The following is a 261896-nucleotide window of genomic DNA, read 5'->3' as shown; positions in this document are numbered from 1 at the left end:
CTGGTTCAATTTAATGACATTGGGGGCATGGCTTGCAGAATTTTTAGAACTAGAAGCTAGCTTATAGACAAGGAAAATGAGTCCTGGGGAGGGAAATGACTTGCCCACAGTCATACTGACTGAGCACTTACTGTGTGTCTTCCAAGAAGTTATTCCACATTTCTAAAATTAGGGGACTGGAATCTCTTCTCTTCCAGCTATACATCCTTTAATTCTATTTCAGGTAGCAAAGTAGTGCCTGGCAAAAACAATCCACAAACCAAGAAAGTAATTTCAGAATGGGTACACCCCCGGGCAGCTAGATGTCTCAGTGGATCGAGCACCGGCTCAGGAGTCAGGAGGACCTGAGTTCAGATTTGGCCTCAGACATATAACACTCATTAGCTGTGTGACTGGGCAAGTCACTTAACCCCAGTTGCCACACACACACACACACACACACACACACACACACACACACACACACACACACACACACACAATGGGTTCACCTGAGAGTGTGGGTGTTGGGGGAGGGAAAGAATGTCATGGTTGTAAGGCAGTATTACCCAAAGAATGAAGACCTTTAAAGAACAAACTATTATTTGCCTGTAAAATGGAAAAGAAATGCCAACTGAGAAAACGCAGCAAAGTCTTGCAAAACTGAATACTATTCACAGCTTAGGAGAGAGATGTGTCCCTATGGTAACAGCGCTTTGTTGATCTTGTCTGGAAGGAATTTTTGTTCATGAATAATTAAATAGGAAAAAAGCTTTCCCCTTCCTCCCCTCCCCTAGTTGTCTTTGTTTTAAAAAATTAATGTACAAATTGTGCATTAAAAAAATCTGTCTCATGTATAATCTTTTCTGTTCATGCTTGCTAGGCTCATCTTAAAAAATGAATATGCTGTCCTTTCATTATTTATTGTCCTACACTCTCCTAAAGCAAGTGGCTTTGTTGAAGTTATTCTCCCTCCCTCCACTTCATTTAAGCATTGCAACCACCTCTTTAGGTGATCTACACCTACATCTCTCACTAGTTTTTTTTTTTCAAATTAAGTCCTAGACAATGGCAGAAAGATTTGCCCACTAAAACGTTAAGTTAAAATGTAAATAGCTCTTAAGGGAGAAAGACTGCCCTCCTTTCCTGAGTCATAGTTATAATAATATCCCATATTTATACACCAGTGAGGTGGGTAATACAATCCTCATTAAGCCCATTTTACGGGTAAGGGAACTGAGGACCACGAAGTTAAGACTTGCCCAAGAGCTGGGGCAACACAGCTTCTTACTCCAAGACCATCAGTCTTCCCACAGATGTTCCATTGACAGCCAGAACCATCTCCCAGTGTAGCACAGCAAAAACAAAATGAAAAGAGGGTGGGACTAGATCATCTCTAAAACCCCGTCCTGGTCTAACAATCTATGATACAATGATTCTCATGAGATAGTGCCCAAATTTAAAGCAGCCTAATAGAATAACATTCTCACCTTTCCCTCTCCCTATACTGATTTCCTGTAACTCTTCCAACTTGGGGAAACGTGAAGTTACTATTTTAAACGCATGAGTTTTTCGCAGTTCCAAAGAACTTATGAAGCATACTATCTACCTCCGGATAGAAAGCAGATGCATTCAGAATACAGATTGAAGTATGTTTTCTTTTTCTTTGCCTTTTTTTTTTGGACGTGGCTAATGCATGAAATTGTTAAATACATGACTATATTTTTAAAATTAAAAATAAATGTAATAACCAAAAAATAAAATGAGCATAGGTTTTAACCTCTAAGCCTTTATCCTTTATCCTACAGAAGTATAAACTCCAAAATATCCCTGACAATGACTCCCAAGTGCTTTTCACAATTTCAGGGACCTAAGGAATTGAGAGGAAAAGGGGGTACGACGTGTGTAGATCCAGGCTGTGTCCTGAAAGGAATTTTCACCCTCCAAGGAAGGATAAATATAATTATCAAGAGGCAAGTTATACTAGAAAGAAAACTTTCTTAAAAGTCCAAAGAACTGAGTTCTAGTCCTAGCTCAGCAATTTACTAACCATGTAAATTGAGGGAAGTCAATGAGCCTCAATTTATCCAACAGCAAAATGAAGGCAATAATTCTTGCCCTTCCTGCCTTACATTTGGGAAGAACAAGTGAGACAATGCCAGAAAAAGTTTGTTAAAGGATAATGGAAGCCCAGCACAATGAAAATTTTAATATCTTTTCTCCATCCCAGGTTCCCTCCTTAAATAGTCCTACATTTGAACTACAGTTTATTTGAGGAGTAGATGAAAGGCTCCAGCCTACATTGCCACATTGCTTTTGGTGGCCTCCCTCTCCCCCGCCACATAAACATATAAAACATACAAAATCTCAAATCAGTAGCACCTCTGAGCTAGTTAAAAAACCACCTCTTCCCCCCCCCCCAGGCCTGAGATTTCATCAGCTCAGAGATCTCTCTGATGTAGAAATTTCCTCCACCAATACAGATCAGCAACTTCACTCTTGGAGAACCTGGGGATACTGAGATGTGATTTGTTATATAGTAATAGGGTTACTATGTGTTAGAGGCAGACCTTGAAACCAGGTCTTGCTGACTCCAAAACCAACCTTCCATTTATTAGACCACAGAACCTCTCTTTCACATAGTCAGCTTGCTTAGTGGGTTGCACCTGATGAGGTCTAGAGATTTAGGGGTGCTGGGACCCCAAGATCCCAACACGCAGGTCCTACCAAAAGAATTTGACCCAAGCCTTTTTTCAGCCAAAGTCAAGGTTTATTAAAGATCTGCCATATTAGCCAGACTCTTAAGGAATGTGAGCATCTTAATGGAGACAAGAGGGACCTTATATACAGAAAGACTATAGGAGGGATCTAGGAGTAGCCAAATATACGGTCTATGTTCTATGAGGTAATAGAACTCCAGGGACCTGAACCACATGGCCTAGGGAGAATGAAGCCTCCTAGGATTAAAGGTGGGAAATGGCCTGGGGCCATAGGGAGGTAAGACAAGGGAGGGCTGGGCTGGGCTAGGTCTAGGGTAACTGAGATTTGGGAAATTGGGCATAGCCACAATGAAAGGCCAATTGATCGAATTATGGCTTCAGGAGAACGTTAGAGACCTCCTTAATCTAGTGGCAGAATTCAAGGACAGTCCAAGGGTTTTCTAGGGCCAATAGACAAATGGGGTGCAAACTGGGACAAAGGTTTCAGCTTGGTCCTGTAACCCCATCATACCCATAGTACTGTTTGGACTCCTATATGTTACCCCTGCAGCAAAGGTGAATCTAGTCCTCACACTCTTGTGGAGCCTAAAGCAGAATTCAATCCAGATTATAGATGAGTTAAAAAAAAAATCCACTCTCCCGGAAGCCAGCAGACACAAAGATGAATTGATAAATCCTGAGCTCCCAGTGGCCCCTAGATACCTTGTCCTCTTGTGGTTATTTAGAAGTGAAGCAAGAATTGTTCAATTCTCCCTTTCCCAGGTTTTCCTGCAGAGGTGGGGGTGGGGAACCAACCCTCTCCTCCAGACAAACAAATAAACCCCTTGCCAGTTCAACTCAGGTGTTCAGTTCTGTTTTTTTCCCTGACATCTACTCCTCTTCCCCAATGAATCCTTCAAGACAGTTCTGACTCCACAAAGCTGTCCCAGTCACTTAAAACTTTCCCATAGAAATCTCAGTATCTGATGCCTATGTTGATTATTTCCCACGCTCCCTAAAAAAGGACAGGTGGGAAACGTTGATGGAAGGAAGGAGAGAAATAAGAGGCAGCTTTGGAGGTACTGGGTGAGTTAATTGACTTTTTTTTTTTTTTGTCTCCAGTTTTTGCACAGTGCACAAGAAACGTTTAGTGGGAATGCTGTTATCACTCAGCATTGTCTAGCCAGTTTACAGCCTCCCACTTCTTTGGTATCGAGAAGGGTTTGGCTCCAGGCTAGAGGGGGGTGGATGGGAGAGGATTGAGTTTTCCTTTCACTTTCTGTAGTTGCCACCTGAGGGACAGAACTACAATTCCCACGGAGCAATGAGACAGACAGGTAGAAGGGGGTTAAGGACAAGGAAAGAAAACTAAATAAAAATCAGTACTTGCTGGCACAGGTGAGAAAAAACAGGTAAGCAACAGGTGACCTAGAAAATGAAGGAGGCACAAGATAGAATGGAAGAGGAGGAAGTAGCAGTAGAGTAGACAATTACATTGCTTGCTGGGTGAGAGTTGACGGGTTTGGGGGGGGGTTGGGGGTTGGGGTTTTTTTGTGGGGGTTGGTTTTTTCCTTGGTGGGGGAAGGTGAGAAATGTTTACTGGAAACCCTACAAAAGAGCTGGGAAGGGGAGGAATACGTCAAATGAGGTTTCAGCTCGAGTTCCAGGGGCAAGAGGGCAGAAGTGATAGGGCTTTCTTTGGCTTTTAAATGGGAAAAAAGGAAAGTTGGATGAATTTATATATCTTATCTTATAAAGGGATGGTTTTGGTGTAGGTTAAAGGGAGTTATTGGTTGATTTCCGACCTTCAGAAAAGAGGTGTGAAGTGCTCCCTTATTTAAAAGCACAAATATTTATCTAGTACTAGATGCTGAGGTGATAAGAATTTTAGATAAGATACAGGTGCTTTTCTCTAGGAACTCTATCTAGGAGGGAGTTAAGACTCAAAGAAAGCTCTAACATACAATAAGAGGAGATCAGGAACTGTGATTTCTCTGGTTTAGGGTCTCTGGTAAGAAAGTTCCTTATGCCAAGCATTCTGCTATGAGATTGACAGGTTTAATGTGTTGCCTAGAGCACCAAGAGATTAAATGATTTGCCCCAGGATCACACTGACAATGATCAGAAGTAGGACTTGAACCCAAGTCTTCCTGGTTCTCTCCTACTACACAATATTTCATGCTATGTCTATTAGAGAATTGGAAAACAAAGTGTTATATGCAGTCTGTAGAGGGACTTTATTATCAAGCAAGGGAATTAGGGAAGGCTTGAAAGAAAACGCAGAATTTGAGTTATACCTTCAACAGGTAGAAATTCAGGGAATTTCATTTGGATTTCAAATTCCTGATAGAATGCCCATAAGATTAGAGACGGTTTGGCTACTTTTGTATTTGTGACCTGGGCAACTGGCACATAGTCGGTGTTTAATAAGTGCTTTTGAAGTTGAAAGTTGCCTTAATTTCCTTGGATAACTTGTCACCACTGACTCATTGAATTTATGGTCCATTCAAACTTTCAGATCTTTTTTAGGGAACAAAGTACTATCTATTCACATTTCCCCCATCGGGGATTTGTGAAATTAAAGTGTTTAAACCTAAGTGTAAGTCTTCCTATTTGTCATTATTAAATTTCATTGTCACTTGCATCCCCAAGAATCAATGGAAATCAGTGATAGTCATCAGTTTTGACAGCGTCTTGGGAGTTTTCCATCAAATCCATGCCCCAGTAAGACAATGGACCCTTCCATTGTTCTTGTTAGGTTAACAAATTGCTGCTTAAACAAATATCACCACCATTCATCTCTTCTTCCTATAACCCTTACTGGATAACCTTTCATTTTTTCATGCCCAACCTGAGTCATCTAACTCTAAAGCCAGTTTACTTCTTTGAGATTGGAAGAAATCAAGATGCATGAGTTATTGAAAGATTGGACATGGATTCCAGCTCCCAAGAAATAACCTGCATTTACTAAATCAACTAACCATTTGCTTTAAGTGTAGAATCACTATGGAATCAACTGCTTTTTTTATAGTGAACAAATAATAAGCACAGACGGATCCTCTATTCTCAATACCTTTCAATCAGTTTTGTTACTATTAAAATGTGATATCCTATTGTATACAATATCTGTAAAAGTTTGCCTGTTCCCTTTCTCATACCTTCGATCAAGCTTCAATATATTTATAGATTATTCTTTTAAGAGTTTTTTTTTAAACATGAGAAATGACTGACTACAGGTCAGTGGTGTCTGATATTTTCTCCGTTTCTTTGGAAAGGAGTTCCAAAGGAACAATAGTTTTGGGGATTTTTTAAAAATGAACTTTTAGTGACCTTCCCTTTTTCAAATACTTTGAAAATTTATCCATCAATGAGCTCATTATTGTATCTCTTCCCACACGGACTTCTGTGTATACTTGGTCTGGGCCAGCTGCTTTTCCCATCTTTGTTTTCTTTCAGGCTTTTTACATCCTTCTACAGGCACAATGGGACCTGTGATGATAGAGTCCAAATATTGTAACTTCATTGTCATTGATGGATTAAAGTTGATCATAGAAATTTCTACAGGGCTTTTGCTTTTTTAATCTTTGTTGTCCGTTTTATCCTGGGGATGATTTTTGTCTTGTTGGGTATTACTCAGTTTCCTATAAAACTGTTTTTCCCTGCACTGCTTTTCACTGTTTTAAGAGGCACTACTGATCATAACCTTCTATCATCCTCTTCTCTGAACTTTTACAAATTATTTTATTTTCTAGCCTGGTGTTGCCCTTGGCTGCTAGATATCTCTGCTTGCAAATCGAGTCTTTGCTGGCTGGGATGGTTTCTAGGTTCTTTTGATGTCTTCATTATGGTAATTGATTTACGTTAGTATGTGGGAATTTGTTTATGTTATTTTACCATGACTGGAGTTTGTCAGTGGTGTTAACTACAGAGGGGACAGAATATGAAGTGGCCTTAAGCTAGACCTAGAAGGGAAAATGAGGATATCTTTGTCTTAGAGACATTCCCAGAAACCTATCACATCTCTAACAGGCGTGAGCCTATCTATGTGAGGGCATCTCCCCTCCCAGAGTGTCTTTCAATACCCAAATATATCCTAAAATCTATATTTCTCCTCTTTGTCCCCCTTGACCCACCTGAGCCCTAAGAACCATGCAGTTTTCCAGTTTCATCCGGGCACCAGACGAGACTTTTGACTACTTGTTCAAGATCATCCTCATTGGAGACTCAAATGTGGGGAAGACATGCGTGGTACAACACTTTAAATCTGGACTCTATACAGACACACAGCAGAACACAATTGGTGTGGACTTCACTGTGCGCTGTCTTGAGATAGATGGGAAAAAAGTGAAGGTAAGAAACTGTAAAATGAAGGGAGAGACCCAGTAAGATTGATACTGCATCTGTTACCAACAAGAAGGTGTTGGAGTTCTAAACTGCCCTGACTTTTATCCCCAGTCATACAAAAGGCACTAGGTAACTTCTCATTAATTCTCCTCCATATTTCCCAGCTGTGTTGAGAGGACCACCATTACCCACAGTCACCCAGGTTTTCAACTTTAGACTCCGCCTCAACTCTTCTCTCTGCCCTCCCCTGCCCCCCATGTCTCAAATACAATCGTCAAGTCTTGCAATTTTACCTCAGCTTCTCTCCTGTCTGTCACTTTCTCTCCAATCACATAATTACTACTTGGTTCAAGTTTTCCTCAACATTCAACCTGGACTGCTGTAATAGCCACCTAATTGCTCTCCCTGTTTTCATTCTCTCCCATCTCAAATCTATCCTCTACACAGCTGCCAAATTAATGTTCCTCAAATAAAAGTAAGACTGTGTTACTCCCCTGCTCAAGAATCTTCAGTGGCTCCATATGGCTTTTAATTTTTTAAAAATTCTGAACCTAACAAACACCAAATAAAATGGACACTTCTATATACAGAGTAATACAGGAAAGAAGATTGTACAGGAAACTGCAAATCTGTATTATATATAAAACTTGTTTTTCTTTTTAAATATATTAAATTTAATGTGTAACTTTCAAAATTGTCTTCTTGTATGTGGTTCTCACTGGCCTTCTCTGTGCATTTTTTTTCTTAAATGCTTCAATGACTTTTTTCTTTCTTTTCTTTTTCTCCCTTTTTGTTTTGTGACTTTATCCTTATCCCCTTCCCCAGTTAGGGGAAAAGAAAACATTTCAAAGAAATATACCTAGTTAAGCAAAACAAATTTTCCCATTGGTCACACCTAAAAATATGTCTTATTCTGTTTTTTTGGTTAGGCAGTGGGGTTAAGTGACTTGCCCAGGGTCACACAGCTAGTAAGTGTTATGTGTCTGGGGCCAGATTTGAACTCAGGTCCTCCTCAATCCAGGGCCAGTCCTCTATCCACGGCACCACCTAGCTGCCTCAATATGTCTTATTCTGCATCTGTCAGGAAGTGAGTAATATGCTTTATCCACTGGAATTTTGGTTGGTCATTACATTCAAAGGAGTTCTTAAGTCTTTCAAAGTTGTTTTTGTAGAAATTGTTTTCCTGGTTCTGCTCACTTCACTTAGTGTTGATTCATACAACTTTCCCCAGCTTTCTCTCAAACCTCTCCTTTCATAATTTCTATGATGCAATAATATTCCAGGATATTAACATACCATAATTTATTCGATCATTCCCCCATTTGATGGCTACCGTCTTAGTCTCCAGTTCTTTGTTATAACACAAAAGAGCTGTTATTAATATTTTTGTGTTTATGGCCCTGTGGCTTATTTCTTTGATCTCTTTGAGGTAGATGACCTAGTAATTGCATTGCTGAGTCAAGGGTATACAAAATTTTAGTAACTTTTTGGACATAGTTCTAAATTGCTTTACTGAATGGCTGGACCAATTCATAGCACTCCCTTCTGCTTTTAAGTGAAAGCACAAATTCCTCAGTCTAGCATGTCCAAAGTGTTGGACTGAGAATCAGAAAAACCAAAGTTTGTATCCATCATCAGGTACTTACCTGTGTGACCCTGGGTAAGTCACTTAACCTCTTTTAGCTTCAGTTTCCTCAATCTGGAAAATAGGCATCATAATACCACCTACCTAATCTGGTTGTTTTCAGGATCATGTAAGGTAACATATGTAAAGAACTGTGAAAACCTGAAAGCTTTATATGAATTCTCTCTTAGACTCCCAACTACTTCCAGACATTTCTTTTTACTTCCCCTCACTCACTTTATATTCTATCCAAATTGTCCTACAGCCCATTGCCCCAAATTGCCACTCCATCTCCAGCTTTGTGCTTTGGCCCAGTCTGTCCTTCATTCATGTTCCGAGCTCCCTCCTCATCTACACCACTGAGAATCCCCACCTTCTTTCAAGGTTGAACTCGGGTGAAAACTCTGTGACAGGAAGTTTTTCCTGAGCCTCCAGTTCAATCAATCAATTAATTAACCAATCTATTGGCAAACATTTATTAGTTGACTATTCTATGCCAGGCACTAGAGATACAAAAGAATGAAACAGTCCCTTCCCTCAAGAAGCTTACAGTTTATTGGGGAAACAGTAGGTGCATATATAAATATAGATATGGTGTGTGTATGAGGATTTGGGGGTGGGAAGGGGGAGGTGCCAACAACCAGGGGAGGATTAGAAGAGGCTTCATGTGGAAGGTGATGTTCAAGCAAAGTTTTGAAGGAAGCTATGGATTCTTTTTTTTTTTTTGCCAGTCAATGAACACTTATTAAATACTTACTATGTCCCAGGCACTATGCTAAACATTGGGGATACAAAAAGAAGCAAAAGACAGTTCCATCATCAAGGAACTCACAGTCTAAAGGGAACAAATCATAAGCAAAGCTGCTCATTACATTTTTAAAAAATCTGAACACATCTGCAATGAACCTCCAACCTCTGCAAAAGAGTGGGGTTGGGATGTTTTCTTATATCTTTTTTTGGGGTTGGTTATTTGTGATTTTGCAAAGAAGCTATGGATTCTAAGAAGCTGAGGTGAAGAAAGAAGGATGGAGATGAAGTGCAGAAGCTTGGAGACAGGAGACAGAGGGCCATGCAGGAGAGACAACAAGGTCAGTTTGTCTAAACCATAGAGTATGCAAGGGAAGCATAAGGCTGGGAAGGTAGGTTGATGTGAAGTTTTAGAGAGCTTAAAATGCCAAATAGAGGACTTTCATTCAATTTTGTTTTGCTTTTGGTTTTTTTGGAGGAAGGGGTTTTTTGGGCTAGGCTATGGGGTTAAGTGAGTTGCTCAGGGTCACACAGCTACTGAGTGTTATGTGTCTGAGGTCAGATTTGAACTCAGGTCCTCCCGACTCCAGGGCCTGCACTCTATCCACTGCGCCACCTAGCTGCCCCTTTACATTCAATTTTAGAGGAAGCCACTGGAATTTATTCAGCAGAGGAGTGATTTGGTAGCTTTATGGAAGATGGATTAGAGAGAGTAGAAAGTTGAGTCAAGTAGACAAATGTGGAAGCTGGTGAAACAGTTCTGGTAAGAGACAATTGGGCCACGGTTGCATCTATAGAGCTAAGGGAATGGATTATTCAAGAGATATTGTGGAGACAGAAGTGACAAGAATTGATATGGAGACTGAGGGATTCTAAGGAATCCTGGATGGTTCCTAGGTGGTAAACCAAGATGACGTGGAGGAAGATGGTGCTGTTGACAATAATGGGGAAGTTCAGAGGAGGGTTGAGAAATATGATGAGTTTTCTTTTGAATGTGTTGAGTTTGAGATGCCTACAGGATGGCCAGTTTGAAATGTTCAGTTGGCATTTAGTGATGTGTGACTGATCAGGAGAGACAAGGGAAATCTATATAAGTATGCTAGTCATCTGCATAGAGATGATAATTATACCCATGGGAACTGATGAGATCACCAAGTAAAATAGTACAGAGGGAGAAGAGGGCTCAGCACAGAGCTACCATCAACTGACCTGGATGAAGAGTCATCAAAGGAAACTGAGAAAAATAGGTCAGATAGCAAAGTCAAAAAACCTAGAGAGAAGAGAGTGATCAACATTGTCAAAGGCTGCAGAGAGCTCAAGAAGGATGAAGATTGAGAAAAGGCCATTAGATTTGGAAGTAACATTACACTAATGACTTTTTCCACTTCCAAAATCAAGTAAAATGACCAACTTTCCAGACATTGAGCTTCAAAATGATTTGTACTAGTTGCCAGACACACAAAAAAAAGATTCTCATGAAATAGAAGATTGGGGTTTTTTTTTTGAGGTACTGTTGAAGTTAGAGGTTTAGGGGTGCTGGGACCCCAAAATCACAACACTCGGGTCCTGCCTAAATGAATTCGACCCAAGCCTTCTTTCAACCAAAGACAAGGTTTATTAGAACATCTGACATATTTGCCAGATTCTTAAGGAATCTAAACATTTGTATCACTAATGCAAGAGGGCCAGATCTTAAGAATCTGAGCCCTTGGCTAGATTATAAGAATCTGAGCACCTTAATGGAGATAAGATGAATCTTATATACAGAAAGACTATGGGAGGGATCCAGGAGTGGCCAAGTAGTCTGGGGTGACTAGAGCAGGGGTCTAAAGAGGATCTGGATGGGAGTGGCCAGTGAACTGGGGTGAACAGAACTTCAGGGACCTGGACCAAGTGGCCCAGGGACAATGGAGTCTAGATAGGATTTAGGGTGGGAAGTGGCCAGGGGCAATTGGGAGGTAACAGAATGGAATTGGGAGATTAGGAGTAGTCACAATGAAAGGCCAGTTAAGTGGATTACAGCCTCAGGCAAACTCCAGGGTTTTGGGAAAATCCAGGGATTTTCCTTTTTGGGGTCCACATCCCAAAGACATGGTCTTTTCCTTTTAGGAATTCAGATCCCATCCCCATCAATACAAGAGTAGAGCGATAAACCACTGATTCTGAGTCAAAGGACCCGAGTTCAAATGCTAGTTCTGATACTTGCTACATGAATAATTTTTGGCAAGTGACCTAATATTTCTGGGCCTTATTTTTCTCATTTGCAAAATGAAGGGGTGGCACCCAATGTCTTCCAAAGGCCTCTGCAAGTTTTAAATTAATGCTTCTATTGTTTAATGTTTGGCATAGAGTAATTTATGTTTCACCAAGCAGCTTTTCCTTATATGGAGCCACAATTTTCCTGTTTTCAGTTAAGCCCATTTTCTGTTGTTCAGTTCTGTTGCCCATAAACTGGAAGAACCTAAATTTGGGCTCAAATCTATCCCCATCCTCTTCCCAACAAAGAGCCTTTACTAGAGAGACTCTAATTAAGTCACCCTTTAGTTTTCTCTTTCTAGGGTAAACATTCCTATTCTTGAAGGTTGGGGAAATCAGTACTCATGAGTTCCCAAAGACTTATACCCATCGATTGAGGCCCCAGCAAAACATTTGAAATTCGTTTTTTTAAAAAAAGTGTTTAATAACCAATGATAACATTTAGATAGCTTCCTAAGGTTTGTCATGTAAGATCAACTAGAGTAGTAACTTTAGAGGTCATTTAGTCCAGCCCCTTTCTTTTGCTGATGAGGGAACCTGGGCTCTTGGAGATTAAGTGATTTGACTAAGGTCCCAGGTAGTAAGGCTCAAAGGCAGGACCCTTTTACTCCAGAGTCATTTTGCAAAGCAAATTGTTGTGTTTCTTTACCACAATTCAGAGGGGTGGGTAGTATAAATGCTGTTATTCCCATTCTATTGGTGGGAGTTGAGATTTTAAGGGAATTAATTACTTCCCATGGGTTAAATTTGAGGGAAGAGTCAAACTCTGGATGCCTGATTCTAAATCCAATGCTCTTTAGAAATGATCACCAAGTAAAATAGTATAGAGGGAGAAGAGGGCTCAGCACAGAGCTACCATCACTGACCTGGATGAAGAGTCATCAGAGGAAACTGAGAAAAATAGGTCAGATAGCAAAGTCAAAAAACCTAGAGAGAAGAAGAGAGTGATCAACATTGTCAAAGACTGCAGAGAGGGCAGCTAGGCGGCGCAGTGGATAGAGTACCAGCCCTGAAGTCAGGAGTACCTGAGTTCAAATCCTGCCTCAAATGCTTGACACTTACTAGCTGTGTGACCCTGGGCAAGTCACTTAACCCCAATTGCCTTAAAAAAAATAGACTGCAGAGAGGTCAAGAAGGATGAGGATTGAGAAAAAGCCATTAGATTTGGAAGTAACATTATACTAATGACTTTTTCCACCTCCAAAATCAGGTAAAACGATCACCCACTGGAAGGAAACAATAGAAATATATAATCAAATTCTAAATTATACTTTATAGCCTATAAATGCTAGAGAAGTTCAGAGAAGGGGAACATTAGTCTGGTCTGGAAGGCTTCTTAGGTTTGTATTAGGTCCTGAAGGGTAGAAGCTGTGACTGGGAAAAGCAGATGGGGGAAGGCAGGCCAGTCGATGAGAGGGGACCAGTCAAGGCCCAGATAGGAATAATGATGCCATTTTCCTGGGGCAACCTAATAGAGAAGAAAGTATATGTTGGAGAAAATAATAGGATATACAAGACTGGATAAGTGAAGATGAGATCAGATTATGGAAGAAGTTGAAAGCTGGGGGAGGGGAGGGACTTAGATGTATCTTGATAAGAAATTAGGGGTCATTGAAGGTTTTTGATGGGCAATGTGAGTTACGTGATTGATGAAAGAAACCTTTAAGGAAGACTAATCTGGCAGCCATATGCAGGTTGGGCTAGAATGGGGAGAGATGAAAATCAGGGAAATAATTTAGGCAGCTGTCATACTAATCCAGGTGTGATTATGAACACCTGGACCAGAAAATGGAATAGGTGCAACCAGGGGTTAATAAATAAGTTATTCTTATTCTTATTGTTAAACTACAGGTTCCCTAAGGGGAGAAAAGTATACACTACACAGCTTGAAGTTTAATCTTTATTATTAACATTTTTTCCATCACTTTCCTAAATTTAGACAATCAACAAAACGAAAAAGCAAGCCCTGATTTGTAGCATTGGCTGATTTCTGAGGCATTCTGATATTCTAAGTATTTATGACTCACCTTGAAAATTCAGCAATTTCTTCTGTGGTTGGAGATGGCTCCACACTCCTGTTAGGAACCTCCCAAAGCTATTGTGATTTCAAAGTTCTCAAAAGAGAATGCAAGTCTAGAGCTTGGGAGACGCAGTTAAGGGAACTTGTAGAGCTCCTAGATGCAAACATATCTCCTAGTAGTATTCATACTGAAAATTTAACAATCAGCTCTGAGAGTTAGAGCCATAGGAACTGGTTCCAGCTTACTCCTGGTTGCAAAAGACATTTAAAAAACAGAGAGGTAATAGTCTGTGAGCAGGCAGCTAGGTAGTGCAGTGGATGGAGGGCCTAGAGTCAAGAAGTCTAATCTTCCTGAGTTCAAATCTGGTCTCAGACACTGACTAGCTGTGTGACCCCAGGCAAGTCACTTAACCCTGTTTGCCTCAGTTCCTCTATAAAATGAGCTGAAGAAGGAAATGGCAAATCATTCCAGTATCTTTGCCAAGAAAATGTCAAATGGGGTCATGAAGAGTAGGACAGAACTCAACAACAGTTTTTGATGACTGATATGTAAGATAATTTAAAGGAGAGGAATAAAGATGTAAAGATGCCTCCAAGTTTTTGAGATTGGGTGATTAGTGGTGCCATTGCCATAGATAGGGATTTCTGAGGGGAAAAAATAATAATAGCTAAGATTTTTTTTTAGTGCTCATTTGATCCTCACAAGAACCCTAGAAAGTTGGTGCTATTATTATCCCCATTATACAAAAAAGGATGCTGAGATAGAGAGGTTAAGTGAGTTGCCTAGAGTTAAAGGAGTTTTAACCCAGGTTTTCCTAAATCCAAGTCCATCCACTATACTCAAGGAAGGTGGTTGTGGACAGACCAGTTCAGTTTGGGACACTATGGTTTGGAGCCATTGATGATGAGAATGTAGAGATTTTATCTAGATGGGAATAGGACTTGAAAAATTGGCATGACTATACCTCTAGATTTGGGAGTCATCAGTAAAAAGTGATAGAGCCATAGGCACAAATAATTATATCTTTTATGTACATATTTTGGTTTTTTATTGTTGAGTCATTTCAGTCATGTCCAACTCTTTATGACCCCTTTTGGGATTTTCTTGGTAGAGATACTGGAGTAGTTTGCTATTTCCTTCTCTAGTTAGATGAGAAAACTGAGGCAAACGGGGTCACTTGCCCAGGGTCACACAGATAGGAAATATCTGATGCCAGATTTGAACTCATGAATATAAATCTTCCTGATTCCAAGCCTAGTGCTCTATCTTCTGTACCACCTAATTGCCCATGTATATATTTTAATATTTCATTAATACATTTCTATTTTTTTTGGTATTAAATACCCTTTCTGTTTGTTTTTTTTTTTTTGGTCTAGCCAATGGGGTTAAGTGACTTGGCCAGGGTCACACAGCTAGTAAGTATTATGTGTCTGAGGCCGGATTTGAACTCAGGTCCTCCTGACTCCAGGGCCGGTGCTCTATCCACTGCACCACCTAGCTGCCCCTATTAAATACCCTTTCAAATAAGCCATCCACCTACCCTGCCATATAACAACAATCAAAAGGAAAAAAAACAGCAGTTAAGCAAAACCAACTGATATTGTGACCTCAGCTAACAGAGTGTGCAATATGTCCTACTCAAGGTCCACCATCTTTCTCCAAAGTGGTAGGTAATGCTTCCCAGTATCAGTCATCTGAACCAATATTAATCATGGCATTTAGTAGCATTGTCATTTTTACTATATTGGCATGGGCTAGCCTGATTGTTGCATTTGACTTGAATTTTATGGCAGTTGTTATCATTTATATGCTTGTTATTTGTTTGTTTGTTTAATCTTCCTGCTCCTTTCCTCCAAAACAGTTCATAGGCATCTTCTCATGTATATCCTCTATCCACACATCTATTGTTCCTTAAAGCAGTGGTGTCACACTTATACAGAAATGTGGGCTGCATACTGACTTAGGAAACCAACAATAAACATTATGGATGTTGTATTTTTTTCATATTTATTTTGTTAGACATTTCCCAATTACATTTTAGTCTGGTCTTTGAAAATTTGAGAGTGTTGGGAGTTTTATGCTTCCGCTAACAGACAGTAATTAATTTTCCATTACATTCATGCATCACAATTTATTCAGCCATTCCACAATTGAGGAGCACCTATTATGTTTCATATTTTTCACTACTTCAAAAAGGGTTGCCGTGGGTATTTTGAACCTTCTGTCATTGGCCTCGGGGTAAACATTTTATATTTCTGGTAGCACTTTATTAATTTTCCATAGAGGGGAGAGTAAGGAAAACAAGGACAAAAAGGTAAGAACTAGCCTCTGGGAACATGCACAGTTAAGAGGTAGGATGAAAAACAGGATTCAGGCCAGAAAACAGAAGGAACAACTAGAGAAGTAATTGGAGAACCAGATAAGGTAACATTGTGGAAGCCAAAGCTAGGAGAGAATTTCAGTAACAAAGGAGGTGGGAGGCAGCATCAAATGTACTGGAGAATTCAAGGACAATAGGCCTTCAGATTTAGCAAGAGTCTTTACCTTAGCATTTTAGAGCTTAAGGGGACCTAAAAGATCCTCTTATCTAACACCGTTATTTTACAGGTGAAGGAACTTGAGGCCCAGAAAAACTAAATGGCATGTTCAAAGCCGTATAGCCAGTTACTAGTAGAGTAGGGACAAAAACCCAGGTCTGCTGACTCCCAGGCCAGCGTCCCTTCTCCTGTATCATGTAACCTCCTCTTACACTGGTGCCATTGGGGAGATGGAAGGAAGGGAAAAAAAGAAAGGATAAAAGAAGGAAGGAAGGAAAGGAGTACTTACTAAGTACCGACTATGTGTCAAACATTGTACTAAGCATTTTATCAATATTATTTGATTCTTACAACAACTCTAGGAGAAAGGGTTATTATCATCCCCATTTTACAGAGAACCACTTCAGCAGAAGCTAGATTTCAGGGCATTGTGGAAGGAGCAGATGAAGAAAGCATGAATATTGTAAGTGTAAACAAGTCATTAAGCATTTGAGAATGAGAAGGACACTGAGTCTGGGCTCAGAGGAACCAAGAGATCTCCATAAAATTTTGTGTCTAATGCTTACTGACTGTATGATCTTAGAAGGCAGTATGGATAGAGTATTGGCCTCAAACCCAGAAAGAGCTGGGTTCAGGTCCTACTCTGATATATACTGTCTATGTGACCCTGGACAAGTCATTTAACTAACTCTTAGCTCTCCAGGCAATTCTCTAAGACTACAAATTGCAGAGAAGGTACAGATTGGTACTGGGAGAGAGTTCCTTACCGGCAACTCCCAGCAAAGATAAAATTACAAGTCTGGTCAAGTCAGTAAGTACTTATTAAATGCTTGCTATGTGCCAGGCAGGCACTGTGCTAAGTACTAGGGATACAAATACAATTTTTAAAAATACATAATGAGGGGCAGCTAGGTGGTGCAGTGGATAGGGCACTGGCCCTGAAGTCAGGATGGACCTGAGTTCAAACACGGCCTCAGACCAAACACTTGACACTAACTGTGTGACCACGAGCAAGTCACTTAACCCCAATTGTCTAAAAATTAAAAAAATAAAAATACATAATGAGATTTTTTTTAAAGTGCATTAAACAACTACAAAAGAATGTGTTCTCCAACATCTGCAGGGGAAGGTTGATTCTGGTGAGTGTGATCTGTAAAAGCTTCATAGAGGCAGTGACATTTGAATTGGGCTTTTAGGGGTGGGTGGGAATTCAACAGATGTTGACTAGCAGGACAAGCACTCAAAGAGTAACTGTGTGAGCCCAGAGTTGCTCAATTTGATTGGCAGATAGGAATGTAGAGGGGAATAATATGAGATTAGACAGATAGTAGATTGATTGATTCATTGATAGAACATTTCTTAAATGTTTACTTTATATCAGGCAATGTGCTAAGATTAATATAAAAATGGAAAGGTGGATAGCTGCTGGATTGAATGCTAGTTTGAGGAGTTTGAATTTCATTCCTTTGACACTAGGGAGCCATTGAAAGTTCTTGACTCAATGCTGAGTGAAGTGCGTAGAACCAGGAGAACATTGTACACAGTAACAGAAACGTTGTGCAATGATCAACTACCATTAACTTACCTCTTCTCAGCAGTACGATGATCCAAGACAACTCCAAAAGACTCATGATGGAAAATGCTATCCGAGCCAGAAAAAGAACTACGGAGTCTGAATGCAGATCAAAGCACACTATTTTCACCTTCTTTTGTGTGTGTGTTTGTGTGTGTGTGCGTGTGTGTGTGTGTGTGTATGGCTTTTCCCTTTTTTCCTATTTCTTCTTTTCACAACGTATGTGGAAATATGTTTACATGATTGCACATGTATAACCTGTATCAGATTGCTTGCCATCTTGGGGTGGGGGGATTGGAGGGAAGGAGAGAGAAAAAAATTTGAAACTCAAAATCTTATAAAAAATTAATATTGAAAAGTATCTTTACGTGTAATTGGAAAAAAATAAAATTCCCTGACCTTTTGTTCTTCCAAATTATCATTGCTATTATTTTTTCTAACTCAGTAAGGTAGTTTTTTAGTAATTTAATTGGGATGGCAATGAATAAATAGGTTAGTTAGGTAAAATTGTCATTATAATTATTATTATTATTGGCTTTATCTACCCACGAACGATAAATATTACTTCAGTTATTTAGATCTTACCTTATTTGCATAAAATGTTTTATGTTTATGTTCCTGTAGTTCTGGTATCTGTCTTAGCAGGTATACTGTCAGGTGTTTTATGTTCTAGGTGGTTCTAAACAGTTAAAGGGAATGAAGGAGATCGCCATTCATTTGCAGCTTTAATTCTCTGTATTATTTAATTCTTTCTCCCTTCTCACCCTCAAAGTTATATGAAGAATCATTTAGTCTCCCTGAGTTTTTATTCCTTCTTCTCTTGGTTAAGAAGAACTCCTGTCCTTCCACTCTGTGGCTAAACTATGGATGTAAATCACTTTAACACTCTAGAACAGTGAAATGTTTTCACTGAGTTGTTTCAGTCATGTTCGGATTCATGACCCCTTTTGGGGTTTTCTTGGCAAAGATACTCAAGTAGTTTGTCATTTCCTTCTCCAGCTCATTTTACAGATGAGGAAAATTGAGGCAAACAGGGTTAAGTGATTTTTGCCCAGGGTCGTGCAGCTAGGAAGTGTCTGAAGCTGGATTTGAACTTAGGAAAATGAATCTTCCTGACTCCAGACAGGGCACTGGACCCACTGTGCCACCTGCCTGCCTCAGAAAGGTAAATTAGTCTTTAGCATTGGTAATCATTTAAGAGTATTCAAGTGATCTACATTTACCAGATCTTGTAGGAGCCCAATCTTCACCCCTTTTTATCACCTAAATGTACCTCTTCTTTTGCCAATGACTTCTCTCTTTTGATGGGGTCTTTACCTCCTTCTCTAGTTTACTGGAGAATTGAAAACTTGTCCTTAGGATGTAAGTGCACATAGCTTAGATTGAAGATACTTAACATTTAAAAAAAATTTTTTTTACGTGGCAATCTGGTGAAGCCTTCTCAACATAAAGAACACTTATCAATTAATTACGATATGTCAGCACTAAGTACTGGGGATACAAAGAAAAGCAAACTGAGGCCCAGAAAGGAGAAGCCACTTACCTGACAGGGACAGATGTCAGATTAGAACTCCAGGTTCTCCTGCCTTCTCAGGCTCCATTCCTTCCACTGTTTCACAAAGCTTCTCATTCAATTACTCAAGCTTAAATCTTGGTCAAACTTGCTGCTTTGATAAAGCAATACAACAGCCCTTTCAAACCACAAAGTCTGATTTCCTAGATAAGTGTTGGTTAAATTGACATATGATTTTCATGCTTAAATAGCAAGATAATCTGGTGTGATTGACCATAGAACAGCTTATTAGTGAGTAGAGCATTTTCTATGATGGTAGAAAGTCAATGGTTTATTTATATTTTTTTCCAGGACCATTAATTTTTTTTAAATAATATTTTATTTTTTCCCAATTACATGTTAAAACAATTTAACATTAAAAAAAGTTTTGAGTTCTAAATTCTATCCCCTACTTCCCTCCTTCCTCCCCCCCAGATGGTAAGCAATCTGATACAGTTTATACACGTGCAATCATGTAAAACATTTCCATATTAGTCATCTAATATGAGAAGACTCAAAATTTTTTTAAAAGAACGAAAGAAAGAAAAATAGTATGCTTTAGTCTATATTCAAATAAGATCAGTCCTTTTTCTGGAGGCGGATAGCATATTTCATCATTAGTCCTTTGAATCATTGTATTGCTGAAAATAACTAAGTCATTCACAATTCATCGTACAATATTGCTGTTACTGTGTACAACATTCTCCTGGTTCTGTTCACTTCACTTTGCATCGGTTCATGTAAGGTCTTTCCAGGTTTTGCTGACATCATCCTGGAAAGTCAATAGTTTTTTTTTAATTAATAATTTAATATGGGTCATAGTTTTTTTAAAAAATAATAATTTAACATGGGTGGTAGTTTTTTTAAGTATACTCACATTTTTGCATTGTCTGTACCTCACCTACATAATCCCTACATTCTTAAAGCTTATTCATTCATCTGTTTATTCTACAAACATTTATGGAGGGCCTACAACAGGTAAGGCACTCTGCTAAGTGCTGTGAAGGCTACAAAAATGTGGAAGATATGAAGAGAGAGTCTGGTGTAGTTGATAGAATGCTAGACTTGGAATCATGAAGACCTGGTTCACTTCCCATATGTGACACTTACCAGCCATGTGATGTAGACAAATCACTCTGAGCCTATTTCCTCAGCTGTAAGACAGAAGTAATAACGCCACCTTCTCAGGTTCCTTGTAACATTCAAATGACAACATGTATAAAGCACTACTATATTAGACTGTTGTTGTTGTGATAATGATGATGATGGTAATGATGACGGTGATGATGATGATGATACTTCCTACCGTCAGGTAATTTGCAGTCTGATAATATCAAAGGATCATTGATATAGAACCAGAAGGAGCCTCAGAGGCTGTCTACTCAGATCCCTTCATTTTTACAGATAAGAAAACTAAGGCCTAAAAGGGTTAAATAACTAGTACCAGTCATAGAGTTAGTAAGCTTTAGGGGTAGGATTTGTACTCAGGTTCCATGAACCCAAGTTCATCAGTTCTTCTACTGTCCCATGATCCTTCCGGTAGCTTGTGGTATAATGAAATAGGAGTAGCTAGATGGGTGGTCCATTAACAAATCCCATTACAAATAAATTTTAAGTGAGTGTCCAAATTCTTTTGTCACACTGGAATCCAATATCATCTTTAATAAGTTTTCCATAGCCCCAAAGAAGAGCTATGAGAAAATGCCTTCCCCTATTCTTTTTTTTTAATTTTTATTCTTTTTTTTAAAAATTTTTATATGAGGCAATGGGGTTAAGTGACTTGCCCGGGGTCACACAGCTAGTAAGTATCAAGTGTCTGGTCTGAGACAGAATTTGAACTCAGGTCCTCCTAACTCCAGGGCCGATCCTCTATCCACTGTGCCACCTAGCTGCCCCTAAAATTTTTTATTCATTTTAAACTTCAATATAAAACAAGAGAAGAAAAAAAAGAATATTTTCACGTACACAGCAGAATCTTCCCCCCATTCTTTGTAGAAGTGAGGGATTATACATGTGAGATGCTTCATATAATGTCAGACTTTGCACGGCTTGTTTATTCTTTGTTATAAGGCATGGCTCTCTAGGGTGTGGGGAGGAGGTGGGGACAGTGGTGAATATAGCAGGATATGACTGCAAAAAAAAAATGCCAAAAAAATATTTTAAGTGAGCCAGTGCTTGGAGATGTTTCATTTGGAGCTTTTGGGCTGTATATAACCATCTTTGTTCTGTAGTAATGCTGGGTTGGCTTAGCTCCTCTCTTTTCCTTACTTGGACAGATGCAGGTATGGGACACTGCTGGCCAGGAGCGATTCCGGACAATCACCCAAAGCTACTATAGAAATGCGAATGCTGCCATCATTGCCTACGACCTGACAAGGAGATCCACATTTGAATCTGTTCCTCACTGGATCCATGAAGTAGAAAAATACGGGGCAGCAAATTTGGTCATAATGCTTATTGGTACAGTATTTAAAAGGCATTTAACATCATCATCTCCTATCAGTAGTTTGGTTTTTTAACAGGTTAAATTTCATGGAGCATCAGGATAAGGACATCCTATTAAGCCAGTTAGTTACCCACCAGTATAAAATGACTTTTTGGTGTAATAGAAAGAGCTCATTGACATGAAATACTGAATCCATGTATGAGTGATTCAAAAGTATTTAAGCTCAAATAACTCTTCAGGAAATAAATTATTCCATTACTATAAAGTTAAAAAAAAAAGGGACAAGGACCCTTTTTTTTAATATGAAGGGCCACTGACCTAGAAGGAAAAAATAGGAAGCAACTGGACTTTGGGTAGCATTTTTAGTGAAATGCAAAATGTTAATGAGTAGGATCCTCTTTTTTTTTTTCAGATTAACAGGGAACATAGATAACAAATGCCAAAAATATAGTTTAATTCCATACTTTGCATGAGCAGATGAAAGAGACAGAGGCAGAGAAGATTCTAGGAATGAAAGGATAAGGGACAGAAGGAAAGAAAAAGCAAGAAGAAAAGAGAAAGAGAAGAAAGAAAAAAGAGGAATAAAGAGACAAAAAGGGAATAAAAGAGATAGGCACGGGGAGCAAAGGAAATATAGAGAAAGATTTTATAGACTGTGATGTGAATATATTGCTGTAGTAAGTTGCTATTGATGCATAGTTCTGGGCCCTTCAGAATAAGTTATTACTGCTCATAAATAACTAATTAGTTGATCAATCATTGTTAATAGACCTTAAATTGTTCTCATTCTTAAGTCTTTAGAGGCTCTGTTCTGGATGAGATGGTTACAGCTTCTCACCAGGAGGAAAATTACACCCTGGATTGAAATAGAAACAGCCATTTTGCCATACTTTCCTCCAATGAGTTTAAATTCAGGTCCCCCAAATCCTCAAGCAATTTATAATTAATTATTCAGAGCCCTCCTCCAGGCATACTTTCCCCAGGAATCCTTTCCTGACAACTGGCTCCTACAGATCTTTGTCCTTTCTGAATTATGTACTCATCTTCTACTTTGCCTAGAGACTCCTTTCTATTGTATCACATGTCTAACTCTGGGTTCTCCACCTATGCCATAAGCTGCTTCAGAGAGAGGACTGCCATTTTTGTGGCTCCCACGTGGCTTAGATCCTTGCCAAACACTCATTTTTTGGATCTGGGAGATTCTCCCAAGAAGTCAGAATTTTGGATTTGGAATCTACCTTCTTTAGTATATCCCGACCTTGTTTAATGAAACCAGGTTGCTCTCTGTATAGGAGAGAGCAATTAGCCTTTTTTAAAGTCTCTGAATGTGATTAAAGAGGATAATAAATTTGAAGAACAGAATTGATTCAATTCAGTACCCACTGAATTCAATATTTTTTTTATTTTCAATTTTTTATTATGAACAAGAAAATCATCAACAACCACTTACTAAGTATCTATGATTGCATTGAACTGTGGGCAGCCCTGAGGCTAAAGGATAGTAAGTAGCCACACAAGCTAGAAAGCCTGCAGCCCTGAGGCCTGCAAGAGATTTCTGCCTTCCCTTGAGGCCATGTCCGAAAATGCTAGTTTGACCTAACATTAGAGGAAATAAGGATTTCATTCGGTAAGAAAGATTGATGGAGCATATAGTGTGTGCAAGATATTGTGATGGATACAAAGGTTAAAAGATAATTCTTGTCCTGGAGAAGCCTATAATCTAATCCTAGAGTTGAGACAGAAAAAGAAAACAGGGCCTGCCACGAAGAAGAGTACATTCTGTGGAGTTATACAATAGGTATGCAGATAAGTAAATGTAAAATATATAGAAAGTAAATACAAAGTAATTTCTGGGAATGGGATGGGAGTGAGGAGTAGGACAGCATGTGCAAAGGTGGGAGATGCAATGTCATGTACAAGGAACAGCAAATAGGCTAGAACAGGGGTGGGGAACCTGCAGCCTCAAGACCACATGTGGCCCTCTAGGTCCTCAAGTGTGGCCCTTTGAATCTAAACTTCACAGAACAAATCCCCTTAATAGAAGGATTTGTTCTGTAAAACTTGAACTCAGTCAAAAGGCCGCACCTGAGGACCTAGAAGGCACCATGTGGCCTCGAGGCTGCAGGTTCCCCACCCCTGGGCTAGAACATCGAATATTATGAGAGGGAATCATGTGAAATCATTCTAGAAGAATAGGCAAGAGTCATACTATGAAGAGTTTTAAATGCCTAATAGAGGAATTTGCATTTTATTTTGGAAGAAATAAAAAGCAACCAAGACTTCTGAGTGGTTCTATGCTTTAGAAAAATCACTTTAGCCACTATATAGAGGACAGATTGGACAGGGGAAATATGGAAGCAGGGAGATGAAGAGTCTGTCCTCAAATGATAAATTAAATATTTTAAAACATATAAATCTATTGACCAATGTGCACTTATTAAGTAACTACTGTGTCCAAAAGAAACAGTCTGTTTTCTTACTGTATATATATATAATATTTAAGCTATTCTCAAGAATTAAATAAAAATAAACTGAAGATTCAGCTACATAGAATAAACTAACATGTTTGGAAATGCAGGCTATCCTACTTTTCACTAAAACAAATATGAGTTATTGTCATACTTTATATTTATAGGAACGAAAGCTTATTATTCAAGATGCTGTTTTTCCACTCTGAGGTACTTTGCCTTCAATTAATGTTTATTCTGGTCAGTACTGTATATCTTAAACTGCCTTGGTTATAGCCCCATGGTCCAAACACCCAAATTTTAGCCATAGGGACTCATAAAATGAGAAAGAAATAGCATTCTGGGTATAATCTGATTACTTTTTTCACTAAGCATTAACTGTATCATTTCTTGTTTCACCCTAATCTTGCACAATTCTTAATTAGAACTTTTTCCAATTCTAATCTTATGTAACGACTTGATTAAAATGTAACTTTGTAACTCATCTCACTTCTTTGGCTGTGAAGCTTTTTCCCTGGGACCATACATAGGGACTGAGGACAGCTTGTTCTGAAAAGCTCATGCATGTAATTTCTTACAAATGTGGTTATGGTCATGTTAAAAAATCATTGCTGTGGTCACCATCTTTCACAACCTGCTGCTGAAGCAATTCCCCACAAATGTAAGCTTCTGTCTCTTTTAGAACTCTTGCAGAAATCAAGAGAGAGAATATATATAATTAAATCTCCCCAATAGTATTATGAACCTCTGTGACTCTCTATAGGATTCTTAGCCACTTTAGTGTTTTAGGGAAAGTGAAATAGCACTTTTTCCCTTAATTTTTCATCCAGTGGTCACTAAGCAGCTAAAAGCTTATACAACTTTGTCTTCTGATATAGTCTTACTTCTGAAGAGTTGCAAAAAATATCAGTTTATACCAGGCAGTCACTAAGCATTTATTAAGCACCTGCTATGTGCCAGGAATTGTTCCAAGTTTAAGGGATACAAAGAAAGGCAAAAGATAGTCCTTGCAGGGGCAGCTAGATGGCACAATAGATAGAGTACCCACCCTGGATTCAGAAAGATCTGAGTTCAGATGTGACCTCAGACACTTGACACTTACTAGCTGTGTGACCCTGGGTTAAACTACTTTACCCCATTGCCTTGCCAAAAGAAAAAAAAGAAAGATAGTCCTTGCTCTCAAGGAGCTCATGAGAAGAAACCACACAAAACCAAATATCTACATATTGTACATAGATATGTACAGGGTAAATTGGAGATAATCAATAGAGTGAGGCAATTGCAACAAGGAAGAGCAAGAAAGACTTATTGTAGAAGGTGGGATTAGAGCTGAGGCTTGAAGGAAGCTAGGAGTGAGGTTGAAGAATATTATACTCATGGGGAGCAGAAACTCAGCCACAACTCCCAACCCTGGTCATGAGTCTAGGTGAAGGAAAGAGAAGAAGTAAGGGGAATATACAAGGGGGATAATTCCAACTCTACTAAGTTCAGTCTTTATGTAGTTTGACAGGTATGATCGAGGCCTCAATTTCTTCATTTGTAAAATGAAGGGGTTGGACTTGGAGACCTTCAAGGTCCCTTCCAGCTTTAAACCTATCATTTTATAATCACCTCTATGGGCCAGGACACATCTGGAATATGGGGATCCGTTCTGGGATCAGTACCGGGATCAGACCACATTTTAAGAAGAATACAAATGATGTAGTCATTAGTATGCAAAAAGCATGCATCTGGTATGTTGGCACACTTTGGGATGAACATTACCACACTGGCCCTGGGGAGAAAGGCTGCTGGTAAATTTTGCCTGAGTAGTAGATAAAGAATCTGAGTGAGGAAAATTTGCTTTCAAATCCTGCCACTGGCTGTGTGGTCCTGGGCAAGTCATTAAATGTTCCAAGCTAAAAGCGTCTTAAGCACAGAAATGACTAAGTAGGTGCCATGCTGGTAGGAGTTTCTTCACAGCAAGTTTCATTCACTCATTAAATCATGGTCCAGTCCAAAATTAAGAAGCTAGAAGTCACTCCAAGGAAGGCAACAAGATCTGGAGGTGACCACAGACCAAGCTATATGAGGACTGGTTGAAGGAACTAAAGGTGTTTAGTCTGGAGGAGAGAAGATTAGGAAAAAGATTAGATTTCTTCTATTAGGCTCCAGAGGATGGGTAGAAGTTATAGAGGGACAGATTAAGCCCCAGAGTAAAGGAAAAACAAATTAGAGGTGTGCAAAAGTAGAGTGGCAGCTAGATGGTGCAGTGGATGGAGCACTGGGCTTGGAATCAGGAAGATATCTTCATGAGTTCAAATCTGGCCTCAGACAATTCCTAGCTGTGTGACCCTGGGCAAATCACTTAACCCTGTTTGCCTCAGGTTCCTCATCTGTAAAATGAACTAGAGAAGGAAATGGCAAACTGCTCTAGTATCTTTGCCAAGAAAACCCCACAATGGGGTCATGAAGAGTCAGACACAACTGAAATGACTGAACAACAACAAAAAACACAGAGGGAGTGGATTCCTCTTTGATAGAAATCTTCAAGGGCAAGCTGGATGACCACTTCCCAGAGATACTGTAGAGTGGGATTCCTTCAGGCTCAGGTTGTACTAGACAGCTTCTGAGGTTCCTTCCAACCCTGAGATTCTGTGGTGGAAATGAAAAATGCCTCCCACCCCCAATCACATACTCTACTTCTCCCCTCCTTTAGCATGGATATACAAAAGTACACTGACTTTTTAAGATTTTTTTTTTAAAATAGTATTGTTAATGTATTAATGATAGTTGTCCAGATTCATTTTTCATTCTGCATCACTTTCTATAAAATTTCCATATTTGTTTATATTCTTCATATCTAATTTCTTACGGAGCAATAATATTGCATTGATATACTGTGACTGATTCAGCTAGTCCCCAATTATTTGATGTTTATGATATTAACTTATTTTCAGTAGAGTTGGTTTTTTTCTAGCCTACAGAACATTTTGTCGAGCTAAAGTGTTCTTTTAAAAATATGTCATTCTTTTTACTTATTTTTCGTTTTTGGTGAGGCAATTGAGGTTAAGTGACTTGCCCAGAGTCACACAGCTAGTAATGTCAAATGTCTGAGCTTAAATTTGAACTCATGGCCCCCTGACTCCAAGGCCTGAGCTCTATCCACTGCACCACCTAGCTGCCCCAAAATATGTCATTCTTTAAAATCAGGTTACACTACTCAGTATCCTGTTGCTTTGTCTTTAATTCCAGGAAACAAGGCTGACCTATGGGATAAACGTCATGTTCTTTTTGAAGATGCTTGCACTCTGGCAGAGAAACATGGCCTTCTCGCAGTTTTGGAGACTTCAGCTAAAGAGTCCAAGAACATTGAGGAAGTGTTCATGCTAATGGCAAGGGAGCTGATTGCCCGGAATGACCTGAACTTTTATGGGGAGGGTCCACAGAACAATTTCCTCTTGGATTCCAGTCCAATTCTCATAACTTCAAGTCCAAGTTCAAAGAACCGCTGCAATTGTTAAAAGGGGGAGGAACTAAGGAGGAGATAGAGTGTGCTGTTATAGAGGCAATCTCTGAAACCCAAATTAGTCAGAAATCTGGTTATCCAGTATGTTAGGTTTTAGAACTTGGAGTAGATATTCTGTTATTCCCTTTCAGTTACTCAAGGCTTCCTTCCAGCATGCATGGTTGCCACTTTTGTCCTACTATATCAACAAAGAGAAACCTCTTGAGGCCATCTCCAGTGACTGAAGGAAGTTCGATTTCATACAAGTATTTATTGCGGCTCTTCTATGTTCCAGGCATGGTGCTAGGTGCTGGGAACAGTAAGACAAAACTGAAATGGGTTCTGCCTTCAAGAAGTTTACATTCTACCAAGAAAGGCTCCCTTTTAAAGTCAGTAGGAGCTTTGAAGGAAATTAAGGAGTCTAAGGGGCAGAAGCCCTTTTTTCCTTAGTCTTACTATTAAAATGAAGTTTAGTATTGGGGTAGGAAGCATGGATAAAAGTTCCCCTTCATTAGCCCTGGCCAAAGCCAGGATCTGGCTTTTGGCCGCAGTGTTTTCGTTCAGTGTTGAAGAAAAGGAAGGGCCTACAAAAGTTGGGAGAAAAGTGAACAGAATATCAAGAAAAAGGAAAGGATAGAAAGCATGTTCTAGAGTGGCTTGTATCCACTCACAAGTTGGGTTTGGGTTTTTGTTTTTGTTTTTTAAATTTTTTAGGAGGAGAATAGGGAATTTGAGTATAGTGAAATTGAAGACATAAAATAGCACAACCTTGCTTCACATTTGTTCTCCTCATACTCATCGAATTCAAAAAATGATAAAACCATCAGTACCTGGCCTCTGGAATTGAAGCTCTTCTTAGCATATTTAATTAGTTTCATTTCATTGGGCTTTTTTCTGTTTATATCATTGTAGTCTGTTGCCCGCAACTGTTCACACCGAACAGAAAGGGGTGAAATAAGACATGAAGTGGGACCAGGTGGAGCAGAAAACTGACTCAGTTTATTTTTCTGAGGGTACAGGATATATAGAGAAAATCCATCCTAACTTCAAATAGCCCTCCCCGTGAGACACTCCCAAAACATCTGCTGAGGATATGATAACATACATTTCCTCCTTATCAGAGTTCCTAGATAGAGTTGTAAATTCCAGGGCTTTTTCCTGGCGCCTGTATAGAGGAGTGAATATGTAAATCTAAGGTTCAAAGAGTGAGAAGGAATGTCTCAGGAACCTCCTAACAGGGAGAGATTGGAGAGCAATTATTGAGCCCTTTTGGGTAAAAGCCTGGGCAAAGGTCAAACTCTGTCCTGGATCTTAAACCCATATCAGATTCCGAAGATCAGCCCTCTACAGTAGTCATTGTTTTCCTGATCTTGCTTACTTCAGTCTTCTTCATTTTATAGGTTTTCTCATAATTTTTCATAGTCCTCTTATGGGCCAGTAATATTCACTACATTGATGTTACCACAACTTGATTAGTCATGCTCCAATCAATGGGCACCTGCCATATTTACAGTTTTTTTGCTCCCAGAAAAAAGTGCTGCTGTAAATATTTTTGTACATCTATGACTTTTCTTTCTGCCTTTGAGCTCTTTGGGACTGGCATATTCTCAGCAGTGACATTAAAAAAAAACACCCATGCACACATACACACACACACACACACAATTCTGTACTGCATCTTTTTTTTTTTTTGGTTGGGCAATAGGGGTTAACTGACTTGCCCAGGGTCACACAGCTAGTAAGAGTTATGTGTCTGAGGCCGTATTTGAACTCAGGTCCTCCTGAATCCAGGGCCGGTGCCCTATCCACTGCACCACCTAGCTGCCCCCATCTTTTTTTTATACATTTAATTTTTATTTAACTTTTTCTCAATTGCATGTGATCAAAATTTTTTTAACATTTAAAAAAAATTTGAGTTCTATATTCTCTCCTTCCCTCTTTCCCTTATTCTCTCCTTGAGAAGGCAAGAAATTGGATGTAATTATATATGTATAGTCATTTTAGCACACCTTCTAATAAAACTTAAAATATTTTAGTTGAGAGATGTTCACTGTTTTTTCTCATGCTGCCCGGGTGGTATATTTTGGTTTGATATCTTCTAGAAAATAGAAGAGGAACATAATGGAAAACAAGAGAAATTTATTTTTCTCTAGATTTTCAAAGGCTTATCTACAACATACCAAATTCCAGTTAGTTTGAACTGATACAATATTGGCTGATGGGGGGCGGAGAGTGTTGTTCCCAAACCCATGACTAATGCTCTTGATCCCTTAGAAACCAGTACTGGTTGAAGGCCTAATGTTTACACATACCTAAAAGGAGAGAGAGCAGAGTTTCAAATCATTTCCTTTTATAGATATATAACCTGAACAAGATTGAAATTAGCACACACTGGCCCTTTCAGTAAATTCACTTCTTAGTCCAGTGGTGTGCCCAAGCACAGCCACAGTATAAGAAATAACTAAGGGCCAGGGAGGTATAACATAAATGTCCATCTGTTCTCTGTTTCCCACTGCCTTCCTATTGGGTCAGCATACCTGTGGAGACTGCAGAACACCTAAGACAGGTAAGACCATCAGTAGAAAGAACACAAGATTTGTAGTAAGAGGACTTGGTTTTGAATCACATTTTTGTTATTCTCTGCCTAGGTGACCTTGGGTAAGTCAACCTAGTAGAGCCCTGATTTAGTCATCTGTAAAATGAAGGAGTTGGACTACCTTACCATCAAGGTCCCTTTCAAATCTAATTAGAGGCAACTTAGTGTCACAGATAGAGCTCTAGACCTGCAATCAGGAAGACTATAGATCAAATATGAATGAATGTAGTAAAAAAGTATTAAGGGCTGACTATGTTCAGGCGCTATGGTAGATACTAATGATACAAATACAAAAGCAAGACAGTCCTTGCCCTCAAGGAGCTTATGTTCTAATAGACAAAAAACAAATACACAGAGGGCAGTGGAGTTTAAGTCACTAGGTTGGTGAGTAGAATCTTAAAGTAATTGATCAAGACATCCTTTCCAGGAATGGCAATATTCATTTGATTTTTTGTTCCCAGAGCAAGAGGTAGAAACCTAGATATGATGAACTCTCACCAATCAGGAGTATAAGAGGGTGGAGTACAACACCATGGCAAGAAGATGGCCTGTCATAGACCAACATCTTATACCATGTACCAAAATAAGGTCAAAATTTAGACATAGAGGGTGAAACTATAAACAAATTAGGAGAGCAAGGAATAGTTTGCCTGTCAGATCTATGGAGAACAGAAGAATTTATAACCAAATAAGAGGTAGAGAATATTATGAAATGCAAAATGGATAATTTTTATTACATTAAATTAAAACGTTTTGCACAAACAAAACCAATGGAACCAAGATTAGAAGGGAAGCAGAAACAATTTTTACAGCAAGTGTCTCTGATAAAGGCCTCACCTCTAAAATATTTAGAGAACTGAGTCAAATTTATAAGAATACAAATCATTCCCCAATTAATAAATGGTCAAAGGATATGAACACACAGTTTTCAGATGAAGAAATTAAAGCTGTCTGTAACCATATGAAAAAATGTTCTAAATCACTATTGATTAGAGAAATGCAAATTAAAACAACTCTGAGGTTGTCCACTTCACACCTATCAGATTGGCTAACATGACAAAACAGGAAAATGATAAATGCTGGAGAAGATGTGGGGAAATTGGAACACTAACACATTGCTGGTGGAGTTGTGAACTGATCCAACCATCCTGGAGAGCAGTTTGGAACTATATCCAAAGGGCTATAAAACTGTGCATACCCTTTGATCCAGCAATACCACTACTAGGTCTGTATCCCAAAGAGATCATAAAAATGGGAAAAGGACCCACATGTACAATAATATTTATAATAGCTCTTTTTGTGGTGGCAAAGAATTGGAAATTGAGGGGATGCCCATCATTTGGGGAATGTCTGAACAAGTTGTGGTATGTAAATATAATGGAATACTACTACTGTTCCATAAGAAATGATGAGTTGGCAGATTTCAGAAAAACCTGGAAAGACTTGCATGAGCTGATGCTGAGTGGAATGAGCAGAACCAGGAGAACATTGTACACAAGTAATAGTCACATTGTGTGATGACCGACCATGATAGACTTAGCTCTTCTCAACAATGCAATGATCTAAGTGAATTCCAAAAGATTTGTGATGGAAAATGCTGTCCACATCCAGAGAAAGAACTATGGAGTGTGAATGCAGATCAAAGCATACTATTTCCTCTATTTTTTTCTTTCTTATGGTTTTCCCCTTTTGTTCTGATTCTTCTTTCACAACAAGACTAATGTGGAAATATGTTTAATATGATTGTACATATATAGCCTATATCAGATTGCAGGCCTTCTTGGGGAAGGTGGGGGGGGGAATAATTTAGAACTCAAAATCTTATAAAAGTGAATGTTGAAAACTAAAAATAAATAAATAAATGAATAAATAAAAATTTTAAATGTAAAAAAAAAAAGAAGAAGAAGGCGGCTTGAGTATAAATCTTAGTTCAGACATTTCATAGCTATATGATCACTAGAAAATCACTTAACTTCTCTGGCCCTCAGTTTCCCGAAAGTGGTGATAATACCTGTAGCCACCTACTTCCCAGGATTGTGACACTCAAATGAGATACCATATGACCTTTCAATTGGTACATAAATGCCAGTCATTATAACTTTAAGTGCAAGTGTCAGGATCTGGTCTGTACTTTAAGAAGGCAGAGGATGAAGATACGTTGAATTGTTTAAATTTCCCAGAGACATTAAAAAACAAAACAAAACAAAATAAGATAGGCTCTACTTTGGAATAGCTAAGGAGGAAGGAATCCTATGCTGGAGTAAGATAATAATAAGCAAGATGAAGTAGGAAGGCTCTCTAACTAGGGTTAGAAATAGACTAAAAGAATTCGGCTAATCAAGAGACATTCCATAGTGATGCCCATTTATTTCAAGTTCTTTGATGTTGATGATAAAGCACTTTTTGCCCCTGGGAAGAAGGGAGGAGAGGAAATCACTCCTTAAACATGACTAACATGGAAGTTTAAAAAAAAGTGCCAGCCCAAGTAGTCTATAGGGGAACCAAACAAAAAAGTTAGTTTGCCCTGTGGATTTTTCCAGGGGTGGAGGAAACTTCCTTTTAAGCTGAAGTTTTTGTTTTTTTAAAGTATTCTCCAGGGGTGCTTCCACACTTTCATTCAATCACAGAATTTTAGAATTGGAATGGACCTCAGTATCACATAGTATAAACCATACAGGAAAAAGAATCTACTCTAAAAAGAATCTAATCTAACTCCTTATGTGGTACAGTGGAAAGAGTGGTGGTTCTTCAGTCAAAATACTTGGGTTTGAATCCCACCTCTGGTTCTTACTTCCTGTGTGACCTTAGGTAAGTCACTTACCATCATCTCTGAGCCTCAGTTTCATCATCTATAAAATATGGAGTTGTATTGATGATCTTCCATCTACCCTGTATATAACTGGAGTTGGGGGAAAGAGTCTATTGAGTAAATCAGTCAAATCACCGTGCCCTATTTAGAGTAAGCATCAAGGTACTAAAGCCTTGATACTTTAACTAAGTGAGACTACTTGTCTATTGAATCAACCAATCATAGACTATATAAAGTATAAAACAGTCTTTGATCAACTGTAATGATTGTACAGGAGATGGATTGGGATTACCTATGAAAAGTTGCTCATGGGAGTTCTGCTTCCAGGAGCCAAGATGGAGTAAGAAGTAATTTGCTCTCACCATCCCTTATTAACCTCTGAAAGCTCAGAAAATATCATACGAGGAAAAATCCTGAAACAGCTGAACCAGCAGAAAGACAGGGTGTAGCAGTCCAGCAGCCCATGAAGCTTGAGGGATTAACAGGAAAGACCCCTCTTGCCCTGGGGGGAAGGGGAGCAGTTATAGAATAGGAGACATCCCAGCAAGCTAGCGGAAAGCCCCACCTCAGCATACCAGGGAGAGATCCTGAACCCCAGGTGGTGGAGCAGGCAAACACCAACACCAGGCTGCCCCAGTGCCTCAGTATGAGCAGGGGCACCAGTGGAAACCAGCTCAGAAAACCACCTTGAAAAACCACTGCACGCCATGGTGTTCTATGGCAGCCAAGATTCCCAGTGCCTCAGGAAGACTCTAGGAAACACAGCTCCAAGGGGGAAAGCCCCAGACAGAGAAACATCCCATGGTAGTGAAACATCAATCTGAAAGTAGCCAAAGAAAGTGAAAGGAGAGGCCTGGGTGAGCAGGCAACCTCCAGGGGCCAGACTACCCAATCCTACCCCTAAAATTCCAGTATTGCTGATTCCAGCCCAACACTAGGTAACCTGCCAGAACCCTACAGCCTCCAACTGCCAGCATCAGCACACAAGGCCCCAGCACACAAAGCCAGTGACCAGGCCCCAGGCTCCCAACACAAGAAGCTTGGGTCAGTCCCCCTGCTCCCCAGCAGGAGAGCTCAATATAGATTCTTATTATGCGAACAGTGAAGATCAAGCCAGAAATTCTGAAGAGGACAACATTGTCAATAAACCCACATCTGGAACCTCAAAAGGGAATATGAACTGCTCTGAAGCCCAAAAAGCCTTCTTGGAAGAGCTCAAGAAGGATTTTAAAAGTTAAATAAGAGAGGTAGAAAAGTTGCTCATACCTCATGAGTTGTTTATAAAATACTGATGATGGGACAACTAGGTGGCAAAGTGAATAGAGTACTGGCCCTGGAGTCAGGAGGTCCTGAGTTCAAATCTGGCCTCAGACACATGATACTTACTAGCTGTATGATCCTAGGCAAGTCACTTAACCCCAATTGCCTCATCAAAAAATAAAATAAAATAAAATACTGATGCAGTTCTGGTCTGAGAGATTCAAGAGGGATGTGCTCAGGCCAGCTCAAACCTGATTGAGAGAGCCAATTGTACTTAATGTCTTCCCCATTAGAATGTAAGTTGCTTGAGGGTACTGTGTTTTTACAATTCATTGTTTCCCCAGCACTTAGCACAGTGACTGGCATGCATAGTAAGTATTAACATATGCTTGTTCATTGACCAATTAAGTGGCATCTCAGGTTCCTTTAACTCTAGCTCTGTAATCCTATACTCAACAAGTGGTCCTCTGGCCTTCAGAAAAGCTTTTTCTTTCAGAAAAGCTCATTCCTAGAATGTACTCTTTCTTTACCTCCAGCTTTTAAAATGCCTAACATCCTTAAAGAAACAATTAAAGTGCTACTTCCTGCTCAAAGACTTTCCTGATCCCCTTACTTGTTCCTCTTCAAATTACCTTATTTTTTGTTATCTATACATATACATGTCATAAATGCTGCATTCTCCCCACAGTGGAATGTGACCCCCTTGAAAGCAGGAATTGTTGCATTTTTTTTTTGTATCTTTTACTGCTTACCAGTAGCAGGTACTTAAGAAATATTTAGTGAATTGAACATCATTTTTTTATACCTCAGATTCTTTTTTCTTATACCTAGGTTTTTACCTCTTGTTCTGGGAACAAATAATCAAATGAATATTACCGTTCCTGGAAAGGACATGTTGATCAATTACTCGTAAGATTCTACTCACCATCACAGTGACTTAAACCTCACTGTTCTCTATGTATTATTTTTTTGTCTGTTAGAATATAAGCTCCTCAAGGACAAGGTCTATTTTGCTTTTTGTGTTTGTATCATTAATGCCTACCATAGCGCCTGGAACATAGTCAGCCCTTAATAAATACTTTTCAACTTCATTCATTCATATTTGAATTCAGATCTCCCTGATTCCAGGTCTAGAGCTCTATCTATGACACTAAGTCACCTCTGATAAGATTTAGACCTGAGAGGGCCTTTAATGGTAAGGTAGTCCAACTCCCTCATTTTATAGATGCATGTAAAGTGGGGTTCCAGGAGGTTGACTTGTCCAAGGTCACCTAGGCAGTGAATAGCAAAAATGTGTTTCAAAACCAAGTTCTCCTACTCCAAATCTTGTGTTCTTTCCACTATGATTCTACCACTGCTCTGGCAACTATAGAGCTTACCGAAAACTACAGAGCTTTCCTGACCTGTGCCCTGGATCCTGGTGATACTAGCACATTAATTACTGCAGTCTCCCGGAACTGACATCTTCAGACATCCTGTCTGGGCCTGCTGCTTCACTGCAAGGCATAGAAAACATATGGGAGACATAAGCAGTTAAAGGGCACAAAGAGAAAAGATGAGGTAGGAAATTTGGCTGTAAGGGGATTACCTCAACAAAGCCGGGAAGGAAAATTTCCTTAAGGTCAAACCACTAAGGCAGAAAGAATCATAAGACATGGTAAATGAGCAGACAGGTTGATGGAAGGCAGAAACTGGGTGTGAAATAGTGAATGGGGGGCAGTGATGGTGAGAGAGGGTGGTTTAAAAATAGAGATGATGAATAGTTATTGAAATAATCACAAGGTGGGCAAATAATTATACGTTTTGGTTGGCCTTGAGTTATGACACATTACCCTGCCCCAGGCCCATTTGTTTCATCACTTAGGGATCTCAGCCACATACCTCAAAGCCTATCCTGCAGTGGAGTGAAACATTTGTTTAAACAAGTAATGCCCATGAGAAGCAAGGTGGGCTCTGTTCAATAGCAATTAGTAGTTCCTTAGGAACTTAATAGAGCCTGGGATCCTGTTGTAATGATAGACCCATAAGAGGATCTAGGTTTTTATAGGATCCATTAAACAAATATTTTGGTCAATTGCATGATTAAAAATTTTTTAAGAAGCCTTCTCTGGGAATGGTCATTCACATGGGTAAACTGAACTCTTGGCTTTTGGAAAATAAGCAGAACTCTTCTAAATTGTTTGGCTTCATACTGGAGTGTCAAGCCAGCAAAGACAAACCTTGTTTTTACAAAATAGATATTGGGTCAGGAGGCTGGGGACACACTGCTGGGCTAAGAGGGTGAAAGGTAATCTTGTACGGTGATTGCTTCCCCATCTCTTGCTGTTTAGCAGCAAAGGGGAGCAATTGATCATAATCCTAAGGGGACTCTTTAGGAGCACCAGTAAGTAAATAGAAGGCTTGATATGTGTGGTGTGACCTGGGTCCTAGAATCACAAGCTCCAGATGAATAGATGGATGGATGGATTAGATAGATGATAGATATATACACATATATAACATACATGCATAAAGATTCAGATATATGAAATATATCTAGGTATGCATGTAGATATACATCAGACATGTAATCTACACATATTTATATAAAGATATAGCTATCCATATATGTATATGGATGTACACATACATAAACACATGCAGTCATAATGTAGATGTATGTATGTATACATGTATATGTACAATACACATGCAATGTTTTCTAAGGTTGCATTTTTACGTGTGTCTATATATGCACATATACACATGTGGATATATACATGAATACATGTATATTTATATAATCATTCTTACTATTGAACTCCTTGCAAAAAAAGCTTCAGGATTTCACAGACACTATAATATATATTAACACTTAATGAAATTTAAAACCAAATTTGTTTTTTCCAGAGAACTTTTGTATCCTGAAGTACATTAAAAAGCAATATTACAACAAGCAGCTGTACTGTCTTAAACTGACTAGGAAGGATTTCTTTCATATGCCCTGTATGCGCCACTGTCTTATCAGTCTCTAAAAACTGTAGTCGATTGCATAAGACGTCATATTCAGTCCATCTGTGAGGCTTAGCTGTTGGCAGAAGAACTGACCCATCAGACCATACACAAACACCTACACACATATGTCTCTGTCTGTACTCGTGCATATACATACACAACACACACAGATAAATGATAGATGACAGGGAGATAGTTTCTTTTTTCTTTACTTATTTTAAAATTTTTATTCATTTTGAACTTCAAAACAATTCAAAAAGACAGTAAAAAAGAACATTTCCATGTATACAACACAACATAAAAAGAAGACTCAATATAAAACCATGAATTTCCATTTCACAGTTTACTTTTTTGAAAAACTATATAATAAATACTACACATCATTTTCAAAGCTACCCTGCTTTTCTGTACTTCCTTCTAATTTTTATTTTGTTCTCCACTGTGCATGTTTAATTTTTTTTCTCCCTCACTCTCCCCACCCTGCCCTAGAGAAGGTTACCATTAAACCCAAGTATATGTATATATGAAAACCGTTCCATACACACTTCTATTTATCAGTTCTTTCTCTGGATGTGGATAGCATCTTCCTTCATAGCTCTAGATAGATAGTTCCAACAGAATGATGAGGTTAATAAATATCATGTAGTTTGTAGTCACTCCTCTTCTCTCTCAGTTACTGGGTCTAGGAAATCCCTCCACTCCTGAAGAAGGCTAGGCCCAGGAGCTTTTGCCTGGGTCTGCTGCCCCCAAGAACGACCTGCTGCCATCTGTTGGGCCATGTGGTTCTACCTTTTGCTAATGTCAAATAGTTCCCTCTTCTTGTTGCCAATGCCATCTCTGAGGCCAACAAGTGTTCCCTGGGAGGTCAGGGAGGGAAATGTAGCCAATGGCTCAGATTCAATCTAGCCTTGTCAATAAGAGTATCAGGAGAGTATCAGATTCCTCAAGAGTCTGGACAATATGATGGATCTTTAATAAACCTTGGTTTTGGCTGAAAAAAATTAAAAAAAAAGGGGGCAGCTAGGTGGTGCAGTAGATAGAGTACCGGCCCTGGATTCAGGAGGGCCTGAGTTCAAATCTAACCTTAGACACATAACACTACTAGCTGTGTGACCCTGGGCAAGTCACTTAACCCCATTGCCTAGCACAAAAAAAAAGACCTAAGTCTACTCCTTATCCTCAGTTTTCCCCATGTTCTTCTCTGTTTCTTTAATTGGATCAATGGGAAACTTGTCTTTTATTGGTCCAAATCCCAGGAAAAAGCTCAGACTTTGTACAATAGCAATTTGTGTGCATGTTTGGTTTCCTTATGAGACTGGACATGAGAGCAGGGACACCACTTTGCTCTTTCTCTCTCCCAAAGCACCCAGCACATCTACAGCAGGCACTTAATAAATGTTCATTAGATGAATAAATGAAGGGTTGGTGAAACCAATATAAGTTGTTATTTGAAGCATTATTCCCAAGATAAATCAGGCCAGATTTTGAAAGGGAGCTGTTAGAGTTTTATATCCCCTTGGCGGAAGCATCCCTGTACAAGGCTTTGGGGCCCAGAAGCCAAAGGAACCCAGAAATCACCTCAGCTAAGCTAGAACAATAGAGGCCAGCAGCCTTCTTACCTGAAGAATGTTCTAGAACCTTTAGGTTTTACAGGTGTCACAGGAGAAACTCCTGAAAAGCCCTATTATAGTGCAGTTCTCTATAATACCTACTTTAACGAAACCTTCTAAACTTGTAAGGAATACTCACTTGCTGAGTATATAACTGGGGCAACTTTGTGGTGCAGCAGATAGAGCACTGGAATCAGGAAGACTCATCTTCCCAGACACTTACTTGCTGTGTGACTCTGGGTGAGTCACATAACCTATTTGTCTCAGCCCTCATCTGTAAAATGGCCTGGAGAAGGAAATGGCAAACCACTCCAGTGTCTTTTCCAAGAAAATTCAAACGGGATCACAAGAGTTCAAAACAAGTGAAATGACTTACCAACAACAAAGAATATCTGCTGCTTGTCGAGGATTAATCCCACATGCTACTCTTGCTTGCCCTGGGGAAAATGGGTAAAGAATGGAGAAGTTAGAGTCAATTTTGAAAAGTATTGACACCAAGGAAGGAAAGAGTCCTGTCTCTGTCATCTGAAGACCTCAGTTCAAATCCCCATTCTGTCCCTAACTATGGGATTATATTTATAAATGAGAAAATACCTGTAAAGCTCTTCACACAGAATCTGGCACACAGTGGGTACTTAATAAATGCTTATTCCCTTCCTTATGGCAAGTCACAGCCTCTGCTCACCTGTGAAATGAGTGGGGGTTGCCCTAGATCCAAAGTCCCTTCGAGTTCCCAAAATCTATGATCCTATAAAGAAAGATTCTTTGAGCAGCTTGTCTTCGTAGGCATAGACTGCGTGGGTTGCTTTGCCTTGCATGAGCTGAGGATCCACTCATTCTGCAGCTAGGGAAGAATAAGAGGGCACTTTCTGAAATAGTGAGGGGGAAGGCAAGGCAAAAAAATGCTTATGCCTTCACTGATGAACATTTAATTCCAACACTTCAGCCTCCCTTTAGGTCATTTCCCAAAATAACTTGATATTCTTCTCTAAGGGCCCTTTATCCTCTGGGGAAGGGGCCAAGATTTGGCCACACATTTCTGAAGACTGGGAAAAGAGATAAGACTGATACAGGAAACAGTGAATTCATGAACTGGGCTGTTTTCATATCTCTTCTCAAAGAGCCTGACTCCCTGGTGTGAAATGCCTGCCTTGTGAAATTTAAACGTGTTTATTCTGTGTAAACACTCTTCCCTTAACTGATAGGCCAACAATAATGCTGAAGTTTTAACCTTAAGCCACCAAAGCCCATAATAAAGTAAGCTCATGGTTCATGAGTACACAGCTGATGATTCCAAAGGTCAAATCACATCCACCCAAAGTAAATACTTAGAAAAGCATCTAGTCAAGTCCATGGATACACAGACTCATTCTTGTCTTCTATAGTCAGGGTCATAACCTGAAACACAGTGCCCAAGTTTTGATTCTTTTTTCCTCTTTTATACACATTGGTTAGTGTGGTTAGCTCTTAAAATCCAAACGACAGATATTACATTTAACTGTGGGAGGCTGAAATAGATTTTTATTAATAAATTTATAAACAAAATATAAATATAAATATAAATAAATACATTTATAAATAAAATAGATTTTTGTTCATTTATACAGCTTTCTCTACATTCAAACAGGCTATAGACCATATTTATAATTGATATACGTGGGGGCGGGGGTTAGGGGCATAGCTGAGGTTAAAAGGGACGTGACTGTACTCTGGTCCTTAGGTATTTCCTTTGTACTCTGAGTCCTTAGGTATTTCCTTTGTACTCTGAGTCCAACAGCTGAGAGCCAGAATTTGGTATTTTCACCTTTCCAAATCACTTAGCCTACACTGATGCAATAGATGAAAAATAAGATTTAGGGCTATCAAGCAGCCTAATAAAATATTGAAAGTGAAAATTTCCCAATTTCTGGATAGAGATAAGAACTAAGAAATAACTGAAAAAAGAAAAAAGAATAAGGTCTATTTCAGAGTACTCAAATTAATTGCACAGTCATCAGCCTCACTCTCTGTTCCAGAGTCATTGAAATCCAGTGGCAAGAAAAACGTCAGGATGACTGGCAATGGCCTGGGATGCAGTGGGTGACCTTGGCATCTTCAATAGTATGGGGTATAGCCAGTGAAAATGCATGGAGTTGGGATGTCTTGTGTGAGGACCAGCTAGAAGGCCAATGTCATTGGCAGGGAAGGGGAACGGGAAGGGAATACCACTATATGTCAGGCTCTATGCTAATAGCTTTTTTCTTTTTTGGCTAGGCAATGGGGTTAAGTGACTTGGCCAAGGTCACACAGCTAGTAGGTGTTAAGTGTGTGAGGCCGGATTTGAACTCAGGTCTTCCTGAGTCCAGGGCCAGTACTCTATCCACTGTACCACCTAGCTGCCCCTATGTTAATAACTTTTTACCGATATTATTTTATTTGATCATTTTTGAAAGGGTAGGATACGCAGTAGGGAAGCAACCAGCAGACAGGGAGAGATTGAAGATCAGTGAGTGAGTAGGAATGAGAGACAGGGAAATCTACTAGAGAAGATTGGATGGAATGGGATTAAGGGAGCATGTAGAGAGGTTTGCCTTGGCAAAGAGAATAGCCTCCTCTATGTGAGACAGTTGAAGGAAGAGACGATGGGGGAAGACATCTGGATGGTGTGAGATGAGGAGGAGGAGGGGAGAGGAGGGATCTCTTGCCTAACAGCTTCATTTTTTTTTCCAGTGAAATATGAGGAAAAGTTCCTAGCTAAGAAAGGGTGGCTGGGAAGCTTGAAGAGGGATGAAAAGGTCTGGAATAACCAATGTGACAAGGAAGTTGTATAGGATTGCTGGAGTGAGGGCTCAATTGCTATTCTGTAACAAACATACTACATGTTTGTTGACACAGTCAACAAGTTTTATGATTTTTCTCTAGTTGCATTCAGCAGCTGCATATGAGTAGGAGAGAAGGTATTGGATGGTGGAAGTAATCCAAGGCTGGGGCTTGGCAAAACATGTTTGAAGGTAGGAAAAGGGGACGAGGAAATTGAATGTAGGGTTGAACCGGTTCACCAAGGGGTTGAGATAGGGAAGGGAGGAAAGTATATCTAGTGAAGGAACTGGGGTGGAGGTCTCGAGGAGGGAGGAAAGAAGGAAGGAAACAGGCATTTATTAAGTGCCTACCATGGGCCAGGCATTATGCTAAGTGCTCTACAAATATTATCTGATTTGATCCTTACAACAACCCTGGGAGGTAGGTTATTATCCTAATTTTACAGTTGGGGAAACTGAGGTAGATTCACCCAGGGTCACATAGCTAGTAAGTGAAGCTGGATTTGAGTTCAGCACTTTCTGACTCTAGGCTCAGTGTTTACTCTACCTAGCTGCTTCTCTTGGAGGTCACAGTAAGGACAAAGAACAGAGTTAATTGTAATAAGGCAGAAGACACAATAATAAAGATAGGATGATAAAAGATTCTGATCAGATAAGGATATTTTCTGTGCCTTTGGGACACAATAGACATGTAGTATTTTTATCTATTCCAATTCACATGTAGCTCAGGTGACTCCGGGCTTCCTGGGATGTCTATGAAGAATTCCAGACCTATCTCAAACACCACGCTTTTTGCCAACATTAACTAACCAGTATCAGAAACAGGAATCACTGGACAGGAGGGGACTGGCAGGAATCATTAAATGAGGAGGGTAAGAGGACAGATAACTCGGGCCTAACAGGCTGAAAAGTCAACTGTGTCAGGAAGGGTTGGTCAGGTACCACAGCTCTTGGAAATCAAAGAATCGTAGGTCAGAGCAGGAGACATTGAGGTGGCGTCGATATATTCCTTCTGTTCTGTTTCATCCTCCCTGTTGGGACCAAGTAACTCCATTAAATCCTGCCAGGAGAATTGAGATCGCTTTTGGTTTGAGAATTGGCAGCCTCCTGAAAATTAGACAAGGAAAATGGGCAATAGCAGAGGGGTGAGGGAGGAGCTCCAAATCAATCAGCTTGGAGAGCTCACACAGGCAGAGCGGAACAGGAAAAACCCCAGAAGACATTTAGTCTGGTGGCTCTTGGGTCTCCCCTGGAGCCGGTTTCTTCACAAATGCCTGAAGGTGTTGTACCGAGAAATCAGCGAGCGAGACCCAGACGTGATTTAAAATGTGGATTTCATTAGCGCGCGGCCGCCAGGGGTATGCACATCCAAATCAAGCAGCCCCCATCAGAGGTCGAGCTAGGGTTTATATAGAAAAAAGCATGGGAAAGAAATGTGAGGAGCACTGATGAGGTAATCCAAAGATGCAGGTGTCTTTGGGGGCTATGGATGGGAAAGCACAGGGAGTATACAGGACAGGGAAGGGGATGGATCTTTGAAGTCTGGCAAGAGGAAGAGTTCTTGGGCTGGTCAAGGACACCCCTCTCCCTCTGTCTTGACATGAGAATGCTCTGCAACAAAGGAAAGCTTTCTCACAACTAAGGAATTGGGAGGCTTCCAGAGACATGATCTGAGGGCTGGGGTCTGAGCAGCCAGATAAGGGTCATGCTGAGGCCCATGCATGAATAACTGCTAGGCACAGTGTCCTTGGGCTGGGGAGTGGTTGTCAGAGACAGTGTTTCTGAGACCAGGGAGACATTTGGGGCACAAGTATAAACACAAGCACCCGCGCACCCCATCATTACAGGTCAGGGATCACACAAACCAGACCAGGCATCCTGGTCTCTGGTATAAACATAATTATCTAAAGCAATTATATTGCAAGCTTTCTTATCCATTTGTGCTGGAGGTATGGGCTGTGCTTAAGCTATGCAAGAGTACATTTCACTATTGTTTAGATTTAGGAGGAAAGAGGTCTGGGGCAAGATTAAGCAGCAACTTCTGCTTTCCATGGCCTAAAGGGCCCTACTACCTAAACGGCAAAATAATGTTCTGCATTACAAAGGGATAGTCTGCTTTTTGTAGTCATCCAGCAGAGGTATGGCTTGCCGCCATATCTTTCTGGGCTGGATTGCTCACCTGAAGTTACACCCATTTTAGCAGGTTGGAGAGTGCTGCCAGAATCCTAGGGAGAGCCCTGGTCAAGGAAGCTATAGTATACTACTCACAGCTGTAGCTCCTGAGCTCCCACCTATGTACTTCCCCTTTAAATAAATCAGCTGAGGGGCAGCTAGGTGGCACAGTAGATACAGCACCAGGCCTGAAGACAGGAGGACCTGAGTTCAAATCTGACCTCAGACACTTGACACTTACTAGTTGTGTGACCCTGGGCAAGTCACTTAACCCTATTGCCCAGCCAAAACATAAAAACAAATAAATTAGTTGCGATGACACCTTTAACTCTCAATCATGAAACATTTATTAAACAGAATGGAAAGCAAGCATAATCATAACCTAACAGTCTACCCATAAGCTTGGGTCATATTCTCCCAATGAAGCACAGAATATCCATGGCAAAGCAAGGACATAAACTTCTAGCTTAAGTCACTCCTTGACTGGGTGGTAAGGTGGTTATTATGTTCTTTTTGCCATAGCAGTTCCCCTAAACCTATTGGGGGGGGATGCCCCTAGGTGGCACAGTGGAGAGAACACTGGGCTTGGGAATCAGGAAGACTCATCTTCCTGAGTTCAAATCCGGCCTCAAACACTTCCTAGCTGTGTGACCCTGGGCAAGTCACTTAACCCTGTTTGCCTCAGTTTTTTCATCTGTAAAATGAGATGGAGAAGGAAATGGTAAACCACTCCAGTATCTTTGCCAAGAAAACACCAAATGATGTCATGAGGAGTCAGATGCGACTGAAAAGCAACTCAACAAAAAACCTGGTTTGCGAAGGTAGTCTGATCTTTTGGCTGAGCTCATAAAGGTTTTCCCCTCTCAAGCCATAGTTGGTAGCAAAGAATGAGGCATGCAAGTCTCTCCTTTCCTCAAGCAGCTTTGTTCAAACAGCTAAGGTTTCTCCTCTTCCCCACTCCTCAATCAGCTCCCAACAACCAATTTTTTTTGTTTAGTTGTTGTAATAACTCTGGAAGCAGTAATTAAATCAATACTATCATTCTAGGAAAGAGCTGTCTGTCAATTGCCCCATGACTCTCCTTACCATCCCTGTAACTTCTCAGACCAAAACAACCTCCCTGATGGCCCTATTCTAATTTTGGTCCAAACTCATTCAATTCAATAATCATTTTTTTCTTTCTTTCTTTCTTTTTTTTTTTGTGAGGCAATTGGGGTTAAGTGACTTGCCTAAGGTCACACAGCTAGGAAGTGTCTGAGGCAGAATTTGAACTCAGGTCCTCCTGACTCCAAGGCCAGTGCTCTATCCACTGCGCCACCTAGCTGCCCCTCAATAATAATTTCTTAAGTGCTTATTGTGTGCCTCTCCTGGGGAATATGAAACATACACAAATAACTATGATACAAAACCCAAACAAAAGTACACCCCAAAAAAGTCAGAAACTGTCCTCAGCAACTAAGTGTTGAATCAAACCGAGGGGTGTGAAATGAGACAAGTGGGTCAGTGAAACACTGAGGCAATTTATTACCTGAGGGTCTGGATTATATAGTGAAAGCTAACAATCATCCCCAAGGCTTCCTCACCATTCTTAAGTGACTAACCCCAGCCTTTATGCGCAGTCTTAATTGTTTACACCTGCTTACAATCAAGGTCTAAGGGTCAGAGTAGTCTAACCTTTAGGCATGAGAAAGTTGGTGAGCCAAATGGTCTGAATAGTTAAGCCTTTACAGGTACGAAAAGGAAAAGAGTCAAGCTCTAACCTAAACTCCTTATCCCATATTTAGACTTTCCAGTTCTGGCCCTCAACAAGAAACAAATGTTTCACTTCCATAGTCCAGACATTGACATTTATCTACAGCAAATTTTTTACCTCTTTGAAAAAGTTAACTACCCAAGAGCCTTCTTTTTTAAAAAAAAAGTTTTATTGATAGCATTTGTCTTTACAGCACAGTCATTTTCTATCACTCCCCCACCCCATCAAAACCCTTGTGACAAGGAAAAACAATTAAGGAAAAACAATTCATACAATAGTCTGTCCTAATAGTCCCCAACCTGTCTTGAAGGCTGAAGTATGTTTCATTATCTCTTCCTTGACTAGGTTTTTTTTTTCCATTACTCAGAGTTCAATTTTCTTTAAGTAATATTTTCATTTGCACTATTATAATCATTGAGTCTATTATTGCTTCTTATGGTTTTGCTTATTTTACTTCATCAAGTGGTTCATGTGATTCTTTTCATGTTTCTCTGAATTCTTCATATTCATTATTTCTTACTGTGGAATAATATTCCATTGCATTTATATACCATAGTTCTTCCAGACATTCCCCAATTGATGGGCACCATACTTTGTTTCCAGTTCTTTGCTACTTACCACAAAGAAAGATGATCTGAACATTTTGGATCTCTGTTACTGTCATTCACTTCCTTAGAGTATATGGCCAGTAATGTGATTGCTAGGTTGAAGGGTAAGAACAGTTTAATCACTTTTCTTGGATAAAGATAGGACTTATTGAATCAATTACCCTCAACCCACTTAAAGTAAGTAATAAGATACCTTAGCCAGGTGAGAATATGTCTTCATCAATCAAATACTTTAAACTAAGCATGAAAAATTCTTGAAAGTCATTGGATGAACTGGGGAGAGACATTGTGCAGCAAGAAGGTTTACATTTGCTGAAGAAAATGTCATACCCTGTCGTTGTTATTTGTCCTTCATTCTTGAAGAGGACCATGTCATCAGGAAGTCGTGATGCCATGACTTGCAAGTGAATTGGATTTAAGTAAGTGAGGGCTGTGCAGAGTCACCAGCCTCACTTTCTCCTCTAGAGTCATCTGGGTGCAGCATGTCAGATATCGATCAGGATGACTGGAGATACCCCCTCACACCCAGTCACACCCTATGGGTCACCTAGAAAATACCAAGCAAATTCCAGAATCAACTGAGAATCAAAGGAGCGGCAAAGTGGCAAGCCAGGGACCAAGCAGTTTCAGCCAACCCACCCAAAAGGAGTCAATTCAGTGGAAGGAGAGCTCCTTGGCCTCAGCCTCCCTTAACTCCCTCAACAGACTACTGTGAAGAAAGGCCCCTCTATTCCATGCCACTGTAAACTTACAGAAGCGGTCTAACCCTAATGCACATGCTTCCAAGACTCAGCCCTCATTTGCCAGTCCCTCAGTTACAAGAGAATAATTCCAAATTGAAATCTAGAATGGACAAATCACTTCACAAAGTCCACTAATAGCGCATTGATGTGCCTTTCTTTCCATAGCCCCTTTTAATGTCTTTTCTGCTCAACACAAAAATAAACTGTAAAAAAAAAATTTATAAACTAGACCTCAAATTTAAAAAATAAAAACAATAAACTGCTCTTTCTCCCTGTATTTAGATTCTCCTATCTCCAATTTTCTTCTCTCAGAGTCCTGGTCCCTGCTCCATTGATTGCTAAAAGCTGCTCTACTGAGGCTATAGAAAGCAGAATAGTCCAAGACAGAGATTTTAGATTTCACTGGTCCACATATAATTTGTGTTGAGAAACACTGATAAAAAAAACACAAAAGTGTCATATGTGGACTATGGAGGAAAAGATAACTTCAAATTAGGGGTGACAGAGATAACAGACAGCTTCATAAAAAAGGTAGAATTTGATTTGGATCTTCTGGAATTGGTAGGACTTACAAAAGAATGTATTTTTTTTCATGCATTTATTTTTCACAGGCATAACCTTTCCCTTTCACTACCCCCTTGTAATTGAATAACATAACTGAAGAATAAAATCCTCATAATAAATGCATAGTCCAGCTAAACAAATTCCCACATTTGCATTGTTCTGTCTCTGTGTTTTAAGTTCATCATCTCTCTTGCAGAAGGTAAGTGGCATGTTTCATTTTCAGTCTTTTGGACTTGTGGTTTATTGTTGTGTCGATTGCATTGATTAGAGTTCTAAATTTAGTTTTTCAAAGTTTATTTTCTCTATAATGTTAACATTGGATGAAAGTTCTAGTTCTGCTTGTTTTGCTTTGCATGAATTCATAGAGCTCTTTCTGACTTCCTGTTAAATGTCCCATTTCGTTATTTCCTATGAAACAATAATATTCCATTCCATTTATATACAATAGGAAAACACCTTCTTAGTTTCCAATTTTTTGGCTACCACAAAAATAGCTAACTTATTTTTAAATAATTTTATATACATATATATATATATATATATATATATATATAAAATGTAACACACACACATATATATACACATATATAGGTACTCTTCCTCTTTCTTTGATCTCTTCAGGGTAGAGGCCTAGTAGGGGTCAAAGAGTATTCACAGTTCATTAACTCTGGGGGCAACGTTCCAAATTACTTTCCAAAATCGACAGACCGATTCATAGCTCCACCAACAGTGCACTACTGTGCCCATTTTATGATGAGTAAAATTTCAGAACACATTTCAGGTTCAGGGAAATCTGTAAGTAAAGTCAGAGAAGTGAGAAAGTTCAAGAAATGTCTAGAGAAACATGAATAGTAAAGTTTAAAGTGTCACGTGTATGGATGGCATTAGTATAAGATGAAGTTGGAAAAGTCAGATGATGTCACATTATTGGATACCAGCCTAAGGATTTTAGACTGTATTATATATATATATATATATAGGAAATAGGGTCATGAGCCAAGGAGGGTGAAAATCAGATCCCTGAACAATAAATTAATTTTGCAGCAGCACAAGGATGTTTGAGAGCAAAAGGAGACTGGAGAATTTCAGACACGGCCAACATGTGAAGTAGTCGTGTTTTGGAGAATCATATATTGAAGAGCGTCATTTTCCCCACAAAGGTGGTCCTGGACCCAGAAAAAAAAGTGAAAACTTAAAAATGAATAGAGAGAGGAGTAAAAAGTAAAATTTGATGAGTCTCCAGGAATTCTATAACAAGAAAGCAGCATGGAAGGACACAAGGACCGAGGTTTGCATTTTGGCTCTGCCACTTACTAACCATGTGAATTCACATCTACTTAACCTCTCTGGGCCTCAGTTTCTTCAATTGTATAAGGAGTATAAATACTTGGATAAATTTTTTTAGAAGTGGTGTGGCCAGGTGTGGTGGCACATGCCTTTAGTTCCAGCTACTGGGGAGGCTGAGACTGGTAGATTTCTTGCACTCCAGAGTTCTGAGCAGTATTGGGTTATACCTATTGGGTGTCTGCACTAAGATTGGAATCAATACGGTGCGTCTTGAGGGGCAGGGAGACTAGTTTGTCTAAGGAGGGGAGAACTAGCCCAGGTGGGAAACACAGCAGGTCCGAGCTCATTGACAATCAGTATGATCAGGCCATGAGTGGCTCCTGTACTGGCCTGGGTCAGATGGGGAGAATCAGTCTTCATAAATAATTGGATAGATAGATTGGATAGATAGACAGATGGATGGATAAACAAGCGAATGAATGAATGGATATATGGATGAATAAACAAGCGAATGAATGAATGAATGAATGAATGAATAAAAATAATGGACATGGTATAGTCAGGTGGATAGAGAACTGAGTCTGGATTGAAGAACTGGATTCAAATCCTGCTTCTGTTTCTAGCTTTATGACTCTGGGCAAGTCACTGAACCTATGGCTACCTCTACTCATCTGGAAACTGGAGATAACATTTTCCTTACCTACCTTACTGGATTGTTTTGGGGCTCAAAGGAGACAATATTTGCAGAGCACTTGGCAAATCTTAAAGAGCTATCTAAATGTTGGTTGCTACCACTAGTGCTGAGCAAAGACTTCAGGCCAATCTTGGTGAGTCTAAGGAGCAGAGTTGTAAACAGGGAAAAGCTTTGTCATAGCAGTTGTAGCCATCACATCACCAGGATTTACATGAACAGAGTATGGCAAAGTAGAAAGAAAGTGCTGGAGTCAGCAAGAACTGAGTTTGAAGCCCAGTCTCAGACACAGAGTAGCTATGTGAACCTGGGAAAGTTACTTCATCTTCCTCAGCCTCAGTTTCCTCAACTGTAAAATAAGAGTAATAATAGCATCTACCTTTTGTTGGGGGCATCAAAAGACATAACATATGTAGAGCTCTTTACAAACCTTAAAGGACTATCCAAATGTTAGCTGTATTACTGTTGCTGAGTTTCAAAATGAACTCTGGGATATCTGACTTTCTCCATAGGAATTTCAAGAATTTCAGGGAGTTCTGGCCGATATGTGTGGATGTATAACTGGGGCATGGGTTATAGGCTTCCCTCCTTTCACACTACAGTCCAAACTGGCTTTTTGCTGTTCCTCATGCAAAGAACTCACATGCTACTCCCTCAAATTGACCAAGTAGAGGGGCAACTAGGTGGCGCAGTGGATAGAGCACCAGCCCTGGATTCAGGTGGACCTGAGTTCAAATCCGACCTCAAACACATAACACTAACTAGCTGTGTGACCCTGGGCAAGTCACTTAACCCCATTACCTGGCCAAAAAAACCCCAAAGAAAACCCAAAAACAAAAGACCAAGTAGAGCCCACATAAGGTGCCATAAACTTTTTACTCATGCCCATCTGGACTTGGTAAAAACAACAGACTGGATAACCAGGTCCCGAAGTCATAATTGTGAGGTAAGGGAGTATGTTGCCTAAAAAAACTGAGGTTATTCAATACAAGCAATTTAACAAGCATTTTTTAAGTGGGTATTAAGGGCCAGGCACTGCTTTGAACATGTGGGTAGAGACAGACTACCAATGAACTGGTCTTATGTAACAGATGTGGCAGACAAAATCTAGTTGATATCAAGAATATATCAGTCACTTGAATTCATCACAGTTGACAATGAGGAAAGACCCTGGGGCACCAGAACACAGGCACCTGTCAGGAAGTAAAGCCATGCCCAATATATAATTAGAGTCAATGGAACCAGCCATTACAGTGGAGAGGCCAGGAGAAAGTTCAGTACAGTTGGAGTCACTGTGTCATCAACTGCCACCTCCTCCTCCATCCCTGACCTAGAGACATATTTACCTATGTTAAGAACTCACTGACATTTGGGATCAATTTGGATGTTGCAGAATAATGATCGAGTCATTCCAGAGCTGAGACACTTCAACAGCACTTTGTACTTGAAAGAATTCCACTACTAGTGCCTGGGAATCTCTATCAGCTGGCCCTTTGTTGTAAACTTGAGTAACCCTCTGATTCATTGCTTTAACTGATGGCACGTGGGATACATGCCCTCTTCCTGCATTCTCAGGAAATCAGGGACCTTAGGAGGTAGGGACTGCTAAAACACATCTGTCTGTTAATCACTGAATCAAAGTCCTTGGGTGTTAATGCCTCTCATAAAAAGATTGTAAGCTCAAGAGTCTCTGTGTTAATCATTGAATTAAAGCCCTCAGGTATTAATGCTTGCCACAAGGAGGTTGAAAATCTGCAAACAAACTCAATCCCAACTGAGCCAGGATCATAAAATCATAGATTTAAAGGGGACTTTGAAGTCATTCAATCCAGCTTCCTCATTTTACAGATGATAAAACTCAGCCCCAAGACTCTCCTAAAATCATGAGAAACAACTAGCAGAAGCAGGATTTGAGCACAGGTCTTGAGTCTAAATCCAACTCTCCATTTCACCACACTGCCAAGTTCCTGGAATTTCCTATTTTCTCCATAATTAGAGGAGGGTACCACTACAGGGAGATATTGAGGCATAGTAAGTAGACAGCTGGTCTCAGAGTCTCTGGACTCAGGATGCCTGTGACACCCTAACAATGTAACCCCAACAAAGCACTTAACCTCTCAGTGCCTTAGTAAACTCTCTAAGACTATACATTGAAGAGAAGGTGGTGATGTGCACTGGTGGAGGGTGTTCCCTCCTTTGGGAGTTGCCCCAGCCAATAAAATCATAGGTTTATTCTCCAACCCTATAAGAAGAGGGTAGGATCTTCTTACCCTTGATGATAGGGATAAGATGTACTCAGGCTTGTGCTGGAGCCTGCTGGCAAATTGTTAACTTTTCAGTGTAAGCATTTAGACCTTGGAAATGGGCAAATCACAGCTTGATTGATGGTTTATTGATTGTCTAGAGCAGTGGTGTGAAACTCAAATAGAAACAGGGCTACGAATCCATACATAAGGATCCCTTTGGGCAGCATATTGACTTAGTTTAAAAATGTAATCTTATCTATATTTTATTGCATTCTTACTTATTTCATTTAATATTTCCTAATTATATTTTAATCTGGTTCAGGCTATGCTTGAGTGTTAATAGCAGTATAAGGCCTGCAGGCCATGGGTTTGACACCTCTCTGGTCCAGACTAAGGAAAGAGATGGAGAAAACATAAATAATTCAGATTAAATTATAAAGTATGTCTGAGTACATTCCCCCCCCCAAAAAAAAGTTGTTAAATATTTACCAGTGCATTATTAGAGATATCTTTAGCTTCAGCTGAATTAAGTTCTCATTAGTGTCCATCACCTCCAACAACCTGACCAACTCTGGACAAATTTGCAGTTTTTTCCACCTTAGCAGAGAGACAAAGATTGATTTTTTTTTTTTTTTAAATATGAGTTTAAGAGAAATCAGGCATGGGTTTGGGGAAGGGAGAGCTGGGGGGTGGGCGAGATAAGGTACAAGGCAGCTATGACCACCACCCACAGTTATAACACTGAATTTCTCCTAAAAACAATCGGGCTAAGTTAGGTGCAGCTCTATAAGCTCAGATCTGCCTAGCATTTTGCATCCCACAAAAGCCTCTCTTCAGTGTACATATTAAAGACCCTGCCCAATCCATTTGCCCATTGTATATGGACTGCCAGAACTAGATAATGGCTCATGTGCAGAAGATCTAAATTAAGATTCTGATGAGGGGGAAAAGGTTCAAAGTATCTTAGATTATCAGAGGTTCAGGGTACTTAAGAACTAAGGCAATCTAAAGATGTTCCTCTGTCTAGACAGAGGGTTAGGCTGAATCCATAAGCTGAGCCATCCTTGCCTACTAAAGCCTTACATTTGGAAGCCATAGGTAGTTTGACCACTCAGAGACTGAAGGCTGTAATAGCCAGCCTGAACTATCCAAGAATTTCGGATTAGGAATAAGGACCAGTGAGGATGGTAATACCAACTGTACAGAATTAACAGAAGGTAACATTAGAAGTGCCAGGCCCATGCTGACAATAACTGGGCTGACTTATAAGCTTCCAGGAATAACAAGGATTACAGATATAAAGAGAAGATAACCACTGATGGAATGCATGTAATGGCCAGTATCCTCAGCCTTTGATATTATACATTACATGAAAAATAGTTATTGGTTCTACCACATGCACTTCTAATATGGATGTCATGCACAATGATTCTTAATAGGATCTACATGTATGCCACTCTGATAACTATCTGTAGTATAGTACATTGCACAAATTATATGTATTTAGTTAGTCCACACAGTATGCAACTTGCAGCTAGGTGGCACTCTGGATAAAATACTGGCCCTAGAGTCAGGAAGACACGAGTTTACATCCAGTGTCAGACACTTACTAGATCAATGATGCTGGGCAAGTCAATTTAACCTCTCTGCCCGGGTCCTTATCTGTAAAATGGGGATATGATAGCACCTATTCCCCAAGGTTGTTGTGAGGATCAAATAAGACTTTAGTAAAATAGCACAGCATCTATCATACAGTAGGTGCTTAATAAATGTTCCATTCTCTCCCACATGTGCTATTCCTACAGTATAAGTAGGACACAGCAGCACACAGTTCTAATGTAGAGAAGGATTAGGTACCTTCAAGTGTAATTTATTTAGGATAACTGCCTATTACTATGCTATATGTTGGTGAATGTCTATGATGCATTTTTCAGTTGTATTTGTGCATCTTGTATAATTTGCAGGGACTGTTTTTTGTTTTCAAGTTGGGGGAGATGGAGGAAAGTGGAGAGGTGGGAACCTTGGGAACCACATCCTTCACAAATGTGCAACAGGTATATGCTGTCCCAGCATAGATTCTGATTGGATGGGGGTATATGCAGCTTTCCTTGATGGGAAGCTGGACTGTGGGAAGATTTGAGATGATACCAGGGCAGGCCAAAATGGACTGAGCCAGGATAATATTGACATTGTTATTTAATTACTGCTACCTGTGAGAGGACCAGGGTTTATCCCATCATCTCTCCTCATCCATCTCCCCTCAACAGGGACTAATTTTCCCTAGAAGATAACAAAATTGTCCCAGAGATCTGATTGGCCCCTGCCTTCCTTGATGCAGCTTCCTGATGTCCTAGGTGCAGAAAAAATCCCACCCACCTGGAGCTAACTTGATGGACATCTGAATACTTATATAAATTACCATGCCCCACTTTGCCAGCAAGAAGCGTTTCCATATGGAAACACACCTATAGGAAGTGAATTTAAAGAACCCCAATGTCACTGTATCCTTCTTAGACATCCTTGCTGTGTTGGGACTAAGTAAACCTTTAATTGTCCAATGACTTACAAGTATTTCATTTCATCCCCAAATTGAATCTTAAAAACCCACCAGTAACAGGAGGCTTTTTTGTCTTCAACACTAGCATGCAAAGGCTGCAAAGGTCCTGCCAACTTCCGCTACATTTCTGCAAGACTTCAGTGCTTTGCAGACCCCACGAAATGCCTTACAGACTGAGGTTCCTGCATTGGGTCAGTGGCCAAATTCCTACCACCCTTTGCCCTCACCTAAGTCGTAGTGCTGTGCTGATGGAACAATTTAGTGAGTGTAAAACAGCTTCCTATTCTAGTTTAACACATCAAATTTCATATGCTCTTGGTAGAAGTGGAACCTACATTCTTCCCAAGCATAGACTGTATCTCTGGGCAAGTCACTTAACCCCAACTGCCTCTCATAAAAACAAAACAAAACAAACCCAAAAAACCAAGTATAGATTGTTAGTTTAGAAAATGGATGACCTGAACAAAGCTTGATTTCTATTGTCACATGATTTGCATCCAGCTGACATTGCTAAGTCACATCATACTGGTGGGTGGCTGTTCCAGGGAAAAATGGGAGTTTTATCAGAAGGTTGTAGAAATCTGTTTGTGGCAACAGGGACCAGAGGTGGAGGACAGAATTAGTGACACTAAAGAGTGCGAGCTCTTCAAGCCCTCTTATTCTGTGCTACTCTTGTCTATAAATCCTCCATAGGAGTAACCTCTCCTTTTATTGTCTTGGGGGTAGAGTACCAACATATCACTCAGGCTGTCCATTCTCCTACAAAACCAGTCCTTGTTATTTGCTGGTAATGTTTTTTGTACTTCTCCTTTGTACTTCTCAGTAAGAACATGACACAATCGGCTTGTACTTACCACATGACACAACCCATAAATAACCTCAGGAGAAATGTGATATTTCAAGTCATACAGACATGCTTAGGAGAAGGGAATACAATATGGCAAGAATAAAGATGGCAAAATTTGAAATAGGTGTATCTTAAGTAAGCAGAAATGGAGGTCTCCCATAACTTCTCATCCTTAGCTTCTACAATCTGGAAATCATTCGGATCCATGTTATCAAGACTAAATTCCGCAGGAACAAGCGGTTTATGTCCTGTGTGGTTGATTTCCTTAAAAGGGATTGCTGTGATGCCTATGTAACGAGACAAGACTTATCCAACCTTATGGACAATGTGTGTATGGAATCATCACGGATAATTTCTCATCTAAAGTCACTAAGACATGGGGTAGGTTGGGACTTATGTTCATGTCCTTTGTAGAGAACTGTCTATACTTTAGCTTAGGATATTTTTGGGATAGAGGAAGATAAGGAAGGGTAGCATCTCTTCCTTCTGCATCCTTCACTAGACAACAAGATGGTACAGTAGAGAATGCTGGATCTGAAGTCTGGGAGACCCAAGGTTCAAATCTCGCCATAGAGCCTTACTAGTTAGCTGGGTGACTTTGGACAAGTTAATTAACCTCTGTCTGCCTGTTTTCTAATCCGTAAAATGAGGACAATAATAGCACCTACCTCCCAGGGTTGTTTTGAGGATACAATGAGATTTCTGTAATGGGCTTTGCAAAACATTAAAGCGCCACATGCTATTTTTATTTTTATTATTATTATTATTAGTCATTAACAACAGTAGCTGCCAAGCTGTGGTAGATGGCTTTGGAGAAGGAAAAACTCACGTTCATTGCAGTCAGCAGAAATCAGAACGACCATGGAAAAGTAGTTTTCAGAACCAGAACCTAAGTATCCATTTAATTTTAAAGTCCTAAATAGAACTGCTCACTTAAACTTCACAAACAGTATCATTTTCCCCATAAACCTCAAAAGGCCTAAACGACCGCTAAAGGACTTTTACCTAGGCCTAGCCAGCCAGCTCCTTCTATCCTACAGCACCTTTCTTTGGTTGCAAAGAGGCAATGTGGTGTATAGGCAATGTGGGATGAGTATAGGACTTGGAAGTCAGAAGACCTACATTCAAATCCCACCTGACATTTAATGGCCAAGTGACCAAGGGCAAGTCACTTAGCTTCTCTGAGACCGTTTCCTCATCTGTAACAATGGTCATCCAATTTCCTATCAAATGAAGAAAGTGCCCTGTAAACTTTAAAAGCACAATGTAAACATGAAGACCTTACAGAAAGTAGTACAGGTTGAACCGTATCATCCTGTCAATGGGATCACCTTAGCTCTTCACCTCGCTTAGGAAGTGGGTTGGGAGTCCCAGCATGACCTGATGCCAGATTGTAGCAGCTGAAAGGCAGATCTACTTCTGCCGGGAAGGGGAATAAATTCATTCTGGCTACATAAAGTTCAGCAACAAGCTGTATGGCTGGGCAAGAATGAACTATTAATATAGCCGCCACAACAAACACATTTGCTAGATATGGGGGCAGTTTTAACAGCATAAATTTTTCTACACATGTTAAAGCTGAGTTACATTTTCACAAACATGCAATTAAAAAAGTTACCTGAATTCCTTCCATGTGACCGAAGGAACATGGGAATGGAGTTTATTTTATTAAAATAGAATATATGCATATACAGAGGAGCATAAAGCAAAAGGGGTGATCTACCAGAAAATACATTGTGAAAGTACAGCATGTGGCTGGTAACCCACCTGAAAGTTAGTTAAGGACGTGAACCATGCTCATGCCACAAGCACACGCTAGTGTAAGATGGGTAATACCCTCTGGCAAGGAGACGCTGTGGCCTCGGCCTTGTTTCCAAAGGGACACGGCCTCTACTTACACAGTGATCATCTCGCAACTCTTTTCAACCTGGAATGGTTTGGTGGTCTCAGCTGGCAGGGTTCTTAAAAGTGTTTTCGTTCTCTCTATTTATATTTCATATACTTTTCTCAGAAGGCCAAATAAATTGTGAAAGGTGGCATTTTTCTCAATGAAACCACATCAACAGGAATATGATTAATTGATGAGGGATCAAAGACTAAATGGCAATAAGGGAACAATTGGGAATACACTGAAATTTGTACACTTCAAACTGATTCATTAAAGAAAAAACAGACTACTTGTTTATTTTTTTTTCTGTTGTTTATTTGGGAAAAGTGCTTCTTACAAAAAGGCAGCTGCAAAATACAGAGACCTCTGCAACAATTACTTGTTTTATCTTAAAGTGAAAGGATGGGTGGGTCCAAGGAACCAGAGCAGTAGGTGGACAGATCATGGGGGCCTCCATGAATTATTTCAAGAAAAAGAGCAACAAATCACAAAGCTAAAATTCCTCCTTAAGGAATCTGGTAACAACTTACTTGAGCTCTTCTCATGGATTAGTCCCCTTAATGAAGGCTTAGTACTGCAAATTGATGTTGAGTTATACTATGCTACCTGCACAGCTGAGGGGTGGAACAAGGCAAATACCCACCAAAAAACAAAAACAAAAAACAAAAAGCCAACATAAAAAACCCCAAAACCTCTCAAATGAGAACAAAGATTTTTCCCAAAGTGCCTTATTTGGAGAGGCTCAAGATTGTATACAATACTAAATAAAGTGAGCCATGTGACTGAGTCCCAAACTGTGCTGTTATTCTGGATAACCAGATGGTGCCACTCTATGGCTAACACCATTTCTCTATTTATATAGACAGAGAGAGCGAGCACTGCTATATTTGTGACTACCAAATATCAAGTTACCTCTGTGTCCTTTAGGATCAGTATCTGCCACAGACTGGGCTGAGACCACTAAACCAATTTTCCCATCTGACTGGAGGCTAGATTTCATGCACCTATACCAGGATGAAATACACCAATATAGGGATGAAAACCTTCTTTCACACACATATGCACACATATACACACACAGCCACACCCAGAGCCACCCAAGTCTCCCAGCCCTTGAGACCCAATTCTACAATTTATTTGATAATAAACTTCTCTCCTTTCACATACAAACAGTTTTCCTTTCATGCTACACACACTAAAACCTGAACACATTCGCACCTGGTTCTGGTTACCCAGTAGTAAGTTATGTGCAAGTAAACAAGAGACCAAAACCACAATTGAACAAGTGCGTGTGGTGGAATTACAGGGTGGGGAACAGAGCTGAAAACAGCCAATGTAGAGATCTGACCAGAAATCTGAAGCAACCATTCTTAAGTCAGGTAGTGACAAAAGACTACTTGGCCAATTTAGATTCCTTCCCCTATCCCACGCCCCTAGTCCTGCCCTCCCACCCCCCCTCCCCCAGAATGGCCATTGCTCATGTTTGTATCTGGGCTCTTCAAAATGAGTGTGGAAGTTCTGTAAACACTAACCTGGAACTGTGTGAATCCCGTTGAAAACAGAGATGATGCAACAAACCCTAAGCTAACTGTCTGACAGTTAAATTCATTTTACAAAAACTAACTTTAAGATTTATTTCTTGTTATTTCTTTTTTTTTAACAGAGAAAACAACACACTCCTGGGGGAAGAAGGCAGGGAGTTGGGAAGGAAAGGGAGACAGACCCTGGGGTAAAAATTATTACAACAGCACCTGGAATTGATAGGCCTGCCTAGGAGAGAAACACAGGCACTGCCACAACACCACAGGAAATAGCTACTGTCTGAGGCTGAGCAGACAAGTCCAAACTCCAATGAAAGGTGCTATAGATCCAAGTCGTAATAATCTTCCAGCTCATCATGAAACAAGTCCCATTCATCTTCAGAGTCCGTCAGGTCGTCGTCCCCACCTGCTGCCAAAAGCATAAGCAACATCTCGCCCAGCTCAAACGTTACAACCTCATCTTCATCATTATCAAAGGGGTTGCTGCTCTCCCTCTCCTCAATAAGCTCCCAGAAGCGGTTCCTTCTTTGGGCCTGTAAGAGATATGGTGGACATGGTAGGGATGGCACTGCTGATCAATGTCCTCTAATCTTATTGTAAGGCAAACTTCCCAACATGCCAATGGGCATGTGGAAGCGAACTTCTCATATGGGGCTTCCCCTCTAGCTACTTGTTTGTTGCTTAGAATGCTAGGGAAGAATTAGTATATTCTTTTCCATATCCCTTCCTCTTTCTAAGAAGACACATATGGCCTACCTATGCTCCTACGTAGCAGTAATCTTTCTCTTTCCTTCTTTGGTTCCAATATGAAAACTTTTTAATAAAACATTGACATTTCCCCTCTTAAAACAGAGTAAGATTTACCCGGTATCGGTTTGATGTTCCCACTTTTTGTCTCTGAGGCTCCTCTCTGCGGCCATCAGGGTACGCATGCTTATAAAAACAGTTCCCTCCAAACGGGCAGCTCCCACGTCCTTCATCGAAATACCTGCATGGTTTGTTGCTGGGGGAAAAACGTGCTCATTTTACCTCAAAGAAATAGAAAATGGCCCTTAAATCTATTATCCAATTTGTTAAAACAGCAATGGGAGAGAATGTGATTCTTTGTATAATCCTCACTGTCCCATTCTTTCTATGCTATAACCTCTAAGTATGTACACTACATGAGGAGAAATGCTAGAAATAAGTCATCTTTCCAAAACTATATTATTTAGTGATTTTTAGCTCCTTAGAACCAGGGAAGAAAAAAATCTTATTACATCATAGGATGTCAGAACTGAAAGGGACCTTAAGAGATCAACAGTTTAACCTCTCTTACCATTACTTCTCACACACGCCTATTAAAAACAAATGCAGTTTCACAAAAACAAACTGAACACTGTCCCGTCCCCCTCCCCCACCATAGCTTAGTAAACCAATACTATTAGGAGGAATGTCCTATGGCATGGACCCTGATAGCCAGGAATTAGGCCAGGGATGAAAACGTATACTGAAGAGGAAAACTAAGGAGGGAGAGTAAAGTAGTGTAAGGGTATGAAACGGCACTGTTCTTTCCAAGAGTGCCTAGGAGTATTTGGGAGACGGCTCTCGGGCTCCTACCTCATTGCTTCCTTGTACTTCTGAATGAGTTTCTGCTTCTCTTCTTTCTCCTCCACCCAGTACTCACTTGGAATGACAAAGTTCGATGTGATTCGGCATTCTGGGCAGGATCTGGGAAACAAGGAACAGGTTACAAAGACATCTTGGTGGGCCATATGCAGATTTAAAGCATCACTAGAAGACACAGGGGAAACTCTTCTGGACCATTTTGTTTCAGACAAGACAGTTTTAGGAATTCTGTCCTGTGGCTAGCCAGTGCATTTCAAACAGATTCCTTTTCCTTTCATTTAAATCAATGTATTTCTTATATCTTTACCCTATGGGCTTTGTATGATAGTGAGAACAATATCTAAATGGTGGTATATTATTAGTTATATGGTGATAGGACCATTAGAGGGGAAATGTTAGGGTTCACAAGGACCAGAACTACTAGATTCACCTTCCCTAAAATGGCTATCAGTTAAATAAAATCTACTCAATGTATAAATACCCCACTGAATGTTACACAAGGCTCCCATATCCAAATAAGAAATGCATCTTGCCAACAAAGACATTAGTTGGCATATAAGGAAAAAAATTTCCATTTTATTAAGTTTTACAATACGTTTTATTTAAATATGGTCTTGTCTACTCTGTTTTAAGTTGGCACAAGATGCTTTTACTACTACCACCCACCTGGCTGAGATTAGAAAAGAACCTTACTTTATAATCTTGCTTTCAAACTGCTTAGCACTTCTCCATTTTCGTATGCACTTTAGACAGTAGGTGTGGTTGCAGTTGGAGAGAATCCCAAAGCGGCGCTCACTAGGGTTGGCTTTTTCGTAGACTACCTCCATGCAGATTCCACACACCATGTCCTTACTGCGCTGGACAGCAAATGAGAGTTCCATGTCCTTCTCATGAGCCTCAATGCAAGACTAGAAGAAAGGATAAGGGAGAAAAACCTAGCAATTCATTCAACTAATACTTATTAACCATCTTGCAATGCACTGAACTAGGGGAAATACAACATAAAAAGAAGTGAGACATGGCCCTTACTCTTCAGGAGTTGATGATCTAACTGGGGTTAGATCTTTCATATACAGATCATCGATTATAGTTAGTTCTTGAATATACACACCAATGGGAGGTAATAGTGAGAATAATGCCCAAACCACATATGCTTGTATTTAAAAATGTGTTTTTATTTTTCACATTTGAACAAAGGTAAAACTGATATTCTGAGAATGGACAAAATAAAATCTGTATTTTATTGTGAAGACAATATTGAATATTATGAAGTAGTTAGAACCTACCCAATTTCCCCATTCTTCCTCTGTACCCTTTGTTCTCCATATTCCACAAACAGAAAAGACAACATCTCTCAGAACAAGAGCTTAACAACAAAACTGTATAGGTAGGACCAATGAAATATCTCTAATTTTATTTAAAAGGTTAAAATGCTACGGGGTTCACAAGATGAAAAAGAAAGAAATGATCATATTGTGAAGCAGATTAAAAGTGAGGGTTCCACTAATGTATTAAGTCTCCTCGTTGACTTACTTTTATATGCTGTGATCTCTGGGCAGCATCCACTGGGTGCAGGACCTGCAAACCACACATGTCACAGGCATCCCCATGAAGGTAAACACAATTCTCCCCATAACGGCATTCTCCTACTGCTGCGTAGGGGCAAAGCTGCTTCTTCATTTCCACATTGGTTTGCTGTTTTTCTAATTCTTCCTCTATCACCATGCCCTGCAGGGGTGCTTCAGTGCAGGAAGGGGCTGCTAGGAAACGTTTAAGAAATGATTAAGAGAATTAGAGTTCATGTTTGAATCTTATACATTCGAGGCTTTGAAGGTAAAACAATACATTTTTTAAAAATGCAAATGTACATCTTCCTAGCTAGAGGATAAGAACACAAAAGAACTTTTACTTTAAAACACCCAGCATCTTTTCCAGTTCATTTTTTTAACCTCAGAAATAAAGGAAAAATATACTTCTAATACTGTTTTCTCAGCAGGGCAAGACAATGTAAGCTTCCAATTCTTGAACATGTTAAATTCATCATTGGTTTATGATTTCCTTCTATCACCTTCATGTTGCTCTGAACTGAGTTTTTTAAAACTGTGATTAGCCCAAATACAGTCAACTAGCATAGATCCAAGATTGCAGGAGAGATGTCACCACTCCTATAGCTGACAAACTATTATGCACACAAAGCTTTAATTTTATCCTTTGAAATACTTACCACGTCCACAGTACGGTTGCCCAGGAACAAACTCAATGGCGTTTACCCAGTCTTCCCCACCTGCTCCTGCAGCTGCAAAATTTGAATTTTCTGATTCAGCTTCACCAGTACTGGCTTCAGCAAGTGGTTCAACCAGTGTTGGGAGGCTCGAAGAGGCTGGCAGGTCGAGTTTTGCAGCTAGGTTGGCAGCAGTCACTTCTTCTCGTTTCAATGGCTTGGTATGTTCATATCTAACAAATAAAAGAATGCTAATCATTGTCTGGTTGGAGTCAACATGTAGATACACAGGACACTGGCAGAGACACTTGCTGTTAAGTTCATTACTGGTAAAATTCAACTCTAATTAGGGAGAACCAATTTCTATTAGTTTGAATTATGAAACTATCCCACTGACTTTGACTGTGAAATATATTCACACAAAAGCAATGCTATACTATTCAACAATGCTGACGTAAAGTATCTTGCCTGCTTCTCCAAGCTAACACTCTGCAGAATAGAGGGCTGCCATGTGTTTTCAATCTGTGTGCAAAAAGATGTCAGCATGTACTTATCTTCTTTTATATCTGGCTACCTCAATCCATATTTCTAACCTAACTTCCTCCTTTTTCCCCTCTAAGCAATACCTTCCCTGTGCACAGCAGAAAGAAAGGATCTCAAATTGCCCTTCAAACTCTTTGTTTGAAGGAATATGTAACCATATTGATAAGTCTCTTTGAAGAGGAAGAATTTAAATAGCAGTGGTTCAGTAGAGGTACTGCAGAAACCTCCAACATTATTTCCTTTTAGAAATTATGAGTGCTACAAGGCAAACATAACACTTAAATTTGAAACGACTGCCTTAGAACAAATCACAAAACCACTTTAGGATCCTAGTCAAGTAAACAGTATTATAAAATAGCTTGTTCTGAAAATATATGAATGCAATGAAATATCATTTAACAGTAAGACGATTCAGAGAAACATGGGTAGACTGTAGTGAAGTTATAAGCAAATCCCCCCCAATGGCCCCCAAATGGATTACTACATAATTATAAATGTCTGAGCTTGTCCCCAGGAATGAGTTGAAGAAAATGTACTTCCATCTCTTATTTGTAGAAGTGAAAGGATTACAGGTTTGGAACAGTCCATGTTACAAATCACAAGATCACATGTTGGGGTAACTTGAGGACTTGTTTTTCCCTCCCTCTCTTTTTTATTCTTTGATATAAAGAATGGTTCCCCAAGTATGGAAGGAGGGATGTTTGGAAACGAAAGGGAAATTAAAAACAAAAGATGAAAAAAATTCAAGAAAAAAAATGCCATCAGTAAAATTTGAAAAGCTATGAGTTAAGTTCGAGAACTGCTTGGGAGGTACAATACTTAACAGATAACAGCAAGAAAAAAATTACCTTCTAGAGGTCACAAAATATTCTGCAACTAACTCTTGTGGCAATAATAAGAGGTGGAAGGATGAGACAGATGCGGAAAGGCTCTTTCCTGCCCAAGAAGTATTTTCTTCATACTACTTAACAAAAAAAACTGGGAAGATAAGACAGTGATCTCATCTGTAAAATGAGAAGCTTTAGATAAAATAATATCTAAGGTCTTCTTTTAACTTTGGCTTTAACATTCTTTGATTCTAAACAGTGCCAAGAAACTTCTAGCCAAGCAAGGTCTATGACAGTCAGAAGACTCATTAAAGAACAAAGCCAACAGCTGTGATACACATGGGCTCTATCTAGCAAGTCACCTGAAGTCTGAGAATTGGGCCCCCTTTTAAACTATCTTTACATTTCCTCTTGCTGCCTAACCCAATAGTTTGCAAACAGAAGAATTTAATGAATGGCTGCTAACTTCCAAGAAAATAATTTTAAAAGCTTAGAACCATTCAAATTAAGTCTTGGGATAAGATCTGGGTGTTAAACTGTGATAAGGGTTAGGGACAAAGTTATCTTTATCTTAGACTAGTTTCTTTGAACGTAAGAACTAGCTGTGTATCTTTAATCTTGCCTAGTCATTTGAATACTATTTTAATAAAAAATCCTACTCTTACAAAACAGGAGAAAAAGACTTATTTTCACCTCAAGCAAAGCCATCCGGAAGGCAAAAAGCCTTACTGTTTAATGACTACTTGGCCATTGCTGAGGCACCATTGCCATCTGGTGGCAGAACACTTTAATTAATGGTGAAGAGGTAATAATTTTTTTTTTTAATTGTGGTACATGAATCTAATGAAACACTCTGTAAGAAATTATGAATAACATAAGTACAAGCATGGCAAGATTTATGTGACAGAAAGAGAAATGAACAGAACCAAGAAAACAACGCACACAACTACAACAAAGTATATGGAAAGAACAATTAACTGAATATAAATGCTGTAAAATTTAATGACCAATCTTGATCCATAAGTAAAGATGAAAATGAACCAGCTTTCCTTCTTTGCATACCTAAAGTGTGGGGCTATAGGGTACTTAATAAAATTTCAAACTTTTTTTCACACATTGATTAGTAGTGCTATAAAATTATTCTTTTTACTACTTGTTATATAAGCGATGATTCTCTAATCATGAGCATTTACATAATGCTTTATGGTCTCTAAACAGTAATAAACCTGTAAAAGTCCAATCTGTAAACCTGAACATATACAATTATAGTACTAGATGTACTGCAAGAGGGCCTGAAGTCTGGGGCAGCTAGCTGGTGCAGTGGATAGAGCACTGGCCCTGAAGTCAGGAGGACCTGAGTTCAAATCCAGCCTCAGACCAAACACTTGACACTTACTAGCTGTATGACCCTGGGCAAGTCACTTAACCCCAACTGCCTTTAAAAAAAAAAAAGAGGGTCTGAGGTCTCAGCCAACAGCCTGGTCAGTGGCATCTTGCACAAGCACTGTGGGCAGTGTATCACAAGATGGGATAGTTAGGGTGAAAAGGAAAATGTCCCACTGAATAACCCTCAATCTGTTTTCAGTATTTAAATGCTGTGCTTATAAAGAAAGGTCCTATACATACCAAAATATCCACAGCAGCACTTTTTTTTAGGGCAGCAAAAAATGGGAAAAAATGGGTACATGCCCATCATCCAATGGAGGTTTTAAGTGAACTAGTTCACTGAGTCAAGAGAGTGATATGGCAGCCAAGAAAACCAGGAAGGACTATAAAAATGTTACTGCAATTCTTATCAAGATATTTTGTTTTCATATAAAGTGAACTTTCCTCTTTTCCCTAATATACTCATTTTCAGGATGTTCAAGGAAGCACTCCCTCAATAGATATGCCGACATTTTTTCTGAATCTAAAACAATGACCACAAATTTTGAATAGAATAATAATAAAGTTTTGAAATATGAGAAGACATATGACTATACAGAAACAGAAAGTTCATGGGTGGGGAATATTGCATTTATTTTCATATTTTTTGATGTATTGATTGGTTTTGCTAGTTTTTCTTCTTCCTCTTTAAGAAAATATCCAATCCTTTGTATACATTGATGACACCAGCACTTAGCATAGTGTCAGGCACATAGCAAGCACCTAATAGATGTTTATAGGTTGATAGTCACCTAAGCTTATAAATATTAGAGCAACTATTGACCCATTTATCTACATGATAAAGTATAATTCTTTTTTAAATTAATTTATTTTTAGTTTTCAACAATCACTTCCATAAGCTTTTGAGTTTAAAATTTTTCTTCCCCTCCCTTCCCCCTCTCCCCAAGACGGTGTGCAATCTGATATAGGCTCTACATGTACATTCCTATTAAACGTATATATTTTTTAAAATTTTACCATTTTATTTTTTTATTTTTCCTCAGTTACATGTAAAAACAATTTCCAACATTCATTTTTAAAACCCTGAGTTACAAATTCTCTCCCTTCCTCCCTCCCTACCCCCCATTGAGAAGGCAAGCAGTTTGATATAGGTTATACATGTGCAGTCATGCAAAACATTTTCATATTAGTCATGTTGTAAAAGAAAATATAGACAAAAAAAACCCTCAAAAAATAAAGTAAAAGAAAAACATGCTTCAATCTGTACTCAGATACCATCTCTTCTTCCTCTGGAGATGGATAGCATTTTTCATCTAAGTCTGTCAGAATTGTCTTGGATCATTGTATTGCTGAGAATAGCCAAGTCATTCACAGGTGATCACCTTACAATAGTTTTTTTTTTGCTGGTAAATTTTTTCTTCTTTTTTTTTAATATAAATTTATTTATTTTTAGTTTTCAACATTCACTTCCATAAGTTTTTGAGTTCCAAATTTTCACCCCATCTCCCCCCTCCCCCCACCCCAAGATGGCATGTATTCTGAATATCCCTTCCCCTAGTCTGTCCTCTCTTCTATCTCTCTCCCCTTTTCTTATCCCCTTCCCCTTCTATCTTCCTGTAGGGCAGGACAGACTTCTGTACCCCATTTCCTATATTTCTTATTAAACATATTTTCACATTAGTGATGTTATAAAGAATTAGAACCAATAGGAGGAACCACAAGAAAGAGGAAACAAAACAAAAGAGAAAAAAAAAGAGCAAATAGTATGCTTTGATCTGCATTCAAACTCCATAGTTCTTTCTCTGGATGTGGACAGCATTTCCATCAAGAGACTTTTGGAGATGTCTTAGATCCTTGGATTGCTGAGAAGAGCTAAGTCCATCAAAGTTAGTCATCACACAATGTGGCTGTTACTGTATACAATAATGTATAATTCTTGATACTGGGATTCAAAACCTTGCACAATATCTGGCCCCAACCTACCTTTCCAGCCTTATCTTATATGATACTATTAACTCTTCAGTTCCATGATGCTGTTCTACCATGTCTTTGCCCACACCACCACCTATGACTGGAGTGGCCTCTCCTTCCCCTGAGAGCCCAGGGGAGTCATTCCTTTCCTCTATGCAGCTGTCCCTGACCCACCCCTCAATGATCTCTCACATCCCAATTTTTTTCTGACACTTTGTCTAGCTCTCTTCTGTGCATTTCTTCTATCACATTCATTTGTATATGTCTTCTTCCCAATTTTAAGTTCCTGAGGGCAAGGTCTGTATTCAAATTTTTGTTTTCCATGGAAAATGTTTTGCATAGAGGAGGTGCTCAAATTTTTAAAATAAGAAGTCCATACTTTATCAAGATTTTCAAATTAACTCTCAATATATCAAGCTTCTTTCTCATTTAATATAATATATGACATGATTTTTATAGTCATGTAAAGTTAGCTGTAGAAACATTATTAATTTTTTATTATTATCCTCTAGGTTAGAAGTTAGTTGAAATTTTTAGAGTAAGGAGAATAAATAAGGTTCTATTTATGAAAATCAAATAATTTAAGAAAAAAAGTCAAGAACAAGGACTTAAAAGTCCTATGTGCTTTATCAGTTCATACAAAGTTTCCCAGGGTTCTCTGAATTTATCATTTGTCATGTGGTACATGAATGTAATTAAAGGTTCTAACAGGATGATTTTAATGACTTGGTAAGACCCGAGTTCAAAACTGGCCTCAGACACTTACTAGCTGCCTGACCCTGAACACGTCACTCAACCTCTGTTTGCCTCAGTTTCCTTATCAGTAAAATGGGGGTAATAATAGTACCCACCTCCCCAGGGTTGTTTTTATTTAAAAATTTTTTTAAACATCGTTTCTTTATTATTTATTTTTTAGTTTTCAGCACTCATTTCCACAAGATTTTGAATTCCAAATTTTCTCCCCATCTCGCTCCTCCCCTCATCCCAAGAAAAGTGTGCGTTCTGAATATCCCTTCCCCTAATCTGCCTTCCCTTCTATCACCCCACCCCTCCTCTTATGCCCTTCTACTTCTATCTCCCTGTAGGGCAAGATAGATTTCTATATCCCACTGCCTACGTCTTACTTCCCAGTTGCACATAAAAACAATTTTTAACATTTGTTTTTAAAGCTCTGGGTTCCAAATTCTCTCCCTCCCTCCCTCCCCACCCATCCTCATTGAGATGGTTTGGGGAACTTGCTTTGTAATAGCAAATAACTAGAAACATCTTAAATGTAAATGTCAAACTCTGGTATGTCATGGCAAGAAATATCTTTCCATAAATTTTAAAAGTTGGCACTGACGATATGGATAGACAGATCCATATATATATTACCACACCTATGCTTTCACTGGCATAATAATATGTAACATTTTTATGTATGCAAAGCTTTTTTTAAAAATTATTTCATTTGTTCCTGACAACTGTGTGTGGTGGTGGCTGGTGTTCAGTTGTGTCCGACTCTTCGTGATCCCATTTGGGATTTTCTTGGCAAAGATACTGCAGTAGTTTGCCATTTCCTTCTCCGGCTCATTTTATAGATAAGGAAATTGAGGCAAACAGGGTTAAGTGACTTGCCCAGGGTCACAAAGCTGAGTGTCTGAGGCCAGATCTGAACCCAGGTCTTCCTGATTCCAGGCCTGCCACTCTATCCACTGTGCCACCTAGCTCTGCCTCTGTAAAGAAGGAATTATTATATTATAACCTCCAACCTAAAAGAGGTTGAATTAACTTGTAACTATCCGAGGCAATATTCTAGTACTTCCCAGTGAGGAAGTTCCCTCTATCAATGCAGATACAAAGTGGCTTATAATCTTAGAATTGCCTTGGGCACTGAGAGGTTAAGTGATTTGCCTAGGGTCACACAGCCAGTAGAGTCAAAGACTATGTAACCTAACTCCAAGTCTTCCTGAATGAGGTCAGCTCTTTATTAACTAAGCCAAGGAGCTTCTTACAATGGACTGCAATAAGAGAAAAAAATGTGTTATAAAAAAAGGTTTTAGGAAATAGTACAATAGAAGAAACAGAACACATACATTATATAAAAGGAAAAATATGAAACGGAAAGAACAGACAAAAGAACAGAAAAGGACAAAGAGGAAGGACTTAAGTTGTTTGAGTAGTAACCATATAAAAGTTCATCTTTTTTTAGTGTTAATGATGCTAAATATATATAATTGGTTTTGTTGTTTAAAGATAATTATGCAACAAAATTGCTTGAAATAAGTTTAAAGTCTTAAAGGATGTAGAGGGAACCACATGTCCTCTAGAAGAGGAGCTATTCTTAACTAGAGGCAAAGTAAGTCAAAGTTACAGTTTATGATTTTCTTGTGCATTCGTGAAACACCCTAAACAAAATTATTGTCTTCTCCCCAAAAATTCAAGGTAACAAACTTTGCAAACTTACTTAAAAAACAAAAACATCAGAAAAATTTAAAAATCTAAGTCATTAAAAGAATGGAAAATATAAAATTACTTTCAAGAAAAGACCAATAAATCTTTAAAAAATAAACAGATCTTTTAAAAGTAGGATTTTCTGAAATAAAAAGCAGGACACAAAATATGTACCTAGAAAATGGGAAATGGTTTAAATTGTGGTATAGAATGCAACAGTACATCACTACACAGTAAAGAATGAAAGATGGGAGGAAGTTTGAGAACCATGGAAGGCTTTTTTTGGTTTGTTTTTTGCTTTTTAGTGAGGCAATTAATCTAGTAAGTGTCATGTGTCTGGGGCTGGATTTGAACTCAGGTCCTACTGACTCTAAGGCCAAAGTTCTATCTCCTGTGCTACCTAGCTGCCCCTTGTGGAAGGCTTTTTAAGAAAGTGATCCAATGTAAAGAAAGTAGAACCCACAGAATAAAACAGGGACTATGATAATGCAAATAAAGCTAACATTGAAGGTAACAAAATTATGGTCCAATGTGACAGTTTTCCTTTCTGTTAAAAACCAATAAAGTAACTTTTGGAGAAACGTATGTGTGTGGGGAGTTTGGATGTTCATTGTAAAGTGTCTGCTGGGTCAGAACAAAGCATCAATAAATTTCAAAAAGTAAACAGTACTTGGTTTAAAGTAATACTCCTTTTTTCTCATGTGGGCTTCTCAAGACAAAAGTTAAATTACTGATTATTTTCTTTCTATTTTGGATCAAGCTAGGCAAATAACTGTAGGCTCACAAAGAGAGTTGGATCAAAGTCACTGTAATCATACTTATAAAATAACTGTTTAAAAAATGCACATATTTATTAAAAATTGGGATTGTACCTATGATTTCCTGGGTATATAAAGCTCCTGCCAAGGAATTTCCTCTATTAAAGCATGCTGGCACCTTACAGTCCTAAAATTGCCCAGAGCACTCAAAGGTCACGTGTTAGGGGTGAACCCAGATCTTCCTGGCTTGGAGATCAGTTCTCCATCCACTATATCACATCGCCTTTAATTAATTAAATGCAGAGCCACAAAACAACCCAATGTTTTTCCCTCCCTTTAGTCTTTTATTTTCCTCCCCTTTCTCCTAAAACCCAAAGAAGGCAAAAACTGAATAGCAGACCCTCACCTGCAGCGGTCTCCATAAGCACAGCACCCTCGCTGATAATATCTGCACACCATGGCAGACTGACTAGTGGAGAGGTCATGGGAGTAGCGGCAGTTGTTTCCTTCCTTGCAAACCCCATGCATGAAATACCTGTAAGATGGACAAAAAAACATGGACCTCAAATGTAAAAATACCAATATGAAAAGTCAGTTTACTTAAATGACTCCATCAATTTCTCACCATACTAATGATACACACAATACACACACAGAGAAAACCACCTAGGAGAGAAGTCCATCTGGACTGAATAAAGAACTCTATATTAATTTTCATTATCACTTTTCAAACTATAGAGACATTTCTCTTTGCATCATCAATGAACAAATAATAGATTTAGGTTTTGCAATGCAAATTATTAATTTTATCACTACACTCTCACTGCCTTGTTGGATGAATTAACTGTATTTTTAGCATTAAATGAGGATGGTACAAAGACATAAAAGTTTCTAACCACACAGCACATCTGGAGGGCTGACTTGTTATTCTCCACTGTAGTTAACTTTGGCCATACTCACTCTATAAAGTGAGGGAAAAGAATCAAGACACAGCACAGACAATATGGATCTTGAAGTCCCATCCTTAACTTTAAGGAATTTCTTTAAGAGAATTGAAAACACATGTAGTAAAACATTCAGACAAAATGAGATGGAAAAGTAGATGTTGATTGATGACTACTTAAAACTGAACAAAATTAATGCAGCTAAGGGAAACTGTTAATGGTGGGGGGAAGGGGGAGGAAGAGAATCTTGATATTGTAGGGAATTAACAGAAACATACAAAGGACCAAGAGTCATTCCCAATAGATAAATAGTAAAAGGATATGGACATAATTTTCAGATGAAATTAAATGGTCCAAATCACTAATAAAAGACGAATTAAAATAACTCTGAGGTTTTACCTCACATACATAAAACTGGCAAAAACAAACAAAATTGACACAATTTCCATTGGGGCTGTCGGAAGACAGGAACACTAACACATGCAGTTTGTGGAGCTTTGAATCAGTCTAATCTTTCTAGAAAACAATTTGGAACTAGGTGAGAAATGTCACTAAAATGTTTATATCTTTGACCCAACAAGTGCACTACTGGGCACACATCCTAAAGAAGGTCAATAAGAGAAAGGTTCTATTTTTGTTTTATCAAGGAATGGAAGTACTCTGTGATAGCAAAACAAACAAAAAACCTAGAAACCAAGTGGGTACTCAAAGACTGAGGAACTATGGTACATAACAATAACAATAGCTAGCATTTCTTTAGCACTTTAAAGTTGGCAAAGCACTTTATAAATATTACCTAATTTTATCATTACCACAGCCCTGAGAGGTAGGTACTATTTTCATTTAAAGATGAGGAAACTCAGGCAAAGAGGGTAATTGATTGTCTCACAGTTACGAAGTGTCTGAGGCAGGATTTGAATTCAAGCCTTCCTGACTCCAGGTGCAGCATTCTACCCAATTATGCACCTAGCTGTCCCTAGATGAATGAAATGGAGTGTTATTTCACCATAAGAAATAATGAGGAATTCAGAAGGGAAGACTGCTCTGAAATGCTACATAGGAAGAAAGCACAACCAAAGGAACAATAAACGTAACGGCTAGCCACAACATTGAACAATCTTGGTTCCAGAGAATAGAGGATATAACACATCACTCTAATGACAAAGAGGAAACTACTTGTATGGAATGTGCGCTGTGTTGTTAGACTCGGCTGCTTGCTCAGTTTGTTTTACTCACACTACTTTTCCTGTTAAAAGCGAAGGTTCAATTGGAAGACAGAGAAGAGCACACTGGGAATGACTGCAGTGTTAAAGAAAACAAGACTGGGGCAGCTAGGTGGCACAGTGGATAGAGCACCAACCCTGGAGTCAGAAGAACCCCAGCTCAAATCTGCCCTAGATAGACACACAACACTCATTAGCTGTGTGACTCCAGGCAAGTCACTTAACCCTGATTGCCTGCCAAAAACAAAAAAAACAGTCACCAGTGCTGTCAGAGAGGTAAAAACTCCAGGTAAAAACTCCCACAGAACTCCCGGATTCTAGCACTGAGTTCTTCAAGGAAGGTAAGAAAGGGCAATGGTAGAACAGAGCAGGGCACAACTGCTTAACTAATTGCACTGGCTCTCTCAATATCTGAATACTGGAGAAACACTAAAAAATGTTATTATTCTTATTTTCTTCAAATGGTCTCTCTCTGCTCTTCATTTCTGGCAAATTCTTGCCTGAATTCTTCTGCACTGGGTCATTTCCTTTAATGTGCACACAAGCTACTAATGAGTCAAATCAAAGTGTGGTTATATAATTTCTGCCCCCAAACCCTATGCTAATCTGCAGATGCAGATTTAAAGAACAGCTGAACTTAACCAAGTTAGAAGGAAATATGTAGTTTTCATCAATTCAATCGCATTTCACTCTGCCATATCAGTAAGTTTACTCTAGGTTGACAGCTAATAGTTACAGTATTGGAAAAAATTTTTAAAAGTCATCTAGTCTAATATGCTTCACAACCCATATCATTATTATTAATTATAATAATAGACTGCTGAAGGTAGTGAGGGTGCTTTTTATTTATCACCATCTCACACAATCAACACATTCCCCACAAGCAGGATAAATGTTTGTAGAACTGAATTTATCCTGGGGGCAAGTGAGGAATCACAGAAGGCTTTTGAGCCATACAGTAAAAAGCTGAAAATTATATTCCTCGATTCACTTGACAGTAAGTGAATGGAAGAAGATGGAGGCAAAAAAATCTCCTGAGACACAAATAAAGACAAGGATCTGGATCAACCCAGTAAGAACTCATTTAGAAAGGTGGAGTGGGAGGGATACAAGTTTTTAAGGTAGGAGATAGGAACCGAGATCCTCTGAACACTAATGATTTTTAGCACCACAATTTTATGATTTCATAACCAACTGAATGTGAAGGGCAAACAAAGGTGACAGAATAAATAAAGTTGACTATAAGGTTTTGACTATGGAGTCACTGTCAGAAATAAAAGCTGGAGAAGATAACAAATTGAATTTTCAACACACTGAGTAGGAAATAACAGTGGTATAGAAGAATGAAGGCCAAGTAGAAGTATCTAGCATACAACTGGAACTTAAATGTAAAAAAGTAAAAACCTAAGATAAAGATTTTTAGTCAACTAACTGCATAGAGAAGACAGTTGAAGCCATGATGCTGAAAGATGAAGGTTCTAGAGGACAGCACAAAAAAAGAACAAAGGGCCAGAAAGCTGAACAGTAACTGAAGGCAACATAAAAGCCAGAGAAGAGAGAAATAGGAAAATCAAGGCAGTTGAGAAGGGTACATCCAGCTAGCTCCTGGATTTGGAGTCCAAAGACTTAAGCTTCAAATGGTGACTCTGCTACCTGCACAACACAGGGCAAATCACTTAGCCTTTCGTGGTGTGGTTTAATCTCTGCTCTAAATCTATGATGGTTCCTAAACTGCAAACCAATTCAGCTTTATAATCTTAGGGCATAAAGAGGTTACAAGCTCACCTTCCCTGTCCTACTCCCCAAGATACCAGTGAGGATGTGAAGATGTTGGAGACAGATAATGCCTAATCAATGGATGATATAGTATCAGGGAATTATTGCTAAATGAACAAAACCTGGACTGCCACTGTCCACAGGACCAACCCTAGAGACATCCTTTCTTTCACCAGCTATATCCTACCCTCCCCACCCCCTTTGCTTGCCTGGGAAAGAAGGGATTGTGTCTTTTTGTACCGACTCCCTCATGGTTCTTCCTCAAAACCATGGCTTAGCTTTGGATTTGGGTTCAAATCTTGCCACAGACACCAGCTGTATGTCTGGACAAGTCATTTAACCTCTCTGTCTCAGTTTTCTTTCACACCGGGGCAGGGGGGGGGGGCGGGGGAGATGGGGTGTCTGATGGGCTCCAAGGTCCACTCCAGCTCTAATCTATGATTCTAATTGACAACCAGAGAAAATGATAAAAGTATACTCAGCTGACACATCACTATTTCCAAGACACAAGATTCTACTGCTCAAAAAATTTGCCAGTGGTTTACTACTGCCTTTCTATCGCTTGAGCTTGGCATGTAAAGTCTTCTTTACTCTGCCTTTCCCTTATCTTTCCAGCCTTATTTCACATTTTTCCCCCTTCAAGGACTCTACATTCTAGACAAACTAACTTAATAGCTGTTCTCCAAACTCAAAATCCCATCTCCCTCAAAATATACAGGCTGTCCTCCATTCCTGGAATATACCTTTTCTCATCACTTACTCTCAGAACGCCAAACTTCCATCAAGGCTCAACTCAGCAACCACCTCCTAGATCTCTACCTGGTATTGTTCTCTCCCTTCCCAAATTACCTTGTATAAACTTATCTAGATACAAAGTGAACCAGCACTCCCCACACCCAGCAAAATGGCTTGAAGGTAAAGAACGTTAATTTATGGGGCAGCTAGGTGGCGCAATGGATAGAGCAGTGGCCCTGGAGTCAGGAGGACCTGGATTCAAATCCAGCCTCAAATACGTAACACTCATTAGCTGTGTGATCCTGGGCAAGTCACTTAACCCCAACTGCCCTCACCAAAAAAAAAAAAGTTAACGTTTTGTTTCTGTATCCCTAGGGTCTTAATGTTTACCGAAGACCAGAAGACTTGGGAGAATGATCTTCAAGACTGCAATCTGGATGAGGCAGTAAGGATAAAAACCTGGACTTTGCACATCTTCAGGGAACTTCTGGTAAGGAAATAGTAATAGCTATAGCTATCATTTATATACTTCAAGCTTTACAAAGAGCTTTATTTTCATATTATCTCATTCTAAGAATCTGACATTAAAAAAAAAGCATGGTGAATCCTAGAAAGTGCTAAGGCTAAGAGAACCACACAACATGTTCGCACTCATAGCGATCTTCTAAAGATCATTTGGTTCAACCCCAAGCCCTCATTTTAAACGTGAAGAAACTGACGCCTAGAAGTTAAGTGACTTGTCCAAGTGGCAGAACCCCAGCTTTTGCTGCTTCACTCCTCTCAGCTTTCTTCTCCACAATACCATCTCTTTGGTAAGTGCTTTTTTACATGTCACTTATTAAAAAGTATTAAGGGACTCTGACAGGACAAATTTCAGAAGGAAGACACAATGATTCAAAAGAAGGAAACCGATGTCCAAGTAGGACTGCCACTACACAACAAATAACTAAGCTTTTCCTCTGGAGCAGTTCTAAAAACCCCAAAGAAGGATCATTCCATATTCTAAAACAGTGATTCTCAGGGATCTCTGACCCTTCCAGGGGGCCTGAAAGTCAAAACTATTTCCATAATACTAAGACATTTTAATTTCTACTACAGTAAATATCAATATTATCAAAACCACATAAACAAAAGCTCTTTGGGAGAACAGTCAATAACTTTTAATACTATAAAGGGTTAAAGGCCAAAAGGTTTGAGAACCACTGCCCTAAAGAACTGTGAGGAGGACAGATATCTGGGGCATTTGTGGGTGAGAGGAATCCTGTTACTAACCTACAATTGGCTGACTCCCTCCTAAGGAGTCAAAGGCAGACCTGAAAACTGGGAGTTATATTTCAGACTGGGGTGGCAGAAACACAGTGCTGGTGGGGCTTCATGAAAAAGTCTGGGGAGAAGATGTGGATGTTAGTGAAAAGAACAAAAGTTCAAGAGAAAACCAGACAAAAGTGAAGATTTGAGCAAGAAGAGGCCAGAAGGATGGCTAACACTAGCTAAAGGAAAGTATAGGCAATATGTTCAGAAGGTTGCTGAGAGTCAAGACACACTAACAAATATTTTAAAAGTTTCCTTGTCTAAGGGTGAGTAGACTTGGCCCTGGTCTGAACAGCACCACAGGACAAATTACAATCACTGAATGAAAATTAAGGAAGATTTTGGTCAACATAATGAGGAACAACTAGAGTTACTCTACCATGGAACAAATTGCTGTCCCCCAACACTGGAAGTGATCAAGCAGAGATACAGATGACCAACTGTCATGACTATTTTAGAAAGGTCTCCATCTGGTAAAAAGTTAGACTAGATCTTTTGGACTATTTAGAGCTCTAGAGTTAATGACTGTTAATAGGTGACTACAGAGACACTGTTCCTTATTTATAGAGAGAAAGCAACTTACACTGCCTGACTCTAGGTCACTGGGAGGCAGAGTGAGGGAAGTGAAAAGAGTTATAGTCATATGGTGTTGTCAATCATTAGGTCAGAAAATGAGAGAATCAAATCCCAGGATAAGAAGTCTATTATATACCATCAAGGATCCTGCCTTAACCCCTCAGGCAGGGTCTCCTCAGAACAGAAATATATCAGAATATATTCCCTATGTTAGTGGCATTTATTAAATGGCTTCTATGTATAAGACTGCCAACTTCATGAGGGCACGCCCATGTATAATTATCTTTGTCTCTCAAATAACACAAGTAGGTACAATACAAGGGAATGAATACCAGGTGTCATAAAAAGGGAACCACCAAAATGCCATACTAAACCCACCAGAAAGGATTTCTGGTCAGAAATATTCTTTTTGCCACGAAAGAAGTGGCATTTGAGCTGGATGTTTAAAAATGAGCAAGGTTTTGATAAGCAGTGGTTGGGTGGAAGAGAACATTTCAGGCAAGAACAACAGAGATAAAACAGAGCAAGGCATAATCTGGGGTTGTGACTTGAATTTGGCTAAAATGCAGGAGATATACCTCAGGAGATAAGACTAGAAAATCAAGTTGGAGATATATCAACTCTTTATTCAACTGTGTTGTTATTATTAGTTAAAACCTCTTTTCACAGAAAAAAGGAAGGTTTTGCATAGAAGTGTTCCATCTCAAATATTCTAATAGGAGTTACTGTCCTCATTTCTTGCCTGTCTATACTACTCTGAGACTTTTCTGACTTCTCACTATGTTTCTCTCCTTTCAGGTGCCTTCCCCACTTTCTCCTGTTTTTCAGCCTTTCATGTTATCTTCACCCATTAGACTGTAAGCTCTTTGAGGGTCATGACTATCTTTTTTTTTTTTGTATTTGTATCCCCAGCCCTAAGCACAGGCACATAATTCTTGGCACATAGTAGTCACTTAGTCACTAAACATTTATAAAGCACCTACTACGTGCCAGGCACTGGGCTAGGGCTTAATGTTTATTAACTTTACTATCATGTAGGAAACATAGCAAAGTATCAACTAAAAAGGAGAAGTTGCTTCTATTCTAATTGAGGAATACCACTTATGGTATATGAACACAATTTAGGTCTCAAGATGTGAAGCCAAGGGGCAGCTAGATGGCGCAGTAGATAAAGCTCCGGCCTTGGAGTCAGGAGGACCTGAACTCAAATTCGGCCTCAGACACAACACTAGCTGTGTGACCCTGGGCAAGTCATTTAACCCCGACTTCCTCACCAAACCCCCCGCCCCCCAAAAAAGATGTGGTCAGGTGTCCAAGCTAGTAAATATTCAAAGAAATAATTTTTTAACACATTCTGAAAGAATTTTTTTTTTGAAGTGGCAATTTCCATGTAGTAAACTCCAAGCATACAAGCTCCCTCTAAGAATACAGATAACCAATTCATTAACTTAACAAGGAAATACTTTCTGTAACTTAAATTTTAGCAGTCTGCCTAGGGTACTGAGACTCACTGACTTGCCTAGGATCACATAGCTAATATGTGTTAGAGATGGATCTTCAATCACGTTTCCTGAACTTCCAAAGCAAAGCCTCAATCTCCTACACCAAGCTTCCTCAACTATCTGCTGAAGACACCATCATGCTTCAAGTTACCTAGAAGTCATCCTTGACTTTTCACACTTTTGTTCAACTTCCTCACACTATCAGTTTCTAACATCGATCAATTCTACATGCACACTGTCTTCCCCGTCTGTCCTCTTTGTTCTGAGACGGGCATCCCCTTAATCCAGGCCCTTCACACCCAGACTGCTGCAATAGACTCCTAGTTCTTCTAATAATAGTATTTATATAGCACTTTAAAGTGTGCAAAGTGTTTTGCAAATATTATCTCTGTGCCTGCAAAGTAGGTGCTATTATTATCACTGCTTTACAGATGAGGAAACTGAGGTAGAGAGCGTCACAGGGACACAGTGAGTGTCTGAGGTTGGATCTGAATTCAGATCATCCTGACTTTCGGCTCAACCATCCATCGTGCAGCCATTGTGCTTAGTTTCCCCCCCCATATTTTCTCCCCTCTACGAAGTTATCTTCCACGTAGCTGTTGTTATCCTAAAAACACAAGTCTGTCTGTATCACTCGTAAGCTCAAGAAACTTCAGTGGCTCCCCATTGCCTGTAGGATCAAATACAAACTAATGTCCAGTATTTCAAGCCCTTCACAATTTGGCTTCAGAACTTGTCCTTCAGGCTAATTACACTCCCCTCCTACAACGGTCCCACCAAACCGGCTTATCTACTGGTTCCTTGAGCCCCATGGTGCCACTTTCTGTTTCTTTGCCACAGGCTAAGCCCAATGCCTGGATTGCTTGACTCTTAGAACTTTCTGGGCTCCCCTGAGGAAGCCTTTCCAGGTACTCTAATCACTGTGCACTTTTTATATGCTGTATTTACTTAGTTGGAAAAATGTTGGATTCACCTAATACAAGCTTCTTGCTGTCAGGAACAATGCAGGTTGTATTTGTATCTTAGGCACCTAGCACATTACCTGACACATTGGAGGCACTTAATTGACACTTGTTGATTGACTTATAAGCTCATAAATTATTTAAAAGTATTAAAGGGCATGTAAAAAGATGGGGGCATATAACAAATACATACATACATATATATTTACATATATTTATGCAAGAAAAAAACTAAAAGCATCGAATAAACTGGGGCTTACAAAGAATTAATTTTAGCTGTATTCAGAACAAAAAAAAATGAAGGTGACAGCTGATTAGGGAAGCTGACATTGTTAACCAGAAGACAGTGAAAATATAGAACTTCTCAGTTCCTATTTTCATCTTCAACTAGAAGACTAGTCTTCACACTGGAAATTATAGAACAGACAATGCAAAGAGGACTGTACCTCAAGATAGGTAAGGACAGAAAAAAGAATACTAGCTGTTTTAAATGTGTTCAAGTCTTCAGGCCTTTGATTGTTCCTTATAATTCTTGCTAAAATAACTTGCAGAAATAATCTCAGAACCATTGGATTTGTTGGTAATCTCTAAGGAACTATAAAATGCCAGAAGAACTGCATAATTGGGACTTCATGCTAAAAATGGAGGGAAAAAAGGAGGATCCCAGAAACTACAGGTCAGTTTGACACTGATCTCCAAAATTTTTAAAAAATAGATCATTTAGGGAATAGTTTGTAAGCATTCAGAAACTAATGTAGCGATCACTACCTGCCAACATAGGTTTACAAGCCAAATCAGGCCAAGATAATCACACATATACTGAACTGCCTACTTTTCCTTTCCTAATAAGGTTACTGGCTTGATAGGCAAATGGAACACTGTAGATACAGTATATCTGTTGCAGCCAAGATTTTAAGAGTTTTTCATAACAGCCGTGGTTGATAAAATATTTAGTGTTAAAAGTGTTAATTTGAACCTTGATGAATAATTCCATTTAAGTATTTGATTAATGACTGTTGGCCTAGTCAACTGAATAAGCAACATGGATGTAAACATACATTTATCAAAATTTTAGATTATATAAAACTAGGCTAACATATAAGATGACAGAATTAAGTTCAATATGATCTCAACAGGCTAGCAAAATGTTGCTCATGATATAGGTATGACCAGGGGGTGACAGAATAAAATAAAACTGTAGCAACCCAATGGTAAATAATCAAAACAAGAGGGGACATCTAAAAGAAAAATCACTGGAGTAACATCAAGATGACATTTGACAAGGATAAACAGAAAGCTCTACTATACCTGGTTGTGAGATTTTAATGACCAAACTTGGATAGAAGAGGACCTGAAAAAATGTGACTTCTTCCCTTCACTGCACAGGGGAAGGCTGATTGCATATATCAGATTGCTTATGTGCTGGTTAGTTTTACTGAACTATTTTTTCCCCTCTCTTTCTTATGGAGGATGGTTTGCTGGGCAGGGAAAGATAGAGATATTCTTGGAAGTAAATATGATATTAAAAATTATCAATAAAAATAAGAGAAAAATTTCCAATTATATAGTAAAAAAAACAACAACAAAAACAACCCACCTCTACATTTAAGTAAAAAAATAATTGAACAACTACAGGATCAGGTAGTTCTAACTCAGGAAAAGACTGGAGAGGTTACTTTTCAAAAACATGCACTGAAATATGCACTCCACTCTGCTTGCTCTCCGCCCCCAAGCTGTACCAAGGAAGACAAAATGCTTGCACCCCTGAAAGAGAAGACGAAAAGGTAGAGTGAAGCATCAGAACAAAGGAGGCACATTGGTCATTGATGGCTAGAGCAAAGAGGAAGTAGTCCAAGGCAGCATCCACTCTATCTGGATGTAACTCTTTGTCTCTCTGCCTGTCAAGTATTCCTTCTTTTGGTCTGTAAGTTCCTCTTGGCTAAAGAATAGGAACAGCTTGAGGCTAGGAGATATATCCTTATTATAGACATTAATTTCAATATAAAGATTGTGCCTATATGATTCCACAGCAGGTGAGCAAGCATTGTAGGTTTAGTTATTACTTTTACAAGTGTACAGAAATGACATTTACATTTCTCTGGTTTTGGGGTGTATGAATATGTGTGTGTTCACGAAAAAAGACCTGGGGGAGTTTTAGTTGGCTGCAGGTTAAATGAGTCAACAGTATAACTGGACTGCTAAAGCTAACATAACCTTAGGCGGCATTAAAAAAATACAGTACCCAGATCATGGAAAGTAACAGTCCCACTGTACTTCATGCTACTCAAACAACACAGCAGAGTACTGTGTTCATTTCTAAGTGCCACGTCTTAACACAGCCATTTAAAAACTATAGCGTATGTTCAGAGAATAATTTAGGTGTGAAGTTTGAAGGCATCATAGATGACAAGTCTAGAAAAAGACTACAGGGAGAATAACAGATCAAATATCTGAAGGGAAGTCATAAAAAAGATGGAATCTCCCTGTTCTGTCTTGCTCCAGAAGGCAAAATGAGGAAAACTCAGTATAAAGTTACAAAAAGATAGATACTAACTTAACAAGGTAACTTTTTCACAAGGGAATGAGTTCTTCAAGTAGTAGCAGATACTCAAAGAAGCTGGCCAATCATGTGACCTGGATTTAAATTTTTTTTTTAAAAAAAAGAGGTACTTCTGTACAAGACATTGTTAGGGACTGAAAGAGCTAAAAAGTTAAATAAGATACAAACCCCAACGGGATAGGATGAAGAGAAATATAGTTAGTTTTTCACAACATAACTATTATGGAAGTGTTTTGCCTGACTACACATGTATACGAGTTGCTTGCCTTCTTAACGAGTATGGGGGAGAGAAGAAGGGAGAAAATTTGGAATCCAAAGTTTTAAAAACAAATGTTAAAAATTGTTTTCACATGCAACTGGGAAGATATACAGGCAATGAGGTATAGAAATCTATCCTGCCCTACAGGAAAATAGAAGGGGAAGGGGATAAGAGAAGGGGGAGAGGAGATACAAAGGAGTGTAGATTAGGGGAAGGCATATTCAGAATTCACATTGTCCTGAGGTGGGGAGAAAATTTGGAACTCAAAATCTTGTGGAAGTGAATGCTGAACACTAAAAATAATAATAATTAAAAAAAAAAAGGCAACACAGGAGCCAGAAGTTGTCAGTTCTGATTCTAGCTTTGCCACTTAGTAGCTGTACATCCTTGGAAAGGTCACAACCCTCTTGGATTCTGTTTCTTCCATTGTGAAATACTTAAAGCTATCCATCTCACAGAGTTATTTTGAAAATCACTTGAGAATACTTAGAAACTGCTTTGTAAGTCACGAAGCTCTATAAAATATATCAACTATTACAAACAACTATAAGGTAAAAGAGGACCTAAGTGTCTAAGATGTACAAAGTAACAGTTAGCCCAGAGAAATTACTTGTACCTGGGGAAGATCAAGAAAGACTCCATGGAATAACATTTAAGTTGAGCCTTAAAGGATGGGTAGGATTTAAATAAGGAAGGAGAACATTCCAGGGAAATTTTTGTTGTTCATTTGTGTGACTTTCTGTGATCCCATTTGGGGTTTTCTTGGAAAAGATACTAGAACGGTTTGCCATTTCCTTCTCCAGCTCATTTTACAGATGAGGAAACTAAGGCAAACAGGGTTAAGTAACTGTGTAAGTGTCTGAAGCCAGATCTGAACTCAGGAAGTTGAGTCTTCCTGACTCCCAGCCCAACCCTCTATTCACTGTACACCACCACGGGTCTGGAAGGCAGCAAATACACGAAAGAGAAAACACTGAACGCAAGAACAAAGTATCTAAAATACATTTAGATCTGAGTCCGCTGAATCCAACCCTCTTATTTTACAGACGAAGAAACTGGTAGCAAGTGATGAAGTGACTTGCCAAGGGTCATATGGACAGTGGAATGGGATTTTAACCCAGGTTCCTGACTCCAAGTTCAGTCCTCTAATCATTACTCCATGCTGCCTCTTTAAACATGCGTTAGAGCCAAATCATAGAAGGCCTTGAATGTCAGGCCTATACTCTATCTCACAAGCAAACAGAAGCCAATAAATATTTTTGGCCACAGCTCAAGTTTAGGGTGCTGTGTTAGGAGCTTTTACTAGGCAGTATTGTGTAGAACTGACTAAACAGGAGAGATCTGTGGCAGGAAGATCACTCTAGCTATGCAGGAGATAATTTGGACCTGCACTAGGATGGTGACATTTGTTCAAAGGATATTCTGGAGGAAGAATAGATAAGGTGGTCCCTAACTAGATGGAGGCATCTATCTCCTGCTTCCATGTCTTTGTCCAAGTGGGAACCTGTGTCTGCAATACATTGCCCCCTCATCAATCTTGTTCAAAGGACAGCTTAGGTGCCACCTCTTAGACCTTTCTGATTCCTCCAGATATTCCTGTCTCCCTCTTCGAATTACTTTGTATAAAATTTTTACTCATATACATTTGTACATTTTGCATCCTCCAAACAGAATGTCAGCTCTTCAAGGGCAGGGTCAGTTTCATTTTTGTTTTTGTATGCTCTGCACCTATTTTACAAATAAGAGCTCAATAAACCCCCTCGTTGAATTTAACTGGGGGAGGGAATGACTAGAGGATCAAGAAAAGAAGACATACAGAAGTAATTCTTGCACTTGGTGGACAAAGGCTGGATTAAATAACCTCTAAGATCCCCTTAAACTTTAAGAATATCTGGATTTTTGGACATAGTAACTTTATACTGTCATCTTTGACTTTATATACTTTTTCTTGATTATTTCATCTTTAATAATCATTTCTACGCATATGATTCTCTAATCTTTATCTCCAGGACCAATTTCCCCCCTAAGCACCAGGTTCACATTTCCAACTGCCTGCTGTATATCTCCTGGATCAAATTCAAATGTGCCCAAAGCTGAATTGTCCCTCCCCCCAAAATCTGCCCATCTCTCTAATATCATTATAGCTACACCAGCATCTTCCTTAGTCATCCAGGTATAAAAACGTCAGGGTATTTGCTTTTTTCCTCTCTCCTTACATCCAATCAGTTTTCAAACTCAGTTCTGTCCATTCTAATTCAACATTTCTTAAACTTGTCTTTCTCCTTTTCATTCCCATTATTCTAGTTTAGGCTCTCAGTATCTCACCTACACTACTGTAATAGTCTCTTAAGTCACCTCCCTATCTCAAAGTCCATCAACATACAGAAGCCTAATCTTCAAGTTCAGAATTCTGATCACAACACTTTCTTGGTGAAGAATATACCTGTCTGGCCCCATGCACATTACCTCTTCATGCACTCTTTCAACACACTAATCTATCACTAAGTCCTTGAGGATAGAGTCTATTCCTTACTCCACCTGCATATCCCCAGCACTTTACACAGAGCAGATACTTAATAAATATTTGAATGGAATCTCTTGGAAACTTGAACATTGTGGCCAGTCAGAAGCTTGTGAAAGGTTCATGGATCCAGTCAGTATGTTTACAGGCATTCATTACAATTTCCTAGAGATTTAAGAATACATTTTTATTTGTTTGTTGATTAATTTAATGTTGAATCATGAAATCTTTTATACTCTAACTTAATTCTTCTTGCTGGTACAACAGTCTTTGCCACTAGACGCAGGTTCTCTCATGGCATGGTGCTTGTTCTACTTCCTTGCACTCCCCTCAATGTGCCTAGCACACACTCAGATATTTGTTTTATTACTTAATATTTAGTTGATTTCATTAGATCAATTTATTTAATTAATAGAAATTATTTTAGTGAGGGTTTTTTTAAACACACAAAAGCAATTCCAAATAGTTTTCAAGTTAAAAAACTGAGTAACAAATCAAAGAACATGAACATCACTTCCAGGAAGACCTTTCCATCTTAGCAGCTTTATTTTAATGAAGTTATAGTGGCAATATAACATAAAGGTATCCAGATGAAATCCAAACATTATATATTTATGGGCCAGTTCTAAATTAACAACCTTTAATGAAAGATAATTTAAGATGAGGTCGGCTATTTCTAAAGAGTCTGATGAGAGAGTAAAATTATGATGTTGATTAGCTGAAGAAAGATTTGCTAAAAATATCATTCGACAGGACACTTACCTGAGTATTGCACAAATCACACTAGTAAACAAAATTATAATTTGCAGAGTATACTCTGTCTTGTCTTGAGCAAATCATCTGAATTTCTCAGACCCCCATATCAACTGGTTACCAAGTCCTGTCATTTCAACCTTCATACCACCTCTCCTAAATGCCCCTCATCTCTTCACACTTGGACTACTGCAATAGCCTTTTGGCTGGTCTCCCTGACTCACAAGTCTCTCCCCACTACACTCCATCCTCCACTCAGCTGTCAAACTGATCTTCCTAAGATACAGGTCTAATCATGTCACCTTATTCAATAAATTCCAGTGGCTCCCCACCACTTAGGGTTCTAAACCCTTCATAACCTGGATCCCTTCTATCAGTCCAGTCTTCTTATACACACACCTTTTCCTCCCTTCACATACTCCAGTGACACTGGCCTCCTTTACCGTTCCTGACAGGAGACACTCTTATCTCTCAACTCCAGGCATTTTCTCTAGCTGTCTCCTGCCCCTCCCCAGTCTGGAATTCTTTCCCTTTTCATTCCCATCTCCTGGCCTTCCTAGCTTTTTCAGGTCTCAGCTAAAATCATTCTTTCTGCCAGAAATCTTTCCCAATCCTCTTTAAAGCTACTGCCTTTTTCCTGTTGATTATTTCTAATTTATCTGGTATATACCTTGCTTGTACATAGTTGTTTGCATGCTGTCTCCCCCCCCCCCCATTAAACTGTTCCTGGTGAGTAAAGACTGTTTTTGGTCTTTCTTTGTATTCCCAGTGATGAACACAGTGCTTGGCACATGGTAGGTGTTTAATAAATGCCTGCTGAATGACTTCAGTTTCCTTATGGGTCTCTGAGGAATGCATCTGAAATACTACATAAATGAGTTATATGATTAAGCCTTTAATTGTTTTTAACCCCACCTATTTTATCCTTAGAGATGCTAAAGAATGGTAAAATCCTAAGGTCCCATCCTGATTCTCAAACAAAAGGGATGGAAATGTTAATAGCTTTGTGGGGAGTGGGGGGGGGGGGAGGAAGGGGCTGCATGATACAGAACCATTAAGTATTTAACATTAAGTTGCAGAGGAAAAACATCATGAGAAATAACAATAGAACATCAGATAGAATCAATGAAAATAAGCACCCTCCATTAAAAAGAGTGAATAAGTTTTGTGTTCTTGGACACAGGAGAAGTGTAGAGAGCCGGCTGTAAGGGTCCTATCTGGGTTTAAGATCCAGGATAAAGCTTAACCTTTGCCCAGGCTTAACTCACAGGGCTCAAGGCAGGGCTCTCCAAATCTCCCCCTGCAAGGGAGGTTCCGGAGACATTCCGTCTCATTCTCTGAACCTTAGATTTACTTATCACCCCTCTATGCAGGTGATGCCTCAGCACTAGGGAAAAGTCTTGGAGTTTTACATCCCAATCTAGGAACTCTGGTTACCAGAAAATAGGTATTGTCACTTATTAGCAGATGCTCGAGGAGTGTCTCACGGGGATGTAGCTAGGCTAGACTTTCTCTATATAATCTGTACCCTCAGATGAATAAACTGAGTCAGTCCTTACTGCTCCGGCTGGCCCACGTCTAACATTTATTTCGCGCCTTCGCATTTGGTGTACTATCTGATTGCTGGCAAGAGAGAAGTAGCTTTAGCCAGCTTCTAGAAGGCATTATACCTTGTGTGAGGAAGGCAGCATTGGACAAATGCCCAGATCTGTGGATGATATGTGGTAAAGAAACATGTACACTGTAGCCTCATCATAACACCAACAGTATAACACAGGACCACCTTGGACCCTTTCCAAAAGGGTTTAGTTACAAGGAGTACTGGAAGAAGCTATTTATAACTTAGTCTTACCTATAATGTCATTCTACATCATGGACTACATTACAGAGAGACTCTGGTTTAATTCCAAGAGACATGATTTTTATTAAGACGCCTAGTCATCCCTGTTCCTTTCCCTGCCCTCCAACTCCCCAGTTTCTGTTTTTTTAAAAATTGATAGTCAAGTAATTTTAATAATTTTGACAATAAGTATCTATTTTTAGGTATCTTATTCCTCTATTCAAGGAAAGGAAGGATGATCGATACATAGAGATGAGAGTTGCACATGGAAATGGAGTCTATTGAAAATGACTGGAAACAATGATTATATTTTGACAAAAATTCCCATTATCATGGCAAATTCATCATAATTCTTTTAGGTACTTTGTACATAAGGTCATGTATAAAGATATACATGTACATCAGACTCATGGTTTCATTGGTGCAGTAATGTTCTGGTGAAGAAACTCCAGCCACAAATGTATTATCAACAACCAACTGTTCTGGAACTTGTGGCTTAAGAGTTGTCTCCTGTGCCTTGAAGATAAGCGCCTTAACGAAAGTCACAACATTAATATTTTTCAGGAACTGGGACTTGAACATAGGTCTTTCAGTATTATCAGGCTAATTCTCTATTTACCTATTTGATCTGTCTCTCACTGCTTTACATAAGAACCAAATACTAGGATTAGAGCAGCATAATCTTTTACAAAACACTGAAGGTCAGATCTACTGAGGTTCTGAACTATAAAAATTCCTCACTGTCCATAACACAAAAGGATTCCCACACTGGATTAGTAACAACCCCTAAGCTTGGCTCATAGACTAATTCTGATCCATTATGTGCTGAAGGAAAACCAAGAATTCATGGAATGACGGGTCAGGGAAAATCAGTAAAGCTTAAGGGAAGAGTTGTGTTTTGCATGGATGATGTTGCACACAAATTGGAAGAAACAAATAACATCCTCTGCATGGATTTATCTTTAAAGGATATTAGATCTGGAAGGGGTCACAAGACTGGAGATTTATTTTGAAGATTAGACTTCTGGGATAAAGATAACTAAATTGACTTGCCCAAGCTCCCATAATAAACCGAGACTAGAATCCAATTCTCCTTTTTCTACAGCAATTTTGGCATGAATGATGGAAAGGTTGGCCAAGAATAGAGGGGTCAAAGAAGAGCAATAAAAATAGATGTTGTAAAAACCAAACTGATGGTGGGTTACGACTGTTCGACTAACTTAGCATTAGCTACTATAATTATGTATCATTGCTAAGAACAGCTAACATTAATATACTGGAAGTTTGCAAAGTATTTGTACATATTTCCTCATTTGACTCTTACCTTGTGAGGTGGGGTATCATCCCTGTTTTAGAGATGAGAAAACTAAGGCTGAGAGAGCTTAAGGGACTTGCTCAGAGTCACACAGGTAATAAGTATCTGGAGTAGGTCTTTGTGGGCAAAAATCTAAAATCATGAAATTATTCAAGGAATTATTTCAAGAAATTGTATAGGGAAGACCATAGGCCATAAAAGACCATAAAAGACCGGTATACTCAGAAGGCTAATGAAGTACTCCAAGAATAAAGTATTTAATATTAACCTTTTATTCCACCATCCTGGTAAAAAGAGACTCAAATACCACCTAAAATTCTAGACTGTCCACAGTGATAGCTGAGTATACCCCCAAAATTTGGTTTTGTGAAAAGGAATTTTTGAAATTCCCATCCTGAGTCGATTTTTCACTTCAGTCTAGCCTCTTTCCTACATCTGAAATGGGAAATACGCCCAATTGTGTTTTATACTTTATTGAAGGAAAGGTTTATTGAATGAAATTTTGCATGTCTTGATTACTTAAAATACCTGCATTAAAGACAAAAAAGGACCTGAAATTAATACTAAAACATAATAAACCTCATGCCTACAACATAAAAAATGCATAGCATTAAAAAAAGACAGACATCCTAAAATTATCTCACTCAACAGTTTCTTTTCTAATACTCAGCTGGACCATCTTAATTCAGCACTATTAAAGCCTAAATGCTGACTAAGCATTTTGAAGTGACTAATACCCATGCTGCAAATAAAATATCTTTCTCTGAAAATGATCCTTTAGTTCATTGCGTACACTATCAAGTGGGCTAAGACAAATCAGAAATCCCTGCTTATACCAGAGCAAAGCTGATTTATGCAGAGTGCAGCAAGCATCTGAACACCAAGGTTTTGTTGCTTCCGGAAGTACAGAAGTAGGTTCCAAACCGGGAAGGTGAGTTGCGTCCTCCAGATAAGTTAGGGTAGGATAGCTTTCTGGGCCTCGGATCTGGTTCTAGACAAAGCCCAGAAACGCCAAGTCGGATAAATGGGGAGAGGAAAAATACAAAAGCGACTTCTCACAGCAGGGGAGATAAATAACAGCCTTCGTAACCAGTTGTAGCCGGGTAGCCCAGAGGACAGGAGGCTGGAGAGCCAGGGCAATCTCACTGGGGCCCTCTGCGGGGACTCCAAGGCCCCAAGAAAAGACCTTGAGAGCCAAAGGAAGAACGACACCCCCAACCCCCACTTCCTCCCAGAGAGACCTGGGCGACGAGATTTGGGGGACAAATTCGCGCATGTCACGGGTTGGGATAAAGGGGTGATCACTCCACTCCTTCCTCCTCGAATGGAGCTTTCCCCCCAATTCATGAACTGCGATGACTTAAAGAAAAAAAGACTGGGGGAGAGACTGGGCAGGAGCCCCCCGCCAGGACGCCCAGAGATGAAGGGAGGAAGCTGCCAGAAGGGCGCCCCCCAGGTTTGGGGGCGCCGGGGCTGGGCAGGGAAGGCCGTGGGGTGCGGGGGCAGCGGCGCCCCCGGGTGGGGGTCATGGGAACGCCGGCTTTCTCTCTCTTCCCCGCCCCCCCATCTTCCCTCAGCCTCTTAGCCGCTTTACCTGCAGGTGACCTGTTTGGTCCAGCCACCGCCGCTGCCTCCCCCTCCTCCTCCCGCCGCCGGGGATTGGGAGGCGACTGTGGGGGTGAGGGTGGGGGAGGCCGCTGCCACCGCCGCCGCCGCTGCCGCTCCTGATGTTGTGGCTGTTGTTCCGGGAGCTGCAGCCTCCGCCATTACTGTTTATCCCACACAGCAATGGCACCGGAACTTCCGGGATCACATACTTCCGGTCAGGCGGCGGGGGGCGGGGGGGAGGAGGGAGGAGAGAAGGGAGGAGAGACTGGGCTAGCCTCTCCGTACTCCTTCACCACCTCCCCAAACCGCGTCGCGCTACCCCTCCCCATCCCCCCATCCTGCGGTCTGCGCTGAACAAAGTGGGGGGGGGGCCTCGGCCTGAGAGCTTCCTCTGCCCGCCCACACGGCTCCTCTAGCTTCCCTCTGATTGGTGGAGCGCGCTTTCTACCGGCAAACAGGAGGGGCTAGTGACTGGGGCTCTGTACAGGTGTGCTCCGTCTCCAATCATCAACATCAGCATCAAAAGCATCATCAGCATCATCCTGACGATTGAAAATGTGAACGCCTTCTCTATTGATTGTCTCCAGTTTGTTTTGTTTTACAGAGTTGTTTGCGTGTTGTCTCTCCCATTAGACTGTAAGCTCCTCCAGGGAAGGCGCTGTCTTTTGCCTTTTGTACCCTCCAGTATTTAGTAGGGTGCCTGGTACATAGTGTAATAGTTGTTAATGGAGGGACCGTCTGGTCACATAGTATATAGACATCTATATACATGTCTATATAGGTATACATTCATGCTCATATACATAATGTCTGTATTACCTAGGGCTCTGTGATTGACAAAAGCTTTGGCCCAGATTATGTAGCATGTCCACCTAATATACTTAAGCCTCTCTTAATATGTCTTTACTTTAGCTGTTCAATTGACAAGCATTTATTAAGCAGCTTACTACCTGCCAGGCACTGGGCTAAGCACTGAAGTTACAAAGAAAGGTAAAAACATGGAAAGCTTATATTAGATTGCATGCCGTCTTGGGGAGAGGAGAGGGGAAATAGGGGGAACAATTTGGAAGTCAAAATTTTATAAAAGTGAATATGGGAAACTAAAAATAAATATATAAAAGAGGGGGAAGAAACAAAAAGGGGCAAAAGACAGTCCCTGTTTTCAAGGAGTTTACAATCCAATTCGAGAGAGAACAAGCAAACAGATACAAATAAGACATATACAGGATAAATTGGGAATAATCAACAGACGAAAGATACTAGCATTAAGGGGGATTGAAAAAGGCTTCTTGTAGAAGATTAGATATTTGGCTAGGGGACCTTGATATAGAATTATACTTAATAATATTATATAATTATATAACAATGCATATTACATAATTAAATGTTATAATTGAGCAAATAAATATTAATTATATGTACTATGTTGAATATCAATATGGTATAGAATTCTATTAAAATAAAATTTTATAACAATGTAGAATATATAGTACAATTATGTAACAAAGTATAATATATTAATATAAGTTAAGTAATATACAGTATATAATGATTATAATTGATTATAATAATACTTATAATGAAAACCCTTATAGATTTCAATTTGGCTATTTGAAATCAGACAGAAATTTGGATAAAACATATCTGAAAGAGGAATGGATGTTAATGAGTAAATGGGATTCTACTTAATATACTACTTCTCAGAAATGTATCTTTTACTGGGAGAGAGGCATAACTGTAATCTACTCCCTGTAATTGAGGCTTCCTCTCAATCTTCCAATCACCTGTCATCTGTCAATGAAGGCTCTGGCTGTTCTGGTTGTTAAGGTCAGAACATGACAGTATTGTAATATAACTGAAAGCCTGAATGAAAAAAAATTGTCCATCTTATGAGATAGGTTGCTATGGCCTGAACTTTAAAACCCTTCTGATTTTCCTCTCAGGATGCACTTTGGACTTCCTCTACCATGACCCAGCTCTTCATTCTGAAGCCTCACTCCAGCCCTGGAGCTGACCCATTGGAAAAACCCTCCATGCCTGTGACTTCTCCCTCAGATTGGATGACTTCTCCCAGAACCTCCAAATAAAGACAGCACTCAGGCTAGCTGCATTCCAGATTTTCTCTACCATGCCTCCTCAAAGGTTCTCCTCCTTGTCCCTTTTCCAAGTGCCTTTTTTTGTACAGTCCTCTGTGTTTCAAATATAAGCTCCTTAAGTGCAGGAACTATTTTCGTTTCTATGTGTACTTGTATGCCTAGCATTTCTAAGTAAGCACTTATATGGTCATTGACTTCTGATCCACCTGCAAATGGGCTCCATACTTGCTGTAAAGCCCTAGTTAGACTCCTTGAGTTCTCAGTCTTTAGAAAGTCATGGAATGCTACAGCTGGAAAGCGCCTTAGAGACCCTTCAACCTCATGTCCTTAACTTCCTTATTTCTGTTTTTGTTTTTGTTTTTGCTAGGCAGTGGGGTTAAGTGACTTGCCCAGGGTCACACAGCTAGTACGTGTTATGTGTCTGAGGTCAGATTTGAACTCAGGTCCTCCTGAATCCAGGGCTGGTACTCTAACCACTGCACCACCTAGCTGCCCCAACTTCGTTATTTCTAAGAGAAGGGAGGTTGAACTACATGGTCCCTATGACCCCTTATCGCTGTAAGAATCTATGAAGCTATGACAGAAAATAAGTAGAAGACTTCATCACATTCCTGCTTTAGCTTATAGTTTAGCTAAGGATCATTGTAACCTAAAACAATTAGGAAGAAACTAAAAGAAAATTCAGTTGTCAGTTAATCAAAGTGACAAGGTATAAGTGGTCCCTGCCCAGAGTTTCCAGCCTGGGTGAAAACAATCACTAAAGACAATAACATTAACACTAAGATTGTCTTGGTTATGTGGTTATAACCAAAACCTGGTATTTTGTTTTCTTGAACAGAAGGAATTAGCCACATTTAAGGAAAAATACCCTAGATCAGGGATTCTTGATACCCTAGATATCCTAGATACCATAGGCCAGGGGTCCCTGGCTTCCCAAGGAATCTATGGATTGATTTCAGGGATTCATGAAATTGGATGAAAAAAAAACTTTTATTTTCACTGACCCTTAGCTGAAATTTAACATTTCTTTCAATTATGAATTAAAAAAAAACAAAAACCCAAACCCATGTTTCTGGGAAGAGGTCCATAGTTTCAGCAGTCAGCCAAAGGGATCCATGACACAAAAAGGTTAAGAACTTTTCCCCTATCATAATCCAAGTCAATCAATCAATCAATCAACAAGCATTTATTAAGTGTCTATTATGTGTTAAGTACTGTGCTAGACACAGAAGATACAAAGACAATAGCACAACAGTCCCTGACCTTGAGGAACTGGCAGTATTCCTATGGGAGACATGTACATGAGTAGGTATATACAAAATTGTATGTTGTAAATATAATATTGTGGAAAAGGCACTAGCAGCTGGGTGGTGAATCAGGAAAGGCTTTATGTTGTGCTTAAGTTGAGTCTTGAAGGAAGCTAGGTATTACACTAGATAAAGGTGAGGAGAGAGGATATGCCAGGCAGGGGGAACAGCTAATTCAAATGTATGAAGATGATGTGGGGAACAGTAACTTTGGCTATTGTGGAAACACTTCCACATAGTATGGAAGAAGCAAAGTAATGTGTACTAAATCTGGAAAGATTAGGGTGGGGCCTGGTGGCAAAGGAACAGAGGCTTTTACATTTGATCCTAGGGACAGTAGGGAACCATTGTAGTTCACTGAATGGGAGAATTACATCGTCAGGTCTATGCTTTTAGGAAGAGTTTTTGCAGCCAATTGAGGATGTGAATAAAGGCGGTGTGATAACACCAACATCTACCAGGGTTCCGTTTTGGGAAAGGAAGCTCAGGCTAGATTTTCCCTAACAGGCAACAAAGCTGGACTTGATTGACCAGGGGAGCTAGGGCAAGGCTCAAGCCATGCCTTCCTTGACGCAGCTTCCTGGGAGCCTCATGGCTTCCTTGTCACCAAGGGCATAATAGTGGAGGCAAGAAGACCTAAGCTAAGGTAGCTATGTGAAAAGAGGGAAGAAGATGGAAACAAGAGATGTGAAGTTATCAACAACAAGATTTAGAAACTGGATATGTGGAGTGAGGGAAAGTAAAGAGTATAGGATGACAGACATTTCAAACCTAGATAACTGAAAGTATGGTAGTGCCCTCTGCACAAATGAGGATGCTCAGAAGAAAGGTGGGTTTTAGGGGAAAGATAATAAATGTTGAATTTGAGATGCCTATGGGACAATCAGTTATATAAACAATACGTAGTTCATGATGGATGCTCAGGAGGGACCCTCAGGCTAGATCTGAGAGTCATCAATATACACAGGATAAATAAACACATGGGAATTGATGAGGTATTTATGAGTATAGAGGGAGAAGAGAAGAGGGCCCAAGAGAGTATGGTCTTCCTGCAAAAGAAACTGAGAAGGAGCAGTAGGACAGGTAGGAGAAGAACTCAGAGGACGCAGAGTATTAAAAACCCAGACTGGAGAGTGTCCAAGAGAGCAGGATAGGCCACAGTGTCAAATGCTGCAGAGAGGGTGAGAAGGAGAATAGAGGAGAACAGGTCAGACTTGGTATCGAAGAGATCATTGGACAGCAGAAGAAATTCAAACAATCAGGGCAGCGTTGGCATTTGAGTAGATACTTGAAAGATGCATGAGAAGATCATAGATCCAGGGGGCAGCTAGGTGGTTCAGTGGATAGAGCACTGGCCCTGAAGTCAGGAGGACTTGAGTTCAAATCTGGCCTCAGACCAAACACTTAGTAGCTGTGTGACCCTGGGCAAGTCGCCTAACCCTAATTGCCTAAAAAGAAAGATCATAGATCCAGAGCTACAAGATTTCAGAGGCCATCTTTCCAACCATCTCTCTTTATTTGTTTGTTTGTTTGTTTGTTTTTTTAGTGGGCAGTTGGGGTTAAATGACTTGCCCAGAGTCACACAGGTAGTGAGTTTTTATGTGTCTGAGGCCGGATTTGAACTGAGGTCCACGGGTCTGCCAGAGACAGTTTTATTTAATATAACATTCTAGGGGGCAGCTAGGTGGTACAGTGGACAGAGCACTGGCCCTGAAGTCAAGAGGACCTGAGTTCAAATCCGGCCTCAGACCAAACACTTAACACTTACTAGCTGTGTGACTCTGGGCAAGTCACTTAACCCCAATTGCCTAAAAATCAAAAAATAAATAAATAATTAATTAATTAATTAATATAACATTCTATATCCAAGCCATTTCTAGCTTGGAGAGAGAAATGTTCGAACTGGCAAAGTCTCCCATACTCTCTGACATAACTATCTTCCCTAAGACAATTTTCAGTAACATTTATAGGAATTTTAAAGAAATGATATCTTAAATTCAAATCTACCCTCTCTGGGCACCCCACCTTTACAATGGCATTTCTAGAATCATGTGCAGTAACAATGGGAAAAGGGGACATTCTTGATTTGTATCTTTATTTATTGTGAACCCTTCTACTGTCTCCCTGTTGCATATAATGGTAGCTTGTGATTTTAGAGTATTATATATATATTTTTTTTAGGCAATTGGGGTTAAGTGACTTGCCCAGGGTCACACAGCTAGTTAAGTGTCAAGTGTTTGGTCTGAGGCCAGACTTGAACTCAGGTCCTCCTGACTTCAGGGCCAGTGGTCTATCCACTGTGCCACCTAGATGCCCCTTTTATCATTTTTTTTTAAAAATCCCTCTGTACCTTTGTTTTGTGGGTTTTTTTAAAGCATAAATGATTGTTGTACTTTGTCAAATACTTTTTTTCCCACATCTATTGAAATAATCATGTTGTTTGGGATGTTTTTGTTCTTAATATGATTGTGTTAATTATTTTCTTAATAATGAAACATCTTTCTGTCCTGAAGGATATTTATGTTTTATATTATATTAATAAATATTTACATTCATTCATATGAATAGAAATCCAGCTTGGTCCTGATAATTTTTTAAATTTGTATTTTTTTTAGTTTCTTTTTTAAAATTCAATTTTATTTTTATTTCTGAATTCTGTCTCTCGCCTTTCCCTCTTCCCCCACCTATTCAGAAGGCAAGAAAAACAAAACCCAATACAAGTATGTATAGTCATGCAAACCAAATTCTTGCCTGGATTTTATTTAAAATTTTTGCATTGAAATTCATCATCTTTCCCCAATTTAGGTATTAAAATTATGTTTGTCTTATAGAAAGGGTTTGGTAGAGTGCTTCCTTTCTAAGTTTTTAAAAGTTTTATAAAATTTTCCTGTAAATCCATCTGGAACAGGGGTTTTATTCTTTGGTAATTCACTTATAGCTAGTTCAATTTCCTTTCTAATATTAGATTATTTAAGAACTCAATTTCTGTTCTGTTAATTTGGATATTTTATAATTTTGTCACTAACGATCTTTCTTTTGAATTCTTAGCTTTTGTGGGGTATAAACTGTGTAATAGAGTATGCTCATTGGTTTATTTCTTCTGAGTTTGTTATCATTTCATCTTGTTTATTTTTAAAATTTGATTTTCTCTCTCTTTTTAATCAGATTGGCCTAAAATTTATTGATTTTGTTAGTCCTCTTAAAAGAGCCACTTTTTAGTTTTATTTATTAGTTCTAAAGGCTTTTTGGCTTCCAATATAACTATTTCTCTACTTTTCAAGATTTCCTCTTTTGAATTTATTTTGGGTTTGTTTATTTGTTGGCTTTCTATTTTTAAAAACACCATGTTCAGTTCATTGATACTCTTTTTCTACTTTGTTAGTGGATGTTTTTAGAAATATAATTATTCCTCTGAGGACTATTTTAGCCATATCTCAGAAATTTTGGTACATTGCCCATCAATCAATGCTTTCTTAATTTCCAATGTCTTTGTCTCAGTCCTTATCTTTTTTTGACCTTTCTGCAGCATTTGTCACTGTTGGCTATGCTCCCTGGCTGGATACTCTCTTCCCCCTGAGTTCTAATGACACTGTTCTTGTTTTTCCCTCCCGCTTCACTGGCTGCTTCTCAGTTTCCTTTGCTTAATCATCATCCATGTGGATCAACACCTACCCGCTAGAGAGATGTGGATATACCCCAAGACTCTGTTTTGGGTTATCTCTTCTCTTCTCTTCTCTTCTCTTCTCTTCTCTTCTCTTCTCTTCTCTTCTCTTCTCTTCTCTTCTCTTCTCTTCTCTTCCCTTCCTTATCTTCTCTTTCTTGTCTCCTCCTCCTCCTCCTTCTTCCGTCTTCTTTCTCTCCCTTCTTCTCTCTCCTCTCTGGATTCCATTATAATTTCTATTCAGAAGATGCTCAGCTCTATATATCCAGCCCAATCTGTCTCCTGAGCTCCAGTCCTATACCACCAACTGTTTATTGGATGTTCCCCACTGGATAGGAAGGAGAGGCAGCATTGTGTAGTGGCTAGTGAGTTGAAGTCATGAAGACCTGGGTATATGTCTTGCTTCTGACACATACTATTAGTTACCTGAGCCTGAGTAAATCACTTTACTTTTCAGTGTTCTTGGCAACTCTCTCAGACTATGAGTGGCAGAGAAGGAGCCAACTTGCATTGGTCAAGGGAGTTTCCTCATCTAGGTGTTCTCCACACCAGTAAAATCACAGGCCCAATCTCTTAATAGGAATCTTAAATTATCCTATAGGAATCTTAAATTCAACATATCCAAAACAGAATTCATTACTTTTCCCCCTAAACTAACCCTTATTCCCAAGTTCCTTGTATCTGTCAAGGGCGTGGCTATTCCCACAGGCGCCCAGATTTGAGTCCTCAATATCATCCTCAGTTCTTCCTTCTTTCTTAGCCCCAACTTATCAGTCACCAATTCTTACCATTTCTGCCTCCATAGAAGTTCTCATGATCCTCACCTTCTGTCCACTCACAAGGTTCTCCTTCCCTGCCTCTATTCTCTCCTCTCTCCAGGATCTCCAGCTGCCAAAGTAATATTCATTAAAAAGAAGCCTGATTGTATCACTCCCTCCGATGCCTATTCTATCTAGGATGAAATACAAACTCCTGTTGTCTAAAGCTCTTCCCAATCTGACTCCAGCTTACCTCTCCAGGCTAATTTCATATTATACCCCTCCATTCATTCTTTCATCTATTCAGACTGCCCTTCTTTCTGTTCTTCTTATACAGCATTCTATCCTACACCTCCATAGCTTTGCACAAGCTGCCCCCTATACCTCAAACACACTCCCACTTCATCTCCATCCCTTAGAATCCCTGGCTCCCTTCTGCTGCCACCTTCTACTTGAGACCTTTCTTAATCCCCTTTCCAGCTGCTAGTACTACCTCCCTCTATACTTACTTTTATATGTACATACATACACACGTTGCATTTACTTATATGTGCACATGTTGTTTCCCTGGATAAAATATAAGCTTCTTCTTGAGGGAAAGACTGGTTCATTTTTGTATTTGTATCCAGAGTGCCTAGCACATAGTAGCCACTTAATAAATGCTTGTTAATTGATCCATTGATTCTAGTGTTCAAAGTCCTCCACAATCTGCTTAACACCTACTTTCCCAATCTTATCTAACAGTACTCCCTTTGATGTAGCATCCCAATCAAAAAGGACAACCCTTGATCCCCCTTCCTGATTCTGTCTCTACTTTCTCTGTGTGTTTACTCAAACTGTCTATCAGTCAGTCAAGTAGCATTCATTAAGTGCTTACTATATACTAGGCACTGTGCTAAGTCCATCAAAGTCCTTCTCTTCCTTCTAGACCCTGCATTCCTTACCCCACTTATATTCCCTCAGTCCCTTTTAACCTCATATTCCAGGTGAAAGTGACCTCATCATCCTCAAATTCCTCGTAGGACATTGCTCATTCATACCTTTGAATTTATAAGTCTTTTCCTTATGATATATTTACTTGGGTATGTGTCTTTGCTTCGCCCCTCTCCCCATTTGATGTTAAACTTCTTGAGAAAAGGTTTTAGGGTTTATATTTGAGTCCTTTGCCTAGCCGTTGGTAGGTGCTTCATAAATGTTTGTTGAACTAAGTTAAAATTGTACCTTGCCAAGAGAAAAAAGACCCGTATTTACAAATACATTTTCATAGTTTTCTTTGTGGTAGCAAAGAACTAGAAACTCAAGTATGCCCATCAATTGGGGAATAGTTCAATAAACAACAGTAAATGAATTTAATGGAATACAATTGTGTTTTAAGAAATAACAAAAGGGGTAGTACGAACTGATGCTTACTGAAGTGGGCAGAACCAGGAGAGCCATTTATAACAACATAGTAAATATGAGCAGCTTTGAAAGACAAGATATGTGATCCACACAATAACCAACCATGATTTCAGAATACTGAGAATGAAGAATGTTACCCACAACCTGGCAGAGAGGTAATGGGTTCAGTATGCAGAAAGAGAAATACATTTTTGGGTATAGCCAAGGTAAGAATTTGTTTTGCTTGACTATGCATACTTATTACAAAGGATTTATCCTTTTCCTTTCCTTTTTTTTTTCCCAATAAGGGAGAGAGTTGGAAGGGTGAGATGATAATAATAATAATAATAATAATAATAGCTAGTATTTATATAGTACCTATGTGCTAGGCACTGTGCTGTGTGCTAGGCACTGTGCTAAGTGCTATACAAATATCTCACTTGATCAAATAATTAAGAAAATAATTGCTTCTTAATTGAAAAACTAAAATTTAATTAAAAAAAAGAGAGCACCTTGCCTTATTCCGTCAGTGACTAGTGAATATACTATCATTAACTCTGACCTGGAAAGCAGTCCCTTCATGGATTTGAATTAATTTCTTTGGGTCATATCTGAAGGAGGTTGGCAGTCAGTTCTTCAGCACTTTTGGAGAAAGGGGTACCCAGGAGAAATCACATGTTCAGGAATAGAGTTGATGGAACAAACTGAAGCTAAGCCTAGTACTTTATCTCCTAGGAACTAGGGCAAGGACAGAGGGTCCAGTGGCAGGAAAACCACAGCTACCTTTGTCTATTCTTCTTTCTCCATGGAGAAATTGTACTCTCAGGCCCCTTTGGCTGGTCTTCCAGCAACAGCCTCATCAGCAGGCCCTTCCTAAATCTGGCTACCTGGGACACACAGGACTGTCATTAGCATCAGAAAGCTTTCTAAACCTAGATTTTAGTGATTTAGAGATTGTTTTCAAACCAATACCTGAAATTCTGGGGAGAAGCCAGCCTTGGTCAAGTATAGGGTGCAAAGTGGACAGTGACTAGCTATGGGTGAGGAAGCCAATGCTGACAAAACAGAAAAAAAAATAGAATTAAAATATCTTCTCAGAGAATGCCACGGAGCTTCAAAGTTAACTCTGAGAGGAAAAGTAACAGAGGTTAAGAGGATACATGCCTCCAATGTCAAACCCACTGAGAGGAACAAAAAAAAAAATCCTAACTTAGAAAAAAAGACAGTGCTAGAGACATAGAGGAAAATATAAGCCTGGCTTCCTAAATCTTAAATGTAAACGAGTTAATCTAATAAAATGAAACTGAGTGACAGATCAGATAAGAAAACTAAGCCCCACAATCTATTCTTTACAAGGAACACATCTAAAAAGCAAAGATATACATAAAATAAAAATGAAATGCTTGAACAAAACTTATTATGTACCAAGTATATCCCAAAATGCAGAAGTTGCAATCATGCTATCAGAAAAAGCAAAAACAAAAACTCACAATGTACACAGATCAACAAGGAAATTACATGTGCTTAAAAGAGACCATAGGCAACAAGCCAATATAGTATTAAATTTATATGCTCCAAATGGCATAATATCTAAATTCATAAAGGAAAAATTAATTGAATTACAAAAGACATGGATAGTAACACAATAATAGTAAGAGACTTTAATGTTCCTTTTTCAGAGTTGAACAAATCTAAAAGAAGGATAAAAGATAAAAAGATAAAAGGGAAAATATTGGTAGAACAAATTGCTAGTGTAAAATTGTTGAGCATTAGAGGTTTAGGTGTGCTGGTGTTGAGGTCTAGAGGTTTAGGGGTACTGGCACCCCAAAATCACAACATGCGGGCCCTGTCCAAATGAATTTGACCCAAGCCTTCTTTCAGCCAGAGACAAAGTTTATTAAAGACGTACCTTCCAGTCTTGGCTGGAGAAGAGCTTGGAATTAGGCAGTTTTCCCCATATGGGCCACCAAAATGTTGAGATTTAGGGGTTTGGGGGTCCTGGGACCCCAAAATCACAACACATGGGTCCTGCCTAAAAGAATTCAACCCAAGCCTCCTTTCAGCCAAAGACTGAAGGTTTATTAATATAAGGTTTATTAGAACATCAATTGTATTGGGCAGACTCTCAAGTGGGCCAGATCTTAAGAATCTGAGCATTTTAATGAAGGCAAGATGGACCTTATATACAGAAAGACTGTGGGAGAGATCTAGAAGTGGCCAAGTACTCTGCAGGAACTGTGAGGTACTAGAATGCCAGGAACTTGGACCTCTTCCCAAGGCAGAATTGAGCCTAGCTAGGATAAAGGATGGGAAGTGTCTGGGCCATATAGAGGTAAGACAATAGAGGACTAGGCTAGGTTAAAGGTAATAGAGAATTTTATAGCCTCAGGCGAACACCAGAGATTTGGCCATGTGGGAAAGTCCAGGGTTTTTCTTTTTTGGGGTCCAGATCCCATCCTCATCACAGGGACCCCAAACTCACAACATACAGGGCCTGCCTGAAAGAATTTCACCCAAACCTCCTTTTGGCCAAAGACAAGGTTTATTAGAACATCCATCATATTGGCCAGACTCTTAAGGAATCTAAGCATTTGTATTGCTAATGCAAGAGGGCCAGATCTTAAGAATCTGAGCCCTTGGCTAGATTATAAGAATCTGAACACCTTAATGGAGACAAGATGAATCTTATATAAAGAAAGACTGTGGGAGGGATATAGGAGTGGCCCAAGTAGTCTGGGGTGACTGGAGCAGGGGTCTAAAGAGGATCTGGATGGGAGTGGCCAGTGAACTGGGGTGAACAGAACTTCAGGGACCTGGACCAAGTGGCCCAGGGACAATGGAGTCTAGATAGGATTTAGGGTGGGGAGTGGCCAGGGGCAATTGGGAGGTAACAGAACAGAATTGGGAGCAGCCATGATGAAAGTCCAGTTGAGTGGATTACAGCCTCAGGCAAATGCCAGAGATTTGTCCAACTGGGAAAATCCAGGGTTTTTCCTTTTTGGGATCCAGATCCCAAAGACATTGTCTTTTCCTTTTAGGGGTTCAGATTCCATCCTCATCAAAATTAAAAATTGCTTTTAATTCTATTTTTAAGATCCCGTCAAACTGGTATAGGTTTAATACTCTCCCATGCCCTGTGAGTCTAAAATCCTTACCTTGGTAACTTTACCCTTTCCTTACATTATAGAGAAATTTGCCTAAAAGTCAAGCTTTTGTCTTATAATTTCCTCCGTCCTATACTCAGGTAGGCTCCCAACATTTGAGTCTCAATTCTATTACTTTCATTTGTATCTCCACTGGGATATAGTTCACCTTTGTAACTTCACCTATTACCCATTGAACTTAAATGCAAGTTGATTCATAAATGTATAGCAGGCCACACCCTTGTCCCATCACTTGAGGATTACTCCCTAGTCCCAACTAGGAAGTAATGGGGCGGAGTTGAGGTGACTCTTAACCTACCTCCTCATTAAAATGTCTTTTTTGTCTCACCTTTGCCTGGGGAAGTCTAAATGATATACTGTCAGGCCAATCAGAAGGAAGACATACCTAGATTTAAAAAAAACCCCTGTCATCCCTCACTTGGGAACTTTGGTCATTGAGAGGCCATTGACTCAATTTATTGGTTACTGGTAGCCTAACTAATAACTTGATCATGCCATTGTCTCTCATTTTACCTTAATTTTAAAACATAACACTAGAGACATGTAAGCTAAAAGGCTTATAGTACTTTCTAAATGGGACCACTAAAGAAAAGACATATTCCACAGAACTCTATGGCACTTTACCAAAAATCAACTATGTATTAGGACACAAAGAAAATGCAAATAAATATAAACAGGCAGAAATACTAAATATATATCCTTTACAGACCATAACTCAATTAAAACAGTAATCAATTCAAAGAACACAAACAAAAGACATAGATCTAAATGTTGGCAATAATGAAAGAGTCAAAGAACAAGTCATAGAAATATCAGTTGTGTGAAAGATAATAGCAAGATAACATATCAAAATTTCTGGAATGTAGCTAACACAATTCTCAAAGGAAAACTTACATTCCTAAAACCATGCATTAGCAAAATAGAAAATTAGGGAATTAATGAACTGAATATACATTTTTAAAAATTAGAAACCCAACAATCCCAAAATTAACATGAAAAAGAAAATTAGAGGAGAAATAATTAATTTTAAATCAAACTCACTGAGAGAATATGTACACACGGATACATATATAGCATATCCAGACAGATGGATCATTAGGCACTGGAGGTGGAGTCAAGATAACTGGCTTCCTGACATTCCTCTCTCTTAAGTATCCTCCTGCCTTCCTGACTGCCCCAGTTCCAGTATCTTTTACTGTTTTCATCATCCATATCAGACTCTCTAACTGAAGATATATCCCAATGTTCTTAGAGGCAGGGGTGGGGAACCTGCTGCCTCCAGGCCACATATGGCCTTCTAGGTCCTTGAGTGTGGCCTTTTGACTGAGTCCAAGTTTGACAAAACAAATCCTTTTATTAAGGGGATTTGTTCTGTGAAGTTTGGATTCAATCAAAGGGCCTCACTTGAGGACCTTGAGGGCCACATATGGCCTCCAAGCCAAAGTTTCCTCACCCCTGTTTGAGACTGTTTGAAAATTGATTTTAATTCTATTTCAGACTCTTTTGGATCTTTACTCTTTTCTCCCTTGGCAACTTCATTAATTCCCATGTTGTTCAATTATCATCTCTATGCAGATAACCCAGATTTGCATATTCAGCCCTCGTCTCCTCCCAAGCTTCAGTCCCTATATTACCAACTGCTGACTGGATATTTCAAAGTGATGGTCTCATAAATGTCTCAGACTCTCCAAAACATGGAATTCATTACTTTTACCCGAAAGCTTTTCCACCGTCCTATTTTCTCCATTTTTGCTGAGGACACCACCATCCTTACAAAAACACAGGTCTAATCATGTCACTACAAACTCAATAAATTCCAGTGCCTCCCTTTGCTTCTAGAATGCAAAATCCTCTAACTGGCATTTAAGTCCTTCACAACCTGGCTCCAACCTATCTTTTCAGCCTTTTCATATTTCCCTTCACTCATATTCTGGACCAATCAAACTGCCCTTCTTGCTGTTCCTTCTATCTCTTGTCCTCATGCCTTTGGACTGGATTTCTCTTATTCTTGAAATATGTTCCCTTCTCTTGCCCTCTATTTAAGCTTTGTCTGCCTGTTTTGTCATTTGTAAAATGGGGATAATAGTAGCATCCACCACCTAGGGTTGTTGTGAAGGTAAAATGAGTTAATTTTTGTAGAGAACTTTTCAAACCTTAAAGCATTATATAAATGCTTTATGTATAAATGTCTATAAATACAAATACTTGTTGATTTATTAAAGTCCTGGCTCTGACACTTAGGAGTTTCCTGACTTAAGTACAAGTCACTTAACCCCTCTGATTCTCATTTTCCTTATTTTTAAAACAGGGTTAAATAATATTTGTACTACCTACTTCACAGGGTCATTGTAAAGAAAACATAGAAAGTGCCACATAGATTTAAGTTATTAAGTTGTTAAAGTGCTTAGTGGGTGAGAAAGCAGGTATAGATTAGAGAGTAGCTGGGAGAGGGGGAGGTGAGTAGAAGAGAAAGTGATAAAATCATAACATCATTTCAGTGGATGCCACTGCCAACCTTTCAGTTAATCAGATTTATAACCATGGAGTCATCTTTCACTCTTTCTACTAACTCATCTCCCATATCCTATTAGCACTTTCACAACATTTCTTATTTCTATCCTTTTACTCTAGGTTAGACTCTTATAACCTCTGATCTAAACTATTGCAATAGCTATCTCACTGGTCTCGCTCCAGGCCTTTCTGTCTCCAAGCCATTCCAGGCAGCTGCTGAATTGCTATTGTTAACAGATAGATCTACAGTTAACTTCTCCCCATTCAGAAATTGTCAGTGGCTCTTTATTGCCTCTAGGATAAAAGGCAAAATCATTTGTCCAACATTTAAAGTCCTTTACAACTTAGTTGCCACCTACCTTTGTAGTCTTTTTTCCTTTTACTCCATTTACACACTATTTGTTCCAGTTCTACTGGCCTGGTAGCTCCTTGTGCAAGACATTCCTGGTCCTGCCTCCTTGTCCTTGCACAAATGATTCATCATAAATCTGGAGTGTTGAATCCTAAAATCTGCCTACCTTCTTTCAAAACACAACTCAGTGTCCCCTCTCATAGGAGGCCCTTACTCCCCTCCGATAGTGTTGTCTCCCACTTTAAATTACTTTGTACATACTTTGTATTTGCAGTCTCAAGTCTCTTCCTACTCCAGTCTTCCATTTGGCTGCCAAAATGATTTTCCTAAAGAGCAGATCTGACCTATGTCACTCCCCTACTCTATAAATTCAAGTGCCTCCCTAACATCTTTAGGATCAAATACAAAATGCTCTGTTTTGGCGTTCAAAAACCTTCATAACCTATTGCTGGACTTTCTTTCCAGTCTTCTTGCACCTTCCTCTTCAGTCCGGTGACACTAGCCTCCAGGCTGTCCCATAAACAAGACTGAGAGAAATTATTATTAATAACCAATTATGGGAGAGATCCTGGCTTTTTCCCTGTCCTATTTGTGTGGGATGCCGCTCAAATTAAAAAAAAGAACATGCTTAGAGGTTTTTCAAGGAGAAACAGAAAGTTAATTTATTTACTATTCTTGAGAATAGGGTGTCCCTCCACCAGAATCCTCTGATGAGGGGAGACAGAGTACAGGAGCTAAGAACTAGATTAAATAGCCCTAACTGGTAAATCTCCCCTCCCACCAACTGGCCAGTGTTTTGACTCACAGTCTATGGAAACAGAAAACACAACAAAGAGAACAATATACATGTCTGTATTTAGTCCCTTAGTTTGCTGAAGTAATACCAAAGAAGCAATTAAAGATGTGCAGTCAAGCTAGACACTATACTGTATAGCCAGGTCACCATGACTGAAATATAGCAACAGGTACAACCAGACACTGGGGGGGTGGGGGGGGCTTCAGGCTTGGTAAACTTTAACTACTGATATAAGAATGGCCTAAAAGGGGCAGGGGGATACTTGGGACTGGACTCCTGTAACTCAGGTGATTTCTAGTAAACCGAAACCTAGGCCTGTCAGGCTGCTAGGCCTGCCTTGAGTCTAATACAATTTCTATTTATTCTTCTAAGAAGTCTTCACAGGACCCCTTATCCCACTCAGCCTTATCCCAAACCTTAATTACACTGAGGAATCTTCACTGGAACATCCCATTCATATTCCTGGTTCAAAGCTCAGCCTTTGAAGGACATTACTGACCTCTGCCAAAAATTTATCCTACCTAGACCATGTTATCTTGGTGAATTCCTGCCCATTGTGTTCTATTCAGATTTGGGTAGGGATAAAATCTTTGGTTAGCCAGGCTCAGCAATTTAGAAGTAAAAGACATAAAGTCACATCCCCCAGCCCTTCATTAGAATGGTTCCACCTCTCAGTGTAATATTCATTCTTCTCATTGTTAACTAATCAGAATTGATTTGCACCCTCAGGAACACCCACTTTTCCAAGGGCATATAAACTGTGAGCCCACCACCACAATTAGTCCGAGAAGAGAGGGCTGAATGACCATTCTTTTTATTAGTAAAATACTAGCATTAATAATAAAATGAGTAATTACCCAGAAACTTTGTCTCTTGAACTTTGTAAACATCACAAGACGCTCCATCTCTCAGCTCCTGGCATTTTCTCTGGCTGTCTCCCATGCCTGCCTTTACTTATCTCTGCTTACTAGCTTCCCTGTTTTAGTTTTAGTCCCAACTAAAATCCGATCTTCTACAAGAAGCCTTTCCCAACTTCTCTTCATTCTAATGCCATCTCTCTGTTAGTTATTTCTTATTTATCTTCTACATAGCTTGTTTGTACATACTTATGTCCCCCATTAGATTGTGACCTTTTTAAAGAGGGCAAGGAATATATTTGTCTCTTTTTGTATCCCCAGCACTTAACACAGAGAGGGGCATATAATGGATGCTTAGTAAATGTTTATTGACTGACTTTATTGAATTGCATATCTGTACATTCATGTAGACATAGATAGATGCATAGGTAGATATAGACATATGGCATATGCCCTAGTAAAATATAAGCTTCTTGAGTACAGGAATTCTTTTAGGGGAGGGAGGGGATGTTCTGAATACCCCCACAAAGCCTTCTGTATGTAAATGCTTAATAGTTTTATGGAATTGAGTGAGCTAATGAGAAGCTAATCACTTACATTTTGTCTCATAGTTGTCCATCTATAGTTAAAACATATAGAGAATGAAATCATGTACAAGACTTTTCAGTATAAAAGACTTCTTTATTCAAGCAACTGAAAATGGAATAGATTTCCACTGACAAAGGACCCCTTCCTGTGCAATCAGCCCCAACTTTTTGGTGGGAGTAGTGGAATTCTAATGCTGCAAAAGCAAAGGGGCATGCAAGTGGCAGAAGGTAAACAGCCACCATCATTTATGGGCCTTACATATCTATTTGGCTTCAGTTTTGTCCTACTTCAGCCAAATTATACTTTTCAAAGGAAATAGCTTACATTTAATCAAGGCAGCAAAAGACAGCCCAGTATATCAGAACCTTTAATCGGGGCACCAGAATCTAGATTTGCTGATTGCACTTTCACTCCTTTAACACCTACTTAGTAAGAATAACTGGTGAAAATAGGAATTTCCCTTAGGGAGATGGCTGCATTGCATACAGACGAGGGTTTCTGGCTTGCTCACCCCCACCCCCAGCCCAACAGAATTTGTTTTGAATAGTTGATTTATGTGTCCCTTTTGTGAAGCCTGCCCAGACATGGAAATTGCTAGTTAAGGTGTTGTAGAAAATGTTATTTTAAAGTAATTTTAGGAGTATCTAAGCTCTCTGTTAAAAAACATTCCGAAAATGCATCAATCAGTCCATCAACAAGCCTTTGTTAAATACTTACTGTGTGCCACAAACTGTTCCTGGAGCTAGCCATACAAAAACAAAAGCGAAAAACTTTCTGTCCCCAAAGAGCTTACAATCTAGCTAGAGGAAACAACATATACGTATGTACGTATTCCCCAAATAGATGCCAGATATTTCTTTTTTTTGGGAGGAGGGGGAGGTACTAGTTGGGGAGGATAAGGAAAGACTTCATGTAGAAATAGGAAGGGGGCTTACCTTGAAGGAAGCCAGGTATTCTAAGAATTTCCTAGGTTTAATTTTTTAAAAAAGCCAAGATTTCTAAATAGTCTGTTGGCTTCCTTCTTTGCCTAAATCCTACAGTTGGGAAAGATTTAATTCAATTTAACAAGCATTTATTAAACTCATTAATGTATTTAGAGCTGGAAATTCAAATTTAAAACCTTAACAAGTCCCTGCCCTGGAGAGGCTTATGCTCCACTGGAGGGCCACAGCACATACTTAAGTAAATAAATGCAAAGTATATACAAGTAATTTCTAGAGGGAAACACTTCCTGACAGAGGAGATGGACTCCAGATGAAGAGTGAGACACATATTTTTGGATGTGGCCTATGTGGGAATTTGCTTTGTTTCATTTGACATATAGTACTTGTTAGAAGGATTTTGGTTTTCTTTTTCCTCTTTCCAGTGGGGGAAAGAAGAGAATATAAATGCTTATGAATTAAAAAGAATAAGAAGCTTGAAAGAAGTTTCAAGGGAGTGAGAGTTGGGGAATTCAGTAAGTTGGGGAAATCAGTAAAGCTTCTGAGAGGACATTTACCTCATTGGGTTTTGAAGGAAACTAGGAATTCTAGTGATGAGGGTGGGATCTGGACCCCAGAAAGGAAAAACCCTAGACTTTCCCACGAGGCCAAATCTCTGGTTTTTCCTGAGGCTATCTATAATCTCATCAACTGGCCTTTCATTGTGGTTAAACCCAATCTCCCAATTCTGTTACCCTTAACCTAGCCTAGCCTTCCATTGTTTTACCTACCTATGGCCCGCAGCTATTTCCCACCCTGAATCCTGTCTAGACTCCATTCTCCCTTGGCCACTTGATCCAGGTCCCTGGAGTTCTGTTCACCCCAGTTTACTGCCACTCCCATCCAGATCTTCTTGAGACTTCTCCAGTGACCCTAAACTACTTGGCCACTCCTAGATCCCTCCCGCAGTCTTTCTGTATATAAGGTCCTCTTATCTCCATTAAGGTGCTCAGATTCTTAAGTCTAGCCAAAAGCTCGGATTCCTTAAGAACCTAGCCAATAGCTCACAAATGTTCAGGTTCCTTAAGAGTCTGACCAATATGGTGGACCTTTAATAAACTTTGTCTCTGGCTGAAAGAAGGCTTGGGTCATTTGGACAGGACCCGCATATTGTGATTTTGGGGTCCCAGCACCCCTAAACCTCTAGACCTCATCATAGGGAGCCATTGAAGATGTTTGGTTTTGTTTTTCCATTGAAGATTTTTGAATTGAGGGGTCGGACTAATTTGTGATTTGGAAATGATGATTGGCAGCTGAGTAGATGAGGATCCCAAAGAACCTTTATTAGAAGAATATCATAGAGTAAAATGATGAACCTTGCAATCAAACAAAACAAAAATCCTATCTGCCTATTCAACTCATTGGCCTGTAATATATATGTGATTTATATATACACATATATATGCATATCCATATACATATGTGTGTATGTATACATACAGGGTATCCCATCTGGCCATCCTATATGGCAGATTTGACCTCTGTCACTGCTGACTCATAATAATAATAGAAAGCATTATCTGCACCCAGAGTCTGATTGCAGATCAAAGCGTACTCTTTTCTTTTTTTCTTTCTTGTGGTTTTTCCCTTTTGTTCTGATTCTTCTTTCACAGCATGCCTAATGTGGAAATATGTGTAATATAATTGCATGTGTATAGCCTACATCAGATTGCATGCTCTTTTGGGAAGGGGAGGGGGGAAAATTTAGAACTCAAAATCTTGTAAAAGTGAATGTTGAAAACTAAAAATAAATTAATTTTAAATATAATAATAGAAAGTATTTATATAGCACTTTAAAGGTTTTACAAATATTTTCTCATCCTCACAACTCAGAGGCAGGTGCTAATATTATCCTCATTTTATAGATTATTATTATCCATAATATAACATTATTTATTCCCATTTTGCAGAGGAGGCTGAGGCTGAGAGAGGTAAAGAAACGCCAAGGGTCACTTGGCTAGTGTCTGAGACTGGATTTGAATTTCTAACTCCAGGCCCACTATGCTATCCACTGCACCACTTAGTTGCTCTATGAGTGATTCCCTCTTGCTCATAGCTTATAAGCTTCTCTTTTAATGCTGTCTTCAACCTCTATTACCACCACCCCACCACCCCTACCACCCCTACCACCCCTACCACCCCTTTATTGTATATGACTCCTCTTTCTTCACTCTACAATTCAGCCCAACAGGCCTTCTGCTGTTCCTCGAATAGGAGGCTCCATCTCCCTCCTCACCTTTGCAGTGGCTGTCCCCCATGCCTTGAATGCACTCCTCCTTTTTCTTCAGAACTCTGGTCACCCAACACCTTCTCCGTGAAACATTTCCTTAAACCTTTTCCCTCAATTGCTGGTACCTCCCTCCCCTTCCTGCCTCCCAATATCTTGTTATCTATTTTATTTATACACTTATTTATGTATATTTTCCCATAGAGTGGATATTGTCTTAGATTGTCTTCCATAGAATAAAAGCTCCTTGAGGGCAGATACTATTTCATTTTTGTCTTAGTGTTCGTAGTTTCTAGCTAGCACCATGTAATGGGTGCTATATTTGTGGAATACATATTTGTTGATTTGGGTCATCATTTGAAAAAAGAACATCACTTCTGGGAGAGGATAGAGATTTCCTTTGCTAAAAGGGCTGTGTATCCCAGGGAGGGGAATTTAGTTGTTTAGCTCTTTTGGTAGCATCTATGATTAAGAAAGTGTTGGTCCTTGAGCTAAGGAGAAATAGGCCCAGTAGCTATCTTTAAATCACTCTCCCAGCTCTCACCTCTACCCCAGAGAGAGTAACAGATGCTTAAGCCATTAATAATAAACAGGGACTGTCTTAGTGTGAATTTGTATTAGGAATGCGGGCAGAACTAGCCAGGAGAATTTCACTGGAACAGACTCATGCTGGGATAAACTCCCCAGTAAGGGACTAGAGAGGATCGTAACTTTAAAATCAGAGTGGCTGGCTGGGCTTAGAAGGGCTGGGGAGGTAGGTTTGAGCCCTTTAACTTAAAAGGCAGCAGAAGCTTCCTTGCAGCTGTTGCAGCAATTACTACCCTTCTAGTAACCTTTCTTGGCTGCCAGGACTGACTGAAGGCTTCAGAGAGCTAAGCTTATTAACTCTTTTCATCCTGTCCTTACCTAGTAGAATTTTTTGACCTTTTGACTGAGGGAGGCATCTTGGTACAGTAGAAGAAACACTAACTCTGGAGTCATGAAATGAAACCTGGACCATTGATGGAGAATGCTGCTAACCTCCTGACAGAGAGGTGATGAACTCAGGGTGAGGAATGTGACATATTTTTTTAGTATTGTCAATGGAGGAAATTATTTTGTATATTTGTTATGACGGTTCTTTTTCTTTTCAATGAGGTATAGGGAAGGTTTAGGAAAGGGAGAGAAAATAGATTTTTGTTAATTGAAAAAAAAATTTAAGTTTGGAAATTATTATTTTGAGACAGAGCCTCCCTATCTTGTCCGGACTAGAAATGCTGTGACCACTTAGGTGCCTGATCCCAGTTATTGTCACAGAAGTTTTAACAGGTTTATTTTTTCCAAAATGAGCCAGTTCATTCTTCCTTGGCAGCCTAGTAGCCCCTCCAATCTCAGAAGCTCACTGTACTGGTGTCAGATTTAATATAGATGGCCCTACTGTATGTAGATCAGAACTCCCAAGCAATCCACCAGCCTAAGCCTCTCCAGCAGCAGGGCTACCACTCCTGGCAAAATTAGAAAAGAAAAAAGAATATAAAACCTGAGTTCAAGTCCTACCTCTAGACTTACTGCCTTGTGACTTTGGGCAAGTCACTTAACAAGCTGGGCTTCAGTTTCCTTGTCGCTAAAATAAGGGGGATTGACAGATTGGCAAAGATGACAAGGAAAACAACACATCTGAGAAACTTGGGAAAAATGGGCACTATTTGAACTGCTAATGGAATTCTAAACAGGCATGGCCATTTTGGAAAGAGATTTGGAACTATGCCCCAAAAGTCACCAAACTGTGTATACCCAGCAATCCCACTATAGCCCAAAGTGATAGAAGAAGGAAGAAAAGGACTCAGATGTACAAAAAGACAGCAATCCTGAGCAAAAATAGGATAATAGTCTCTTGCCTCCTGTACTTGACCTGTCACGAGCCTAGATGGTGTATAAATACAAAGACTAGACACAAAAAATGTGTTTGGGGAGTGGCAATGAAAAAAACCTAAAGATCAGGGTCTAGTAAGCAATAAGACTTTCCCTCTTCAAGGGAGAGAGAGTTAAAAGCAAAGAGAAATAGGGGAAGGGGTGAAAGTGGAAGAAATATCAGAGGCCCAGTAAAACAGCCATTCAATGAGTGATTTTTGGGGAACCCTTTATTAGAAGGACTGTTAATTCAGTCTAATCCTGTATAATGAAGGAAATCTGGTTCATCTCAGTGAAGATTAGCAGCTATGACTTTACTTTGCTGTTACCATGTTAAGGGTAGTTGAGCTGAACTGAATTTTATCTCGTGTTGAATGACAATTGGCACCTACTAGAAAGGAGAAGGAAAAAAAATAATTTACCAGGAAGATCTTGCAAAGTATCTATGTTATTTTGATAGGATGTCAGGCAGAGGTCCCTTTCCTTTGCCATTAATACATGGTGCTATACTAATGGATTTATGATCTTATCAATGTGGTACAGGTTGAAACCTATCCACACCTCATCCTATACAGTTTTGGGGGGGTCCATGTGATCCCAGTACAAACTTAATGAGCACCTACCACATGCCAAATATTGTACTAAGTGCTGGGCATACAAAGACAAAACTGAAGAAGTCCCTTCCCTCAAAGGAGTTTACATTCTATCAAAGCTACCCAAAATGATGGAGGCTTTCAGGTATTTTTACATTCCTTTCATACCAGGGTGATACTCAAGCTGTCCAAATGTTGTCCCTGTGTCAGGAGATGAAGTAATGTGTTCCAAGAATGGCAAGGAAGCCAGTGTCCCTCAATTGCAAATAGGTGGTGTAAGAAGACTAGAAAGACAGGAAGGGGCCATGTTATGACAGAGAAGCTTTAAAAGCCAAAGACAGGCTCCACCATGGCGTAAGGTCAGGGTGAAAAGGAAAACCTCATACAAGAACTGCGTATCTGTAAACTCTGCCTCAACCTCTGTGTTGGGGAGAGTGGGGACTGACTGACCCCGGTGGCCAAAGTGTTGGAGAGGCTCACAGGCCAAACCCCAGTGTTCTCCAAAGCTCACTGTACTGTCAGGTCTTTTGGAATGAGGTGAAATGAGAAGATCGGCCTTCACTGTCCAGTCCTTGGGGCCAAAGCTGAAGAGATTCTGGAGAAGGGGCTGAAGGTGCGAGAATATGAGTTAAGGAAAAATAACTTCTCAGACACTGGCCACTTTGGCTGTAGGGTCCAAGAGCATATCGATCTGGGGATTAAATACGACCTGCGCATTGGCATCGGCCGGCTTGGACTTCTACGTGGTGCTGGGCAGGCCTGGGTTCAGCATTGCAGACAAGCAGCATCGGGGCCAAACACAGAATTGGCAAAGAGGAAGCCATGTGCTGGTTCCAGCAGAAGTATGATGGCATCATCCTTCCTGGAAAATAAAGTCTTGTTTTCTATTAAAAGGTCAATAAAATGATCACTGAAGTGTAAAAAAAAAAGCCAAAGAGAGGATTTTATAGTGGCTATCAGAGGTAATAGGGATTAGATAATGTTAATTTGTAGAGGACCCAGCCAACACAGTTTCGTTATTTCCTTCAGCAATTTTTTGTAGCTTGTGGAGTAGAAGTTGGGAAGAAGTTCTAACCAGGTTAGAACTTGGCAAGTTATAAAGGACAATTAGAAAAGGAATCAAGAGTTTCAGGGACAGAGGACAGTATATTTTGATGTATGGTCACTTAATGGGGTGTGTAGGGAGGAAAGTAGGGCCAGAGCAGGGATGATGGACTAGGAGAACAGGGAGGCATGAAGATATCAGAGACTACATTGAAGATGAAGAGTCAATTTAAGGTTCTCCAACAGTCAAAGTGTAGAAATAAACAGCTTTCAAAAGAACTGCAAGCTAAAAATGACTTTAAGAAAAATGATTCAAATTACTAACAATAAGAGAAATGAAAAGTACAAGTCTGAGTTTTCACCTCATATTCAGCAAACTTGGGAGAGGTAACACAAAATCAACTGAAATCAACAAGAATTTATTAAGCATCTACTATGTGCCAGGCAGGCACTGTGCCAAGCACTGGGGCTATAAAGAAAGGCAAAAAACAGTTTTTGCTCTCCAGGAGCTGACATTCTAATGAGAGAGACAACCTGCAAACAACTAGGTACAAACAAGATACATTTTTTTGTTGTTTTGATAACCGAGTCTTTGTGACCCCATTTGGGGTTTTCTTGGGCAAAGGTACTGGAATTGTTTGCCTTTTCCTTCTCCAACTCATTTTACAGATGAGGAAATTGAGGCAAACAGGGTAAAGTGACTTGCCTAGAGTCACACAGCTAGTAAGAGTCTGAGGCTGGATTTGAACTCAGGAAGAGGAGTCTTCCTGATTCCAAGCTCAGTGATCTATTCCCATACAAAGAGGAGAGAGAGAGAGAGAGAGAGAGAGAGAGAGAGAGAAGAGAGAGAGAGAGAGAGATGGATGAATGAACGGATGGATGGTTAATTGGATATAATCAACAATAGGAAGGCACAAGTGCTAAGTGAGATTAGGAAAGACCATTGTAGAAAGTGAGATTTTAGCTATGACTTAAAGGAAGTCTAGAGGCAGAGATGAGGAGGTAGAGAATTCCAGGCATGGGAGACAGCCAATAAAAATTGGAGCAGTCAGGAGATATAATGTCTTGTGCCAGGAACAGCAAGGAGGTCAGCATCATTGGATTGAAGAATGCATGGAAGGGAGTAAAATGTAAGAAGCCTCCAGAGATAGGAGGTGGCCAGGTTATAAAGGGCTTTGAAAGTCCTATCAGAGATTTTGTATTTGACTAAAGGTGATTGGGAATCTTTAGAGTTTTCTGAACAGGGTGGCGATGATGGTAGTGGTGGTGACACCTAGCACCAGACTCATTCTTTAAGAAGATGCCTTGACAGCTGAGTGGAGGATGTACTGGAATGGGGAGAGACCCAAGTGAGGCAGGGAGGCCAACTAGCAGGCCATTTCAATAATCCAGGCATAAGGTGATGAGGGCCTGCACCGGGGTGATCGACAGGAGAGAAGAAGGCATATGTGAGAGATGGTACAAAGGCAGAAATGATAGGACTTGGCAACAAATAAAAACTTGAGTTCGGTAAATGGAGTAGGTGGAGGACCCCCAAAATCTGCTATCTCAGCATTTCATAAAAGACAGAAGTAAATGCATTTCATTAATCAATTGAGCAGGCACTGTGTCAAGTGCTGGAGATAGAAAGACAAAAGTAAAAGTCTCTGCCTTCTTATTCTTATATTCTACCTGGGAAGACAATATGTACATATATAAATATATACATGATCATTTGGGAGATCAAGCTCTAGCAGCCAGGAAGAGCAAGAAACACGTCCTGTAGAAGGTGGTATTTGAGTAGAGGTGTTTCTTTCTTTCTTCCTTCAGTTGGGGTTAAGTGACTTGCCCAGGGTCACACAGCTAGTAAGTTTCAAGTGTTTGGTCTGAGGCCAGATTTGAATTCAGGTCCTCCTGACTTCAGGGTGGATGCTTTATCCACTGTGCCACCTAGCAGCCGCTAGAGTAGAGTTTTGAAGGAAGCCAAGGACTCCAAGAACTTGAGGTGAGAAGGGAAGACATTCTAGGGATGAAAAACAGACATTACAAAGATATATGGGAGATGAAGCTTTGAGTATGAAGAAAGACAAGTAGGCAGGCATGTATGGCTAGACTATAGAATGCCTGGAGGGAGATATTCTATAAGAAGACCAGAAAGGTAGGAAGGAAGCAGGTTAAGAGCTTCAAATGCCAAAAAAGATGAGTTTATATTTGATTTTAGAAGCAACAGGGAGTCATTGGAGTTTTCGAAGTAGAAGAATGACATGGTCAGATCTGAGCTTTCAGAAATATATTTTGGAGGTTGTGTGGAGGACAAATTGTGATGAAATAAGAGTGGAAACAGAAAGACCAAGGAGGAGGCTATTACAATAGTCCAAGCCAGAGCTAACGAGGACTTGAACTAGGGTGGTGGCTATGAAAAGAGAGAAAGGGACCCATGGGAGAGATTTTGTGGAGTTAAAAATGATCAGATTTGACAACTAACTGGATTAGAATCATGAATCTAGGAAATACTAAGTTTGCAAGCAGTGGGTAACTAAGAGGATGGTAGTTCTGGAGAAGGATAGTTTGGTAACGAAGACTGTGTGTGTGTGTGTGTGTGTGTGTGTGTGTGTGTGTGTGTTTCCATCAAGGAATTCTGGATTAAATATAACAAAATGAAAGGTGCTCTAAGGGCATTATAGCAGAAAGTTCAATATTATGAAGAAGTTAAGTGAATAAGCCATACCATTTCCAGCCCCTTCTCTCATCCCACACGTTATATATTTACTGTCTTCTAGACACTTAGGTTTTTTTTGCCTTCAGGGTATGGGCTGTTTGTTTTGCCTTCATATCCAGAGCACCTAGCACAGGGCCAACCACAGCATATGTATTTATGTATTTAATAAATGTTTGTTGATTGATTGTCCATCTAGCAAGGGGGCTTGAAGCTGGCCCTGTTTTGGAATGAAGGGCAGCAAATATTTTCATTGATGTAGAAAAGCAGGGTGCCCTTAAAAATGCGTGCTGTGAAATTATGATGACCATGTTTGACTCCAAAGAAGAATTATGAGAAAGTATCCCCTTCTCCATTATCCTTTATTGAAGAAGTGGGGGACTATGAGCGTGAAATACTGCATGTAATGTCAGACTTCTTCAATACCTTGGTTAGTTTTACCGAACTATGGTTTTTTTCCCCTCCTTATTTTTTGTTTTGAGATACTTCTCTGAAAGGGACACATTGGGAAATGTGATAGAGGGACAGGATTTGAGGTTTTGTTAGTATAGGGAGCTTCCAGGTGAGGAAGTCCTTTTACCAGTACTAGTTTGCATCTTCTCTGTAATTCAGAGAGTTTCCTAGAACACTGAGAGGATTCCTGATTTTGAGGAAAGCTTTATCTACTTCACCACACTGCCTCAGTAAAAAAACATCAAATTAAATTTAAAAAAATTTAAATATGAGAAAAGAAAACTAGGCTTCCCTCGACATTGCTAACTTAAATGTCCAGCAAAGACTTTCCCCCTCTTACGTGAGTTCTGTCTGGTGTATGGATTATTTAGAGTGAATGGGGCTCATTTGTGGTTTAGGCTTAAGTCCACTAGAAACATAAGAAGACTTGGGTTCTAATCCAGCCTTGACACCTAGTGGCTGTGTGATCCTAGGCAAACCCTTTGACCTTTAAGGTCTCCAGCTGTAAATCTGATCCATAAAATGAGTATGTTGGACTAGTAGGTAACCTCTAACATCTATTTTAGCTCTAGTGCTTTTTTTTTTTTGAGTGACGCAATTGGGGTTAAGTGACTTACCCAGGATCACAACAGCTAGAGCTCTAGTTCTTAGGAACCTTCTTTTTTGTCTCCTCTTTTGATGAGTTTAGAAGTAAGAGAAGTTCAAGTGCCCACCAGCCGTTCCACTTCTATGTTTGCATATAGTTCTGCTTGAACAACCTAAATTATGTGCCTTAAGTTCTTTCATCTTTTCTCCCATTTAATGTAATGTATCTTCTCTTCCCTCTCCCTCTCTCTTTTTAAAATAGCTTCTTTAAAACATAACAAAATGATTTCTAGGTTTTCTGTTTCAAATGACTACCTCCATGATCCCTTGTGATATTAAGATTCTAAACACTAGCTCTTATGATCCTAAGGAGAATGAATGGATATCATACCTGGAAGTTTCAGAACTCCTTGATACCTTTCCCTTCTAAAAACTTTGGGCCCTACTGATCTCATTATAAGGTGAGAAGACATGGAGTGGTTGAGGAAATATCTACAGTCATGGGTAAAATCAGGGATCCACTTGAGTACTTAATTTGTTCTATAAATGTGCATAGGAGATGGGGTTGGCTGGTAGGGCTGATGGAGTAAAAATTGAAGCTGTTTTAGTGGAGAAAGACAATGGGGGGAGGAATAAAGTACAGTTCCTAAAACAAACCTTCTGGCTTCCTGGCTTCCAGTATCAGTTAAAATCCCAGCTTCTACCAGAGACTTTCCCAGACCCCCTCAATACTAGTGCCTTCCCTCTGAGATAATCTCCAATTATCTTGTATGTATCTCATTTGTACATAGCTGTTTGCATGTTATCTATCAATCAATCAACATTTTTTTCTCTTTCTAATTATATTTTATTTTTCCCCAGTTACATTAAGACCATTTTTAACATTCATTTTTTAAAATATTGAGTTCTAAATTCTCTCTCCCTCCCTCCCTTCCCCTTCCCTGAGATGGTAAGTAGTTTGATATATGTTAAACATGTACAATCATGCAAAACATAATTTCTATATTAGTCATGTTCAATCAACATTTATTAAGCTCCTTCTATGTTCCAGGCACTGTACTAAGTGCTAGGGATATAAATGAAGCAAAAGACAAGTCCCTGCCCTCAAGGAGCTTACAATCTACTGGGGAAGACAACATGCAAATATATACAAAGTAAACTCTATGCAGGACTAGATACATTACTGTAGATTGCTGCTGTGTCTACTTCTAGGATTCCATGAGAGCACAGCTCAGCCTGCTCAGGCTAGTGAGCCCACAAGAGTACATGGTGACTTGGCTGTCATTTGGCTTCAGAGGAGTCTTGCTACCCAGTGGCCAGCTACCTATGAAGTTGTAAGTCATGAAACCCTTTGGTTCATCTCCAAGTGATGTGCCAAATGCGTTGGCAAGGGTCTTTAGGGAACACTTCCCAAACCCTGGGAGAACACCCAGGGACCATGCAGCCTCCTTCTCTGCCCTCGGGTTCAGAATATGCATCATGTTTGCTGTGTGTCTAACCCTGAACTTAGATTCAGCTAGCTGGTGCAGCAGACAGAGCACTGGCCTGGAATCAGGAAGACCCAAGTCCAAATCCCATGTCACTTACTAACTGTGTGGCCTTGGGCAAGTCACTTAACCTATGTTTGCCTCAGTTTCCTCAATTGTAAGATGAAGATAATAGTATTTATGTCGAAGGGTTGTTTTGAGGGTCAAATGAGATACAATTTGTAAAAAGTGCTTAGCACAGTGCCTGGCACAGAGTAAGCTTTATAGAAATGCTTATTCTCTTCCTTCCACAGTTACTGAGAAGTAGCAGGATGTTGTGGGAAAAATACTGAAGTTCGAACTAGGAGAACTGGATTTGCATTCCAGCTCTGACATTCACTTAGCTGTGAGCCTCAGTGTCATCATCTATACAATGGGGGGAATAATATTTGCATTACCTACCTCATTGGTTTGTTGTGAGGGAACTACTTTGCAAGTCTTAAAAACTTTGAGCTATTGGTAATAGCTATCCATATGAGCAATTATTATACATATGAGCAATTATTAATATTCACTGTGTTCTCTCACTCTTCCAAATGGGCAGATATATATTATCATGATTCAGACTAGACACATGTCTATTTTTTTAAAAATTAATTTTATTGATATCTTTTGTTTTACAAACCTAAATTTCCACCTGTATTCTTCCTCAGGGAGGTCAGTAATCACAGTGGAGAAGGGAGAGTGTTCCAGTTATGGAAGATAGCCAGAGAAAACACCTGGAGCTGAGAGATGGGGAGTTTCTTGTTCGTGGAATGGCCAGGAAGCAAGTGTAACTGGAGTGAAGAGTGTGTAGCTGAAGTAACATGTAAGAAGACTGGAAAGGTAGGAGGGGACTGGGTTATGAAGGGCGTTGAATGCCAAACAGAGCATTTTGTACTTGTTTCTGGAGCCAAAAGGAAGCTGCTAGAGTTTATTGAATGGTGTGTGTGTGTGTGTGTGTGTGTGTGTGTGTGTGTGTGTGAGATGTGGTCAGATCTTTGCTTTAGGAAAATCATTTTAGAGGCTGAATGGAGGCTGGATTGGAGTGGGGAGGGACTTGAGCCAGGCAGACTCATCTGAATGCTGCTGCAATAGTGCAGGTGGTGTGAATCATCAACAAGCACTTTCTGTATGACCTTGGGCAAGTCACTTATCTCATCCATATTTGATGGAAATGTAGAGATTGGACTGCATGATCCCTAAGGTCTCTTCTAGTTCTATATCTTGTGGAACCTATGTCACATTCTTCCAAGTCACCTCAAAGGAAGAGGATAAGTGCCCCTAAGTGCCTAACTTCAAATCTTGTAAATAGGTGTGGATGGGTGAAGATTGTTGTTGGCATGGAGCACAGGGGCTCTGTGCCCCAACTTAACAGCCTCCTTTTCAGTACTCTTATTTGTGTGAATTGAAATTACTTAATGTGGATTTAATTGAACAGATATTTACTGAAATATGGCAGTCTCTGAAGAATTGAAGTTACAGGTCACACAAAGGCCAATGCAGAGGCTCATGGTGGGTATAAATGGGCTATAGATATTACCGATGAGGGGTGTTGCCTCAGAACTACATAAAAGATATTTCTATGTGACCAGAAAAGGAGGCGGGGGATAGTCATGTAATAAGAACAAGGGATAAGAGATAGAATGATCAAAAAAACACTATTTAGCACTTACTGTATTTGCAAGGTACTGTGCAGAGTGAAGGCTAAAAAAAAAAGCAAGAAAGTCTCCTTCCTCAAGGAGCTTATTTTCTTCTAGGAGAAAAAAAAAACGTATTTGAGGAATAGTAGTCAGGGAATGAATGGTGTTTTGGTTGGAGAAGTCTCCAAATGGATGGTAACTGGAGTCATGGAGCAAATGATTGTCATGTCCTTTTTAGGAATAGTAGTGTTGATTTGATTACTGTTCTGAGAACTGGAAGTAGAAAGCTAGAGAGAGTGTGTGTGTGTGTGTGTGTGTGTGTTGGGGTGGATCAAAAGTACACTTGCATACTTGTGGTAGCATGTCACAAAGATGGCCTGGTCACAAAGACTGATTGGACTGAGAGCTCACCAAGCAGAAATGATTCAGGGTCTCCTTGGGGGTGAGAAATGGAATGCCAGATGAGGGGGAGAGGCTAGATTGAAGGATCATGGCAGCATGAAGATGGACTCCAGTTGTACCCTCAAAAATGCTATAGATAGAGAAAGTCCCTTAGCACTTTGGATGGATACCCTATGGAGGATATATGAGAGAACATAGGCAAGAGTCACACTGGAAGAAAAGGTGTAGATGAGTTGCAATCTGCATCATTAGAAGGAGGTCCCCATTTGACGAGATGAATGAATGAATGAATAAAAACATTTATTAAGTGCTTACTCTCTACAAGGTGCAGGGAAGTATCAAAACATTAATGAACCCGGGCCTGTTGCTGTTATGACCTGTCTGAAGCCTGGACGATATGATGAAGAGAATACTGAACCCAGGAGAGAGATCTCAGCTGTGTTCCTGGACTTCACTGGTCTTCTGGTCTTGGACAAGGTGCTAAATTTTTTTGCATTGCAATTTCCTCACCTGTAACATTGGGTTACTAATACCTTCCGTGGGTCTCTCCTGGAGTTGTTCTGAAGCTGAAAGGAGATGGGTAGAGGGGAAAGTGCTCTCTAAACTGTAAATCAACAACTGTAAGATATTATTATCCAGCTAGTCATTCGTTTGGGCACACGAGCTCATGGAAGCTTTGGCAGGCTCCATCTTTGGCATATGGGAACTTCTGGATGACTTTAGGACAGTGTTTGCTGTCTGGTAAGGACAAAGAAGTTCCCAGAGGACTTGAAGCATGGACTAATTATGAACTCCAAGCTTTCTTCTATGTCTAGGAACAGAATAGAGTGAAACAGACCAGCACCCTCTTCTGCATGTATGTGTGCATGTGTGTGTGTGTGTGTGTATGTGTCTGTGTGAGAGAGAGAGAGAGAGAGAGAGAGAGAGAGAGATGGACAGAGAGAGAGAGAGAGAGTACAGACCTTCTAATTTCTGGATCTCCTATCAGGGTGGTTGCTTTCCATAAAACAAGTCAGGCAAATCTACCCTCACTGACCACTGGGTTTTCTAGGAGCATGGTGACCATTGCTCCTTCCCAGCCCTGTGGGAAAGCATGGAAAATACAAACATGCTGTGGGCCGCCCCCAGATGTCTAATTAATTCTCGTAGCTGTGATCCTAACTTAACGTCATTTGTTCCAATATCCCTCCGGTCCTCGTGACTACATCCCCCACCTGCACAGCCTAGTGTAGATGTGTCCGTGTACGTGGGAGTGAGTGTGAGATGCTGTCTGTATACTCCGTCACCTCCCATGACGAAGTGAGGCAACAGTGAGAGGGCCCTTCATCCCCCAGGTCGGCATGATTGCGGGTGAAAGAGTGAGAGGGTAGAATTAGAGTCACATCACAAAATGAAGTAAGTAGAACTAGGAAAACACTTTACACAATGACGACAACCATGCAAATGGAAAGAACAGCAGCAAAACACAGTCTAAACTGAACCGTGAAATTGAAATGATCAATTTGATCCCAAAGGAAAAGAGAAAAGAAAAAATGTATTTCCTCCCCTTTTTGTTGTTACTGTTGTTGTTGTTGTTGAGGTGGGCGGCTATGATCAGGGAAAATTACTTACATTGTTAGGCGCAGTATGTAGGCTCATTTTCCTAAACTGCTTTCTCCTCCCCTCTTTTTAAAAATTCTTTTTTACAAGAGATGGCAGGCTAGGGAGAAGAGAAGTGATGTATTTGGAAATGGAGATGATATAGGAGAAAAAGATCTCACTGAAAATTATGAAAAGAGTGTAGCATTAATGTCCTGGGTTTGGAGTTCTTGTGCAGTTAGTATTTCAGTACTTCAAGAATCTAATTTTGACTGTGTAGGTACTCCCTCTGTGATCCACCAACACAGACCATAACCCTTCTACTATTTAGATGTTGATCTTTGGGCTGAACATTTTATCATCCTATAGTCAGCAGAGTGATACCTCTTTCCCAACATGGTTTCACTGGTCCTTGGATGACATACAGTCTGTCTCTGGGTCCATATTCAAAAATCTTTCGTGCTTAATAGGGCTTGCCAGGGCCTGTGCCCTACTGGCATAGCCTTTGAGAACCCAGGATTATCTCCAGGCTACAAAGAGGCAGGGAAGAAAGACTCTCACTGAAGGTTGCAGACGTCAGGTAAATTAAATCCTAAAAGGTCCAAAAGACCAGAGATAATCCTCAGGGGCTATTTATCTCTTCAGCTCAGGAACTAGAGGGAAGGAAAGGGGGTGCCAGGGATGCTAATTCAAGAGAGGGGCAGGAAAAGACAAGGTCAAAGTCATGACCTTGGGACTGCACTTCATCTAAGAGCCAACTGCAATAGCATAGCCTGAACTTAATTTGGAAGAGCTACATAGTTTAAATGGAATAAGTTACTCAACCAAGAGCTGATACATTGTAATCTGAACATCCCTTACTCTTTTACTGACAGGAAAGAGATCTGAACACCAGACAAGCTCAGCATGTTTGTGAAGTCAGGCAACAGGTGGGAAGGAAGAGAGAGTCTAATCCTTGTGTGCGCAGAAATACTTTCTACAAGGGGAAAGGCCCATCCCTTCTGGAATTTCTGGGTGGTGACAGCAAGATGAAACACTGAATTTAGGGAGACAGGAGTGGCAAAGACTGGGTATGATGAAAACCAAGCCAGGCTAACCGATCACCCTGTCACAGAGAACCCCTGCCTGTTAAAAAACTATCCTTTCCCTATTGAAACTACTCTGAAGTTGTTAGGATTTGCACACAAGAGTCTTGTCCCAGGAGGTGGTTTAGTCTTCTACTTCCCCTCTTTTATGGGGAAGTTTTGTTTTCAATGATGCCAGCTGGCGAGTCTCTTGACCCATTCCCCCTTACAGACACACCCATACCCACACCCCTACCTCTCTCTATTTTTTGGGAACAGTCTGTGAATCAGTTAAATTTCATTTTAGCAATTACTGCCAGACCTACATCAATCTTGTGTTAGATTCACCTAAACAGATGTGTATTAAGCACCTATGATGTGCAATTTACTGTAATAGGTACCGGGTATAGGGAAATGAATAGAAGATAGACACTTCCTGTCCTGTGAAACTCATATAGGTAAATAAATATGATAAAAAGGTAGACTATGATAAGGACAAAGGAGAAGTAGAGACAAAGTTGGATGAAAAATTTGTATTTAATCAGTTAGGCTTGACAGGGAGCCCATGAGGACAATGTGACCCACCTGACCTGAGGCTGTGGCCTATGGTTTTTTTTTAATTTTTAATTTTTTTTTGTTAGGCAATGGGGTTAAGTGACTTACCCAGGGTCACACAGCTAATACGTGTTATGTGTCTGAGGCTGTATTTGAACTCAGATCCTTCTGACTCCAAGGCTGGAGCTCTATCCACTGCACCACCTAGCTGCCCCCTACCTTACGTTTTTAGCAAAAAAAATAAAAAATAAACAAATGTTCCTAGCACACATGAAAACGAGAAGCAGCCTGGCACAGTAGAAAGAAGACCGGATTTGGAGTCAGAGATTCTAGGTTGAAATCCTGTTTCTGTTACTTACTACCTATGTGATTATGAACAAGTCACTTTCTCTCACTTAAATCCAATTCATTTGCATGTCATGGCATTGATGAGGGATCTGGGCCCCAAAAAAGAAAAACCCTGGACTTTCGCACATGGCCAAATCTCTGGTGTTCACCTGAGGCTATAATCCTATCAACTGGCCTTTCATTACTGCCTAAGCCCAGTCTCCCAATTCTGTTATCTACCCCTCCATTGTCTATTACCCCTAGATGACCCCCACCCATCCTATCTAAACTCCATTCTCTCTTGGCCATGTGGTCCAGGTCCCTGGAGTTCTGTTCACCCCAGCTTACTGGCACTACCATTCAGATCTTCCTGAGACCTCTCCAGTCACCCCTACTTGGCCACTTCTAGTTCCCTCCCACAGTCTTTCTGTACATAAGGTCCATCTTGTCTCCATTAAGGTGCTCAGATTCTTCAAATCTAGCCAAAAGTTCACTAACTTTCAGATTCCTTAAGAGTCTGGCCAATATGGCGGATGTTTTAATATATCTTGTCTTTGGCTGAAAGAAGGCTTGGGTCAAATTCATTCAGGTAGGACTTGTGTGTTGTGACTTTGGGGCTCCATCACCCCTAAACCTCAACAGCATCACTTCCCTGATATCATGGTCCTCTTTGAGAATGAAGGACAAACAATCACCTCTTTTAATAGAAAAGGAGCTGCCCACTGGGGACCAAACTGGAACTGACCAGTTGGACTTCCTTCCTTCCTTCCTTCCTTCTTTCCTTCCTTCCTTCCTTCCTTCCTTCCTTCCTTCCTTCCTTCCTTCCTTCCTTCCTTCCTTCCTTCCTTCCTTCCTTCCTTCCTTCCTTCCTTCCTTCCTTCCTTTCTTCCTCTTTCTCTGTCTCTGTCTCTCTCTCTCTTTCTTTCCCTCCCTCCCTTCATCCCTCTGTCCACATAGGGTATCACACCCTTACCTGTGGGTGTTCTGTCCAAAGGGAATGTAAATTTTAACCTCTGAAACTTTTTGTTTTGTTTTTTCTTTGTTAAAGACCAGCCTTAACCCCAAACCACTTTGGCTCTCATTGATTGGCAAACAATAAGAAGTCCCACCATTGTTTGAACCCTGATTGACTCAGAACGAATGTAAATTGAAATTGTTAAATTCTTACTGTTTTAGCCAGAAACTCTGAGGGGTCTTCTCCCAGATGGATTTTTTTTGACCAGGTAAAGAGGCCATTCTCTGCCTCATTTTGTTACCTAACCTTAATCACTGAATGAGTGTTGTCTCTGTCAAACTGAGACTGTTAAAGACAGTTTAAAAAGGTCGAGGTCTCCCACTGCAGGCAGGGCCATCTCTAGTTATCCTGATCTATATTTTGCCATTGGACCCAGATGGCTTGGGAGGAGAAAGTGAGGCTGGTGACTTTGTACAGCCCTCCCTCACTTAAATCTAATTCACTTGCATGTTATGGCAGCACCTTCCTGAAGAAGAGAATGAAGGACAAACAACTTCCTCTTGGCTATAAAATGAAGGGGGTGACTAGCTGACCTATAAAGTACCATCCAACTCTAAATTTGTGATGAATTTATGATAATCCAATGAACTAGTAGGACGGTCAAGCCAAACCTGAAATTTCTGGCAATATGGCCGAACTCTAGGCAATGTTTGCTTCTACCTAGTTCTGTGCATGTATATTCTCCTTCATGAAACTGACGAAGTTAAAATTCACGTGGCCTATACCCATGGATTTCTGATCGTGTGAACAACTCACTAAGAAGGGAATAACTTGGAAAACTCCTGGTTCAGATAATAGGGCACCACTGAATGTTTTTGAGGAGTAGACATGATAACTAATGTGAATTAGGATGGATATTTTGGCAGCTGTGTGAAGGAAGGGTTGGAGAGGTAAGGGATTACAGGCAGGGAGATCAGTGAGGAACATATTATAATAATCCAAGTAAGAGGTAATGAGGACCTAAATTAGGGTGATAGTAGTAAGACTAGAAAGGAGAGGACAGATGGGATTTATACTGCCAAGGTAGGATCTAAGGGGAGGGGAGAAGAAGGGAAGGAAAAAGAAAGAGGAAGAGAATAAACATTTTTATGGCACCTACTATGTGCCAGGCATTCTGCTGAGTGCTTTACAAATATTTATCTCATTTTGTCCTTGTAACAGCCCAGCAAGGTAGGTGCTGTTGTTATTCTCATTTTATAGTTGAGGAAACTGAGGCAAGTAGAGATTAAGTGACTGGACCAGGGTCACACAGCTAATAAGGGCCTAAGGCTAGATTTGAATTCAGGTCTTTCTGACTCCAGGCCCAGCATCTCAGTAGCCCACTGTGCTACCTATCAGGTTTGACTATGAAGGAGAAGGAAGAGTGAAAGAATGACAGATTTTGAACCTGAGTGACTATGATGGGTCCATCCATAGATAGCAAGTAGTTGGGAAAGGAAAAAAAAAGAGGTTGGGGTGGGTGAGAGGAGGAAGAGGAGCTCAGTTTTGGACATGTTGAATCTGAAGTGTTCATGGAACATCTAGGTGGAAAAGCTATCAGGAAGTTGGAAATGTAGGAGTGAAGTTCAAGGCAAAAAGCTACCCAGAGAATAAAAAGCAGGGCAGAACGTGTCATTTCTTCCTGTTCAGTTATTTAAATAAGGTATTTTGTTTTGCTTAGTGCCATTAGCCCATCTTCCTGAGTTCAAATGTGGCCTCAGACACTTACTAGCTGTGTGACCCTGGGCAAGTCACTTAACCCTGTTTGTCAAGAAGACCCCAAGTGGGGTCACAAAGAGTCAGATATGACTGAAAAAGGACCCAACAACAAAAAATTAGAACTCAGATCACCAGATGTTTGCTCCAGTGCATAGATTTGTATGCATTTGTAGTCCTCCTTTCATAACTAAAGATAGAACTGTAATTATATCTTTAGCTATGACATTTGTCATCTACATTCCTGGTACATCTTCCTTATCAGGAAAGCTAGTGGAGTGTATGCAAAAATAACTTATTGGGGGAAAGGCAATATAGTTTCTGTTTGGGGAAGAGTTCATTCAATCCTTTGACTTCCTGGCTATGATTAATACCTGAGGGCCCATGGCTATGCATATAGTAGGCACCAAATAAATACTGATTGAGCAAATTAGTAGACATGTAAATAAAGAGGACTTAATAGATATAGTTTCAATCAATTAACATGTCTTAAGCACCTGCTATATGCCAGGAGGAGTGTCACATGTTACAAAAACGTGGCAACAGACAGTCTTTTCCTCAAGGAATTCACACTTTGATGGAGGAGACAACATGCAAACAAATATATGCAAACAAGCTGTATGTAGGATAAATAAGAAATATTAGCAGAGAGAAGGCACTAGAATTAAGAAGGGTCGAGAAAGACTTGCTGTCTTTAGTTGGGATTTAAGGGATTTTAGTTGGGATTTCAAGGAAGCCAAGGAAGCCAGGAGGTGGAGATGAAGAGGGAGAGCATTCCAGGTATAGGGCACTGCCTGAGAAAGTGCCTGGAGCTTAGTGATATCTTGTTTGTGGAATGGCAAGAATGCCAGGGCCACTGGATTAAAGAGTACTTGATAGGAAATAAGGTGTAAGAAAGACTGGAAAGAGGGAGGCTAGGTTATGAAGGGCTTTGAATACCAAACAAGATTTTGAATTTACCCTGGAGGTGATAGGGAACCACTGGAGTTTATTGAGTAGGGGAAAGATGTGGTCAGATATGCTCTGTAGGAAAATGACTTTAGTGACTGAATGGGGGATGGATTGAAGTGGGGAGGGTCTTGAGGCAGGCAGACTTACCAGCAGGCGATTGTAGTAGTCCAGACATGAGGTAATAAAGGTCTGTACCCCCAGAATAGTGGTGGAGGAAAGAAGGGGGCATATTTGAGAGATGCTGCAAAGGTGAAATCAACTCAGCAACAGATTGGATATGGGGCTCGAGAGAGAGTGAGGAATATGACTTCTAACTTGTGAGCCTGAGACACTAGGAAGATGGTGTTGCCCTCTACAGTAACAGGGAAGGTTGAGGAGGTGACAGAAGGATTTAGGGGAAAAGAAAATGAGTTCTGGACATGATTAGTTTAAGGTGTCTACTGGAAATCTAGTTTGAGATGTCTGAAAGGCAGTTTGACCATGCCAGACAGAAGGTCAGCAGAGAAGTTGGAGCAGAATAAGGAGATTTGAGAATAATCAGCATAAAGATGATAATTTAATATTTTATAGCTTATCCATGTTTCCTCATTCAATATGAACAGTTGTTTTGCAAGATTACTTTCAGTTCATGTAATGTCCCATTGGAAATATCTAAATTGATCAAGGCCTTTTCACACTGAACTGAAATGCCTTGTATTTGGAACAAGAAGTATTCCCACCTGGTTAAGGTACCAACATTTTATCACTTATTTTAGGTGGGGTGGGGTAATTTGATTGATTTCCTGTTCACTCCCTTACCCTTACACCTGTATATATTGGATATCCTTCCATTAGCAGAAATGCTTGTTGCAGAGATTTCCCCCAAATAATTGCTTCTCTTTCTATTCTAGCTCTATTGATTTCATTTGTGCCAAAGCCTTTCAATTTTATATGATTGAAATGATCTATTTTATCTTTTGTGGTCACTTCTATCTCTTATTTAGTTAAGTATTCTCCTTCTAGCCATAGCTGTATAAGTTACCTCCTTTCTATTCCCTAATTTTAAATCAGGTTACTTTATATTTGAGTCTCCATTTGACAATATCTATATCACCTTGGGTTAAGCCTTCTTTCTTCTGGACTTCATTTTTCTTATCTAAAAAAATGAGAGGATTGGACTAGATCGCAGGTTATTATCCTAGGGTCATGAACTTATTTTGGTTTTTTGTTTGTTTGTTTGTTTAGGCAATTGGGGTTAAGTGACTTGCCCAGGGTCACACAGCTAGTAAGTGTTAAGTGTTTGGTCTGAGGTGGATTTGAACTCAGGTCCTCCTGACTTCAGGGCCGGTGCTCTGTCCACTGCACCACCTAGCTGCCCCACATGAACTTATTTTGAAAAAATACTTTGATAACTGTATTTCAATATAATTAGTTTCCTTTATAATCCGCTGTCTTTTATGCACTTAAAAACATACTTCTGAGAAAGTGCTCATAAGTTCTGCCAGACTGCCAAAAAAGGGTTCTTGACACAAAAAAGTTAAGACCCCTGGACTACATAATTGACAAGGTCTCTTCCAGCTCTAAATCTTATGAACCCGTGAAAAAAAAGAGAATGGGCTAGTAAGAAACAATAGGAAGACATGAAATTCCTGGTTGTTTTGTGTGTGTGTGTGTGTGTGTGTGTGTGTGTTTGTTTTTTTAGCATTCATTTGGTATAGTGAAAGGAGTGTTTGACTAAGAGTCAGTAGACTTGGGTCCTAGCCTTAGTTCTATAACTTACTTATCTCTATGAACCTGGGTGAGTTATGTACACTCTCTGAGTCTCAATTTCTTTATCTGTAAAACTGGCATAATTATACTGCCTCGATTACTTTGAAATCAGCAGGGATTAGAGAACAGTCTGACCTGTATTAACTACTCAATCCCACTATGATTTAAACAGTGAGTCCAGCTAAATCCTAGTGGGGCTTAGTAGTTAATACAGATCTAGGGAGCCAAATGATCAAGTCCAAGGTGGTCAACTAAGGCAGATAAAGTCCATGAAGGCAAGCAGGGTCCTGAGTCTTCGAGGTCAGAGAGTCAGCTCAAAAAGCACTCAGTTTGCAATTTGTCCTGTTTTGTACTGCTTAAGTGTGGGAAGCCCTGACTGTAAGTGAACTGTTTAGGGTTGAGGCAGGGTCAGAAGTCCTGAGATTACCTCACATGACTAGGTGGGGTTCAGGATACAGTTGCAGAGTTGATTGGCATTAATAGGAGGGAACAAGTCTGAGCTGGCCTGTTCAGTGTTCCACATCAGCACTTTTCCATCTCTTCTCATACCTGGAATTACCTCCCTCCCCACTTGTTTTATCTAAATGCCAATGAGCTTTCAAGATCCTGCTTAAATCTCACCTCCACTGAAGTCAAACCCCACTTTCTCAATTAAGGACTCTTGTGAAGGCTCCTCTGACCAGTTTAGCCCAAAGAAACCCCTCCCATCTCCTAATATCTGTGTCACTATTTGTCATTGGTCACACACCAACTTTTGTATGTGTGTATGAGATTGAATGTGGGTCCAAAAAATCAGCCACAGAAGTATAGACAAGGGGAGATGTGACTGGGCTGCAGTTCATATGACAAAAGACTTTGGGGCTTTGGTGTACTGCTAACTTAGCATAAGCCAACAATATTGTTAAAATGGCAGGAAAAAAAATCAGCTAATGAAACCTTAGGCCCCATTAAATGAAATAGCATGTTTATTCTATTCTGCTCTGCTCAGATCACATATGAAATACAGTATTTTTTCCCCTCAAATTTCTTGACAACTATCAGCAAACATGAACATATATACGTACAAAAAATGTATGAAACAACTGACCTCATTATATATAAAATTGTTTCCTTTTTAAAAAAGGTATATGTTAAACTAAACACTATTTAAACTTTAAACACTTAAAAACTAACGCTGCCCTGCTTGTCTATGTCCTCTTTTGAATTTCCTTTTGTTCTATTCTATGTATTTCTAACCATGTAATTGACACTCTTTTCTTTCTATTTCCTTTTTTGTTGTTGTCGCATCTCCATCACTACAATTCCACTTCCTCCCACACCTTCTCCCCTGCTACAAGTTATCTTTGCCCCTTCTTTGTATATGTTGAGAGTACCACCATCCCCCTAGGCCCCCAGGTCCACAGCCTTAGAATCCCCCTTAACTCCTTCCAATTCCTCACTCCTAATCCATTAGTAATCTTGATGATTCTACCTCTACAACACACACAACATTCTTATCTTTGTCTCCACTCAAGTGGCCACCTACCCTAGTTCAGGCTCTGATCACTTCACTCCTGGGCTATTACAATAACTGTCCAAGTGGTCTTCCTCCTTCAAGCCTCTCCTCCCTTCCAAGCTGCCACTTTAATTTTTCCAAAGCTCAGGCATAGCCATGTCACTCTTCTGCTCAAAAAGTTCCTGTGGCTCCCAATTGCTTCTGGGATGAAATATGAGTTCCTGTTTTGGCATTTAAAGACTTTCCCAATCTAACTGATGGGGTTGGGATCTAAACCCCAGAAAGGAAAAACCCTGGACTTTCCCATTTGGCCAAATCTCTGGCATTTGCCTGAGGCTATAATCCCATCAATTGGCCTTCCATTGTGGCTATACCCAATCTCCCAGTTCTGTTAATCTAGCCTGGCCTTCCTTTGTTTTACCTCACAATGTATGGGGGTGGGCCACCCCTCCCCCCCACCATTCCCCACCCTTAATCCTAGCTAGGCTATGTTCTCCCTTGGCCTCGAGGTCCAGGTCCCAGGAGTTCTGTTCACCCCAAGTTTACTGGCCACTCCTAGGTCCCTCCCACAGTCTTTCTGTATATAAGGTCCACCTTGTCTCCATTAAGATGCTTAGATTCTTATAATCTAGCCGCAGTTTAGATTCTTAAAATCTAGCCACTGGTCAGATTCTTATAATCTAGCCACTGGTCAGATTCTTATAATCTAGTCAATAGTTTACTAATGTTCAGACTCCTTAAGAGTCTGCCTAATATGACGGATGTTCTAATAAACCTTGTCTTTGGCTGAAAGAAGACTTGGGTTGAATTCTTTTGGACAGGACCCATGTGTTGTGATTTTGGGGTCCCAGGACCCCTGAACTCCTAAACCACATCATAACTCCAAACTTAATGCATATCACTCCACTTCACACACTGTATTCCTTTTGTTATAAAGATGGCCCCAGACTCAGTTCCAAAGACTGGTGTCTCAAAGACTTTTTATTAAAGAGGTTGAAGTGCTCCTTTCAATTCTCATGAGAAGTGGGCATACCTCTTTGGAAGGAGAGAAATGCATTCGGTAAAAGCAGCCAGAGCAAGCTTTATAGTTAGTAATTGCCTAACTCCTCCCTTCTGGATCAGTTTTGGTCCTAATCCTTCTGGGTTACAATCTTCCTTATATGCCCCACCCCTAACATACATTATGTGCCTAGAATTGTGTTATCACTCCCCCCCCCCAGAAGTTAGCCTGTCTGTGCTGATTTCTTATCTACTTATGTGGAAACTTAACTCTTTCATTTCTTACACAGTCAAACTGGCCTCCTTGCTGGACCTCATATACAACATTCCATCTTTCCACTTGATACCTGCCTGTGCACACAGGCCGTTCTTCATTCCTGGAATACTGAACATTCCCTCCACACACCTATCCCTTAAAATTCCTATCTTCCTTCAAGGATCAACTCAAGAGATTACTTCTCCAGGTATCCCTAATTACTTGAGCCCTCCTTCCTCCAAACCATTTTGTATAGACTTTGCATTTGCTCATCTATGTACCTTTTATTTTCCTCCAATAGAATGAAAGCTTCTTGAAGGCTAGGATTGTTTGGTCTTTTATTTTTATTTTATTTATTTGTGTGTTTTCCCAGATTCATTGTTTGGTTGGTTGTCCAGAGTTAAGAAAGGGATGGAGAACATGTTAACAGTGAAGATCAAATTTAAAAATTCATCCTTCCCACTCTGCTTATTAAACATTTACCAGCACAAATCACTGCTTCCAATTCTAGAAACTGAGGTGTGGATAATCAAGAATGACTGACACGAAAATAAATATACCAGCACTCATACATTGAAATGAGTGTTGTTCCTCCAAAACAGTCTCATGGGAAAAAGTTATACTTGTTCTTTTTGAGGCAATCACAATTAAGCCCAGGGTCACATAGATAGTGTGAGGCTGAATTTGAACTCAGGTCCTCTTGACTCCAGGGCCGGTGCTCTATTGACTACACCACCTAGCTGCCCCTATCCTTGTTCTAATGACACTGCTTTTTTTTTTTAAGTTTTTTGGTGTGTTTTGTTTCTACATTACAAACTCTGTGAGAGATTACTTGTAAGAAAGGAAAACAATTAAGCAAAACTAACAATACAGTGACCTCACCTGAACGTGCACGTAACATTCCATAATTCTTTATCAGTAGTATCTCTCTCTAAAAAAAAAACAATAGAAATCCATTTTCTCTCTCACTCCTTACATCACTGAAAAAAAAGGAAAACAAATTTCTTTTAACAAATACACAGAGTCAAGCAAAACAACTTCCTCATTGGCTATATATAAAAAAATATATACCTTACTTTGGACCCTAACTCTATCACCTCTTTTTGAAGAGGTGGATAGCACGCTTCATCTCTAGTTCTTTGGAATCATGGATGGTCATTGCATTTGTGAGAAATGAAAGAGTTAAGTTTCCACATAAGTAGATAAGAAATCAGCACAGACAGGCTAACTTCTGGGGGGGGAGTGATAACACAATTCTAGGCACATAATGTATGTTAGGGGTGGGGCATATAAGGAAGATTGTAACCCAGAAGGATTAGGACCAAAACTGATCCAGAAGGGAGGAGTTAGGCAATTACTAACTATAAAGCTTGCCCTGGTTTCTTTTACCAAATGCATTTCTCTCCTTCCAAGGAGGTACCCAGCTTCTCATGAGAATTGAAAGGAGCACTTCAACCTCTTTAATAAAAAGTCTTTGAGACCAGCCTTTGGAACTGAGTCTGGGGTTATCTTTATAACAGCTTTCAAAGTTGTTTGTCTTTACAGTATTGTTGTTATTGTATAAATTGTTTTCCTGGTTCTGTTCATTTCATTCTTCATCAATTTATAAAAGTCTTCAAAACTTTTAAAATATTGATGTTATACTTAACTGATGCAGTCATTCTGGAGAGCAATTTGGAACTATGCCCAAAGGGCTATAGAACTGTGCATACCCTTTGATCGAGCAATACCATTACTGGGTCTATATCCCAAAGACATCCAAAAAAAGGGGAAAGGACCTTTTTGTACAAAAATATTTATAGCAGCTCATTTTGTGGTGGCAGAGAATTGGAAATCAAAGGGATGCTTATCAATTGGGGAATGGCTAAACAAGCTGTGGTATATGATTGTAATAGAATATTATTGTGCTGTAAGAAAGGACAAGCAGGACGATTTCAGAAAAACCTGCAAAGACTTACATGAACTGATGCATAGTGAAGTGAACAGAACCAGGAGAACATTGTACATAGTAACAGCAACATCGTCTGATGAAAAATTGTGAATGACTTAGCTATTCTCAGCACTATCCAAGATAATCTCAAAGGACTAATGATGAAACATACTACTCCAGAGAAAGAACTGGTATTGATTAAATATAGACTGAAGCATGCTATCTTTCACTTTCTTTCTTTCATTCATTTTTTCCCTTTTATTTGAGTCTTCTTGTACAAAATGACTGTATGGAAATGTTTTACATAGTTGCACATGTATAACCTATATCTGATTGCTTACTGTCTCAAGGAAAGGGGAGGAGAGGGAGGGAGAGGAGGGTTAGAATTTGGAACTCAAAAGTCTAAATAAAAATGTCAAAAAATTGAAAAAAATATTGATGTTCTAATATAAATTATTCTTCTGGTTTTTCTTACATCTCTTTGCATCAGTATGCATTTTTTTCCATGTTTCTTTGAAATAATTTATTTCTTCATTTCTTATAGGACGGTAGTATTCCTTCACATTCACATACCACAATTCAGTCATTCCTCAATTGATTGGCATCCTTTTAGTTTCCAGTTTTTGTTTTTTGCTATCACAAGAAGAACTGCTGTAAATATTTATGTATGTACATGTAGGATCTTTTCTCTAGTGTTTTTTTTTTTTTATCTTTTTGAGGTATAGGCCTAGCAATGGTATAGCTTGGTCAAAGGGTATGAACTGTTTGGAAACTTTTTGTGTATAATTCTTAATTGTTTTTGAGAATGGTTATATCCACCCATAGGTTCACCAACATTATATCAATGTGCCTATTTTATCACAGCCCTTCTAACATGTATTATTTTCCCTTTTTTTCTTTTAGTCATCTTTGCCAATCTGATGGGTGTTAGGTAGGATCTCAGAAAAGCTTTAGTTTTCATTTCTCTAATTAGTAGTGATTTTTTTTTCCATATGGGTATATATAGCCTGGGTATCTTCCCTTGAAAACTTCTTGTTCATATCCATTAGACCATTTATCAATTGGGGAATGGTTTTATCCTTATAAATTTGATTCAGGGGCAGCTAGGTGGCACAGTGGATAGAGCACCGGCCCTGAAGTCAGAAGGACCTGAGTTCAAATCCGGCCTCAGACCAAACACTTGACACTTAGTAGCTGTGTGACCCTGGGCAAGTCACTTAACCCCAATTGCCTAAAAATGAAAAAAAAATTAAAAAAAATTTGATTCAGTTTCTTATATATCTTAGAAATGAGACTTTTATCAGAGAAACTTGCTGCAATGTTTCCTTTTGAATCTTAGCTTTCTTGGATTTGTTTGTGCAAATCCTTCTTAATTTTATGCAGTCAAAATCACCTACTTTGTCTTGTGCGATTGTCTTTATCATTTGGTTGGTCATAAACTGTTCTTCTATCTATAGTTCTGACAGGTAATTTTTTTCCATGTATCTCCATGATAACTATTATTCAGAATATTTCTAGATTTCCTCTTTTGGAAATGCCTTTTGGGACCAGTTCATACACAGTAAAATGCCTCACCGCTTTATAACCACACCCTGTGTTTGTAGACTGTGACTTAGTTCAGTCACCAACCTTATTCAGCAGGCTTGTTTGCCTTTCATTATTTTTGACTTCTGGCTATTTTCAAAAACTAAATCTACCCATGAGAGACCAAAGAGTTGCCCACCAGAGTTGATCACTTTTGTAGTTCCACCTTTGGAGTCTTATTTGGCCATCTAGCTTGTGGTGAAGGATAGAGAAAATATCACTTTGTATGCTTAGAGTCAGGGCAGCTAGATGGCACAGTGGATAGAATCCTGGGCCTGGAGTCAGAAGGACTCATAAATCTGGCCTCAGACACTTGGACTAGCTGTGTGACTCTAAGCAATCACTTAACTTGTTTGCCTCAGTTTCCTTATCTATAAAATGAGTTGAAGAAAATGACAAAACATTCCAGTATCTTTGCTGAGAAAACTCCAGATGAGGTCAGAGTCGGGCATGACTGAACAACCACCACACCCTTAGAGTCCCTACTTTGCATCTAGTGGGAGCTGATCAAATACTTGTTGGTTGATGGATCAAGCTCAAGATGGTGGTTTCCTTAATTCTAAGAGGCAGCCAGCCAGCTCAGATATGTGTAGAACACATTATGCAATCAAGTGGCAGCAATCTAGATAGATGGGCCAATTTCTTCTCATCCTTCTCTGACCATTTCTCTTAAAAAGTTGCCCAGGGGGTTGAGAGCTGCTTTTAGGTATGTGCCATTGGTCCCTTTATCCCTGTCCCCCATTTTTCTTTGGTTCCTATCCCCAACCTCAGCAGCAGAGCTGGGTGAGAGTCTTCACAATAGTTTTTCCAATATCATTAGGACAGCTCTGCTTGAAGTTGCATATTGTAAAACATACTTCATCTATGTTTTAATTAATGATTATTAATGATAGTGAAATCTGTTCTCCCTCCTCTTTCCAAGTGATTAAGCTAGTGTTGTTTAGTTGGTTTTGGGATAACTGCTGAGCATCAAGGGCTTTCAGAACCAACTGCTGGATGAGCTGGTTGCCCTATAAGAAGCCTGTATGGGCTGCATAGGGAATGGGTATTTTGCTCCTATTGTCTATGTCAGTGGTGTCAAACTCAAAAGAAACATTTCTGTGGGCTGCATATTGACTTAGAAAACCACAAATTAACCTTATTTATATTGTATTGTATTTTTATTTATTTTATTAAACATTTCCCAATTACATTTTAATCTAAGTTCTGGCCACACTCAGGAGTTTTGTAGGAATGTAGCTACAGGCCTTGCGTTTAACACCTCTGGTCTACATTGGATATGCTGCTTGGCTCAGTCCTCAAAATGCATCATTTCCCTCTGATGCATCCCTTCTGGTTTATAGCCAGGGCATTTGGTAAGCTGCCTTTTGGGATGGGCAGTTGTATTTTTTTTCCTGGAACCTTGCTTTGCAAGTTTTGAGCCTCCCAACTAAACTGTTTTGAAATAGTCTCAAGGTACTCAGACTGTCATAGCTTTAGACTGTGAGATTCATTCCGCTTCATGGAATCCCTAACTTTCTCTAAGGTTTAGCTGAAGTGATAGGTCTTACAGGAAGGTTTATCCTGATACTTCCCGCACCCCCACCCCACTCCCCCAGGTGCTAGTATTCTCCTTCCCCAAATTCTACTTCGTAGATTTTGTATTTGCTTACTTGTGTACATGTTGTTTTCTCCAGATAGAATGTAAGAAATAATCTGAACCAACCCCCTTCATCTGCCCCATTTACCAATGAGGATGTTGAGACTAAGACTGACTATAAATGGGGCTGTATAGTACCATGGAATTACTAAACATCCATCAAAAGTAGAGCAGGGATCCAATCTTGGAGCAAGAGATTAAAGGGCTCTTCCCACCAGCTCCATTGTTGTTATCTGTCTCCTTGAAGTAATTTGCGTGGCACTGGTGCTAGCAGGCAAGAACATAGTGGGAGTTCAAAGGAATTTACTGACACCAATAACTACCAGAGGAACCTAGGGACCTTCTTATTGAGGAGCACGGTGAATGTGGTTAGCAAAAAAGATTTTGACTTTAGCAACCCTTTTGGTTTTTTTACTTTATGCTTTTTGGTGAGGCAATTGGGGTTAAGTGACTTGCCTAGGGTCACATAGCTAGTAAGTGCTGAGTGTCTCAGGCCAGGTTTGAACTCAGGTTCTCCTAACTCCAAGGCTGGAGCTCTATCCACTGCACCATCTAGCTGCCCCTTTTAGCAGCCTTTTTGAGTGTTAGCTGGGTGTGGCCATGGGTCTGACTTTAAAACAAAAAAGGTGAAAATGTGATTAACCCTAGGTATGTTGGTGATATCCACTGTATCAGCATGTCGTAGAAGAAACCCAGCAGCAAGTAACACCTTCAGCTTGATGAAGAAGCAGCAAACAGCATTTTGGAAGAGAAGAATAGCAGCCTGTGAAGGCTGAATAGAATAACGTAAGATATAGCTAGTTGCTGGGAGATAAAGCTCTGAGACCTATTCTAGCTGATATACAGCCCTAGGGTTGGGAGTTGTGCAGGGAATATCCCATCTCCCACCAGCAGTATGAGAATCTATAGAAGATTGAGCCCCTTTTGTAAACGGAGGTTTTCCTTTTAAAATTACTTTGCTATTTTGTGTTAATGAAAAGTTTTGTTATTTGACTTAATACTGCTGAGAGAATGTACTGGATGGAGGCTTAAGCCACATATATACATAATTATGAGTTGCTAGACGTATCACATACTAAATGTGGGGAAGCAAGATTGCACAGGACCCATGCTGTTAACTAATCTTGGTGCAAAGGTGACTCTGGTTCTAAGAGGCTGTGTCAGCAGACTACAAGGTCTGGTAGGTTCTACCAAACCAGAGAGACTTCACATATGGGCTCAGGAAGCTGTTCCCAAGGGCTCATCACTACTTTGGTTGCACTGATAAAGTTTTTTAGCCAAAATAGCTCATGGATACTGTTTATGAAGCATAGGGTTCTGATCAACACCAACGGCCAGAGGGCTCACCACAGTGAAATCATAGATCTTTCAAGTACCAAAACATAAATACTGTGCTATGAGTGGGGTCAAAGTCCCAACACTCCAGACAGATCGTAGGCAGCATCAGAAGTTTAAACTGGGGGCCTCAAGCTAGGTTCACATAAAGCCCACTCCTCCTTGCCTTTCCTTAATTGTGGAAGTAAAGAGATTTGCAGTGTTCTTTTGACATTTTCTACCCTGCTGAAAATCAGAGACATGCTTGGGTCATGGTTATCAAAGGGTCATCCTTGGCATATCTATTTTGAAAATCAGGAATTAAATATGCTGTCATAATTCACGGAGACCACTAGGTGACAGCAGTGATAGGTCTGGAAAAAGCTGAGGGACACATCCCCGTTGCAAGAGATAAAATTCTATTATTACCCCTTTATGCCTCTCCCATCTGAACTTTTCGATGGAAAGTTTCTGGTTCTATTCCAACATGAGTTGACAGGATCATAGATTTAGAGCTGGAAGGAAGTTTAGGGGCCACTGAGTCCAAACCTCTCATTTTACAAATGAGGAAACTGAGGCACAAAAGTGACTTGCCCAGATGATTCACCTAATATATATCTGGTACAGGATTCGAACCCAAATCTTCCTGCCTCTAAGTCCAGTGCCCAATCAACTATGATATGCTGCTTCTAAAGACTCACACCATATCACAGTATTGGCGCCCATTTGCTCTTACTGGTGTCAGGGGCTTGATAAGGACTTCACATCTAGTTTTTATTCCCCATGACTGTTTTTGCCATTGATTCTCTCTCCTTCCCTCCACCCCAGGTATTCCACTGTCCTATCTAGAGAAACATCTCTTGAACCCCTGTTCCAACCTCTTTAATGTCCTTTTAGTGGTGCCATGGGATAATGGCATGCACCTTCATCTTAGAGCCAAGAAAATGGTCTGACTTCTAGCTCTGAACATTTATTCCCTGTGTGGTCTTGGGTGGTCTGATACCATGAAAAGCATGCTGGATTTACAGACAGAAGACCAACCTGGGTTTGAATGCTGGGTCTGTCATTTACTACCTGTGTGGCCTTAGACAAGTCATTTCATCTCAATGGACCTGAATTCTTATTTTGTAAATGACAGGGTTGGATGAGGTGACGTCTAAGGTCCTTTCCAGTTATAAATCCTGACAATGACACCGAGTAGCAGAGAGTCTGTAAAATGGGGGGCACTAAGTGTTTTTATGGGGATGTTGAGATGTGCATGTGGCACTCAGTGAAGGGCTGTATACACGGGCGCTGAATAATCTGAGCAACAGTGTTGTTGTCCACCATCCCATCAGCTTACATCTTTTCAACACTTCACTTTGGAAGCTGAGCTGCTGAGCACCAAATAACTGGATGTGTTACCAGTTAAAGATTTGTTCCTAGCCTAAACAGAAAGGAAAAAGAAAACCCATATTTTTTCCTTTTTTTTTTAATATCTAAGACATATATGTATAAAAAAAATCCACTTGAACATCAGTGATGTGCTGGATCCCAAGGTCCTTTTCCAGTGCAGGGACTGAAGAAGCCAGGGCTGGCTGGGTTATTTCTCTCTCTTTCTTTCTCTTGTTCTCTGTCCTGGGAGAAATTTCAAGGCTGAGTTGGCGCCTGGGACATTTTCCATTTCTTCCCTGTACTTCAAGCTCAATTCTACCCCCTTCGGAAGAGCCCACAGGGATAGTTTTCAAAACATGTGGTGGCACAGGTGGGAATTTATCTTTTTTTTTCGGCTGAGTCATAAAATCATTTGAATAACTGTGTCAAGGCTTATTTCTTGTGGAGAAACTTCATTTTATTTCCTGTAAAGAGAAATAAGGAAAACACTGCATTATCCAGAGAAAAGAAGTGAGTGATGAATCATTTCCTATTTTTCACCCCCTCTAACCTCCATCAAATAGGCCATGTGTAGCAGACTTGGAGATTTGGGCTACTCAGTAAATATAAACTTATTTACTGATTATCAAGCACTTACTATGTGCCAGGCACTGTATTAAAAGCTTTACAAAAATCATCTCATTTGATCCTTACAACAATCCCAGGAGGTAGGTGCTACTATTATCCCCATTTTACAGTTGAGGAAACCAAGGCAGACAGAGATTATATGACTTGCTCTGGGTCACACACCTAGGACATCCTGGAGGCTGAACTTGAACTCAGATCTTCCTGAATGCAGGCCTGGCACTCTGTCCACTGTGCCACCTAGCTTCCCCTAGATTAAATTGATATCTTTGTGTCCTCATGAAATCCGAATGGGATTTTTAAGATATCCAAATGACTACAGCACTAGAGTTTACCATCTGTGAAGCTTCTCAGCTCCTCACAAGGGTCTCTTTCCTTCCTTTCACAAGCCCCCTTCCCTTGGCTCTATGGTATATGACTCAGACCTGAAGGAGTGTCAGCAGAAAGCCCTAGGAGATGGACTTCTCCCCAGATATTGACAAAAAGGGCATTCAGTGGATGCCATCCCTAAGTAATGGAGTGGCCATGGAAATTCCAAGGATACAGTTAAGTTCTAGATCCTGGGAATTTCCACTGCATTTTTTCCTGCATTTGGCAGTACATTTTGATATTTCAACTCACCACCCTACTCAACATGTCCACCTACAGTCCCTTGTTTTTGACACATTTCCCCTCAATGGGGCAGGTCTACGCTTCACCTCTTTTTTTGTTACTTTTATCTTTCTCTTTTTTTCCCAGCAAGTCATATATGTACTAAGACTTTGGGTACACCTTGTATATATTAGAGAAACCGCAGCCCTCTATTAATCTATCTATCTGTGTGTATGAATATATGTGTGTATGTAAGTTTATATGTGTGTGTGTCTGTGTCTCTCTCTCTCTCTCTCTCCATATATGTACATATTTCCACTTTCCAGTACATTTTAAAGACTAGAGTCATCTTCCTTTTCTGATTAATCTTTTCTCTGGTCATGTTCATCTTTCCACTGGCTCCTTCCACCTTTCTTAGGCTGTGTCTTCAGTTCTGACACTTCCTGTGGATCTCCAGGGGCATAAGCAGTGGGCATAAGATTTACCAGGTGCAAAAACTGTGATACAGCAGAAGTAGTACTAGATTTGGCATTAGGGGTCTCAGGTTTGAAACTTGGTTTTCTATACTTACTAGCTATGAGACCATGGGCAAGTCACTTAATCACAGTTTATTCATCAGTAAAATGGACATAATAGTCCTTTCATTATCTTTGAAATAGGGTTGTTGTGTGGAAATCTCTTTGTGAACTTCATGAAAGTGGTATAGAAATGTGAATTACTATTACTGTTTTTTCCCAAATATCTTTGCAGTTTGTAGTTTAACAAAAAAGGATGTGAGAAAAAGAAAAGGAAGGATAGGAGACGGACAGGAGTGGAGTCTGCCAGGGTGAGAATATTGTATCATTTCTGGGAATACACTGTCAGGAGGGAAGAGAAATCCAAATCTAGGGCTAATCTGTTATGGATTAATATGAGCTAGCCAGGTAGGATTCTTGTAGTATTCAAGTAGGAAAAAAATTTTCAAACAAACAAAAAATTTAGAAAGAGGAAAAGGTTACCCCCTCACCCTTCCCCTTACCTAGCCCTTTCAAGAACTTATTGACACCACTTTGTTCACCACTGGGGAGTGTCTCCAGGTACTCCTGTGCTCGGACCTCAAACAGACCTATTGGAAACAGAAATAAGCTTTTTTAATTGTCTTCCAGACACTTTGAAACAGACTAATTTTATTTTAATTTTTTAAAAAATGAATTTTTATTAATGCACTGTTTTTATATCAGCAGTTTCCTCCAATAAGCCTTGCCCCACCCAAAGAACCATCCCATAAAACAAATGGTATTGTTTTTTAAAGACAGAAAAAGATGGAAAAAAAATCAGCATAACTGGTTGATACATGGAAAAGAAAATATGTGCAATGTTAAACAATTGTAGACCTCACCACCTCTGCAAAGAGGTACAGTAATTCTATTCTTATTCAATTTTTAATTGCTATCTTTTGGTTTTACATTACCTTCATTTTCTAATACATTCCTCCTCCCTTCCTCACCCAGCAAGCCATCCTTTTATAACAAAGAATAAAGAACAAAGGGAAAAAGAAAAACAAAACTAACCAATACATCAGTCAAGTCTGACAGTATATGCAGCATTCACAGACCCTCCCTCTCCCCCCCACCTATGAAAAGAAGGGAGAAAGGTTCATTCTCCTATCGCTTCTCTGGGGCCAATTTCACAGCTAAATAATTTTTATTTCATTTTGTAAATTTAATCTAATTTTCTCATTTGGGCACATTTATCCCTTCAGAGATATTCTATTTCCATTTCTGATCGATCATCAATGTACAGTAGCCCTACAATGTTAGCATTAAGTTCTGTGCCTTAAAAGCAATTAAAGGATGGAAACGATTGATTTTGGAGAAACTGTAGAAAGACAGGCACACTAATGCATCATTGATGGAACTGTGAATTGGTCTAATCATTTAGGAAAACAATTTGGAACTATATAAGAAAAGTAACTAAATCCTCTGACTAAAGAGGTTTGACCCCAAGGAGGTCAAAAATAAAGGAAATATCCTCTTATATATACCAAAATATTCACAAGTAGCACTTTTTGTGGTAGTAAAAAAACAAAACAATTAGAAACAAAGTGGGTGCCCATTGACTGGAGAATGGGGAAATAAATTATGCTTCATTCATGTAATGCAACATCATTGAGCAAGGAGAAAAAACCAATAGGAAGAATTCAAAAAAATTTGGAAAGATATGTTTGAACTGATGTATAACAACATAAGAGAGCAATGTATACAATAAATAATCACAATAACGTAAAGAAAACAACACTCAAAACATCCGAACTCAGGTCAATGCAATGACTAAACATAGGATTGATGATGAAATAAACCTTACTCCTCTTCAGAGGTGGTGGACTGTGGGTATGGAATGGAAATTAATGTGTTGGATGTGGTTAACGGGTCAGTTAGTCTTGTTTAACTGCCTCTTTATCATAAAGGAGGATTCTTTTGGGGGTGGGAAGGGTTATTGAGAAGTGACAGCAATGTTTTTTAAAGCATTTAAAAAGTTTCTATGCCTTCAGCCTCAGTGAATATTTAGCAATATTAACACAAAAATTTCCATGGACTAGTGGAAGTCTGTTTTAAAAGAACTCTTTTGAAGAATGAAGACTCCTTTAATAATCTAACTACCCAATCTCTGATTTATCTGCTTTTTTCTTCCTTAAATATCTCCTTGTACTTTGTACTTCCTAAGCAAATAAGACATTCCAGCTGTTTTATGGCTATTTGTTTACCTTGACTAGTTTTCTGTCCTCCATGGAGTTAGGGCCTAGATCTCATTTCATGTCTGTACCCTTCAGAACAGTTCTTTCACATAGTGGGTACTTAATATGTGTTCAATTTAAATCTGTTTTGAAAAAATCAGAGATTTGTGTACCAACTTTGCCTCATAGGGTTGTAAGGATCAAAGAAGATAATTTGTAAAAAGTGCTTAGCATAGTGCCTGGCATATAGTAGGTGCTATATAAATACTTACTCCCTTCCTTTCTCTTACCCTTCCTGTCTCTTATATTATATGTGACTAGACAAGGTAGTACAGGTGGAGGATGTATCTGCTACTCCTCTGTGTCCCTCACAGCACCCAGAATAAATAAGTCTCAACAAATGCTTGTTGACAGGTGGGGGAAAAAAAGGAATTTAAGCTCTCTCCAAAGGGTAGGGGGAGCTATTGAAGGCAGAGAGTTTCCTGTCACAAGGGGTCTCCAAGCAGATTTTGGATGACCACTTACCAAACATGTTGAAGAAGAAATTCAAGGTCCAGGCAGAGCCTGGACTAGATATCTGAGGTCCTTCGAACTTGAAGAATCTATTAATCCCAGATTTCTCCCTTCTACCAACTCTCAATGACCCTTCTCTTTTCGAAGGAGAAGAGAAGAGACCAAAGAGGAGAAAATGGCAGATGATAGAAGGTGGGGGGGAGAATGAAATAAACTACAGAGCTTTCTAAATAGTTAAGATTCCTGAGTGATTTTTCACTTAAACTAGAAGGAGACTGAGATTAAAGCTCTCAATTAAGGAACTAGAATGTCATTCTGGAAAAGAAAATAAAAAAGAGAGGGTGATGGCCTTCACCACTAGTGTGGTGAAGGCACAGCTAGGGTGGCTCAGTGGGTAGAACACTGGGCCTGGAGTTGGGAAGGGCTGGGTTCATATCTGGCTTTAGACACTTCTGAGCTGTTTGATCCTAGTCAAATCACTTAACCACTTTCTGCCTCATTTTCCTCAACTGTAAAATGGGGATCATAATAGTACCTACCTCACAGCATTGTTGTGTAGGGTCAAATGAGATAATCATAAAGTGCTCAGTACAGTGCCTGGCACATTAGTAGGAACTAAATAAATATTAGTGATGACGATGATGATGATGATGATGATGATGATGATGATGAAGGGGAAAGAGCTGTGAACTTAGAGTCAAAGGTATTGTGGAATAATGACCACTCCCTAATTGGCAGGTCAGATTGCTCAACATTTTTATTAATCAGCCAGTAGGGTGACAGCCTTCTTTTGCAAGACTGTCTCATTAGGCGGTACAGTAGATAGAGCATCAGCCCTGGATTCACTTAACCCCACTGCCTAGCCAACAAAAAAACAAAACAAAAAAAGACTGTCCCACTATGGGATCAGAGAACGGAATTTTTATACAGCCATAAAAAAAGAAAACAGGAACATCACGAACATGATGTCCATAGGTAATGTCTTCCTGAGCGCAGTAAGTGGGATAACTTGCTTTTATTGAGGCTAGCGAGAAAAACAGGTTATGTGCTTCAAGGCTAATGAAGGATAGTTCTCTAAAATGGAAGGCACCTGGGCTAAATCTGGTTTTCTACAAGGGACTGGAGCTGTGCTACAGGCCTTACAACCTCAGTTAACTTCGAGCAAATCATATCACCTCTCTAGGCCTCAGTTTCTCTATGTAAAATGAAAAATTAGGACCAGACGACCCCTAAGATCACTTCAGTTCTAGGATCTATGATCCTTTGAGCATCCTAAGTGAACGACAGAAGAGAAGGAAAGGTAAGCAAGTCATGTGGAAAGGGCATGGGACATGCAGTCAAACACCTGTTAGCTGTGCAAAGGGGCCAACTTACTGAACATCTTTTTTTTTTTTTTAGGCAATTGGGCTTAAGTGATTTGCCCAGGGTCACACAGCTAGTAAGTGTCAAGTGTTTGGTCTGGAGGTCAGATTTGAACTCAGGTCCTCCTGACTTTTGGACTGGTGCTCTATCCACTGCACCACCTACCTGCCCCATCTTTAGTATCAATTTCTTTATCCATAAAATTAGAGATAACAATACGTGCTCTCCCTACCTCAAAGGTTTGTGGCAAGGACCAAATAAGATATGGTCAGGGGATCTGTAAAAGGCTACCTCAAGCAGTTTTCACCCACCAAATAGTGGGGTGAATTTAAAGCTTTCCAAATAAGAATTCTAAGGCTATTCTTCCTTGTGCTCCCCTCCCTGCTCCCCACCCCCGATCAGACCCCAACTGGTGACTGACTCTAGCTTGGGCACATTTAGTTGACTCAACACTCTATACCCTACCCTCCTCTTCCCTTTCTTTCCCCTGCCCCCCACCCCGGATTGGGGGAGAAGACATTGAAGATGAGCCTAACCCTTCGCCTCCTGCTTCCGTAGTTCCCGTTCCTGGATGAAGCCCCGGAAGGTCTGTGTTTCCATGAAGACCTCCAGGAAGCGTCGGAGGCTTTTGGAGGAGACAGCTTTTCGGAAAGCCTCCCGCTGCAAAGTCCTCTCCTCCCGTTCGTTGGCTATCAGGAACAGGGAGTAATGACCCACAACTTCCACAAAGAATCGAACAAAGGCTTCAGATACCACCTCATCCAAGGGACTGAACTCTGGGCCTGCAGAGAGCAGAGGGAAAGGTGGGGTGTGTGAGACAGAAGGAAAGAGATGAGGCTGCACCACAGCCTTTGTGACAAATTAATAAAAATGAATCTGGCCTAGCTATAATAGTATAGATATAGCAGACTCGCTAACTGCTTTCCTGTTCTTCTTGGTACATGTTTTGTTCCAGTGCACTGGTCATAGTAGTCAATTAATAAAATGTTTACAGAATTGAATTGAAAGGAAAGGATGGGGAAGAAGGATCACGTATGATCAGGCTGTCTCATGTAGTGGACTGAGAGCCAGCCTCAAAGCCAGGATGACCCAGGTTCAAGTCCTATCTCTGCAATATGTTGGCTTTGTGACCCTGAGAAAGTCACTTAATGTCTGTGTTCTAAGTAACTCTTGCCGCCTCTAACTAGCAAAGAATATACTGACCTGTACTGGTAGAGGGAATTTCTCCACCTGTAGCAATGAAATCACAGGTGCAGGCCCTGTCTCTAGGTATCAGCATGGTGGCAGAACACTGGAAGAATTCTAGACTACCTGGCTTTGGAGCCTGATTCTATAATGTGGCCAGGACACTTCCACATTTTGGGTCTCAGTTTCCTTATGTACAAAATAAGGGGGTAAGACTAGAGCCAAGGGGTGTGTGTGTGTGTGTGTGTGTGTGTGTGTGTGTGTGTGTGTGTGTGATGGTCTCCTTTGGTAATATAGTGAAACTTATATAACTAAAATGTATATAAAACCCTTTTCAGAATAATGTTTTTAAATGCACAATATAAAATATATAAGACTACAAAGGAAACCAATTAGATTGAAATAAAAATGCCTCAGACCTCCTGAAATCTATCCATAGATCCCTTGGGTCTAGAGGGACCTCAGGTTAAGAGCCACTGGATCAGATGATCTAGAAGATCCCCTCCAGTTGATCCCCTCCTATGATCCTATGAAAAGCTAAGTTCTGAGCATTTCTTCTCCCATTTCGATTTTGTCCGTTCTTCCAGAATACCCCCATTTTCAAGTTACTTGGGAGAATGACAGCCCCCCTGGGGCATCATCCCCTTTGTTTCCTATGCTTAAAGACAGAGTCAAGGGGCATGGTGGAGGAAGGGAAATGCTTGGCAGCAGGCACAGTTGAGGTGCATCTTGAGCATTTACCGTATTTACAATCTAAAGGACCCTCATCTTGGTCACTAGCCAGGTCATTCCTCTGCTCCAGGATGTGTTCCAAGGCTACTTGCAGCTTTCGGGGCAGAATGGAATCCTCATCTTCCATCTATAAAGCAGACAGAAGCAGTAATGAGCAAAGATGCAGCCACATCCTGGCCAAAGTCACAGGGATGTACATTGGCTAAGTCCCAGGGCAATTTTGACTTGGTCTTGTCTCAGCATAGCAGATATGAATCAGGGGATATGCATCAGGATGACTATCTACATCCCAGGGAGGCCTTGGAGGAGGCCTTATGAGTTTAGTTGAGCAATGGGTGCCCTGAAGTTAACTTGATCTCTAGGGAAGGAAAGGGAAGGGAGTATGAATGTTAAATTTTGGAAGACAAAATAGAAATTCACAACACTAGCTGTCAGGAAAAGGGAGTAAATCTGTTGTCAATGGGAATTTCAAATTCATGACTGACATCCTGGTATACCCATTTAATTTTTAAAAATTCTCTTTGCAAGTTTTGGTATGAGCCACATTTTTCTGTTAAGATTATTAGTCAGATAATTTAAAAATTGGCCAGAGTTTAGACTTTAGTTATAATACTCACCCTACCTACCACACAGAGCTGTGTGGTGAGCAAAGTGTTTTGTAATCCATTAAAAAGCTATAAGTGTGTGTTATTATTATTACTTCTTAGATACATATACTCACACTATTTAATAAAAATGATTTTGTTACAAAACATATAGAAATTAATCTCTTTCTTCATAGCATTTCTACTTTTGTCCTGCCCTCCTTAATCATTCTCAAAACTGACTATAAATGAGGGAGATGGCCTTGCCAATCCTCTGCTCTCCCCAGCTCCTTAACCCAGAAACACTTCCACAGCTAAAAAAGTTGAGCCCCAAACAGAAGTGACTCAGAAACAAGAAAAAAAAATCACATGGTTAGGTCATCTTACCTGTCTAAGGAAACGATTGTTTACAAGGTCTACCACGAGGACCTGAGGGATAGGAGAGAGAAAGGGCTGTTATTTCCTGTTACTGGAGCTCCTGAAATGCAGGAATGACCGCTTGACTTCTCTCCTTTTTGCCACACTGAACTAGAGCAGAGGCTTGAAAGAAATAGGGCATTTGCTGTGGTTTTATGGCCGTGTCACTGCCACCACTAATGATAGGGGGAAAGGTCTACTGGCTTGTCCTCAATTGCTTTAATTCAACACTCAGACAAGCTGGGCAGAGGCGACAGACCAGCCTCATTCACAGTCTTGTTTCTAGGCTTGGCTAACTTTTCTTAAGTGTTTCTCAAACCACTTCTGTTCCTGGACTACTGTGATAGGGCAGAAGACAACTCTGATCATATTCTATACCTGCTGTCACTTCCTCCACCTCCAAATTAAAACACACCTTTGCCCCTTGGTCCACATCTCACTCTCAGTTAACTGACCCACGACCTACTTGTCATTTCAGTGTGAAGCAGAAAGGGATGGGGTCATGGCTTCTCAGTAGGGATAAGAAGGGGAGTATAGGGAGGAAGAAGGCAGAGACTAGAGGCCCCAGTGCTCTCAAGCAGCAGTTGATAGATTTCCAGCAGTAACTTAGTCCTCTATCCTATGGGGGCAGAGAACCTCAGTTAGGAACCAGCACATCCTACCTTGGCATTTTGGACCAGGCTGGAAACTCCTTGGAGAGCCTTCCTATCAGATTTGACTCTGACAACCCCTGGTCTCAAGACAGCCCTGAGCTGTTCTCTACTTTGGAGAAAGAGCCAGGCACCTAGATTTTGAATATGGCAAGTTGCTCAGGAAAAGGAGGTGCTAACATTGGCCATAGTGGCACAGGCTTGAAAGTTAAGTCTGATGCCCCTCCCTGCTTCTCAAACATCAAAGGTTGGTCTCCTCTGGACACCTTGAAAGACTAGAAAGGACAGCCAGACACCATTCTTCTAGCTCCAGACCCAAAGTAGATAACCTGTGATTGACAATTCACATTTGACATGAGCTCCAAGAGGCATCTGGCTAGGCCCTAGATCCCAATGTTGCTGCCAGGGTTGGCCTACTTCTCCTGAACATTCCTGGGGAAGGATGAAGAGGGTTGTAGAGATACTTTAAGTACTGTGTCAATGCCTAAGGCTTTGTTTAGAATATGCAGGGAAATTTTTTTTTAATAATCTCTAGGGGCATCCTGGGATGAAGCTGTATGATGGAATCCCAAATGTTCCCTAATCCCACCCCTCCAATCCCCAGACTTGTCTGATTACTAACTAGCCCAGTAATAAAAAGGGGCAAAAGTTATGTTGTGAGCAGAACCAAAGAAAATAATTTTGGTGTAATTTGGAAATGCTGATTTGACTTTTCTCCACTTTGATGAGTAGGTTGTGAAACAACAGAAACTTAATGATGGATTACATTTTTAAAATTTCTAAAACACTTATGTGAAAGAAGACTCACTGAAAAAAGTAACAATAAGTGACCCTATCATCAGTTGTAACGAGCCACGTTCAACCTAGAAGTGTTCTTGCTGCTCTTTAATTATCTTAGGCCTGGGAGTTGGGGAGCTAATAGGTTTTGGAGGCTGGGGAGAGGGGCACTGTCCTCACTTTGAACTGAGAAGAAGCAACATTCCAGCTCAGTCCTCAAACAGACAGCCCTGTTCAGTGGTCAGGTGGGTATGCCTCATAGCATGGAGAGATAGTAGTGAATGACAAGAAGAATAAATGCTGTGTTTATCCTTGAGATGACTGGACTGTTAGTTAAAGATCTATGTGTAATGAGGGTCTGGCAAACGAGCAGAACACTTCTAATACTACTCTCCACATGGCAGAGACCAAGGAGCCTATTTCTGGGGGAATTGCAATGATGTGCAATGGAAGTGCCTTGCAGAAACTGTGGAACATATACAGACACTCTCTACCTGGTTCCAATCTGCTAAGCACTTGGTTAGGAGGAGCCTTTTTGATTGGCTGCAAAGTGGGGACTGGGCTTCCTTCCAAAGGCCTTGCTTGTTTCAGAGGGGAAAAGGCCTGAGGCCTCTCACCTTACAGCACTGCTTCTCACCTAATGCTGTCAGCAAAGGTGTCAAACCATGAGAGGACAACCCAAGAAATAATAGTGAAAACTGAGTAAGGCCTTTGCTGAGGCCTTTGAAGGTGTCCACAGTTCTGGTTCTTCAACAGCATTCAAGGCTGCCATTCACTACGTCATTAGTGTACTGTAATCAGTTACAGAACGTCTAAACATGCTTCCTTCCCCAAAGACATCTCCATTTCGTGTCATCATGACTCACCCCAAAGCAGGTTCCCCAGCTTCTACATGTGGGAGGTATCAACACCAAGGAATTTTGAGCATTATACATGGATCCAAGGAAATGGAGCCTGAGTTAGCACCTTCCATCAGCTCTGAATTTTAACAAAGCAGTTGTTCCTGTTTGAGGGAAACTGAACCATCCCTGGGAACTCACCTCTTCCAAGGGCAGCTCCTTGAGCAAAGGCAGTGAGCTGGAGAGCAGCCCAATCAGGAAGGGAGTTGGTGAGCACACGATGTCAATCATGGATGGCGGCAGCACGGGGATGTAGGTATGTTGCCAAGTGAAGGGATAGATGAGGGCCACCATGGCATGGCAGCACTTGGAGAGGGTACTGGTGACCAGGCCACAGAACAGAGAGACAAGATTATTTCAGGAAGGTGAACAAAGGATGAGAACCTCAATGCCTGAAGCTTGCCTGCTGGGGTAGCCTTCTTGCGCTTAGAGTGGGTAGTGAGACTCTCTGAGGATAGCATAACAGAAATATTTAGAATTAGCCCATGGTGGAGACTGGTGAGAGACTTGGGACTCTTGCTCGAAGGCTGCTCTAGCTTACTGAGTCTGAATATTTGTACATTAGACTGAAAAAACCTCAACCAAAGGTATTCATGCTTTCCTTGTTGGTGAAACACTCAATACCCTTTGCTCCACAGAACTCTGGGCATTGCTCAGAATATTCTTGGAGTTCTCCCTGTCTTGTGCCTTTGCCTTGGCTGTTTCCTGTGCCTCTATGTGCGTGATCTGAACGTCCACCTCTCAGAATCCCTGGTTTCCTTTAGGACTCAGTTTAAAGGCTGCCTCCTACAGGAAGCTGTTAGTGGCTTCCCTTTCAAGGCTATCCATCAATCTACTCTCTTTATATTGTATATATTGCTTTGTGCATATGTTGTGTTCCTTATAAGAATGTAAACTCATTGAGGGCAGGGACTGTTTTTGTTTTTCTTCGTATCCCCAATACTTTGCATAGTGCCTGACACATAGTAAGTGCTCAATAAATGCTTGCTGACTGAGGGGAAAGACATGCTATCTGATATACCTGGAAGATACTTCCTTTTCTAAAGGAATAAATAATAAATAATAAAACCCCTTTAAAATAATAAACATGAAATTATCTATGTACTGAAAATATATGTAGGTTTGGGTTGCTTTTTTTTTGGGAGGAGTGGGGTAGAGATTAAGAAAATAGGCTTATTTTCCTCTACTTTGTTCTAAAATTTCCCTAAAGCCCAACTTACCATGTGGGTATTCCAAACTCTCACCTACAGCATTTATAGGTTCAAGCCCCCAAAGGTCCTGTGGCCAAATTACATTGGAAATGCTGCTCTATAGAGTTGTCTGTTGTTGTTCAGTCTTTTTTCAGTCATGTCTGACTCTTCAAGACCCCATCTGGAGTTTTCTTGGCAAAGATACTGGAGTGGTTTGCCATCCATTTCCTTCTCCAGCTCATTTTACAGATGAGGAAACTGAGACAAACAGGGTTAAGTGACTTGTCCAGGCTCATGCAACCAGTAAGTGTCTGAGGTCGGATCTGAACTCAGGAAGAGGAGTCTTCTAGACTCCAGACTCAGCACTCTGTCCCCTGCACTGCCCAGCTACCCTAGCTCTGAGTCTGGAGTCAGATTTGTTAGTATACCTTTTACAATAGCTGGCTTCCTGAAAAGATGCTTGTAAATCAGATTTTCATCAATCAAGCCTTTTTTTCTCAGTGACTATCATTCTTTCAGAGATAATCTGTCCTCATTTTCTGTTGATCCTCAATGGGCAAAAAGTCCTAACAGTTTAACTTTTGAATCCCTCCGTGCCACCTCCCTGCCCCCTTCTACCTTTCTACTGCCAAACCACCACCTAAATCCACTAAGGGAGTTCCTTAGGTAAAAATTAATCTGAGGACAATCTGTTTATAAACCATGGTTTTCCTGGAATGTGAATAATCACTTGCTAATTCTTCTGCTTGATGAGATCACTTCCAAACTTCATAGTCTGGGGTGGCAGTTATTTAAGAGGGCTGAGTTTTCCAGATAGCCCCAGTTTACTCTTTAACTACCCAAGCTATTGTTTTCCTTTCATCATTTTGCATGAAAAGTTTTCCAAAATATGATATACTTATCTGCTCCCTCAGTCAGATCATGCTAAATACAATTTAATTATTTTCTTAATGAATCATTAGGAACATCAATTACTGCTCAGTTTTGTAATATCCCTCAAGGGTCTATTGAAGTGTGCTGTGCTGTTTACTGTCTCAGACTGCCCTGAGAAAAATGCCCCGAGACTGCTGTGCCTTTGAATCCTTGTGTCTTCATTTTAGGTGTCTGTTAGTTATTAGTGATCTCTTTTCTTTTCTTTTTCTTTCGTTTTCTCTCTCGGCAATCGGGGTTAAGTGACTTGCCCAGGGTCACACAGCTAGTAAGTGTCAAGTGTTTGGTCTGAAGCCCGTATTTGAACTCAGGTCCTCCTGACTTCAGGGCCGGTGCTCAATCTACTGCGCCACCTAGCTGCCCCAACTTTTTTTTACTATCAATGTACTTATACACAGCCCTTCCTTTTCTGTCTCATTTGCTACTAGTATGTTGTAGGTTTAGAAACCAAATAAAAAAGCTATTAAACTTATGTGTAAGAGAAAAATGGATTTTTGAGTAAAGGCCTGGGGAGTTCATGAATAATGTTCATGACCTCTAGAGTGTGGGATTTTGTGAAACTGATTTTTACTGATGTCTTTGTTTCTATAGTGCCTTTAATTCTTAATATAACCCTCCCTGCTCCCCATGGCAGTAAGCCATCCCTTATAACAAAAAACTAAAGAAAGAGGGGGAAAAAAACAATTCAGCAAAACCAGGAAACTCAGTAACGTCCTCTGATAATATATGCCGTATTCCATAGCCACAGTTCCCCAACTCCACAAGGGAGACAGAGTAGTACATTTTCTCAGCTATCAAGAGAGCCAAGCTTGGTTTGACACTGATTGACTTATTTTCCCACCTTACTGATCTCCTGGACTTTGTCATCTCCAGTAACTCATCACCCTGAAAGATGACATCAACTCTGAAACCTTCTCAGTACCTCAGGCCTTGGGACCCCTCCTTCTTTCTTGATTGAACAGGGTGGACATTGGAGAACTCCTCCTAGATCCTCCATTCACGAGGGGGTCCAGGGCAGTCATCTTTTCCCACCTGGCTGCAGGGATTATCATGCCCTCTCTCTGGGTACTCTTCTCCTTTCCCCATACCCTTTTCATCAGGGGTCATCTCCAGTCGTCCTGATCTATATCTGGCCACTGGACCCAGATGGCTCTGGAGGACAGAGTGAGACTGGTGACTTTGCACAGCCCTCCTTCACATTTTAAATCCAATTCACTTTCGAGTCATGGGCATCATCTTCCTAATATCATGGTCCTCTTAGAGAGTGAAGGATAAACAGCAGCAACCCTTTCCATTTCCCTTTTGTGGGCTGTCTTTCCCCATTAGATTGTGAGCTCCTTGAGGGTGGGCACTGTCTTTATGTTTTTCTTATATATGTGCTTAGTACAGTGAATAGCACAAAGTAGGCATTTAATAAATGTTTACCGACTATGGATTACTGTTGATAGGTGGGGGCCTTTTTTTTGTTTTCTTTCTGGTTCTTGGCTGCAAGAAACAAGGTTGCTGAACTGCTGGTTCTGGATAGCTGGGTTCTGGATTACTATATTGGATTTTCTTAATGTAAATATTAATTGAGGTAGAGGAGAATCCTCCTCCTTTACATTAAAATAAAATATACTTTTAGTTTTGGGGCTCTTACCCTCTAAGAGACTACTTAGATATTAGCTACACTTACAAACAGAATAGACTGATGGTAAGGCAAAGGGATGGACCATCTAAGCTATAAAAGATAAGAACTCTTACTGAAGAAGGAAAGCTGAGCCTGAGAGAAAATTGAGAGAAATTAGACTATAGACCAGGGATTTAATACTTCTGAAGATTCATGACTTTATTAAGTCACAAATATGGATACTTTTGGTTCAACCTCCCTCATTATATATTATACATATATTAATGAGGACAGATATCCATGGAGGTTGTGACTTGTTGAAGACCACCAAGATGGTAAGAGCCTGAGCCAGGGATATACTGGAGCTGGTTCAAGAGAGCCAGCTTGAGGGGCAGCTAGGTGGCACAGTGGATAGAGCACCAGCCCTGAAGTCAGGAGGACCTGAGTTCAAATCCGGCCTCAGACCAAACACTTGACATTTCCTAGCTGTGTGACCCTGGGCAAGTCACTTAACCCCAGTTGCCTAAAAGCAAAAAAAAAAAAAGAGAGAGACAGCTTGTTAAATTTTTAGCATAAGCACTTACGCCTTAGAAATCAGCAAACACAATAAATCCAGGTTTGATTTATTGTTTTGCTTATTGTACAGACTTAAGAAATTGATGGAGAAATGTTATTAATGTAGATTTGACTTAAAAATGTGTTGCACACACTTTTTCTTTGGGTTGGTAAACAATTACCAGACATCCCTGGCCAAAGTGAACTTCAACCTCGGGTCCCGTGACTAAAAATTGAATCCTCTTTCCACCTCACCATACTGCATCCTCTCTCCAAGATGATCTCTACGTTCCTTTTCAGCTTAGAAATTCCATGAGGTTTTTTTTTCTTCTAGCAGTGGGGATGGATTTGTACTGAGTCACACACATGCCCTTTCACAACCAGTCCACATGGACAAAGGCAAGCATTTGGAAGGGTGGGGTTAGGTTTGCCCTCTGTGATCTGCTGTTGAAAAGATATGACTACAAATATTAGCTGTAGACTTCTCAAATGCAGGAGTTACATTTCACTTTAAAAATTTTTTTGATAATCTTTTCAGCATCAATGTAGGTCTTTAAATATGTGTATATAATTTATATATGTGTGTATACATATGTGTATATATACACACACCTACTATGACCTTAATTTTTAAACATTATGAGTTCCAAATTCTCTCCTTCCCTCTACCACTGAGAAGGCAAGCAATATGACATCAATTATAAGTGTGAAGGCATGTAAAACATGTTTCCATATTAGTCATTCAACTTAGGACTTTAATGAATATTTGTTGAATCAAACATTGGTAAATGTGGTATGGGGCACCTATATATAAAGCATATGGAAAGGCAGTGTGGTATTGTGGATACAGAGTTGGTCTTGAAGCCAGAAAGACCTGGGTTCAAATCTCACCTCGGTTACACATTGGCTATATGATGCTAGATTTCACTTTATTTTTTAGTGCCAGAGGCAATTCTCTCTGTCTCTGTCACACAGCTAGTGTCTGAGGCTGGATTTGAACTCGGGTCCTCCTAACTCCAGGGCCAATGCTCCATCTAGTTGCCCCAAGAGTCAATTCTTTAAAACTTGAAGTTGTGGAGAACGCCAACAGAGCTGAACTGAACTAGCCCAGGAAGTTTTGTACCAGGAGCTCCCCACCCTGATGAATTCCGGTTAAAACAAAAAGAGACAAGACAAGCCTAGGAACCTCAGCTTGTCAGTCGTGTTTCTGTGCCATCATTTTTTTCCTCCTTGATTGTCTTGGAAAATATTCTTCTGTTGAAGATGAAAGAAAAAAAAAAGCCTGACATGGCTTTCTCCCTTCTCCTTTAGCTCCTCCACCTCCCAGAGATATTAGATGACAGTTTTCCAAATTAAATCTTGTTGAGTTATTTCCTTCCTGTATCATCTAACCTCTCTAGTTTCCAGTTTTCACAAATATCTGTGTTCTTCAACACTCACTAGACTTCTGAAATGCCTTCTAGGGCTGGACTATCTGGACATTTAATTAACACCATGATGTGCCTTTCCAATTGAATGATCACTTCAGAGATGAGAGAGGACACCAGGCCTAATAAGAGCAATTCAAAGCTTGTTTCTCTCAAAGACCATCCTTGATAAGACATACTCAGGTTGTTACCTGAACACTTTCTCCTTACTGGGATGGGAGGAGGCAGCATAGTTAAGTCAGACCTTCCATGAAGGGAAATTCAACCAACAAACGTTGCATTCAACAAACAGCTATTAAATGGCTACTCTGTGCTATAGTTAGTTCTGAAAATACAAGCGTGAAAAACTTATAAGCACTTACAAGTGAGTGCTCAAAGAACTTAGTGTCTAATGTGGGGAGAAGAGTACACAGATAAATAAGAAACCAGGAGAATTACATAAAGGCAGAGAGAGGAAAGGTTTGGACAAAGCATGCACAAAGTTGGGGAAGGAAAGACCACTTTCATTTGGGAGGAGAGAGGAAGTCAGGGAGGGCTTAGGCAGAGGAGATGTCATCTGAGTTGAGCCTGCACAGAAGGCAGGAAGCAACATCAAAATACAGATATTTGGGGGATGGAGGAGTCCATTGTAGGTCTGGGCATAAAAAAACAAAACAAAACATACCAAAGTGAGATGGAGGAATAGCCCATTTTGACAGGAATGTAAAGTGCAATAGTATGAAAATAGGCTGTGAAGACAAGTAGGAACCAGGTCATGAGATGTGCTGAACATTAGGATAATGAATTTGTACTTTATTCCGTAGGCAAGAGGGAGCCACTGAAGGTTATAGAGCATAAAAATGACATAATCTGAAAAAGACTCAATGCATTAGGAAGATTACTCAGGTGTAGAAGCTGTATCTGAGAGAAAATAGAATTAAGGACAGAAAGAACAGTTAGCAGGCTGACTAACATGGTCTAGATGAGAACAAGGGAGTAGCATCAGGAATTGAGTCAAAATGACTAAGAAATGAGGTGACTTCTACATGAAAATTTTCAGATAATGTCGTCTCCAAGAAGGTGATACTCTTTCTCTCATAAACATTTAGGGGAGAAAAAATTAGAGGCTGAACAAAGACATTGTTTCTTCCAAATCTCTATACCCTTAGTCACGTAAGTCACTCCCTCATTTTTTTCTCCACATAGAAATCCATCTTCACTAGTAGAAAAGTCACAGAATATAGAATTATAAAATTCCTGGGATGTCTACCTTAGAAATCATTCTTTCAGTCCCTTCATTAAGTTGAATTTATTATATATGTAGCCTTTAAAAAACCTCATCCTAACTTCCACTTGAACTGATTAGTCAGGCCCCCAGAGGGCTGGTAACTCGTGTGCATGTCCCCTTCAGGGTTCAAGGGGTACCCCCTGAGGGTCAGTGGAATGTTTTTCTAATGCTATCAGTTCACAACTCCAGACCAGTGTGTCTGCCCCCATACCAATTTCCAGCGATTATTGTCCCTGTTTTACTTAATCAATTAACACCAACTGGCTAAACTTTTATTTTACAGACAAGGAGGCCAAGAATTAAGAACGAGGTCTCCACATGCCAAACTTTACTAGGAAGCAGACTCCCCCCCCCCCCCAAATTTTCAAGGAAAGAAAAAAAAAGTAGGGGAGGAGAGAGGCAGCCTGTTACTACAGGACATAGATTTCCAAGTTTGGTTTAGATATAAATTATAATCACTGAAGGTCTGCAAGAGAGTATCAGAGGAATCTCTCGAAAGGCCCAATGAGGGAGCTGAACATATCTGGCTACAACACTCTCAAGTCCATGCATGGAACCGAAAGAAGTCCTGTCGGTCAGCAGGAGGACGGGAGCCCTAGCTCAAGCAAGAACAAGTGGGGCAGTGGAATGGTCAGTCCTCCACTGTGGGTCATTACCAGCTGGTGCTGTCCTGTGTCTTCTTTCCTTTCAAGTGATATCAAAGTCCTAATGTGCACGAAAAGGAAGATAAAAATGTGCTTTTGTGGATTCCAGAAAGGTTTTCCTAAAAATACTAGGTGCTGGAAGAGAAGAGAAGTAGCTAGGATGGAAATACGAGCACTTCTTACGCTGCCACTGGTTCTAATGAGAATTCCTTCCCTGACTTCTAAGGGCGAGGGGAGCCTTTCCATTCAGGAGCCTGGCTCGAGGGGGAGGGGGTTTGTGTCTAGGAATCATGATAAGTCTTCTTGAGATATACAAAGTTGGACACAGATTTTGGAAGTGGATAAGGATGACACCTCTCCCTACCTCCCCATGTTAGGTTCTACCTAGTTTCATATTGCTTTCACTAGATTGGAAAGGAGGTCAGGGAGATGGGGAGGCAGGATCTCTTGAAGGCTAGGAGTGTACTCACAGCTGGCTTTAATTAAGGTGGGGGTGGTGGGACAATCACCAATTCTGGCAGCTGTGCTTGACTTGTGGGGGGGAGGGGGAAGGGAATGGTAGTTTGAGCAGGGAAAGGATACAGAATGGAGTCTGGCCATTGGCTGACGGAAAAGCAAAGGCAGTGATTGCAAAAATAATTGGAACGTTTGGTGGTTGGGGATGAGTTCTGCAGGGTGTAACACTGATCCAGCAGTGTCAGACTCCAGTGCACAGGTTCCTAAGTAGGCTTCCTCTGTTAGGATTGTGGAATGTCCCCACTGAACCACTGCTTGCCCCCAAACTAGGAACTACTATGCCAAACCTGCTCCTAATTTGTCTGTAAATGAGACAAGCCATGCCACATCTGGAGTATCGTGTTCAGTTCTGGGCACCACATTTTTAGGGAGGATATGAACAAAACGAAGCACATCCAGATTACAGATTTAGAGCTGGGAGTAACCTTAGAGTTCATCTACTCCAAACTCTTCATTAAGTAAATGAGGAAACTGAGATGCAGAGATGTTAAGTGATTTGTCCAGGTTTATACAAGGAGCAAATGGCAGAGATGGAATTTGCACCTAGATCCTCTCACTCCATGGTTATTGTTCTTTCCATTGTACCATGTGACCTCTTACGATGAAGGTGACCAGGATGGTAAGAGGAAAGGAAACCATGCCACCCAAGAATTAATTGAAGGAATTGAAGATGTTTAGTTTGGAGAAGAAAAAAAAATTACTATCTTTGACTACTGGAAGGACTGTCACAGAGAAGACTGGTTCTTCTTGGACCCAGAGAGCAGAAGAACTAGGTGGCAGTTGTAAAGAGAGAAAGTTTAGCTTGATAGGAAGGAAATCTTCCCTACAATCAGAGCCATCCATAGTGGAATGAGGTATCTTGGTAGGCAGTGATTCCAGTCATCACTGGAAGTCTTCCAGTGGAGGCTGAATACTACCTTGGCTGTATGGAGGATTTTTATATATATATATATATGTATATATTATATTATATATATATACCAATAGGTATAGGTTGGTCTAGGTGACCTCTGAAGTCCCTTCCAATTGGAAGATTTTGTGATTTTCTGAATCTTTGATAAAATTTTTGGTTATGGAAGAACTTCAGAGGTCTGCTGGGCATAGGAAAAGCAGATGCTTTTAAGACTATAAACTCCTTGTGGACAGTCGGTCACTCTTAATCTTTGTATCCCTTGTGCCTCACCCAGTCTGTTGTATATATTAGGTGTTCTATACATGTTTGCCAGATTGAATAGACCAGGATATTTTTGTCTGTTGTAAAAGCCTCAGCAGCTGCTAGGGTGATTTAACTGGCTCTCTTCAGAATTCATTAAAATAGCACTCTCACACTAGTGGTAACCTCCAGAAAAGGATGAAGTAACTAAAAGGGTATGATTGTCAGACTGACAATTAGACTGGTGTGTATTTGCGTGTGTGGTGAGAGGGTGGTATGTATGTGGCCACCATGTTTTCTTTATGGCACTTCTGAATGATAAACAAAGACAACGTGGAGTAGTAGAAAAGGTATTAGACTTAGTATTCAAAGATCTGGGCTCTAATCCTGGCTCTGCTCCTAATCAACTGTTTTAACCATGGATAAAGTACTTTACTTGTTGGTGTTTCCATTTCTTCATTTATAAAATGACTGGGTTGAAGCAGGTATCTTGAAGGTCTGTTCTAATGCTAACAAAGTCTATATAAAAAAGAAGCCAGTGTGAGCAACAGGAGTTTTCTATTTAGAATATGAAAAGAATGAAGAGAGGCCACAGGAAGCTGTCTTTATGACTCACTGGCAAATGCTCATTTTTATGATAATAGTAATTTTATACTTATATACTGCTTTCCTGTTTGCAAAGTTCATCCCTTATAACAACTGTGGAAGTAAGACAGTCAAAGAATTATTATTGCCATTTTACAAATGAAGATACTGAATCTCAGAGAGTATATAATTTGCCTAGTGTAATTTGGCTAGTAAGTGGTGGAAACAAGACTAACACTCAGGTCTTCTGATCCTGTCAGGGGATCTTTCCACTACATCATCAAATAAAAGTGTCTGAGGGAGGCTCTGGAGCACATTAAGCAGGTTAGCAAGACTGGGGAGGAGTCTGAGGAGCCCGTTTTCACAATGCAGCTGATCCATAATCACCAAAATGGGAAAACTGAATAAACATAACTGAGGAAGGAATCTAACCTGAAGAAAAACGTGAAGTTAAATAGCAATGGACAAAAAAATAGAGGTTAGGGTGAAAAGGCATCAGTCTCTATGTACGTGTAGTATTTCTTTAAATTTTGCTTCAAACGATGTGTTCTCTTAAAATAACAATTCAATACTTCAGCTGAACTAGCTGATCTATGAAGTCTCTTCTAGCTCTAAATTCTATGGCCCTAAGAATGAGCATGAAAGTCTGAGCCCAGAGTAAGGTCACCACTCCTGATTCTCTATATTATAGCTTATATTTACATATTGCTTTATTCACTTAAATGAGCGCAACAAAATTACTGACAAGTGAAAAATGTACACTTGTCTAGATAACGTATGTTAACCTTTGAGTTGCTGAATCATCCACATTTGGGAACATGCAAATTGTAGAAGTTGTACTCTAAAATCCAAAGCACTATCAACTACCCCATAGCAGCTACTAAAATTATAGGCACGGAGCCTCCAATAAACTAATGTGCCTAGAGAGGGTGTGCCATGCAAACATCACGGGGAATTACATATAAGCTAAATTTATAAGCTAAAAGAGAAATAATTTATAATAAGCCAATAGAACACAAAAAGATTTATGCCCACAAAGAGGATGTGTTTACTTGCTAATCCGCAGTTATCCAAATATGCCATGTAAACATATGTTATGGGTAAGATAAAATTCCAGCAATTATCAAGATTGGCTACCTAATCTTTACACTAACCACTAGTCTGAATTTAGATTTAATAAATGCTTTTTAATGTTTCATGGGGTGGTAGCCTTATGGAATGTCAGATCTAGAAGGGACCTAAGAGATAAAAGGAAAATAATTTCTTTATCCTGAACCACACTCTTCTCTCTTTTATATTAAATGTAAACAGGTGTGTTTGCTTCCCTCCCTGGATGTAGATTTGGCTTTTGTTGCAGGTTTGACCAAAGCTTTGGGGGTTGAGGGGTGGCAGGGATATGAAGGGAGAGAATAAACTTCATCAACTTTTGTATTTTTGATTTGTCGGCAGGAAGAATGGGGATAGAGGTATTATGGGAATATTTACTTGGGTTGCTATGACAACAGTAGGCTCCGTCACCCCCGCCCCCAACATTCTTTCCTTTCTATCTACCAAATTTTGGCTTGACAGGACCTTAAGAAACACTCAATATCCATTCTGAAGATGAAACAAAATCAAGCAATCACTCTATACTTGTTAGATCTGTTTTTCTGGCTCAACTAAAAAAACCTCTCCTAGCTCACACAGTATGTGGTGTGATTCCCTGGTATTTCCTCTTGCAATCGGTTAATAATTCAGTAGCAGTGACCATGAAAAGAAGACTATAGATGTTTATGTTATGGCTAGCAAATCTATGTGGGCTAATGTCTGTCACAAGGGAAGATCAACTGGTCAATTCATGGACTGAGGTTCTGTTCAGCCTTCTACTCCCAAAGTTATTTTTATTGTTGTTCTTGTTGAACTTGAGGCATCCGTTTGATCACAGCCATCAGTGAGTAAAGGCATGTTTGGTCTTCATAAGCCTTACATTTCCCGACAACTGTCCTGAGCTCAGCCACTCAGCAGAAGCTTTATTCCTTAAACAATTAACCTTTGGCGAGACACATCAGCCTATATCCAGGTCTTGGTGATGGAAATGCGTGGTTATACCTAAACCTGTGTCCTTAAACAGAGATTCTTAACTTGGGGTTCATGAACTGTAGACAGATACTTGGATGGGATAAAATTACCTCCTTCGTAATCCTATGTATTTTATTTTATGCATTTAAAAACATTAATCTGAGAAGTGTTCCACGAGCTTCACCAGACTGCCCAAGGGGTCAATGCTTCAAAAAAGGGTTAAGAATGTCAGTGTTGTTCAGGAAGAAGCATCCTGGTCTGGGAATAAAGAAAATATGAGCTTTGGTCCTTATCATTTCTTATTGCATTAGTGACTTTCATGTGACCCTGAACAAGTTATATTGTTATATGCTGAAAATTAAGACCTGGAAGAACATATCTCTTTACCTAGTGCTTTGTATTAAATTTCCGAGCAGCCCTCAGCAATTAAGAAAGTTAATCATTATTCCTAATGATCTGCCAACAAGCTTCTTCTAAGTAATTAATTTTTCACTCATTACCCATGAGAAGCCCCTCTCCTGTGTGGGGACAAGTGGCCCTGGGAATATGATAATTTGGTAATATGAGAACCAGGGATGTAGGCACCTGATTCTCTTCTTAGATCTCACAAAGGTTCATGGGATTTTATAGATCAGCTAGTTCCACTGAAGTAATGAAATACAGATGTCCAATCTACTCATTTTATAGACGAGGAAACAGACACAGAGAGGTACTGAGGTTTGCCAAGACCACACAGGTAGTGGTTCTGAATCCTGATCTGATTCTGCATTTAGTGCTCTATTATGCCATACTGTGTCTTTATGGGTAATATCCTGTGTTGCTATTATTCCTTCCCCCATCCACCCTGGGAAATGGTAATTGGTCTGGTATCTTTCCTTACTCATCATCTCTCTCCATACCCTGACCCTGTTCATCTTTCCTAGGTTGTACTTTCCCCAGTACAACTCTAGAAAAAGATCATAGAGTGTCAGAGTGAAAAAAAGGAATTTAGAGATCACTGAATTTAGGGGTTCTTAACCAGGGACCCAGGTAGATTTCAGGGGATCTGTGAACTTGGATAAAAAAAAAAGAAATTACATCATTATGTTCACTAACATCTAACTGAAATTTAGCATTTCTTTCAGTTATGAATTAAAAATTTTTTTTTGAGAAGTTCATCAGTTTCAACAGAATGCTAATGGGGGCGATGACACAAAAAGGTTAAGAACCACTAACCCAGTAACAACCCAAAGAAACTGAGGGCCAAAGACACTTGCCCACAGTCACATAGAAGAGACAAGATCAGGATTCCACACTTTTGTTTTTTGTTTGTTTTGTTTTGTTTTTAGGCAACTGGGGTTAAGTGACTTGCCCAGGGTCACACAGCTAGTAAGTGTCAAGTGTTTGGTCTGAGGCCAGATTTGAACTCAGGTCCTCCGGACTTCAGGGCTGGTGCTCTATCCACTGTGCTGCCTAGCTGCCCCTGGACTCCAGACTTTTGATTCCATTGTTTTTCTTCAGTCATGTCTGACTCTTAGTGACCCCATTTGGGGTTTTCTTGGCAAAGATACTGGAGTGGCTTGCCATTTTCTTCTCCAGTTCATTTTACAGATGAGGAAATTGAGGCAAAGAGGGTTAAGTGACTTGCCTTTGGTCACACAGTTAATATGTGTCTGAGGCCAGATTTGAACTCAGGAAGAAGAGTCTTCCTGACCCTAGGCCTGGCACTCTATCTACTGCGTCACCTAGTTGCCCCTATAGTACCTTTCTATTGTAGCACAATGCCTCTCTATCTTTCATCCCACAACTGACACCTCTACTTCCTGCCTGCCCAGAGATCGATAACTAGAGTTGTCAGAGTTATCTTCTGTATCCTGCCTTGGTCTCTGAAGTCTTATGACTCTATCCCCTCCAAATCCACAGTTGCAGAACTGCTTGACGAAAAGTCACCAAAATCGGGAAGTTGGAAGGGAGCAGGAATTAAAAAATAAAACAAAAACCAGAGGGTGTTACTAGACTGCTGAGGAATTGGATCTTGGTCACGGGAGTGTCATTTCTCATCTGGCTTTGAGAACTCTCTTGTCTGCATTCCCCAGTGCCCAGGGAATCAGAAAGCTGCCCAGCTGCCAGGCTCCAGCTCCAAGCTTAAAGAGACAGAGCTTCCTTCCTTAATTTGCCAAAGGCAACATTCAAAAATAATCAATGAGAGTGTAATGAATAGCCAAAAAAATAAATAATTTAAAAATCCAAGCTAGGATATGACAAAACAGAGCAAATTGTTTACATAAAAAAGTGTGTGTGTGTGTGTGTGTGTGTGTGTGTGTGTGTCTGTAACAACACTAGGGTAACCAGACCTGCAGCTGGAAGGAGGACAATTGCAGATGTTGACCTTCTATCTCTCCCCACAGTATGTCCCCAACACATGTTCCTTATTGTCATATTTTGTCTCTCCTGTCCTGGGCAGACTGACATGGTTGATTGATTACTAGGAAGGGGTCAACAGACCTCACCGGATAGTCAAGGGTTCCATGACCCTAAAAAGGTAATGAACCCTTGACATAAAGGCACAATATTAGTGTTGGTCAGAAGGAAACTGAATGGGAGTCAAGAAGCCTTGGATTCAAACCTGTACAAGTCAACTTACATCGCAGCAAGCCTAATGAAACTCCCTAGAATTTATATATGAAGTTAGAGACTCTTGCTGGCATTCTCTAATCTGAAGAAATGGTGAATCATAGTATCATGCATTTATTGTTGGAAGGGACTTTAAAGTCCACTAAGTTCAAATCCCTTATTTTACAGATGAGGGTGCTGAGACATAGACAAGTTAAATGATTTAGCCAGGGTGCCATAGCTAGTGTAGGAATCAGGATTTGAACTTGGGTCTTCCTGACTACAAGTTCAACATTCTATCCGCTATGCTATCTAAATGCCTCCTTTCACCTTCCTCCCTCTCCAGTGTAAGTTATGTGTACTTGCTAAAGCACAGTCCTTAGATTTTTTTTTTAATATGGAACACTTAAGTTTCTTGGCTCTCTCTTCATTTATCTTCCCATCTCTAGCTACACCCAATCACTTTGCTTATTCCAACTCTTCTAACCCAACTTCACTCTCCAGACTTCTTTTTCTACTTTCTTGACAGTTTCCTTGCCCTTCTTTTCCCTCTTTCCAACTCTCCAGCTCTCTTTTATGTGTTGATTTTTTCTATTAGAATATGAGCTCCTTGTAAGGAGTTAGTCTTGACTTTCCTGGTTTCCTTCTAGTCCCAGCTAAAATCCCACTTTTTATAGGAAGACTTCCAATCTCTCTTCATTCTAGTGCATTACATCTGTTCACTACTTTTTTTTTTTGAGGCAATTGGGGTTAAGTGACTTGCCTAGGGTCACACAGCTAGTAAGTGTCAAGTGTTTGGTCTGAGGCCGGATTTGAACTCAGGTCCTCCTGACTTCAGGGCCAGTGCTCTATCCACTGTACCACCTAGCTGCCCCTGTTCACTACTTCTGATTCATCCTTTATCTAGCTTGTTTGTATGTAGTTGTTTGCATGTTGTATCCCTCATTAGATTGTGAGTTCCTCAAGGGCAGGGATTGTCTCTTGAATTTTTTTGTATCTTTAGCAGGCCAGGCTTGCTCTATCTATCTGTCTGTCTGTGTCTGTCTATCTATCTATCTATGTATGTCTATTCCTCCCTCCATCCAACCACACTTTCCAGGCCAGATATAGCCTCTACCTACTCACCTGCATTCCTTAGCCTAAAATCCTTACTCTGAATCCTGCAGGTTATATCTCCCTTCCCACAAGTTATGGATCCAAGAGTCATCAGGATTGCTCCCTGTAAACTGATTGTGATTTCATGATTTATGATCATCATTTTAGTCATTTTAGTCAATACCTACACTAGGTTCTTGTCTGGCCCCACATGGATCCAAAGTAAAAGGATATATTTAAAAATTCTAATATTTGAAAACTATAAATATTGTTTCCTTCCAGGAATTTTGGGCTGACTCAGTTCCACATCAGTGGTTTTTTTCCCAGCTCTGCTTTGACTTGTGGCATCCTAGTGGCAGGACCAGGACCAGTACCCAGGATGCTGGTTGTCTAGTCCAGTCCAATGGGCTTCCTCCTCTCCAACTCTGTCTCCCTTGCATTCTCTTCTCAATGCTTTCCATAACACATATGCCTCTTTCTTTTACCTCTTTTATGTTACCTTTCTTTTCCAATCTTTTTCTTTTTCCTTCCTTTTCTTATTCATTCTCTTTTCCTTTTCTCCCTTCCTGCCTCACTCCTAGATGTGAAAATTAGGGATTAAGTTAGGTGGGATCTTGGGGTGACCATTTTGTTCTTAGGCTCTTATTTTTTTTCTCCAGGAGATAGAGGAGCCAGTAGGGGCACTTGATTGGACAGGAGTCACTATTTATGGTGAAGGTTGTGATCGAGAAACTTCATAAACTTTATGGCATTATATGAGCGATTATCACCAACATAAAGTGGATATAAAAGGGTAAGGTGTGTACCTGAGCTTATCCGCAATAAAGATGACCCTCCTCTCCAGCAGTAGGGAAGCAAAGACACAAACCAGGTGCCTGATGCTGAGAGATGAGAAGAGAGACTCAAAATCAACGTGCTCAAGCCTGGAGTCGAGGGGCCGACACAGTTCAATCACCTGCCAGAGGAATGAGTTCAGTGGTGAGGGCTCCACCTAACACAGGACTTCGCAGAGGAAGAAACCAAGGCCCACAGGGGAACTCTGACTTAACCAAGGTCATACTGCTAGTTAACAGCAGAGCTGAGACTGGAACCCAGGTCTTTAGACTTTCAGGCCCATGAGATTTCAGGGAAAGGAATACAAGAGCATTAAGGAGACAGAATGATGTAGTGGAAAAACTGGAAATATGAACACCTGGGTTCAGGTCTGGCTAATTAGCTGTAAGTCTTTGGGTATCTATAAAAAATGGGGTTTCCTCTAAGGTCCTACCTACCTAGCTCAATCCACCTCTGAATTCTGGGATTATTCCTGTACTCATTAGCCAGGGATACAGCTTGCATCAGAACATTAGTTTAAATAAAGGACCAATGTCTGCTGAAGGTTGGGGTTATGACCCCGGCAAGAAAATTGCCATGGACGTCTATAACCCTCCCTCCCAAGGTTTTATATCAGGGGTATTATTTCAGACGGGATGGATTAGATTCTCACTCTACTTGTGCCACTTTTTTTCTTTATATGCCCAGAGCCTGGCACGTAGTAAGTTTCCCAGTCCCTAAGACTTGAAACCTAGGAGTTATCTTGGACTTCCCACTATCCTCAGCCACTCTGCTCCCAAGGCCTGTTGATTTCACCTTTTTAGCATCTCCCGAATAAGCCCCCTTCTCTCCTCTGACCCTGCCACATTCTGGTGCAGGTCCTCATCACACCCCAGGCTCCGATTACTACAGTACTGCTGGTGGGTCTGCCTGTCTCAAGTCTCTCCACATTCCCACCCATCCTCCATTCAACCATTAGTGTGACTTTTCCTAAAATGCAGGTCTGATCATGTCCCCCCTCCCTGCCTCAATAAACTCCAGTGGCTCCCTATCGCCTCCATGATCAAATACAAAATGTTCTGGCATTCAAAGCCCCTCGTGACCTAGCCTCCTCCTACCTTTCCAGTTTTTTTACACCTTATTCCCTCACAGGAAGAGTACTTTGATCCTGTCCTTCTGGCCTCCTGGCCATTCCACAAACAAAGACCATTTCATCTCTAGCCTCCCAGCATTCTCTCTGACTGTCCCCCATGCCTGGAACAGTCTCTTTCCTCTGCTCTAACTCCTGACTTTCCTGGCTTCCTTTAAGTTCTAACTAAAATCCCACCTTCTCCATGAAGCCTTCCCCAACCCGTCTTGATTCTAGTGCCTTCCCTCTATTAATCATTTCCTGTTTATCCATATATAGCTTGTTTGTACATATATGTTCACCTGCTGTCTCCCCCGTTAGACTGTGAGCTCTTTGAGGGCGGGGACTGTCTTTTGCCTCTTTTTGTATCCCCAGCACTCAGCATAGTGCCTGGCACAAAGCTGGTGCTTAATAAAAGTTTATTGACAGACTGACTCAATGATCCTGATGAGTGGGAGCACCTCGTATGAGTCTTGGGAATCCAACGAGAGAAAGACTTGCATTTTGTTCCCTACTGATCAGTAGACCTCATCTGACTGTTTTTGGCAGCTGGGGCCTCCCTTTTTCCAAGAACAAGAGCAGTCCAGTCACTCACTTCAGTTCCAGAGCCTGGCAAGAAGTTCTTAACAGTGATGGTTTTGCCCAGAGCTGGGAAAGGGGCTTCCATGACGCTTCTCATGAGTGGCTGCACCAAGGCAGGGGAGATGCCCCGACGTTTTTCTACCTCATCCAAGATCTGTAAGGGAGAAAAATCAAGGACAACTGTTAGGAAGGGTAGAGTACAGAAATGCTACGAGGCAGAGCCATACCTAGGGTAGGATGACTACTTCATCCTCATTTCAGCCATTCTTTGCCCTGAGGTCCCTAAGCATCATGGCCCACAACCAGGTTCCAACCTGGACTCTCTAGGGTACTGGCTGATACCTCTCCCAATATGACTGTGTCTAAATGGCTGGGGAGTGGACTTTATTCTTCTCCCCTCCCCATCAACTGAATTTGCTCTAGTTACAAGAATTCCTAATTACAGCTCTGCAAAGGTGCCAACAAATCTACCCTGATCAAGCAGTTACACGACACTCGATTAGTCATGAGTTCCATTGTGTAACCCTTGTAAAGCCAAATGCCTAGTATGGTCTCTTGGTCCCTACTTGATGTTCCAAGAGCTTCCGTTCAATTTAATTTCATTCAACACATGTTTATTAAACACTTACAAAGGCCCCAAATTTCATCTCTAAAATGCAACTTAGAAGCAGCACAAATCCCTGGACCTATCAGGATAAATAAATATCTCATATTCTATATGATACATAGAATATATGGAACGTATGCATGTATTTCATATTCTAGATATAATAAAATATATACTATATCACAAAATATATATTATATATTGTATAGCATATACACTATACTATACAAAATGGAATATATAACATGTATATGTTCCATATCTATATGCTATACACAGTATATATTCCATATACACCATATAGGTATGTACAGACTATATAGATGTAGTCTATAGAGTACATATAAGATCATATACTAAGTATATATTCTGTATTTGGAATATATACACATACATAGTATACATTCTAGATATAGATTATATCTATATCTATCTACATATCATGCAGAATATGGATGATATGTTTTTTATATACACACACACACACAAAATGGAACACAGTGTTTATTCCATATTCTATATATAATCATGTAGAGTATATACATTTTTTGTATAAATATTGGATGTATAACCATATATTCAATACATAAATATCTAATTGAATTAAGCTTTATACTGTTCAAAATGAGCTGTGGTAAATTCAATCCTAATTTAGAAAATCACTTAAAATCTTTAAATCACTTGAAATGTTGAACCAAAAAGGTTCAGACTGCCTTGTCCTATGTCATCACCTGCCTGGTGCTTATTTTCACGTTATAATCATTCTTCAAACTGTTACTGTACAGTGGCCATGGACTTTGCTGTACCAGCCTTCAGGAAATGACTGAATTATTCTTCCTAAACTTTTGCAAGCTACAAAATGGGTATTTCCCAAGAATGATTCAGCATGACTCCTCTTCCCTCTAGAGGTGATGTCCAAGACAAGCTCAGGTGTGAATTACAGGCCATGCTTGAAATCTGACTCCACTTGTCCTAAAGTAGAGCTTTCTCCATTTTTATGACCAAGCCTGGAACAAACAGAAACTTTCTGACTAGTAACACTGTTTTCATTTGTAAACAAATCCACATGAAAGAAAGGACATCCCATGAGAGGAGCAGAAATGAACAAGTTTTTGTTACTGTGGTAAGTTACAAGAATTAAAATATTAAGAAATGTGTATCCTCCTCCTCCTTCTATCTCCCTCATTTCCATATCCAAGCAGCTGCTTGCTGTGCGGCCAGTAAATTCTAACTACATAATAACTCTCTCATCTGTCACTGCCCTCATCACCTCTCACCTGAACTACTGAGATAGTTTAACTGGCCTCTCTGCTTCAAGCCTCTCCCCTCTGCAATCCCTCCTCCACATAGCTGCTAACGCACAGTTCTGACCATCTCACTACCCTGCTCAAAAAGCTCCAGAGGCTCTCTAGTACTTCTAGGATAAAAGATAAACTCCTTTGTTTAGTATTTCAAGTCTCTCCCAATGTGGCTCTAATCTATCCTTCTAACCGCATTACACATTACTTCCCTTTTTGTATTCTTATATTCCAGTCATAACCTGGTCTACCGAGTATTCATCTTACCCTGGATGGTATTGCCCCCATGCCTGGAATACCTTTACACCTTTGCCTCTCAGAATCCCTAGTTCAGAATTGTAAATTATTTGTAACTAACCATATGAAAGAATTCTCCAAATCACTAATAAGAGAGAGGCAAATTCAAATAACCTAATGTTTCATTTCATCTCACACCCTGAAAACTGACAAAGATGACACAAGATGGGAATAGTCAATGTCGAGGCGGTTATGAGAAGATAGGCCCACTGGTGCCTATCTGTGGAACTGTGAATTAGTATAACCATTCTGGAAAGCAGTTTGGCATTATATAAAAAAGGTAACTAAAATGTCCATACTCACTGAGTCAGAGATTCCACTTTGATAAGAAGAAAGTAACCATCACAAGATATTTATAGCAGAATTCATAGTTTCTTTCAAAGCTCAGCTCCAGTGCCATCTCCTCCATGAAAACTTTCCTAATCCCTCCATCTTCTGGTCCTTCTCCCATCCCTGCTACATTACTTTGTATATATTTTTACTTGACTTATATAGGTACATTTTATTTCCAAGGAGAAAATGCAAGCTCAAGAGCACAGATTATTTTGTTTTTATCTTTGTATTCCCGGGACCCAGTGTAATGCCTGGAACACAGTAGGTGCTTAATTTTGTGTATTATTTTTTTCCTTCCTACACACAATTTTATTTTTGTCTTTTGATAAAGTTCTTTTTTTTTAAATCAAGGACTGTTGGTTTGCATATGGTTATTTACAATTGAAAACAATGAGGTAAAGACTATGGATTTTAATATAACAAAAAGGATTATTCTCCAGTATTGAGTGGGACTGATGGCTGCAGAGGTTACTTCCAACTATAACTTCTTTGAGTGTCCCCTAAAATCTCCCCTGACCACTACAGAGTTTGCTCTCTTCATGTAAGATGTTAGCACCGTGGGAAAGAAGAACTGGAAGAAGGGAGAGGGGGCACAAGGGCACAGGTGTGGCCGTTCATGCAGAGAGAACATGTCTGGCTCCAGGCAGGCTGTTTGCAGCCAGTGCGTTTAATTAAGAAAGGTAATGAATGGAAGGGAGAGTGGCCCTGCATAAAATTTTGCTGATACAAAGAGTCACAGAAAGTGGAGGAAGGGAGAAGAAGGCAGTGGGGCACAGGTAGGAGCAGTAGACAGACTGGGTCCCCCAAGGATCTGCTCTTTTTATGCATCAGTAAGCTCTGTGTTCCACCGCAGATGCTTCTTCTGTGAGAGGCTGAGCTCCTGGAAACCGAGGTGGGGCTCATTAGCTCAGGATCGAACAAGTTATGGTTATGAAGGCCTTGGGCTGCTCTTGTACTGTGAGAAATGATGAATGGGGGAGTTTCAGAGAAACCTGGGAAGACTTGTGTAAAATGATGCAGAGTAAAGTGAGCACACAGATAGTTCAGGCCTTCATCACGTTTGCCTGTACTTTTATAACAGTCTCCTAATTATTCACTCTGCTTTACAAAGCTCTCTTTCCTTCACAAAGCTGCCAAATTAATATTTCTAAGACACAGGCCTCACCATAGCATTTTCCTGATCAAAAATTTCCAATGGCTCTAAAATACTGACTCTGGAATAAGATATAATATGTAACTATATATATAATAGTACTAGTAATATATAAATATACATGCTATATTATATACAATAGTATTACATATACAAACATATATACACATTATAGAGGCATATGTGTATGTATATACAAGTGTGTACACACACATATACATACATATATATGTTTGTATGCATGTATGTATGTAAATTCTCAGCCGGATTTTCATCCAAAATGAGAATATAACTAAAAAATTTTACCATTTATTTTGTCCACCTCACAGGGTTTTTGTGCTATCTCAACTAAGACTTTCAGTGACAAGTTAAAAAATCACCTTAAATTATTTTACTTCCTCTTAGGAAGTCCTTACATTTAAACCACAACCTGACTTGCTGTATCTCACGCACATTGGTCCTATGGTTCTAATTCTACCCTTCTGGAAGTCTTAATCCTTCTGTATGACAGTTCTCTAGTCTAGCTCTAGTCCACCTTTCCAGACTCAGTTCATATTATTTCCCTTCACAAACTCTATGTCCTACCCTAATTGCCTATTAATATTTCCCAAGCCCAACATTTCCTGTTCTATTCTAATGCACTTCCTTCACCTCTACATCTCAGAATCAGCTTCCTTCAAGGCATAGCTTAGGTGCAATCTCCACCACAAAACCTTCCTTGATACTTCTCTTTTCCAAATACTTTTTCCTTATTGAAATTTTCTGAACATATATTATAACCCTCTTGTAGAATGTAAGCTAATTGAGGGCAGGGACTATTTTATTTTGTATCCACCCCTCTAAGATAACATTCCAGAGAAGGTGCTGACCTGCACTGGATCAAAGCACAGTGCCTTATGTATAACTGATACTTAATAAGTGTTTGTGGTACTGAATTATCATCATAGACGGTACAGACTCAAAAATATCTATGTACAAGAAAGGTTTAAATATATTCATTAACCTCAGATCCATATAAACTTAAAGAAAATTAGAAATTCTTGACTTTATGCCTCACCTTTTGAGGTTATCATAATGGATGACCATACCCTTACCATGGCATACATTCCTTTGTTTTTTGTTAGAGATAAGAAATGTACTGGACAGAACATGGAACCAACAATGCTCTTAAGATGAGATAATATCTTTAAGGCACTCAGAACAGGACCTGACACATAGTAGGCACTTAATAAATGACTGTTCCCTTCCCCTTCTTTCACGGGCCAATTCACCATCTCTGGCCCACTTGCCAGAGAATAGATATCTTTGTGAAGATATTGGTAGACTCTATGTGCTCACTGAAGAAATAAACCTTAAAATGAGCACGTCAAGCATTAGTAAGAACTGGCTGTCAGTCTCCCTACATCATCATAATAATGACAATGAAAAGGATATCTTGGGTATGAAAAAGTCAGTGCTCAAAGAATGAAAGAAAAGGACCTAGGCAGGGAGAGTCACCTCTCCAATCCCAATTATCCTGAGCGTCCTTACCTCCTCTCCATCCCAGCCCACCCCCCATGACTCTGATCTCTAATTACTTCCAGAATCAAGGCAGACCGAACAGAAGAGAGTGTGGGACAGGATAATAACAACAACAACCACCACAACAACTAACTTTTGCATATTGTAAAGTTTTATGGTTGAGAAGAAGAAGAATGGCTAGCATTGATATACCATTTTAAGGTTCACGTAGATCATCTCATTTAGTCCTTCCAATAACCTTGTGCAGTAGGTGCTATCACCATCTCCATTTTACAGAGGAAGAAACCGAGGTTGAGGGAGGATTTGTCTGTCCATGGTCACACAGCTGATAAGTAGGAAAATTTGAACTCATGTCTTCTGCATTCTTGGGTCGGCCCTCTAGTCTATGTAGCTGCCATTATACTTTACACATATGACCTTACTAGACCTTCAAGTCAATTCTGCGAGTCTAAGTATTATTATTATTATTTTTTTTTTGGAGAGGCCATTGGGGTTCAGTGACTTGCCCAGGGTCACATAGCTACTGAGTATTATGTGAGTGAGGCCAGATTTGAACTTAGGTCCTTCTGACTCCCAAGTCTGGTTCTCTATTCACTGCACCACCTAGCTGCCCCGAGTCTAAGTATTATCATCTGCCTTTGCTGGTGGAGAAACAGAGACTCAGAGGTTAGCTGAGTTCCTAAGGTCAGACAGTTAGTAAGCGGTGGGTATGCAAGATGATCAAGAGAATCATCTTAGGTAGCTCTGTGCCATTAAAAATGTGTAATGGATTTCATCCACAAAGAAAAGGAGGTCATTCCTTCCACCTCCTATCCAAGAATGGTATGTAATTGTCCCAAACTCTCTCCCTTTCTCACTGACTTCCTACAGCTTGATGCTTACCTTTGAAAAGAGGTTGAAGCATCCTAGGCGGCTCACAATGCAGTAAACTTCAGGGAGGCGTTTCCCTTTGCCACCAGGCTTTTAGGAAGGAAACATAAAGAAATTCCTCAGAGAAATTACCACCAAGGTAGGGTGGATTCCTAATATTCCTAGGGTGGATTCTGATATTCTACTATATCCAGGGAGAAACTAGAAATTTCTTTATACTGGGAAAATTACAAGGGGACCCCATATTGTCCTACCTCCTACTCAAAATTGGTATATCTTCCAAATATAGCTCCATGATACAAGAGACACTCTATATACTAGATATGACCACAAGCTAGCGATACTGATTTGTTTTTTCAAACACCAGAATTTATATATCCAAATGAGTGTCATCTCCTTCAAAGTTATCTTCTTGAGAAGCTATATACTTATTTCAACAAGAAAGGTCACCATTATTCAAAACATCTTTTGAACTCTTCATCTGGAATTCTTTTAGGAACAGTTTATGAGCCAGACCAGCTCCACCTTCCCCCTCCCCCCAAAAAACCCCCAAAACCCAACAGTCTCATTACTTTGTAAGCATACTTCATGCTTTGGCTTGAATAAGTATTATGCAGCTGGTCAACCACCTTATCCACCAAATTTGACTAGAAATGACTTTTAGGAAAATCAAAATTCATCTTCAAAGGATAATAGTAGTAATAGTAGTAGTAGTACTAAACTAAAACACTAACAGAGCATTTTAAGGTTTGAAAAGTACTTCATTTTACCTACATAATAACCCTGTGAAGCAGATGCAGTTATTATTCTCATTTTACAGAGAAGGAAATATTTATTTTTAATGGCCAAAGCAACTTGGAGTAATCTCCTTTACCATCTCTCTTTTGTTGTTCAGTTGCTTTTCACTTGTGTCCAACTCTTTGTGACCCCATTTGGGGTTTCTTGGCAAAAATACTGGAATGGATTGCCATTTCCTTTTCCAGCTCATTTTACAGATGAGGAAACTGAGGCAAATTGGGTTAAGTGATTTGCCCAAGGTCACATAGCTAGTATCTGAGACTAGATTTGCACTCAGGAAGAGGAGTCTGTACCACCACTGTACCACCAGATGCCCCACCATCTCTCTTACCCACCACTTACTCTCTTGAGAAGTTAACAAGGGTCACAAAATGAGCTCATGTGGCCAGTAACATATATTAATATATTATAAATAATATTATAATAATGATTATAATAATAGTAATAATCTGATATAGAATTTGAACTCAGGTCTTCCGAGCTCCTAACCTAGTTCTCTGCCCACTATAACACCTAGCTATCCCTGAGATGAAGGCTTCTGAACACTGACAGTCTATTTCTAAGAATGCGTTTCATATTTTAAATAAGAGAATCCTCAAAAAAAGAGTTACAGAATGTTCTGAATAATGACAGCTTGGTAGGTAAGGGTACAGCTTCTCAGGGTGACTCCTCTGAAGGGGATAATCCTTATTCAGATAAAAATTCTCTCAAACACTTCTTTCAAGTCACCTTGCCTTAGAGTCACACCTCATATATTTGTCCATTGAATGAAAAATTGAGCATAGCACATGTCCTCATCTACCCATTATGAACATCCCTTCCAGGATATAGCCTAAATGAAGTTATGCAACAGTTTGCTTGTAGCTGAAACTTCCTATGGGTATTGTCATTCATTAGGATGTGAGCTCTGTGAGGGCAGGGACTTGACTTTTTTTTCTTTCTGTCCTCAGGACATAGCAGTGAGTGGCACACGGGAAGCACCGAAGAATATTTTCTCATCCATTCATGGTATTATTAGGTTAGACCGGGAGAGAGTATTTTTTAATTGCCTTGAAGCAGGGCAGTGACACCATGCCTCGCTATCATCATAGGAGAGGCATCAAGCTTTCTTTGGTCCTTTGTTGCCCTCAAGTGACCAGTAGGGAGATCCTGTACCCTCTCCTTTGTCGGAGCAAGTGACAGATAAAACCCCATGGTGGCCCTTGCCTTCCTGGTGACCAAAGGAGAACAAGTAGTTACCAGAAGCCTGCGGCAGTACCCGAACCTTCTACTTCCGTCCTCTCCAGTCAGGACAAATGAGAATGTTTCACTGTATTTGGGAAAATAAAGATCCATTTTAAGGAAAAGAAAAATAATCGTCGATATGAAGCTGTATACTAACCAGTCATGGTGAGAGAGATAAGGTGAGGGGAGAATACTGGGGTGGGATGGGGGATGGGGTTCTTCCTAGTTTCCTAACTCTGTGTCCAGGATGGGCCTGGTAACTTGTACTGGAACTTCCCTGGGGTGGGGTCTAAGATGCTCTTTCCAGAACAGGATAACTTAAGGATTTCTCCATTCCATGGCAAGTTACAAGAGCTGCGTCCCATTCCTTCTGCTCTATTCCTTTGACCAAATAGAAAGATCCAAATGATAGGGAAAGTATATCCTTACTAATATCACTTAAATCAGGGACTTTTCACCCTATTCATGTGTGCTGTGGACCCCTTTGACAATCTGGTGAAGCCTATGGAGCCCTTTTCAGAATTGTGTTTTTAAATGCATTAAATAAAATATATAGAATTGAAAAAGAAACCAATTATACTGAGGTATAGTTTCAAAATATTTTTAAAATACCAATTCATGGATCCTAAGTTAAGGACCTCTTATCTAAATTTTGGGGACCAAACTTCAGTCAGTTGTCATTTGCTGAATATCTGGTGTGTGGGCAGGGTGCCATAGGAAGTGAATAAGAGGACAGGGAATAGGGGCGGCTAGGTGGTGCAGTGGATAGAGCTCTGGCCTTGGAGGACCTGAGTTCAAACCTGGTCTCAGACACTTGACCCTTACTACCTGTGTGACCCTGGGCAAGTCACTTAACCCTGACTGCCTCACCAAAAAGAAAAAAAAGGACAGGGAATAAAAGAAGAACAAGACATGGTTATGGACCCAGGCATGGGGAATGCGGCAGCGGGGCTGAGCCAAGGACAGCTTTGTGCCCCTTCAGAGGTCATGCATGTCTGCTGCAGCTACCCTCTTGTCCCTGCCTGCTTACACTGACTTTATGTGCTCAGGAAAACTCTTGACATCTGACTGACTCCACTCATGCAGAAAACACCTTATACCTAGGGTTCTGCAAGTTTGTTTTTTGGTATCAAAATAACTGTATTTCAATATCACTGGTTTCCTCTGTAACCCTATGTATTTTCTTTTATGCATTTAACAATATTATTCTGAGACACCAGACTGCCAAAGGGGTCTATGACACAAACAGGTCAAGCCCCAGCCTTAGAGAGACCACACGACCAATTTCAGCAAACAAGGTCTCACCTGGAAACTCACGATGTATATTACTAGGTTCTCTTCAGAAGCTCAAATCATTAATAATGAAATGACCAACAAGTAACATAATGGGGTAAAGCAATGGTTTTGGATGAACTATGATCATTCACGATTTACATAGTACTTACAAAGTGCTTTCTCTACAATAACCCTGTAAGGCAGACAGAATGGGCATTACTATGAGGAAACTGAGGCTGAGAGAGAGAAATTGACTGGTAAAAAAAGCACTACTAAGTATTATAGCTGATATGTGAAGTCTCCTGACTCAGGCCCAGGGCTTTTTCCATTACATTAGAGGGAAATGACACTGTATAAACGAATCAGAGGAAACAAAAGTTGTAATTTATTGAATGCTTAGTGGGAATTAGAGAGAGGGAATGGAGAAATATTCCAAAGTATCTCCTCTGATAGAAGTTATAGTATGACTGACTCTGTACCCTCACCTCTTACAAGGTAAGAATAGAAATCCCTAATTTGTATTCTAGCCTCCAGGGGAGATGCAAGCACATACCTGGTAAACTGGTACACAGGTACCCAATCCTTAGCATCGGGGAAACAGAATTGGGGAATAGCCTTAAGCTGGTCTTCTGCTTCCCTCATGAATTTGAATGATCGATCCAGCTGCAGAGAGAAAAATTAGCAGAGTTGACGCAGTGCTCCAGTATTTGGGAAAACACTGCAGTGTTCTCAGGATGTTGAAAAAAAATTTATTCTTAACATTACAGCTCCCACCAGTCCATGAACCTGACCACCATCTTATCTAATTGTGGATGCCAAATAAGTTTGGACTCAGGCTGTTGGGTGCTATCTTTCCTGTGGTAACACAATTACACATTTAACATTTTAATTAAACAAACATTTACTGTGTTTACTATTCACAAGACATTATACCAGGTACTGAGTGAGACTGAATGATGAACAAGATAGGATCCTTGCTCTCAAGAACTTTACAAGTCTAATAGATTATAAAGAAAAACAACAGCAAAACAGTATTTGTTGTATCAAAGTTTCCTCGTGGCCAAAATTTCTGAAATGTATTGATTCAAAAAAAAAATTGAAGGACATTTGTTTCTGTCAAAGAATCTCAAGATTTATATCCAAATTTGTTTTTTTACTATAATCAGACTACAAGATTTGTAATGGATTTTGTTTTTCTTGCCTTTTCAATGGAGGGGGGAGAGACAAAGAAAACCCAGAACTGAAAATAAAATAAAATTGAATAAAAAATATATAACCCTAAAAAAAGGAAGTTTTGAGGTCATCTTTTCCCAATTCCTCAATTTATAGACAGAGAAACTGAGGTTCCAAAGTAAAGTGATCAACCTAGGTAGTAAGGGTCAGAGCTACAATTAAAACCTAGATTTTTGGGTTCCAAGTCTGTGCTCTTTCCACTAAGATGACACAGTTTAATAACCACAGCTATGCTGCTCCCCCCTCTGTCCCACTCCTTTTGACCAAACAGAAAGGACCAATGCATGGAAGAGCAAGATGAAAAAAAAAATCATGAATCTGAAAGGTATTACTACAAATTATTTTGCCCCAGTCTCATGGTCTTCTTCCTCTGTTCCTATTTACATGCTGCTGAACAGAGCTGGAGAAATTACACAGCTGCTAAGTGGGGACACTATAAAATCATTTCATCCAATTTCATCCGGGCCCTCACTGCAGAAACAAACAAACAAAAACAACATTCCAAACGTTCTCTTCTCTCATCCCCGTTCCTTCTGCTTTCTCATCTGAGGACCTTCCCTACTGCTTTATTGATTTATTTATTTTTAGGCAATTGCGGCTAAGTGACTCGCCCAGGGTCACACAGCTAGTAAGTGTCAAGTGTTTGGTCTGAGGCTGGATTTGAACTCAGGTCCTCCTGACTTCAGGGCTGGTGCTCTATCCACTGTGCCACCTACCTGCCCCCCCCAACTACTTTATTAAGGAAACTGAGACCATTCTACATGCTCATCCCTTTCCTTCTCTCTTCATTTCAAACCCCCTTGACATCATCTCTCATTCTTCTCCACCCTTCTCTGATAGTAAGATGTCCCTTTTCCTTGACAAGATGAACTACTGCATAGTCCCTTGATGGCCTTCTCCAGCAGACTTTCCTCAGGACCCTCTTCTCTGCTTACAGTATCTCTTCTGATGACCTCATCACCTCCCGTGGCTTTATTATATCTATGCAAATGATCCCTGAATCTCTATATTCAGCCTCGGTTGCTTTCCTGAACTCCAGTACTACAAACCAACTACCTATTACTCTTTAAAGTGGATGTCCCAGAGACATCTCAAATTCCTTATGTCCAAAACAACTTATCTTTTCCCCAAAATGCTATCAAACTTCCCAATTTCTGTTGAAGATACAACATTCTTCCAATCTCTTGGGTTTATAACCAAAGGATCATACTTGACTCCTCAATCTCACTCACCCCACCAATCAGTTGCCAAATCCTGATTTTTTTTTACATTTTTTACAACATATCTTACAAATAATCCCTTTCTTCTACTCACACAGCCACGACCTTAGTTTAGGTCCTCATGATCTGTTACCTAGATAACTGCAATGGCCTTCTAATTGGTCTCCCCACCTCAAAGGTCTCCTCCCCACTACAGGTATCCTCCACTCAGCTGATAAAGTGATTTTCTTAAGTGCAGATCTGACCACTTTCTGCCCCTACTCAATAAACCTCAGTACCTCCCTACTGGTCTTTAGTATAAAATATAAACTCTTCAGTTTAACTTTTAAAGCCCTTCACAACCTTCTCCCAATGTATACAGCTTCATCGTGCATTATCCCCCTGACATCTGGCCAAAATCACCTCTACCTCTATCACCCATCTCTATTCCGTCAAACAGCCGTATAATCAATGCGTTAGTACCTCAATTTTCCTACATCTCCTCTAACATTTGTCATTTTCCTTTTCTATCATATTAACTAATCTGATACGTGAGAGGTGGTACCTCAGAGTTGTTTTAATTTGTGTTTCTCTAATCAATAGTGATTTAGAGAATTTTTTCATATGACTGTAGATTGCTTCTATTTCTTCATCTGAAAACCGCCTGTTCATATCCTTTGACCATTTATCAATTGCGGAATGACTTGTATTCTTATAAATTTGACTCAGTTCTCTATATATTGGAGAGACGAGGCCTTTTGCAGAGAAACTTGCTCCTCTTTAAATTCTTAAAAATTGTTGAGAAACTCAGAACCTCAAAGAGATTTTATTTGTGTGTATTATTTTTTATTAATACCTACCAAAAGAAATTAAAACTGATTAAAAATTAAAAATACCTATTCATTCCTTCAAAATATCAATAATAAACTCATTTCATGACAAAACATATTTTAATGAAAATTAACTGTTTTCTGAAATAAAAAAAACTAGTGAGAAAAGTGGCACTGTTTTCTATATTTTTGCAAATTTCTTTCAATATCTGTTTTACAAGAAAACAGCTGGATTCTCCTATTTGTTACTATATTTGAGCTGTTGTGACAGGTTGATATGTTCTTTTGGTTGAAGCATATGAAGAAAATCTGGCCTTGCACAGATATGTAGTTAGAAAAGGAAGGAGTATCTTTTTTTTTTTTTGCTAGGCAGTTGGGGTTAAGTGACTTGCCCAAGGTCACACAGCTAGTAAATGTCAAGTGTCTGAGGCCGGATTTGAACGCAGGTCCTCCTGACTCCAAGGCCGGAGCTCTATCCACTGTACACGTAGCTGCCCCTGGGAAGGAGTATCTTAATAGACAAATAACGTGCTATCATTATGAAAATAGTTTTGACCTTGTGGATCCCTCTGAAAGGGTCTCAGAGATCCTAAGACCACACTTTTGGAACTGCTGCTCTAGACAACATGGGAAGACAGGATGGTGGGCTAGAGAAGGAGGGAGTGAGAAATGAAGACAAGAAGGAAGGGATCAAAGATGGTGCCAGAATTAGAGAACAGAGTTAGTTAGAAGAGCAAAAAAGAAGAAGGGAGATACAAGCAAACCCAGACACTGAATATGGAGTGTGTTTCAATCCAGCTTGTGGAGATTGGAAAACAGCCTTGGAGCTGAATACCTACTGAATTCCCACCTATCCTTTATAGTCCACACTTACTGGTAGTTGCTTCTAGGAAACCTCTGGGAATTCCTCCATTAGTAATCATCCCTCACCCTTGGAACTTGCATGGCACTCTGTTTGGAATGCCCTTTATGACAATCATCACATCCTAGATTTATCTGTGTATGGGTCTTATCACATGGCAAGCTCCAGAGGCCAAGGGGCCTATCTTATCTTGATGGCATATCTCCCTCAGTGCTTAGCACAGCACTTGGCAGCGACTGGGTACTCAATCTATATCTATATCTATAGATACACACACACACACACACACACACAACACGTAGAGTTTTAAGAAAGGTTGCCAACAAAAAAGGTAACAGCCAAGTTGGTATAGGAGGTAATTCTGAAGTCAGAGGCATAGAGACCCCAAGGAGAAGCTGACTCAACCTGAGTCTGAAGTAGGGTGAACTCTAGGTAGAAAAACCTCCACAATACTGAGGATTAGGGCTCAGAAGAAAATAACTAAAGCAGGGAGTTAAAAGAGTAAATTATGAGATTATTATTTAGTGCTCTGAACTTTTACTAAGCTAAGTCAAGTACCTGTGACTGAGCATGTGATTTAATTCACCTGTTTAGAGTTTGTACCCTGAGCGTCTTTGACACCACAGGAAAGTTCGTGTGTGTGTGTGTGTGTGTGTGTGTGTGTGTGTGTGTGTGTGTGTGTGTGCACGCACACGCACTGGACTGCATTGCATGCCAGGGAGGCGTCCTGCTGGAGAAGAAGAAACCTGGACCTGGGGATGTGGTCTCTGATGGAAACATTTTTTTCCTCTTAGGTATTAGAAGTAAAGAATAAACTCTGTTCTGGTTTTATGCGCCACCATTTTTTATCTTATGTATTTAAATTTTTGTTTTTGGTGATCAATTAGAATTTAGAAGATGAAAGCATATGAGCACTACCTGCAGAGGACTGAGAATCCAACCAGGATGCTGTATTCTGTTCCATCACAAAGAGGCCCAAACAAACATAGATATCCCCAACACAAAGGGGGGCAGTGGGGCTGTGTAGTGGGCAAGAGCTCCCAGTAGCTCGGGAGTGTGGAAGACCCCCGTTTAAATCTGGCCTTGGATACTGACTAGTTGTGTGACCTGGGGCAAGTCACTTAACCTCTGTCTGCCTCGTTTCCTCAACTGTTAAATGGAGATCATAATAGCACCTATCTCCCAAGGCCATTGAGAGGATCAAAAGAAATAACATTAGTAAATGCTTAGCACAGCCCTTGAAACACAGGAGGTACTTAATAAATGCATGTTTCCATCTTTCCATAAATACAGTGGAACTCCTTTATTATACTGACTTTAGGGCAACAGCACTAACATCTGTTACTGGTTAACCACTATATAGCACATAAGACTTTTGTTGCATGTAGTTCTTTTCTAGAGACCATGGTTTTTAATCTATGGGTTAAAGTTCTTAATTTAAAAAACCTGAATCCATATGATAAACCAGGCTCCACTGGAGTTCTGTTATATATGTGTGTGTGTGTGTGTGTGTGTGCGCGCGTGTGAGACGCACATAGAGAGTGCAAAGGATGCAAAGATGATGTACAGAAGTTAAAAAAAAAGACTTAGTATATGGAAATTACATAACTAAGAGAAAAAGTAGAAGAAGAAAGTAGGTAAGAAAAGATGGGGTCTGGCTGAGAGAGAGTGAATGGGTAGATGAGAGAAGGGGTAAACAAGAAGAAGAGTCCTCAGGATTTTCCAACCTATTAGTGCTTTTGTTTCTTCTCCCAAGGATGCCATACATTGCCCCATCCGTCTTGCACTATGGAGCCTCACACCCAATACACTCCAATTAGGACTTAATCATTATCTTATATCCCATCTACAAAATTCTAGCCACAATTATATTTTCCTTAGGTTTCCCCACTTCTCCATACCCTCCAAGTCCTTCTGGTAGTGCAAGGCATTATTACAAGTGGAAATCTGAAGCTCCGTGACAGAAGACAGTTCTGTTCACTGGAAGCCTAGCTTAGCCTTACCTTTAGAGGGAACTGCTGTGTGAGTTCTGGCACGTATGCAGCCCCTGCCTGTTTCTTCTGTAGTGACACCACCACAAAATACTCAAATAGCTGCCTCTCTTGGTACTCAATGAGATCCCGCTCCAGACACTGATACCGAGGGGCCTGCTTCAGACGGGATTTCACGTTGACCAGGCGTTGGCTGTGAGCTGGAGAGAAAGAGAGCAGAGAGGCTAATTTTGTTAAATAGATCCTTGCACATCACTTCAACATGCTTAGTAATGCCTGATTTGGGTGCTTGGTCCAACTTGTAAAATTTCACTTTCCAATAAAGTATGTGCAAATCGCTTCCACAGCCGCTTAACCCCTAAGTAGCCAAATCTTGGAAATGAGAGCACTTGATCAGTTAGGGGAACTTAGCTTATGGATCGCTCTATTGCTGCCATGCGTTGGCATGGACACTTTGAGTAGCTCACCAAAGCCCTCACTCCATCTGTTAAGAGGGGATGGTGATGCTAGTCTCCTATCTTCCTAATCTCCCACTAAAATCTAATCTCAGTGAAAGTCGTAATACATCCAGAGCACGTCGGAGACCAGTAAGTATCCTTTGGGTCTCTTTAGGATCACAGAATGTTAGAACAGTTAGGGGCCTTGGAGAACATCTAGTCCAATCCCCTTATTTTACAGAAGAGAAAACTGAAGTCTAGAGGGGTCAACTAATTTGCCCAAGGTCACACAGTTGGTAGAATAACAGAATCAAAATTGAAACCAGGATTCTGTGACTCTGAATAGGCGGAGTCTAGGCACAGTAGTCTTTTCACAAAGAAGTGGAGGTAAGTACTACAAAAATGATGAACCTGGGATGGCGAGGGAGTCTTACATCCATCGCCTGATCTCGTAACATTAAACTATTGGACTCTATGGCTTCTCACTGAGCCCTCAAGAAGACTGTGGCAAACTCATTGCAGCCCAGTCCAAAGAAAGTACAATAAAAATCTAAAAGCCAGGAACTACCTTAGAGATTATCTTGTCCAATCTCTTCATAATACACATAAGGCAATTGAGGTCTACATCAGTGAAATGACTGATTGCTGGACACAGAGACGTTAGCAGCAGATCTAGGACTCATATCTGTGTCTCCCAACACTTTTTGCTCTTTTTTTTTTTGATGGGGTTTCACCAGCACGAAAATGAGCTGATGAAACTAGGAGAGACTCTGTAAAGGCTATAAGATCGCTTCTTATTCCAGCCAGTTTTAGTCTTCTGGAATATTCAGCATTGGTCAACAATTGTGAGATTCTTTTCTCAAGTAACCCTCCTGTGAATTCCTTCTGTGCTTCTCCTTCCCCTTTCCCCCCACCCTACGATCCATCCTCTTAGAGTTTCATTCATTGATTTCACAAGTAAGAGCTGGGCCTCTGTTACTTAATGGAAAACACCTTCCTGGGCTTTGCTAGTTCTCTTTCTTTCCTTGACCTTTAGAACAAGGGATGATCAAACATCTCAGATGTACATAGATTAGGTCATGTCCCACATCCGTTCCTCATCTCACCTTTCAGTTTCTCTTCCGTGTCACTGTCTGATTCACTGTTTTCATCTGTCACTGTGCCAAAAGGGACAAGGTAAAGAGACATGAATGCAAATCCTTCCAACAAATCAAATTTTCATAGGATAAAGAGAAGGACAAAATTGGGCTGTCTGATTCAGTAGGGCTTTCTTCTGCTCACATTTTAGCATACTCTTGACAAGTCACTGTCTTAGTCGGTTTCACAAACCTAATCTCAAAAATCTGGCTGAGACACCCAGTATCTGCAAACTTGTTTTCATTTTTATTTTAAAAAATATTTCAGCATAATCAGTTTCCTTTTCATCCTGTGCTTATTTTATGCATTTAAATACATGATTCTGAGACAGGGTCTCTAGTCTTCACCAGATTGCCCAAGAGTTCCATGGCACAAGAAGAGTTAAGAACCCTTGGATGCAGATGACTATCAGCAAGGGATGATGCTTTTGGCCCCTTCTATGCAGAGGTGGAAGACAGCCATGAAGGGTCAAGCAGAACAGGGAACTCAGCTCAGAATAGGGGCTGGAGTGGGTGGGTGGTGTAACATGATTGCTGCTAAAGCCAAGGATGCTCTGACAAAAGAAAGCCTTACAGAGAACAGATGAGATCCCAGTTCCTCTGCCATGTGACTGACCACCAAGCCATACATAGGGCACTGGGTATAGCAACTTACAGTAGATGTTTGCTTATTATGTCCTACTGCTAAACCAATCAAAATCCAATTATATCTGCCTCCCAGAAGGCTCCATTTCTAGGTCCCCCATGGTCCAGTGTCTCTACCTTTTCCCGAATTGCTCTCTGTTGACTGCGATAGCCTCTTCACCCGCTTCTTGCCCCTGCGGGCTTCATAAATGGCATTGATCCGTAACACCAACTGCCCAACATCAAAAGAAGAACAATCAATGTCAACAGTCTTCCAGTTGGGTTTCTAAGCTCTACCTATAGGTCACAGGACTAGGAGTGTGTAGGTGTGTGGGCAAACCTGAAGCCCCATGCTTCACGCACACACCTAGGCTCACAGGACCAGTAAAGGGTAGATGTAAAACTATTTTGCACTTTTGCTGAATTGTTTTCTGGCGGTGCTCTTTTTGGTAAGACAGGGAAGTAGTTGTCAGTAATGTCTAATGAACATGGACAGCTCATTATACCGTTACCAGATACTTCAGTGTTGGCATATATTTTTTTCCACTATTATACAACATGGGGTTTCCACTAACCAGGAAGTAATTTCATCGTTTCCCACAGACTGACAATTATGAGAAATCAGTGCTATATTTTAGGGAGAAGCTTCTCTTCCTAAATCAAAACAAAAAAAGGAAGAAAGAGCTGAAAAAAATGTTCCCAGGCACAGACTTTATTATATGGGAATGGTGCCAGAAAATCTCATCATCTGTCTTTGGGAGGATATTCAGCTGCTAATGCCTTCCTCTCTCTAGCTACATTTCATCTCCTCTGCATTTATCTTTTATGTACCAATTTACGTACACGCAAAAGTCTCCCCATTAGGACATAGGCTACTGGAAGGCAGGGACTATTTTTTGCTTTTTCTTTGTATTTCCAGCAGTTAGCACAGTGCTTGGCACAAAATAAGTGCTTAATGATTGTGGACTGATTTACTGACTACTGAAAAGGAGCAGGGATTAAGGTTCTTAAATCCTAGTTAGGGGCCAACCCTCACCCAAACATACACATTTATATTTATACCTCACACATGGATATACAAGGACCTACACTCATACATAACACATTTTATTTTCCTCACACTTTTGTTAAATGGGTATCTATTATTTGCATTTACTTCGAGATCTAGGGAGGCAATGTGGTATGGTGGAAGCAGCTCTGGCTCCAGAACCATAAGACTGGATCTCCACTCTACCTCTGACACTTATTGCCTGAGTGGTTTTGAGGGAGTTGCTTCACTTCCCCGGGCTGTTTCCTCATCTATAAAATTAGGGTGCTGGGTTAGATGGCTTCTGAGCTCCTTCCTCTAGATAGATGACCTCTGTCTCTAGCTAGCTTTTTTTTAATTTCAAGGGTCTGTGATTCCCTCAGTCTATGTACTCCCTTTGTCAATTTGGATCACAGTGCCTCCATGCCTTGGGAGATGATGTCATGAGTTTCTGTTACTAAAAAACATCATCACCTAGTGAACAACTTTCTGGTAGTAAGCATCACTAAGCTTAAATAGGACAGTCCTCCTAAAGCATATATACTCAAATCCCTTTCAGTTTGATATTATCTATAAGAACCTCCAAGAAACCAGTATCACTTCCAGGGCACAATGAGGATTTTAGTGGATGAGGCCAACCTGCCAGATTACCCCTGCTGCAATCCAATCAATCAGCATAATTACATACTATAAACCAGGTGCTTTGCTAGATGCTATTTGCTTTGCTAGCTACAATGCTGCCAGTTTGTCTGCATATTTTTATCCTGTTGGCCAATATTTAAACTTAAAATGGTGGACAGGTCTTGTATAAACTGAGTACTTCCCAACTTCCCTCAAGTTGTAGGCTCTGACGTTGTGTTTAAGAATGTACCATGTCATCAACTACAAAAGTGGAAATTAATATATATTATCAGTTGCAAACAATTATAATATTAGGCAGTTCTGCTTAACTGATTTTGAGGAATATGCTTTCTAGGGGGTTCAGCTGGGTGTCTGATACATCAAGACAAGATATATAAATCAAATTTTAAAACAAAAATTAACCACATCAGAGCTACCACTAGAGTATGGTGAATTAAGGTCATTGCCTTAGGTTCTATGCACAATGAATCATATTGACAGTGATGGTCAATGGCACTGACTTCGGGAGGCACCCAACAGGGAAGAAGAATACGGATACACAACCTAATGCTTAAATAAGAGCCCAGAGACCCAGATACATACATGTATACAATAATCCTATAATTTTTCTTTTCTTCCTCTGTCATCACCAAGGCAAAGTGGGTGGGATTGCCTCTTCTATCCACACTAAGCCATATAGCTGCATCTTTCCTCAATCTCCTTATCTTTAAAATGGTAATAACAATACACACTCTACAATGGGGAAAGTCCATTGCAAACCTTAAAACACCATATAAGTCAGAGTTATTACTATGTTTGGTGATTTCTTTTCCCATTCAGAGATGCCTTTGATGTTCATTTCACCAGATTTTACCAGAATAAAGATGCTGATGAGGATGGAAAGAGTGATTTGCCCTGAGCCTATATCCCCTAGAATTTATCCCCCTCTGGTCAAGAACATTAAGAAAGCAAGATAATAAGTCTAGAGTAGCTGACCTTGAAGAAGGATCAAATGCTACACTGTGTGGGTAAAGAGACAGCCCAATAAATGTACTTTAAATGTACCTGAATGGTGTTGGTACAAAATTGGTCATGAATGAGTGAAATTAATTTTAAGAGATTGAGTTAGGACACACAGAAGAACAAGGAGGAGGGGCTCCACCAATTTCTACTTTGTCCAGACCCTCTGGTGTCCCAATGCAGCCCAGTGGCAGGGTACTTTTTTTTTCTTTTCCTTCTTTTTGCCCCCCCCCCCCTTTTTTTAACTGGGCAATGGGGTTAAGCGACTTGCCCAGGGTCACACAGCTAAGCAGCAGTTGGTGGGGAAACCTGGGAGAGTTAACTACCTTGGGTATCTTTCTTCTCCTCTTTCCATTTTGGGGATTTTCCAGGTTGAAGAAAGTATCATCTGGGCTGCTGGGAGTAGAGGGTGGGCTGATTTTGGATGGAGATCCAGTGCCATCTCGACTTAGCTTTCTCATGTCCAACAGCTTGAAGTTCCTCCTCTCTGAATTTTGACGAAAAAATGCAGGTTTGGAAGCTAACTGTTGGTGAGGAAAAGAAGTATAAGAAGAAAAGAATGAGTTAATGAGGAAGAGGTAGGAGGGGTCAGCATAATAAAGGCTCTTTTAATGCAAAACTTCTCAAATCAATAAGCCCATGAAGCTCCCCAACATTTTCTCATTTATGTTCACTCTGCTGTGGGAATCCCTACAACAGTATTTCTCTAAAAACCAATCTATAGGCCAGCATTTATTAAGCCTTACTAAAGGTACTGTACCAAACACCAGAGATACAAGGAAAGGCAAAAACACAAAAATAGTCCCTGACCTCAAGGAGTTTACATACCGAGGAGGGAGAATTCAAATAATTTGAAACTAATTTGGGGTTTATTTGGTACAGGATGATAGTTAAAATTCCTAAAATATATTTTTCTCTCTTATCTCCCCAAAACCTTAAAAGTACAACATGATTTGGGGGGTTTCCATTTTAACTCCTTCTTAGTCTATATGTTGAACTACTTACTCTATTGTACTGAAAGAAAATAATAAGAATATTATTGATCTTACTTAGTTTAGCTCAAGAGTATCCAAGTGTGGGTCCCCTAACCAGAAATCTATGAGTGTAGCCTAAAGTCATTTAATTGCATACTGCATTACATTCAGCTTCAAAGACTATTTATAATTAATCCAAACCAGCCAGAAGTTGGTTACAAAATGGTACAGCTAGATCCTGATCAGTGAGAACAAAGAATCCCCAATAGTGTTTGTATTATTCACACTGCAGATTTCCATTGGGCTGGATCCAGTTTTATTTTACATAATTAAAACTTCAGACAGTGCAAATTCTAACATATGTGACCACTTCAGGGAATTCATTATTCATACTACCCTGGACCTGACTGTAGTGGTGAGCAGGTGATTGGACTCTATTGGTCTATGAGTTCATGGAAGGTAAAACTTCTTTTTCTAAAGAGCTTAGGTGGGCTGTACCCCAAGTTCAGGTAAGTTGCATGTTGACCTAGTGGGCTTAATTTTTTCTGATTGCTTTGTTCAAATATTTAGTCAGATCCTCCTATCTGAACATCTGTAGCAAGCACATAAAAAGGAAGGAAGATGTATGTGCTACCAGACCTCTAATACTGCTAAAGGTGGGAAAGGGCCTGAGGAATAGAAAGGGAGAGGGACATGGAGTAGGGGTGCTCCTGAAAAAAAAAGAAGGAACTGGGAGCTGGAAAACAGAGGTTGAGTATGGAAAATTGGCCCACCTAAGAGGAAACTGGCCAGGTGGAAAGGGCAACGGTATAGAAAGTGGGGGTCAGCTGAGGGAAGGAAAAGGAAAGAAAGATTGCCTCAGAGAAGGAAATAAGGAGTGGAGCCTTTAATCCAGGAAGAGATCAGTCAGAGGACTACCCATTGGGCATGCTTCACTTTAATATACTTCTGTGATCTCATTAATGTGGGTACTCCTTCTGCTGGTGTAGACTGTCACCTATCCATGCTTTTTCACCCTGTATGATGATACCTGTCTACATTCTCCCACAGATCCTCCATAGAGGATGCACCCAATATGCTCAAATCTGTCCCCCAGGGTAGAGGCTTTTAACCTGTCATGTTTCAGAGACTCCCTAATAAATATCTGTCCCTCTCTTCCCTTTCCCCTATCCATAAGTGAGAGAGGGATCTACAGGTATATTTGCAGGTGTTCCCCCTGCCCCCCAATAAAACACAAGGTACTTAAGAGCAGATTTTGTTTTTGTGGCTATATTTCCAGTCCCTAGCACAGTGCCTGGCACACAGTAGGTGCTTGAGGGATGCTTTGATTTATTGACTGATTGTGCCTTGTGTCTTCAGTACAAAGGGTCAGGAATTTTAGAGAATCCTAACAGTTCTCCACAATTAAATCAACACAACACTCAAATAATTTGAGTTGAATTGTCCTAAGCATAACTGAACTAATTCTGAAATAACTAATTTTAGCACTTAATGACGTATCATCTTTTACCATTATTTAACTATTCCATGTATATTGAATGTTGGGAGAAACCAAGAACAGTTCAACACAATGCACCATTTAATGTCCAACTGAATGAAGAAGACAGTTAAGTGCTTTAAGAGTTCAAACAAGGGGAGAGATCAGTGTGAGTGAGAGTCCTCCGGAAAAGCTTCCTCGCAGAGGTGGGCTTTGAGCCGAACTTTGATCCTTCAAAATCCAGGGCAGCAATTTGGGAAGGCAAAGAGGAGGGCAGAGGATGTTCCAGAGGAATAAGGTGAGACTGAAAACAGAAATGCTCAAGGGATGTTAGGGGGCAATTCCTTAGCCAAGAATCAGAAGACATGGGTTTGAATACAGCTTTGAGACTTGTTACCTACGGGGCTTTGGGCAAGTTATTTAAACTTCCTAGACATTAGTTTCTTAAACCGTAAAATAAGAGATATCTGACCAGCTTACCTCAAGAGTCCTTTTCTAGCTCTAAATCTATGTTCTAAGTCTGGCTGCAATGGAGGGTTTATGTAGAAAAAAAATCATAGCACACATTTATATTGCACTTTAATATTTGCAAAGTGACTTACATATTGCCTCATTTAATCTTCCCAGCATGGTCAATGTTATTAATTTTCTCATTTTACAGATAAGGAAACTAAGTCTGAGGGAGGCTGAGTGACTTGCCTAGGGTCACACAGACAGTAAATGTCTGAGGCCAGACATGAACTCAGGTCTTCCTAACTCTAAACCCAGTGTTCTTACCTATTTCACACTTCATTGCTGCTGGTAGTGGGAGTTAAGGCTGGAGAAGGAGATGAGGAATCAAGGAATACTTTGGATGCCAGGCTAAGGATTTTGAAATCTGTTTTGTCAACAGGGATGACAACTCTCCCCCTCCTTTTTTAAAAAAAGATACACTTTTATTGATATTTTGGAAATATCACCTCTATTTCCCAATATTTGTCTTCCTCCCTTCTAATTCCCAAAGAGCCATCTTTTGGAGCAGCAAGATGGTGCAGTGGATAAAGCCACTGGCCCTGGATTCAGGAGGACCAGAGTTCAAATCCGGCCTCAGACACATAACACTTACTAGCTGTGTGACCCTGGGCAAGTCACTTAACCCCACTGCCTAGCCCCTCCTCCCCAAAAAATAACCAAAAAGCCATCTTTTATAAGAATTAAAAAGAAAAGAAAACCCATTTAGCAAAAACAGCCTACACATTCAAAAACATTCGACTTCATACGTAGTTTTCCATACCCATAGTTCCCCACCTCTTTAAAGAAGTGGGAAGACATGCTTTCTCCTATAGGAAGAACTTTTAATGAGTCCTTTTGTAAAGCAATGAATATGTTCAGAATGTAAACAATCCCTCCTTAATTTCAGAACTTTTAGATTTAAAAAAAATTATACTGGTAATATTTTGTGAATGTACATGATATAGCTAGCAGGAAGAGAAAGGATTAGGATTTGCTCTGGCAGAGATTACCCACATTGCTGAAATCACAGATCTACCTAAGTATGTGGTTCAAACCTAAAACAGGACTTATGTCTTTCTGGAATATCTTATTATCTGAAATTTGGAAAAGAGATATCATGAAAGTGGGGTTTTAGGAAGACGAATCTAATTTACCAATGAATCAGACATGGAAAGACCATTTGGAGTTAGATGCTGCCACAATCCAGGTGGGAAGCCTGTGAAGCTCCAGAGGAACTGCAAAGCCCAGTGGGATTCCCATACTCAGAGTGCTCCAACACCCTCCCTCCCTACCTTTGCCATGCTGCTCTCCTACCTTGGTGGGAGTGTCAGGGATGGAGGAGGTGGGGGACGCTGGAAAGTTCAGGACACACTTCTTTCCCAGGCAGCGACCATGTAACTCAATGTCCTCATAAGGATTCTCCTTCAGTGGTGGATCTGCAGTCAAAGGCAACAGGTCAGGAGCCTCAATCCCAGCTCTGCTGCCTACTACCTGTGTCATCTTGGGCAACCCACCTAACCTCTCTGAAGCTCTGCTCCTTCAGCTATAAAATGGGTATAATAATACTTTCACTGCCTATCTGACAAGGTTGCTATAACAACGATATTTTGTAATGCACTATATAAATGTGAACTATTATTGCAAATGTTCAGTCTGAATTTAGGGAATTGATGACTTTCTCATAGATTTTATGTAAGTGAAACTAGTTAAGGAAATAGTCTTCAGCGTCATTGATGCTCAACCAAGTTAATATCCTTTCTCTGCCTTAAATTTCCATTTTGGCCTTATATATCTTTTTATCTTGGGTCTTGTATGGCTTTAAGGATCAAGTAAAGAAAGATTACCAAGCCATTGTTTTTACACATGATGTTATAAAGTAGTTTTCTTTTTGCCTATTAGACTGTAAGCACTCTGAGGCCAGGGACAGTCTTTTGCCTTTCTTTGTAAACCCAGCACTGAGTACAGCGCTTGGCACACAGAACCGAATAATGAATGCCTGTTGACTGATTGTTGACTGACTAGCCCCAGAGGGCAAAACTAGAAGTCACAGTTAGACGTCAGAAGGAGGCAGGCTTTGTCTCTGTATGAGAAAACTTTCGAACAATTAGGTCTGTACAAGAGTGGAATGCATTGTGTTAATAGGTAGTGAGTACTTCATCATTGGAGGTTTGTTTTTTTTTTGGTGAGGCAATTGGGGTTAAGTGACTAGCCCAGAGTTACACGGCTAATGAGTGTTATATGTCTGAGGCCGAATTTGAATCCAGGTCCTCCTGACTCCCAAGGCCATACACTGAACCACCTAGCTGCCAAGACTGAAGACTCACTTTTTAGATGACCTCTGAAGATCTTCTAAAAGTTTGTGATGCTTTTTTTTTCATTTTATGAAAACTGGAAATCAAGTCTCAGATCTTGTGAGATCACATCTCATTCCTTAACTCAGGCCCCATTAGCATTTTTGATAGTTCTCCTAGAGTGGGGCAAAGCTCCATATCTCCTTTACAGATGTTCTCTGTGGTTTGAAGCTTCCTGCCATTCTGGTATGATATTCTCTTTGTTAGGTTCTGGTTAGACATAGGCTTATAGATCTAGACATAGATACAGATTTAGAGTTGGAAGGGACTCAGAGGTCATCTAATCCAACCACTTCATTTCACAGATGGGGAAACTGGGGCCCACAGAAGTGAGGTGGCTTGCCCAAGGTCACACAGGTAGTAAGTGTGAGAGGAAGGATTTGAACCGAGGTTCTCTGACCACTGCTCTTTCCCCTCTACCCTTCCAGTTTTCTGATCACTTTTTTTTTGTTCATTGCCAACCCACTCTCTCCTGTCGGGCTCCACTTCCTTCCACGCACCCAATCCCTTTGCCTGTTCTCTCATTTACCAACCTCATACTCTTTGTTCATCTGTCTGTCTATCCATACATCCTTTGAAATATGTTTGGTGTGTCTTTCCATTTCTTCCTACCTACCCTTTCTGTCCCATTCTTTACTAAGTCCTCATCACAAACTGCTCTTTACACAAACTCATACATGTTCCAGCCTCTTACCCAGAATGTCCTCATAGATGTTCTCCTCAGATAAAGTGCGTGTGAGTGCCAGCTTAGTCTGTGCATACCAGTCCACTCTGCTGTTCTCAGACGAAGACTGCAGTAAGTCTTCAAACTCATATGACTTCCTGGATTATTTGAGGTAAAATGGGGGGGAGGGCAAGAAAGGAAGGAGACCAACAAGAACATAAATCAGACTGGAGTAGAGAATAACACAAGCATAATGTATTATTGCTTCACCCCTAAATCTCATATTTGTAAGCTCCATACCTAAGGAAAAAACAAGAGGAAAAAACCTTAAGACAGACCTATAAGTCTTAGACCTCAGAGCACACAGGGGTGCCTGATAATTTCTTTCATATTTCTTTCATACAATATATATTATTGCTTACATGTAACATATGCATATGATATATACAACAGATATTATTGTTGTTCTTGTTAATACTGGGAGGCAGCACGGTGGAGTACGAAGGTTCACAACTTTTTTTTTTATTACTTGAACCCCTTTTCAACAACAACAACAAAAACAACAGAAATATGTTGTGAATCCCTATATAATTTAATATACTACTCATAATATTGTTTTAAATTTATTCATTAAGTACTTAAAATGACTACAGTGATAACTTTTATCCCCAAAAGCTCCAAATCACTGCAGAGACAAACCTATAATGCTTCAAATGTGTACATGCTTACTGTCACAGAGGAAAAATATATTCATAACATAATTAGGCAATTATTTGTTGCTTGAAGTTCCGTTAAAAATGTTTGGTGCAAACCCCTTAATCCCTTGTTCCGAATTCTCAAAGGGTTCTGGAACCATTAAATGGGAACCATTAGTGTAGTGGATAGAAAGCCAGGAAGAATTGGGTCCAAGTTTCAATTCTGACACATACTGGCTGTGCGATGCTTGGAGAATCATTTAGGGATATCAGGATTCTTCTCAGGAGAAGGATTTTATTAGGCAATAAAAGTAGTGTGAAAATAAAATATCTCAGTAAACACTTAAAAGAAATCACAACAACCCATGGGTGATAGGTAATACAAGTAAGTACCGTTATCCTCATTTTATAAATGAGGAAGCAGATCAAGAGAAGTTAGGTGATTTGCCCATGGCACTATAGGAAGTCAGTGTTGGGGCCAGGACCCCCTCCCAACTTTCTCCACCCTCCTTGACCACTCTGCTGCATTTGATTCTGGGCACACCACCCCATCCTTGAAAACCTCTTCTCTCTTGGCTTCCATGACACACCACTACCTTAGTTCTCTAATCTCTCCAATAAGTCTTTCTGTGCCTTATTTACTGGCCCCTCTTCTTTCTATGCATTCTGTCCTTCAGAAAGTTCTTGCTCATTCTCATGGTTTCGACTATCACCTTTATGCTTAGGATTCTCAGCAAATTTAACTCTCCAATCATGACTTTCACTTGATCTTCATGATCTCCAGTGTTTTTGGAGGCAAACAGGGTTAAGTGACTTGCCCAGGGTCACACAGCTAGTAAGTATCCGCGGACAGATTTGAACTCAGGTCCACCTTGGTGCTCTATCCACTGTGCCACCTAGCTGCCCTTTCTAGTTCTTTATACCCAACTATCTACTAAATATTTCTACTTGAATGTTCTACTGTAATCTCTCTGGCTATATTGGAGTATGTTATTTTGAATATTATTCTAAATGTATTAACAACAGAAACTTGGACATCTTTTAGTTATGTTAAGATTTTTTGGAAATCTTTTAGTTACATAGAGATTTTTTTTATTGTACTGGTATTTATTATAATAAAATTTGACCTGTACAAATATTTGCACTTTTAAAAGTTCAAGTTCAATAATAAGTTCTATAAGTTCAATATGCCTTCAAGATTCTCTCTATTAATATTTCATTTTTCCATTCTCTCAGGTTCAAAACCTTTAATTCAGAATTTAATGAAAGAGTATTTATTAAGCATTTACTATGCGAGAAGCAGTGCTCAGTGTTGGGATTATAAATATAAAGTAATGACAGTCCTTGCCCTCAAGGAGCACACACATTCTAGCGGGGCAGAAAATGTACATAAGGAGTGATGGCCAGGGAGGGGAATTTTGCTTCAGAAAGTTCTAGGGATGGTGAGGTCTGACGTACCCCAACTAGTCAAAAGCCATGAACTCGGAGCTATAAAGACACTGTGTGAGTCTTAGCTCTTCTACTTGACTTTAGACTGGATGTTCACCCATCTGAGCTTCAGTTTCTTTATCTGTAAAATGGAGGGTTTGGACTCTTCCAGTTCTGATAGTTCCCTTTCTCTAGGTGGGAAGCAAAGCCAGTTGTATATATGGGTCTTTTGTAAAGTGAGTGTTCAGAAGCAGAGAACTGCCACTCTTTCAAGAAGGACCTCAAATAATCTCAATGGCACTATTTAAGATTATGCACTCAGTTGATAAAGGGATCAAGAAAGACTTCATTCTTCTTTTTTTTTAATCATTAAACTTGGGACCCAAGAACTTATAGAAGCACAAATATTGGTACAGGTTAAATTTCATCACAATAAATACCAGTACAATATAAGTCTCTATGTGAATGAAAAGATTTCCAAGTTTCGGCTGATAATCTACTTAGAATAATATAGTCCAGATAACATTCTCTAATATAACCAAAGACTATACAGTCTTAAAGTCTGGTGAAACAGGATATGATGTGACTTGTACTATATAAATGATCCTATTTGCATTTTAATGACTGTGAGACACCACATTCTGAGATACTACTTTCTTCGTCTGTAAAATGGGGATAATAACAGCACCTATTCCCAGGGTTTTTGTGGGGATCAAATCCGAAAGTGCTTAGCAAAGTATCTGGCACATAGCCAGTGGTTAATGAATGTTTCTTCCTCTCCCCTTTCCACCTTCCCATGTGCCAAATAATAAGATTCTCAAAGAAGATTTCAGTCATTCTTCAGATATAATCCACAACATTTAAGTAGATCTGTGATTTCATCAACATGGATACACCCTCTCTGAATGCATATCACAATCCTTTCAGGTCTTTTTATATTTTTAAAATGTATTTATTTTTATTCTGAACTTAAACACACAAAAAGCATTTCCACAATATAAAATATTGAAGAGGATTCTATTTGAAACCATAAATTTCCATTTTATAGCACCTGCTTTAAATACACATATACACACATATATGTATATAAAATAAATTCTACATGTTACTTCCTAAAGTGCCCTGCTTTTTGCAATTCCTTCTGTTGTCTTCGGCACATCTTTAAAAAATGTTACAAAGGATCCTTCCTTTTTTTGCATTGCTATCATGTATTCTTATCTCCTGATATGGCATGCACATACACACACACACACACACACACACACACACACACACACACACAGAGAACTTGTAAGATATTGTCAGCATAAAGCAGCAATAGAAGGATACAGAGCCCAGTTTTTAAAAATTGAAACTTTCTGAAATTAAAGAATAATTAAATAAACATTTTGTTGTTCAGTTGTTTCAATCATGTCTAACTCTTTGTGACCCCATTTTTTAGGGTTTTCTTGGTAAAGATATTGGAGTGGTTTGCCATTTCCTTCTCCAGCTCATTTTTTTTTTAACAGATGAGGAAGCTGAGGCAAACAGGTTAAGTGACTTACACAGGGTAAGTAACTAAGTGTCTAAGGTCATATTTTAATTCAGGTCTTCCTTGACTGGTGATGGCCTGGGATGCAGTAGATGACCTTGGTATCTTCAATGTCTAACCAAGCTCTAAGCACTCCACAGTGTCTGCTTCTACTGCCTTCATGGCCCATTGGAACAAACTGTTCCCATCTGCTTATTCCACCAGGGTAGTCAGCTGCCTAACTTACTGAGGAATTTGAGGTCCGTCAGTTACCCTCAATTTAGTCTGCCTGCTGAAATGGTTTGCTGGCTGTGGCCACTTCATTCTACAGATTTTTGGAGCCATAGATAAAAACTGAGTGGCATGTGGACATCAAAGGTGGAAAGATGAAATTCAGTTTTATGCTGATAATAACAATCCAAAGTGCTTTTAAGATGTCCTAAAAGCTATTTATGGGCCAAAGACCTATAGTACATCTTAATTACTCAGCACTGATGAAGTCACATTAATTAGTGATAAGGGTACGATTCTGGAGAGATGGGCTGAACATTTCCATAGTGTTCTCAACTGTCATCAATCAATGCTGAAGCCACTGACTTGTTTACCTCAGGTTGAATTCAATCCTTCTCTAGCCAAACTTCCAACTGAAAAAGAGGTTTTGAATGCCATTAGGCAATTCTTGTGTGGTAAAGGGCCTGGATTCTATTTCAGCTGAGATTTACAAGGCAGGGAGTATACTGTTCATATGAAATATGACTAAAATTTTCCAGGTTATATGGTAAGAGGAGGTTATCCCCCAGGAGTTCAAGGATGCCTCCGTTGTCCATCTCTATAAAGGAAAGGGAAATAGGTTGTCCTGTGACAATCATAGGGGTCTTTCTCTTAGTCATTGCCAATAAGATTCTTGCCAGAGTCTTCTTTAATAGGCTGATCCTTCACCTGGAAGATGGTCATCTACCCGAGAGCCAATATGGCTTCTGAAAGGTCTGAGGAATGGTCAATATGGTGTTTGCTTCTCCATAACTCTAGAAGAAATTCCAGAACAGAGGTCTGCACACAATGCTCATGGATCTGATCAAGGCCTTTGATGCTGTCAGTTGTGAGGTCTTATGGAAGATCATGGCAAAATTTGGTTACCTGGTGAAATTCATCAGTATTGTACACCAATTCCATGCCTACTTGGGTTCTGGCATTTTCCCAGTCACCAAAGGAGTGAAGCAGTGCTGTGTGCTTGTTCCAGTGCTTTTTAGCAAGATGTTTTCAGCAATGTTGTCACACGCCTTCAGTGAGGATGAAAATGTCATCAACATCAGCTATGGTACTAATGGTAAATATTATGGATGATTCTTTGCCTCTTGTGCTAATTTTGGCCTGACAATTAACACCAACAAAACAAAGGTTCTCCACCAGCCAGCACTGTACCATCTATACACGGAACCACTGGAGCGAACGGAGAAATTCTGAACGCTGGGGATAAGTTCACTTACCCTGGCAGTATATTTTCCAGGCACGCACACATAGATGATGAGGTTGATGCAGGCATTACAAGAGCTAGCTCCATGTTTGGGAGGATCTGAAGAAAGGTGTGGGAGTGAAGAGCTATTAGGCTGCCCACCAAACTGAAGGTTTACAGAGCCATTGTGCTGACCTCACTGTTGCATGCTTGTGAAACCTGGACGGTATATCAGCACCATGCCAGGAAACTGAATCACTTCCATTTGAATTGTCCTAGGAAGATTCTAAAGATCATTTGGCAAGATAAGGTACCAGATACTGAGGTCCTTTCTTGAGCTGAACTGCCAAGTATTCAAACTCTACTGCAGACAGTACAACTCCAAAGAGCTGGCCACATTGTTCGAATGCCAAATAGTACATTTGCCTAAAAGACTATTTTACAGAGAACTCACACAAGACAAGCACTCACATGGAAGGCTGAAGTATCACTATACAAGGACACTCTCAAGGTCTCTCTGAATAACTCTGATATTGATTATGAGACATGGAAGACACTGGCACAGCACCACCCGGGATGGTGTGACTATATCAAAGAAGGCTCTGTGCCCTGTAAACAGAGCAAAATTGCAGTAGCTCAAAAGAAACATGAGATGCACAAATTTAGAGATATCTCCACTCCAAATGTTCATATGGACTATTTGTGCCCGACCTGTGGTAGAGCATTCTGAGCTTTTACTGGTCTGATCAACTGCACACTGTACCTGGACCCCAACATAGTGATGTCATTCTGGTCTTCTTTGAGCACAAAGGACAACAACCAATTAATTATGTTCCGGGCTGGGTTCTGGGGATACTAAAACAAAATTAAACTAGTCCCTGCCTTCAAGGAGCTGATGTTCTATTAGGACGAAACAACATGTACATATATAAATATATACACAATATGTACAAAATCAATATAAGGTAATTGCAGGGAGGGGGGAAGGGAAGGCACAAGCTTGGGGGGGTGGGGAACAGCCAGGAAAGTCCTCATGTAGACAGTGATGGGTGGTGCTTCAGCTTGGCTTTGAAGGAAACAGGAATTCTAAAAAAACTGAGGTAAGGGGAAATGTATTCTACACATAAGGGACAACCTTTGTAAAGATACAGAGATGGGAAGATGGAGCATCATGTGCAAGGAAGAGCAAAGAGGTCAGTTTATTTGGACAACAGAGTCCATGGTGGAGAGTACTATATAACAAGGCTAGAAAGATAGGTTGGAGCCTGAGTTAGGCAGTCAACAAACATTTAGTAAGTGCCTACTATGTGCCCTACACTGTGCTAAGTGCCAGGAATACAAAAAAGAGGCAAAAGACAGTCCCTGCCCTCGTGAAGCTTACAGTCTAATATGACACACCAGGTGTGAAGGGCTTTAGTTGACAAAAAGGGGGACTGTATTGGACACCAGAGGTACTAGAGAGTCACTGGAGTGACAAAGTCAGAAGGATGCTTTAGGAAAATCACTTGGGCAGCTCTGGGGAGGTGAACAGTAGACTGGAGAGGAGAAAGACTATTTAAAAAGAAATAGCAATTAAAGATTATTGGGAAAAAAAGGGGAAATGACAAGTGTCCCAGGGGTTGTGTGAAAATAGGCACTTTATTGCCCTGGTGGTGAAGCTATGAATAGGTCCAGTCAATCTGGAGAACAGTTTGGAACTATGCCCAAAAAGTCATTAATTGGGCATGCCATTTGACCCACAGATACTTCTAGTAGGCCTACATGCCGGAAAGATAAAAATAAAAGCAGGAAAAGGTCCCATATGTAAAAAAAAATATTTTAGGCAGCTTTTTTTGTAGCAGCAAAGAGCAGGAAACAAAGGGCATGCCCGTTGATTGGGAAATGGCTGAACAAATTATATTAATGTAATGGAACATATATATGTATGAATATAATGGTATATTATTGTACCATGATGAGAAAGACGGTTTCAGAGAAACTAGGCAACATTTCTATGAATGGATACAAAGTGAAGTAAACAGAACCAAGAGAACAATTTATACAATAACAACCTAAAAGCATAAAGGCCTAACACTAACACCGGAAGGGATGTCAGAAGTCATCGAGGCCACAGTAGTACATGTACTATCCCTATTTCATAGATAAGGAAACTGAGGCTCATCACGTCACAGGAGTCTAATGTTCTTTCCATTACTTCTTTCTCTAGCTGTCTTCAAAGTTCAACTTAAGTACCACATCCTACGACCCTCCCACCTGCTGCTGGTCCCTCTTCCCTCCCTGTAAAAAAACTACCTTGCATGTAATCGGGCTCTGGTATATTTGCACACCCCACCAGTTTGCTAAGATGGTATTTCCATCTGTCCTAGAAGAATCATGATGACTAGAGCATAGACGGACATTCAGTAACTACACTTATCCCTTCCACATCATGACTTTGCTCCTCAGAGTTTCGATACATTGCAGATTAGCGTAAGAAATCATATGGGAATTTTTTGGGAGTTTTGAGAAACCCCAGATGATACTCAAAGGATAGCACAAATGACACAGAAAAAGTTTAGAAACTCAGAAATGCATAAAATGTATGATTATAATATCAACATATTTTGTCTTTTAATACCATAATAATTCAGACTTTTTCTCCAGTATGAAGGGAGGGCCAAAATTTTTTACTCAGGTTTCCTAGACTGTAGAGGTGCCACACCCCTAAACCCCTCCATGTGGAAGGGATAACTAGTTCTATTTAGCCTACAACATGGTTAGCAGGAGCTTTGTCTTTTGTCTACAAAACTGGAACTGTCCATGTCTACACAATGGCTTGAATCAGTTATAGACATTACTATGCTGCATGAGGGAGCAAGGCGATTTCCACGTGAGGGAGAAGGGCCTGAAAATGGGCCTGGGTCCTTGGCCTTTTTGTTCATTCTCTTCTCTTGGGTGTAGGAAGTAGAGTCTCCACCTCTGGGAATTTCATAGTTTGAGATCACGAGCCACAGGAATCTAGGAATCTAGGAATCTAGGAGTCTAGGAGTCCAGATTGGGTACTGCAGCCAACCCAGCATGCAGCTATCATGGAATGACCTTTGGGACTCCTGCCCAGCAGTAGCCAGTGGCTATTCCACCTCTGGATGTACATTCGATGGAAGCAATGCTAACTTGTGAGCATACTCCACATACCCCCAACCCCCACCCACAGATTAAGGCTGCTGTAGGAAGAGGATTATGCTTTCCAGATGTTGAGGGAATTTTTCTACATTATTATTATTATTTCTTCTTCTTCTCCCTCCTCCTCCTCCTCCTCTTCTTCCTCTTCCCTGAATTATACTTTATTTTAACATTCATTTTTTAAGCATTTGAGTTCTCAATTCTTTCCCTCCCTCACCCCTCCCCCACCTATTGAGAAGTCAAACAATATATCAATTATACATGTGAAGTCATGCAAAACGTATTTCCATATTAGCTGTGGTGCAAAAAAAAAGGCAAGAAAATTCAAGTGAAAAACTATGCTTCAATCTGTGCTCAGGTATACATTTGTTCTTGCTTTCTCTTTGAAGTAAACTTTCCTTTATAAAAGCTATCCAAAGTTAATAGTTAAATAGAATTGGGGTGCTAGTTACTGGACCCCTAAAATAGAGGGCATGGCTAATGGAGGTTTCAGCAGATGGCATCAAAGAAAAAGATATACCCCAGAGTATGTCTGGGGGTATCAGAGTATCCTAGAACCTGGAGAGGGAGAAGTAGCAGCTGCGCTGAGAGAGAGAAGAGAGAAGGTCTGAGCAAGTAATTTGTTATGTGTGTATGTATATGTGTGTGTGAGCATATTTACACACATGTATGTATATTTCTATATATAGATATTATTTCCTGAGATAGAAGGTAAGGTGGTTGAAGGCAGGGGCTATTTTGTTACATCTTTGAATCCTTAGCATTTGGCATAGTAGGTGCTTAACAAATGTTTATTGATGGATTATATTATTGCTGATTGGATATGGATAACAGGCAAGAAAGTACAGAAATAACTAACATCTCATAACCCTCAGAAGTTGGATTTTTTAAAGCCCAGAAATAACCTAATATTTTATTTATGGCCTCAGAAATTTTCTAAAGTCCTCAAAATAAGGCTATATTTACATGTTACCAAAACAACAGTTAAAACAGAAAAAAATCATTCAGGCTAGTTATTTATTTTCCAGTAAATTAAAATAACAATGCAATTGTACATTCAATTTTTATTGACTATTTTACTCATTCATATTTATTCAAAAAAAAATGACAATGCACTTGTGAATGCAACTTAAACCAGAGGTTCTTAACCTTTTTTTTTTTTGTATCATGGGCCTCACTGGCTATCTGGCGCCTTCTTAGGAATGTTTTTAAATGAATAAAATAAAAGACATAGGGTTACAAAAGAAACCAATTATCCTGAAATATAGTTATCAAAATATTTAAAAAACAAGTTCACAGACCCAAAGTTAAGAACCCCTAAATAACATCGAATTGAGTGAAAGCAGCTTCTGTGTAGACACATGTTTATTCAGCATCTCTACACGTGGGAATATTTTGGGGGAAGGGGGCCTTTTTTGTTGTTGTTCTTGTTAAATGTGGCCTTTTACTCATTCCTTTCAATATTATTAAATGTATGTATGCCATAAAATATGTACAATGAAGCCAATGTTGCAGGGGTAGCCTTATCTTCTCTGGAATTTCCTGATATTTTGAGGCTTTCATTTCCCATCTTGGTTTTGAGGAAAGAGTTCTTGAATTTAATTTCCTGGGATTTCACGGAAATGAAGAGGAAGAAAAAAAGGAAGAGGGAAGGGAGAGGGAAAAAGGTAGAAGAAGAAAGACAAGATATGGAAGGAGAGGGGAGAAAAGAGAGGGGAGAAGATAGGGAAAGACAGAGAAAAAAGGAGGGCAAAGGATCAGGGAGGGGGAGGAGAGAAGAAGAAATAGGGAGAAAGAGACAAAGACAGGGAGGAAAAGAGGGTGAGAGGGAAGGAAAAAAGGACAAAAAAGAGGAAGAAGGAAGTCATGGTCAAGTGGATTGGTTTGATGATTGATAAAACAGATTAACCAGGCTAAGAAAATAAGTTTCAGACATTCTCCAAAGTACATAGCCCAGACCTGTAATTCTAAACCTCCATAAACTCAAAATCCTTAATCATTTCTCTCTTCAAACTTGGCTTGGTTTTCCTGCATCAGGAAAGCCTTTGGGCCTGCCAAATTTGAGGCTTATTAGCTATGGCCATTTTTAAGAGATAGGACTAGAGACAAATGTTAGAATAAATTTTTTTTAAAGAGCAAAAAATAGATTCCTTACTTTTCTCTCCTCTCCCCTCCACCTCATTAAAAAAAAAATGAAACAAAATAACCCTCAATAACTCCAAATTCCTCAAACCCAGCTGGTGACAAGCTAGCCAAGAAAAATTTAAACTCTGGACCGAGACTAAGCAATTTTAGTTTTGGCTTTAAGACAGCGTTTAAAGCAATTGCTGGAAACCTGGAAAGAGCAGATTGCAGGGAAATGAAGAAAAAACTATGGGAATGACAATTTGATGGTCTACCTAACAGGCAGATGAAGGCCCTGATTTCCTAGAACAAAATGATAGCTGGGATGGTGGGGCTGCTTCTGAGAGCATGAATCAGAAGAGTTAGGGGCAAGCAACAACACAGAGGATGTTTCCTTAGTTTTATCATCTAGTCCTACCAAAGCCCTAATTTGGTGGAGTTTTATTTTGAATTGATGAGGAAGCCTAGGTCCAGAGAGAGTAAACAAATTGCCTAAAGCCACCCACATAACAAATAGCAGAGCCAGCTTTTGAACCCGGGTCTTCTGACTCCCAATGCAGTGTGATTTGTACCCCAGGGCTCGGAGGATCCTTTCCAGTCCATTCCCAGGGCAGTGAGGAGGGATGCTTGACCATAAGTACTGGCAGGGGCCTGCTTCCCCCCGCCCCTCAGTCATAGGTACCAAGCTTAGAACTTATACAGAGAAAAATCTGTTGTCGTTTAGTCAACGAGTTGTGCCCGACCCTTCATGACCCTATTTGGAGTTTTCTTGGCAAAGTTTTAAAGTGGTTTGCCACTTCCTTCTCCAGCTCATTTTATAGGTGATGAAACTGAGGCAAACAAGGTTAAGTGACTTACCCAGGGTCACACAGCTAGTAAGTGTTTAAAGTCAAATTTGAACTTAGGTCCTCCTGACTCTAGGGTCTGCGCTCTATCCACTGTACAACTAGCTGCCCCTGCAGAGAGTAATAGGTAAGCTGAAATCATTGCCCTGGCTTTGTATGAAGGCACATAATGTCTTGCTGTATTTCTGAGACTGGCGTGAGCTGTAGTGACTTTTGCTCCACTGTTTGTACTGAATGGACAACGTCTTCCTGCAGCAGGGGGCCACCTGTTCAGATGGACAGAGGATGCCTCTTGCCTTTGCCCAGAAGAGACTGGCCATCTCTTGAGTCTAGAAAACAATGGGAACTAGATCTGCTCAGTCTCAGAGAGGTGGGAATGTCAGGAGAATAAAATTTTTTAAAAAGAGAGATAAGATGCAGATTTAAAATCATAAAAGAACTGACTTTTCAGGCATCTGACAGTAGACTCTGATAGAGAAAGTGAGAGAATACTCTTCTTGGGTAATAAGCAAGGGACCTGGATGGAGAATAGATTGAATTTGAGCTAGATCAAGTAAGAGAACCACTAAAAACTACTTCTAAAACTAAACTCTGTATCTTTTCTAGACACCTGTCATTTCCCAACTTGTTAATGGATATATATATATATATATATATATATGTATATATATATATATATATGTATATATGTATATATATATATATATGTATATATACACACACACCCCTACACATATATGCATGTATGTGTGTATATATATATGTATATATATATATACCCCCAAAATATATATTTGTTCTTCTCTTAAAATCCATCTTTTTAACAGCAAAATTCTCCTGCTTATTTCATATGGTGGCACATCACGAGACACCTATAATTTCCAAAGACTCAAAATTGTAGATGACCAGAAGAATAGTGGAAAAATGCACAGTGGCTGTAAATAAACAGAAGCATATCACTAAAAATAGTCTACATGCAAGAAGTGGCCAGGAACAGATATTCTCAAGAATATGTATAATCAGAAAAGGAGATAGGTTGGTCACAGAACAAAAACAAGAGGTCACAGAGAGATCACCTAAGGGATTCACTGACTGGTGATATTTATGAAAAGCTAAAAATGGCTTAGAGGAATGTCTCCACTATGACGCACAGACCTTCTATGCAAGTACATGAACAAGCATCACACACTTTTAGAAGGCACAGATGGGTGGCAATGTGTATCATGGGAGGGAATACCCACACCAGTGAGATGGCCGAACCCACTGAAGTACTGATGAAGTCTAAATTAATTTACTTTTTTACGTTTAATTTTTATTTTATTTTTTTCTCAATTATAGGTAAAACAAAATTTTTTAACATTCATTTTTTAAAAAATTCTGGGTTCCAAATAATTAATTCTTTTAGTAGCTGTTTTAAGCTACTGGCTCATAACGAATTCTGGTCAACTAAGCATCTCCTAATTTTCCAGGTAAAGTTCTCACCTCAACAGATCTCCCTTACTCTATGCTTTTGCAATTTTTTTTAAGCCTAAACCTCAGACTTTATATTTATCTCTGTTAAATTTCATCTGGTTGCTTTCAGCGGTCATCACAGCGGAAGGACCTTAGATCAAGGAGCTCAAGAGGATGATCACTAAAAATTCTTTAATGGTGCTTTGGGCAGTAAATCACTGCCCAATTATGTTATAAATACATTTTTTCCTCTGAGACAATAAGCATGTGTGAATTATTAAGGTTTGTTTCTGGGTGATTTGGAGTTTTGGGGAACAAAAGTTATCACTGTAGTTATTATAAGCACTTAGTGAATAAACCTAAAAGAATAGGAGTAATATATTAAATTACCCTGGGGCTTCACAACCTTTTTTTTTTCTTTTGGTTGCTAAAAGAGTTTGGAACAAAAAAAATGTTAGGAACCACGGCTTTAGGTCAAATCTGTCTTTTGAAATGATTTGTTTCCACCTCAGGGGCAACTCCCGTAGGCCAATATATTTGGGTCAAAGTGGGCAAATTCCTCTCACATAGTATTTTGTTCTAGATAGCTAACATTAGGGCGATGAAAACTATCCTGGAGTTTCTTTGAATATGACTGGAAGTCTCAAGGTAGGTTTTGGTCACTTTTTTTTGGGGGGGGGGCTAGGCAATGAGGTTAAGTGACTTGCCCAGGGTCACAGAGCTACTAAGTGTTATGTATCTGAGGCTGGATTTGAACTCAGGTCCTCCTGACTCCAGGGCCGGTACTCTATCCACTGCACCACCTAGCTGCCCCTGTTTTGGTCACCTTTGTTTTGCATTCCTGCAGGTACACACGAATTCCTGGTCCTCTATATCAGGTATACTATCTTCCAGAAGAAAGATGGAAAACACTGAACGTGGTAGGCACCAAATAACACACAAAAAAGAAACTTAATAAACCTTAGCAGAAAAGACTTGTTACTGACAGAGGAGCAATGTGAAAGGCAGCTGCCTGTGGGGTAAGAACATCAACTAGAGTCAGACACAACTGAAAAATGACTCCCCAGCCACAAAATTAGAGCAAAGGTAAAAATCGACATCAGGTCAGAAGAAAGGGCGAAGATGAGGAGATGGCTCAGTGAGTTCAGTGACACTTGGTCAAAGGAGCCATCGATGCTCTAAAAAGGTTGGGGGGGATGGAAAAAGGCAGAAATATCGACCTGGTTAATCATAATATCACCTAAAAATTTAACTGAGGTAAAGCAGCTGCCTTATCAAGAAAGCCAAAGGACCTCAGGGAGCAGCTAGGTGGTACAGTGAATAGAGCACCGGCCCCAAAGTCAGGAGGACCTGAGTTCAAAATCTGGCTTCAGACCAAACACTTGACACTTAACTAACTAGCTGGGTGACCCTGGGCCAGTCACTTAACCCCAACTGCCTAAAAAAAAACCAAAAACAAGTCAAAGGAGCTCAGAAATAACCTTAGCCAGCAAACCGTTCGTTGCCTTTGTAGGAGCATAGATTTTGAGCTAGAAAGGACCTTAGTAGCCAACAAATTCAACCCTCTTCGTTCGATAGCTGAGGAAACTGAGACAAAGCAAAGTGAACTGACTTGAGCAGGGTCACACAGCTAGTAGGTCCTGAGGCAGGATTTGAACCAGGTCTTTGTGATTCCCAGTATGGTGCCCTATTTTTTTCTTTTTATTAATTTATTTTTAGTTTTCAACAATCACTTCTACAAGCTTTTGAGTTTTAAATTTTTCTCCCCCTCCCTCCTCACCTCCCTCCCCAAGATAGTGTGCAATCTGATATAGGCTATACATATACATTACTATTAAACATATTTTCACATTAATGATGTTGTAAGGAAGAATCAGAACCAACAGGAGGAACCACAAGAAAGAGGGAAAAAAACAAAATAAAACAAAAGAGCCAGTAGTATGCTTCGATCTGCATTCCAACTCCATAGTTTTCTCTAGATGTGGATAGCGTTTTCCATCATGAGACTTTTGGATTGCTTTGCTGAGAAGGGCTAAGTCTATCAAAGTTAATCAACAGTGCCCTATCTTCTATACCATGCTGCCTCTCTATGGGCAGCAAGGTGGCTTAGTGGATAGAGTGCTGGCCCTGGAGTCGGGAGGACCTTAGTTCAAATTTGATCTCAGGCATCTAACAGCTGTGTGACTCTGGGCAAGTCATTTAACCTGGTTTGCCTCAGTTTCCTTATGTGTTAAATGAACTGGAGAAGGGAATGGCAAGTCACTCCAGTATCTTTGCCAAGAAAATCCCAAATGGATTCCTGAAGAGTTGGCCACGATTAATCGACAAAAACAATAAAGTCGCTTCTTTCTTTAAGTGATGTGGCAGTCAAGGGCAACACCAGTTTAGACTAAAAATTCATTTGTAAAACACTGCAAACAAATATGGCGGAAGATCACAAGTAGTACTGTTTCACATAATAATGGAAAACAATGAAATTAAAACCAAGTATACAGAAATCTTCTCCTGAGATCCCCTTAAGTTATATCAACCCAAGAGCATAAAAAGAATGGGGAAAAAAAGCCACATAATATTATTACCTTAAAAAGGCGACTGAAAGAACATCAATAACTGATGATGCATATACTTATCCTTCCTTATAAAATCTTTATCAAACAACTAGTAAATGTTATGTACTAGGCACTGAGTTAGGTACTGGGGAGTAAGGGGGTAGCATAAAGACAAAAATGGAATGGTCCCCACCCTCATGGAGCTTACTCCCCTTATAGGGGAGACAAAAATACATATTTAAGTCCATAGAGAATATATACCAGGTGGTTTTGGGAGGTAGGGCACTAGCAACTGGTCGGGGGAGACAAGAAAATCAAGAAAAGCATGTAGAAGATGTTGTATGAGCTGCTTCTTGAAGGAAGCAAGGGACTCCAAGAGGCAAACATGAGGAGTAAAGGCATTCAAGGCAAGGGTCACAGCCAGAGCAAAGGGATGGGAGATAGAGTTCCAGGTGTGAGGAAGCACATTCAAGCCAGCTGGCCAGCCTGTGGAATGCTGGGAGAGGATTAACGTATAAGAAGATTGCAAATTTAGATTTGGACCAGGTTGTGAAGGGCTTCACATGCCAAAAACAGAGGAATTTATGTTTTATCCTTGATGGCGACAGGGAACCCGCTGGAGTTTACTGAGAAGAGGAGTGACGTGATCAGACCTTAATAAAATAATTTTGGCAGTTGTATAGAGGATGGACTAGAGGCGATCTAAGGCAGGCAAAGCATCTAGACCTGCTGTAATAGTCCAGGTGAGAGGTGGTAAGAGCCTGCATGAGGGTGGTGGTCATGTGAGTAGTAGGAAGTAGTAAGAAGAAGTCAGTGAGAAATGTTGAGTCTAAAAGACAAGATTTGGCAACTGACTAGAAATGTGAAGTGAGGGAAAGTAAAGAGCGGAGGGCAGCACTGAGATTGGGTGACTGGAAGGATGGTGTTGTCTTTTTCTGAAACAGGAGAATTCAGAAAAAAGTAGGCTTCTGAGAATAAATCACAAATGTATTGATGGCATTCTTTTAAAAAATTTTTTTTAAATTATGAAGCATTGTTTTCTCTTTCCCACTTCCCTTCTCCAACTGGAAATGAATAAAAACAAAACTCTTTTTTTTTAAACAAACATGCATAATCAAAATAGATCCATACCCATACTGGCCATATCAAAAAATATATATTGAGGACATTCTTGACGTAAACATGGAAAAGGAAGCAGTTGGCTTTCACAAACAATGTTCTATAGCAGGCCACATTTCTATTGTAACAAAACTGACTTAAAGAGGCAGAGACTTGAGTCTCCCATGCGCACGTTGAGGTCACACCACAGTTCTCATATCCTTTCTTTTCTCTCCACTCATGTGATCACAAGTCTAGTTCCAGCCTTCATCACCACTCCCTTGGACTATTGCAATGACCTCCCAAATGGTCTCCCTGTTTCTAGTTTCTCTTCTCTCCAACCCAAATCTTATAGCTGTCAAGTTAATATCCCTATAATACAAGCCTTTAGCATACTGGATAGATTCTCTGCGAGAATCTATGGGACAATATGGTCAAAAATTATTTAGTGTGCAGTGCTGAAGAACCAAGGCCACAGGCTGATTCCCATATGGACTGCTTAGCTTTGTTCTGTTCTGAAGCCACTGACTGTACCTTTCATTCCATTTATCTGTCCTGAAAATGTGTGCCTTCCCATAAAAGAAATCGGTGAAACTATGAACAGATTTGGGGCTCCCATCATCTTTATATGTTCAGTTAAATAATTTATCAAACATGTCAATTAAGGTTTACAATGTGCCACACATATGTCAACTCACTTGATCCTTGCAACAAACCTGGGAGTTTGGTTTTGATGTTATCCCCATGTTACAGAGGAGGAAACTGAGGCAAGAGAAATTAAGTGACTTGCCCAGGGTCACACAGCTAGTAAGTCTCTGAGACCAGATCTGGACCAGGTCTTCCTTACTCCAGGCCCAATACTCTGTCCACTGCTCCATCTCCTACGGCTGATGTTGGCTTCTTTCCAGCAGTGTCAGTGCAGGGTCATCCTTTTATTGACTTGGGAACCAGCTTTAAGTCAATGAAATGTTATAAATGTTTCCAGACTAGTGGAAATACTATGCACATGAGCACAACTGGTCTATTCATGAACAATCAGTGTACTAGAGGACAGACTAAATTTCAAACATTTGAGAAATATTCCTGTTTTCAAAGCAATGATTTTATTTTGGGACATATTTTTAAATTCATTTTTATCCTAGATACTTTACTTTAAAATTTCAAAAATATGTATAATGACCACAGCCCCATTTGTACAATCACGAGGTAGACTAGATAATTTCTTTTTTTTTTAAAGACTAAATGATTTCTTTTCTAGCTGTGACAACAATCTATGATTTAAAGTGACTTTGTTAAAGGATTCAGAAGAGGGATGGGTAGGAGTTGGGGGACCCTAGGGCAAATCCTGACTCAACCAGTATGACCTCCCCAAAGTCACCTCACCTCTCTTGGAATCTTAGTTTTCTCTCTCTCTTTTCTCTTTGGCAAGCGATGGGGTTAAGTGACTTGCCCAGAGTCACACAGCTAGTGTTATTTGTCTGAGGCCAGATTTGAACTTAGGTCCTCCTGACTCCGGGGCCAATGCTCTCTCCACTGTGCCACCTAGTTGACCCTCTTAGTTTTCTCTTTTATTAGATGAGTGCACTAATCATGCCTCCCTTAGCAAAGTCACAGGGGTATTATAAGGATCAAATTAGATAATCTAGCTTTAAAAAGCTACAAAGATGATCCAGTTATAATGAGTTAATAAATAATAATGATATTGGTTCTCAAGAAGCTTAATAGTCTGTGCCTGTATTGACATTTTGTTTTTCATAACATTTATGTCATGTACCTTCCTTTCAACAACCCTGTAAGACAGTCATATAAAAATGATTATCCCCTTTTTTCAAAAATGAGGAAGATGAGAGTTTAAGTGACTTGCCTAATAACACACAAAGCTAGTTAATGTCTAAAGCAGAATCTGAATGAAGGTTGCTGACTCCAAAATCCACTACTCTGTCCCAGGTGTGGCCCTCTAGGTCCTCAAGTGCAGCCCTTTGACTGAATCCAAACTTCACAGAGTTTCTATTCTATTCTATTCTTTTTCACAGAGCTCTATCCATTAGGCTACGCAGCTTCCTTTATATAGGTGGTGGCTGCCACCCTCAGTAGAGAGAGCAAAAAAGTGAAATAGACAATAATCAGTCATCATTTTGCCAGGTTCAACAAACACTCCAGTCTAATGTTAGTGCTAATATGATGTTTAATGTGCTCACAGTCCTAACGATGAATGCAGTCATCAGTTAAATTTCACGTTCTTTCAAACAGAAGAGTCCACGTAGATTAAAATCTATTAATTAGCCAACTGCCAATGAACATCAGAGTTGTAATACTGCACCAAATACTTGTGGGAACTTGAGAAAAGTAAAAGAAACAACCCATACGGAGCTCAGGATCGGAAGAACATCACTTTGCACCTTAACTTACCTGTGATCTGCGTTGTTTTTCTGCCTTCCGTTCCACAATCTTCTGCTCACAGCAGGAGGAGGAGGAGAGGAAGGGAGGGGTGGGGGAGGCAGCGAGGGCAGGGGAGGCAAGTTCCTCTTGTCCCTCCTGAAGCTGGGGGTCCGGCTCCATTCCTCGACTACTTCTCCTTCGTGTTTGAAAGTTCGCCTGGGTTTGGGCAGTGGGTTGATGAAAGGCTTTGGGGGGGACGCCTCCGACCCCTTATAGACGTTCTCTAGACTCTGGTCCCAAGGCCTCCTGCATGGCCCTTTTACTTCCTCCACAGTCTCAGATGGGGGCTCCTTTGCTTCCAAGTCCAAGTTAATGAGTCTCTTGCTAAGCTCAGAGCCACACCCCCCCCCATGAAGCCCCTCATCTGCTCTCTCTGGCAAGCAGTGAGGTGAGTAATAAGTACCTGGTAACTGGGGATGCAAGTCTGCTGCTCCCTCCTTCAAGACCTGTTCCAGTTTCTTTACTTGCCTTAGCACTGACTGGCTATCTTTCTGAACCTGCGGTTTTCCCAACTTCTCTCTCACGCCCGCAATGCTAAGATCCGAATCTCCATCCTTCTCTGTCAAGTCCTGCCTTCTTCTCTCTGTGCCTTGCCCTCTGACATTCGTTGTCCCTGCATTTCTTTCGCTTTCCTTGCTAGTGGGCTCCTGGGCTGGTGCGTTCTTAGCTCCCACCTTCTTTATCTGCACACTGTCTCTACTTACTTTCTCTGGGAGACAAGATGCCTTGTATTTCCCTTGGCTTCCCTGCCCGTCTTCCTTCTTGCCTATCAGAGGAGCTGACAAGTCCTTCTTTCCTTCCCATTCAGAAATCTTGTCCTTTATGCTAAGAGAATTGTGTCGAGCACTGGCCCTCCCAGTGGGGCGGGGGTTCTGAGCGATACTCCCCTGCCTCCTCATAGCCCTGCTGACTTCCTTGGAGCTAAGATCCACGGCTGGGTCACTGATGAGCATTTTGGGGCTGAGCATATTCTGAGGAAAACAGTCAAGTCTCGGCCCCAGCATCAGATCGTTTAGTGGTTCTGGTGGGCTGCTTCTAGTGGTTAGATCCCGATCAGTCTCTAGGAATGGACCAGAGTGGCTGGAGACATCCAGAGAAGAGTAATGGCTGGAGGCTGTGAAGGAGCTCCTCCCCAGTTCTTCTACCGCCTTTGGATTTGCAAGCTTGACCCTGCACAGCAAAGACAAACATCAGTAAGGGAGCTGTCCTTATTGTCTCATTCTTGGTTTAGGTCATTGAAAATCGTCTGGGCCTATAAATGTTTGGTTTTTGTATCCCTAGTGCCTAGAACAGTTGGATGGGATGGGCCAAGTGTCAATCACCAACATTAAGACAACCGAGTTTTACTTACTGTTCTGAGTTTTTCTAATTTGTTGTTTGGTATTTTTTCTCCCTGTAGGGAGAGGGCTGTTTGGGGGAAGAGAGAGATTGTACTGGTCTCAGTTTAAACTTCTAACAAAGGGGTTTGAAAGTTGCTCTGATCCATGTGGTTATTTAAAAATGAAAACAGTATTCCTACGGGTAGAATACTGGCCAGGTTCAATTGGAAAGAACTAGGGTTACTATACTAAGAACCAAATTTTAGTATGTTGTATGTGACTTCACATGTATAAAGGGTGTAATAATAATAATAATCTTGCTTGCCTTCTCTGTGGGTGGGGGATGGGCAGAAAGGAGGGAGAGAATTTGGAATTCAAAATTAAAAAATGAATGTTAAAAAAAAAAGTAAACATACAGAACCAAATTTTAGGCATGATCCATAAAATCGCTATGGGAATTTAAAATATTTTGATTTTAATGGTTAAAGTTTTGAGACTTTCACATAAGTTCTAGGAATTGTCCTAAAAGAAAATGGCCACAGAAACAGAACGCGCAGATTTATATAGTTTTGGATTTACTTTCATAAGAAATAATAACATATTAGGCTACAGCATAAGACTCACTTGTGTTTTTTCAGTGCAGTAGGGTCTTTCACTAGTAATGTCCATGACTGAAGATATATTGGCATCAGTTGTGCTATGGGCCAAAAATGTACAGAGGCTGCTCTATGTATATGTCACTGATAAAGACAGAACTCTAGCTAATGTCAAAAATAGGGGAAGGACAAGCAGACTTGGAACTGGGTTAGAATCTAGATTCTGCTTCTTACTGTGTATTTGTGACCTTGGGTAAGTCCCATAATTAACTCCTCTGCAGCTCAGTTTCCTCATAAGGAAAATGTAGGGGCTGAATATCTAATCTAATGTCCAATGTCACCATTAGTTCTAAATCCTATGATTCAATAAATAACATGTTCACTCACTATTCCCCAGGACAGTCTCGATAAAGTACAGGTTTCTGCTTTGATTAGGGCACTGAGCATCCAAAAAAGTGTGCTGCTGAGCTCAGCTTCTGAATGTAAATTAAAAATGTGGAAATGCGCATACTTTGTCATATTTTACTCAAGTCAAAGCAGAAGGTCTTAATTTAAATGAATGACTGGTCTTCAGAACAGAAAGTTAAACAGAAACACAGTGTATCAATTAATAAGGCTTAATAGGTCTAGCCTCACCAGGTACGTTAGTTGGGCTGTAGACTTTGACTACATTCACCAACATCAGCAGCAAACAATTATTGAGCACTAACCGTGTGTAGGGAAGTAGGGATATAAAGAAGTAAACGGTCAGTCCCTTGTAGTCAAGGAGCTTACCATTTACTTGGGCAAACCAAGCATATATTAAATGGTAAAGAATAATACAAATATGCCCATGCTAAACACCAGACTTTCAGCACGCAATACTTGTCTGTACAACTCGTATATATTGTTAGTATACGATACTATAATAACCGGAATGATGATTCGACTATTGAAGCTCTATTTCCGTAGTGTGGAAGAAAGAATATTGCTCATAAAAGGGGTTATAAAGGTGAAAAGAGTGGGGAGAAGGGCAAGGAAAAGTGGAATGTTCTCCTTTTTCTTAGCACAGAGCAACTGCATAAAACAGAGTATGTTTCCTGGACTCCTGTTTCTGGAACCCTACATTCTCATGAGGGGATGTGGCCAGGGGCAGCGCTCAGGTGGTGCAGTAGACAGAGTGCTGGGCCTGGAGTCAGGAAGACCTGAGTTCAAAAATGACTTTAGACACAATTGTACGACATTAGGAAAATCACTTAACCCGATTTGCCTCAGTTTCCTCATTTGTAAAATGAGCTGGAGAAGGAAATGACAAAGGAAAATGGCACTCCAATATCTTTGCCAAGAAAACCCCCCAAATGGGGTCATGAAAAGTTGGACACAACTGAAAAACAACTAAACAATGGTCAGTCTCCCACACAATGGAAATATAGCTATTGAGGGTTCAGACGTTCAACTAACTTGTAGAATCTTAGAAGGTATTTAAGGGAAGGGATATGATATATGAGGAAGCAACAGAAGAGGTGGAAGAATGGAATGTGCCCAAAAAGATCGGGGGGGGGGGCAGTCACGGGAGAGAAAAGAGAACAAGCATTTATTAAGCACCTATTGTCAGAACCAATAAATGCCCAGAGTCAATGAAGCACCTACTAAGTGAAAGGCACTTTGCTAAGCCCTTTCCAAATATCTCATTTGAGCCTTACAATAACCCTTCGAGGTAGATGCTATTATTATCCCCATTTTTACAGTTGAGGAAATTGAGGCAGACAGAAGTTAAATGTCAATTATAAATGTCTGAGGTCAAATTTGAACTCTAGGTCCAGTGATTAACGTAGCACAGATGGTAGCTTCAAATTAAAACACAATAATGGAACACGTGAATAGGAATGCAGTGTGAAGACACCTATTTCTTCTCTGCCCCAATTCCCCTTGTTGAAATCCTACTCATTTTTTTTTGTAAGACCCAGCTCTAACTGCTAATTCCCCTAGAGTTTTCCAGTTGGAAATATCTCCCTCTTCAGATCCCTCATAGTACTTTGCTGGTACTTCTCTTATGTACTTCCCATATTTTATTATATACCATCTTCACCACCTTGGAGATTTAATTTAATGAAATGGTAAGATTCTTGGGCATAAGAAACTGTGTCTTATTCATCTTGATATCTTCCAGTATTGACTGTGGGGAGTGAAAGAGGAAATGTACCTTGTCCATGAGAGACACATAAATATTTGTAGATTTTAAATTCTCAGTACTGATCAGACCAGGTTTGATTAAATTAAAGAAGCGGAAAACAAGATGATTCACAAGATGTTTAAAAAGGTTTAAAATGCCCAGAGTCAATTAAGCAAACCAAATGTTTACACTAAAAATATTAAAAAAGGTAGAAAATCAGACTTATGAAATTAAAGGAAGTGGGATTATTCTGCGTAGAATTGAGAAGGGAAGTAGAACATGGGAGGAGGTCAGGATTCTGGCCATTTTACACTCCCAAAAGGAAAAAAAAATTCTCACTTGTTAACAAGTTTGTAGTTCGACTTTTCCATCTGGCTGTTGCTCCTGGTCTCAGCTGTCCTGCTAGCTGTCATCCTGTCAGCTCTAGGCACAACTACAAGTCACCTAGGGTGGGGACAAAGAAATATGGACTCAGGAGAAACAAGAATCGGAGTCTTTTTCTTTTTTTGCTTTTTTTGGTGAGGCAATCAGGGTTAAGTGACTTGCCCAGGGTCACACAGCTAGTAAGTGTCACGTGGAGTCTTTTTCTGAGAAGTGAGTTCAAACTCTGCTGGAAGGGTCATCCAGATTTGATCCCAACCCCTCTAACTCCAAATCCTCTTCCCAGAATGAATTACTGACCCGTATTTTATGACCAAAGTCACCAAAAGACCAGTTTAAAAACAAAACAAAAAACTCAAAACAAACCTTAGGACTCAAAGAGTAAATATCACTTTAGTGTGTCATTGTGCCAGATTCTCTAAAAATCATTTTACTGAGTTGAAAGCCCCTAATTAGAACAGCAGCAGCCTGTTTAATAAACAAACCATTATGCTGAAAGCAAATTTATCAACACAGGGACTATCTAGTATTTCGCTGACACTGGCTGGCATCAACTTGACATACTTTCTTATCTTCTGTGGTTAAAAACAACAACAAAGCCCCCAAGACCCAAAACCTTCAGGCGATATGATAAGCCTCCCAAACTCTCAAACCCCAGGAGAAGGCAAACAGCGTCATTCGTCTTCACCAGGGAAGGTTTAGGTCCTAAACTTCAGGAGATGATGCTCCTGAGCTCAGAAACTGGGTGAGTTTCACTTAGACCTGAAAATAACAGGTACCATGGTACCATGCTGATCCCTAGAGCGCAGTTAATAGTTCAGAGGCAGACAGCAATTTCATTACATTCAGGTCTCTTAACCCCACATGGATTGGAGAGAAAATCTGATGAAATTTCATGATGTACGATTCAATAGTCCATTCCCTACAGGTTACTATGGCTTTCTGGAGAGGACACAAAAGTGTTTTTTGACAAAAGAGTGTGTATGAAATGTAACTCAAGAGGGAATCGAATGAAATCATACCCACATGGGAATTCCTATCCCTGCACTCAGCATCCTTTGCCTCACAAGCCCACCTCTCCCTCTCTGCCACCCCACATTTGCTTTTGTTAGTTCCCCCCCGACTACCATCACCCAAATGAGGCTAACCTTTCATGCCTCATGTTTTCTGACCTCTTCCTCAATGGATTCCCTAGGAGGGTGGTACCAAAGTAGCATTATCCTTGAATTCCTCTCCCACCCCGGTCTTCTTAGAAAGAAGGGATGCTCAAAGAAAAGGAGACATCTCTTTTCTCTTTCATAGCCCACCCCACCCATTTTTTAAAATTTGCTATATAGTCCAATCCTAATTGACCTTCACCTCTGACAGATTCTCAGGTCAGCCTTGCAGGCAGACAGAACAGGTGCCTACCTAATTGGTGTGATTTTGGAGAAGCTAAAAGCCTTACCCATTTTCCAGATCGCTCTCTTATTGGCCTCCTAATTATGCATAGAACCTGCCACTAAGGTCACTCCTCTGGGTGAAGGCATTGAATCTAGAGTAAGGGTTCTCTACAATGTTTTTGGGAATGGTCCCCTTTGGCAGTCTGGTGAAGTCTGTGGGCCCTTTCTCAAAATACTGTTTTTAAGTGCATGTAATACAATACATAGGATTACAAAGCAAACCAATTATATCATAATAGTAACTAACATGAAATACGGTGCCAGGCACTGTGGTCAGCCCTTTATAAATTATTATCTCGTTTGATCCTCACAACAACCCTGGGAGGTAGGTGCTATTATTATCCCCATTTTACAGAGGAAGAAACTGTGGCAAACAGATGTTAAGTAACTTGCGCAGGGTCACACAGTCAGTAAGTGTCTAAGGCCAAATTTGAATTCAAGTCTTCCTGATTCCAGGCCCCTGGAGTTCTATCCCCTGTGTCACCTAGATGCTGTATCTCTATATATAATTTATACACACACATACATATATAATAGGTATACATATATATATATGCACATACACACACGTTTGTATGTATACGTATATATAGTTGTATATATATCCATATATCATATAGGAGATGATATGGGTTATATCATCTTAAAAATGATACCAAGCTCACAGACCCCAGGATAGGAATCCCCTGTTCTAGAGATTCCTGTTACGATGCAAGTATTACTACCTAGGCAAAATGACATATCAACCACCTATTAGGTCTAATTCCCTCCTCCCTAGTGTGTACCTGGAAAATGAACCAGATGGCAAGGGCTCTGTGCCCATGCTTACTCTGGCAAAGCTCCTCCACTGACCCGAGGTCACAGCTGTACTTCCAAATGGGGATTCTTGGGCTCAGGGTAGGCAAACATGCTGCCCTATTGAAGTCAGGGCTTGACCAGGTGGCTGGGCTCCTTTAAGGCCCAGACAGGAACCCCCCCTTTGCCACCCTCACCCCCCAGCCTCACTGGGCTGCCTAGAAAGTCTGGAGCAGACTGTTAACAGGTAGCAGTACTTCACAGGAAGTTTCTGTTGGCACAGTTTGCCCTTCTGGAAGACATTCTGGCTGTTACTTCTGACCTCTGCTCAATCTGTCATCCCTCTTGTTTCTTGTTTAAGCCCTCGCTCACTGACCATGCCTCTCTCTGGCTGTGCCTCCTATCACCTGGTTTTGATTTCCACTCCTAACCTCCCCTACTTTCTCCACTCCCTGCTCTAGTATGGATTCTTTACCCCATTTCCACTCCAAAGCCCTTCACCAATGAAATGAGAACTATCTCATTCCAACCCGAGGCCTATCATAGCCCTAAGATCTCCTAGAAAATCTCTGTTTACTGCCTCCATTGCCCCCTTTCACCTCATTTCTCACCGCGCGGCAATCTGGTTTCTGATTTCATCACTCAACTTCAGTGGCTTTTCCCAAAGTTATCAGTCACCTCTTAAACTGCCAAATCCTATGGCCTTTCCTCAGTCCTCCATCCTTCCTTACCTTTCTGCAGCATGGAATACCGTTCCTGCAAACTCTCTAGGATACTCTCTCCCCTGGTTCTCCTATATCTCTCACCACTCCTCATCTCCTTTGCGGGATGATAACCCATATTTGACTATTCGGGGTATCTCCCAAGGCTCTATCCTGGGCCCTCTTCTCTACACTGCCTCTCTTAGTGAGCTCATCAGCTCCCATGGAATCAATGATCTTCTCTATGTAGGTAACTCCAAATCTGCAGATCTAGCCCTAGCCTCTAGCTTAAGCCTCTCCTGAATCTCTTCAGTCACCATCACCACCTCTCTACTGGACATCCTCAACCAGTTATCCCACAGACAAGCCAAACACAACATTCTGAAAACAGAACCTGTCACCTTCCCTCTCCTCTAAACTTCTCTTCTTTTGTAGAAAGTGCCACTATCTTCCAGTCCTCCAATTTCCTAACCTTGAAGTCAGCCTCAACTCCTCATCCTCCCTCATTCCACATCCAATCAGTTGTCAAGACCTGTATAACCTCCACCTGTAACAACTCTCATGTCAGTCACATTCTCTCCACTCACAGCCCCTCCAGGCCTAAGCCTACTCTAATAAGCCCCCCCTTTCTTCTCCCATGTCTCTCCTCTCCAATCCATTCTCTATGCAGCTATCAAAGTGATAATTCTGAAGAACAAGCCTGACCATTCTACTTCTCTGCTCAATAAATTCTGATAGCCCTATTTCCTCTGGGATCAAATACAATCTCTTGTTTGGCATTTAAAGCCTTTCATGACCTGGGTTCAACCCATATTTATGATCTTTACATATCTATCTCCCTGTTTCTAACTCTACAATCCAACCAAATGGGCTTTCTTGCTCTTTGTCACACATAACACCCCATTTCCCACCTCCATTCCTTTGCCCCTCATCCCTGGAATGCCCTCCCTCTTCCTCTCTTATGAGCCTTCGTTTTCTTGGATGCTCAGCTCGAACTTCACTTCCTCTGTGAGGCCTTTCCTCATCTTCACAGCTGCTAGTACCTTGTATTAATTTTGTATAAACTTTTATAAGAGCTAATATTTACACAGTGCTTTAAGGTTTGCTAAGATACACACATATGTATATGTGTTTGTATACATGTATATATATATATGTATGTATGTATATATATTCCATACACATACATCTCCTTTGATCTTCACAACAATTCTATGAGATTTAAGTGCTATTATTATCACCAGTTTACAGATGAGATACATAGAGGTTAAGTGACCTGCCCAGAGTCATATTGTTAGCAAGTGTCTAAGACAGAATATGCCCTCAAGTCTTCTGACTCCAAGTCCAGGATTCTAGCTACTATTCCACCTAACAGCCTCAAGATGCCTTATACGTCTATATATCATCTCTTCTGATGGAAAGTAAGCTCCTTGAGGACAAAGACTGTTTCATTTTTGAATCCCTAGCATCCAGACGCTTAATAAATGCTGACTGATTGATTGATTGATTGATTGAGCTCATCAAACCAAATCCAGAACTGGAATAATGGTCATACACCATTTATTCATTCCTTAAACAATAATTTATCCATCAATCAATCAACATTTATTAAGTGCCTACTATGTGCCAGCACTGTGCTAGGTGATACACTGAGCAATTGTTTCATACAAGGCACTATATTTTGCCATTTTTTTCAAACTCATTCCCAGTGCCTGCTGCCTGGCCTGTCCACCCTGGAGGAAGATCCCTGGCCTTATGTGTCTGTTCTACTATAATAGCCTCCTAAATGGTTTTGCTCTCTAATAAGGAGGGAGCTTAAGTAACCAGCTCATGGTCACAGTTATTTGGAAGAGGAAAGATAATGATGTTAATTAAGACTTGGAGTCAAGCAGGACTTGGGTCCAAATTCTGCCCCCGATACTTTCTATCTAGATGTCTGACCAGGTGCAAATTATTTGACTTCTCTCTGAGTTTCAGTTTCCTCATCTATAAAATAAGGTTAATAAAAACCCACAGTAATGAGCACCCAGGGTTGTTGGATGGATCAAATGAGATAATGTAGCAAGTGCTATAGAAATGTTAGCTAATCATTCTCAGAGCCAGGATTCCAATCCAGATCTTCTCATTCCTACTCTGGCAATGGCATGATGGATAAGCACTGAATGTGGAGTGAGAAAGACCTGAGTTTGAATCCTGAAGATACTTATTAACTGTTGTGATGCTGGGCAAGTAATTTTCCTCTTCCAGACTCAGTCTCACAACACCTTTCATATGGGGTTTTGTATGTAATGCACTGACCAAAATTTTAGATAAATGTTAACTATTTTTATGATCACGTTCTCTAAGCTGATACAGGTAGGAGTGGCCTGGTCTAGTTTTCTTGGGTAAGCAGAGAACACTGGCTTAAGGAGAATCTCTGACTCTAAATATGAGACCACCCTGCCAAGCAGCTAGATTCAAAGGGGTACCCTGGTGCCTCATCATAGAAATCAGTGTTTCTTAATCTTTTTGTGTGTTTCATGGACCCCTCCAGCAGCCTGGTGAAGCCTTTGGACCCCTTCTCAGAATATTTTTAAATGCACAAAATAAAAGGATTACAAATAAAAAACAGTTCTCTATATAAGTATAAATATGTGTATATATATATCTGTACTTGTGTACAGATTGTATACATATGTATACATGTATACACACATATATGTGCTTGGGTATATGTTTCCTCATCTATAAAATGAGCTGGAGAAGGAAATGGCAAACCACTCCAGTATCTTTGCCAAGAAAATCCCAAATGGGGTAGAGAAAAGTCAAATACAACTCAACATTAACAAACCTCTGAGCTTTTGTTTATGTGGGATATATCTATATATATCTATATACGTGTGTTGTGTATGTGTGTGTGTATATATATATATACATATATATGTATATATATATATGTTCTACTATAATAGCCTCCTAAAATAATAATAGCCTCCTCAATGATTTTCGTCTCTAATAATAGATAATACATTTACCATATTAGAAATTAAAACATCTATTGTTATGAAAACAGTTTTGACCTCACAGACAACCTGAAAAGGTATCAGGAACATCGAGAGTCTGTACACCACACCACCTGAACTCATCTTCTTGACTCCAAGTATAGTATTCTATCCACTGGGCCATCTGGTTGCCATGATTAAATTGCCTTAATTATTCTTACATTATATTTAACTGCACTGCACTATACATAAATGAATATATGTGTACATATAGTGTCTCTTGGGCAGCTAGGTGATGAAGTAGATAGACTGCTGGGGCCTGGAGTCAGGAAGACATCTTCCTGAGTTCAAATCTGGCCTCAGACACTTACCTGCTGTGTAACCCTGGGCAAGTCACTTCACCTGGTTTGCCTCAGTTTCCTCATCTATAAAATGAGCTGGAGAAGGACATGGCGAGCCACTCTAGTATCTCTACCAAGAAAACCCCAAATGAGGCCATGAAGAGTCAGACTCAACTGAAACACCACGACCACCACCACAACGTATCTCTTGAATGTAAGCTCCTTGAGGGTAGGGACTGTTTCAGTTTTTTTCTCTATATTCTGAGCATCTAACACAGCTCCTGACACATGGTAGGTGTTTAATAAATGTCTGTTGATTTGAATTAAATCTTTCTAATTCCTCTAACAGTAAAGTCCTCTCTCCTCATGCATATCACATTGTCTACTGTGTTTTTTAACTCTCTAATATGCTTATCATGTACATTGAGTATTACAGTTGTCTGGTAACCTCCATGAAGGTAGGCATCTTATCTTTCTAAATTGTTTATCTTCCTTCTCCCTGCCCCCCCTCCACGCCCCATACACACTCACAAACACACACAAGATGCAGACTAAATACACTTGCTTTGAGTTCAGGAAGAGGATAAATGGAGGACTACATTTCAGATTTGGCCCAGGAGTACATAAAATACCATCATGCCACTCAGGCTACAGAGTGCCCCTGTGGTATTTCAATGATTCATGAGTGTCATTTTACGGATCCTGCTGGATCAGTAGCAATCACCTATCCTGATGACATCTTGATCTATTCTTAAGACTCAATCCAGCGTATCGTGAAAGTCCAAATTATTCTGGCCAGTCTCCAGTGGTGCAATGAATATGCCAAGATAGAGAACTGCAGACTCACTGACATCAAACTCCGGAGATGTATAATTTTCCCATAAGGTGTCCAGACGGAATTCTGCAAGACTGATGCCATCCTCAGTGGGCAAGGCTCTGAACTCACCCCTAAGGAATTCTGGTGGTTCCTGAGGTTTGTGAGCCACTACCAGTTCAACATGTTTTACTTCTCTATTCTGACCTGCCTTCTTCCACTGGTGGTCTCGAATCTACTGGGACTGAGCAGCTCTGAAGCAATGGTGTCAAGTCCAAGTTAGATACCTGACAACCTTCCCTAGGGCAGGCATAGACTCTTCCGATTTGGATCATGAACTTCTTTGTTTGGTGAAGTCTATGGAGCCCTTATTGGAGTACTGTTTTTAAATGCATAAATGTATACACACATGTATATATAGTATGTATATAAACATACACATATTACATATACACATATGATTACAAAGGGAACCAGTTATATTGAAGTAAAGTTGTCAGCAAAAAAAAAAAAGTTCACAAAACCATGGTTAAGAGTCTCTGCCCAAGAAGGAGGCAGCCAACCTGTTACTACATTGCATTTCCTTGGTTGATCACAAAACTTCTTCAGAACTAGATTCATTGTGTGGTGTTCTTTGCCTGCTTTGACTTAACACTCTCAATATCTCTGCAGGTCCCAGTTCAGGGCTTCCTGAGCATCAGGGGACATCAAAAACCAGCAACAAGTGATACCAAAGGTAGGCTTTTCTGATTTGCCAGTTTTGAAGAGATTCCACTCATTAGGTCTGGCATGGTATGGTTTGAAAGAGTATCAAAAATGTATTTAACAGTGCTCAGATTCTCATAATCTAGCCACTAGCTCAGTAATGTTTAGACTCCGTAAGAGTCTGTCCAACACGATTACAAGGTTCTAATAAACCTTGTAAAAACAAATGTATTTAACTTTACCGTAAGATCCTGAAGTGTCTTTTTCTTCTTCTCTATTGCCCTACAGAGGGCAGGTAGGTGGCGCGGTGGATACAGCGCCGGCCCTGGAGTCAGGAAGACCTGAGTTCAAATCAGTTAGTTAGATATGACTGAAACTACAACAAAATCCAAAACCACCCTACAAATCCTATCCTTTGGGCTGTTTGCATAAGTGATGGTCAATTACATGAAATGAATGAACTGAATTAAAGTTAGACTGTGATCACCTATGTACACAGTGACTTCCAATTCAGAGGTCCTGGGGGAATCTTGCCCTCAGTGTGTAAGTGCGGCTTAGGAAAAAGGTAGAATCAATCAACCAATGAGGATTTCTAAAGTACTTACTATGTGTTAGGCACTAGGGAGGGAGGGAAAGAGAGAAGGATAGAAGGAAGCAAGGGAGGGAAGAAAACAAAAATTTATTCAGCTTCTACCATGTGACAGCACTGTGATAATTCAGTAGTTTTCAGGTGTCTGACTCTTTGTGACCCCATTTGGGGTTTTCTTGTCAAAGATACTCAGTGGATAGAGTGCCAGGCCTGGAGTCAGAACTTATCTTTATGAGTTAAAATCTGGCTTCAGAAACTTACTAGCTTTATGACTCTGGGAAATTACTTAACCTGTTTGCCTCAGTTTCCTCATCTGTAAAATGAGTTGGAGAAGAAAATGACAAACCACTTCGGTATCTTTGCCAAGAAAACCCCAAGTGGGGTCACAGGGAATCTGATAGGACTGAAACGACTGAACAATAACAAGTCTGAGGTAAAATTTGAACCCAGATCCTTCCTGCCTGCAGACCCAATGTCCCAGTGCCACCAGCTGCTACACATACAATACTCGGGATGCAAAAACTGACACAAATTCTTACTCCCAATTAGCTTACATTCTAAAAGGGGCAGATATGTACTTATATAGTTAGAAGTAGCAAGCAGGAAACAGCTAAGAAATTCCCTTAGAGTGTGATTATGGTATGATAATACCTCTATTATCAAAGAAGATGTGTTCCAATATCAGACTGAATCTTTTAGGGTGGCCTTCTGCTTGTGATGTGGAGGCTCAGGTGGCCTCTCTCACTAATCCAAGTGACTAAGCCATATAAAAGAAATGTAAAGACTCTGTGGTTTGGTGAATAAAGATAACTCTTAATGAACATAAAGAATAGGGAGAAAAAAAATAAAAAGAGTAAGAAAAAGATTCAGAGGAAGGGAGAGGACTCAAGGGAAAAAGAATGAAAGGAAGGAAGAATTGAGCAAGGCTCAGTGAAGAATAGTTGTGTCAATTTAGGGGGAAGGGGAGGAAAGGGAAATCTAGTTCTTTTCTGTCTAATGCATCATGGCTGATCACTTTGCTTACACAGCTCATTCATTACTGCCCAATCTATGGCAAATCTGTAGCGAAGCCAACGATGGCCCTTTAAGAAGCCAGCCCAGAGGGCCTCTCATATTCACTGGGGCATTATTCGAGGGCCCTGAAAGACCTTTCAGGGAGAGGAAGGAACTCACTGTTCCTCTCATAATGCTCTGCCCAGCCAATAGCTTTTGGAATGCTTCCATTTGGCAGGCCTGCCAGACGCTGCTCTTCTATCCTGTGCTTGGCAATGGGCCCAGAGAGACTTCAAGGATACTAGCCATCCCAGCTCTCCCTCCAACCACCCACTCCCTAGTATATCTGTGCTCAGGACTTACAGACAGAAACCTGAAATGATTCAGTCTTGCTCAGTTTTAGCCTACTCTTCGTCCCCTGCCTCTTCTAAATTGGCAACTGCTCCAAGTGGGAATATAGTCAGCAGAGCATCCAGGACCAGTTCTGTGGGTCACCAATTATCCACATGACCCACTTTTCCACGGCAACTGTGTTTTCTTGCTTTGCTCATTCACCTCCATTTATCAAGGAAGTCAGGAATGAGTAAAAAGCCCATTAAATCAGCTGCTTTATCTCCTAGGCATCTATCAAAGGCAAAACTGGAATGGACTAGCAGGGGTGAAGGTGGGGAGATGGGAAGAGGTTACAGGTATGAATGATGTGGCACATGTGACATCACCACATGAGTGTACAACTGACATGATGATCTGGGTTCTACATAATGGTAGGCATTCACATAATGCAGGGGCGAGGGGGAGAAGGGAAGGGAGATGAAGCCTGAATCTCGTTTCACTGGTGGAGGGAACTAACTCACCATGCAGGAACTCTATCCTCCAGTGCAGATCAACAACTCATCTGTTCTTCATTATTGCAGAGAGCTGCCTGGGGCCACAGAGAAGCTAAATGACTTGTTCATGGTCAGGCAGTTTGGTATATACCATAAACTGGACTTGAACCCACAGCCTAGTGACTACAAGGCCACTATACCCCACTGCCTCTCACCCTGGCCCCAGAGTCAGGAAGACCTAAGCTCAAATCTGGCCTCAGACACTGACTAGTTGTGTGACCCTGGACAAGTCACTTAACTGTTTTCCTCAATCTCCTCATTTGTAAAATGAGCTGGAGAAGGAAATGGCAAACTACTCCACTATCTTTGCCAAGAAAATCCCAAATACATTAGACTGCTTAGAATGTTTATAAAATTATTCAACATACATTATTTTATCTCATTTGATCTTGACCTCTGAGAGGGTGCTACTAGGGGTATTATTAATTGTTGTTGCTATTATTATTTTATATTTTCCAGATGAGGACATATAAAGTTTAAGCAACCAGAAAGAGTCAGATTTCCTGATTCCCAGGTCCAGCAAGCATCTTTCCATTACGGCCTACATAGGCAGAGGCCATCAAATGTCAGTACTAGAAGGGAGCTGAGCAACCATCTAACTCATCTCTCTCGTTTCAAAATGGAATCCCCCAAAAGCAAAGTGGCTTGCTGAAAACCTCAGAGCCAAACTACCATTTTCTTCAGCTTCACATCAACATACTCTAATGCCATCAAACTTGAGTATCACGTCAGTATCGCTATCTTATTCTTTGTGTTCTGTTCTTCTTGAAGATGGCAGCTGGAATATAGGAACAGCTTTTACATGTTTCGTAACTTGTTTTTCTTCAAGATCTTCTGGAGGCTGTCCAACTACATGATGTCATTAAATAGCAGCAAGTTCAGGCCATGGGATGTAGATTCTATTGTAGCAGCATATGCATGGATTCATTATTCACTGATTCATATAACAGAAATTTATGGAGAATCTACTATGTACAAGGAGTTGTGGACACGCTCCTTTCATGTTATGTGCATTGCTGGTCAGCAAAGAAAGCACTTTCATGGCACGCTAGGTCTTGGAAGGCCTTGGTCCATTTAACACCAAAGGTACTCTTTAGTACAGAGGCAGTTAGACAGCACGGCGGATAGAGAGCCGGGCCTGGAGTCAGGAAGACCTAAACTCAAATTTGGCCTCAGACACTGACTACTTGTGTGACCCTGGACAAGTCACTTAACTGTTTTCCTCAATTTTCTCATCTGTAAAATGAGCTGGAGAAAGATATGGCAAACTACTCCAGTATCTTTGCCAAGAAAATCCCAAATGAAATCACTATTGAAACAAATGAACAACAAACACCCTTTAGTACATCTGTTCTCCTTTGTTTCAAAGCTTCTCTAAGAAACCGTTGAAGGCGTTGTTATCATCATGTTTAGGATTACTGATCCTTACACATTTGTGTGTAAATATGGTGAGGTGATTCCTTCTTACATAGACCCAATTACCTATTTGTATTCTGATTCTAAAAAAAAAAAAGATATATGCCAAGAATGCCTGCTGGGTTAGTGAAGTTTGTGAAATGACTAACTGAATGAATGAACAATGGGCAATGAGATGGCATTCTGAGCTAAGCCTGCCTCAGGCCAGTCCTCTGATAGTTTAGGTTCAATGTTAGAATAAAATGAGATACTTGTAGGGAATTGAACAGTTAACAAAAGGAGATTACTTAGCCATAGCAAGAGAAGGCTATGCAATAAGGATGGGCATTTAAGACACTTTATGATGGTTCAGCTGAGGAAAGCTCCTTTGTATGGGCTGCCGATTATAATCCAACGAGCACCAGAGAACACATAAGGCCCCACATGGCTATTTTGTACTCATACCCAGACATCCAGGAAGTGATGTCAACAACCTGAGCCTTTATTCCCCCAAACCAATCAAACATCAAAGATGGTTTTGATACCTTTTAGGAAAAACCAAGTTTAACTTGCATGGGTTCAGGGAGGAGACTGTTCCTATTACAGATGGTCATAATAATCTAAAATTTTCCTGCCAGGCTGCCTTTTTATTGAACATGCTGTTACATAAGAAGGGCTTCTTTCAAGAGCTTAGTCAATTACTGTACCATAAAAAACAATGGAGGCTTCAGAGAAGCATGGGAAGACTTATATGAATTGATGCAGAATGAAGGGAGAACTAGGAAAACAACATATACATGATTACAATAATGTAAGTAGAAAAAATAACAATAACATAAAAAGGAAACTGAATGGTGTGTGTTCATAATGACTAAGCTTGGCCCTGAAGAAGAGAGGAGAGAAAGCATCATCTCCCTTCTTTGATGGGGAAGGGATGATGGGTGCCAATCGTTACCAATATTGTCAGACTTGATCCATGGGCTGATTAGTTTTGTTGACCTTTTTCCTCTTCCTTTTTTACTCTTTGTTACAAAAGATGGCTCTCTAAATAGAGGAGTGGAAAACAATACATTTGGAAATAAAGGTGATGTAAAAACGAACTACATACTTTTTTTAAATGGAGAGCTTATTCTATCTTTTCTTAAGCATATCCACAAATGTGGGTAGCACTTCCTCCATTGGTATTTGTACAACATTAGGAGATTTAGAGGCCTCTAGGACACTGGGTAGACCCCTGTAGAATATTATTCATAGAATGATATGGACAAAAGTTATATAGGCTGAGAAGGTACGGATAAATTGCAATCTGCACTGGTAGAGGGCATAATTAATGAGATTACAGATCCCTTGAAGAATTGAGCATTTATGAAGAATCTTCTGAGAGTGATTTTTAGATATCGGCTTATGATTTTAGTGTTTTTTGAGGATGCTAACTGAGCAACCCTTCTGAAACAATAGCAGCAGCAGAAGGAGGATGCTTCTCTCTTAAGGATGGAAAGAATGCTTCATACTTTCTTCATTTTAATTTTCCATCCTTACACCCATGAAGATTTTTTCAATGTCCATAGAAACACTTCCTACATACAAGGGTCATACTGCTAGCATAAGGAAATACATACATCGTTTCACAATGTTTTGCTTTCTTTTTTCCCCACAGAATAACTTGCAGTGTGGAAATGCTTCCTTTGGCTAGATGTCAGCTGTGTTATTTTGCAGAGGAGGAAAAAAGGACAAAGTAGTTGGTGCTGAGTTTGTGCCCACATCTTAGGAACTAAATCACAGATCTAAAAGTACCAAGCATCTTAAACATTTTAGTCATTAAAACTTTAATAATAAAACTTTTCTGATTTTTTAATAAAAACCACTATCCTCTCAATTTTCCTTAGCCTTTCCTTCATCTCTCTCCTCACCACCAGGATTACTAAGCCACTGTCTAACTCTGCTTCTGTGAATGTTTCTCTAGCCACTTCCTTGTCTGAATATCACATTAAAGAGTGTTGCTCCCTAATTGTTATTTATGTATGTACAGCTTGTCTTCAAGTTCTCTGTAAGCCGACAAGCAATAGGTCTTATTCATCTTTTGTACCTTCCTTGCACCAAGCGCAGTTTGAAGCTCATGAGTACTCAGTGAATGCTTCGTTGATGCCGATAGTTGAGAATATGCATACGCGAATGTACAGTTTTGTGTCTATGTGACTGTGTAATTCTGTGTATGTGTAGGTGTATTCTGTTTGCTATGTTCGTATCTATGTGTACTTTTAAGGAAAAACCAACGTATGGAAATCTAAACCCTCTCAACAAATAAATTAGAGAGTGATTATTCACATTAAAAATGATTATTTGCTTTAGCAAAGACTTCCCATCAGTATTCCTCTAAAACTATAGGGCTTAGGTCTCTTAATACTCTGATAACAAACACACACACACACACACACACACATTCAATTTTAAATGTTTGAGAAACATATCTATTGCTTAAACTGAGATAAAACCATCTGAATATGAGTATTCTTCTAAGTATGTGTGTTAAATCCTATTACCAAATAAACAGCATCATCATGAAAATCTCTGTCAGATACATTTCCAAGCCTGGGTCAATGGCCCATGTACTTGCAGTAATAGTAAACACATTCCAGTCTATAAAAAAAAAAATTTTGAATTAATGATAATTGGATTTTTCCTACATTAATGCAGCTTTAGAATTATGAAATCTTAGAGTAGAGCAGGGTCTCAGAGACCATATTAATCTAATACTTTCATTTTATCAATTAGGAAACCCGGGAAGCATAAGGATGTTGAAGTAACTTTCTTAGCAGGGAAAAGAGCCCAGGTCTATTGACTTCAAGTCCAATGTTTTGAATTCTTCAGGGTTGCTGTATATATCTATGTTGGTACTATACAAATATATTTTTGATTGCACATCTATATTTCTATGCTTGTCCCCAGCGAGATATCAACACCAATGCCTCCAACCAGCCCAGCTTTTTGATTGTGTCTATGAAGACACTGTTCTTTCCCACTCCCTTAGTACATACACACTCTGCATCCCCCATCTCCCCTCCCCAATTTTTGCTTTTGAGCCAAAATTTAAACTTAGCCTTACTGTTCATAAGTGTCTGTGTCTGGCTCTGTGGTGTCCCTTGGAAGACCCCAGTGTTACCTAGCAGCTCCACACATAGTCACATGGTATGCCCAAGCCCAGCTGGGCTGACGACCTATACTGCTTACCCCACTGTCTCTCGACAAGCTGGATGGTAAGCAATACTTTATTCCCATTATCTCCATTTCCATAGTGACCATCGAGGGGTGCCAATTTTTAGATCCCAGTTTATATTAATCACAGCTCTGAGCAGATGTTTCCATAGAAGCAAATAGAGATAGTCAGTGATGGATGACTGAGGCAAATATTCATTTAATTTATTCATTTGTTCTGCCAATGTTTATTGAGTACCTATTATGCAAAGCACTGCACTGGCATACAAAAATGCGTAAGATACAGTTCCTGCTCTGAAGGAGCTCATAATCTTATAGCGCACATAAGCTGTGCACAAATAGCGAGAGTGTACCTTTTAAAGTACCATGTGAATGGTATGAAACCAAGGCCATATGTGGTCAGAGCTCAGTTCCAGCTGTGGTGGTAAGTGGTGGCTTTATGGAAGAGCTAGCATTTGAGGTGGGCCTTGAAGGATGAGTAGGATTTTGATGGGTAAAAACTGGGGGTAAGGAGAGGGAGGATAAAAGATAATCTTTTCTAAGACTGCCTTAGAAAACACAACTTTCCAAACTCGAAAGCATCTAAAACCCTTTCCAATTCCAGAACCATAGAAACAACTTGATTAAATTCTCTAGATTTACTTTCTTACCTCCAGATTTTCTTCTAAAGAAGTCTATCATTAAACTTGATGGCCCACAGTGGCAGGGAAATAGAATCTGAAGACTACATTTCAGATTATCTGTATTTATTTTGTATTTATCTTATTTTCCCTCCTATTAAATTACCTTCATCTACTGTGTCTGTATACACACACATATAATATGGTTCCCTCATTAGAATCTAAGCACTTTGACAGCAGGGATTGTCACTAACTTTCTTTATATTCCCAGCACCTAAAACAGTTCTCTATCAGGTACCTGACCACTGTCACTTCTTGTGAAGAACAGAGAGGCAAGGATTTCTATGACTAAGTTAGGTTGTGAAATCTAATAAAGAGTAAGATCACTAATTAACAAATCACTAACCAATGCTTATGCTGTGTATATTTTATTTGTACATGGGTGTTTGCATTTTTTCTCCCCCATTAAATTGTGAGCCCTTTGAAGGCAGAGAGTATTTCTGCCTTTCTTTGCCTGGCACACAGTAAGGGTTAATAAATGTTGGTTGACTTGACTTGATCAATAAATATAAGCTCCCTGAGTTTCATCTTTGTCTCTGAATCTTCAAGGACTAGCACAGTGCTTGACCCTTCAGAGGTGATTAATAAATGCATGCTGATGGCCTGAATCAAGTTGCAAGGTGTAACTCATAGAAGGAAAGGTCAAATCATGCCTAACTAACCGACTTAAGTTCTCTGAGGAGATGTTACACGTTAAGGAGTCCCTTGAACTTGTCTTTTTGAGCTGCCATATTCCACAAACACTAGACCCAGAGTATGCAGGAGGCCCTGGATGTGTCAAAGATGGAGCCCCTTCCTCCCACCTCCCTACAAGCATCCCAAGCTGGACTCCCCATGTGTCCTTGGGAGTCAAGACAGTCTGCACTAGGCTAGTACATCTGGGACCCTTGTAGATAAAGAGACAATCATATATTCATGGTCTACCAGTTCCCAAGGGAAAAGAATGTGGCTTTTGCCATCACCTTGCTCCTCCCCTGTGGGAGGACTTTTGCCCTTTTCCCACATTGATTGCACCTTTCCCCCTCCCATACCACACCCCTTTAGGTGGAAATTTCTGGTATCTCCTCCTTCCTTTGTGCAGCTGTTATAAAAATGGAAACTTTTGCATGGATTGTGCACTCTTTGGGTTCCACATGCATGTTCATTTCTCTTGTAATAAACCTAGTTTTCACATAAGTTTCATGAAGTTATGCCTGTTGACATGATGTATCATCTGGAAAGGGGGATTCAGTGAATTAATTTATTTAGACTTTTCAAAAAGCTTCCACGAAAGGTTACCTAAGAAACCTTAAGAAGTCAGTCAGTCAGATGGGCAGCTAGGTGGTGCAGCGGATAAAGCACTGGCCCTGAAGTCAGGAGGACCTGAGTTCAAACCCAGCCTCAGAACAAACACTTGACACTTACTAACTGTGTGACCCTGGGCAAGTCACTTAACCCCCAACTGCCTATTTAAAAAAAAAAAAGTCAGTCAGTCACCTAGCATTACAAAGTGCCAGGCACTATGCCAAGTGTCATGGATACAAAGAAAAGCAAAAAACAGTTCCTGCTCTCAAGGAGCTTATAGTCTAATGGGGGAAACCGCACGCACACACCTATGTAAAAACAAGTTATATAGAGGATATATAGGGGGTCTGGGGGGAGGAGTGGTAAAGGCTTCTTGCAGAAGGTGGCCATTAGCTGGGATGTGAAGGAAGCCAGAGAATGCAGGAGGTGGAGATGTGGAGAGAGTATTCCAGGGGTGAGGAAGCACTTGGGAGATGGGGATCAGGGGCAAGGAGCAGCAGGCAGGCCAGAGTCACTGGATCACAGAGTATGTGGAGGTGACTAAGGATGCTAAGAAGGGGCCAGACAGATTATATTTAATCCTTGGAGGCCACTGGAAGCCGCTGGAGCTGTACAAGCAGTGACCTGCGCCAGGTCAAAGGGAATTCCTACTTCTTCCTCTAGATGCCTCATGAATCAGTGCGCCTTATTTCAGACTAGAGGGGGCCAGACTCCCGATAACAGACCAGCACATTGATGTGAGTGTACTCCTCCTCCTTCTGGCCCCATCTTGAGTGCCTCATTCCCTAGCCTCATCACTACCACACCACCCTTATGACCATCGAGGCACAGTATGACACCCTCTGTAAGACTTCACGGTGACAGGTGGATACTCAGACCCCCTCAGCAGTCTTGGATAATTGGTGCATTTGATGGGAACCCAGGGGAGATGACCCAAACTCCTCAGCCATTATTTCACTAAACAAAGCATATCAGACCTGTGCTTTTGGAAAATCATTTGACAGCCAAGTGGGGAGGATGGATTGGAGTGGGGAAATTGGGAAAAATATGTGTCTCATTTCTGAAAGGCCAACCCCTGAAACTCCCCGGCACCAGAAAGAAAAAGTTTATCAAAAGCAGAGGCACAAAAGATACCCCCAGTAATCAATTAAAAGCTTCTAAATCCAGGTCATCAAAATAAGTACCCTAGTTACAAAGATCCAGATCAAGATAAAAATCTGTCTTCAGAAGTCAAACAGGCCTGTACCTTTTCCCTAATTTCCTCAAGGAAAAACAAAACAACAAACTCTAAATAAAAACGCAAAGCTTTGATCAACAGAAACTGCCTTTTAAAAGCAATGCCATTTTAACATAGACACTGAAACTGATGACAGGAAGAGAGGAAGTTTGCAATAGGTCACTTTCCCTTCCTTCTGCGCAGGCATAAGTGACAACACTTGGCTAGAAACTGGCCCATGCCCCAAACTCTTGGACTCAGTCACTCAACATGCATTCATCACGAGCTTTGTGAGTGTCATGCATGGCTGTTAAATACTGGGACACAAAGAAAAAATTGAAAACAGTTCCTGCCCTTAAGGGGTAATGGAGGAGAGCACAGACAATTTATCTAGGTGTACGCAGGATGCACACAGAATGGATGGAAGGCAGCTTAAAAGGGAAAGTATTAGCTGTTAAACACCTCCAACAGAAGGTAGGGTTTGAACTAAGTCTTGTAGTAGCCAGGGACTCTAAGGGGTGAAAGTGAGGAGCCAGAGCATTGCATGCAGGAAGGACAGCCAAAGCAAATGCATGCAGAGAGAACCTGGACTTTGTTTTCCTCTTCTCGGGGGTTGGGCTAAGTCTCATGCACATCCTCGTTTCAGATATAGTTCTGGACAAGGCTCCCCAGCCTCACTGGAACACAGCTCTAGATCTTCATTTGTCAGTCCGTAGGTTTAAGAGCCTTGCTTCTCTGTTGCCCCATACCCAAGACTCAGGCTTTCTGTTCACATTCCTATTTCCCAGCGCCACTGGCTGGGTTCTGACCTGCAGCCTCATGCCTGGGGCTCCAATGCTGGCTCCCAGACACAGCCCCACCTTTCCACCTTACTGCCCTTGCTCACAGCTCTCTATTCCCAGGATTTTTTCCATTCCTCTGCTTACGTGTATGGGGTTGTTTCTTTGCAGGAGTCAGAAAGAAGGTGCAGAGTGCCTCTTCCCTCTGCCCAACCAAGGGCTTTCTGAAACCACTGGGGAAAGGACCCTAGGACCTGGACCCAGCTGTAGAGGCTAAGATGTCTATCCCCAAGAGCTGCTGGGATGGGCAGATTTTCACATTAGTCCCTATGACTACTCCTCCCTTCCCTCATCCTCTTTTTCCATGCCTGAGTTCAAGTCAATACCAAGCTTCTTTGCCTCAAGTATCCTAGAGACAAATCTCATCTGACAGCTCATATGGAGTAAGTTTATATTACAATCTCTTTTTATGTCCTAGAACACATTCCTGTGCCTACTGTACTATTTTCTACTTCTGGTAATAGGTTTTTTGTTCATTATTTATTCATTCATTCATTCATTCATTCATTTATTTATTTTTGGGGCAACAGACCATATCACTAGGAGCCTACTTCAAAAAGCATTATTAACTACAATCTTAGGATTGTGGAATTTAGAGCTGCAAAGGATATTAAATATCTAGTCCAGGGGTTTTGCACAGGTTGGTGAGTGAAGAATAGTTTTTACACTCATAAATACAGTAAAATTTATTTTTAAAATGTAAAAATCATTCCTGGCTCTCTATACAAATTAACTATAAACAAATTAACAGGAAAAAGCCAGATTTAGCTTTCTAGATGTAGTTTGCCACCCTCCAATGGTCCAACTCCCTCATTTTACAGATCATCAAATTGAAGAGGTAAGATGATTTGCCCAAGGTGATACAAGTAGTGAGTAACAGGGCTGAGATTCTTACCCAGGACCTTGGACTCCAAATCCAGTACTTTTCCCATTATACCATATCATCTCTAATCGCTCTTGGAAAGCCCGATTAATTGAGTAGCTACTGTTCACAGTTTTTAGATTGCTCTTTATCCTTAAAATCTTGGAGGCTTCCCTTCAAATTGAACAGCTATAGAAGACCACTAGTCAGAAAAGGTGGGAGGGGATTAGAAAGATGAAAAAAACTATTCTTTGACTCCATTCTACCATAACCATAGTAATATTCTCTTTTGGCCTCAATGAAATCAAGCCAGGGGAAAGACCCATGAGTCCTTGGAGTTTGTTAAGATAGGACTGAACGGAAAATGGTTTTTCTTAAGTAAAAAAAACAACAACCACTGATTCTTATCATTTAGGTAAGAGAATTTCTTACTTTCCTGTTCAAGGAAGCAAAAAGGGTTAACAAAGCCTTAGACAGAGGAATCTATTGTCTGTAGGGAAATAGGAAATCAAAAGCATCCCTTTCTCTAGAGATCTAAAGACTAAAATCTCTAATAAAAACAAACAGTTCTCATTTTTATAGAGCTATACAGATTACAAAAAGAAGCTTCCCTCAAAACTCTATGAAGATTATTATTTGAATTTAATAAAGAAATTGAGTCTCAGAGAGAGACAGTGACTTGCCTAAGGTCACAAAACATTTAATAAGTGTTGCTAGATTAAAGTCCAGAGCTCTTTCTGCCATACCACATGTTGGCTCTACCACCCTATGTCTCTCTCTGGATCCACACACCAGCCCTGCCTAGAAGTTAAGCAACTCCTGGAAATGATTTGGAGCCTAGGAGGATAAAAAAAGGCTATACAATGATCTGTCCCTATCTTCTCCAAGAGATGCCAATGGAAGTTTCCTTCTTCTGACACTTTCCACTGCCTACCATTTGAATCTAGTGACACTTACAGAGACAAGAACACTGGCTTCCTTTCTTTATTTAGGTCCAAAAAATTTTAAAAAATAAAAAGATGCCAGGCAGAATGGAGTATCTATCAGGTCAGCAAGATACAACAAGGTCTAGAAGGTCCAATGGAAGAGCTGAATTGACAGGAGGACATGGCAGTTTGTGATTCCTTTCCTATACATTAATCTATTTATGGAAGCTCATTTCCTTACAGAAAATGCCAACCCCCCTTCCGGCAGGCTCCTTGTAAGGACTGGTTCCTGGTCTCGAGGTCCAGGACATCTTTGGCTAGGTCTGATGGCTTGCCCCACTGTCACAAGACCACTCAACTTCTGATCTTGGTGAACATCTCCTTTAGTGATATCTTTCTGAGTCATTCTTTTCAGTCTTTCTGATAATATATATATAAATAAAAATGCCTGTGAAATGGGCAGAACCAGGAAGACCATTTATATAACCATACTGTAAAGACAAACAACTTTGAAAGACTTATGAGCTCTGATCAATAATAATACTAACAATAGTTAACATTTTTACAGTGCTTTAAGGTTTGCAGAGAGCTTTACCAATATCTCATTTTATCCTTGCAACAGCCCTGGGAAGTACGTGCTATTATTATACCCATTTTGTAGATGAGAAGAGATTGAAAGAAGTTAAATGACTTGCCTAGGATCACATGGATAAGAACTGTCTGAGGTAGGATTTGAACTCAGTTCTTTTGGACTCCAGGTCTAGCACACTAGCCACTTTGCCACCTATGTACCTCAGATCAATACAATAACCAACCAAGATTCCAGAGGACCCATGATGAAACCTGCTACCCACCTCTTGACAGGGAGGAGATGGACTCAGGATCCAATCTATGGCACATATTTTTGGACATGACCAATGTAAGAATTTATTTTGCTTGACTACTCGTATTTTTACAAGGCAAATTTGTTGCAATGGAATTTCTTTAAAAGACATTTTCCATTTATCAAAGTTTTATGTTTTCATTTGGAATTCTGTTTGCTTTTTAAAAATTTTAATGGGGAGGATGGGGAGAGAAAATAGATTTTTACTCATTAAAAAAACAGAAAAAAGTTTTGATGAATTTTTTTAAAAGTGGAGTAGGACAACCATAGGCCTTAAATTGCTTTATAAATAAGTTATGAAAAGGGGATAAAAGAAAAAGAATATATGAGGACTAAGAAAAAATTTGGCAAATGACCAAGAAGATAGAGAGATTTCCAAACAGATAAAAATGATGCCCAAAGGGATTATCTAATCCAGCCTCCAAAGAAGTCCAGTGATTTGGCCTCGGTCACACATCTCGGTAAGGCTGGGACTAGAACTCAAATCTCTCGGAATCATAAACTCATAGATTCAGAACCCATCAAGTCCAGTCTTCTCATTTTACAGCTGAGGAAACTGACCCCCAGAGAGACTCAGTCAGCCAGTGTCTAAGGCCACATTTGATCATTAACCTTCTACTCTTTCTGCACACCTTTTTGTCGTTGCTGTTGTTTTGTTTTGTTTTTTGGATAGGCAATGGGGGGTTAAGTGACTTGCCCAGAGTCACACAGCTAGTGCATGTTATGTATCTGAGGCCGCATTTGAACTCAGGTCCTCCTGATTCCAGGGCCGGTACTCTGTCCACTGAGCACCTAGCTGCCCCCTCTGAACACCTTTTTTCGGAGATGCAACATGCTGTAATTATGGCCTGCCTATAGGTGACTTCCATACTTGTCTCTTAGGCCCTGATTTGTCTGCTAAACTTTACTCCCATATTTCCATCTGCCTGGTAGACATATATATTTTGGAGGTCCCACTGTTCCCTAAATGCAGGAGGTCTAAAACTGAGCTCATCTTATCCTCCACCTTCTCTAAAGTGGTCCCCCTCCTTACTTCCCTTTTCCTGTTTTGAGGACCACCAGTCTCCCAAAGGAAACCACAGCTGAAACACTGGACTTACCTTTGAGTCCTTCCTCTCTTCATTGACTCCCCAGTCTAACTGGTCAACCAGTCCTACAGACTCTTCCTTCTCAATAGATCTGAATTCTGCTCCCTTCCCTTTCATTTTTCTTGTTCCCAATGCTAGTTCAGGCCCTCATCAATATATATCTGATTTATTACCACAGTCGCTTAGCTGTGATCTTGTCAAAATATTTTGGAGATACCCTGTTTTCTAGAGTTAAGGCCTATGAAGCAGGCTGTGCCCTGAGCTTAGCATAACAATACTCCTTTGTGCTCAGAACGATATCACCCTCCAGCAATGTGTTCCAGTTCTGATCCAGTTGGCAATCTTTTTGTCTCCAGCCTATCTTGTATCCATAGTGGGACTGGTTTTCCCAAAAACAAACAAACAAAACTCTATTTGATCTCGCCACTTTCCTAATTAGGGTCTTCTAATGGTTCCTCATTGCCTGCTGAATAAAATACAAAGTCTATAGTGAGGTACCCGGTACCCTTATATCATCTGGTCCTTCATCTCCAACTACTCAGTTTCCCCAAAACCATCTGCTCCCATGAAAATGGTTCATTCACCTACTCTACCACCTCCATGATTCTGCTCATGCTGTTCCACCCACCTGGTAGGCCCTTATTCAAACCCTGTGCAAAACCCAGCTCAAGTCTTTGTGAACAAATTAACCCCCGGCCAGGTCTGAACATGTATGCTTCATCCCATACCTATACTTCACAACCTGTCTGATAGAGGCATGACACACGTTTCACCAGAAAGCCATGATTGGTCACTGGGTAAAACTGATTTTTCAATGAATGCTGTACTCTCAAAGAATGGTCCACAGACCCCGGGGGTCCTTAAGACCCTTTCAGGGGGTCTGAGAGGCTAAGACTCTTTCTATAATAATACTTAGGTGTTATTTACTTTTTAAAATAATGCTCTGTCCTCCAACTGCCTATCTGGGTGAGGCTGGATTTTTTTCATATACTTTAACCAAAACAATACATCACAACAGATTGAATATAAGAAGCAAATATGAGAATCCAGCTGTCTTCTATTAAGCCAGACATTAAAGAGATGTGCAGAAATATGTAAAACAATGTACCTCTTCTGACTAAGGTTTTTTAGTTTTGGAAAATAGGGGGGTTTTATGTTAACATGAAGTGAGTTTGTTATTGCATTTTAAAAATGTATAAATATTTTAAAAATTTAGCCAGATTTCTAATGTGATAAATATTGATGGATATAACCCACATAAACAAAAGCTCTCTGGAGGCCTCAATAATTTTAAAGAGTGTATAGAGGTCCTGAAACAAAAAGTTTGAAAACAGATGCTCTTTCATATTTTGGCAAGCTTTTTACTGGGTGTCTTTTAGGATTATTTAACTCTTGTATTGTTATTTAATTTTTTGCATTAGTTTTGTTTCCTCAGTTAAACTCCTTGAAGACAAGGACAAAGCTTAAGCACAAAACGGCAAATTTGTGAATTTGACTGGAAATACGTAAGTCTTCTCGAACCTCATCATCAAAGCAAACTGGACTGCCATCTTACATACACACTCCTTAGACCATCATTTTTGCAGCTTAGGACTCCTCTGGACGTTCATCTTCACTTGCATGCTCGGGAAACCATATACTGTGATCGTCCCTGGGGCCCCAAGCTCTGTGAGAGATGCCCTGGTCACTAGGCAATGGAGGATGCGGCTTTAATAGTAACTTTAATCCATCCCATGGGACACACACTTGTTTGGGTCCAATGGTTCCCAAACATTTTAGACACAACACACCTTCAGGTCATTTTGTGTTTGGTTTTTTGGTGCCCCTTTTCCAGTTCCAGCTGTACTGTTCTGGAACTCTTCTCTTTCTCACTCCCTTTCTCCATTGCTCTCTTCCTCTCTCCTCCCTCCCATTTCCCTCTGTCCAACCTTCTCCCTGACCTTTTTTTTTCCCCTTTCTTTCCATGAACAGAAAACTTCCACCCTTGGCTCAGAGCCAGCAACACTTGGGCAGAAGGCATCAGCAATCTTCCTAGGGAAAAGCCTTGTTTCTACTCCTTCTGCTAAGGCATGCAGTGAATTATGTTCTGTCCTAATCCTGGACAAGGGACTGAAATTTGGGCTGCTCTTTGGCCAAACCCAAGGCACCAGGGAGAGGGCTGAGATGAGACTGACTATCCTTCCAATTACCTCTTCTTAGAACCTAGACATTCTCATGGGGAGGACTGACTGTGACTATGGGCTGCCTCCTTTCAGCTCAGATGGTCTGCCAGGACCAAAGGGACCTCCTTTGAACCCCTCCCTCAGCCCCAGGAGAGAGGTTAAGGACTGAATTAGTACCTGTGTTCACTTCACTGGTTTCACTCTTCCATCTGGGAAGTCCCACTCTCTCACACTAGCCTCAACATACACCTCAACACAATCCTTTCCTTTCCCCCTCACACTGGTCAGACTGTCAGAAAGCATTTACAAAGTTCTTAATTGCTAACAGCAGCCTACAGTATTTATTCTCTTCTTTTCATGGGTCCAGCAATATCAGATAGCTAGCACTGAACTGGGAACAATTTCACAAGCCACGGAAATGCTGATTTAGAGGGTGGGCCTGCACCAATGGAATCCTGGATATAAGGGTTGAAAAAAAATAGTGCAATAAGAAAATAGAATATAGATTTTAAAAAGCCCTTCATTTATGATTTAAAAAATCAAATAACAAACTATAAAATCCATGACCCAGCAAAGGCCCTCCCTCCACAAACTACCATTTTCTCTGCTGATAGACAGCTTTCCATTGCCTCTAGACAGATATTCTTAGAATGTAATTAAACAAACTTGGGCTTCCTACTGCACAGCTGGCTTTGGAGTCGGGAAGACCTATGTTCAGCTCCTGACCCTGATACCTACTGGCTGTGTGGTCCTGGATAAGTCATTTAACCTCTTATGCCCCAGGCATCTTTCTAAAACTATAAATTGCAGGGCATGTGTGATTTGTATTGGTAGAGAGAGTTTTCTCATCAGATAGCTCCCTACATCCTGAAATCAGACATCCCAGTTTAAAAAAAAAGTAAGGCACTGTATTATTAGGAACTGGGGCTAGAGAAGACTGAAAAAAATCTGTTCCTGCTCTTACATTCTTATAAATACAAAGTAACAGAAAGTAATTTCAAAAGGTAGAGGGTGCTAATAATGGGGGAGATTAAAAAAAGGCCTCACTTAAGAGACAGCGTCTGAGCTGTGCGAGGAATCTTACTAGTTGGAAGTGAAGAGGGAGGATGTTCCAGACATGGAGAACCAGGTGTGGAAAGAACCAGGCTGGAGATGGGATGGCCAGTATGGGGAATAGCAGGCTGGTTAGACTGCAGTGGAAAATGGGGGGAGGGGAAAGAGGAAATGATACTAAAAAGGTAGGTGGGAGCCAGGTTGTGAAAGGCTCTAGATGCCAGAGTGCAATCCTGGTCTTTCCACTGAGGTCTTCTCTCCACTCAGCTCTGTTCAGCACAACACAATCTTATACCCCTATGATGGAAACTTGATATTTCAACTATGCATGAACTAGGTAAGATATATAGACACAGATATATCTAGTTATATATACATACACATACACATATAAAGACACGTGCATATATTTATGCATCTATAGTTTGTATAGATATATATGTTATATAGATGTATACAAATACAATATATATATATATATATATATATATATATATATAAAAAATAAAAATTTAGCCTTTGAAAACAACTCCCACTCATAGTATTGTTGTGAGGACCTAATGTGTGACCTTTGATTAGTCATTTAAACCCCTAGGCCATAGTCCCCACATCTGTAAAATGACAGAGTTAGACTAAACGGCTTCTAATTTGAGATCAACTATCTTCTGGTCCTATCAGTTATTGTATGTAAAACACTTTGCAAGTCCGAAAGGGTTTTGCAAACACTCTTTTGTCAGCTCTCTTCCCTTTATTACTTTCTCGCTAACCTTTAAAGGAACCCTAGTTGCATACCTGAACTTTTTCTCTTAGACCACTTGGTCCCAGAGGAAGCAAGCTCTTTTCTGGCTCCGCTCCAAAGGTACCCCTTACTTCCGGGTCAAAACTACTCTCCTCAAACCCACTGCTTTATTTACAGTCAGGATAAGAGTCCCTCTAAATTCAACACAGACCTTTCAGAAAGGAGGCATTCTGCTACACTGTCTATCCCTTTAACAATCTCAGTCACTACTTGGACTGAAAGACAATTTAAATCACTACTTGAACAATAGTCCCTTGAGTTCTTGATTGAAGGGGTCCCTCCCCAGAACAGCTGGACATAGAATGAGCTCTGACTGGCCAAGGCAATCTATCAGCTAAGGGACTGCTATTACCCTCTCCCTATCCGTGAAACCTCAGACAAGCCTCCTTCCACTTCGTGAAGGGATTCAAACAGCCTGCATTTGTTTCACTACAGCCTGGCACAGAAGACAGCACAGTAGCTATTCCATCCAAAGTGTCTGAATGAATGGGCGGAAGATCAGGCTCCATGAAAGGGAAAAAATTAGGAGCAGAATCAGTTACACATCACATCAAAGGAGCCAAGAATTGATAGTTTAGAGAAGGAGACGGAGGAGGAGGAGGGAGGAAAAATGGGGGGAAGAAGAAGAAGAAGAAAAAGGAGGTGGTGGTGGTCAACAGTCTCAAATGCTGCAGAGGTCAAGGAAGATGACAGCAAACATCAGTGGATTTCGGATAAGGGGTCATTGGTGATTATAGGGCAGAGAGCCTGATTAGAGAGACAGAGGGTTAGGTTAGAGAGACTGAATGAGGAAGTGGAAATCACGAGTACAGTATACCTGAATCTGATCTGGGACACATCAGCTGCATGACCACAAGTAAGTCACATAACCCCTGTGAGCCTCAGTTTCCTCACCAGGAAAATGGGGATAATTAACCTTATAGGACCTACTTCACAGAGTTGATGTGAAGCTTAAATGAGATCAGATATGTAAAACACTTATTAGTGTAAATTATTATTATCTACTAATCATCCTCAAAATTTCCCCTTCTCTTGCCTCACCTTGGTCTCCCAGGAGCTATTTTTTTTTCTTCCCTTAAACTAGATTTGTGATTTCATGGGTGTAAGGAATTCCAGTTAAGCACTCCTCTCCATAGGTAGATCGGCACGTTCAGTGCAATTTATCTTCTTAGAGAGCTACCTTGGACATTGAGAGGTTAAATGACTAGCCCAGAGTTACCCAGGCAGTATGGATCAGAATTGAGACTTGATTTTTCCTGATTCAAAGGCCAACTGACCATCCACTATGCCAAGCTGATCCTCACCTGGCAGATATTTCTTCAACTGATCCGTCAGCAAGCATACTAAAAACAGCCCCCTTCTTTCTCAAACATCTTAATACTTGACTGACATGTAATCCTGATGGATGTTGAAAATCTCTGTCAGTAAGAGCTTCTATGCACACTGTGGCCCCTTCTCTGATGCCATCTCAATCCTCTCTGCCCTCCATCAGTAAGCTGGGCTGCCATACCAGTCTGCCAGAAGTAACAGCAGTAAATGGATTCTCCTCCTTGCCAAGTCTACAGAATGGGGGTGCTATCTCCACTATGGTTATTTTGGGCCCGTTTATCTTGAGCTGCACTAGGAGGATTCCTCTTTTCTGATGTCTTTTCACTCCATTAGATGCCTCTGTCCAGCTGAGGGCTAAACAATGACCAAAAGTGACTCTTTGATGTCCTGGGAGCTTATAACACAACCACTGATAGTGAAATAGAACAGTAGATTCCATGGAAGACTGAGCAAGCAACTGTGGGAGGAATGGGAAGTAAGAGCTGGAGGTCAGAAGTCCGTCATCCCCCCCCCCCGCCCCCTCAATCCAAACTTGAACAAATTATCTCACTTACAGCATAAGGATTATAAAATCACAGATTTCAAGTTGGAACGAATCTCAAGAGGTGATCTAGTCAAGTCCCCTGCCCCATTTCACAAAGGAGGAAGTTGGTGAAGTGACTTACTTAAGTTTACACAGAGCCAGGATTTCAGCACAAGGCCTCTGACAGTAAATCCAATGCTCTCTGTACTACTGAACCGAGTCAAGAAGCCTGCAGAGCCCTGAAGAGCCAGCACAGACTCATATTTCTTAAGTGGGGATAGAAGAGGGATAGAGAAAGTTAAGAGTTTTGTAAACTGTTCAGGAGAGCTCTGTCATGCCTTCTTCCCCTGGCCCCTGACCAAGATACACTAACTTACATTTGTATAATACTCTGCAGAGCACTTTCCTGTTTTCATTTGCTCCTCCCAACCATCCTATGAGGTAGGAAAGGTAGGCCTTTTTTCCATTTTATGGATAAGAATAGCAGTTCTCAAACTTTTTGGTCTCAGGACCCTTTAACATTCTTAAAAATTACTGAGGACTTCTCAAAGAGCTTTTGATTATGTGGGTTATATCTATCAATATTTACCATATTAGAAATTAATATTCATATTAGAAATTAAGAGTCTTTGTTAAAGTTAAGTGACTTGCTTAAGGTCACACAGCCAATGAGACCAACCTGGCCTGAAAATCAGCTCTCCAAACTCTAAGTCCAATGGTCTTTCCCCTATTCTACATCAGATAAGCTGCTGGTCTCTTCCTCTGTCACAGTTCCTGGCTGCAGAGGAGTAACTAAATATTTCTGCGTACTGTGTGAGTTCTAAGAATGTCTTCCATCCTATCCCACCCCTGAACCATGTCCAAATTTGCCAAACCAAACCACAGGAAAACAACTTTCTCCACAACTATCATCAGTATTCTTTTCCACCAGACCAGGGTGGGAATCACAGGACCTAGGTTTTTAACTTTGACTTGCTGGGTGATTCCGGACAAGTCACTTCACCCCTCTGGGTCGAAGTTAGGCCATCTATAAAACAGTAACCCTACCCTCCCTACTTTAAGACATTGGAAGCACAAAGGAAGTTGTTATTCATAGAGTCCTATGTTGGGCTGTTACACTTACTAGCTGTGTGACTTTGTTGGGGGAAAAAGCAGCATTAATTATCTTTTGATTTTTTTAGGGCAAGATGTGGTAGGTTAGGAATAGCATTAGGGACTTTTCTGCCTAAATACATCGTGTCCCAAAAGCTTTAATAGATTAAAACTGCGCGAACACTTTTAGAAGATTAAGAAGTCATAGACATTAACCTCCCTGGTCCATAGGATGATGGCTCTGTGTGATCTTACTGCTCCAGAGTTACACAAAGCTGCCTAGCCCGTCCTAGAAATGGCCATCCCAACCAACAACAAAGAAAGAAAAACTGAGGCTGGAGGTGACCATATGTGGAGGTAAAATTATAAAGTGTCTTGCTGATGAAAGATGGGTAGATGGAACATTTCAGAGATTCTCCAGGCACAGATGAGGGATCCAGTAGAGATAAAGGTGGCTCCCCTATCTCATGCTGCTTTCCAGCAAGAAACAGTGGGGGGGGGGTGTTTATGTGTGTATATACACACACATAAACACCCAAAGGGTATATACACACATGTGTATATATTATAACCTTAAAACTTGAAATTGAGCTCTGGTTTTTCAATTTATTATTGCTTTTGCTCCATATAATTTAAAGGAAAAAATGTGCTTGTCAATCTTTCCATTTGGGAATCATGCAAAGGAAATAGAAGAAAAGCCCAGCCACAGTGTGTATGTGAGAGACTTCCCTCCCACCCACCACAAGTATAATGTTTTCATCTTGTATAACCTTTACAAATTTTATTTTCCTCATAAGAGTTGAGGTTTTCCACTCTTGAGGATTCTGGAACAATTTGGTTTGGGAGCGGTGAGAAACAGGGATTTGAGAGAATACAAATTTTAAATGATATCAGATTAGGCCAGTGCAACAATATTCCAAAGCAGCAGTTCTCAAAGTATGATTCAGGGTTCCCTTTCAAGGTTGTGTGAGATCAAAACTATTTTCATAATAACATACTTTTTAATCTCAGGTATTAATATTCATCTCAAATATTGGTAGATATAACCCACATAAACAAAAGGTCTTTGGGGAGTCTGAAATAGTTTTAAACAGTATAAAGGGGAAAAATTTGAGAACCACGACTCCACAGCATTGGTTCGCCAAATTTTTCTGTCTCTGGGCAAAAGATGCTATATAACATGGCTCCAAGTCCTCCAGTGAAGGGCACCATCATCTTTCCACTTCAGAGTCATTCCTCTGTATTCAACTCTTCCTCTCTACTCAATCAGTTGCCAATTCTTATCAACTCTACCCCCATATATTATTCCCTTCTTTGTCCTCACACAGCCAGCACCCTAATTCACCCCATCCCCCCTCATCAGAACTATTTCCGCAGCCTTCTACTTGGTCCCCCCTACCTCTGGTCTCTCCCCTCTTCATGCCATCCTCCACTCACCTCCAAAATGATTTTCCTAAAGCAAAGGTCTGACCATGTCACTACTCAGCTTGAAAAACTTCAACCCCTCCCTGTTGCCTCCAGCACCAAACACAAACCTCTCTGTTTGGCATTTAAAGCTCTTTACAATCTGGCCCTGGCCAAAGTTTCCAGATTGAGTCCACACAACAACCCCTGACAGGTAGTGTTTTCACCAAACTGACTTGCTGCTCTACACAACATTCCTATCTCTGTACCTCCGCACAGGCCGGGTGCCGAGCCTGGAAGGCTCTCCCTCCTCACCTCTGCCCTTTGGGCCTCCCCAACTCCCTTCAAGTCTCAGCTCTGGGGCCACTTCCTACGTTCCACCTCTCTCGACCTCGTCTCTCCATTGCTCTTCCTTTGAAATCCCTTTGTACACTTAGTTGTTATTTGTCTATGTGCACTGTATTTGTATTCCCAATGCCTGGCACAGAAGTGCTTAATAAACGTCTGTTGACTGATTCATGCTGTTTCCTTGAGGTCGGGGACTGCCTTATCTTTGTCTGGGTCATAGATGGCATTTAATCCTATTAAAATGGGAAGAATGGCACTATTTTCAAAGAGACACCAATGAGAATGGTGATAAAGATATTATTGATTCATACCAGAGACAAAAGAGACTGTCTCATGTCCTCACATTTCCGGCCAGCATTACCCAAAGGCAAAATAGGTAGCTGTCTATTTGAGCAAACAAGGTAATCACAATGTATATAAAGTGCTTTATGAAATGTAAAGCACTATATAAATATGGGCTATTATTATTACAATGTAGTATGATTTGTAAAGTAGCATGAAGGCCTTCTTTCTCTCCCCATCCCAAAACACTTCTCCAACTGGACTCCTGCAGTACCTACATACAATTCCACAACTGAAAATTCACTGTTTTGGATTAAAGTAGCAGTTCTCAACACTTGGAACCCAGCAGGGACCTGTGGAGTTAATGCAAGAGATGCAAAAATTCACAAGGCCATGAAGCATTATCATCTTGATTTTAATTAGGAATAAAATATGCAGCATGAATAATGGGGCTGTGGAATCTTCAGGACACTGATAAACCAGGGAAGGCTAAAGGAGGTTACTTGGGATAGTGGTTCATATCTTACAAAGAATAGTGCTGGAATTGGGGATGGGCAGCCTGGAGGAATGGTGGGGGGGAGGGAACAGGCAGCTGTCACCTTGAAGAGGAATGAGAAAGGTTCTGTTTGGCTCCAGCAAACAGAATTAGGAAACAACAGATATCCTGTTGTAAAGAGGCAAATTTAATCTTGGAAAAACTTCAAAAGTAGAACGGGCTACCTCCAGGAGCAGTCATTTCCCTCTCACTGGAGGGCTCCAAGCAAAGGCTGACTGACCCTTTGATGCAGATACCATAAAGGGGGCTCCTTTTCAGGACTGAGTTGGCCACTGGGGTCCTTTCCAACTCTGAAAATGTACAATGGGGGTTGTGTCAGTTTTTAGTTATTGAAGCTTTATTTGTGCTCAATGAGGAAAAGATTCTTTAAAGCAAACCTGCAAACTGCTCATGGTGGGTTACACCTATAATTCCATGTACCTGGAATTCCAGCTACCAGGGGAAGCTGAGGCCGATGGATCTCTTAAATTTGGGAGTTCTGAGCTTCAGTGGACTAAAGTGATTAGATATCTGTACTAGGTTTGGCCTTACTGTGGTGAACCCCAGGGAGCAGGGAGGCGCCACCAGACTCCCTAAGAATGAGAGAATGGCCTATGTCAGAAATGGAACAGGTCAAAACTCCCATGCTAAACGGAGTGGGGCATTCCTGTCAGTTCTAGTCTTGTCCAAAAAGGAAGAGCCAGTCTTTTAAATGAATGAATGATTAATGAATGAACAAACAAACAAGTAAAAAACAAATCTTTATATAAAACCACCTCGCTGACTTTTGGCTTCATATTTATTAAAAGTACTAGAACTTTTGGGGAAAATTATGAAGTACCAAATGCTTTCTTTTTTTCATGGCATATGTTTGGGAAAGTGGATGTTCTCTACTTGCTGCTTTGAAATGTAAATAATGAAACGAACTAAATGTTAAATCAGAACAAGGATTGAAACTTCCTTTCTCGGAAAGGTAAAAAACAGCACTAGCTACTCCATGAAATGACTCAGTATAAAAAGCAAACATACTTCCACAGGCTGAATAAATAATGTATCTCACATATAAGTATCATTATTTTTCAGCTGTATGAAGATTATGATTATAATGAAATACGAATCCATGTAAAATTTTTTCTGAATTCATAGTACTTGGTAGTACTTTGGATTTTCATAATTGTGAATACTAATAGCACTACAGAGAAAGAGTCCTTATTTTTGTTTTGGTTAGGCAATGTGGTTAAGCGACTTGCCCAGGGTCACACAGCTAGTAAGTGTTATGTGTCTGAAACTGGATTTGAACTCAGGTCCTCCTGAATCCAGGGCTGGTACACTGCACCACCTAGCTGCCCCTGGAAGAGTACTTGTTAAAAAGGGATCCTCATACTGAAAAGACTGGGAACCACTGGCTTAATCAGGTACTTCCCCCACTCCCTACCCCCCCCCAGTTAAAATGCAAACCTTTCTGGAAGGTATAACATATTAATCTGGTACATCATTTACACCTTTTAACAGAATTAGGTGGCAGCTAGGTGGTGCAGTGGATAGAGCACCAACTTTGGAGTCAGGAGGACCCGAGTTTAAAATCCAGCCTCAGACACATAACACTCACTGGCTATGTGACTCTGGGCAAGTCACTTAATCCCAACTGCCTCACCAAAAAAAAAAAAATTATATTGTTAGAATCCCTCCACCTTGATAAAAACTCAGACACAAATGAGGAAAGTTTTAGTGGGAGGTAGAGGGGAGAGAGAGGTCCAGCGTGTGATATAGCGTCCAAGGAAAACAGATAACCATGGATGCCAGGAGGGAAGAGAAAAGTACTGAAAGGTGAGAGGGAACTGGAGAGTAAACTCAGCTTGCTTCAAAGTTTTGCCTACGACTGGCTCTGTCCATGTCAAGCCCATATGACACTAGTGCCACTTAAGACTCACATCTTAAGAACTGCTGTCCTGAAGCGCCTTCTGCACACTTGTTTACAGCTTCCCATCTGATTTTAACTGAGGTTGGAAGCTCACTTAAAAACCAATCTCATGGTAGACATCAGATTTGCTCATTTTGGTTGCTAAAGCTTCTGATGCCAAGTATCCAAAACTTATTTATGTGTTTTTCTTTAGCCAATAATAGAAAAGATCTGTAGTGTAGGAACCTGGCAGTGATTTGATTTTGAATTGAAGTTGATTCAATTACTGTCAGGTGTCTCATTCAAGACACCCAATAGTCAAATGAATGAGAACTATCAATTCATCTAGAAGCGGGGCTCTGGGTAAGGGGAAGAGGGGGACGCCAGCACATCTGTGGACTTGTTTTGTTTTGCTTGTTAAAATGTTTTGATAACTATTTCAACAGAACTAGTTTTCTTTTTTATCCTCTATATTTTATTAATTTAAAAACATTATTCTGAGAAGGGTCTTGCATAAGTGTCATGAGACTGCCCCAGAGGTTTATGATGCATAAAAGGTTAAGAACCCCTAATCTATCTCTGTATTAATTTATGCTTTCAGCAAATAAAGTGCCCAGACTGTGATATCTTGGTGTTCGAACTTGGCAGAACTCTGTGGCGAGCTTGGTCCTTTCATTATTCTGCCAGTACAAGCCATAAGCACTTGCAGAATCAGGTCTTGCAAACAGCACCCATCGAAAAAGCACTGGCTTTGGACTGAGAGGTCCTGTATTCCAATTCCACTTCTGTCATGTCTGACTTTTGGCAAGTCAGTTAATTTCACTGGGGCAGGGGGTTAGACAAAATGGCCTCGAAAGTCCCTTCCAACTTTAAATCTATGACCCTATTTAAAAAATATATTAGTCCTTATTCATCCCACACCAAGAAAGCGCATTTAGCCCCAGTTTGGGGATCAAAAACCATAGCTTGGTTGGGCTGACTTACCAGACATTAAGATGCTATCCTGAGTCTCCCAGTCTGGGTTCTATTCTCTCCTCTTTATGGCTAGATGTGGACTCTAGATCTGTATCCCTGCCATGTACCCTTAGACTATACATCTGCTTGACACTGACCTAGGCTTTCCTAATCTGTTCCATATCTTGCATGTTGTCAGGGTCTCCTTTAGGTTTGACAGACACATTGTGTAAGGGAGAAGGAACTGTTCAGAAGGTAGTGACAACTGCTCAATATCAGTTTCTTCATCTCTAAAATGGGAATATTGATAGCACCTACCTCCCAAGATAATTGTAACCGTATGTGTGTATATGTATATAAGTATGTGTATATGTGTGTGTATACACACACACACTCACATGCATGCACACACGGAAGCACTAGGTGGCTCAGTATATTGAATACTAGTCCTGGAGTCAGGAAAAGCTTGAGTTCAAATCTGGTCTCAGACACTTACTAGCTGTGTGACCCTAAGCAAGTCACTTAACCTCTGTCTGCCTCAATCTCCTGGAAAAGGAAATGGCAAACCACTGTACTAACTTTCTAAGATAACCCCTGGAAAGAATTGATGCAGTATGGTCCACAGGGTCATAAAGAGTTGGATGCAACTGAACGACAACTATTTTTACATATGTATACAGACACACATATATACATACATTTACATATAAATATATGTGGATATATAAAATATATCCATTTAAAAGATATAAAGAGATACTATAATGCACTTTGCAAACTTTAAAAACCATATTATTGTTATTACTGTCAAAGGCATAACTTTCATTTATCATATCCCTCTGTTATTCCTTGTGTTCAACTAAACAAACATTTATTAAGTACCTACTGTGTGTCAAACATTGTGCCAGGAACCATGGATGCAAAGAGCCAAAAGAACTGGGTTTTGCCTATAAGGAGCCTACATTCTACTGCAGGAATTCAGGCAGCTCAACCCAAACATCTCCCCTCCTTCCCAAACCCCCATAGCGCAGGGAGTACACGGCCACAAGAATAAAAGGAAAGCCACCCAAGGTCACCAGACCCCTGCAACATGCTCTGCTCTGCCTTGTCTTACTTCTCTCTGGCTTAGCTTCACTGCTTTTCTTTTTATGCCAACATCTGTTCCCCCTTGTTGCCCTGAAACCTTAGATGCTAGCCTCAGTTCACTATACGGATTTGTGGTACTTGTTATCATTCCACTGTCTGTCACTAGAAGATCATCTTCCCCCAAGCTTGGGCGCCTTTCTTGTATACTGAACTTTAGGCTATGCCCTTGCTGGCCTGCCCTCACTTCCACTTCCAGTTCTTCCTGACCTACCTTTTCCTGTTGCTTATGAACCAGCACTGACGCTCGACTCCCTGACAGCCATGAATGCCTTCAATGAATTGAAGTATGATATCATACTCTGTCTTTTACCAAGGGTTATGGAAATAATAATCATCTGGTTGGAAAGTTTATCTCCAATTCAATAAACACATATTAAAAGCCTACTACGTACAAGGCACTGTGCTAGGTACCTGGGATACAAAGACAAAAACCAAACAGTACTTCCCCTCAAAGCACTTGCATTTTATTGAGAGATAGAACATATAGACAGATAAGTAAATTGAGTATTTAAAAAAACAACCTGGACTTTAATGCATGTAGGAAGTTCCTGGTTATAAACAACTTCTATCAGTACAGATCAATACCTTCTATGCAACTTACAGTCTTAGACAGGTTTATAGGGCATGTAGACGTTACATGACTTGACCAGGGTCATGAAAACAGTATGTATCAGAGGTGACACTTGAACCCTGGTCCTCAAAACCATGAGGTCTGAGCTCTTCATCCACTGCCTCACCTACATAAATTTATACAAAATAATAAGTGGGGAGGTAGAGAAAACCAGGGAAGGCACAGTATTGGAGGTGACTCTTGAGCAGTGCAAAAATTTCAGAAGAATGGTTGATTAGGGCTGTATATATAGATTTGGGAGTCATTTGTTTAGAGATGTATAGAGTTTTGACGTATGGCAAAAGGGAGATGAGAAAATTCAAAACAAATGGTCTCCAGTCTGTTAGCAGAGAGAGATCTAAGATTGGTGTGGCATGAGAATAGAAGGGGTTTGAAAAAATAACTGGGGAGACTAGGACAGCATTAATCAAGGAAATACAAAAAGACTGCATGCAGTAGTGAGAGCCCAGTTGAGTTAACAAATTTGTGGTGGGACTACCTTCACCAAGTCATTTCACTTCTCTGGCTCAATGTCCTCATCTGTAAAATGGAGGGATTAGACTAGGTGATTGGACATAGGATCTTTTAATCCTATGATTTAGATTCCCAAAGGATTGGAGAAGATGGATGGTACGGATGATTCAAGCTGAAAATTGGCAGGGCATGATGGTAGTAGAGAGTCAAGGGTGCAAAATGTAGTAAACCATGATGGATTAGTCAACTTGTAAAGTCAAGACTGTGAAGGGAGGAAAGTGAGGCAGAGCAAAGAGGACAGAACTGGAGGTCACAGTGAAGATGAAAGTATCCATTATGTCACTGTACCCTTTTAAAAAGATGTATGCCAAATTCCTTCTTTATCTCTGTGAAGACTTTTATTCATGCAAACTAATTTTCATATTTTTGGTTGTTGAAAAATGAAAATTCCAGAACCACTATCCTTTTTACCTCAGTGGCCAAAAAACCTAGACCCAAATGTGTTGCCTAAATGTCACACAATCTGTTCAACTCCTGTGGCTGAAAGTATCCTATCTGCTTCCTTGATATGGATTCCATTCTATTTTTCCCTTACCTGCACACATTTAATCTAAAAACAATCTCAATCCTCCTGTTATTTAGAGTTTATATTTCCCAAAGTGCAAGAGGCTAGTCTCTCCCCCTCCTTCAGTCCTCTCACGACCGCTTTTCTGAGTAAAGTCTCTGTTTAGCCACGACTTTCAAAATTCTGTTCTCTTCATCCAACAGGACCCAGCTCCAAAGCAGTCTTCAGTCTAAGACTGATGTATGTGACACTTTGGGCTGATGAGGAAAGGAAATTCATTCTTTTACATTTCACCTCTCCATCTTAGAATTCTTAGATTTCTTTAAGGATCTGCCTTCAGATCCTCCTTGCTTTTAGGGCTCTCCACCTTATCTTATATTTACTCATCTGTTTACATGCTATATCTCCCTGCCCCCTCCCCCCAATGTAAGCTCATGGAGACCTAATGGCTGTGTTTTGTTTTCATCACTGTATCTTTTATACACAAAAAACTACAGAGCCTTTGTCACCTCCCCCCCAAAAAAAGCAGCATTTAACTGCCTGTTGTACCTCACCTCAGTGACAACAAAGTGTTCCAGGGCTGCATAATAAAAATCCTAAAAAAGACACTACTTACTATACTACTTACTTTGCTGACGTAGCTCATTATTACAAAGAATCTGTTAAATTATAGCCCTGAAACATAACTAAGTGGTGTTAGAAGGTAGTTAGTATGTTATCCTTTCTCTCTACCCCTCTTAAAAGGAGGAGCTACTGAACTACTGCTTTCCTGTTCACAGAGAATCGACTGCCCAGCTTCTTCAGAATGCCTTAGCTATTACTACTACTGATGCCATTACATCGCCAAGGTCCAAGCCCTGCTCAGAACTTGGCTCTGAATAAATCTCCTCAATAATATATCCTGTGTTCCTTAATCAGAATTCACTTTTACTGAACCTTGCCCACCTCTACACCACCCTCAGAATAAGAGAAAAAAAAGAACCAAAATAGTACTATTTGCACTCTGAAAAGCCCCGCTACCTCAAGAATCAAACCACCCAAACCCCTGGCACAGGTGCTGGAGGAATGGCTGCTCACTATTTTTTTATTATCACCTTCCAATTTCAGGATCCTCCCTCCCAATCCCCTTCCTTCTACCTCAGGTCCCTTTTCGAGTCCCTCTGGCTGCAGAAAGAGGTCGGTACCGGTGGAACAGCTGGCTTCCTTAGAACACTTTTTTTAAAAATCACTCGGTCTTGCCCTATCGACCACTGCCCTCCCTGCCCCCTCCTCCCAAAAAAGGGGTATGATAGCTTTGCAGTCACAGGGGACGACAGACTAAGTCCACTGAGAACCTAGCTTCATCTTTACACATGGACACACACCCAAACACAGAACACACGCGCGCGCGCACACGCACACACGCACACACGCACGCACACGCGCACACACACACACACACGCACGCACACACACACACACACACACACACACGTCTTCTCCAGCCGTCCATCGCAAAGGCAGCCCACTGAGCTGAGCCCACTCCCAACTGGGGAGATCCTCCAGTCCCAAGCTCCTCAAGTCGAGCTTGGCCATTTCCTTTCTCTCCCCCCACTTCCCTCCCTCCCTCCCGGGGTCCCGCGGCTTCGCTCTCCCGACAATGACTAGCCCGAGGGGGCCCGAGTCTAGGGCGGGGACCCCAACCAGCGTCTCCCCACTCACCTTGCTCGCTGCCAGGGCCCCCAGCTGGGCTCCTCGGCGCCCACGGTTCATTCTGGGGGCGTCCAGCCGGGACCCAGCTGCAGGAGGCGGGGGGGAGGTGGAGGCAGCAGCATCGGGCTGCATGGCTCCCAGACCCTCCGCCCTTTTGTTGCTGGAGGTTCTCACAATGCACGGGAAATCTCTCTTTCCCTTCTCTCCGGCTTCGCTCCCCCACCGGCCCCTTCCTCTCTCACGGCCATGGGACTCGCTGCCTTCGCGACCGATTCATTCCCCCCACTTTTAAAGGACCTTCTTTGCTTGCAGCCCGGTAGGTTCCTTTTTTTTTTTTTTTGCTCTTGCTCGGGAGTCCTCCTGGGTGTTCCCCCCTTCCTCTTTCTTTTCCTTTCCTTTCCTGACTTTGTGACTATCTCTTGTGACGTTAATTCCACCCCTTCCCTCCCCTTCCCCTCCCCTCTCTCCCCTCCCCTCTTCTCTCCCCTCCTCCTCCTCCTCCTCCCCCTTCGTCTCACTTCCCACCCTAGCCTAGCCTGACCCATCCTGACTCTTTTCCAGTGAGCTAATCTCGAGCTGGCTGAAGAACAGACTCAGTTACTACGGCAACCTATGTCTCTGAATACTTGATGGACTCGGAGGAACTACAATAAACAGGACCTTCTGCTAGTCTCTCTCCCTCTTTTTAAAATTTAACTCTTTCTCTGCTGCAAATCATCGAATGACAGTCTCATGCAATTCAATTCAACAAGTAGTTACTACGCGCGTACTAACTGTGCTAGGTGCTGGGGAGAGGCAGCTCGGGTTTAGACCGTTGTGTTCCAAAAGTTCGGGGCTTTGGAGCTAGGGATACATTTTCCGGCAGAAAAAGCTTTAAACGGTGATTAGCTCCATAGGTCAGCTTACAAAGTTCTACGTGATCCAAAATGTAGCTAAACTACAGAAAACATTAGTAGTAGCCTGCATGGGGGCGCGGGTGGGGGCGGGGGTAGCGGTGGGGGTGGGGGGGCGGCAAGTAGTGCAAGAAGAAGAGAAGGAAAAGTTTCTTCTGCTTTTTCTGGGTGGTAAAGGTCAACAGTGGCAGAAATTGAAATAAGGGTGATTGGGTTTTTTCCAGGACAATCTAGCTGAGCTCCAGGACCTCAGGGCTCTCAAGTTGGCTTAAATCTCCAAGTTTGGCACCTCACTCAGTTCTGACTTATGCCCCAACCAAAAGTCCTATTTCCTCTGCAGCAGGAGTAATGTGATTTAATTAATTCACACTAATATGTGAAAGTCCTTTAATCCTCCCAGAGGTATTTGTATTTTTTAAAGACCATGTTTATTAATCCAAATGAATTTCTAATTGGTCGGATTAAATACAGCAAAATGAAGTTAAAAAAAAGAGGCAAGGCTGCCTTTCCTAGGAGACTACCTCCTTATTCAGCTTCCCTAAGAGATCAATATGTCTTAGTGGGTTGGGATGACCCTGGACTCTGCGAACAAAAGGGTTTGCAAAGAGCTACTTGTGCATCAACTCATACCAGCCTTTCTTTGGTGCTATCATTGTGCTCATTTTACAGATGAGGCAACAGAGGGGAAGAAAAGTCCTGCCCAAAGCCCCACAGCTTGGGGCAGCTAGGTGGTACAGTGGATAGATAGGGGCCCCTGGAGTCAGGAGGACCTGAATTCAAATGTGGCCTCACACCCTTGACACTTACTAGTTGCGTGACCCTGGGCAAGTCACTGAAACCTAATTTCCTCCCCCCCCCAAGTCGAATAGTTAGCGTCTGACTCAGTTCTTACTGATTTCAACACTCAATCCTCAAAGCAGTGAGGTGGCTAGATTGTGGATAATAGACTACAGGACCTGGAATCAGAAAGACCTGAGCTAAAATTCTGCCACAGATATTTATGTGAATCTAGACAAATCTCTTAACCTGTCTGCCTTAGTTTCTTCATTTGTAAAATGGGGGTGATAATAGCAACTACCTAGCCAGGTTGTTATGAGGATAAAATGAGATATTTGTAAAGCATGCTGCAAATGCGCTATTATTATTATCTATAGTGTCACTTAGCAACCTCAAATGAAAGCCATCATTTGAATCAGATTGCACGCTGTCTTGGGGAGGGAGGTGGGAAAGAGGTGAAGAAAATTTAAAAGTCAAAAGCTTATGGAAGTGATTGTTGAAAACTAAAAATAAATTAATTAAAAATTTTTTTTAAAGTCACTGAAGAAGAGATATATTTTAGTCATGGTCTTGAATTAATTTAAGTGTTTATCTTAATGGAGAAGACTCCTCTGGATTTTGTCTCACTTTCTGTAGTCAAGTCTGGGAAGGAAGAAGGTTCTGGTTAGCTAAGC

At 40.3% G+C, this 261896-nt stretch overlaps 3 protein-coding genes and 1 pseudogene across 7 annotated transcripts; 2 read left to right on the top strand and 2 right to left on the bottom strand.

Annotated features, from left to right (window-relative positions):
* Window positions 1–3974: 3974 nt before the first annotated feature.
* On the top strand, window positions 3975–29773 carry RAB19 (RAB19, member RAS oncogene family). 2 transcript variants are annotated; one of them, XM_020998138.2, is made up of 4 exons: window positions 3975–4090; window positions 6817–7028; window positions 21609–21792; window positions 27481–29773. In XM_020998138.2, the coding sequence occupies exons 2-4, from the start codon at window positions 6828–6830 to the stop codon at window positions 27747–27749; spliced, it is 654 nt and encodes a 217-aa protein (XP_020853797.1). In that variant the 5' UTR covers window positions 3975–4090; window positions 6817–6827; the 3' UTR covers window positions 27750–29773. The 2 variants fall into 2 exon arrangements, with proteins under 2 accessions (XP_020853797.1, XP_078009503.1); XM_078153377.1 differs by lacking the exon at window positions 3975–4090 and having other exon boundaries at window positions 4279–7028.
* Window positions 29774–56912: 27139 nt separating this feature from the next.
* MKRN1 (makorin ring finger protein 1) lies at window positions 56913–90578 on the bottom strand. Of its 3 annotated transcripts, none has more exons than XM_078153364.1 (8): window positions 90316–90578; window positions 70851–70979; window positions 62530–62759; window positions 61839–62065; window positions 60999–61213; window positions 60297–60407; window positions 59562–59700; window positions 56913–59103 (listed from the first exon to the last, which is right to left on the bottom strand). In XM_078153364.1, exons 1-8 carry the CDS (start codon window positions 90486–90488, stop codon window positions 59086–59088), a joined length of 1242 nt encoding a protein of 413 aa, XP_078009490.1. In that variant the 5' UTR covers window positions 90489–90578; the 3' UTR covers window positions 56913–59085. The 3 variants fall into 3 exon arrangements, with proteins under 3 accessions (XP_078009490.1, XP_020853700.1, XP_020853699.1); XM_020998041.2 differs by having other exon boundaries at window positions 56913–59230; window positions 61839–62062; XM_020998040.2 differs by having other exon boundaries at window positions 56913–59230; window positions 90316–90563.
* A 23260-nt stretch (window positions 90579–113838) lies between these two features.
* Window positions 113839–114418, top strand: LOC110216337 (large ribosomal subunit protein uL5 pseudogene; annotated as a pseudogene).
* Window positions 114419–141415: 26997 nt separating this feature from the next.
* Window positions 141416–259984, bottom strand: DENND2A (DENN domain containing 2A). Of its 2 annotated transcripts, XM_020997955.2 has the most exons (20): window positions 259562–259984; window positions 220009–220113; window positions 215573–216772; window positions 196878–197005; window positions 195147–195268; window positions 191216–191413; window positions 188360–188453; window positions 187568–187618; window positions 186037–186224; window positions 180463–180572; window positions 178650–178719; window positions 176625–176702; window positions 170547–170687; window positions 168816–168964; window positions 152530–152707; window positions 150033–150074; window positions 149071–149188; window positions 147681–147926; window positions 143575–143661; window positions 141416–141805 (listed from the first exon to the last, which is right to left on the bottom strand). In XM_020997955.2, exons 2-20 carry the CDS (start codon window positions 220080–220082, stop codon window positions 141774–141776), a joined length of 3306 nt encoding a protein of 1101 aa, XP_020853614.1. In that variant the 5' UTR covers window positions 220083–220113; window positions 259562–259984; the 3' UTR covers window positions 141416–141773. The 2 variants fall into 2 exon arrangements, with proteins under 2 accessions (XP_020853614.1, XP_078009486.1); XM_078153360.1 differs by lacking the exon at window positions 220009–220113 and having other exon boundaries at window positions 141417–141805; window positions 259562–259983.
* Window positions 259985–261896: the final 1912 nt, after the last annotated feature.

The sequence above is a fragment of the Phascolarctos cinereus genome, unplaced genomic scaffold (genome assembly GCF_003287225.1).
Source record: "Phascolarctos cinereus isolate Bilbo 61053 unplaced genomic scaffold, phaCin_HiC Scaffold_1;HRSCAF=81, whole genome shotgun sequence".
Lineage (NCBI taxonomy): Eukaryota > Metazoa > Chordata > Mammalia > Diprotodontia > Phascolarctidae > Phascolarctos > Phascolarctos cinereus.
Note: the sequence above shows the minus strand (reverse complement) of the source record. Positions and strands in the feature narration are given on the sequence as shown.

What these genes read in the sequence shown, in the direction of transcription:
- DENND2A (XM_020997955.2), bottom strand. Translation starts at nt 220,082, where the DNA reads ATGACAGCTAGCAGGACAGCTGAGACCAGGAGCAACAGCCAGATGGAA. An exon ending in GGAGAAGAAAGATACCCAAG is followed by an intron (nt 188,454 to 191,215) that starts GTAGTTAACTCT and finishes GATGTTGGGCAG; the next exon opens with TTGGTGTTACGGATCAATGC. An exon ending in TGCCAGGCTCTGGAACTGAA is followed by an intron (nt 168,965 to 170,546) that starts GTGAGTGACTGG and finishes TTCCTCTGGCAG; the next exon opens with GTGATTGAACTGTGTCGGCC.
- MKRN1 (XM_020998040.2), bottom strand. Translation starts at nt 90,488, where the DNA reads ATGGCGGAGGCTGCAGCTCCCGGAACAACAGCCACAACATCAGGAGCG. An exon ending in AAGTACAAGGAAGCAATGAG is followed by an intron (nt 59,701 to 60,296) that starts GTAGGAGCCCGA and finishes TTTTTCCCCCAG; the next exon opens with CAACAAACCATGCAGGTATT. An exon ending in GAACATCAAACCGATACCGG is followed by an intron (nt 59,231 to 59,561) that starts GTAAATCTTACT and finishes TATCTCTTACAG; the next exon opens with GCCCAAAGAAGGAACCGCTT.
- RAB19 (XM_020998138.2), top strand. Translation starts at nt 6,828, where the DNA reads ATGCAGTTTTCCAGTTTCATCCGGGCACCAGACGAGACTTTTGACTAC. An exon ending in TAGATGGGAAAAAAGTGAAG is followed by an intron (nt 7,029 to 21,608) that starts GTAAGAAACTGT and finishes TTACTTGGACAG; the next exon opens with ATGCAGGTATGGGACACTGC. An exon ending in TTTGGTCATAATGCTTATTG is followed by an intron (nt 21,793 to 27,480) that starts GTACAGTATTTA and finishes CTTTAATTCCAG; the next exon opens with GAAACAAGGCTGACCTATGG.